Here is a 215,522-nt window from a genome sequence, read left to right as displayed (position 1 = left end):
ACTTTTTGATGTTGATTCTTTGGTTTATTTATGATTTTGGTACGAGTTCTTATCTCACAGCATTGAGAGAGTGGAGGCCATCACAGTACAGCAAGGCAGTGGGGCCCACCGTGGGATTTACTGGCCCTGGTGGATGAGGCCTATTCCATCTAGCATAGATGCAGAGCGGGGTGCGTAATGACACACATATCTGCTTTCCTCCCCACACAATTAATCCCAGTAGGTACCAGCAGTAAAATCAGTATGACCTGGTTAGACACATCAGTCTTCCCAGATCACACAGAGAAAGACGATTCTAAGCTTCTGTACAGGCATTATCTTTTCTTTTCCCTGCATGATTCTGCCTGCCTATAATTGGGAAAAGTCATACAGGGGAAAAAGCAAGCGCCTCCAGAGAAGAATCTCTGTTAAATCCCATTTGGATATAGTGGAATTTTGCACATAAAACTTCCAAGCTAATATTTCCACAATTGAAATGAAAAATGAAAAAGTAAATAGCTACCTATTATTCAGATCTTCAGCCACTTTGTCATGATTTGGCCAGTTTACCATGTAAAAAATGGTTAAAGGTTCACTTTACCTCTTAAAAGAACCTACTGCATTTATTATGCTTGCTTAGGCTACTTTCACACTTGCGTCGGTACGCGGCCGTCGCTATGCGTCAGCGCGACGTATGTTGTGAAAATTCGCCACAACGTGGGCAGCGGATGCAGTTTTTCAACGCATCCGCTGCCCATTCTAAGTCGGGGGAGGAGGGGGCGGAGTTCAGACGCGCATGTGCGGTAGGAAATGGCGGATGCGACGTGCGAAAAAACGTTACAGGTTTGAGCTTAGGGGTGTCCCTTCCTTCATTTCCCTATGGGTAGGGCCTTCCTCACCCCTTTTCCATCACATTGTGTGTGGGTTGCGCCGCCCACTGACCGACCCCCCGTTGGCTTGCTATACGTATCGTGACTTTGGCTGATTCAGCTTCAATCCTCTCACATATTATTTAGTTAAAGAGGTTGTCCAATACTTTAGCATTGATGACCTATCCTCAGGATAGGTTATCAATGTGTGATCGGTCAGGGTCCAACACCCAGCAACCCCGCTGATCAGCTGCAATAGGTGGCGGCAGCCACCAGCCATAAGTACTCACTTGTGGAGCTGCTCCACCTTCGGATATTGGCAGCCACAGGGTACTACACATCTGCCTCCTATTGTTTTGAATAGGAGGCAGATGTGTAGTACCAAGCCTCTAATACATAAAGATTTCTTTATCCCTCAGTCTATTCCTTTATAAGTCTTCCCATACCTAGTCCAATTGTCCGACAAGAGTAAGCCATGGGGTACAAGATGAAGAATTTGACACAGATGAAGAAAAATTCACAACCTGGATACTGTTATTGGGTCATCGTATGCATATTAGTAGTGTTCAGCAAAGCATTATTATATAGCTCTATTATAAAGAGCATTGGATGCTTCATGGTGCCATTTATAATATACTAAACAGAACTGTTTGGGCAATTTCTCCTTTGTCCTTTCATGGAAATGCAAATTCCCTACACTTAAATCACGTGGAATAAAAATAGTGAACAATGTAGAAAAATATTTAATTAGGGATTTAGGCAAAAAAGGTAATGTGACTTTTGATAAATGAACGGTGCGCTGCAGGTAGACGAACAGGTTTGTATGTGAGCTGCTACTGTTCCTTCACCTATGAAGAATGTGGTGTATAAACAATCAGCACTAGCAGAGGTATTACGAGTTACAGCATCAAAGACGACAGAAGCACGGAAGTGTCTAACTAAATTCTGGCCACATAACTTCCTGATACAACTTCACCGGCATCCATCTGATGCAAATGTCTCCTAGTCTGCAAACTAGCATTTTTTTCACTTTTTACACCGCCCTCCTTCACACCCTTGTATAACTCAGTGTCATGAGTAGTTTCAGGAAATGTGAAATTATGTATTCTTAGAAATCCCATGGCCCTTCCTCAGGGATATCTTGGGACCTGACAAGTCACATTCTCCTAAATATGATATCTCATACCTCCACATTCCCCCACGGTTTAGGATGCTATATGTATCTTCCAGATTCAGCTCAGTAGAGCTTTAAAGGGAACCTGTCACCCCCAAAATGGAATATGAGCTAAGCCCACCGGCATCAGGGGCTTATCTGCAGGAGATTGCCGCGAAACGCGTCGGCACAATAAAACTTTCAAGAAAACTTCCATCGTGTGTGGTCAGCGTGGATACATTGAGAAACCCGGTCTTCTCCTTCCTTTCTTTGTCACATTTATCATCATTAGGCATTTAGGACAACATTGAACCATTCAGACATCCACAATGAACTTCTGGAGTGAGTTTTCTGCACTGAAAGCTAAGGTGCCGAATAATATTGCTGTTACGCCACAGAGAGCTGGTAGGTAGAGTGGACCCACTGGACCGTGGAAATGACCCTTCCCTGAGCGAGCACTCCAGAATATTCCAACCCCTATACAGGGATAGTTAGGAATCAGGATCTGGGACCTCTAAAACCACAGACGCCAGGACCAGGGGTCGGCTCCGAGAGGAAAGCAAACGGAAGAAGGGAAGAAACGGAGAAAACTGGCAGGGTAAATAGGAGAGGAAGGAAATGGCAGGAACGGTGGGGAAAGCTGAAAATAGGAACAAGGGAAGCACAGGGCAGGAACGGAGGATGAAGGGGTAAATAGAGACAACACTAAATGACAAGTTGGGCAGGCCTGAGCGAGCGACAGCAAAGGGGCCAAACTATAGCAAAAAGAACGCAATAATCAGGCACCTCCACAGAGGGAGGAAGGCCTGAAATACCTGACACCTGTCCGCGATTGGACAGGAAATTCTGCTGGGTCAGGTCACATGGAGGCATAAAGGCGACGGGAACGCGTGCGGCCTAGAGCGCCTGCGCAGGCCATAGGAGGCGTGGCCAAGGATAGAGGAGGAGCGCGCCGAAGCACTAGTGCAGGCACCCGGCGGGAAGCACGGACCGAGAAGCGAGGGAGCGAGGAGGCAGCGGCGCGAGCAGCCAAGGACCCGACGCCATCGAATGGAGTGGTAACAATTGCACGCCCCACTTTTCAGTTTTTGAATTTCCACAAAATTTAAAATAACCAAGAAATTTCGTTCAACTTCACAATTGTGTTCCACTTGTTGTTGATTCTTCACCAAAAATGTACATTTGGTATCTTTATGTTTGAAGCATGATATGTGGGAAAAGGTTGAAAAGTTCCAGGAGGCCGAATACTTTCGCAAGGCACTGTATATAAAAAAAAGGAACAATGAGGAAATTGGTTGTTATTTTTGTTTTGTTTTTTTCCCTCTGACACAAAAATAAATAAAAGCTAATTAATACATTTTATGTGCTCTATATTGGTACCACTGCAAAATGCAACTCATGGAAAATAAAAGCCATCATGCACAGAAAAATAAATAGTATGAGCTGTGGAGAAAGCCCAAACAATTATTACCCTATTTAAGGAGAACATTTAAAAAAAAAAACGGTATTGCCCACTCCACTTGGATGGTGTCGTGCCCCATTATTTAAAATCTCAACTGTTAAAAAAAATAGTCCATAAAAAGGAAAAAAACGTAAAAAGGCTGCTCTGATTGAGAAAGGATTACTTGCTGCAAACATGGACAGTTAAGGTTTTTTTTTATTAGGACAACGCGTTTTAATGCCAGATAGGCGTCTTTATCAAGTCAGAAGTGGTTGGTTTTTTTATTTGATGACAGCTCCTGTCCAGCACTGAAATATGTTGTTCTAAAAATACAACCTTCAGGGTATGTGTCCATGGGCCGGATTACATCCGGATTAGCTGCGGATTGAACGCTGCGTACAACCGCAGCATTCAACCCGCAGCGTCCAGATGTTACAGCATAGTGGTGGGGATTTTATGAAATCCCGTCTCCACTATGCGTGCGAACACGCATGCGGCAGCCCCGCGTTTACGGACATGCAGCGCGTCTTTTTAGAACGCAGCATGTCTGTGTACCTTGTGACGACGCTACGTCGCCACAAGGTAAATAACAGCATCCTATGTATAGGGTGCGGAGATTCCGGATGTGTGCAATGAACACATCCGAAATCACCGCCGTACAGAAGGGGGCGAAGCTTTGGGCGGAGCAAGTTTTCCGCTTCGTCCAAAGCGCCGGCAATCTGGACCGTGGACAGGCACCCTCATCGTCCATCTTTACAGAAGTGGTTCTTTCTCTATCAGAGCAGCCTTTTAGGGTATGTGCACATGTTGCTGATTTGCCTGTGGAATTTTCTGTGCAGATTCTATCATCTCTTGCCATAAAATGCAGGTGCGGATTTGATGCGTTTTTTTCATGCAGATTTGTATGCGTTTTTTTAAGCTAAATAAAGATCTATTATTGAACAAAAAAAAAAAAAGAGTTGTGATGTCATTTCTGGTCCAACCCACACTCCATTACAGATAGATAGATAGATAGATAGATAGATAGATAGATAGATAGATAGATAGATAGATCTACAAATAGATAGAAAGAAGGAATGAGATAGATAGATAGATACACATATGGATATAGATAGATATATCTATCTATAGATAGATATATCTTTCTATAGATATCTATAGATATATTATCTATCTATAGATATCTATAGATGTATCTATAGATATATGTATCTATCTATCAATCGATAGATCTATCTATAGATAGAAAAAATCTGTGTTAGGCCGGGGTCACACTTTACTAGAAACTCACACGAGTCCCGCACCTCAATAACCAGCACTGCCGCCGGCGCTCGGACCGGAGAGTTCAGCTGCATAGGAATACATGCGGCCGCACATTCCGGTCCTGAGTGCCGGGTATTGTGGTGTGAGTTTCTCGCAAGTGTGATCCCAGCCTTAAACAATTGTATCTGTTTAATTGTAAATAAAATGGAAAAAAAATTGCGTGGGCTCCCGCGCAATTTTCAAGTCTAGAATGGGAAAGCCGTGACTGAGGGCCAGTGTTTATAGCCTGGGAAGCGTGTAATACCCATGGATCTTCCCAGGCTATGAATATCAGCCCACAGCTGTCTGCGTAGCCTTTACTGGCTATTAAAATAGGGGGACCCCAAAAGAAAATGACGTGGGGTCCCCATATAATTTATAGTCAGAAAGGCTACGCAGACAGCTGCGGGCTGATATTCATAGCCTAGAGAGAGGAGCCATGGATATTGGCCCTCCCGACTACAAATACCAGCTCCCAGCCACCCCAGAAATGGCTCATCTGTAAGATGCGCCAATTCCGGCACTTAGCCTCTCTCTTCCCACTGCCCTGTAGTGATGCCATATGAGGTAATAAGGGGTTACTGTCACCTTTGTATTGTAAAGTGACATCAAGCCTGGTTAGTAATGGAGAGGTGTCAATAAGATACCTATCCATTACTAATCCTATAGTAGTGAAAGAGTTAAAAAAAATACACAGCCAGAAAAAAGTATTCTTAATTTCACCATACCTACAACCACTCCTAATTCCCGAAGCCATGAATCACCTGCAAAAAATACAAAATAATAAACCAACAGTATACTCCCTGTTCCGACGCAATTGAATTAATAACGATTGTCCCACTACGATCTCCCCTATAGAACAGTGACATCGGGTGGTGTCACTGCTCTATAGGCCTTCAGTGACACACTGACAGGAGACAATGGCTCCTGCAGTGTTATCACTGAGGGTTCAATGAGTTCATTGCTATCACTTCACGGCACTGCTGCGTGAGAATTTTCCCACGCATCTGTGCTGCAGGTGACAGTATGAACTATACTGTACTAATGGCGGTGGAGGGATACAGTGGGGAAGGATACCTTCTGTCATGGTATCCCGGAGCCCCTGGAGAGTGGTCGCATCAGCCGATGTGACAGCTCTGCACGGGAGATCATTGTGGGACACTCATTATTACATGGATTACATCGGATCAGGGAGTATACTGTTGTTTATTATTTTAATATTTTTTACAGGTGATCGATGGCTTCGGCGACTAGGTGATTGGTGAGTATGTACTGTATGTTGTATGTACTGTCTGTACTGTATATGTGTGTATGTGTTTGTTTGTTTTTTACACTTGAACACAGTAGCCGGATGATGGGACTATACCGTCCCATCATCCGGCTAGCTGTCACTGTAGCAGGCATAGCTGAATGGGACAAATAGTCCCATCGGACTATACCTGCCTACATACAGCTCCGCACACACACAGCCACGCACACACACACCTACACAGAGCCCCGCAGACCCCCTCACAGCCCCGCAGACCCCCGCACAGACACACACACAGCCCCGCAGACACTCACAAACACCTGCACACAGACACACACATCTTCTTCTCACACACACAGTGTCCGCCCACACTCTTCCCCCTCCCAATCTGCAGCGTTTCTCGCTCGCAACTCCGCAGCAAAACCACAGATCCTGAGGTTTTGCTGCAGATTTGACTGAATCAATGGAAGTCAATGGGTGCAGAAACGCTGCAGACCTTCAAAAAGAATTGACATGGTCCTCTTTTGAATCTTCTGCGTTTTCAGAGCGGAATTGTCCGCACCATCAGCACAGCATTTTTTCCCCCATTTATTTACATTGTACTGTAAATCACTTGCGGATCTGCAGCGTTTCTGCGCGGAAAAAAACGCTGCGGATCAGCAGGAAATCTGCAACGTGTGCACATACCCTTAGACACTTCCGTGTTGGTGGGACTGCACTTTGATTGAAGTTGAACTGTGAAACTACCGGTTGTATTATGCCACAGTCCTCATGTGATGGGAGATTATTACGCAGTGTATTTGTGCCTGTAGGAAACAGTTGTGCTGTGAAACACTGAGAATGAGTCATGGAATATACATTTCATGCTTTGTCCAATATACAAATTTGTGATTTCCATATTATGGTGATGTATTTCTTGCTCTTCTTGAAGGCACAAGATATTTTATTTTTCATGAATTTGTAACCTGGTCCTTATTAACCCCTTTACCCCCAAGGGTGGTTTGCACGTTAATGACCGGGCCAATTTTTACAATTCTGACCACTGTCCCTTTATGAGGTTATAACTCTGGAACGCTTCAATGGATCCTGGTGATTCTGACATTGTTTTCTCGTGACATATTGTACTTCATGACAATGGTAAAAATTATTTGATAGTACCTGCGTTTATTTGAGAAAAAAACGGAAATTTGGCGAAAATTATGAAAATTTCTCAATTTTCCAACTTTGAATTTTTATGCAATTAAATCACAGAGATATGTCACACAAAATACTTAATAAGTAACATTTCCCACATGTCTACTTTACATCAGCACAATTTTGGAACCAAAATTTTTTTTTGTTAGGGAGTTATAAGGGTTAAAAGTTGACCAGCAATTTCTCATTTCTACAACACCATTTTATTTTAGGGACCACATCTCATTTGAAGTCATTTTGAGGGGTCTATATGATAGAAAATACCCAAGTGTGACACCATTCTAAAAACTACACCCCTCAAGGTGCTCAAAACCATATTCAAGAAGTTTATTAACCCTTCTGGTGCTTCACATGAATTTTTTGAATGTTTAAATAAAAATGAACATTTAACTTTTTTTCACAAAAAATTTAATTCAGCTCCAATTTGTTTTATTTTACCAAGGGTAACAGGAGAAAATGGACCTCAAACATTGTTGTACAATTTGTCCTGAGCACGACAATACCCCACATGTGGGGGTAAACCACTGTTTGGGCGCATGGCAGAGCTCGGAAGCGAAGGAGTACCATTTGACTTTTCAATGCAAAATTGACTGGAATTGAGATGGGACGCCATGTTTCGTTTGGAGAGCCCCTGATGTGGCTAAACATTGAAACCCCCCACAAGTGACACCATTTTGGAAAGTAGACCCCCTAAGGAACTTATCTAGAGGTGTGGTGAGCACTTTGACCCAACAAGTGCTTCACAGAAGTTTATAATGTAGAACCGTAAAAATAAAAAATCATATTTTTTTACAAAAATTATCTTTTCACCCCCAATTTTTTATTTTCCCAAGGGTAAGAGAAGAAATTGGACCCCAAAAGTTGTTGTACAATTTGTCCTGAGTACGCTGATAGCCCATATGTGGGGGTAAACCACTGTTTGGGCGGATGGGAGAGCTCGGAAGGGAAGGAGCGCTGTTTGACTTTTCAATGCAAAATTGACAGGAATTGAGATGGGACGTCATGTTGCGTTTGAAGAGCCACTGATGTGCCTAAACATTGAAACCCCCCACAAGTGACACCATTTTGGAAAGTAGACCCCCTAAGGAACTTATCTAGAGGTGTGGTGAGCACTTTGACCCACCAAGTGCTTCACAGAAGTTTATAATGTAGAACCGTAAAAATAAAAAATCATATTTTTTTACAAAAATTATCTTTTTGCCCCCAATTTTTTATTTTCCCAAGGGTAAGAGAAGAAATTGGACCCCAAAAGTTGTTGTACAATTTGTCCTGAGTACGCTGATACCCCATATGTGGGGGTAAACCACTGTTTGGGTGGATGGGAGAGCTCGGAAGGGAAGGAGCGCCGTTTGACTTTTCAAAGCAAAATTGACAGGAATTGAGATGGGACGCCATGTTGCGTTTGAAGAGCCACTGATGTGCCTAAACATTGAAACCCCCCACAAATGACACCATTTTGGAAAGTAGACCCCCTAAGGAACTTATCTAGAGGTGTGGTGAGCACTTTGACCCACCAAGTGCTTCACAGAAGTTTATAATGCAGAGCCGTAAAAATAAAACAAAATTTTTTTCCCACAAAAATTATTTTTTAGCCCCCAGTTTTGTATTTTCCCGAGGGTAACAGGAGGAATTCGACCACACAATTTGCTGTCCAATTTGTCCTGAGTTCGCTGATACCCCATATGTGGGGGGGAACCACTGTTTGGGCGCATGGGAGGGCTCGGAAGGGAAGGAGCTCCATTTGGAATGAGGACTTAGATGGAATGGTCTGCAGGTGTCACATTGCATTTGCAGAGCCCCTAATGTACCTAAACAGTAGAAACCTCCCACAAGTGACACCATTTTGGAAACTAGACCCCCTAAGGAACTCATCTAGATGTGTTGTGATAGCTTTGAACCCCCAAGTGTTTCACTACAGTTTGTAACGCAGAGCCGTGAAAATTAAAAAAAAAAATCTTTCCCCCCAAAATTATTTTTTAGCCCCCAGTTTTGTATTTTCCCGAGGGTAAGAGGAGAAATTCGACCCCAAAAGTTGTTGTCCAATTTGTCCTGAGTACGCTGATACCCCGTATGTTGGGGGAAACCACCGTTTGAGCGCATGGCAGAGCTCGGAAGGGAAGGAGCGCCATTTGGAATGCAGACTTAGATGGAATGGTCTGCAGACGTCACATTGCGTTTGCAGAACCCCTAATGTACCTAAACAGTAGAAACCCCCCACAAGTGACCGCATATTGGAAACTAGACCCCCCAGGGAACTAATCTAGATGTGTTGTGAGAACTTTGAACCCCCAAGTGTTTCACTACAGTTTATAACGCAGAGCCGTGAAAATAAAAAAACTTTTTTTTTCCCACAAAAAATATGTTTTAGCCCTGAGTTTTGTATTTTCCCAAGGGTAGCAGGAGAAATTGGACCCCAAAAGTTGTTGTCCTATTTGTCCTGAGTACGCTGATACCCCATATGTTGGGGTAAACCCCTGTTTGGGCACACGGGAGAGCTCGGAAGGGAAGAAGCACTGTTTTACTTTTTCAACGCAGAATTGGCTGGAATTGAGATCGGACGCCATGTCGCGTTTGGAGAGCCCCTGATGTGCCTAAACAGTGGAAACCCCCCAATTATAACTGAAACCCTAATCCAAACACATCCCTAACCCTAATCCCAACAGTAACCCTAACCACACCTCTAACCCTGACACACCCCTAACCCTAATCCCAACCCTATTCCCAACCGTAAATGTAATCTAAACCCTAACTGTAACTTTAGCCCCAACCCAAACTGTAGCCCTAGCCCTAACCCTAGCCCTAACCCTAATCCTAACCCTAGCCCTAACCCTAGCCCTAACCCTAGCCCTAGCCCTAACCCTAGCCCTAACCCTAGCCCTAACCCTAACCCTAGCCCTAACCCTAACCCTAGCCCTAACCCTAGCCCTAACCCTAGCCCTAACCCTAACCCTAGCCCTAACCCTAACCCTAACCCTAGCCCTAACCCTAGCCCTAACCCTAGCCCTAACTCTAACCCTAGCCCTAATGGGAAAATGGAAATAAATACATTTTTTTAATTTTTCCCTAACTAAGGGGGTGATGAAGGGGGGTTTGATTTACTTTTATAGCGGGTTTTTTAGCGGATTTTTATGATTGGCAGCCGTCACACACTGAAAGACGCTTTTTATTGCAAAAAATATTTTTTGCGTTACCACATTTTGAGAGCTATAATTTTTCTATATTTTGGTCCACAGAGTCATGTGAGGTCTTGTTTTTTGCGGGACGAGTTGATGTTTTTATTGGTAACATTTTCGGGCACGTGACATTTTTTGATCGCTTTTTATTCCGATTTTTGTGAGGCAGAATGACCAAAAACCAGCTATTCATGAATTTCTTTTGGGGGAGGCGTTTATACCGTTCCGCGTTTGGTAAAATTGATGAAGCAGTTTTATTCTTCGGGTCAGTACGATTACAGCGACACCTCATTTATATCATTTTTTTATGTTTTGGCGCTTTTATACGATAAATAAAAACTATTTTATAGAAAAAATAATTATTTTTGCATCGCTTTATTCTCAGGACTATAACTTTTTTATTTTTTTGCTGATGATGCTGTATGGCGGCTCGTTTTTTGCGGGACAAGATGACGTTTTCAGTGGTACCATGGTTAGTTATATCTGTCTTTTTGATCGCGTGTTATTCCACTTTTTGTTCGGCGGTATGATAATAAAGCGTTGTTTTTTGCCTCGTTTTTTTTTTTTTTTTCTTACGGTGTTTACTGAAGGGGTTAACTAGTGGGCCAGTTTTATAGGTCGGGCCGTTACGGACGCGGCGATACTAAATATGTGTACTTTTATTGTTTTGTTTTTTTTTATTTAGATAAAGAAATGTATTTATGGGAATAATATTTTTTTTTTTTTTCATTATTTTGGAATATTTTTTTTTTTTTTTTTTTTTTTTTTACACATTTGAAATTTTTTTTTTTTACTTTTTTACTTTGTCCCAGGGGGGGACATCACAGATCAGTGATCTGACAGTTTGCACAGCACTCTGTCAGATCACTGATCTGACATGCAGCGCTGCAGCCTTCAAAGTGCCTGCTCTGAGCAGGCTCTGTGAAGCCACCTCCCTCCCTGCAGGACCCGGATCCGCGGCCATCTTGGATTCGGGGCTGGAGGGAGCAGGGAGGGAGGTGAGAACCTCGCAGCAACGCGATCACATCGCGTTGCTGCGGGGGGCTCAGGGAAGCCCGCAGGGAGCCCCCTCCCTGCGCGGTGCTTCCCTGTACCGCCGCCACATCGCGATCATCTTTGATCGCGGTGTGCCGGGGGTTAATGTGCCGGGGGCGGTCCGTGACCGCTCCTGGCACATAGTGCCGGATGTCAGCTGCGATAAACAGCTGACACCCGGCCGCGATCGGCGGCGCTCCCCCCATGAGTGCTGCCGATCGCATATGACGTACTATTGCGTCCTTGGGAAGTAAAGCCCACCCCACATGGACGCAATAGTACGTCTAATGGCAGAAAGGGGTTAAAGAGAGCGGGTGGCTGAACAGTGCTGATTTCTGTCCTATAGTCACTGATATCCCTGGTATATTTGCACAGATTAACTTCTGTCTTTCCCCATTACAAAGAAAAAAAGAATTTCTGTTTCCTCTTGGTCTTCCAGTAACTTATAAAGTAAACAGCAGTGAGGGTCTGGAAACAAGAGAACCTAGAAGATTTAATCCCTTCATGACCAGCATTGTTTATTAGCGGCTGTTCACATTGTGTTCATCGATGTATTCATAACCAACAAATAAAGTAGCACTCTGCAGCGCTATAGCATGCAAACAGTAAATATATTTCATGTTTGCACACTATAGCGCTACAGTTTGCTACTTTATTTGTTGGTTACATATGAAGATGGCTGCTCTTAGTAAGTACCTGTTTACACCTGATTTCTTTCTGGAAGTGACGGTCAGTTTTTTTTACATCAATGTATTCATGACTCTTTTTCTAGAGGTTCGGTCTCAATCCCCGAAAAATGGGATTTCGAAATGCACGCCACGTGAGCGATTGAATTTAATGAGCGAAACATAAGTATGTTTCGCTCCTGTCAAACCAATCTAATCAGTTTTTATGAAGAGGTAAGCTATAGGCTGGACCACGGTGAGTCATTGGACGTGGTATATCTCGATTTTTCCAAAGCGTTTGATACCGTGCCGCACAAGAGGTTGGTACACAAAATGAGAATGCTTGGTCTGGGGGAAAATGTGTGTAAATGGGTTAGTAACTGGCTTAGTGATAGAAAGCAGAGGGTGGTTATAAATGGTATAGTCTCTAACTGGGTCGCTGTGACCAGTGGGGTACCGCAGGGGTCGGTATTGGGACCTGTTCTCTTCAACATATTCATTAATGATCTGGTAGAAGGTTTACACAGTAAAATATCGATATTTGCAGATGATACAAAACTATGTAAAGCAGTTAATACAAGAGAAGATAGTATTCTGCTACAGATGGATCTGGATAAGTTGGAAACTTGGGCTGAAAGGTGGCAGATGAGGTTTAACAATGATAAATGTAAGCTTATACACATGGGAAGAGGGAATCAATATCACCATTACACACTGAACGGGAAACCACTGGGTAAATCTGACAGGGAGAAGGACTTGGGGATCCTAGTTAATGATAAACTTACCTGGAGCAGCCAGTGCCAGGCAGCAGCTGCCAAGGCAAACAGGATCATGGGGTGCATTAAAAGAGGTCTGGATACACATGATGAGAGCATTATACTGCCTCTGTACAAATCCCTAGTTAGACCGCACATGGAGTACTGTGTCCAGTTTTGGGCACCGGTGCTCAGGAAGGATATAATGGAACTAGAGAGAGTACAAAGGAGGGCAACAAAATTAATAAAGGGGATGGGAGAACTACAATACCCAGATAGATTAGCGAAATTAGGATTATTTAGAATAGAAAAAAGACGACTGAGGGGCGATCTAATAACCATGCATAAGTATATAAGGGGACAATACAAATATCTCGCTGAGGATCTGTTCATACCAAGGAAGGTGACGGGCACAAGGGGGCATTCTTTGCGTCTGGAGGAGAGAAGGTTTTTCCACCAACATAGAAGAGGATTCTTTACTGTTAGGGCAGTGAGAATCTGGAATTGCTTGCCTGAGGAGGTGGTGATGGCGAACTCAGTCGAGGGGTTCAAGAGAGGCCTGGATGTCTTCCTGGAGCAGAACAATATTGTATCATACAATTATTAGGTTCTGTAGAAGGACGTAGATCTGGGTATTTATTATGATGGAATATAGGCTGAACTGGATGGACAAATGTCTTTTTTCGGCCTTACTAACTATGTTACTATGTATGTTACTATAAGTATATTATAAGTTCATGTTCCTTTCTGGCGGTGACTGTCTTTTCAGATGAGCACAAAACTTTAGTCCACTGTTAGGTGTTTTTGTTTCATTTTTACATTGAAAGAAGCATAGCACTTAAGAAGGTAAAAACTTTAATAGACCAACTTGTAATTTTCCTGTTTGACTAGTAGTCATAATTAGGGTTGAGCGACTTTTACTTTTTTAGGGTCGAGTCGGGTTTCGCGAAACCCGACTATCTCAAAAGTCGAGTCGAGTGAAATCGGCCGATTATGGCGAAAAGTCGGGGATCGACCGAAACACGAAACCCAATGCAAAGTCAATGGGAATTTTTTTTTTCCTCTCTCTCTCTCTCTGAACAGAAAAGCTGGTGTTACACATTGCAAATCGCTACAGCGCACAAGCGACAAGATGACGATAGGCGTCCACGACCCTAAGAACTATGTCATCACTCTGCCCACGCTCCTTCATTGGCTGAAAAAAATGGCGCCAAGCGCGTCATACGACACGCGACTTTGGCGCGAAAGTCGCGTACCGCATGGCCGACCCCACACAGGGATCGGGTCGGGATTCATGAAACCCAACTTTGCCAAAAGTCGGCGACTTTTGAAAATGAACGATCCGTTTCACTCAACCCTAGTCATAATACATTTTTCATTTGTAGCTCTTTACTACAGAACTGAGTAAGATGGACTAAGGAACCGCGGAAATAATGGGCAACCCCAGCTTCAGCCTTTATTGATGCTGACTTGTATGTTAGGGGTTAATTTAAAGTGAATCTGTAACACAAGTTGTGTGACAGCAAGGTTTTTAAAGAGGAATATCAAGCATGCTGGCACCTACAGGTCCTTCTCAAAAAATTAGCATATAGTGTTAAATTTCATTATTTACCATAATGTAATGATTACAATTAAACTTTCATATATTATAGATTCATTATCCACCAACTGAAATTTGTCAGGTCTTTTATTGTTTTAATACTGATGATTTTGGCATACAACTCCTGATAACCCAAAAAACCTGTCTCAATAAATTAGCATATTTCACCCATCCAATCACATAAAAGTGTTTTTTAATAACAAACAAAAAAACCAACAAATAATAATGTTCAGTTATGCACTCAATACTTGGTCGGGAATCCTTTGGCAGAAATGACTGCTTCAATGCGGCGTGGCATGGAGGCAATCCGCCTGTGACACTGCTGAGATGTTATGGAGGCCCAGGATGCTTCAATAGCGGCCTTAAGCTCATCCAGAGTGTTGGGTCTTGCGTCTCTCAACTTTCTCTTCACAATATCCCACAGATTCTCTATGGGGTTCAGGTCAGGAGAGTTGGCAGGCCAATTGAGCACAGTAATACCATGGTCAGTAAACCATTTACCAGTGGTTTTGGCACTGTGAGCAGGTGCCAGGTCGTGCTGAAAAATGAAATCTTCATCTCCATAAAGCATTTCAGCCGATGGAAGCATGAAGTGCTCCAAAATCTCCTGATAGCTAGCTGCATTGACCCTGCCCTTGATGAAACACAGTGGACCAACACCAGCAGCTGACATGGCACCCCACACCATCACTGACTGTGGGTACTTGACACTGGACTTCAGGCATTTTGGCATTTCCTTCTCCCCAGTCTTCCTCCAGACTCTGGCACCTTGATTTCCGAATGACATGCAAAATTTGCTTTCATCAGAAAAAAGTACTTGGGACCACTTAGCAACAGTCCAGTGCTGCTTCTCTGTAGCCCAGGTCAGGCGCCTCTGCCGCTGTTTATGGTTCAAAAGTGGCTTTACCTGGGGAATGCGGCACCTGTAGCCCATTTCCTGCACACGCCTGTGCACGGTGGCTCTGGATGTTTCCACACCAGACTCAGTCCACTGCTTCCTCAGGTTCCCCAAGGTCTGGAATCGGTCCTTCTCCACAATCTTCCTCAGGGTCCGGTCTCCTCTTCTCGTTGTACAGCGTTTTCTGACACATTGTTTCCTTCCAACAGACTTACCATTGAGGTGCCTTGATACAGCACTCTGGGAACAGCCTATTTGTTGAGAAATTTCTTTCTGGGTCTTACCCTCTTGCTTGAGGGTGTCAATGATGGCCTTCTTGACATCTGTCAGGTCGCTAGTCTTAGGGTACCGTCACACTATAACATTTCGATCGCTACGACGGTACGATTCGTGACGTTCCAGCGATATCGTTACGATATCGCTGTGTCTAACACGCAGCAGCGATCAGGGATCCTGCTGAGAATCGTACGTCGTAGCAGATCGTTTAGAACTTTCTTTCATCGCTGGATCTCCCGCTGTCATCGCTAGATCGGTGTGTGTGACACCGATCTAGCGATCTAGCGATGCGATCCAGCGATGCGTTCGCTTGTAACCAGGGTAAACATCGGGTAACTAAGCGCAGGACCGCGCTTAGTTACCCGATGTTTACCCTGGTTACAAGCGTTAAACTAAAAAAAACAAACAAACAGCACATACTTACATTCTGGTGTCCGTCAGGTCCCTTGCCGTCTCTGCTTCCCGCACTGTGACTGCCGGCCGTAAAGTGAAAGCAGAGCACAGCGACTGTGCTTTCACTTTCACTTTACGGCCGGCAGTCAGTGAATGCGGGAAGGGACCTGACGGACACCAGAATGTAAGTATGTGCTGTTTGTTTTTTTTTAGTTTAACGCTTATAACCAGGGTAAACATCGGGTAACTAAGCGCGGTCCTGCGCTTAGTTACCCGATGTTTACCCTGGTTACCCAGGGACCTCGGCATAGTTGGTCGCTGGAGAGCTGTCTGTGTGACAGCTCCCCAGCGACCACACTACGATCTCCTCTTCTCGTTGTACAGCGTTTTCTGCCACATTGTTTCCTTCCAACAGACTTACCATTGAGGTGCCTTGATACAGCACTCTGGGAACAGCCTATTTGTTGAGAAATTTCTTTCTGGGTCTTACCCTCTTGCTTGAGGGTGTCAATGATGGCCTTCTTGACATCTGTCAGGTCGCTAGTCTTAAGGCCCCTTCACATTTAGCGACGCTGCAGCGATACCGACAACGATCCGGATCGCTGCAGCGTCGCTGTTTGGTCGCTGGAGAGCTGTCACACAGACCGCTCTCCAGCGACCAACGATGCCGGTAACCAGGGTAAACATCGGGTAACTAAGCGCAGGGCCGCGCTTAGTAACCCGATGTTTACCCTGGTTACCATGCTAAAAGTAAAAAAAAAACAAACAGTACATACTTACCTACAGCCGTCTGTCCTCCAGCGCTGCGCTCTGCTTCTCTGCTCTCCTCCTGTACTGTCTGGGAGCCGGAAAGCAGAGCGGTGACGTCACCGCTCTGCTTTCCGGCTCACAGCCAGTACAGGAGGAGTGCAGAGCGCAGCGCTGGAGGACAGACGGCTGTAGGTAAGTATGTACTGTTTGTTTTTTTTTACTTTTAGCATGGTAACCAGGGTAAACATCGGGTTACTAAGCGCGGCCCTGCGCTTAGTTACCCGATGTTTACCCTGGTTACCAGTGAAGACATCGCTGGATCGGTGTCACACACGCCGATCCAGCGATGTCTCCAGGGAGTCCAGCGACGAAATAAAGTTCTGGACTTTATTCAGCGACCAACGATCTCCCAGCAGGGGCCTGATCGTTGGTCGCTGTCACACATAACGATTTCATTAACGATATCGTTGCTACGTCACAAATAGCAACAATATCGTTAACAATATCGTTATGTGTGAAGGTACCTTTACCCATGATGGGGGTTTTGAGTAATGAACCAGGCAGGGAGTTTATAAAAGCCTCAGGTATCTTTTGCATGTGTTTAGAGTTAATTAGTTGATTCAGAAGATTAGGGTAATAGGTCGTTTAGAGAACCTTTTCTTGATATGCTAATTTATTGAGACAGGTTTTTTGGGTTATCAGGAGTTGTATGCCAAAATCATCAGTATTAAAACAATAAAAGACCTGACAAATTTCAGTTGGTGGATAATGAATCTATAATATATGAAAGTTTAATTGTAATCATTACATTATGGTAAATAATGAAATTATGCTAATTTTTTGAGAAGGACCTGTATGATGTAGGCATCTAATTGTCCTCTCCAATTATATTAACTGTCCAGGTATTTCCAGATGTTTTGTATGGTAGCGGGACCACAGTTCTTTATAGGTTTCTGAATTTAGTTTTTATTATTTTCTAATTCACTCTGCTCTTATTATTCATACAGTTAAAAAAATATGGTAAATTCTGCTTCCCTACAATCACCACTAGGAACAGCTTACTAAGGGGAAGATATACAGCGAAAATTTAAAGAGGTGAAAAAGTAGTCATGTTTTGCTGCTATTCCCGCTGCTCCATTGAGGAATCATAATAGTGATACCGGTAGTTCCCTCAATCTAATGATTAGAAAAGGAGTTACAGCACAAAACAGTCACATGTTCAATAAATTAGGAACTTGCAGAAGGTGAACATTTGGGTTATTTGAAGACAGGAGAAAATTATTCACTATCCTCTTTCATTACAGTATGCGTAAACAGGGCCCCTGATGGTGTCACATAGACATCATTGTCCTCAATACCACTACAGGCAATTAAGTTAAAGTTACACAGAACTTTGAAGTGCAGCTGGGAAATGTGTGGGGAAAAATAACCTTGTACGTTAACCCCAGTCGATGAGGAATCACCCACGGCAATGTGAAGATCTGTACATTACACTAAGAATCGCGGGAAAATCTGTAGCGTGTAGTTGCAAATGATGTGGAAATACTGCCCATGTACAAGAATATAACTGCTACAATATTGCCCCTCTGTACAAGTATATATACTATAATACTGTCCCTATGTTCCAAGAATATAACTACTATAATACTGCCCCTATGTACAAGAATATAACTACTATAATACTGCTCCTATGTACAAGAATATAACTACTATAATACTGCTCCTATGTACAAGAATATAACTACTATAATACTGCTCCTATGTACAAGAATATAACTACTATAATACTGCTCCTATGTACAAGAATATAACTACTATAATACTGCCCACTGTGTACATGAATATAACTTCTATAATACTGCCCCTATGTACAAGAATATAACTACTATAATACTGCTCCTATGTACAAGAATATAACTACTATAATACTGCCCCCTGTGTACATGAATATAACTACTATAATACTGCTACTAAGCACAAGAATATAACTACTATAATACTGACCCTATGTACAAGAATATAAGTATTATAATATTGCTCCTATGTACAAGATTATAACTACAATAATACTGTCCCTATGTATAATAATATAACTACTATAATACTGTCCTCTATGTACAAGAATATAACTACTATAATACTGTTCCTATGTACGAGAATATGACTATTGTAATACTGCTACTATGCACAAGAATATAACTACTATAATACTGCTCCTATGTACAAGAATATAACTACTATAATACTGCCCCCTGTGTACATGAATATAACTACTATAATACTGCTACTAAGCACAAGAATATAACTACTATAATACTGCCCCCTATGTACAAGAATATAAGTATTATAATATTGCTCCTATGTACAAGATTATAACTACAATAATACTGTCCCTATGTAAAATAATATAACTACTATAATACTGTCCTCTATGTACAAGAATATAACTACTATAATACTGTTCCTATGTACGAGAATATGACTATTGTAATACTGCTACTATGCACAAGAATATAACTACTATAATACTGCTCCTATGTACAAGAACTTAACTACTATAATACTGTCCTCTATGTACAAGAATATAACTACTATAATACTGCCCCTATGTACAAGAATATAACTATAATACTGCCCCTATGTACAAGAATATAACTACTATAATAGTGCTCCTATGTACAAAAATATAACTACTATAATACTGCTCTTATGTACAAGAATATAACTACTATAATACTGCTCCTATGTACAAGAATATAACTACTATAATACTGCTCCTATGTACAAGAATATAACTACTATAATACTGCCCTCTGTGTACATGAATATAACTACTATAATACTGCTACTAAGCACAAGAATATAACTACTATAATACTGCCCCCTATGTACAAGAATATAAGTATTATAATATTGCTCCTATGTACAGGATTATAACTACAATAATACTGTCCCTATGTAAAATAATATAACTACTATAATACTGTCCTCTATGTACAAGAATATAACTACTATAATACTGTTCCTATGTACGAGAATATGACTATTGTAATACTGCTACTATGCACAAGAATATAACTACTATAATACTGCTCCTATGTACAAGAACTTAACTACTATAATACTGTCCTCTATGTACAAGAATATAACTACTATAATACTGCCCCTATGTACAAGAATATAACTATAATACTGCCCCTATGTACAAGAATATAACTACTATAATAGTGCTCCTATGTACAAAAATATAACTACTATAATACTGCTCTTATGTACAAGAATATAACTACTATAATACTGCTCCTATGTACAAGAATATAACTACTATAATACTGCTCCTATGTACAAGAATATAACTACTATAATACTGCCCTCTGTGTACATGAATATAACTACTATAATACTGCTACTAAGCACAAGAATATAACTACTATAATACTGCCCCCTATGTACAAGAATATAAGTATTATAATATTGCTCCTATGTACAGGATTATAACTACAATAATACTGTCCCTATGTAAAATAATATAACTACTATAATACTGTCCTCTATGTACAAGAATATAACTACTATAATACTGTTCCTATGTACGAGAATATGACTATTGTAATACTGCTACTATGCACAAGAATATAACTACTATAATACTGCTCCTATGTACAAGAACTTAACTACTATAATACTGTCCTCTATGTACAAGAATATAACTACTATAATACTGCCCCCATGTACAAGAATATAACTATAATACTGCCCCTATGTACAAGAATATAACTACTATAATAGTGCTCCTATGTACAAAAATATAACTACTATAATACTGCTCTTATGTACAAGAATATAACTACTATAATACTGCTCCTATGTACAAGAATATAACTACTATAATCTTGCCCCCTGTGTACAAGAATATAACTACTATAATACTGCCTTTATGTACAAGAATATAACTACTATAATACTGCCCCTATGTACAAGAATATAACTACTATAATACTGCTCCTATGTACAAGAATATAACTACTATAATACTGCCCCTATGTACAAGAATATAACTACTTTAATACTGCCCCCTATGTACAAGAATATAACTACTTTAATACTGCCCCCTATGTACAAGAATATAACTACTATAATACTGCCCCTATGTGCAAGAATATAACTACTATAATAGTGCCTCTATATACAAGAATAACTACTATAATACTGCTCCTATGTACAAGAATATAACTACTATAATACTGCTCCTATGTACAAGAATATAATTACTATAATACTGTCCCTATGTATAATAATATAACTACTATAATACTGTCCCTATGTACAAGAATATAACTACTATAATACTGCTCCTATGTACAAGAATATAACTACTATAATACTGCTCCTATGTAGAAGAATATAACTACTATAATACTGCCCCCTGTGTACATGAATATAACTACTATAATACTGCTACTAAGCACAAGAATATAACTACTATAATACTGCCCCCTATGTACAAGAATATAAGTATTATAATATTGCTCCTATGTACAAGAATATAACTACAATAATACTGTCCCTATGTATAATAATTGTTATGACCTGGTGGTCAGGACAATAATGGACCTGGTGGTTAAGAGCACACGGAATGACCTGATAGTTACTGATAATAAGGACGAGCTCTGGGACGTGGGAACTCTGCTGACCGCAATCCCTAATCCTATCACACACACTAGAAATAGCCGTGGATTGCTCCTAACGCTCCCTATGCAACTCGGCACAGCCTAAGGAACTAGCTAGCCCTGAAGATAGAAAAATAAAGCCTACCTTGCCTCAGAGAAATTCCCCAAAGGAAAAGGCAGCCCCCCACATATAATGACTGTGAGTAAAGATGAAAATACAAACACAGAGATGAAATAGATTTAGTAAAGTGAGGCCCGACTTACTGAACAGACTGAGGATGGGAAAGGTTGCTTTGCGGTCAGCACAAAAGCCTACAAAAAGACCACGCAGAGGGCGCAAAAAGATCCTCCGCACCGACTCACGGTGCGGAGGTGCTCCCTCTGCGTCCCAGAGCTTCCAGCAAGCAAGACAACAATAAAAATAGCAAGCTGGACAGAAAAATAGCAAACCAAAGAAAAACTAGCAGGAACTTAGCTTCTGCTGGGAAGACAGGTCACAAGAACGATCCAGGAGTGAACAAGACCAATACTGGAACATTGACAGGTGGCATGGAGCAAAGATCTAAGTGGAGTTAAATAGAGCAGCCAGCTAACGAATTAACCTCGTCACCTGTGGAAGGAAACTCAGAAACACCCACCAGAGGAAGTCCATGAACAGAACCAGCCGAAGTACCATTCATGACCACAGGAGGGAGCCCGACAACAGAATTCACAACAGTACCCCCCCCTTGAGGAGGGGTCACCGAACCATCACCAGAGCCCCCAGGCCGACCAGGATGAGCCAAATGAAAGGCACGAACCAGATCGGCAGCATGAACATCAGAGGCAAAAACCCAGGAATTATCTTCCTGACCATAACCCTTCCACTTGACCAGGTACTGGAGTTTCCGTCTCGAAATACGAGAATCCAAAATCTTCTCCACCACATACTCCAACTCCCCCTCAACCAACACCGGGGCAGGAGGATCAACAGATGGAACCACAGGCGCCACGTATCTCTGCAATAACGACCTATGGAAAACATTATTGATGGCAAAAGAAGCAGGAAGGGCCAAACGAAATGACACAAGATTGATAACCTCAGAAATCTTATACGGACCAATGAAACAAGGCTTAAACTTAGGAGAGGAAACCTTCATAGGAACATAATGAGACGACAACCAAACCAAATCCCCAACACGAAGTCGGGGACCCACACAGCGCCGGCGGTTAGCGAAACATTGAGCTTTCTCCTGGGACAATGTCAAATTGTCCACCACATGAGTCCAAATCTGCTGCAACCTATCCACCACAGTATCTACACCAGGACAGTCCAAAGACTCAACCTGCCCTGAAGAGAAACGAGGATGGAAACCAGAATTGCAGAAAAACGGCGAAACCAAAGTAGCCGAGCTGGCAAGATTATTAAGGGCGAACTCAGCCAACGGCAAAAAGGACACCCAATCATCCTGATCAGCAGAAACAAAGCATCTCAGATATGTTTCCAAAGTTTGATTAGTTCGTTCGGTTTGGCCATTTGTCTGAGGATGGAAAGCCGAGGAAAAAGACAAATCAATGCCCATCCTAGCACAAAAGGATCGCCAAAACCTCGAAACAAACTGGGAACCTCTGTCAAAAACGATGTTCTCCGGGATACCATGTAAAAGAACCACATGCTGGAAAAATAATGGCACCAAATCAGAGGAGGAAGGCAATTTAGACAAAGGTACCAAATGGACCATCTTAGAAAAGCGATCACAAACCACCCAAATGACCGACATCTTTTGAGAGACGGGGAGATCCGAAATAAAATCCATAGAAATATGCGTCCAGGGCCTCTTCGGGACCGGCAAGGGCAAAAGCAACCCACTGGCACGAGAACAGCAGGGCTTAGCCCGAGCACAAGTCCCACAGGACTGCACAAAAGAACGCACATCCCGTGACAAAGACGGCCACCAAAAGGATCTAGCCACCAAATCTCTGGTACCAAAGATTCCAGGATGCCCAGCCAACACTGAACAATGAATCTTAGAGATAACTCTACTAGTCCATCTATCAGGGACAAACAGTTTCTCCGCTGGGCAACGGTCAGGTCTATCAGCCTGAAATTTTTGCAGCACCCGCCGCAAATCAGGGGAGATGGCAGACAAAATTACCCCCTCTTTGAGAATACCCGCCGGCTCAGGAACACCCGGAGAGTCAGGCACAAAACTCCTTGGCAGGGCATCAGCCTTCACATTCTTAGAGCCCGGAAGGTACGAAACCCCAAAATCAAAACGGGAGAAAAATAACGACCATTGAGCCTGTCTCGGATTCAACCGTTTGGCAGACTCAAGATAAGTCAAATTCTTGTGATCTGTCAAGACCACCACGCGATGCTTGGCTCCTTCAAGCCAATGACGCCACTCCTCGAATGCCCACTTCATGGCCAACAACTCTCGATTACCAACATCATAATTACGCTCAGCAGGCGAAAACTTTCTAGAAAAGAAAGCACATGGCTTCATCACCGAGCCATCAGAACTTCTTTGCGACAAAACAGCCCCTGCTCCAATCTCAGAAGCATCAACCTCAACCTGAAACGGGAGCGAAACATCTGGCTGGCACAACACAGGGGCAGAAGAAAAACGACGCTTCAACTCCTGAAAAGCCTCTACAGCTGCAGAAGACCAATTGACCACATCAGCACCCTTCTTGGACAAATCAGTCAACGGTTTAGCAACACTAGAAAAATTAGCGATGAAGCGCCGATAAAAATTAGCAAAGCCCAGGAACTTTTGCAGGCTCTTCACAGATGTCGGCTGAGTCCAATCGTAAATGGCCTGGACTTTAACAGGGTCCATCTCGATAGTAGAAGGGGAAAAAATGAACCCCAAAAATGAAACCTTCTGAACTCCAAAGAGACACTTTGACCCCTTCACAAACAAGGAATTCGCACGAAGGACCTGGAACACCATTCTGACCTGCTTCACATGAGACTCCCAATCATCCGAAAAGACCAAAATATCATCCAAATACACAATCAGGTATTTATCCAGGTATTCTCGGAAGATGTCATGCATAAAGGACTGAAATACTGATGGAGCATTGGAAAGCCCGAATGGCATAACCAGGTACTCAAAATGGCCCTCGGGCGTATTAAATGCTGTTTTCCATTCATCGCCTTGTTTAATACGCACAAGATTATACGCCCCTCGAAGATCTATCTTGGTGAACCAACTAGCCCCTTTAATACGAGCAAACAAATCAGACAGCAACGGCAAAGGATACTGAAATTTGACTGTAATTTTATTAAGAAGGCGGTAATCAATACAAGGTCTCAAAGAACCATCCTTCTTGGCCACAAAAAAGAACCCTGCTCCCAACGGTGACGACGACGGGCGAATATGGCCTTTCTCCAAGGATTCCTTTATATAACTCCGCATAGCGGCGTGTTCTGGCGCAGATAAATTGAACAATCGGCCCTTAGGAAACTTACTACCAGGAATCAAATTAATTGCACAATCGCAATCCCTATGAGGAGGTAGGGCACTGGCTTTGGGCTCATCAAATACATCCCGATAATCCGACAAAAACTCTGGAACTTCAGAAGGAGTGGAAGACGAAATAGACAAAAATGGAACATCACCATGTACCCCCTGGCAACCCCAGCTGGACACAGACATAGATTTCCAGTCCAATACTGGATTATGAACCTGTAGCCATGGCAACCCCAAAAAGACCACATCATGCAGATTATGCAACACCAGAAAGCGGATATCCTCCTGATGTGCAGGAGCCATGTACATGGTCAATTGGGTCCAGTACTGAGGCTTATTCTTGGCCAAAGGCGTAGCATCAATTCCTCTCAATGGAATAGGATACTGCAAGGGCTCCAAGAAAAAAACCACAGCGCCTAGCATACTCCAAGTCCATCAAACTCAGGGCAGCGCCTGAATCCACAAATGCCATAACAGAATAGGATGACAAAGAGCAAATCAGAGTAACGGACAATGGAAATTTAGACTGTACCGTACCAATGGTGGCAGACCTAGCGAACCGCTTAGTGCGCTTAGGACAATCGGAGATAGCATGAGTGGAATCACCACAGTAAAAACACAGCCCATTCCGACGTCTGTGTTCTTGCCGTTCAGCTCTGGTCAAAGTCCTATCACATTGCATAGGCTCAGGCCCATGCCCAGATAGTACCGCCAAATGGAGCACAGCTTTACGCTCACGCAAGCGTCGATCGATCTGAATGGCCAAAGACATAGACTCATTCAGACCAGCAGGTATGGGAAATCCCACCATGACATCCTTAAGGGCTTCAGAGAGACCCTTTCTGAAGATTGCTGCCAGGGCACATTCATTCCACTGAGTGAGCACAGACCACTTTCTAAACTTCTGACAATATATCTCCGCTTCATCCTGACCCTGACACAGAGCCAGCAAGATTTTCTCTGCCTGATCCACTGAATTAGGTTCGTCATAAAGCAATCCAAGCGCCAGGAAAAACGCATCAACATCACGCAATGCCGGATCTCCTGGCGCAAGGGAAAATGCCCAGTCTTGAGGGTCACCACGTAACAAAGAAATAATGATCTATACTTGTTGAACAGGGTCACCTGAGGAGCGAGGTTTCAAGGCAAGAAACAATTTACAATTATTTTTGAAATTCAAGAACTTAGATCTATCACCAAAAAACAAATCAGGAATTGGAATCCTAGGCTCTGACATCGGATTCTGAACCACAAAATCTTGAATTTTTTGTACCCGTGTAGTGAGATTATCCATCCAGGAGGACAGACCTTGAATGTCCATGTTGACACCCGTGTCCTGAACCACCCAGAGGTAAAGGGGAAAAGAGAGACAAAACACACTGCAAAGAAAAAAAAATGGTCTCAGAACTTCTCTTATCCCTCTATTGAGATGCATTAGTACTTTGGGCCACCTGTACTGTTATGACCTGGTGGTCAGGACAATAATGGACCTGGTGGTTAAGAGCACACGGAATGACCTGATAGTTACTGATAATAAGGACGAGCTCTGGGACGTGGGAACTCTGCTGACCGCAATCCCTAATCCTATCACACACACTAGAAATAGCCGTGGATTGCTCCTAACGCTCCCTATGCAACTCGGCGCAGCCTAAGGAACTAGCTAGCCCTGAAGATAGAAAAATAAAGCCTACCTTGGCTCAGAGAAATTCCCCAAAGGAAAAGGCAGCCCCCCACATATAATGACTGTGAGTAAAGATGAAAATACAAACACAGAGATGAAATAGATTTAGCAAAGTGAGGCCCGACTTACTGAACAGACTGAGGATAGGAAAGGTTGCTTTGCGGTCAGCACAAAAGCCTACAAAAAGACCACGCAGAGGGCGCAAAAAGACCCTCCGCACCGACTCACGGTGCGGAGGCGCTCCCTCTGCGTCCCAGAGCTTCCAGCAAGCAAGACAACAATAAAAATAGCAAGCTGGACAGAAAAATAGCAAACCAAAGAAAAACTAGCAGGAACTTAGCTTCTGCTGGGAAGACAGGTCACAAGAACGATCCAGGAGTGAACAAGACCAATACTGGAACATTGACAGGTGGCATGGAGCAAAGATCTAAGTGGAGTTAAATAGAGCAGCCAGCTAACGAATTAACCTCGTCACCTGTGGAAGGAAACTCAGAAACACCCACCAGAGGAAGCCCATGGACAGAACCAGCCGAAGTACCATTCATGACCACAGGAGGGAGCCCGACAACAGAATTCACAACAAATAATATAACTACTATAATACTGTCCTCTATGTACAAGAATATAACTACTATAATACTGTTCCTATGTACGAGAATATGACTATTGTAATACTGCTACTATGCACAAGTATATAACTACTATAATACTGCTCCTGTGTACAAGAACTTAACTACTATAATACTGTCCTCTATGTACACAAATATAACTACTATAATACTGCCCCTATGTGCAAGAATATACTATAATAGTGCCTCTATATACAAGAATAACTACTATAATACTGCTCCTATGTACAAGAATATAACTACTATAATACTGCTCCTATGTACAAGAATATAATTACTTTAATACTGTCCCTATGTATAATAATATAACTACTATAATACTGTCCCTATGCACAAGAATATAACTACTATAATACTGCTCCTATGTAAAGGAATATAACTACTATAATGCTGCTCCTATGTACAAGAATATAACTACTATAATACTGCCCCCTGTGTACATGAATATAACTACTATAATACTGCTACTAAGCACAAGAATATAACTACTATAATACTGCCCCCTATGTACAAGATTATAAGTATTATAATATTGCTCCTATGTACAAGAATATAACTACAAATTACTGTCCCTATGTATAATAATTTAACTACTATAATACTGTCCTCTATGTACAAGAATATAACTACTATAATACTGTTCCTATGTACAAGAATAGAACTACTATAATACTGGAGAAAAAAGGAATGTAGTCAGCTTACCGGTCAGAGACGAAATCCCCAGACCTGCCAACGCCCAGCGCGGTTCGGGGTGAGCGCCCACAGCAAATGAAGACAAGAAGAGAAATGATCCAGCTGGAGGTGGAGGCAGTTCAGACTTTGTGAGACTTTATTATACAACTAAAGCAATAAAAAATTCTTCCACAAGAAAAATCTTTACATAGCCAACACCTGGCACACCAGTGAGGAGGATCAACGCGTTTCAACTATGAAGTCTTACTCATGATCATGAGTAAGACTTCATAGTTGAAACGCGTTGATCCTCCTCACTGGTGTGCCAGGTGTTGGCTATGTAAAGATTTTTCTTGTGGAAGAATTTTTTATTGCTTTAGTTGTATAATAAAGTCTCACAAAGTCTGAACTGCCTCCACCTCCAGCTGGATCATTTCTCTTCTTGTCTACTATAATACTGCCCCTATGTACAAGAGTATAACTACTATAATACTGCTCCTATGTACAAGAATATAACTACTATAATACTGCTCCTATGTACAAGAATATAACTACTATAATACTGCCTCTATGTACAAGAATATAACTACTATAATACTGCCCCCTATGTACAAGAATATAACTACTATAATACTGCCCATATGTATAAGAATATAACTACTATAATACTGCTCCTATGTATAAGAATATAACTACTATAATACTGATCCTATGTCCAAAAATATAACAGAGAAAACGTCTGACAGCAGTCGGATGCCATCAGTGTGCTGTCCTTTTTTTCACTGACTGATAGATACGAGAAAGTGGAGAAACGTTTCTCATCAGTGAAAAAAAAACGTATGAAACACTGATCAAACTGTTGCCGCAACTTGGCCCTCTTTTAACGAATGTAAAACCCTGATGTCTGAATGAGGCCTTAAGTTGGTGAAAAGCGTACTTCTCAAGGGTATATAGAGTCTGGTAATAAGTTAATAATATTCCTGCAGCTCAGACTTGTGACAGTCGGTTATAACCAGGGGGAGCTGCCACGTATTTATTGCTTGTAATATTGGAATGTTTGGACATTGATATTCCTATATTCTTGTTGGTTTACCAACACAGGACACAGAACTGATAACAGAGTTTTTTCAAAAACAGCTCCACACCTGTGCAGGTTCCTAATAGTTTTGTTCATCGCTTTAGGTGCTTGTTATTTAGAATAGTTTTGCTGGTTTTCAATTTACTGACTTTCTGCTGGATTAGGGCTTGTAGACTACAGGCAAATTGTAAAAGGTGCTGCAGTGTAAAGTATTAGGATAATGCAGGATAGCCGCCTGAGTCTAACAGCAGACGCCACAAGTAAACATCATTAAATCAGCACAAAAGCCTGAACAGATCTGCAGTGTACCGATGATTGCTGCACTGATTTTTACCCCTTCATGGGGATGGGGTGATAAAATCCCTATTCCCATGTACTGTAATTAGTCAATGGTGCGGAAAATGAACTTAAAATCAGCAACACCTGAACATTTAACCAAGATAACAAAATTGTTCCATTGTTGTGACTTTTGGGAGACTATAATCTCTCTCTATGGAGAACAAGACTTAAAGGGGTTCTCCAGTATTTATATTTAGATGGCCTATTCATGGGAAAGGTCATCACTATCAGATCGGTGGGTTCCACACTCAGCATCCCCCACTGATCAGCTGTTTACACTGGACACAGGGTATGTAATTCATCACCAAAACTCCGCACAATGTGTAGAGGCCATTCTCAGGTGCTACAGCTTAGCTCCTACTGAAGTGAATGTGATCTGCTCTGCAGTACCCAAAAACGACCACTACGTTCTGCGGCGCTATGGCGTTCCGGCTCTGTACACCATTTAGATCTAGTCCCACGGAGGCTGAAATGAGCCCATTGGTGGGGTGTTGAGTGTAAGGCTATGTGCACACGTTGCAGATTTTGCTGCGGATCTGCAGCTGTTTTCCATGCGTTGTACAGTACCATGTAAACGTATGAAAAATAAAATCCGCAGTGCACATGCTGCGGAAAAAAAGCGCGCAGAAACGCAGCGTTGTTTATTCCGCAGCATGTCAATTCTTTGTGCGGATTCTGCAGCGATTTACACCTGCTCCTCAATAGGAATCCGCAGGTGGAATCCGCAACAAAACCGCATAAAAAAAACGTGGCAAATCCGTGGGTAATCCGCAGTGCGGTTTACCTGCGGATTTTGCAAAAACAGTGCGGAAAAATCCAACGTGTGCACATAACCCAAGATCTGCCAGTGATGACTTACCTAAAGGTAGGTCCTTAAAGGGAACCTGTCACCTGAATTTGGCGGGACTGGTTTTGGGTCATATGGGCGGAGTTTTTGGGTGTTTGATTCACCCTTTCCTTACCCGCTGGCTGCATGCTGGCTGCAATATTGGATTGAAGTTCATTCTCTGTCCTCCATAGTACACGCCTGCACAAGGCAAGATTGCTTTGCGCAGGCGTGTACTATGGAGGACAGAGAATGAACTTCAATCCAATATTGCAGCCAGCATGCAGCCAACGGGTAAGGAAAGGGTGAATCAAACACCCGAAAACTCCGCCCATATGACCCAAAACCAGTCCCGCCAAATTCAGGTGACAGAGTCCCTTTAATGTCATATCACAAACCCGAAAAACCCATTTAAAGGGTTTGTTGTCCCATTTCGATCATTCACTGCATATCAATGTGATGTGCCATAAATATGTGACAGATGCGGATACCACCAATGGGGAGGAAAACCAAATATGAAGCAAAAAAAAAACAAATATTCCAAAAGTTATTTTTCTTAAAAAAGGAGTAATAGAGGGTTTATCTACTGGGGTACAAAACACAACAATAGCGCATTGATTTGGTGCTAATAAATAACACATAGGAAGAGTCATAGGAAAAAAGATTGTACGTCACCCTACGTATATCCCTTCCTTACAGCGGAGGTTGGCACCTTGGGTAGCGAAATGACGCCACCGCTCCACGTCGAATGATGGGGACCCTAATATACCTAATTGATATTTTTGGACATTCAATATGGCCCCCCTCGATCATAAAATAATGGTTTATGACTTGGTAAGATGAGGACGCCCCTAAACCCACAGCCTGCCAGATGTAATAGTAGGGTCGTAACTACAGCGGGTGCAGGGGTTGCAGTCACACCCGAGTCCTGGAGTTTGAGGAGCACAAAAGGTCCTTTTTGCCCCTATGATAAGACCAATAGTATTAAAAACATGATACTTGGGGTCCTCTTTATCTTGCATTGGTGGCCATGAGCTTCCAGCTGAGTGATACATTGTGGGCACATAGTAACCAGCATGGGGGGCTATGAGGGGGTCTTACTTGTTTCTTGGACATTGTCATGTTTTCAGAGAGGGAGTTTCTTTGCTTTCTAACCAAATTCTGCAGGAATGTGAATGGGGAGGGGGAGAGGAGATCTACTTCCTCACAGCCCTGGTGGTGGGAAAGGAATTCAGACCAGGAGACCCCCCTCATTTTCCCTAACCAGTGACTACAGGGTGACAGCCCCACACAATGCAAGCAAGGACTTGACCCTTTGCCCACCCTACACACTGCAGCCCTTTGCCTCCAGAGGTCGCCAAGCCAGGACTGAAGGTGTTAATGGGACCTTCATTTTGACACTGGAGTTTGCTCCACCCCAAAAAAAAAAAGTTGTGCTTTCCCATCAGAGAGATCTCACATTACTGTGGAGTATGAGAGTGAACACAAGAGCTGAGACTGCAGAGAAGTGAGTGACAGGATCCACAGACACTGTCACTGCCATGTCCTGGGGGGACCCCACAGCCTGAGTGGGTGACTGAGACCTGGAGATGGGGGCTCCTCCTGTGCTGCAGCTGCTGCTCCTCCTCATCACAGCACTGCTCCTGCCTAAGGTGAGACCCTCAGTGACAGCAGCTGCTGAGCTTTCAGGATGTGCACATGTAGCAGAGCTGAGCTTGTCAATACAGGGTTTGGGGCTATATGTCCATGTAGTGATAACTGCAGTCCTATGTAAATCCATAACACAATGGAATGACAAACTGGGTTCTGCGAAAATTGCTCAATGGCTAAATAAATACATAGTAATAGTTTATATACAGTCCCATACAATGAAATGCGGCTTAAAAATATTTGCCTGCAAGTAGTGGTGTTGAGGTATATTTGTGTGTTCAGCCATATGCACAATTATATTATTATAGGTTCAAATATTCTGGATTATTGGCCATTCATCAGTATATAATCCCTATTAACTGTACGGCGTACTGACATTTCATCGTTATTGGTTTGCAACAGCTAGCGCTGACCTCTCGCTGTTCGGAATTGGTAAATTATGGATTATCAGATTCTCTAGATTATCAAATATTAGATTGTTGGGTTCCAATCTTTCTGACGTGCACTGATCACAGGGTTAAGCTACGGTAATAATATTTAATAGCACCAGACTCCTTTAAAAATGGAGCGACTATTGGTCATTCACCTGGGCTGCCTGACCCCATTCATATTTTTTTTAGGGGGTCTCCTACAAATCCAGGCATCTCCAGTCCATGAGAAGTGACTGCTCCTTACTGCTGGCTGAATCAGGCTGGGTTGTTTCATACATAGCGTTTTTTTTTTTTTTTAACGAAAGAGGCCACGTTTTTGTCACTTTTTTTTGTTTTCTTAGCATTTTTTTCACAGTGACAATGCATACTGACTTAAATGGGAACATCTACAAAAAGTTTTTTTTTTTTTACTTTTGATGACTTGTTTTGTGATCAGTGGCTTTTTTCATAGAACTTAAAAAAAATGTATGAAAAAAATAAATCAATGAATTAAAAAACAAACAAAAAATCGCCCTAAAAACTCCCTTGTGTCCCAGAGGAGAGGGGTTATCGTATAGGAACCTTGTCTGGCCCTCTATTACCTAGAAGTTATTAACCCCTCATTATGGCTTCACAATATGGTTATCGTGAGATGAGAGATTCATTGCTGGGTCCAGCGTCCACATCTTCCAGGATATCCTGACCGGGGCACACTGATAATTCTGGACAAGCATTCACATCCCTCCAACCCCAGAAATGTCTCAGAATGAAACTGTGTATTCCTCCTATATTATAATGTTAATTATTACAAATTAATGCTATGTGCATAATATACCGTTTTTCGTCCTGCTCACGGTTTCCTACACACCCTTTTTTTCCTCCTGTTTATTTGTCCGTCACTGAACATGAGAGAAGAAAAAAAAAGGTAATGCACCATCAGTACAGTATAAATGTAATTTATGTATATTCATATACTGCATTAGTCACCGCGGTTGTAGATTAAGGATTAAGTAGCTGGTATCTATACACCCAGTGTTGGTCGCTAGTCGTATAATGGGCTCCGCATGTCAGTTACTGCATCTATGTACAGTATTGGTCAGTAGTGTTATAATGGATGCCGCCCTGTATATATCTATCTATATGTATGTTGTGTTGGATATTATTCATATAATGGGCCCCTGGTGTCTGAATCTATGAACCGTGTAGGTTAGTTGGAAATAATTGACGCCTGGTGTCAGGATCAATGTACAGTACTGATCAGTAGTGTTATAATGGATACCTGGTATATATCTGTATTTATGATGTAATCGATGCCTGGTATTTATCTATCTACTCTATATTGGAAAGCACTGGTATGAACGATGTAGGTCCGTCAGAGATAAGTGACGCCTGGTACCGTATCTATGTACAGTATTGGTCAGCAGTGAATGGATGCGGTCTGTATCTGTTGTACTGATATAATGGATGCCTGGTATCTGTATCTATATGTATTGCACTGATATACTATATACCTGGTGTCTAGCTCTGTATACCGTATTAGTTATATAATGGGCACCCGGTATCTGATTCAGTTGGATATACAGTAATAGGTGTCTGGTATATGTATCTATGTACAGTTTTGGTCATTAGTGTTATAATGGATCGTGCCTGGTATCTGTATCTATATGTATTGCACTGATATACTGTGTACCTGGTGTCTATAGGTCTAGATAGTAGTTATATAATGGGCACCTGGTGTCTGTGTATGACCAGTGTAGGGTTAGTTGGGATATAATTGATGGTGTATATATCTAGATATAATAAATGTGTGGTGTCTCTATCGGTATACCATGGACAGCACTCTTATAATGGAAGCCTTATGGGGGTTTGTATACTCAGATGGATAAAACTGATACCATGTAATGGATTCCTGAAGTCGTCATTGATATACCGTATTTTTCAGTACATGGTGCCTCTCTGTCTATATTTGTCACTATCGATAAAATGGATGTAATGTGTCGGAATCTGTGTACTGTAGGGGTTATTAGTGATATAGTGAACTCAGTGTGTCCATCTATATACTGTATTGGTCCACCTGGTGTCAATCTATATGCATTTTACTGATACAATGGATTCCTGGTATATATCTATGTGAATTTTATTGGTAAAGGGCACCTAGTGTCTAAGGCTAGGTCGCAATGTGACACCATATGAAATCATTTGTTGCGATGGCACAGTGCGACACTGCGATTTTAGTATCCCATGGCTCAAGCCTAGCCTAGAACACTGGACATGTCCATATCCAATTTGCCCGATCCAGCCAGGAGTCACTAGGAGTGTGTGAACTGTCAACAGGACAGAACAAACTAAGAGTGGTCATAATGTGATGGCTTCTTCTGTAAATGGGAGTTTGGACTGAAGCTGAAGGTCTTCTGCAAAATCATGTGTGAAATTCCATGGACTAGTCATTGGCATGCAATGCTTCATATAGCAAGTTTCATACAAAACCAGCCTAGAACAAACTGCAGCAGATGCCTCAGTGATGAACAACAGGAAGCAGTGGAAAAAGATTGGACAGAGAATAATTAATGGGGTTTTCCCTTTTTATCTCCCGAGACTAGAGCTACATGGTGAAATGTGTCTCGCAACACTGAAATCGTAGCGTCACATTGCGACAATCCATGTAATGACTTCCTATGGTTGTTGCGTTGTGACCTGCAAAATAGTGCGACACAGAGCCACAAAGGTTTCCAAATGTGTAGGATTTTCAGTCGCTGGTTGACAAGCTTACCATAGACTTCTGACTTGGGGCTGATATATCTGCTACCTGGAAGTTTTTATTTTCAGCAAAATCGGAGCTTTAAAAAATAAAATGCTGGGAGTTTTAGTTTTGCAATAGGTTGGTGGCCACTAGCAGTGGTCACCATCCACTAATGGTGGGACTTTAGCACCATTAACACAGTCCCAAAGTACAATGCAAAGTAGTAGAAGGAAAAATAGATTCATTTTTTTTTGTATTTTGATGAAGTACTCCAGTCTAAATGGATAACTTATAAGGCTGCCGTCACGATAGCAGTATTTGGTCAGTATTTTACATCAGTATTTGTAAGCCAAAAAAAGGAGTGGGTGATAAATACAGAAGTGGTGCATATATTTCTATTATACTTTTCCACTAATTGTTCCACTCCTGGTTTTGGCTACAAATACTGCTAGTGTGACGGCAGCCTAAAGAGTGTTAGATATTCTGGGTTAGAATGTTTCCCCAGATGGGTATTAACTAACATTAAATAACAACAATATCTGACACCTCAGAAAAGAAATTTTATCATAGACCGAGTGAGACATGTGGCTTCATTACTGTTATGTCACCAGCTGTGAATGTTCCCATCCAGAGTATATAAAGGAGTCTAAGCTCAGTAGTCCTCCAAAACATAGTCTCATATTTCTACATTTGACTCTTTGATTGTACGTTATTAAAGTGTTAACACTACCATGGCTGTCCCATTCCCCAAGTGTCGGTGCGTCGTTATCCCGACCCCCCAAGTGATAGGGCATCACTGTCCCATCCCCCCAAGTGTTGGCGCATCGTTGTCACGTCCCCCAAGTGTCGGGGTGTCGCTGTCCTATCCCCCAAGTGTCAGCGCGTCCTTGTCCCGTCCCCCCAAGTGTTGGCGCGTACTTGTCCCATCCCCCCAAGTGTTGGCGCGTCCTTGTCCCGTCCCCCCAAGTGTTGGCGCGTCGCTGTCCCATCCCCCAAGTGTTGGCACGTCGCTGTCCCATCCCCCAAGTGTTAGTGCATCGTTGTCCCGTCTCCCCAAGTGTTGGCACGTCGCTGTCCCGTCCCCCCAAGTGTTGGCGCATTGTTGTCCCATCCCCCAAGTGTTGGCACGTCGCTGTCCCATCCCCCAAGTGTTAGTGCATCGTTGTCCCGTCTCCCCAAGTGTTGGCACGTCGCTGTCCCGTCCCCCCAAGTGTTGGCGCATTGTTGTCCCATCCCCCAAGTGTCAGCATAACGCTGTCCCATCCCCCCAAGAGTCGGCGTGTCGCTGTCCCGTCCCCCAAGTGTTGGGGCGTCGCTGTCCCGTCCCCCAAGTGTTGGGGCGTCGCTGTCCCGTCCCCCAAGTGTTGGGGCGTCGCTGCCCCGTCCCCCAAGTGTTGGGGCGTCGCTGTCCCGTCCCCCAAGTGTTGGGGCGTCGCTGTCCCGTCCCCCAAGTGTTGGGGCTTCGCTGTCCCATCCCCCCAAGTGTTGGGGCGTCGCTGTCCCGTCCCCCCAAGTGTTGGGGCGTCGTTGTCCCGTCCCCCAAGTGTTGGGGCGTCGCTGTACTGTCCCCCAAGTGTTGGGGCGTCGCTGTCCCGTCCCCCAAGTGTTGGGGCTTCGCTGTCCCGTCCCCCAAGTCTTTCTGCTGAACTGTATTTACTTTCGTTTCATTTTTCATCGCTCTTCCTGGACATTCACGTAATATATGGGATATCTCTCCCTTCTCTATACCTAAGGCAATTGTACTAATATAAAGAGTCACGTGATATTCTAGTTACCCAGAAGTTCTGGAAAGCCCCCGCTGATTCAGCATGCAATTAAACTGCTTGATTATATGGGATTTACAGTACTTGATATGCGGAATAGTGACATGTATAGTATTCTTAGCAGTGGCAGATCATGGCATCTCTGCTTCCCTGGCCTCCAAACACTGCCATGAGATGGCACAGATCATGCCATGGGCATACATTTACAGCACATCTTGCATTGCACTACTGTACCCAATTCCTTATATATTTTAGGAGTCATTCCATTTTATACCAATCCCAACTCCGACTCCACCAAAATAGACACTGACTCCTACTCCAAATCCACAGCCCAGAGCAGTGCAGGTTTAAAAGTTAATATAAGGCTACGTTCACATTAGCGTTCTGACGGGCTGCGTCGGGCGCAGCCGCGGCGACGCATGCGCCCCTATATTTAACATGGGGGCGCATGGACATGCGTTTGCATGCGTTTTGTGATGCATGCGTCTTTTTTTGCCGCAAGCGTTAGGGCGCAGAGGACGCAGCAAGATGCATTTTTTTTGCGTCCAAAATCCGGCAAAAAAAGGACGCATGCGTCGCAAAACTGAGTTTTGGCATGCGTTCTTGTTTGCGTTGCGTCGCCGACGCAGCAGCGCACAACGCAAATGTGAACGTAGCCTAACTTCCAATAATCTGTCTCTTGGAGATCCCAAGGAGTGTAAAAGTTATCAGAGCTGACAATGCCACCCATGTGTTCCAGCCTTCATCTGTATCTGATGTGATGTGGAGTCACTGCTTACACTTCTTGTCTGATTCCATTTCTAATATGCTGGATCACTTAGATGATTCTCAACCTCCGGAGGCCTCCAGCAAGCTCCTGCTAATAGAACATGGAATTTTGAGACTTAATTCGAAACATTTTGTTACTTATTACATTTATCAAACAAAAGAAGTCACGTAGCTCTGTTACTGCTGGAAAAAAAATCTCAAAGTAAAAGTTAATTTAAGTACTGACGTCACGTCACCTACGTACCGTATATAATGAATGTGGTAAACCTGCAGCTTTTTCACATATTTGGTTGACTTTTATGACATAAAATATAATTTTGGGTGCCAGCTTTGTTACGTCACCGGCTCCCAAAAACAATCAAAGTCTTGTATAACCCTTAAATTGGTATCCAGAGTAATCTTCAACCCGATGCACAAAAACCAAGTTGCCATACACCTCTTGATTGCAGAATAGAAAAAAAAAGTTACAGATTTCGAAAAATGCCAACATAAGCCAAATATTTATTTATTTTTTACAAAGTTGTAACTTTTTTAAATCAATAAGAAAGAAAGATATATTAATGTATATATTATAAAACCTTTTAAATTTTGGTATTGCCGTAATTGTACTAACCTGATGAATCAGGTCATTTTTTTAGCACAAAATGAATTTCCGACAACCAAAACTCCAATAAACACCGGTGGAATTTCTTTTTTTACTGTGCTTTTTTCCCCTGATTTCTTTTAATTGTATTATATGATAAAATGAAAAGAAATTCAAAGCTACAACCTGTACAGCAAAACATAAGCCGTCATATAGTTATGTCGGCTGAAAACGAAAAACGTTATGGCACAAGGCAGTAAATGTTGCCATAGGAGCGTAGATAACCCAGCAAAGAAGTAAAATATTAACTGTTTTAACATTAAACAATAAAGAGTCTTTTATATCGCTGTTGTCCTGATGCAGCTGGAATGTTTGGTGACGAGGTGTTTTTATTTTTCACTACTTCCTTATCCGTAATCCTTGACCTTTTTACAGCATTGCATCGGGGGCTTAGCGAGTGCGTTCACTTTACACAACTGGATCTGCAGGTATATTTCTAGTTCCTTCAGGCAGGGTAAATCCGATTTTCCTTAGTCATGTTACCTACAACTTGTATTTAAGCTGCAGGATCACAAATGCTAAAAGTAATGGAGCATGGTTTAATAAAATAATGAAAAGCAGCCTGGTCAGCACTCATCTACTATCGGCCGGCGTATGCATGTGAACGCTGCAGCCAGTCCCAATGTAGCAGGGGTGAAATCTGTTGTGAAACCACACCAAAAAAAAGCAGATTTTGCTATTGCCGCTCTGGGATGAAATCTGCTGCAGATTTGCAACAAAGATATCCTCCACTATGTGAATTTGCCCACACGGATTTGTTCTTGACCACAAGAAGTCTAAATTTATCATATTTACTAACCTTTAAGACCCTAAAATTGTAATGCCCCTTACAGTACATAAACTAACCTAATTTTAACAGAGTTCATGAATTGTCCCTTCAAAACCGTGAAATTTCGCATCAATGGTATTACATGATTCAAAAGAGAATATTGCATATCTGCAGTCCATTTAGTTGGTCTTGGGGCCATTTTGTAGAGAAAGCATTTCAAAAACCTGACCTGCACATCCAAACATAGACTCAGTGTGAACAGGTGCTGAACCTAGAGTCGCCAACTCGTATATAGTTAAGTAAATAAGGCAGCACACTGCAGCGCTAGAACATACAAACTTGAAAAACGAAATTTGAACTGCATTACTGCACTAGAAATATGAAAAATGAGAGCTTTGAGCGCATAAAAATGGCCAATTTTATGTGTACCTGGTAGCCCCGTTACGGCATCTCTCTTATACCAGGTCCTAAACTTGCCTTACCTCGCTGAGAATAAATGTCTCCATCTGATTGGGTACATGTGAGGTTTTCACTTGTTTTAATTACAGCAGGTCCAATACCCCTCCACAGAGAGAGAGAATTTTAGTCTAGTAAGAGGTTTTCACGTGTTTTAATTACAGCAGGTCCAATACCCCTCCACAGAGAGAGAGAATTTTAGTCTAAGAAGAGGTTTCACATGTACCCATTCAGATGGAGACATTTATTCTCAGTGAGGTAAGGCAAGTTTAGGACCTGGTATAAGAGAGATGCCGTAACGGGGCTACCAGGTACACATAAAATTGGCCATTTTTATGCGCTAAAAGCTCTCATTTTTCATATTTCTAGTGCAGTAATGCAGTTCAAATTTCGTTTTTCAAGTTTGTATGTTCTAGCGCTGCAGTGTGCTGCCTTATTTACTTAATTATTTTGTAGAGAAAGGACTCAGCCCTGGCTAGTTGCACCTGTTATCTTAATGAGTGGTGAAAAACCTTCCTTATACCCACCTCCAAAAGAAGCGCTGTTCAAACTATGTCAACGCCAATTTTCCCAGCATTCATATCATAACTCCCAACCGTCCCAGATCCCGCGGGATAGTCCCGAGACTCTGTCCCGGCCGGGATCTTAATTTTCCCCCACTATAAGAGAGGACTCTCATCATCCACAGTCATACCCTCTATATCAGTGATGGCAAACCTATGGCACGCGTGCCAGAGAAGGCATGCAGAGCCCTCTCTGCTGGCACACTGCATCGCCTCAGACCAAATGTACTGCCACTTTAAACTGCTAGCGCAATCGCTAGCTGTGTCGGATTGGAGCAGATATTGCTCTGACACTGACTGGCACAGGAGACATGGATAGGTCTTTATCAGTAGCTTACCGGAGCTGCAGAAACGTGAGCAGTCAGCGGCGCGACTGGATGACATCATTGAGCGACGTGGGAGAGGAAGCTGCCGGCTGCTGCGAGGGAGAGCAGTGAGGTGTATGTAGGTGTGTTGTGATGGAGAAGGCAATGATGGGGGTGTGAGGGCAATAATGGGGATAGGGTAACTATGTGGGGCGATTATACTGTACCCAGCATCATGTGGGGCCATTATACTGTACCAAGCATCATGTGGGGCCATTATACAGTATGGAGCACTGTGTGGCCATTATACTGTACCCAGCATCATGTGGGGCCATTATACTGTACCCAGCATCATGTGGGGCCATTATACAGTATGGAGCACTATGTGGGGCCATTATAGAGTATGGAGCATCATGTGTGGCTATTTTTTTTTGTTTATAATTATTGTTTGTGAAACAGTGTGATCAGCAGTGCTAAATGGGTGTGGTAGGGGTGTGGATATGGGTGTGACTAGTTATGAAATGGGTGTGGTGAGGGGCGTGACCTAAAATTTGCCTTGGCGCCCCACAAACTTTGTCCCTCTTTGCCTTCTTCAAAAGTTGGGAGGTATGCTCATGTGACATTAACATTGTTGTGCCACATGAATGTTGCAGCGATTACTTGGTATAGCAATTTCACCCAAGTGCCGCAAGACACTGTGCGCGGGAGATTTTTGTAAAAGAGACATTGTGGGAGGTGAAAATATGTTGTGGATTTTTTATAATTATTATTTTACATTGGGAACTTGAACATTTAAGAACAGGTGATGTATGTTTTTTCCACATACAACACTTGGACCAATGTCATTCATCGGGGAAGTGCGGATGATTTTTTTTTTTTTTTCACTTACCGAATCTGCATGTGAAAAAATTGCAGCATGTACTTGCTTATTCCGTATATCAGGTGAAGGTCACCCATTCAAGTCTATGGGTGCGTAAAAAAAAAACAAAAAAAAACTGATGCCATACAGAGCCACAGCATAACATCCAATTTTTATGAAAATTTTGCAATTGCCATTAGAAACTATAAATGGGCTTATAAATTATTATTAGCTGCTGTTGTGAAGAAAAGTGGTATACAGATGACAAGTGAGGGAAAAAAAAATGTCCCACTTTTCTGGATGAAACTGAACCATTTTTTCTGTGCTAGTGTGAACATACTCTCAGTAAGGTTTCCTGATCCTGAACGTAGCTCACTGTTCATTTCAAAAGTTTAACTAGCAGAAGAAACTTTTCAACTTTAATATACATGTACAATAAGGGGGAAATCACAGAAAAGTAGAAGTTATGGCTTGTTGTATATTTCTGGTGGTTTGAGGAGACATTGAAGTGCTAATAAAAATAGGATATTTGGATACTGGTGGCATTAATCTGAGAATTCACAGAAAGTGAGGGTCCGGTAAATACATTGTGACATCAAACAGAATTTTTGGCTGAGATCAAATGTCACATAGCTGAAGTCTTATCAGCCTGTGTATATATTGTATATGTGGGAGTTCTGTGGAATATAGGGGTCTATTACCCTCACAATACAGGGATTTATTATTGTATTGTGTGCCTTGGATAAGCGTCTAGATCCAGGTGGTACATCAATGGATTCTGTATCTTTCATTGACAGCTGAAGGTACACGAACCATGACATCCAGAGCCTTTGTAGGGGTGTTGTATAGAGGGATTGACTACAAGCTTCTTTTTGAGCAGCTGTTGCACGGTATGTGTAGCATTAAGGCTCATTCATACGTCTGTTTTTCTTGTCCAAGTTTCGTCCGTGTTTTTCACAGATAGAACTTGTACCTACCAACTACCATAGTCTACTGAGATGTTCACATGTCCAAGTGTTTTGCACTAAATTACGGAGACATGTCTGTTTTCTAATCAAACTTGTCTATGTAAGTCTATGGGTCAATGAAAACAATCGGAAAGCACTTGTACGCGATCCGTGTGCTGTTTGTCTTTCATAGACTGGTAGGAGAAGCTTGAGAGACCTCCATCAGTTCATTTTTTTTTTTTTTATCAGAAAAAAACACCTGATGAGATTTCGATAGAGAAAAATCTCTCAAACTGAGCCAGCTCTGCTGCAACTTGCACTGTTTTTTTGCATACGAGAAAAATCAATGATGTCTAACTGAGGCTTTACATGGTGACCATCACTAAATGGCTGTATATTTATCACAGAGATTCCAAAAAAAGCCCTTTATAACATTCAGTTGATGTGACTTAAACTGACAAATTGTTTTTTTGTTTTTTTTTCTCCAGGAAAATGGCACCGGCGCTTGCGCAGTAGTATCTATCGAAGCACCATTTTGAAGAAGTTAATTTTTTTTTTCAACCCAGCAATATTATAGGCATAATGCAATACATGCTACTGCCCAGTGCCATTTTGCTGAATGTAATTTTTCTTTCATAACCCCCTCAATATTATGTACAGTATGTAAAATAGGGGGCAGGTCAAATGACGATCAAGGACCTGTCATAAGCACGTAGAGATGAATATGTAAGCAGAGCACCACATGCAGACCCCCCACAGGCCCGACCTTAAGCACGAGAACCTAATTGACTGAAAACTACAAATAAGCAACAACCACAAGATGGGTTTCATCAACCAAGGTATCATTTTAATCAGTATAATGGTCCTGACCTGACTTCTGGTGGTCCCAAACTTCTTCCATTTAAGGATTATGGAGGCCACTGTGCTTGCGTACTGCAGACATTCTGTGGTAACCTTGGTCAGGATGTAACTCAGGATCAGTAATGTAATGTATGTACACAGTGACTGCACCAGCAGAATAGTGAGTGCAGCTCTGGAGTATAATACACGATGTAACTCAGGATCAGTACAGGATAGTAATTATTATTATTTATATAGCACCATCGATTCCATGGTGCTGTACATGAGACGGGGTTACATCAAAATACAAATATCACTTACAGTAAACTAACAATGACAGACTGATACAGAGGGAAGAGGACCCTGCCCTTGCGGGCTTACATTCTACAGAATTATGGGGAAGGAGACAGTAGGTTGAGGGTTGCTGTAACTCCGATGGTGTTGAGGTGGCCGTGTGGTCTTTACAGGTTGTAAACTTCTTTGAAGAGGTGGGTTTTCAGGTTTCTTTTGAAGGATCCAAATGTGGTAGATAACCGGATGTGTTGGGGCACAGAATTCCAGAGGATGGGAGATATTCGGGAGAAGTCTTGGAGGCGATTGGGTGAGGAGCGAATAAGCGTGGAGGAGAGAAGGAGGTCTTGGGAGGACCACAGATTACGTGAGGGAAGATATTGAGAGATTAGTTTGGAAATATACAGAGGAAAAAGGTTATGGGTGGCTTTGTAGGTCAGTGTTAGTAGTATAAACTGGATACGCTGGAAAATTGGGAGCCAGTGAAGGAATTTGCAAAGAGTGTAGCGAGGAGAGAGATTAATTAGTCGGACAGCAGAGTTAAGGACAGACTGGAGGGGTGCGAGAGTGTTAGCAGGGAGGCCACAGAGGAGGATGTTGCAGTAGTCGAGGCACAGGCATTTTGGTAGAGTGAGGGTTGAGGAAAGCACGGATTCTGGAAATATTTTTGAGCTGGAGGTGACAGGAGGTGGCGAGAGCTTGGATGTGCGGTTTGAAGGACTGGGCAGAATCCAGGGTTACTCCGAGGCAGCGGATTTTGGGGACAGGGGAAAGTGTGATTTCATTTATTTTGATTGATAGATCAGGTAGGGAAGATATGCGAGATGGAGGAAAGATTAGTTCAGATTTGTCCACATTGAGTTTGAGGAAGCGAGAGGAGAAGGAGGAGGATATGGCAGATGGACACTCTGGGATTCTGGAGAGTAGAGAGGTGACATTTGGGCCAGAGAGGTAGATCTGAGTGTCATCAGCATATAGATGGTACTGGAAGCCATAGCACCTTATGAGTTGTCCCAGGCCGAGTGTATAGATTGAGAAGAGTAAGGGCCCAAGGACCGAGCCTTGAGTGACACCAACAGAGAGGGGCGAGATGAAGAGGTAGTATGGGAGTAGGAAATGCTAAATGTGCGGTTGGTAAGGTATGAGGAGATCCAAGATAGGGCGAGGTCTTTGACGCCAAAGGAAGAAAGGATCTGTAGTAGGAGGCAGTGATCAACTGTGTTGAAGGCAGAGGACATGTCTAGAAGGAGTATAGAGAATTGGCTGTTAGCTTTGGCTGTAAGTAAGTCGTTAGTAATTTTGGTCAGGGCAGTCTCAGTGGATTTGTGGGGACGGAAGCCAGATTGAGGTTGTCAAAAAGAGAGTTAGATGCAAAGTGAGAGGAAAGTTCAGCATGGACGTGCTGCTCAAGAAGTTTGGATGCAAATGGGAGCAAAGATATGGGGCGATAGCTGGACATAGGGCTTGGGTCAAGTGCTTTTTGAGGATAGATGTGATTCTGGCATGTTTGAAAGCAGTGGGGAAGGTACCAGAAGTTAGTGATGGGTCGAAGAGATGGGTTAGGGATGGGATTAGTGTGGTGGTGAGGTTGGGGAGGAGGTGGGATGGGGTCAAGTGCACAAGTGGTGAGGTGTGATTTGGAGAGGGAAGTTGTGGGGTTTAGGCATTGGTCTGGTGTACAGAGGTGTTGAGGTGGTTTGACAACAAAGATTTGCCTTGTTTGGTCGATCTTATTTTTGAAGTGTGTGGCAAAGTCCTCGGCAATGATTAGGCAACCCGGAGGGGGCAGTGGTGGGCGGAGGAGGGAGTTAAATGTGTTGAACAACTGTTTGGGGTTGTGGGATAAGGAAGATACGAGGGTTGTGAAGTAGGCCTGTTTAGCAGAGGTGAGAGCTGATTTGAATGTGAGTGTTGCTTGTTTGAGTGCAGTGAAATCATCTTGAGAATGTGTTTTCTTCCAACGCCATTCTGCAATTCTGGATTCTTGCCGAAGCTTTTTAGTGATGTTATTGTGCCAGGGTTGTCTATTGGTTTGTCGCACTCTGCTAAGCATGACAGGGGCGACCATGTCAATAGCTGATGCAAGAGTGGCATTGTAGAAAGCAGTGTCGTGCAGTGAGGATATGGATGCTAGTGGTAGGATAGAGTCAGAGAGTGTGTGGGTGTCTAGGTGTGCGAGGTTCCTGCGTAGGTGCGCATGTTGCTGGACATGGGTGACAGGTGAGGAGGACAGGGATGAGAAAGTGAGTAGATGGTGGTCAGATAGAGGGAGAGGTGAAGTTAGATAGGGAGCAGAAACGGGTGAAGACAAGGTCTAATGTGTGTCCGTCTGTGTGGGTGGCTGAGGAGGACCACTGAGTAAGTCCAAAGGATGAAGTAAGGGACAGGAGTTTAGAGGCTGCTGACTGGTGGGTGTCAATGGGGATGTTGAAATCACCCATGATGATGGTGGGAATGTCAGCAGAGAGAAAGTGAAGGAGCCAGGTGGAGAATTGGTCAATAAAGGCAGTGGTCGGGCCCGGAGGTCGGTATATGATGGCCATTTGGAGGTTGTAGGGGGAGTAGATGTGGACTTCAAAAGAAGGGAGGATAAGGGAGGGTAGAAGTGGGATTGGGTTAAAGGTACAGTTGGAAAAAAGAAGGCCCACTCCTCCACCATGTTTTTTGCCAGGGTGAGGAGTGTGGGCGAAGTGGAGGCCACCGTAAAATAGTGCAGCGTGGGAGGCTGTGTCAGAGGATGTCAGCCATGTTTCGGTGATGCCCAGAAAGAAAAGATTACAAGAGGTAAAGAGGTCATGAATCACATGGAGTTTATTGCAGATGGAGCGGGTATTCCATAGTGATCCAGAGAAAGGGTGCAGGGGGGTGGGCGTCACGGGCACGGATTTGAGGTGGGCAAGATTTCGGGTGTTTATATTGGGTTGGGAGTGGTAGGAGGGGGTAGTAATGGGAGGCATGAGCTGTGGGGGTCCAGGATTGGGAGATATGTATCCAGCAGTGAGGAGATGCAGAGAGAGACAGGGCAGGTGGGAGGAGTGGGCGGCTTTATTTGCGTTTTATTAGGAGATATCTGAGGTTGAGGAGCAGAGGAAGACAGGTGGGAAGCAGGAGGGAAGGAGAGATTATTACTTGGCTAGAGGGTGCTGGGGTTTGGGAATAGCGAAGGAGGCTGAGGAGTAATGGAGCCAAAACTGTTAGAGCGTATGTCAGCATGATGAGTAAGTGTGGTGGAAAGGGAAAGAAATTGAGTACATTTAATAACAGTGGTTACTCTTACCTTCTGTTCACTTCTGGTTCATTTCTGCTGTCATATTTTCTGTTATCCTTCTAGAGACAGACCACGGTCCAGGCAGAGCTGTGTCTCTGAATTTATAACAAGCTAAGTAGTGCACATGAAATAGGCCAGGTGTGATCAGGAGGAAGGAGCAGCAAGGAGACTGGTCACAGACACAGGACGGGATTAATTAGAAGTCAGAAGGGAAAATGCAAGGGGAAATAGATCCAAATGGAAGGATAAAGCCAACTGTGTATTGGCATCAAGGAATTAAAATGAGAAAACATGCAGGGGAAGGAAAGAAAAAAAAAAACTGTAGTAGCAGCCAGCAGACCTACCAGGAATAGCAGGGTGAGGAAGATTAGGAAAGATGGGTGATGGTGATGGGATTGAGGGTGCAGCCCATAGTAATGTATGTACACAATGACTGCACCAGCAGAATAGTGAGTGCAGCTCTGGAGTATAATACAAGATGTAACTCAGGATCAGTAATGTAATGTATGTACACAGTGACTGCACCAGCAGAATAGTGAGTGCAGCTCTGGAGTATAATACAGGATGTAACTCAGGATCAGTAATGTAATGTATGTACACAGTGACTGCACCAGCAGAATAGTGAGTGCAGCTCTGGAGTATAATACAGGATGTAACTCAGGATCAGTAATGTAATGTATGTACACAGTGACTGCACCAGCAGAATAGTGAGTGCAGCTCTGGAGTATAATACAGGATGTAACTCAGGATCAGTAATGTAATGTATGTACACAGTGACTGCACCAGCAGAATAGTGAGTGCAGCTCTGGAGTATAATACAGGATGTAACTCAGGATCAGTAATGTAATGTATGTACACAGTGACTGCACCAGCAGAATAGTGAGTGCAGCTCTGGAGTATAATACAGGATGTAACTCAGGATCAGTAATGTAATGTATGTACACAGTGACTGCACCAGCAGAATAGTGAGTGCAGCTCTGGAGTATAATACAGGATGTAACTCAGGATCAGTAATGTATGTACACAGTGACTGCACCAGCAGAATAGTGAGTGCAGCTCTGGAGTATAATACAGGATGTAACTCAGGATCAGTAATGTAATGTATGTACACAGTGACTGCACCAGCAGAATAGTGAGTGCAGCTCTGGAGTATAATACAGAATGTAACTCCGGGTGAGCACAGGGGTGATGTGTGTACACAGGGACTCTACTCTTGTAAATATAATGAAAATGTGAAATTATGTTCAGTGATGGACACACACTTCTTTGCCTAAAAATATATATGAGCAGCTTTAAGAATAATTGCTGAAGAAATTGTTGGACAAAAAAAGGGAACCTCTAAAATAAAAAAACAAAACCACTCCAATCAATAAAAGAAAAACATGTGGTAGCGATAACACAGTTTACATAGAGATAATTTATTTCATGAGAACAAAAAGAGGAAGAGGACAGGATGCCACTAGAAGAGGATTGTGGAGATGTCAGAGTCCAGATTGCTGCTCTGGACTTGGAATGTCCTTGTTGTGGATTCTACATCATATTGTAGATGTCCTAATAGCAGAGTTTGTGTGTGAGTCACGTACAGAACAGGCCGGTGCAGTCCTGGTCTCCGCTCACCCACCATGCCTTATAAGGATTCTGTCTATGATGAAGGAAATAGACAGCCCCCAATTGTGGATCTGCTGAAATTAACTATGGGGGTAATTCCAATGCTGACACCCCTAAAATGTATTCTGTTAAAAAAACAGTACAGCATGGCCATGCTTAGAGATGTTTTTTGGAACAACGTTTCTCTTCCAATAGCCTTCCTGATGGTTAAGATAACAAATTCATTAGCCTTTTTTCTACAAGATAGACCAGGCTGCTTATTCCAGGTGCTTATGTGAGCAGCCAGAGTGACCTAAACCTGCTCCCATGGCTCCAGCATCTTTGTTCTTGTCTACCATCGAGCACATCTGGGACATCATTGGTGATTACACAGGATCTGCCAGCAGAGGATCTTGATGATTTGCCCAAGAACATTCAGCAGCAGACCCTTTCTCAGATGACCGTTAATAATCTCAGTGATGGCAGACAAAGCTATAGGTGCCTGGATTTCTTCACGTGGCTCATACTCCAGACTGAATAATTCTAGATGTTATAAATTTTTTTGCATATACCGTAGTTCACTTGTCTATTGATTTTGTGATTTGCATAATTTCAAAACTTCTGTGTTACAATTTCAATGAGTGAGTATGTATTACAAGGAAAGACAGATTAGAGTCAAGGGTGATTATCTAGTTGTACTGCGGCAGTCAACATAGTAAGACGATTTCCTCTATCAGATCTATAGTAACCCATACCAAAAAAAAATATTTATGGCGTTCACCATGTGGAATAAATATTAAGAACTTTGTTATAAAAATCTTGTTTTTAGTTTATACCCTAAGTTATCATTTTCTTTCAGTTTAGCTTGACCAGATATCACCTCCCTACTAACCAGAATCCCTCAATCTCTGGTCGCTATTTCATCCTTCTTCTCCACTAGATTTCTAAAACTTAATAAGGACAAAACAGAATTCATCATCTTTTCCCCCATCTCACGCGATCCCCCCAACGAACCTATCCATTACAGTAAATGGCTGCCCACTTTCCCCACTCCCACAAGCTCGCTGTCTCGGGGTAATCCTTGACACTGATCTCTCCTTCAAACCACATATCCAATCCCTTTCCACTTAAACCCTAGTGTATGCCCTCATCATCTCTCGCCTTGACTACTGTAACCTCCTGCTCTGTGGCCTCCCCACGAACACTCTTGCACCCCTCCAATCTATTCTAAACTTTGCTGCCCGACTAATCCACCTGTCCGCCCGCTATTCCCCGGCCTCTCCCCTCTGTCAATCCCTTCACTGGCTCCCCATTGCCCAGAGACTCCAGTACAAAACCCTAACCATGACATACAAAGCCATCCACAACCTGTCTCCTCCATACATCTGTGACATGATCTCCCGGTACTTACCTGCACGCAACCTCCGATCCTCACAAGATCTTCTTCTCTACTCCCCTCTTATCTCCTCTTCCCATAATCGTATACAAGATTTCTCTCGTGCATCCCCCCTACTCTGGAACCCTCTACCACAACACATCAGACTCTCACCTACCATCGAAACCGTCAAAAAGAACCTGAAGACCCACCTCTTCCGACAAGCCTACAACCTGCAGTAACCACCGATCGACCAAACCGCTGCACGACCAGCTGTATCCTCACCTACTGTATCCTCACTCATCCCTTGTAGATTGTGAGCCCTCGCGGGCAGGGTCCTCTCTCCTCCTGTACCAGTCATGACTTGTATTGTTTAAGATTATTGTACTTGTTTTTATTATGTATACCCCTCCTCACATGTACCCCTTGTGTCTGGAGGAGAGAAGGTTTTTCCACCAACATAGAAGAGGATTCTTTACTGTTAGGGCAGTGAAAATCTGGAATTGCTTGCCTGAGGAGGTGGTGATGGCGAACTCAGTCGAGGGGTTCAAGAGAGGCCTGGATGTCTTCCTGGAGCAGAACAATATTGTATCATACAATTATTAGGTTCTGTAGAAGGACGTAGATCTGGGGATTTATTATGATGGAATATAGGCTGAACTGGATGGACAAATGTCTTTTTTCGGCCTTACTAACTATGTTACTATGTAAAGCGCCATGGAATAAATGGCGTAATAATAATAATAATAATAATAATAATAATCTACCCCAATATGTTAGAAAATTGTGCTGGTAAGGCTACATTTACACTGCCTGTTGTGTGGAAAAAACTGACATCGCATGGCCTGGCCCCAGTTGACCATACACTGATGCTCGTTTGGCTAATCTTTATTTCTCCTGATCGCCCCATTCACACAAACGAGTGCTCAGCTTGGCCGAGGATTCTTGTGTTTTCAATGAGGAAAGTGCAAAATGGGAGAAAGATGCAAGGGGCACTATACAACATAGATGATCAGCTATATGAGCAGGTCAAGCTTTAGTTATATTTCTCTGCTCAAGCTGGACAGTGTCCCTGCAATGCACAATTTACAGTGACAAGGAATTTTATTCTGGTCTTTAAACAGGAAGTAACTAAGAAAAATTACTGTGAAATGGGCTAATGATGCCGATAAGAATCCGCACTCCCCTCTCAAAAACAAGCAATGCTGCATACCATTCAGAGGAGCCAGAGGTTCTGGGTAATGATAGTGTTTTTTTTCCTTCACATGCCTAGAACATACTGGATCACATTTAAGAGGGACTTGTCAGCTTTCCTGGCTTGTCTGCTTTAGTAAATTCTTGTTTTCTCTGTGAACTAACAATCCTGAAGCATTCTTTCTTAAATTGCGACGTTCCTCCTAGAAATTTATAAATGAATTTCCGGTGTTACCGGTGAAATGACACACCCCTTTGACAAGAGGAATGGTAACACCCATTTGGATAACTTCTGAATGAGCAAAGGAAAGAAACAACACAGAGTTCTAAGAAAAGATGATACGGAATTGTCATATTATGGGGCTGGATGTAATGCTGTTACATTTTATTCAATCCTTTATATTACTGTCATAACAAGTGTTTTCTACAGGGAAAATAATGTGCTATTACAAGGTCATGTGCAAATTTTTTTTTTTACTTAGGAAGTCATTGTGATTGCTTTGAAGTCCTTGTAGGTCACCACATTCTCTTCAATGTGTAGCCCAGGTCTAAAGGTACCGTCACACTAAGCGACGCTGCAGCGATACCGACAACGATGTCGATCGCTGCAGCGTCGCTGTTTGGTCGCTGGAGAGCTGTCACACAGACAGCTCTCCAGCGACCAACGATCCCAAAGTCCCCGGGTAACCAGGGTAAACATCGGGTTACTAAGCGCAGGGCCGCGCTTAGTAACCCGATGTTTACCCTGGTTACCGTTGTAAATGTAAAAAAACAAACACTACATACTTACATTCCGGTGTCTGGTCAGGTCCCTCGCCTTCAGCTTCCCGCACTGACTGAGCGCCGGCCGTAAAGTACAGCGGTGACGTCACCGCTGTGCTGTGCTTTACGGCTGGCCGGTGCTCACCAGTGCGGGAAGCTGACGGCGAGGGACCTGACCAGACACCGGAATGTAAGTATGTAGTGTTTGTTTTTTTACATTTACAACAGTAACCAGGGGTAAACATCGGGTTACTAAGTGCGGCCCTGCGCTTAGTAACCCGATATTTACCCTGGTTACCAGTGAAGACATCGCTGAATCGGCGTCATACACGCCGATTCAGCAATGTCAGTGGGAGATCCAGCGACAAAATAAAGTTCTGGACTTTCCCCAGCGACCAACGATCTCCCAGCAGGGGCCTGATCGTTGGTCACTGTCACACATAACGATTTAGTTAACGATATCGTTGCTACGTCACAAAAAGCAACTATATCGTTAACGATATCGTTATGTGTGATGGTACCTTAAGGCTAAATTCACAATAGGCATTCTTGCAGCTATTTTTTAATGCAAATTTTCAGCTGCGTTTTCACAGTATCGGCAAAGTCTGAGATTTCAGAAATCTCATGCACCCAGCTTGTATTTTTTGTCTTCAGGGTTTTGTGCTTTGCATGTTTTTTGCACAATGGAGCAAATATCACTTCTTTCAGGGTTTCTGGTGCATTTTTTCAGCTTTTTTCACCCGCTGAAATGAATGGGTGGTGAAAAAAATACACCAAAAACGCAGATATCAGGTTTTTCTGCTCCTTTTGTGCCAAAACCTGATTCCATAAAATAGGACACTTTTTATCTCAACACTAAACTTTATCAGCATGCACAAGAGACAAATCTAGCGTGCGAAAACCGCAGCAAGGAAAACAGGTTTTTTTTTTTTTCTGCAGCTTCTTTCCTGCCAAGATATCAGGACTGGGAAGAAAGCCTAGTGTGAACTCACCCTATTGCTGATTTTCAGTGAAAGTTTATAAATTACCACTAATAATGAGCGAGTATCGCGGGTGCTTGAGTGCCATGTAGACAGACTCGATTAGATCACTCGAGAATTTCAGCGCTCGATCATCGCTAATTATCGCAAAGTTTTGTAGTGTGCATTCTACATGAAGCTGTTGGTCAATGGACTGTTTCTCCAAATAATGAAGGTCATAGAATGACTCCGCTATACATGGGACAAGGAGATCTATGAGAGGACGCATTGTAAGATACTAAGAAAATCAGACGAGTAACCCGAATAACTGAAGATCTGCCTGGAAACACTTCAATGGCGTTTATTGTTCGACTCCCACTCAATATTGAATCAGTGGCGTCAACTAATATTGCACCATCAGTCTTGCCTGACTATATGAATAGAAATTGAAAGCCTCGGTGTATAAAAATTGTCTGGAAAAGAAGAGGGACAACCAATATGACCAAAATTACAGCTCCAGTGATTGATACTCATTAATATTAGGCTCTCAAATCGCAAATCTATCTGGTGAGGTGACATTATAAGCAAAATTAATTCCCAAAGGGTTGTTTTAAGGAAGATCTTTTACTTTTTTTTCTTAATAGCGCCACTCTCGCCAATGGGTTTTGTGTGGTATTGTAGCACAGCCCCATTGACTTAAATCGGGTTGAGCTGCAATTCCAGATACAGTATATAGAGAAATCGGTCACCATTTCTGAGTTTTAAAAAAAAAAAATCTGACACTTGTTTTTCTAATCTTTAAAAATGGAAAAATAATTTTCGCCTTGTTCTGTACAGAAACTCTCCTTTGTATATGAAAGTTTTCTAAAACCATGAATATACCAATGGAAAAAAATAGATTGTGGTTTACAAATGCTTCACCTGATCCTGCACTGGTGCAGTTTTAGGCGGTTATATAATTTTTTTCTGGAGATTATTATTGTATTGATGGCTGGACCGTACAATACAAGCAATTGTTGCCATCCACTTTTCGTGTCTCCCCTCTTTCCTCATAGATTGTAAACTTGCGAGCAGCAGAGGCGTCCCTCTTCTTGGTTATCTGTGTATTTATGTGATAATTTATTGTTGTTCTGTAATGTTTTATATTGTCTGTACAAGTCCCCTCTAAAATGTGAAGTGCTGCTGAATATGTTGGTGCTATAGAAATACAATAATAATAATTAAAATATTATTATTTGTTATAATAATAAATATTTATATTATTATTATCGGGCTTGGCAGTTGTGTTTTTGTTATTTATTTGTGTACTTCCTCTATGGTTGTAGATTTTTTACCGACACAAGGACCTTTCATGGCCAGGGCTTAACTGTAATCTCCAGTATGTGGGCACAGTGAAAATGGAAAATAGCAACTTTGTTTGACAAAGGCAGGCTGCTATTAATGACATAGTTAGATGGGGAACAGGCAGGGCATTTGCTTTGTGTGCCGGGTTTTAGGGCAAAAGGCTGTAAAAGGATAGTCTAATATATAAATATTAGGCCGATACAGAATATGTAATGATTTTTCAAAACGTAAAAGATTTTGGAAAATGAAGGAAAAGGGAATTTGTTCCCAAATTATATCCAAATGGGAACCATTGGATAAATATTCAATGCCTGGTGTTAAGCTTAAAAGGACTTTTGGAAGGAACATTGTTACATTGTGTCTATCGAGTCAGCTGCTCTTAGCCAATCCATGTATTGAGAGTATTCTCAGCAATGCTGATTGGCTGAGACTAACTGGTGGAGTTCTCACAATACTTTTCCCAAATGTTCTTTTAAGCTGGATGCTCGACATAGTAACCAGCTCCTCCCAAACTCTTCTGAGAGTTGCTTAGTCAGAGATGCCCGCGCTTTACTGAACCTAGTGGCTAATGGAATTTTGGTAAACATTCTAGGTATGCATACGGGCCCAATTTGCTACTTACGGCGAGCCATTGGGCCTTTTGGCTCCTAGTGGTTTTATTTTTTATGGTCAACAATTTGTGTTTAAAGTAAATTTATAACTTCTTCTGGTCCCCTAACTGATATTCCACAGCTTTTAAAGAGTAACTAAACTTTCATTTTTTCACTTTCCATGCTGGAGAAAATGATCAAACTTTGCTAATCACTTCCTTAGGGGATTTACCTTCTTTCCTGTAAACAAAAAAATTAATGTAACCCTGCTTTTCCCCAGCATGGCTATCAGGACACACTCATTTGGAGTACAGATGATGGCAGTGAAAAGGTCAGTACCTGTCTGCTCCTTTTGAGTTTTCTGCTTCTCAGAACAATCACCTGCAGCAGGTTTGTCCCAGATGTATTGGTTCTGCTTGTGCCCTTGTCACGGTGCTGTGAGGTTGGTGTAACCCACATTATATCCGATCTAGGCTTGACAGACCCTCAGTGCCCCCTGTATTGTATACTGAAATGGAAGCTGTAGATTTACTTATACAAGACCCCGGTTCTCATTACTTCCCTCCAGTGATGTATACTCGTCGCCATGTACCAGATGGAATATATTACTAATATTACCATGGATGAAGGAAAGCAAGATTTACTACCAGACCAATATTTTTATTGATAACTGTGGCCTGCTGGGGTAAGTCAGCAACTTTGTGCACCGTCACAACTCTTAACAGTATGAGTGTCTTGAGAACACCGATTCTGTTAACAATGTAGCAGACAAGGCAGCCCACAACCAGACAGGCCCTTCTGGCATTTGCCAGAATTGCCAGATGGCCAGTCCGGCCCTGATACTCTGTGCTTGTGAAATGGAAATGAAATCAGTACTTCCATTACAGTATTCGGGGGGCAATGAGGGTCTGTTTGACACACACTACAAGAAATGTATTGAGCTCACTAACCCTGGGGATAAGCTGCTGTAAGATCTGCTCGGATAAGCAGGACCTTCAGAGGAGGACACCGTTGCTGATCCTGTCACTGACATCATCTGTACTCCAAACCAGTACGTTCTGGTATCAAGTCAGTTGTAGGCAGGAAAATAGACAGTGAAAAGCTGGGGTTTGGAAGCCGTCTACTTGCGTTTTTTTTTTACAGGTAAATTCCCTAATGAGGTGATTTGAAAAGTTTCATAATTTTCCATGCGGGACAAAATTTATACAAAAAAAAAATAATTGAAAGTTTAGTTACTCTTTAATCTAAAGAAATGAAGCCTTACCCCATGTATGTCCCAAAAACTATACGTTGGGAGTGTAGTTTGAAAGCTGAGTGCGTGCAGGATGTCATAGGGAATATTAGGATTATTATTGGGTAGAAAGGCAAAATGAGCAATTGCAAGTACACAGTGCTGTATAATGTGAAGAATGCAATATATTAAGAGGATAAAACTTTTGATGGGAGTGCTAAAGAGTAAGTAAACTTTTTTAAAACTTTTATGTTTTACTGCCCTTCCCACTGCAATCATATTGGTGGGGGTCCAGGTAGTGAGATGTCCATCCATCCCTGAAACCCCTTTTTCCAACAGGTGCGCAGTTCAAGTGACAGTCTCACACAGAGCACGGTACGGATTGATTAGAAACATCGGCTTCGTAGCCTATTCTTTCTACTGAATCCATACTCCATTCTGTGCGCGCAGTCAAGAGTTGCATGCTCCTATCGTCCGAGCGGCACACTTCTTGGATAAGTTATTTGAGCGATTTGGTGGAGGTCATAGAATGCGGAACTTCAACAATCTACTTTTAATCGAAAGAGCAGTAAAATCTAAAAAAAAAAAAATAAATGTTGCAAAAGTTTTACATACTTTTTAAAAATAGTAAAAAAAAAGTGCATTTTACACCAAGGTACTACCAGGAAGAATCACATAAAAATTCTTACAGTATTTGCATTTACAGGAATTTTCAGGTCACTAAACCTGAATTTTTACATTCCTAGAATTAAAGTTCCATGTGACCATGGAGTGTGCATTCATCATAGATTGTGTTACTGAACTGAACGCTGTTGTGTGTGTGTGTATACGGTAATCTTATCAGAGTATACAACTTTAGAATCCATACAAATGCTTGGGTGGTGTTCAGAGGAATTAGAGCTGATTTTGTCACTGTCCAACATAACCCATGAAGTTAAAGGGGTTTTTATCTCGCAAAGTCCAAGACTCCTATTTGTCAGTGTTTGGGGGGGGGTTTGGCAGAAAATTGAAATATTGCAAAATTTTTGTATTTTTACACCATTCCTGGTCAGCTCCTCCAACATTTGTTTTAATATTGGGCAGAGCTAAGCTAGGAGGGGGTGTAACTGAACACCACCAACAAATACACCATATTTTATTCCGTAAAAGTAGCATACATATGGACTTTTCTTGTGGTGGTGCATGCCATCTTCCAAATGAAAACGGATTGTCGCACTGAGACATTGCCTTTACATTTAATGCTGCAGGTTTCCTTACTTTTCTATAGATCTGTATCACAATGAAATATTGCTGTATCTGTATAACTCTTGAAGAACGCTTATACATTTGTGGCAGATCTGATTTTGTAATTTGGCTTAACACATAATGATGTCATAATCCATTGTGTTGCATGAGACTAAAATTATTCCATCGTGTTATTTTAAAGCATAAAGTGAGGTCTTGAGCCCTCATCCTCATAAGTTAAATCTGTTTTAGTGCGTGTACAAGTCTAATATGTTCTGGAATGATCTTGATAACTCCACTTCCCATCCACTCGAGTTTAAAGGCTGTTTGATCTTCATCAGCTTTCTGCAAGCACTATAGGTGCTGGAGCGTGCTTTCCCTTATCAGTATTCATGGACTGCCTGCTCTTAACTGAATGACCGCTTCTCCGTTTCTGCTTGTGTACAGTTTTAGACAGGAGAGCAGGCATCAAAAGACAGACAAAGAAGTATCAGGCCTGAAAAAAAAACAAAAAACGGCCACTTTTGACTTGGGGACTGGTCTTCTTTAAGTAAAAGAAGATAATTAGAAAGTGTTTCAATGCATCATGTAGATGTTAACTGTGCGGTCTAATATAATGGCTGCCATTACTTCACACTACACTAAGGATCACTGCTTGAGACTGTGATAAGGAGGGAAATGGTGACTGAGCAGGATGTAGGAGAAAAGAGGGAAGTGACAGAACAGGAAAATAAATAATCAATGTGATTGTGACGCATCAGAGCTATCCAGTGGGCGCTATGGAATAAATGGCTCATAATTGTATGTAACACAGCTCTCCGAACAGTATCACACAATACACTTATAATATTTGATGTGATGAGCTGATGTATTTAACACAAGATAGGCTTAGATACAACAGTTCAGCAGCACTCTGTCCCTGGAGATTGTGATACTGTAATGTCTGTACTCCTGCTCGTTCAGTGCACAGCTATGGCAGTGCCGCCCTTTATTGTATCCATAGAGCATCTTTGTAGCCCTATCTGATGCTCCTTTATGATAATGAGAAGTGTTATTCATCACATTTTGCTAACTCTCATGTATTCTTATTTTCCAGGTGGTGTCGTCCTGTGATGGTAAGCAGCAGACTCCTCTTTTCTGTACTTTTTCCTTCTTGTCCATCTTGGAGTGCTGTGGAGCCACCTTGTGGCCAAATTAAAGTAATGTACACATTTCTGTAGGGTGTTGGATCCCACTAGTTTATCGGCCAAAGGTTCATTATTATTATTATTTATTTATTTATTTATTTATAGAGCACCATTAATTCCATGGTGCCGTACATGGTGCTATGTGTGATTGGAGTACATAAATAGGGTCCCGACGCATTTTAACATAAGAAAAAAAAAAACTTGTTTAAGTACAGGCACCTCAAATTTGCAGTGTGGTTTCAAACAGTTATTAACATGATGGCCATATCGGTCCTGTGTTTTCAGTCAGTAACTATGGAATCACATAAGTTTGCATGGGAGCTGTGCACACAAAATACAGATTTTGTTTTCAACTAAAACCATTTGCAAAGTTTTCATTTTTCACTATGGCTGATGATATATTTGCTTTACAGAAATATCTGAATGCCAAACAATCGGCGTCCAGGTGACCACCGCCCAGATCACCATCACTGGACTGACGGCGGGATTCTTCCTGCAGAATATTACTGATATAAATGGCACTGTAATTAAGGCATCCGATAATAGCTGGAATAACACATCACTCATGAGCTTTGTGTCTGGTACACAGTATGTGATCTACTATGGGAACGACACAATCAGCTGCTGCCGCAACGTCACTACTAGTAAGTATGAGGTCGCTGCTCTCATGAATTGTCAGGATCCAGGTTGCATTTGTTCTGGTTGCAGTTCAATTTTTTGTGTTACTATTTTATGCTGTCGTATGAACATGAACCTCACCGTTGGGGTACGTTATCTTTGCGTCATTTGACTGCGTGTTATTAAAGATTTTACTGATTCCGGAAAAGTTTGTAGAAAACCAATATGGTGAACATTACATATTTCCTTATTGCCGCCCCCATTCACAATGATTTTAAAAGATGACAACATGTTGATCATCGACACAGAGTCTGCATGGAAAAGTTGCAAAGTCGTTTAATTACAGTGGATCAAATCTGTGTGCTGATCCAGTGACAGAAATCAAGAGATCCTGAAAAATCCAATTTCCTGAAATAATCCACATCCGGTGGACATACTGTTAGGATGTGCTCACTGCTCACAATGAGTTCCTGATGCATCACATCAATTTAGCCAAAATTCTGGCATAAATCGGTTTGAAAAGTTTTCAGACCAGTTTCTCCCAGCTTTGCTGAAATGTCACTCCAGTCTCTCATTGTCAGAAATGGAGTGTGATTTCTGGCATGGCGCATGGCACTCGTTGGACGTTCCTGATTCCGTAAGAAGCTTGCGCGTTTTAATGAATCAGGAGCCTTTGCCTCCTACATGCCAACTTGAACAAAACTTCAAGTTTTTGAGTAGGATTTTGGAGAGTTTCTGCCCAGTTTTTGCACCAAAAACTACTCCTCAAAAAAACTCTGTAAAATATGTGGGACTACCACTGGACTTGATGACAGAATAGGGCCACTCTGAGTTTAGGGTGCATGTGGTTTATTATGAAAAGTTCACTTTCATAAGCTTTGACATTCTTATTTATTTATTTTTTAACTTCAGAACCGATATCCGTGAAATCTCTGCAGATCGACGCTGTGACCTCATATTCTGTGTCTCTGACGTGGAGTAAACCTGATGAGTATCAGACGTCTTACAGCTACAGAGTCCGGACATTCAACTCATCAGCCACAATAGTGAATGATACAACAGTGACAAGTGAATCAGCGACAATACTGAATCTGACACCAGGAGAAACATATACATTCCTGGTCTATACAAGAGCCGCCGATAACATCACTGAATCCGACCCGGTGTCTAATACGACCTGCACAGGTGAGGATAGCATGACTGTAAACTATGATATCCCCTTCATTAAAGTAATTAAAAAAATAATTATCCTATACAATGCATGACAGAAACTATTAAAAAAAAAATTGAAATTTGAATTTCCATTTTTCATGTACCTTTCTCTTATAAAAAAATGCAGTAAAAAGTGACCAAAACATCATTCATAACCCAAAATGGTATCAATAAACACAATAGCTCAAATCAAAGTTTTTTGTTTTCTATTCTGGAATTCAACATTTCTCTTAACCACTAAAATATAATTATATATATACTAGACTGTGGCCCGATTCTAACGCATCGGGTATTCTAGAATATGCATGTCCCCGTAGTATATGGACAATGATGATTCCAGAATTCGCGGCAGACTGTGCCCGTCGCTGATTGGTCGAGGCAACCTTTATGACATCATCGTCGCCATGGCAACCATTATGACATCTATGTCGATACTGTGCCCGTCGCTGAATCAGAAACATGGGATTTCTACATCTTTTATGACATCATCGTCGCTGTGCTCGTTGCTGATTGGTCGAGGCCTGGCGGCCTCGACCAATCAGAGACGCGGGATGTCTACGTCCTTTATGACATCATCGTCACTGTGCCGGTCTCTGATTGGTCGAGGCCGCCAGGCATCGGGTATTCTAGAATATGCATGTCCCCATAGTATATGGACAATGACGATTCCAGAATTCGCGGCAGATTGTGCCCGTTGCTGATTGGTCGAGGCAACCTTTATGACATCATCGTCGCCATGGCAACCATTATGACATCATCGTCGCTGTGCCCGTTGCTGATTGGTCGAGGCCGCCAGGCCTCAACCAATCAGAGACACGGGATGTCTACGTCCTTTATGACATCATCGTCGCTGTGCGGGATTTCTACGTCGATGCTGTGCCCGTCGCTGGTCGAGGTCGCCAGGCCTGGACCAATCAATCAGAGACGCGGGATTTCCTGGACAGACAGAAAGACAGACAGACAGACAGACAGACGGAAAAACCCTTAGACAATTATATATATAGATTAGATGGCGGCCTGATTCTAACGCATCGGGTATTCTAGAATATGCATGTCCACGTAGTATAGTATATTGCCCAGCCACGTAGTATAGTATATTGCCCATTGACGTAGTATATTGCCCAGCCACTTAGTATATTGCCCAGCTACGTAGTATATTGCCCAGCTACGTAGTATACAGCACAGAGCCACGTAGTATAGTATATTGCCCAGCCACGTAGTATAGTATATTGCCCAGCCACGTAGTATAGTATATTGCCCAGCCACGTAGTATAGTATATTGCCCAGCCACGTAGTACCGTATATACTCGAGTATAAGCCGAAATTTTCAGCCCAAATTTTTGGGCTGAAAGTGCCCCTCTCGGCTTATACTCGAGTCACAGTGGGCGGCAGGGTCGGCGGGTGAGGGGGAGAGGACGCATACTCACCTAGTCCCGGCGCTCCTGACGCTGCCCCTGCCTGTCACACGGTCTCCAGGTGCTGCAGCTCTTCCCCTGTACAGCGGTCACGTGGGACCGCTCATTAGAAAAATGAATATGGACTCCACTCCCATAGGCGTGGAGCCACATATTCATTCCTCTAAGCGGTGCCAGTGACCGCTGACAGGAAGAGCTTCGGCACCCGAAGACCGTGTGACAGGCAGGGGCAGCGTATTTTATATTCACCTGTCCGCGTTCCACCCACCGGGCGTCGCTCCATCTTCCCGGCGCCGCTCCATCTTCCCGGCGTCTCTGCGCTCTGCCTGATCAGTTAGTGCAGAGAGACGCCGGGACCGGACGCTGGGAGCTGCAAGCAAGAAAGGTGAGTATGGCATTTTTTTTTTATTATTGCAGCAGCAGCAATGGCACAACTATATATGGAGCATCTATGGGGCAAGAATGAACGGTGCAGAGCACTATATGGCACAGCTATGGGGCAATAATGAATGGTGCAGAGCACTATATGGCACAGCTATGGGGCAAGAATGAACGGTGCAGAGCACTATATGGCACAGCTATGGGGCAATAATGAACGGTGCAGAGCACTATATGGCACAGCTATGGGGCAAGAATGAATGGTGCAGAGCACTATATGGCACAGCTACGGGGCAAGAATGAACGGTGCAGAGCACTATATGGCACAGCTATGGGGCAAGAATGAACGGTGCAGGGCACTATATGGCACAGCTATGGGGCAAGAATGAACGGTGCAGAGCACTATATGGCACAGCTATGGGGCAAGAATGAACGGTATGGAGCATCTATTTTTATTTTTGAAATTCACCGGTAGCTGCTGCATTTTCCACCCTAGGCTTATACTCGAGTCAATAAGTTTTCCCAGTTTTTTGTGGCAAAATTAGGGGGGTCGGCTTATACTCGAGTATATACGGTATATTGCCCAGTTACATAGTATATTGCCCAGTGACATAGTATACAGAACAGAGCCACGTAGTATATTGGCCAGTCACGTAGTATATTGCCCAGCTACCTATGTCACAGGTTAAAAAATAAAAAATAAACATATACTCACCTTCCGAGGGCCCCTTGTAGTTCGGTCACATGACCGTGACGTCATGGCAGGTCGTTCTCGCGCAGGACCAATCAGAGACGCGGGATTTCTACGTCGATGCTGTGCCCGTCGCTGATTGGTCCAGGCCTGGCGACCTCGACCAATCAGAGACGCGGGATTTCCTGGACAGACAGAAAGACAGACAGACAGACAGACGGAAAAACCCTTAGACAATTATATATATAGATTAGATGGCGGCCTGATTCTAACGCATCGGGTATTCTAGAATATGCATGTCCACGTAGTATAGTATATTGCCCAGCCACGTAGTATAGTATATTGACCATTGACGTAGTATATTGCCCAGCCACTTAGTATATTGCCCAGCTACGTAGTATATTGCCCAGCTACGTAGTATACAGCACAGAGCCACGTAGTATAGTATATTGCCCAGCCATGTAGTATAGTATATTGCCCAGCCACGTAGTATAGTATATTGCCCAGCCACGTAGTATAGTATATTGCCCAGCCACGTAGTACCGTATATACTCGAGTATAAGCCGAAATTTTCAGCCCAAATTTTTGGGCTGAAAGTGCCCCTCTCGGCTTATACTCGAGTCACAGTGGGCGGCAGGGTCGGCGGGTGAGGGGGAGAGGACGCATACTCACCTAGTCCCGGCGCTCCTGACGCTGCCCCTGCCTGTCACACGGTCTCCAGGTGCTGCAGCTCTTCCCCTGTACAGCGGTCACGTGGGACCGCTCATTAGAAAAATGAATATGGACTCCACTCCCATAGGGGTGGAGCCACATATTCATTCCTCTAAGCGGTGCCAGTGACCGCTGACAGGAAGAGCTTCGGCACCCGAAGACCGTGTGACAGGCAGGGGCAGCGTATTTTATATTCACCTGTCCGCGTTCCACCCACCGGGCGTCGCTCCATCTTCCCGGCGCCGCTCCATCTTCCCGGCGTCTCTGCGCTCTGCCTGATCAGTTAGTGCAGAGAGACGCCGGGACCGGACGCTGGGAGCTGCAAGCAAGAAAGGTGAGTATGGCATTTTTTTTTTATTATTGCAGCAGCAGCAATGGCACAACTATATATGGAGCATCTATGGGGCAAGAATGAACGGTGCAGAGCACTATATGGCACAGCTATGGGGCAATAATGAATGGTGCAGAGCACTATATGGCACAGCTATGGGGCAATAATGAACGGTGCAGAACACTATATGGCACAGCTATGGGGCAAGAATGAACGGTGCAGAGCACTATATGGCACAGCTATGGGGCAAGAATGAACGGTGCAGAGCACTATATGGCACAGCTATGGGGCAATAATGAACGGTGCAGAGCACTATATGGCACAGCTATGGGGCAAGAATGAATGGTGCAGAGCACTATATGGCACAGCTACGGGGCAAGAATGAACGGTGCAGAGCACTATATGGCACAGCTATGGGGCAAGAATGAACGGTGCAGGGCACTATATGGCACAGCTATGGGGCAAGAATGAACGGTGCAGAGCACTATATGGCACAGCTATGGGGCAAGAATGAACGGTGCAGAGCACTATATGGCACAGCTATGGGGCAAGAATGAACGGTATGGAGCATCTATTTTTATTTTTGAAATTCACCGGTAGCTGCTGCATTTTCCACCCTAGGCTTATACTCGAGTCAATAAGTTTTCCCAGTTTTTTGTGGCAAAATTAGGGGGGTCGGCTTATACTCGAGTATATACGGTATATTGCCCAGTTACATAGTATATTGCCCAGTGACATAGTATACAGAACAGAGCCACGTAGTATATTGGCCAGTCACGTAGTATATTGCCCAGCTACCTATGTCACAGGTTAAAAAATAAAAAATAAACATATACTCACCTTCCGAGGGCCCCTTGTAGTTCGGTCACATGACCGTGACGTCATGGCAGGTCGTTCTCGCGCAGGACCTGTGATGACATCGCGGTCACATGACCGTGACATCATGGCAGGTCCTTCTCGCGCAGGACCTGTGACTACGTCGCGGTCACATGACCTTGACGTCATGGCAGGTCCTTGTCGCATTCTATCCTTAGCACCGGAATGTGCCGCTTGCATGGAGCGGTCACCGGAGCGTCGCGAGGAGCGGGAAAGGCGGCGGAAGGTGGGTATATGATAATTTTTTATTTTTGTATTATTCTTAAAATTAGATCTTTCTACTATTGACGCTGCATAGGCAGCATCAATAGTAAAAACTTGGTCACACAGGGTTAATAGCGGCGGTAACGGAGTGAGTTACCCACGGCATAACGCGGTCCGTTACCGCTGGCATTAACCCTGTGTGAGCGGTGACTACGGGGAGTATGCGGGCGCCGGACACTGACTGCAGGGGAGTAGGGAGGGACTAATCGGACTGTGGCCGTCGCTAATTGGTTGCGGCAGCCATGACAGCGACTTGGATTCCATGACACAGAGGCCGCGACCAATGAATATCCGTGACAAAAACAATGGCAAATTTGTTTTTTTTCACCCTTTCACTACATTTAGAATTTTTTGTTTTGATCATTTTTTAGTACATTTTATGGTATAGTGAATGGTGTCATTCAAATTTACCAGTCCTCATACAGCTATGGGGAGGGGAAAATAAAAAAAGTTATGGCTCCTGGAAGAAGGGAGGGACAAAAGTGCAAAAATGAATAATTACAAAGTTTTTAAGGGGATAAAGAGAAAGGAATAAAGTAAGTGCTGGTTAGTCTAACTGCTGACAGGTTCCTGGATGGGTGATTGCTGGGTGCAGTAGTGTAGCAGAGATAGTTCTAGAACAGCGTTTCCCAAACTCCAGTCTTCGTGGTCCCAACAGGTCATGTTTTCAGGATTTCTATAGTGTTGCACACTTGATGATAATTCCATCACCTGTGCAATACTAAGAAAATCCTGATAGCATGACATGTTGGGGCCATGAGGACAGGCGTTTAGGAATCCCTGATCTAGAAGGTTCTGTCAGCTTCTCATAGAAGGAAACGAAAGCTAATCTCCCCCCCCCCCCTTACCTCCTTCCCCTCCTTCCCCTCAGCCAAAAGAAAATTCTCCAAGGAGTAGGGTGATTGACAGGTAGTTGAAGCCAATGGTGGTTGTGACTAAGCCGCTGTGCCCTAATGGTGCGTAGTTGAGCTGTGGCCTCAGTCTGTGAGGGAGATTCTGACTTGCTGACAATGAGAAACTAATTCCTGATTTGAATTTCTGTCATATATATGGGGAAAATGGTTTCTGACTGGAATTTTTATCAGATATGAGGGAAAAATGATTTCTGACTGGAATTTCTGTCAGATATGAGGGAAAAAAAACTGGTTTCTGACTAGAATTTCTTTGAGATTAAGGGACAAAAAAGGTTTCTGACTGGAAATCCTGTCAGTTATGGAAAAAAAAAAAAAGATTTCTAACTGGAATTTTTGTCATACGGTGTATGACAGGGGTGTCAAACTGCATTCCTCGAGGGCTGCAAACAGGTCATGTTTTCAGGATTTCCTTGTACTGCACAGGTGATAATTTAATCACCTACACAAATAATGATTACAGCACCTTGTGCAATGCTAAGGAAATCTTGAAAACACGCATGGTTTGCGGCCCTCGAGGAATGCAGTTTGACATCCCTGGTGTATGAGGATACTGGTTTCTGACTGGAATTTCTGTCAGATATGAGGGGAAAAAATGGCTTCTCACTGGAATTGCTGCCAGATTTGCAGAAAATGGTTTCTCACTGGAGATCCTGTCAGTTATAAGGAAAAAAACGTTTTTTTGACTAGAATTTTTGTTTTTCTGTCTGGACTTTCTTTCAGATAAGTTGAAAAACTGTTTTTTGCTGGGAATTTTGGTCAGATATGGGGAATAAAATGGTCTCTGATGCAAATGTCTGTCATATTTGGAGAAATCTGATTGGGAATTTCTGGATGATATTGGAAAAATATCTGACTATAATTTGTCAAATATGAAAAAAACAACAGACATCAGACTGAAATTCCTAGAAAACACAGGAAAACCTGATTTCTAGCAGGCAATAGCCGTCCATAGGCTTCCATGCTACCGATATGTATAGTATACTACTTCTTATTACAGGATGTGTTGTATATAATAGTTCAGCAAATTACATTTTTCCTTATAGAAAAAAACAAAGGTGAGCCAACCTAATGGAGGCCAGTAGGACTTTATTTTGGCCTCCATCGTGTGAATAGGTGCTTATGGGTACATTAGGGGTATATGCCAGGAGCATCCAGCTCTGTATGGTTCGTGTACCCTGCACAATCTGCCTGACATTACAAACATCTACAATGGAGGTAAATGGCAGGAGGATTTCCTGATGTTTGTATCTCCCATGGAAAGCTGTGACCTGTACTTTTTACCTTTTTTATATAATGTGCAGTCAGCTACATGATTCCATACTACAAGAGGCACACTGACAGTCTGCTCACCTCCGTCAGCTGAATGGAGACCTATAGACATATATGGTGCATATACTGGGAGCTATTATCAATGGATATATGACCCCTACACTGGCATTGTGATGTGACTAGACCTCTGCCAATAGTGACATGGAAGGCAGAGATTGTAATAAACCTGCTTTATGGGTAGTCCGACAGAACTTGCCCTCCCTTATAGCTCCAAGATTTCTGTACAGCTGCAGACTGGGCGAGGATGTTGACAAACGTACAGTCTGAGCAATATGCGGCCAGGGGAGCGTTTAAGGCTACTTTCACACTTGCGTCGTGCACCGCGAAAGCGCCGCACAATGGGGGCAGTGGATGCATTTTTCCAGCGCATCCGCTGCCCCATTGTGAGGTGCGGGGAGGTGGGGGGCGGAGTTCCGGCCGCGCATGCGCAGTCGGAAAAAGCAGACCGTCGGCAGCAAAAAACGTTACATGTAACGTTTTTTGCTCCCGGCGGACCGCCACAACACGGCGCAACCGTCGCACGACGGTTGCGACGTGTGTCAATGCGTCGCTAATGTTAGTCTATGGGGCAAAAAAAGCATCCTGCAGACAACTTTGCAGGATGCGTTTTTTCCCCTAAACGACGCATTGCGACGTATTGAAAAAAACGCTAGTGTGAAAGTAGCCTTAGTTGTTCATCAATCTGCGGGGTTCTATATTTGTTATTTTGTTGTCGTTTTTTTCTTTTAATCTAAATAATACGTGTGTTACAAAATGAAAATTTTAAATCGGTGTTGTTGCAAGTTTACGGTTTTATTTTCTGTCAGTTCCCGGACAAGTCTCCAATATCACCATGAATAATTACCATTCGGTTGATGTTCTTGATGCCTCATGGATAAAACCAGCAGGAAAAGTGGATAATTATACAGTCAGTCTAACAGGAGCCATCAATAAGACAACACAAACTACGAGCACACAAGTGAATTTCACAGGATTACTACCAGGCAGAGAATATAATGTCACTGTACAGACAGTCAGTGGGAGCTGCAGCCAGACATCTGCTCCAGTGACCGAGGCCACATGTGAGTATCCTCAGGATCTGCTCAGTAATGGCTCCTTATCATCCTCATATCACCATTCTCCTCTGTTACCGGCACTATTACCTTATTATACAGATGCTGGATATGTTCTCACCTCTCTGTATTTCTCTCCTTTTCTGCAGATCCAACTCCACCTGGAACGTTATCCTTTACCACAATTACAACAAAGAACCTGACATTATCTTGGTTGGAGCCAGTAAATATGACCGGTGTGAATAAGACATATAATATAAGCTACGCGATATCTCCATCAACTACCTTATCTGTGACAAGTCCCACAACAAGTGTCACCCTCCAGAGCCTGATATCTGGGACTAATTACTCCATAACTGTGGTAACATTCGGAGTCCGGGGGTATCAGAGCTCTCCGGTCACCACATCGGTCTATACAAGTAGGTTTTATCATCACTGTTTTCACTTTCTGGCAACATTTTTTAAAAGCTGTCAAAAAGAATATTGTTGATAATATGAAAATGGAACATAGTAAAAATGTCCATATAGATAGAAATTGGCCAAATCTACACATTTGTCTGGATTGGCTGGTTTTCTAATGTGTTTGATGACATCCTAACTATTCCCTGACAAATTATGAGAGGGAATGTAAAGAACAGCTGAGTGTTGCAGCATATGGGGGAGTCAGGAGAAATAGCTGTCAGCTGAACGGTCTGCTATGCTGAAGCATCTGGCCACTGCGGTTTTGACGCTGCATAAATACGCAGCGTCAAAACTGCAGCAATTTCTGATCATGTGCACGTACCCTAGATAATTTTATTTTAAGTGTGGATGTGCTTGAATATGAAAAACTGGGAGCTTATGTTATGTTACTGCTCAAAGTTTCTCAGAATAATCTGCCCCATTGTATCATGTACCAGAAGAAGAGCTAGTCTTGTAAACCAGGATATCTTAGCCCAAACTTGAAGATCTAATTTTTTTTTTCTTAAAGTCACATATATAGGAAGTGTGTGATGTCATATTTTTCCTCTAAACTTGATTGTTCACTCATGATCCTGAAATGTGTTAAGGTGGCCATACTCATTTGATAGAAGTTGATAGTTGAGCAGCCATTGAACAAGCAATAGTCTAGTAAACAGTTATACACATTTTAGTCCATACCCTTTGAAGAAGTGTCCAGCGTGGACACGAAACGCGCGTCGGGTCACTCACCATCTTGTGAGGGTCTTTTGTGCACACAGCGGTAAGTTTTGCTGATATTATTCCAGCCTTATTGACATGCTATTTAGCACGCATGGCTAGTTATATAGGGTTTCTTATCATAGCATAATATGTGCTTACTCTGTGCCTATTAGGGCTATACTAGGCTATTTGCTAGACCTCATTTGTTTCCCCTATCGTCCATAGCGGTTTGTAGCCATGATCATATCATTACTTACCTGACATATAACCATTGATGCACTGAAGTTATAGATACTTTATTTGATTACTGACTTATGTGTGCACATTACCTTATACTGTATATCCTGAATATTTATGACACTTTGTGTTTTTTAATAATTTGGTCTAATAAAATGTATACTCTTTTTATATACCTTAATTCGAGTAACTCTCGTATTTTTCTCCTGATTCTAAAGTATTTATGGAGTTTGAATTGCTTTGTACGTGCTGGGCTACTACTTAGTACCCCCACTTGATGGCATTTAGGATGCACCTGGGTTTGTTTGTATGCATATTGGTATTGCGGTCATTAAGCCTGGCTATAGGGTTAACGGAAAAATTGATAATTGACCTTCCAGGGACTTTTTTTTTCAAAGAATTTTTTTTTTTAATAGATCTTTAGTATCAAACGGAAAGATCATTCATCTGGCCATTGGACAAAAATGCAAATGCAGCCATCTTTGCCATAAATAATGACTGTGTGTGTGATCATTTGGCTGAAAAGTGACATTTATTGTTAAAAATCATCAACTTCAGTCTAATACATATAGCCAACTTTAGACTTGGGATAAGTCTGCTTCTATTCTGGCTGAAATTACGATAAATTATGCCAAGATTTTTAGTTTTTTGGGGCAGTGGTCACTACTAAATAATACTACATATTGTTATCTCAATTCTGTATCCACACTAAATTTATTTTTTTTTTATTACAGATCCAATGTCGGTGAAATCTCTGCAGATCGGCGCTGTGACCCCATATTCTGTGTCTCTGACATGGAGTAAACCTGATGAGTATCAGACGTCTTACAGCTACAGAGTCCAGACCAACGTCACCTCATCAGCCACAATAGTGAATAATACAATAGTGACAAGTGAATCAGCGACAATAATGAATCTGACACCAGGAGAAACATATACATTCCTGGTCTATACAAGAGCCGCCGATAACATCACGGAATCCGACCCGGTGTCTAATAGGAGCTGCACAGGTGAGGACAGTGAGAATTCGTATAATAAGTCCATGTGGCTGTAAAGATAATTATACAAAACATGATCTATAAATCCGAGAATCAGAGGGCAGCATAAACGATATGTTAAAAAATATAATATACGGTATATTATGGTAAATCAGTTTAAAGTAATTATTTTTACAAAGCTAAAAATGCGGAGAAAAATAGCAAGGGCCCTCAGATAGCCAGGTGAGACAGGATGTAAATATTATTATTATAATTTATTATAGTGCCATTTACCGTATATACTCGAGTATAAGCCGACCCGAGTATAAGCCGACCCCCCCCTAATTTTGCCACAAAAAACTGGGAAAACTTATTGACTCGAGTATAAGCCTAGGGTGGAAAATGCAGCAGCTGCCGGTGAATTTCAAAAATAAAAATAGATGCTCCATACTGTTCATTATGGCCCCATAGCTGTGCCATATAGTGCTCTGCATCGTTCATTATTTCCCCATAGATGTACCATAAAAAGCTGTGCCATATAGTGCTCTGCGCCGTTCATTATTGCCCCATAGCTGTGCCATATAGTGCTTTGCGTCGTTCATTATTTCCCCATAGATGTACCATAAAAAGCTGTGCCATATAGTGCTCTGCACCATTCATTATTGCCCCATAGCTGTGCCATATAGTGCTCTGCGCCGTTCATTATTGCCCCATAGCTGTGCCATATAGTGCTCTGCGCCGTTCATTGTTGCCCCATAGCTGTGCCATATAGTGCTCTGCACCGTTCATTATTTCCCCATAGATGTACCATAGAAAGCTGTGCCATATAGTGCTCTGCACCGTTCATTATTGCCCCATAGCTGTGCCATATAGTGCTCTGCACCGTTCATTATTGCCCCATAGCTGCCATATAGTGCGCTGCACCGTTCATTATTGCCCCATAGCTGCTATATAGTGCTCTGCACCGTTCATTATTGCCCCATAGCTGTGCCATATAGTGCTCTGCACCGTTCATTATTGCCCCATAGCTGCCATATAGTGCTCTGCACCGTTCATTATTGCCCCATAGCTGCTATATATTGCTCTGCACCGTTCATTATTGCCCCATAGCTGTGCCATATAGTGCTCTGCACCGTTCATTATTGCCCCATAGCTGTGCCATATAGTGCTCTGCACCGTTCATTATTGCCCCATAGCTGTGCCATATAGTGCTCTGCACCGTTCATTATTGCCCCATAGCTGCCATATAGTGCTCTGCACCGTTCATTATTGCCCCATAGCTGTGCCATATAGTGCTCTGCACCGTTCATTATTGCCCCATAGCTGTGCCATATAGTGTTCTGCACCGTTCATTATTGCCCCATAGCTGTGCTATATAGTGTTCTGCACCGTTCATTTTTGCCCCATAGCTGCCATATAGTGCTCTGCACCGTTCATTATTGCCCCATAGCTGCCATATAGTGCTCTGCGCCGTTCATTATTGCCCCATAGCTGCCATATAGTGCTCTGCGCCATTCATTATTGCCCCATAGCTGTGCCATATAAAGCTGTGCCATTGCTGCTGCAATAAAAAAAAAATGCCACACTCACCTCTCTTGCTTGCAGCTCCCCTGCGTCTCGTCCCGGCGTCTCCCCGCACTGACTGATCAGGCAGAGAGAGGCGCGCACACTATATGCGTCATCGCGCCCTCTGACCTGAACAGTCAGAGCAAGAGGACGCGAAGACAGAGCGGCGCCCGGCGTGTGGAACGCGGACAGGTGAACATTACATACTTACCTGCTCCCGGCGTCCCGCTCCCTCTGCCCGTCACACGGTCTTCGGTGCCGCAGCCTTTTCCTCTATCAGCGGTCACCGGCACTGCTGATTAGAGAAATGAATATGCGGCTCCACCCCTATGGGAGGTGGAGCCGCATATTCATTTCTCTAATCAGCGGTCCCACGTGACCGCTGAAGAGGGGAAGAGCTGCAGCACCCGAAGACCGTGTGACGGGCAGAGGGAGCGTCCGGAGTGCCGTGACTAGGTGAGTATGCCTCAGCGCCCTCTCCCCCTCACCCGCCGACCCTGCCACCCACCGTGACTCGAGTATAAGCCGAGAGGGGCACTTTCAGCCCAAAATTTTGGGCTGAAAATCTCGGCTTATACTCGAGTATATACGGTATTCCATGGCACTTTACATGTGAAAAGGGGGTTATACATAATTAAAAAAAACAAGTACAGTAATCTTAAACGATTCAAGTCATGACTGGTACAGGAGGAGAGGGTAGAGCTGGTCGTGCAGTGGTTTCGTGGATCGGTGGTTGCTGCAGGTTGTAGGCTTGTCGGAAGAGGTGGGTCTTCAGGTTCCTTTTGAAGGTTTCCACGGTAGGGGAGAGTCTGATGTCTTGGGGTAGAGAGTTCCAGACTAGAGGGGATGCGCGGGAGAAAACTTGCATGTGATTGTGGGAAGAGGAGATAGGAGGGGAGTAGAGAAGGAGATCTTGTGAGGATCGGATGTTGCGTGCAGGTAAGTACCGGGAGATATCAACTATTCAAACAGTCAATCACATAACAGTATATATTTCACGTAATGACACATACATAGCTCTGGATTCCAAAAAAGGAGATAGCACTAAATTGATTATAATTCCAAGTGGAATGCCGAGCTGACATTTTTATTGATACCATTTTGGTGTAGATACAATGTTTTGATCACCCGTTATTGCATTTTATTGCAATGTTGCGGTTACCAAAAAAAGCTTATTTATGGTGATTTTTCTCGTTACGCCATTTACTGATCAATTTTATTCTTTTTATATATTGCCAGATCGGGATGTGTCGATACGAAATATGTGTGTTTTTTTTTTTTCTAATTGTTTTATTGTGAATGTGGTGAATGGGGAGGATTTAAACTTTTATCTTTTTAAATTTTTTAAAATATTTTTAAAAATATATTTTTTTTAACTTTACACTTGCTTCAATTGTCTCCATGGAAGACTAGAAGCTGCAGTCATCCGGTTGCTTGTGCTACACAAAGCAGGGCTTGAGCCCTGCACTGTGTAGCAGAAATGCTCAATTCCTATGATCGCCGACCATCGGGTGGTGCTCATAGCCATCCGCCCAAAGACGAATCCAGGTCTCCTACAGAGTCTGGGTTGTTATGCCAACCCATTGGTGACCCGCGGTCATGTGATACGGGTGCCAATGGGCGGGATTAATAACGCACTTCCGGCATGATCATGTTAAATGGAGCTGTTGAAATCAGCTGACATGTTCCGGAAAAGGTGTGGGCTCAGCGCTGGATCTCACATCAAAGGGGGAACCCGATATGTGCCATACATGTACGGTACGGTGCATGTTGTGAAGGTATTAGTCAGTTTTTTCCAATAAAGTAAAAGTTTTATATCCTGGATGGTTGTGCCGGTGAACTTCCCTTTTCTCTACCTGTTTGTATGTTTATTGCTTTCTGTTACCCCGTTTTGTTTTTGTGCCTTGTTTACCGTATATTTCTGTCCTATGCCTCATGGGGTAAGGGAGGTGACAGACCGGGGTTTAACAGGTGCACAGTAAAGTCGGAGACTCAGGCCTCTCTATCTTCAAGAGTACCCCAGGACATGGATAATTAGGGTTCCACTTCCAGGGGCAGTTTGATGGCCCCCTTCCTTCCTGAAGACAGTCTGTACGACTCCTGAAAAAAAAAATCATGCATATTGGGATTGGGTTAAAGGGCTGTTCCAATTTATTTATTTTTTTATTAAATCAACTCAAATGTTTAGAAGGCTATGTTCACATGGCAGTATTTTGGTCAGTATTTCACATCCGCATTTGTTCCTCTCCTGGTCTTCGCTTACAATCAAAGAAAAACTATAATAGAAACATAGGCACCACTTCTGCATTTTTGACCCACTCCTGGTTTTGGATTGCAAATACTGATGTGAAATACTGACGAAAATACTGCTGTGTGAATGTGGCCTCAGTGATACATTTGTAAGGGGAAGTGGGGCTTGCATAGCTAATAAAAAGAGCTGTAAGCCAGCTAGCACTGATGACGAGCGGGCATGGGAAACCTCTTGGTCATGCACAAACCAGAAAGGTTGCTGTTAAAAACTGGGGCCAGAGTTTTATAGATTAAGATCGGGGCATTACCCAAGTTGTAGAACTTCTTCAATTTAAGCACATTTGATAACCTTTTTTTTTTGCACTGGCTAATTCCTTTACTAATAAATAAATTGACGTACTTCAGAAGAAAAACACAATTATCACTGACTGAAGCAAATCACCAATGATACTTTTGTGATATTGATATTTGTACTTTTTGTAAATAACACTTTAAAGCTGCTAGTGCTAATTAGAATTGCAATTTCATCTACATAATATTTTTATTTTATAATATATACGGTACATAGATATCAGTCATGTCACAGATGTTTAACTGTGCTACTACCACAGGTCAATTACTCACATCATACCAAAGGTATCTGCTGTATAACTAACCTGGCTGTGATTTATTTTATTATTCTCAGTTCCTGGACAAGTTTCCACCATCACCATGAATAATTACCAGTCGGTTGATGTTCTTGGAGCCTCATGGATAATACCAGGAGGAAAAGTGGATAATTATACAGTCAGTCTAACAGGAGCCATCAATAAGACAACACAAACTACGAGCACACAAGTGAATTTCACAGGATTACTACCAGGCAGAGAATATAATGTCACTGTACAGACAGTCAGTGGGAGCTGCAGCCAGACATCTGCTCCAGTGACCGAGGCCACATGTGAGTATCCTCAGGATCTGCTCAGTAATGGCTCCTTATCATCCTCATATCACCATTCTCCTCTGTTACCGGCACTATTACCTTATTATACAGATGTACAATCTCTATTAATCTATATTACATCTATTGCACAGTATATACCGTATGAGAATAAACATACTAGAAATAGGAGGAAACCAATATGGCTAAATAGAGCTGTAAGGAGCGCAATAAGTGACAAAAAGAAAGCATTTAGAGAATTAAAGGAAGTCGGTAGTGATGAGGCATTAAATAAATACAGAAAATTAAATAAATTCTGTAAAAAGCAAATCAAGGCAGCAAAGATTGAGACACAGAGACTCATTGCAAGAGAGAGTAAAAATAATCCTAAAATATTCTTTAACTACATAAATAGTAAGAAACTAAAAAAATGATAGTGTTGGCTCCCTTAAAAATAGTCTGGGTGAAATGGTGGATGAGGATGAGGAAAAAGCCAATATGCTAAATGACTTTTTTTCATCAGTATTTACACGCGAAAATCCCATGGCAGACAAAATGACTAGTGATAAAAATTCCCAATTAAATGTCACCTGCTTAACCCAGCAGGAAGTGCGGCGGCGTCTAAAAATCACTAAAATTGACAAATCTCCGGGCCCGGATGGGATACACCCTCGAGTACTGCAGGAATTAAGTACAGTCATTGATAGACCATTATTTTTAATCTTTAAAGACTCCATAATAACAGGGTCTGTACCACAGGACTGGCGTATAGCAAATGTGGTGCCAATATTCAAAAAGGGGACAAAAACTGAACTCTGTAATTATAGACCAGTAAGCTTAACCTCTACTGTGGGTAAAATCCTGGAGGGCATTCTAAGGGACGCTATACTGGAGTATCTGAAGAGGAATAACCTCATGACCCAGTATCAGCACGGGTTTACTAGGGACCGTTCATGTCAGACTAATTTGATCAGTTTCTATGAAGAGGTAAGTTCCGGATTGGACCAAGGGAACCCAGTGGATGTAGTGTATATGGACTTTTCAAAAGCTTTTGATACGGTGCCACACAAAAGGTTGATACATAAAATGAGAATAATGGGGATAGGGGAAAATATGTGCAAGTGGGTTGAGAGCTGGCTCAGGGATAGGAAACAAAGGGTGTTTATTAATGGAGCACACTCGGACTGGGTAGCGGTTAGCAGTGGGGTACCACAGGGGTCAGTATTGGGCCCTCTTCTTTTTAACATATTTATTAATGACTTTGTAGGGGGCATTCAGAGTAGAATTTCAATATTTGCAGATGACACTAAACTCTGCAGGGTAATCAATACAGAGGAGGACAATTTTATATTACAGGATGATTTATGTAAACTAGAAGCTTGGGCTGATAAATGGCAAATGAGCTTTAATGGGGAAAAATGTAAGGTCATGCACTTGGGTAGAAGTAATAAGATGTATAATTATGTGCTTAATTCTAAAACTCTGGGCAAAACCGTCAATGAAAAAGACCTGGGTGTATGGGTGGATGACAAACTCATATTCAGTGGCCAGTGTCAGGCAGCTGCTACAAAGGCAAATAAAATAATGGGATGCATTAAAAGATGCATAGATGCTCATGAGGAGAACATAATTTTACCTCTATACAAGTCACTAGTTCGACCACACTTAGAATACTGTGCACAGTTCTGGTCTCCGGTGTATAAGAAAGACATAGCTGAACTAGAGCGGGTGCAGAGAAGAGCGACCAAGGTTATTAGAGGACTGGGGGGTCTGCAATACCAAGATAGGTTATTACACTTGGGGCTATTTAGTTTGGAAAAACGAAGGCTAAGGGGTGATCTCATGTTAATGTATAAATATATGAGGGGACAGTACAAAGACCTTTCTGATGATTTTTTTAATCATAGACCTGAAACCGGGACAAGGGGGCATCCTCTGCGCTTGGAGGAAAAAAGGTTTAAGCATAATAACAGACGCGGATTCTTTACTGTAAGAGCAGTGAGACTATGGAACTCTCTGCCGTATGATGTTGTAATGAGTGATTCATTACTTAAATTTAAGAGGGGACTGGATACCTTTCTGGAAAAGTATAATGTTACAGGGTATATACACTAGATTCCTTGATAGGGCGTTGATCCAGGGAACTAGTCTGATTGCCGTATGTGGAGTCGGGAAGGAATTTTTTTCCCCAATGTGGAGCTTACTCTTGCCATATGTTTTTTTTTTTGCCTTCCTCTGGATCAACATGTTAGGGCATGTTAGGTTAGGCTATGGGTTGAACTAGATGGACTTATAGTCTTCCTTCAACCTTAATAACTATGTAACTATGTAATAAGGCCAACCAATTACAAAAACAGACACAAAAATGACCAGTGGGTAAATATGGCAGGATGAATGTCACACAATGGGGTAACATAGAAAATGTCTGTAGGTACAGTGAAAAGCTCAATAGGGTCTTAGCTGAAGATAGCGAAGAACAATTAAGGGTGCATATAGGTGCTCACTAGTGATGAGCGAGTATACTCCTTGCTTGGGTTTTACTGAGCACGCTCAGGTGGTCTCCGAGTGTTTATGACTGCTTGGAGATTTAGTTTTCCTTGCTGCAGCTTGATGAATTGCGGCTCCGTACATCTCGTACACACACAAGGCTCCGCTCCGTAGACCTCGTACACACGGCTCCGCTCCATACACACGGCTCCGCTCCGTACACCTCATATACACAGGGCTCTGCTACATCCACACTGTAAACCCATCCTGACCCCTCACATAAGCTTACCCTCATCCAGCACCATGACAACCAGCATAGTCCTGCAATACAGAGAGGCCCTTGATCATGTGACCCATGACTCCTCCCCTCCGTGACCTCATCACAGGTCCTGTGCGCACAGAGCAGCGGCAACCATGTATTTGGTGTGCGGCTCTCTGCGGGTGGAGGGATGTGGCTCTGCAGTGCAGGACCGCGTAGCACTCTCAAAATCGGGACTGCCCCGCGGGATACGGGATGGTTGCGAGGTGTGGTACCGGATCGCGGCTCTGAATCTCTCCGGTTCAGGGAACCGGCTGCTTTTTTAACAAGTGGTTCCATAGAACCGGGGAGAACCAGCCGAATCCCACCCCTCCCTGGCTTTACACATGGTCAAGTAACAGTAAAAATATAATTGATTTTATTGGGAACATGGTATAAAAACAAGATAAAAAGTGAGGGAAGAATACACCATTGGTATAGCCTTTGTCTGTACCAGTGGTGTATTCTTCCCTCACTTTTTATCTTTATTGTTCACTACGACAAACCCTGCACAAAACTGCAGTGACCCTGCTTTTTCACCTACCAGTTGCTATTGTGTTTCCTTGGTTATGTTTTTTTTTTTTTCTTTATTGATGTTATATGTAAAATTTGTTAATTAAATATTATAAATGTTTAATTCTCAGTATTCTGTGTCCTGCACAGTCAATTATAGAAATTTCTTGATGGGGACATGTATTTACCTTATCGTGGTCAACGTGGTTGGGTATTTTCGTTGTCAACGTGGTTAGGTATTTTCTTATTATACAGATGCTGGATATGTTCTCACCTCTCTGTATTTCTCTCCTTTTCTGCAGATCCAACTCCACCTGGAATATTATCCTTTACCACAATTACAACCAAGAACCTGACATTATCTTGGTCTGAGCCAGTAAATATGACCGGTGTGAATAAGACATATAATATAAGCTATGGGATATATCCATCAACTACCTTATCTGTGACAATTCCCACAACAAGTGTCACCCTCCAGAGCCTGATATCTGGGACTAATTACTCCACAGCTGTGGTAACAGTCGGAGTCCGGGGGTATCAGAGCTCTCCGGTCACCACATCGGTCTATACAAGTAGGTTTTATCATTGTTTGCAACTTTTTGTAAAGAATATTGAAGAGAAAAAGGAGATTAATGAAAAAATAGAGGATATTGATTTTCAGATTTTTTTTATGAAAAGTAGAGTCAGATTAAAGTGAAAAACTAAAAGCTTTTGTTGAGTATTATTTCTAAATTAATATTTTAATGAATTTCTAAGAGCATTCTGCTCCGTTGTTTTCTGAGTTGGGATAATGCTGAGTGATCTAAACCTGAAGAAGAGCTTCTCCTGTACACCAAGAGATCCTCCATTCATATTTCCAGCCAAAAATAAAAATCCACTTGTGTACTAAGGATGTGAAATATGTATTCCATCCAGATCTGTCAATGTTAAGTCAAGAACAGGATACAAGTGTTAAGATGGCCATACATTTAAGATCAGAAACTGAGCATAGTCCAGCGGTATCCGTGGCAACAATTTTCATTAAAAAATAGCTTTTATTTCGCCATATAAAAATTGGACATTAAGAACAAATAATCCACCAATAAAGGTTACGCATCACAGCAAAATACACACTGTGCAGCGTCTGCAACCAACGCGTTTCGATTCTAGGTCATAATCATGGTTTCTGCTGGACTATGCTCAGTTTCTGATTGCTCTGGTTAATCACCCTTTTCCATGCTGAATCCGGAGGATGGGATACAGATTTCATGGGTGAGCTGACAATTTTTCTATTTGTTTGTTATACATTTAAGATGACTATTAGCGGAAAACTGTTACTCCTATACCCCAACCTAAGGTAGTGGCTTATGCACTTTAGAACAAACAGACATTCAATATGTCTGATTTTTCTTTTCTATGACATCTGCGTAAAGTAGTGACAAAACCCTACCCACTGGATGGTCTGCCAGTGCTATCAAAATCAATGGGTTTGGCCAATATGTATATGACGTGTATGTAGCTACCTTTTAATCTACAGTCATTTGAGCGTATAAAAAAAATAGGTCCCTTTCTCATCAAGGAGAGTGGGACGATTTTTTCTCACTTGTCATCCGTGTGCTGTCTGTATACAATTTGCTTTTTTTTTTATTTTTGTTTTTTTTACTCAGCATCTATTAATCTTTTACAGGACTATTTAGTTTCCCATCTTACAAAATTGCAATATATCCTTCCTTAAAAATCAGATGTTATACTGATGGTCGTATGGCATCTGATTTTTTTTTAACTTTTTTTTTCTCTCGCATCCATCCAATTTCAGAGTCCAATTGCAGCATGCTGGGATTTTTTACTCATGCCGAATAAAGCTATGAAAAAGTACTCAGATCTGCACTGCCTCATTGAATAAAATTGGTCCGAGTGCAATACCTTTTTTTATCGGATTGCATTTATCCGAGATATACGATCGTGTGAGAGAGCCGTCAAACATGACATCTGATGCTGTTGCAGTCTACTTCCATTACGAGATCCTGTATCCATAGCAATTGTTTTTTCTTTTGTTACAGAACCATTATCTGTGAAATCTCTGCAGATCGGCGCTGTGACCTCATATTCTGTGTCTCTGACGTGGAGTAAACCTGATGAGTATCAGACGTCTTACAGCTACAGAGTCCAGACATTTAACTCATCAGCCACAATGATAAATAATACAATAGTGAATAATACAATAGTGACAAATGAATCAGCGACAATAATAAATCTGACACCAGGAGAAACATATACATTCCTGGTCTATACAAGAGCCGCCGATAACATCACGGAATCCGACCCGGTGTCTAATAGGAGCTGCACAGGTGAGGACAGTGAGAATTCGTATAATAAGTCCATGTGGCTGTAAAGATAATTATACAAAACATGATCTATAAATCCGAGAATCAGAGGGCAGCATAAACGATATGTTAAAAAATATAATATACGGTATATTATGGTAAATCAGTTTAAAGTAATTATTTTTACAAAGCTAAAAATGCGGAGAAAAATAGCAAGGGCCCTCAGATAGCCAGGTGAGACAGGATGTAAATATTATTATTATAATTTATTATAGTGCCATTTACCGTATATACTCGAGTATAAGCCCACCCGAGTATAAGCCGACCCCCCCCTAATTTTGCCACAAAAAACTGGGAAAACTTATTGACTCGAGTATAAGCCTAGGGTGGAAAATGCAGCAGCTGCCGGTGAATTTCAAAAATAAAAATAGATGCTCCATACTGTTCATTATGGCCCCATAGCTGTGCCATATAGTGCTCTGCATCGTTCATTATTTCCCCATAGATGTACCATAAAAAGCTGTGCCATATAGTGCTCTGCACCATTCATTATTGCCCCATAGCTGTGCCATATAGTGCTCTGCGCCGTTCATTATTGCCCCATAGCTGTGCCATATAGTGCTCTGCGCCGTTCATTGTTGCCCCATAGCTGTGCCATATAGTGCTCTGCACCGTTCATTATTTCCCCATAGATGTACCATAGAAAGCTGTGCCATATAGTGCTCTGCACCGTTCATTATTGCCCCATAGCTGTGCCATATAGTGCTCTGCACCGTTCATTATTGCCCCATAGCTGCCATATAGTGCTCTGCACCGTTCATTATTGCCCCATAGCTGTGCCATATAGTGCTCTGCACCGTTCATTATTGCCCCATAGCTGCCATATAGTGCTCTGCACCATTCATTATTGCCCCATAGCTGCTATATATTGCTCTGCACCGTTCATTATTGCCCCATAGCTGTGCCATATAGTGCTCTGCACCGTTAATTATTGCCCCATAGCTGCCATATAGTGCCCTGCACCGTTCATTATTGCCCCATAGCTGTGCCATATAGTGCTCTGCACCGTTCATTATTGCCCCATAGCTGTGCCATATAGTGCTCTGCACCGTTCATTATTGCCCCATAGCTGCCATATAGTGCTCTGCACCGTTCATTATTGCCCCATAGCTGTGCCATATAATGCTCTGCACCGTTCATTATTGCCCCATAGCTGTGCCATAAGAACACCTCAACAAAATGTTATTTGAAAAAATACAAAATATTTATTAAATATTCAGGATATTTGGAAAACAAGGGAGGAATAGATTAAAGCCACGTTGTACATGTGGGAAATGCAGGGGTGCACAGAACTGGGTCAAGACTCAAACAGTATTAAATGGATTTCACATCCAGTGATTTGCTACCAAATACGTAGTATAACATATTCTATACAGCCTAACAGGTTGTGTAACAAATGTTCAATTTTAGGCTGGTCAAAATAAATTACAGTCACCATGTTAATTTCCATAACTACGTGTGTAGGCTGTTAGGTTCAACCAGCAGAGTGTCTTTAATCTTTTTTTTTTTTGCATTTTGCTCACTGGAATGACACCCCAGCCTTAATTTTTTTTATTTTTTTATATCTTCACCCTTATTTCTTTTTTTCCTTCCAGTTACATTTTGTTATGTTTAACTCCACCTTTTGTAAATGGAAGGGCCTTTCATGAGCTCGACATGAAGGGGTGGTCTGGTCTAAAACTACAACTTTTCAGTTACTCTATGTGACTGCAGATTTGTGAATCATCACACCGCTCGCACTGCACACTGTTAGGATTCTTCGGTATCGGCACCAGCCAGTGTACATATCGCATACTTGTGGTCACATGACCACCATTCCTGGCGCTGACATCGGAGAATCCTCACAGTGAGCAATGAGCGCAATGTGAGGATTCGCAAGTCTGCAGTCACACAGACTGCAGACTTGTTGTTTTAGACCAGACAACCTCTTTATACCCTGTTTTGGCTGTATGTTGTATACAGTTATACTCTTTTTGTCTAATTCGTTTTTTATTTCTACTGCTGCATGAGTTACATCAGGCATCAATCTATCCATGCTATTTGTTATATTTTTCAAATATCTCCTATCTCCTGAAACTGTTTATAAATCAATAAAAAGTTTGGAATAAGAACATAGTAATACTCCTTTTAAAGGGAGACTGTCATGTCCAAAATGGTAATTCAGCTACTGTCTAAAGAGGATTAAGGACTGTGTAAATGGCTGAATTTGCATATTTTTCGGGATAACGGACACCCTTTTGAGGAAGCTATTTCTATGATTGGGAAGGGATTTCTGATAACTACCACATTATGTCACAACTTAATTGTTGTTTGCTGGAATGTTGAACCCAGGGGTACTTGGCTTGAAAGTTGCAATCGTTTTAGCCGATGGGTGCGTAGTGTATTAGTTTGTTAAATGGAACCTATCCGGTCCGATGAGGCGCTCACCCTGCAGATACAGTATAGGGTTAATCCTCAGTGTTGTAATGCTGTACTGAAAGTGCGGCACTAGGGAGAAAATGAACTTTACTCATCCCAGTAGCCATCTTTCGGCCATGAAGGCATGTCTCTAGCAACTACAGTCATTGCACACAGCAGTGTGAGAGGTGACTGTGAGCACGCCCCAACACTGACTGACAGCGGACTCAGCAGTGCATCAGTGCAGAGTTAGCTGTCAATCAAAGTGCTAGGGCGTTCTTGCTGCCAAATCTCATGGTATAGTGAACGATGACTGTGGCCGCGCCGCAGTCCCGAGGGGAATATACGGTAGTTAATTTTTTTCCTGGAGCTGCGCTTTCAGTACAGCGGCCGGGCACGATGATGCTATTTACGTGCTTTATATCTACTGGTGAATAGTGTTATCTGATGTGACAGGTTCCCTGTAATGTATTTGTAACAAGCTGTTTTTTTTTTATTTTTATAATATACATATAGGTCACTTAGTAAATATGTAACTGTTCTACTACTACTACAGGTCGATTACTTGCATCATACCAGAGGTATCTGCTGTATAACTAACCTGTCTGTGATTTATATTATCAGTTCCCGGACAAGTTACTAATATCACCATGAATAATTACCAGTCGGTTGATGTTCTTGGAGCCTCATGGATAATACCAGCAGGAAAAGTGGATAATTATACAGTCAGTCTAACAGGAGCCATCAATAAGACAACACAAACTACGAGCACACAAGTGAATTTCACAGGATTACTACCAGGCAGAGAATATAATGTCACTGTACAGACAGTCAGTGGGAGCTGCAGCCAGACATCTGCTCCAGTGACCGAGGCCACATGTGAGTATCCTCAGGATCTGCTCAGTAATGGCTCCTTATCATCCTCATATCACCATTCTCCTCTGTTACCGGCACTATTACCTTATTATACGGATGCTGGATATGTTCTCACCTCTCTGTATTTCTCTCCTTTTCTGCAGATCCAACTCCACCTGGAATATTATTCTTTATCACAATTACAACAAAGAACCTGACATTATCTTGGTCGGAGCCAGTAAATATGACCGGTGTGAATAAGACATATAATATAAGCTACGGGATATCTCCATCAACTACCTTATCTGTGACAAGTCCCACAACAAGTGTCACCCTCCAGAGCCTGATATCTGGGACTAATTACTCCATAGCTGTGGTAACAGTCGGAGTCCGGGGGTATCAGAGCTCTCCGCTCACCACATCGGTCTATACAAGTAGGTTTCATGCCTCCTTCCCTGCCTGTGAGATACTGTTCCAATGCAGAAACCTTGCAGAGCATCAGATCAGCGATCTGATACCTGTATAGTGATGTCCCATCCTAGGACAATGTAAAAAAAAAAGTTAAAAATAAAAAAAATTAGTACAAAGTGTAAAAATATTTTAAAAAAATCCCTAAGTAAAGAACATAAAAAAGATACAAATATTTTTCCAATAAGTAAAAAAAACTAAACAGAAAAAGTACTTGTTTGGTACCGCCGCGTCCGTAACAACCTGCTCTATAAAACTGTCCCACTAGTTAACCCCTTCAGTGAGCACAGTAATAAAAACGAGGCAAAAAACAATGCTTTATCATACTGCTGAACAAAAAGTGCAGTAAAACTCGATCAAAAAGACAAATGTAAATAAACATGGTGCAGCTGAAAATGTCTTGTTCTGCAAAAAAACAAGCCGCCATATAGCTCCATGAGCAGAAAAATAAAAAAAGTTATAGCTCTCAGATGCAAAAATATTTGTTTTCTGTAAAATAGTTTTTATTGTGTAAAAGCGCCAAAACTTAAAAAATATATATGATATAAATTGGGTATCGCTGTAATTGCACTGACCCAAAGAATAATGGTGCAATTTCCCCAGTTAACCTTATGAAAATAAAAAAAAAAATTGGGTCTAAAGGAACATTTTTGTGAAAAAAAACTAAAGTTATATGTTTAATTTTTCCTTCCATAAATTCCTGTGAATCACCTGAAGGGTTAAGAAACTTCTTGAATATGGGTTTGAGTACCTTGAGGGGTGTCATTTTTAGAATGGTGTCACTTTTGGGTATTTTCTGTCATATAGGCCCATCAAAGTCACTTTAAATGTGAGGCGGTCCCTAAAAAAATGGTTTTGTAAATGTTGTTGTAAAAATGAAAAATTGCTGGTCAACTTTTAACCCTTATATCTTCCTAATAATAAAACAAAAGTTTCAAAAATTGTGCTGATGTAAAGTAGACACGTGGGAAAGTTATTTATTAACTATTTTGTGCAATAGGACTCTCTAATTTTAAGGACATAAAAATCAAAAGTTTTAAAATTGCGAAATTTCTGCAAATTTCAGATTTTTTTTCACAAATAAACGCAAGTCATATTAAGGAAATTTTTACAACCATCATGAAGTACAATATGTCACAAAAAAACTGTCTCAGAATCAGGGGAATCCTTTGAAGAGTTCCAGAGTTATGACCTCCTAAAGTGACAGTGGTCAGAATTGGAAAAAAAAAATTGGTTTAGTCATGAAGGTGAAAACCGGCTTCGGGGTGAAGGGGTTAAAGTGGCGTAACACCTTAAATCCCCCATACCCATTAGATTAAAGTCATCCACACTCATCCGGTCAACAGTCATCAAATATTTAGGACCTGCTTTAGATGGTCAATTTCATCTAACGTTCATGGTCCTGATATCTGTTGGCGCTTCATTCCTTGCCAGAACGCTGGATCTTTCTGTTTTGAGCAGTGATTGCCAAGGATAATACAACTTACTGCTCTCTCATCCTGTATCCATTTATTATATTCCTTTTATTTCAGAACCGATTTCAGTGAAATCTCTGCAGATCGGCGCTGTGACCTCATATTCTGTGTCTCTGACGTGGAGTAAACCTGATGAGTATCAGACGTCTTACAGCTACAGAGTCCAGACATTCAACTCATCAGCCACAATGGTGAATAATACAATAGTGACAAGTGAATCAGCGACAATAATGAATCTGACACCAGGAGAAACATATACATTCCTGGTCTATACAAGAGCTGCCGATAACAGCACTGAATCCGACCCGGTGTCTAATACGACCTGCACAGGTGAGGACAAAGGGAATCACTTTAATGTAAATTATGAGTTGACTGTATAGCTCCTGATACATAAAATGACATATTATAGATATACGTATTTTTCTTTTACTTAATGTCTTGGCCCTTAACCCCTTACTAACATATGATGTACAGTTATGTTATTCTGGATCCCTGACTGAACTGAGACACCATCCCCACCAGCAGATGATGGCTGTGATATTCAGCCATCCTCTGCCTCTACAGCTGCGGGTGGAGATGTGCTAAGCATCATGTGACCATCGGCCCTCCTGTGAAACGATCTTGTGGTGTCAATGGGTTGCCATGATGGCTAGGGGTCTTCTGAAGACCCCTGTGCATACCATGACAGTACTCTTGTGTACACCAGCTGCTGGTTGATGCTCACAGGAGACCATGATTATATATATATATATATATATATATATATATATATATATATATATATATATATATATAATCTACTATATAAAGCTGAATGTGTGTGTGTGTGTGTGTGTGTGTGTGTGTCCGGGATTGGCATCTGCACCGTCGCAGCTACAGAAACAAAATTTTGCACAGTCACACGTCTGGACCCTGAGAGCGTCATTGGCTACGTTGTGAGGTGAAATTTTAACCCCGCGCGTTCCAATTCACCAAACAATTTTGCCCCTATCTACATAATGGGGAAAAAAGTGAAAGGAAAAGTGATGGAAGCGTCGCAGCTACAGCCACAAAATTTTGCACAGTCACACGTCTGGACCCCGAGAGCGTCATAGGCTATATTGTGAGGCGAAATTTTAACCCCGCGCGTTCCAATTCACCAAACAATTTTGCCCCTATCTACATAATGGGGAAAAAAGTGAAAGGAAAAGTGATGGAAGCGTCGCAGCTACAGCAACAAAATTTTGCACAGTCACACGTCTGGACCCCGAGAGCGTCATAGGCTATGTTGTGAGGTGAAATATTAACCCCGCGCTTTCCAATTCACCAAACAATTTTGCCCCTATCTACATAATGGGGAAAAAAGTGAAAGGAAAAGTGTTGGAGGCGTCGCAGCTACAGAAACAAAATTTTGCACAGTCACACGTCTGGACCCCGAGAGCGTCATAGGCTATGTTGTGAGGTGAAATTTTAACCCCGTGCTTTCCAATTCACCAAACAATTTTGCCCCTATCTACATAATGGGGAAAAATGAAAGGAAAAGTGTTGGAGGAGTCGCAGCTACAGCCACAAAATTTTGCACAGTCACACGTCTGGACCCCGAGAGCGTCATAGGCTATGTTGTGAGGTGAAATTTTAACCCCGTGCTTTCCAATTCACCAAACAATTTTGCCCCTATCTACATAATGGGGAAAAATGAAAGGAAAAGTGTAGGAGGCAAATTGACAGCTGCCAGATGTGAACAAGGGGGACTTAAAGAATGAGAGCGATGGCGCCAAAGAGTATATACCGTACAGTTGCTAAGGTGGGGCCTCGACATGGGATACTCACCACACACGGGGATATGAACACACACAAAATGCGCCACACACTACCACGTGCTTGAACACATATTACCCTCAGCACACATTTCACCACAAATACACCAACCTCGCCACATAAAAGTCAAAACACAAAAGTCGCCACTCAAAACTCGCCACGCGCAGAACTCGCCACATGCAAAAACTAGGCTCTTGCAAAACTCGCCACAAGTGCAAAATTCTCCTCATGAAAAACTCGCCACACGCAAAACTTGCACACGCGGAAAAATTGCCACATGCACAAAAGTTGCAACACATGCAAAAGTTGCCTCACACAAAACTTGCACATACTCAAAAGGCACCACACATAATACTCGCAACGCGCAAAACTCGCCATGCGCAAAACTTGCTGCACACAACTTGCTACACTAACCTGTCACATGTAACTCGACACACAAAAAGTTGCTACACGCATGTTTCTACACAAAACTCATCTCACAAAAGTGGCTACATGCATGTCGCCACACGCAACTCAACACACAAAACTTGACAAACGAAACTCGCCCTAAAACACACACAAGTCTGGTATTATCCTTCAAAAATAAAAATCTGATTAATAAGCAGACAAACTACAACAATTGCACCATATAGGAAATACGGCAGCTGTCAGTCACATGACCTGTCTATTATGTGTATGTGTGAGCTAATATATACTGCCAGGGGGAGGGCTTCCTGTTGGCTGGGGATTTATCAGGCTGCCAATTTAGCTTACAAATACTGAGGTAAAAATACTGAGCAAATAACGTGTGAACGAGGTCTAATACAGGAGGAGATGACACACAGATATATACTATATACAGGAGAGATGACACACAGGTATATACTATATAGAGGAGGAGATGACATACAGGTATATGCTATATATAGAAGATGACATGCAGGTATATACTATATGCAGGAGGAGATGACACTCAGATATATACTATATACAGGAGGAGATGACATATAGGTACATATATATACAGGAGGAGATGACATACAGGTATATACTATATACAGGAGGAGATGACATACAGGTATATGCTATATATAGAAGATGACATGCAGGTATATACTATATGCAGGAGGAGATGACACTCAGATATATACTATATACAGGGGAGATGACACACAGGTATATACTATATACAGGAGAGATGACACACAGGTATATACTATATACAGGAGGAGATGACATACAGGTATATGCTATATATAGAAGATGACATGCAGGTATATACTATATGCAGGAGGAGATGACACTCAGATATATACTATATACAGGGGAGATGACACACAGGTATATACTATATACAGGAGGAGATGACATACAGGTATATGCTATATATAGAAGATGACATGCAGGTATATACTATATGCAGGAGGAGATGACACTCAGATATATACTATATACAGGGGAGATGACACACAGGTATATACTATATACAGGAGGAGATGACATACAGGTATATACTATATATAGAAGATGACATTCAGGTATATATATATATGGGAGATGACACACAGCAGGTATTTACTATATACAGGGGAGATGACATACAGGTATATACTGTATACAGGAGATGACATACAGATGTATACTATATATAAGGGAGATGACAAACATGTATATACTGAGGTGATGAGGTGAAAATGAGAGGTGTGAGGTGAAAATGAAAAGGTGTGATTGCAAAATGAGAGAAGTGAGGAAAAATAGTGGAGTGATCAGAAAATGACAGATGTGAGATTGAAATGACAAGTGTTAGGGGGGAATGAGAGGAGTGAGGGAGAAAATGAGAGGTGTGAGGGAGAAAATGAGAGATGTGATTGGGAAAATGAGAGGCGTGATGGGAAAATAAGAGAAGTGAGGTGCTATAACCAACCACAGATATTTACTATGCCCAGGCAACGCCGGGCTCTTCAGCTAGTATATCTTATATATAATTGCCTAGAATACTACTTCCTGCAATTTGTGCCAACTTCCGTCCGGAGCTAATGTCCGGAGCTAATGTCCGGAGCTAATGTCCGGAGCTAATGTCCGGAGATAAGTGACGTCAACAGTGTCCAGTGTCTGATTGGTTGCCGCCTGCTGCGAGCGACCAATCAGAAACGTGCCGTACTGTGACACACTCCGCCCGCCATTTTGGTGTGATTTTTGAATTTTTACCTCACAGCAAGTTTCTACTGCGTGGAGGCGGGCCCAGTTACGTTGCTCTTCAAGCTCCTGCCGAATTTCAAGTATATATGGATTCTAGACTCCCGATTCTTTAGAATCGGGCTGCCATCTAGTATATATATATATACATACATACATACATACATACATACATACATACATACATACATTATATCTATCTGCCAAAAATTCTTATAAATTATGAAAAAAAAGTTCTGCCACATAAACATAAATAGATTATGTATATTTGGTATCACCGTAATTGTACCAGCCTAGAGAGTTATTTTTAGTGGGTCACTTTTACCATATAGTGAACATGATAAATAATTTAAAAAAAAATTTGTGGAGTGGAATTGTGCTTTTTTCTCAATATCACTAAGCTTGAGGGGCAAATATTATATTTATACTATATGAGTAAAAGGACCAGGTATGTGAAAGCTGGATCTATCCCATCCTGCAGGTATTGCATATACCCCGAAAGAGGGGAGTAATAAAGAGAAGTGAGAGACTGTGAAGCGAATAGTTCAAGTAAAATTTAAAAATTATATACGGTAACCCATTAGTTTTCTCCTAATTATTAGTATTTTTATTCTTATATTTGGATAGGATTTTTCACCAATTAACTTATTTGAATACTAATAGTATTATGTGAGAAAACTAATGGGTTATCTCTTTTTTTATTTATCTTGCACTATTTGCTTTAGGGTATGTGCACACGATGCAGATTTAGTGCAGAACTGCAGCAGATTTTTCTGCAGCAGAAGCGCTGCAGAACTGCACTGTGATTTACAGTACAATGTAAATCAATGTGAAAAAAAAAAAAGCTGTGCACATGGTGCAGAAAAATCTGCGCAGAAACGCTGCAGATTTCAAAGAAGTGCATGTCACTTCTTTTGTGCAGTTCTGCAGCGTTTCTGCACCCCTCCATAATAGAAATCCATTGGTAAAAAGCGCATAAAAAAAACGCATAAAAAACGCACCTGCGGATTCTGCCAGGAGATGCAGATTTAGTGCAGATTTTATGCAGAAAATTCTGCACCAAATCTGCATCGTGTGCACACAGCCTTAATGTATCTCGCATCTCTTTATTATTCCCCTCTTTTCGGGATGTATGTTTGCTGGATAGGATAGGTACATTTTTTTTTTTTTTTTTACATATTTGGTCCTTTTATTCTATGACCTGCGTTTTGTCCTGTTTCTTATGCTGTATAGTGTACGTATAATATTTTCCCTTTTCAAATATGGCACAAGTACCTTTGCGTATTCCCGACTGCGTCTTTGGCTGACATGTGCAGGTTATTGACATCACTGGGAATTTCCCGCTGATCCGCTGCGTCATGCTTACTGGCCGTGATGCGCAGTTCAGGATGGATGCCAGTGCATGGACAATACACGTCACCGGGGAAGTATGCTATATATATTTTGCAAACACAGTGTTTAATAACTCCCTGAGGAAATCCACGCAAAATGTTCATTGGGGTTATAGATACTGTATCACACATGGAATTATGGGCTAGCTACTTACCTCTTTACTATAACATTTGACTGTGTATACTTACCTTCATTTACTTGTACAAGTGATGCCCCTTCTTACCGAATGTGTGTAGACTATGTCCCATTTTTGCACTTGAGTCTCCACTTTTGATTTTTCACTAGTATCATTGTATGTTTTGTGCCACTATACCTTACTTTAATAAAATCCTCTATTTAATATTAGTTGACCTATGACTCCATGTTATTTATAGGATTTATATTGTATTTTTGGAGTTGGTCCTTTTGACTAATGGAAAGTGCAACCTATTATGTGGCTTATGGCCTTGCGTACAAATTTTTCGCCACCCATCTCTTCATTCATTAAGAACAATATTCTCTTCTTCTGCTGAGCAATGTGGACATCGATCAGCGGATTTCCCATAGTCCCCTTCTGCTTGTCCATTAATTTAGTATAGAGTATATTCAAATTAGGTCTTGGGTCATTTAGCAGGACCAGTGGCAGGACAGGGCTCAGCGGCCAATAGCAACAATTCACCCTATTAACCTCCCCTTGTGTCCTCTGTTCAATACCAGCTGTCGTGCTGTAATATACTGATTTCTGACCTGGCTTATTTAACAACTTTTCTGTTGTTTATCCTTTGGATGGTTATTTGCACTTGGCCTGGGACTGTGGGACTTTTCTTTTTTGCTTTCTGCCTTTGACTGATATCTTGGCTGCTTTCCTGACTTCACTGTGCCACAATCCGATTACTGATATGATACTGGAAGTAACTGCTGTACAACTAAGGCTACGTTCACATTAGCGTTCCGCTAATGTGCGTCGCTGTTGCGTCGGCGACGCAGCGGCGACGCGCCCCTATGTTTAACATAGGGGACGCGTGCGTTTTTTGGGTGGCGTTTTTCGACACGTGCGTCGTTTCCGACGCTAGCGTCGGACGCAAGAAAATGCAACAAGTTGCATTTTTCGTGCGTCCGATTTTCGTCAAAAAACGACGCACGCGTCGCAAAACGCAGCGTTTTTGCGTGCATTTTGCGCGCGGTTTTTGTGCGTCGTGCGTTGCGTCGCCGACGCACCGGCGCGCAACGCTAATGTGAACGTAGCCTAACCTGTCTATGATTTCTATTATTCTCAGTTCCCGGACAAGTTTCCACCATCACCATAAATAATTACAAGTCGGTTGATGTTCTTGGAGCCTCATGGATAATACCAGCAGGAAAAGTGGATAATTATACAGTCAGTCTAACAGGAGCCATCAATAAGACAACACAAACTACGAGCACACAAGTGAATTTCACAGGATTACTACCAGGCAGAGAATATAATGTCACTGTACAGACAGTCAGTGGGAGCTGCAGCCAGACATCTGCTCCAGTGACCGAGGCCACATGTGAGTATCCTCAGGATCTGCTCAGTAATGGCTCCTTATCATCCTCATCACCATTCTCCTCTGTTACCGGCACTATTACCTTATAACACAGATGCTGGATATGTTCTCACCTCTCTGTATTTCTCTCTTTCTCTGCAGATCCAACTCCACCTGGAACGTTATCCTTTACCACAATTACAACAAAGAACCTGACATTATCTTGGTCGGAGCCAGTAAATATGACCGGTGTGAATAAGACATATAATATAAGCTACGGGATATCTCCATCCACTACCTTATCTGTGACAAGTCCCACAACAAGTGTCACCCTCCAGAGCCTGATATCTGGGACTAATTACTCCATAACTGTGGTAACAGTCGGAGTCCGGGGGTATCAGAGCTCTCCGGCCACCACATCGGTCTATACAAGTAGGTTTCATTATTATTTGCACTTTTAGCAACTTTTTAAAAATTGTCACTTGATGTGAGGAAAACTGTTGAGAAAATGAAGAAGGAGCAGAATACAGAGAAGAGAAATTAATTTTAAGAGTTTTCTTGGACCCTAGAGGTGTCTAAATGAGATTATAATTAGGAGCTGATGTGGAACCGTACTGCTGAAAGAATCTGGTCAGGAGTATCTCAGAGTAATCTGCTCCATTGTATTCTGGGTGGGATAATGGTGCATTAGAATAAGAGATTCTCCTGTAAACCTCAAGTAAACTTCCAGCTAAAAATGAAATCTACTTTAAGGTACCGTTACACTAAACGATTTACCAACGATCACGACCAGCGATACGACCTGGCCGTGATCGTTGGTAAGTCGTTGTGTGGTTGCTGGAGATCTGTCACACAGACAGCTCTCCAGCAACCAACGATGCCGAAGTCCCCGGGTAACCAGGGTAAATATTGGGTTACTAAGCGCAGGGCCGCGCTTAGTAACCCGATATTTACCCTGGTTACCATTGTAAATGTAAAAAAAAAACAAAAAACACTACATACTCACATTCCGGTGTCTGTCACGTCCCTCACCATCAGCTTCCCGCACTGACTGTGAGCACCGGCCGTAAAGCACAGCGGTGACGTCACCGCTGTGCTCTGCTTTACGGCCGGCCCTCAGTCAGTGCGGGAAGCTGACGGCGAGGGACGTGACAGACACCGGAATGTGAGTATGTAGTGTGTTTTTTTTTTTATATTTACAATGGTAACCAGGGTAAATATCGGGTTACTAAGCGCGGCCCTGCGCTTAGTAACCTGATATTTACCCTGGTTACCAGTGAACACATTGCTGGATCGGCGTCACACATGCCGATTCAGCGATGACAGCGGGTGATCAGTGACCAAAAAAAAGGTCCTCATCATTCCCAGCGACCAACGATCTTCCAGCAGGGGCCTGATCGTTGGTCACTGTCACACATAACGATTTAGTTAATGATATCGTTGCTACGTCACAAAAAGCAACGATATCGTTAAAGAAATCGTTATGTGTGACGGTACCTTAAGCATAGAAAGGTTTTATACCCTACAGACCCGTCATTGTTCATCCAAGTGTTAAATGTGGCACCCACAAAACGCCAATGAAATGATTAGGAGTGTCATGTAGTGGATTTACTGCTTTTTTATGTCCTGGGAAAACAAATGTTTTATTTAATATGTAAATGAGGGCTCCTCAGTGCACCCTTGGTGTGCATAAGGCTACTTTCACACATCAGGTTTTCGCCGTCAGGCTTAATCCGGCTACTTTTGAAAAAAACAGATCCGTTGCAAATTGTGAAAAACTGATGCAACGGATCCGTGTTTTGCCGGATCCGACTAGCTGATATCCGAGCATAAATAATAAATAAATAAATAATCTTTATTTTTACATAAATTAGCTGGCATTAGCTGGTCCCGAGAGAGAGAGACCCCAGAATGGAAAATGCTGCTACAGAGCATGCTCAGTTGTAAAAAAACAGAATTCGTTGCCGGATTCATCATTTCACGGATCCGGCGTCATAGGCTTTCATTATAGCAAACTCCGGACGCTGCCGGAATCGTTGCTGTCTGTTTTTTTGCTGGACAAAAAAAAGTTACTATGTCCGTTTTCTCCGGAAAACAAATTTTCGAAAGATCCGGCGAAAAACGGATGAAGCATGAGGCCGTCACAATCCGGCGCTAATACAAGTCTATGAGGAAAAAAACGGATCCGGCAGCAACTTTTGCTGGATCCGTTTTTTTTCAAAATTCGCCGGATTAAGCCTGACGGCAAAAACCTGATGTGTGAAAGTAGCCTAAGAGCATCTCTGCACTGAATTGGCATGGAACATTCTGCACCTTTGCTTGATTTAATGCCCTTTCATGCCCAGAGCAAGAAATGCCTTATCTGAATTGTACATTTGCACTGACTTTCTTGGGGTCCAGCAGCGCACACAGTGTATAATGTGTGTGCACGTTTTACTTCTTTGCTCCGGAATGTTGTGGGCGTTCGCTACACTGATAACATTGATGAAGCCCCAATAGTGCCAGCACACGGGCGCATTTCATTTATGGCAGCGCTCACTCCTAGAAAGCAAGCACTGTCAATCAAGTTATGAACCCGTGCACTTTGTTTCTTTACGAAGGTGTGGTGAACGAAAAAAACACAGTTCCAATGTATTGATTGTCTTTCTTGTTACAGCATTTACAAATTGGGTTAATTAAATTCATATTTTGATCAGAATGTAGTGGTATCAAATGTTTTACTTTTTTACATTTGTTTATTTTTATTGGGGAGAAATTGAATGATTCAAATTTTTTTTTTTATATATTTTTTATATTTTATTTTTCACTTTATTTTTTAGACCATAGAATGGTCTTGAACCTGCCATAGCCCATAGTAGTTGAGTATATAGTGTAAGTCTTGGTGGTCTTTGAAGCTCAGCACATAACTTCGCTTCAGAGGAGGATCAAGATGGCTGCGACTGGGGATTTCCGCAGGCCCCCTGCTGTCATCATCACCCATCAGTGACTCACGATTGTGTTGTGGGGCACCGATGACAGCTAGTACATGCGAACACTAGCACATATTAAATTTAAATGGTGCTGTCAGAGATTGGCAGCAGCGTTTAAATGGTTAACAGGTGCTCATACTATCACCACTTGCAATTACGTTGTCACGTCTTCCTGGGAGATATGGGATTAGGCAAACTTTATGTACTGTGAATCGCAGGTCTCGGAGCATCAATAGTAAAAAGATATAATGTTTAAAAATAATTAAAAAAAATAAAAAATCGTGATATTCTTACCTTCTGGTGTCCCCTGCAGCCTTCCCGCTGCCCCCCGATGCTCGCTATGCTGCTGGCAGCTCCAATTCCCAGTAATGCCTTGCAAAATGACCCAATGACGTAGCGATCTCGCAAGACCGCTACGTCATCACAGGTCACTGTCTTGCAAGGCATTACTAGAAACGGGAGCTGCCGGCAGCATCGCGAGCATGGGGGGGGGGGGGGGAGGGTTCACGGGAAGGCTGCGGGGGACGCCGTAAGGTAAAAATAATGAACAAAATGAAAAATCGTGATATTCTTACTTTCCGGTGTCTCCCGCAGCCTTCCCGATGCTCCCGGCAGCTACTGTTCCCAATAATGCCTTGTGAAACAGTGACCTGTGAGACCGCTATGTCATGGGGTCATTTCGCAAGGCATTACTGGGAACGGGAGCTGCGGCAGCATTGTGAGCATGAAGGGGGCTGCGAGGGATGCCGGAAGGTAAGAATATCACGATTTTTTATTTTTTTGAATTATTTTTAACATGGGTTGTGTTGTGTATGCTTTTTTGCAGCGGAAAACGCGGCGAAGATGCATACACAATGTGTGCATATAGCCTCGATGGATCCGTAAAAAAAAAAAACAGACCCAGTGCATCGGTTTTTTACAATCTGCACAGGATCCGTCTCTTCAACATTTTGACAGATTGTGACTGATGGTAAAAAAAAAAAAGTGTGAAAGAGGCCTTATGTTTAAAGGTACCGTCACACATAACGATATCGTTGCAACGTCAGGCTTTTGGTGATGTAGCAACGATCCCGCTAATGATCTCGTTATGTGTGACAGCGACCAACGATCAGGCCCCTGCTGGGAGATCGTTGGTCGTTGGGGAATGATCAGGACCATTTTTCCGCTGTCATCGCTGGATCAGCGTGTGTGACGCCGATCCAGCGATGTGTTCACTTGTAACCAGGGTAAATATCGGGTTACTAAGCGCAGGGCCACGCTTAGTAACCCGATATTTACCCTGGTTACCATTGTAAAAGTAAAAAAAAAAAAAAACAGTACATACTCACATTCTGATGTCTGTCACGTCCCCCGGCGTCCACAGACTGTGTCAGCGCCGGCCGTAAAGCAGAGCCCAGTGGTGACGTCGCTGTTACTGACGGCGCTGACACAGTCAGTGCAGGGAAACTCTCGGCAGCAGCGCGTGCATTAGCAGCTCTCTTGCCGAAAGCAGTTTTAACCCTGTGGACGCCGGCGGGGGACGTGAGAGACATCAGAATGTGAGTATGTAGTGTTTTTTTTTTTTTACTTTTACAATGGCAACCAGGGTAAATATCGGGTTACTAAGCGCGGCCCTGCACTTAGTAACCCGATGTTTACCCTGGTTACCCGGGTGCTGCAAGGGGACTTCGGCATCGTTGAAGACAGTTTCAACGATGCCGAAGTTGTTCCCCTGATCGTTGGTCGCTGGAGAGAGCTGTCTGTGTGACAGCTCCCCAGCGACCACACAACGACTTACCAACGATCACGGCCAGGTCGTATCGCTGGTCGTGATCGTTGGTAAGTCGTTTAGTGTGACTAAGAGACATGCAGCTCCATCTCTCATCTGATCCTGACCTGCTTATTTTCTCTCTCTATAAAACCTAGCCCTGCCTGTGAAAGTTTTTCCTGTCTTGCTGGATTTGGTGTCCTGAAGTTGGTGTTGGAGATTGTTGTTTGCTGGTCTTGGGTGTATGCTTTCTCCATTATCCTATTCCCATTTGGTTTGTACATTCCTATCTTTCCTTTTATTTCTCTCTACCCTTGGTGAGTGTTTTTGTATGTAAGTTGCTTTTTGTTATCTTTGTTTGTTTTGTGTTTTTATACACTACCCTGGAAAGGAACAATTCTTATCTTTGCTCTCATGTGTGTGGGACAGAGTTCAGAATAATTTAAAGATCATGGGGGACAAAAACAAACGTAGGGTTGAAATTAAAAACAACAAAAGTGTCATGTCCAGACCTGGGGGTGAGTGAGTTGGTATGGCTGTCCATCAAAAATATTAAACTGAAAGTTCCTTCGTGGAAACTAGGTCCTAGGTTTATTGGTCCTGTAAGGTGGTCGCTGTAATCAACCCTGTAACCTTTCGTCTCAAGCTTCCTCTAACTCTCACAATCCATAATGTTTTCCATAGGTCTTTACTTTAAAAATATGTTGCACCTGTGGTACCGTCACCCTTGCAACCACCACCGGTTATTATTGACGGTAATTTAGAACTTCAGGTAATGACTCGTTGATTCCCGTAAGATTTGCCGCTCTATACAGTACCTGGTACATTGGAAGCGGTATGGTCCTAAGGAGAGGATGTGGGTGCCTGTATTGGAGGTTAAAGGGGTATTCCCATCTCCAAGATCCTATCCCAATATGTATTAGGTGTGATAATATTAGTAAATACCTCCAATTAGATATGTAGTTTAGTTTTTCTAATTCGCAATGTCGCAATGCCAGTAGGTTGATACAGTCCATTCATTTGGCCCATCTAGTTGAACCCGGCCCTGAGGATCCTGTGGCCCGTGGTAGAGCGAAGGGCTATTGTCACGAGTGTGTCACGTCCTCCTAGGAGGTCTGGGGTTAGGCGATCTTTACATACTGTGAATCCTAGGTCTTCCATTTAGCCTGTGTGTTTTGTTTCTCATATTAAATGGACTTTGTTTCCTTTGGCGCTGAAAAGGTTAATGACTTTTTGTCTGCTGGTTGGAGACATGCACCTCCATCTGACAGCTGCTCCTGACCTCATTTTTTCTCTATAAAACCTGGCCAGATCGTCTCAGCCATACCGGTGAAAGTTTTACTTCCTGGCTTGCTGGAGTTGGTGTGCTAAAGTTGCTGCTGGAGATTGTTGTATGCTGTTTTTGGGTGTATGTGTTCTCCCAAATCCTATTACCATTTGGTTTGTACATTCCTATCCTTCCCTTTATTCCTCTCTACCCTCAGTGAGTTTTTTGTATGTAAGTTGCTTTTTGTTATTCCAGTTTGTCTTGCGTGTTTATACACTAACATAGCTGTCCCAGGCCTCCTGGGGGAATGGGAGGGGACAGCTTAGGAGTCAGGACATTAGCAAGAGCATAGTAAGATCGGAGACTCGGGCCTCTCCACCTTTAAGAGTACCCCTGGCACAGGGATAGTTAGGATCCCAGTTCCAGACACAGTCTGATTCCCCCTTTCCTTACCGCATGACACACATACCTGTAGCATGTAAGCCCCCAAGGGCAGGGTCCTCGCCCCTCTGTATCAGTCTGTCATTGTTAGTTTGCTTACTGTAAGTGACACCTGTAATTTTTATGTAACCCCCTCTCATGTACAGGACCATGGAATCAATGGTGCTACATAAATAAATAATATAATAATTAATGTATGTGAGATTGCGTTGAGGGGTTAAGATGACCATAAACCTTTAGATAGTGATGTTCAGCCAACGTTCATCTAATGAGTATGGTCCAGATATCTTGTGGGCTTTATTCCCATCATGGCTCAGATTACAACTCAGGATTTTAATTTTTTGGACAGTGGTTACCATAGAATAATACAGCATACTGCTCCCTCATTCTCTATCCACACTGATTGTTTGTATTTATTTTATTACAGAACCGATATCAGTGAAATCTCTACAGATCGGCGCTGTGACCGCATATTCTGTGTCTCTGACGTGGAGTAAACCTGATGAGTATCAGACGTCTTACAGCTACAGAGTCCGGACATTCAACTCATCAGCCACAATGGTGAATAATACAATAGTGACAAGTGAATCAGCGACAATAATGAATCTGACACCAGGAGAAACATATACATTCCTGGTCTATACAAGAGCTGCCGATATCATCACTGAGTCCGACCCGGTGTCAAACACGACCTGCACAGGTGAGGACAGAGAGAATTTGTAAACCGTGAATTATGAGTCGAAGCTCCTGTTGTATATCATATCTATAATATTTGTCATTTTAACAACTCAGGCAAATTCTCTCACCAGATTGCCTTCTTTTGGGACAGAAATGCACTTCAAGCCCTCCATTAATGCAGAAAAAAAAAAAAAGATGCTCAAGCAGGATTCCACTCCAATAATAAGAAAAAAATAAATATACAGACCTTGGCACTCCAAAGATGCAATAAATACATGTAATTTATTGTATTTTACATTGCAATTCACTGCATAAATTGATGTTGCGAACAATTGTTGGGCCTTCATCAGAATGGATTGCAAAAGGAAAGGTGCAGGGAAAGGTAATAGGCAAGGTTTTTAGCAGCGCTGAGGGGAGGGACACATCCGTGCGCAATGGCCATAGTAAGGATGTGCCCCTCCCTTCAGCGCTGCTTAACACTTTGCCTATTACCCCTCCCTGAAGGGGGGTTGTTCAAGTACCAGTTGTTGTGCTGTATTACTGCTCCTGATGCAATTATTACTATGTGCTTTGCTGGTTACTTACCTGGCTTATTTAACCTTTTTTCTGCTGTTTAACCCTTGGATGGTTATTTGCACTTCATTAATTTTGTGACATTTCTCTTTCTGCTTCTGCCTGAAATCTTGAACTTGACCCCCGCTGTCCTACTGACTTCATTGTGCCACAGGCCTACTACTTTTATTATAATAATGATAATTTTTATTTACATAGCGCCAACATATTCCACAGCACTTTACACTTTACCATAAGTAACTGCTGTATAACTAACCTGTCTGTGATTTATATTATTCTCAGTTCCCGGACAAGTTTCCACCATCACCATGAATAATTACAAGTCAGTTGATGTTCTTGGAGCCTCATGGATAAAACCAGCAGGAAAAATGGATAATTATACAGTCAGTCTAACAGGAGCCATCAATAAGACAACACAAACTACGAGCACACAAGTGAATTTCACAGGATTACTACCAGGCAGAGAATATAATGTCACTGTACAGACAGTCAGTGGGAGCTGCAGCCAGACATCTGCTCCAGTGACCGAGGCCACATGTGAGTATCCTCAGGATCTGCTTAATTAAGAGTGAGCAGGGTATGTAGTGAGATGGAGATGACCATGACTAGAGTGGTGGACATGGTATGGAAGGTGTGTATTGTTTGGAGTTAGGTCGCAGTCTGACAACCGGAACGCAATGCTCGGACTGGCCGGTGGCTCACTTGACTTGATCGTGACAGTTTCATATATTTCTATGCAGTTCTCACGCTCTGGTTAGTAGAGCCGCCAGTCAGTCTGTTCACTGCATACCGATTTATATGGTTGTCTGAATGCACCCTTAGGATTACCAGTTCTGGAGGAGTCTGCAGTCGTTCTTCTTCTCAAGAGTTGTTTGGTGAATGCCCCTGTTCAGGATGCATCCTCCTAAGGCCCTGCTTAATTGCAGGAACAATTAAAAGCTTTTTTTAAAGGATAGCCCCTTCTGCAGTACAGCATACTAAGAGGCCTGATTAGCAAATTAGTCCTCATTCCACCTCCTTGTGTACTGTACAGCAAGCTGTATTTTTATTATGATTCAATATTTCCAGAAACACCAACGGAATACAATAAATATTATCCAAATGCTCATGAATGTCGTAGATGGCAATTCATGAAACTATGGTGTATATGTGCTAGTAACAACCTTCAATTGAAGTTATGTTCCATAATAGTAGATGAAGTTAATAGTCCATCTGTAATGATGTGAAATCTGAGGTTGATATCTTCTGCAGAAGTGATGATCCATGTGGTGCAGATATATCCTGATAGATCATTCCACTGAAAATAAACATGAAGAGAGCCCTGGTCGGTGGCGTCTCTCCGGTTCAATACTTGCTCTGCTTCAGTGACGCCACTGCAGCTACAGAGGCCGATCGAAACCAAAGACCGTATCCCAACCAAAGGCCGTATCCCAGGCATTTTAGAGTCTTCTTTTATAGCCATACTAGGCAGCAGTTTTTATTTTGTAATGAGCTATCTGATAATTCCACCGTCACTATGAATCCACCACACTTCTCCATGCATGAAATTATATACTAAACCTAAAATGCTAGTAAGTTTATAAAAATGAGCTACAATAAAATAAATTATCTGTTGATATAATAAAAAAATCAAGTTTTTTTTTTTTTTAAATAAATAAAAAATATATAATGAAAGAATCTGTCCCACTGCTAATAAAAATGTGTGTGTATGTGTATATATATATATATATATATATATATACACATATATATATATATATATATATATATATATATATACACATACACATTTTTATATTTATATTACAGACCAGAAGTTTGGACACGCCTTCTCATTTAAAAATTTTCTGTATTTTCATGACTATGAAAAATTGTAAAGGATTTACAATTGTGGAGGAATCAAAACTATGAATTAACACATGTGGAGTTATATACTTAACAAAAAAGTGTGAAACAACTGAAAATAAGTCTTATATTCTAGGTTCTTCAAAGTAGCCACCTTTTGCTTTGAGGACTGCTTGCACACTCTTGGCATTCTCTTGATGAGCTTCAAGAGGTAGTCACCGGAAATGGTTTTCACTTCACAGGTGTGCCCTGTCAGGTTTAATAAGTGGGATTTCTTGTCTTATAAATGGGGTTGGGACCATCAGTTGTGTTGTGCAGAAGTCTGGTGGATACACAGCTGATACTCCTACTGAACAGACTGTTAGAATTTGTATTAAGTCAAGAAAAAAGCAGCTAAGTAAAGAAAAACGAGTGGCCATCATTACTTTAAGAAATGAAGGTCAGTCAGTCTGAAAAATTGGGAAAACTTTGAAAGTGTCCCCATGTACAGTTGCAAAAACCATCAAGCGCTACAAAGAAACTGGCTCACATGAGAACCGCCCCAGGAAAGGAAGACCAAGAGTCACCTCTGCTTCTGAGGATAAGTTTATCCGAGTCACCAGCCTCAGAAATCGCAGGTTAACAGCAGCTCAGAATAGAGACCAGGTCAATGCCACACAGAGTTCTAGCAGCAGACACATCTCTACAACAACTGTTAAGAGGAGACTTTGTGCAGCAGGCCTTCATGGTAAAATAGCTGCTAGGAAACCACTGCTAAGGACAGGTAACAAGCAGAAGAGACATGTTTGGGCTAAAGAACACAAGGAATGGACAATAGACCAGTGGAAATCTGTGCTTTGGTCTGATGAGTCCAAATTTGAGATCTTTGGTTCCAACCACCATGTCTTTGTGCGATGCAGAAAAGGTGAACGGATGGACTCTACATGCCTGGTTCCCACTGTGAAGCATGGAGGAGGAGGTGTGATGGTGTGGGGGGGCTGGGGAAGAAGTGACACCCAGTTGATTGCAAATTTATTTTATAATTTATGTTATAAATAATCTAACAACTCCGCAGTGAAAAAAAGAAATTAAAAGTCACATACATTTTACTCCGCTTTGTAGCTATTTGCTATGATGTCACCAGTTTCACTTGATCAGACTGGTGAAAGATCCTGTTTAAATGTAAATGACACCTGTAAAAAACAGCGCACCCGACATGCGACTGATATGTTTGGTTCATATTAGGATGTGAATAGTATAAATATTTTAATGTTATTTGTAATTTCATTATGAAATCTTTAATTGCTCCCGTGGCTGTTTAACCCTAAGGCTGGAGTCACACCAGCGTATAGCATCTGATACGAGAGCGTTACTCGTGATATGCTAATGACACTTAGCTAAAACTCTCTGGGACTTTAAGCTGTGTTGGTGCACTGTGCTCCGGTCCTATCGCATGAGAGAATCGGAGCGGAGGAGACGGAGAAAGTAATTTCTCCATCTCCTCTATTGCCGACGTCCACAGGAATCGCACTGCATTCGGGTGACCTTCCAAGTGCAGTGCGATGTTACACACGCACCCATAGACTTGTATGGGTGAGAGCAATCCGATTCTCACAGCCATTTTCATCCTCCTGCAATGGTTTACGCGTGTTGAATTGGCATGAGAAAATAATTGCAGACGTGCACTGCCCCATACTATAAACTGGGCTGAGTGAAATCTGATTTTTTTTTATTTTTTAAATTTGATTGCACTCGTCCAATTTACTCGCTCTTGTGAGCAAGCACTAAGTCACGTGGTGCAGTTTCTTGATGCTGGATATGTTCTCACCTCTCTGTATTTCTCTTTTTCTGCAGATCCAACTCCACCTGGAACGTTATCCTTTACTACAATTACAACTAAGATCCTGACATTATCTTGGTCGGAGCCAGCAAATATGACCGGTGTGAATAAGTCATATAATATAAGCTACGGGATATCTCCATCCACTAACTTATCTATGACAAGTCCCACAACAAGTGTCACCCTCCAGAGCCTGATATCTGGGACTAATTACTCCATAACTGTGGTAACAGTCGGAGTCCGGGGGTATCAGAGCTCTCCGGTCACCACATCGGTCTATACAAGTAGGTTTTATTATTAGTTCCACTTTTTAAAAATTGTCACTTGATGTGAGGAGAAATGTGGAGAAAATGAAGAAGGAGCAGAATACAGAAAAGAGAAATTAATTTTAAGAGTTTTCTTGAACCCTAGAGGTGTCTAAATGAGATGATAATTCGGAAATGATGTTGAACCCTACTGCTGAAAGAATCTGGTCAGGAGTTTCTCTGAGTAATCTGCTCCATTGTATTCTGGGTGAGATAATCCTGAAACCTCATGTACATGCAAAAGAGCTCCTCAGAAAATCTTCATGCATATATTTGGCGTCCAAATTTGATATCCAAATGTGTTGTAAATATGTAAAATGTTTTTTGTTTTTTACCTTTTATGCGTGTCATTATTTATTCAGGAGCTTAAAGCATGTGTAAAGATGGTCATACTTATTAGATAGCAATCAGTCAATAGTTATTCTTCCTGATGGCCTGGTGGTCCTGGCTATATAGCATGTCTTCTTTTTCTCTTGGTTTTCTCTTCCTGATGGCCTTCTCACACATACACATGCATGCTATGCCGTGGCTTATCTTCTGCTAGATTTCAATAAGCCGCTCCTTGTTTAACCTCTTATCCTGAAATCCGTGATGAGTTGGGATAGTCCCATCAACTTTAAGTGGTCAGCTAGTCCCACCAAAATCGTCAGGTGCATCAGAAATTCATATTCTGTGCATGACCGCTTTTAGACTTGAAAGCTTATGATGATGATTACCTTGGGATAGCGGTCCAACACTTGGCACCTCCACATATTAGCAGTTTTATTGTGAATAAAGTGAACAGCCCAGCTCCGTTCACTGTGTCTTGTACACTCTTGGGGACTGTAGCTCGGTTCCTATTCACTTCAGCAGGAGTCGAACTGCAGAGTCCGGGAACAGCCTTTACACAATAAATTAAGCTGTGCTATTCACTCAGTTCCTTATTTACATTTGCCCACCAAAAGAGAGGAAAACAGCTGATCGGTGGGGGTGTCAGGTCTCGGACAGAAAAACAGCTGATTGGTGGGGATATCAAAAGCCACCGATTTTTATGTTGATGATCTCTACAATTATATGATCAGGATTACCCCTTTTAACCTGCAAAAACCCTTATAATATCTAATGTTCATAAAGTTTTCTCCCATTTTCAACTTTTGCAAAGTTGGTGTCCAGAGGAAACCACTAAAAATGAAGCACACTCTAGTCCAGTTGGTTCAAATTCAATATGAAGTTTATTTTTAAAATCTTAGTACAAGCAACGCGTTCAAGTCAAGTTAATGGAGAGCAATACAGAATGGATGCAAGTTTAATAAGTACAAAAGGCACCAAAACTACATTAGAACCCACTAGTGGGCTGATCCAAACACAAGTGACATACCAGCAATAAGAAATATATATATCTTGGTACCGTGTTAGCCAGTGGATAGAAAACTCTTCAACTCTCAATTCTAAATATTTTTCATACCAGCAATAAGAAATGTCAGGTATAATTAAGTATACGTATATCCCCAATATACACTGTGCATAAACACCATTTCATGCCTTTTTAATGATCCTTTTTCTAATTAAACCTTTTCAGGTTAATAAAGAGTTCAAATTCATTACATTTACTTGTGGGTTAATTTAGCTTAATGTCAATAGGATTCAGACCTCCTTGATTTTTGAAGGTATTTTTCCTGTTTTATAGTACAGTGTGTGGTCGATTAAATGGCGTCATTCAAAAGTACAACTCATCCTGCATAAAGCAAGTATATGGTGACAGAAAACATAAAAAATAAATTGTGGCTTTTGGAACAAGGAGAGGAAAGAATGAAAATGTAAAGACGGAAAATGGCCTTGTTGGGAAGGGGTTAAAATACTTAGATTTCAGTTTTCTCCAGTTTCCAGCTTCCCTGGTCTTCTTCTAGGTTCTATGAGCTCTCCTCATCTTTTCCAGCTTTGTAGAGTGGTGCTACATCCACCATTGTAAACCTATGTCCCCTCACAACTAGGCTCCTTAGACTTACATTATGAAAGTGATGTCCTGTCCACAGAAACCCTTGTGTGATCCGGCTAGGTATGTGAAATCTCTGATAGGCCTACAATCTGCTGTCCTGCAGCTCGTCTTTTTATGTTTTGGTCAATAGTTATGTCACGATATGGTATGAAATATCATAAGTAGTTCTCTTGCTAGCCTGCGTGGGCTAAGCCCCCCTTCTTGGAGTGATACTGCAACAGTTGTAGCTGCAAATTCCTGGCTTTCCTTCTCAGAGAGTGTGGGGGTTAGGAGAGCCAAAAGTATTTACGACCGGCATTTCCTGTGTAAGCTCTTGTTCAGCTATAAGTGAAGTAGAAACTTCGAGGATCCATGAAAGATTCTTTGTTTAGTTTTTGTTAGATATTAGGCAAACGATTTAAGCTAGAAATACGAAAATATATATTCTTATTCTCACTCGGTGTATCTACCCATCCCGCGAAACCCGGGCTTCTAACTCTATCTGGTAAAGAAGTAGGGATTTCTCTGTAAATATGTATCCCAGATAGGACATATTTGATCTCATTAGAATACTCACGTTAATCCGAGATGAATGATGGATTTGTTAGGACTATAACATGTTTTGTAGCGGAGTTATCGAAAGTAGATATAGATTAGGATAAAATGAGTTATCTGAAGAGGTAGGAGGGACGAGGTGATCCAACCCCTTTCTGGGATGTTACAGGCTTAGCTATAACTGTCTGCCCAGATCCCCAGCTCTTTCTTCTTGTCCTTTTTTTCCTGGAAGAGCTGAGTACATCCCATGAGCTGGGACGTATGGAAAACTGCCCTAGCCTGGGGGCCTGCCATGCGTTGAACATGTGAGTGTTATCTTTTCTCCTTTATTCCCTTTATGTTATAATTACCCGTGTACATATTTGCAATTGTCTCATTTGTAATATCTTTATAAAATATTTTTGATAAAGCACTGCCTAATTTTTTATGGGATATAATATTTAATATTAGTTCGTTCTCCTGTTCTAAACCGTACCCTAAGTCTTCTGAAGGGAAATACGCTACTGTTACTGTTGTGTTGGGTTAGCTTTGGACCCGTTTAATCGAAGCTGGTGGCGGCGATACCGTGTGCAGACTGTTGAGTGATGCTGCAGCGACTGCGGCGTTGATAATTATTGTTCCTGCCTGAGTGGGAGTAGTTATCGCGTCGCTGCAGCGTGCCCAATAGCCAGTACATAGCAGGCAGCCTTTCTGGCGACTAATTACCCAGGGTGCAGTACCTAATCTGACCTGAGAGTAAGGGGGCCGCCAGAGAGCTACAAGTGTTAAGTGGAACTGTAAGTGGGATATACATAAATCCCTGCAGTTTGTGGTATATTGAAAGCAGTGGGATACCTAGAATAAGCCCCTGCTGTAAACTAAGAGGTCAATAGCCTTGTGTGTGTTTTCTCATCACATTGCTAGCAGTGGAGGGATAACTAAGATAAGCCCCCCTGCACATGTGATAGTTGTCTGTTGGCCTAAAGTCACCCCGAATCGTGACAATTGGGGCCAGCGGTCAGGGGAATCCTGACATTTGGTGGCAAGGCGGTGGGATATCTTAGAGCATTAGTGATTTGGTTTGAGTAATCATTCCTCTCACTAAAAACTTGCAGAAAGTTCTTGCGAGGACTCTGCGCAAATAAGTTTGGAGAACGAACGCAGTGTTTTATTAGTCTTGAGACAATTGCGTACTGGTAATTATCCCCTCCCTTCTCTTCGTTTTTCTATCCTATCTTTTATTTGGCAACCATGGCTGCGAAAGGGGAAGCCTGGTACAACCAGCAGAAGGACATTCTTGCTGGGATATGCATGTACCATGGCCTGAACCCCCAGGACAAGTCCAAGGCTCAAATGGTCGCTGACCTGGTGCAATTCGAAGCAGACCAAGCCAGGTCACAGAGCCCAGAGGCCGCAGAAGCCAGCACCAGCGAACATGGTGCTGCAGCAGAGGTCCAACCACTGAATGCCGGCCCTGTTAGCAATCCGGGCGAATTGGACCCCCACCTGCAGGCGGCCTTGAAAGAATTCCCCACTGACGACCATGAGGGACGCCGGCAGCTGATTCAGCAATACCGGCAGGAGGCCCAGGCCCAGCAAGCCGAGAGAGAGGCCCGAGCTGAGAGAGAGGCCCGAGCTGAGCGAGAGGCCCAGGCCCAGCGAGCCGAGCGGCAAGCGGAGCGGGAGTACCAGCTGCAGATGGCCCGACTGCAAATGCAGGGGTCGTCCCAGTCCAGCCGTGAGCCCAGCAGTGCTCAGATGCCTAAGCCCCGGCCCGATCACTTCCCTGTTATGGAGGACGGAGACTTGGACACGTTTCTGCGGGCCTTTGAGAAAGCCTGCAGACAGTACTGGCTGCCTACAGATGAATGGGCACGATACCTGACACCAGGGCTGAGAGGTAAAGCTCTGGAGGCGTTTGCTGCCCTCCCTCAAGAACAAGATGGTGACTATGAGGATATCAAGCAGGCTCTGATAGCCAAGTACCAGCTTACACCCGAGGTGTACCGTAGAAAGTTCCGGACCCTCCAACGTGGCCCACACGACAGTTACAGTGATGTGGTGCATGGACTGGGGACCCACTTTGACCAGTGGACCCAAGGACTGTCAGTGACCACCTTTGCACAACTGCGAGACCTGATGATCAAAGACCAGTTCTTTCATCTTTGCCCACCTGAGGTGCGACAGTTCGTGATGGACAGAGAACCCAAAGACGTGACGAAAGCAGCGCAGATTGCCGATGCCTATGAGGCCAACTGTAGATCGGAAGCGCGGAAGCCAGTCACCACCAGCTGGAGAGGGGGTAAGCCTGCAACCAACGCCAGTACCCCTGCCAGCCAGCACACCAGAGGTCCTGTCCCCGTAGCCAACAGCACCAGACCTACCACCGAACCTCGCAAGTGTTACCACTGCAATCAGACTGGTCATATCAGTACCTACTGCCCAGCCAAGCAGAAGAACACCCCAGCCAAGGCCCCAGGGCCTAATGCAGCAGTTCTTTTGGTGGGTGGTGTGGTTGGGAGGGTGTGTGACAACGTACAGCACGTCACTGTGGGAGGCCATGTTGCTACAGGCCTCAAGGACACCGGGGCTGAACGAACCCTCATCCGACCCGAAATCATTCCGGGGAAAACCCTAAGGGTATGTTCACACGTTCAGGATTTCCATCCTTTTTTTTTCCTGACTGTTTTTAAAAAACTGCAGCTCTTGGCAGAAAACGCAGGTCCTTTTTTTGGTCCTTTTTTGGTCCGTTTTTGATGCGTTTTTTGATGCGTTTTTTTGATGCAGTTTTCTAGCCAGAGTCTGTGTGTTTTCTAGGAATTTTTTTAGGGTTAAAATGGCTGAAAATACCCTAACCCTACCCCTAACCCTACCCCTAACCCTAACCCTACCCCTAACCCTACCCCTAACCCTACCCCTAACCCTACCCCTACCCCTAACCCTACCCCTACCCCTATTCTAACCTTAGTGAAAAAAAAAAAAAAAAATTCTTTATTTTTTTTATTGTCCCTACCTATGGGGGTGACAAAGGGGGGGGGTGTCATTTACTATTTTTTTATTTTGATCACTGAGATATAACCTATCTCAGTGATCAAAATGCACTTTGGAACGAATCTGCCGGCCGGCAGATTCGGCGGGCGCACTGCGCATGCGCCCGCCATTTTGCAAGATGGCGGCGCCCAGGGAGAAGACGGCCGGACGGACACCGGGACGCCGGGTGAGTATAAGGGGGGGAGATTAGGGCACGGGGGGGGGCATCAGAGCACTGGGGGGGGGGCATCGGAGCACTGGGGGGGGCATCGGAGCACGGGGGGGCGGGATCGGAACACGGGGGGGGGCAGCCACACTCCGCCCACGCACTTCCGCCCGCTCCCCGCACTTCCTGCTGCAGCGGTTCTGCACATCAAACCGCAGTAAAACCCGCAGATATATTTTTGATCTGCGGGTTTTACTGCGGTTTGGACCTCACAATGGAGGTCTATGGGTGCAGAACCGCTGCGGCTCCGGAAAAAGAATTGACATGCTCCTTCTTTTTTCCGGGAGCTATTCAGCGCGTCTTTTTTTTTACAATTTCCGGACCATGTGCACAGTGTGTCCTGTTTTCCATAGGGTACAGTGTACTGTACCCTGCATGGAAAACAGCTGCGGAACCGCAGCGGCAAAACCGCCGCGGTTCCGCGGTAAAAAACGCACTGTGTGAACATGGCCTTACTGTCACTGGGATTGGGGGCATCAGCTGTCCCTTACCGATGGCCCGGGTTTTTATTGATTGGGGTGCCGGGAGCGGGGTGAAGGAAGTGGGGCTGTCTGATAATTTGCCCACTGATGTTTTGTTGGGGACTGATTTGGGGAGGTTGGTTGCATACTACGTCTCTGACACCCCTCCTCAATCTACTAATGAGGGTAACGTTAACCCTGATGATGATGATGGGAAATCGCATGTGTTACCTGACCATGCTTTATCTTGTAATGATGCATCTGTTAACCATTTTTGTCCTAGGATTGATGGTGAAAATGTTGTACCTGTGCCAGCTGAACCTGATGATGATCTTTCTGTGAAGGTTAATGTGTCCATAGGTACAGGTGTGCTCAACCACGTCGCTCTGCGGAGTGAGACGGCTGAGGAACCCCTAACAGGGGCAAGTGTCGGTGCTACAGGAAATGGGGAGATGCATGGGAACCGTGAGGAAGGTGATGCCATGAAAGTGACCAGTGCCACCTAGGAAGGTAACTGGCCCATAAGTAGCACTGCCCCTGGAGTGTTGGGGGTGGAGGGGGAGGTAGAGCCCATAGCAGCGCCGGCTGATGGGTCTTTAGAAATCCCCGGGGAGACAGCCTACGTAGCTGCTGTCACCCGCAGCCAGAGTGCCCGGAACGCAGATAACTGTCAGCCTTCCGGACCCTCCTCAGTCACCACTGTGACTGAACCAGAGGTGGACCCAGAGCAGGTCCAAGAGGGTTCCCGTGGGGAAGGGACCCTGACATCGCTGCTGGCTTCCCCTAGCCAGGAGTTTCAGGCCGCTCTGCACACAGATGCGAGCCTAGAGAGTTTGAGACAACTCGCCGGGATGCGCTTCTCCGAGACTGATAAGGAGAAGGTGTTCTGGGAACAAGGAAGGTTGTACCGGGAGACAGTACCCGGAGAATCACAAAAGGAGTGGTTGAGGGAAAGACAGCTGGTCGTCCCGCAGCAATTCCGGGGTGAGTTGTTGCGGATTGCCCATGAGATCCCGCTAGCCGGACACTTGGAGATCAGCAAAACTAAGGCCCGGCTGTCTAAACACTTCTATTGGCCTAAGATGGGGACAGATGTGTCAAACTACTGCCGCTCCTGTATCACTTGTCAAAGAGTGGGGAAGGCGGGGCCTGCTATTAAGGCTCCCCTGATCCCTTTGCCAGTGATAGAGGAGCCTTTCCAGAGGATCGCGGTGGACATTGTGGGCCCGCTGGCCGTCCCCAGCAGCTCTGGAAAGCAATACATCCTTACTGTGGTAGACTACACTACCCGGTACCCAGAGGCAGTAGCTCTGTCGTCAACTAGGGCAGATAAGGTGGCGGATGCCCTGTTGGCCATCTTTTCACGTGTAGGATTTCCCAGGGAAATGCTTACTGATCAATTTATGTCTCGCCTAATGGAGGCTCTCTGTAAGAGAATGCAAGTGAAGCACCTGGTATCGAGTGCGTATCACCCACAGACCAATGGCTTGTGTGAACGCTTCAATGGTACCCTCAAACAGATGCCATGCATGCTGGTTGAGACACGAGGGCGCGACTGGGAGCGGTACCTCCCACACCTGCTATTCGCTTACCGAGAGGTTCCGCAGGCCTCGACGGGGTTGTCCCCCTTCGAGCTCCTGTATGGCAGGCGAGTCCGGGGACCCCTCGGTTTGGTAAGAGAATCCTGGGAAGAGGAGCCGAACCCTTCTGAAGTGTCCATAGTGGAGTATGTCATGCGCTTCCGTGACAAGATGCAGACCTTGACGCAGTTGGTGCATGACAACATGACGCAGGCTCAGGCTGATCAGAAGCACTGGTACGACCAGAACGCCCGGGAGCGGACCTACCACGTGGGTCAAAAGGTGTGGGTGCTGGTCCCCGTACCAACGGATAAGCTTCAGGCAGCCTGGGAGGGCCCGTACGTCGTCCACCAACAGCTCAACCCGGTCACTTACGTGGTCACGCTTGACCACGCTCGGGGTAGGCGAAAGGCCTTTCACGTCAACATGATGAAGGCTCATCACGAACGTGAACCTTTCGTCCTACCGGTCTGCAGCTTGCCCGAAGACGGTGAGGAAGACACCCTCCTGGACATGCTGGCCCAAGCCAAGGCCAATGGGTCCATCGAGGACGTGGAGGTAAGCGCCTCGTTAACTGAACCCCAGCGGTTGCAGTTGCAAACCACACTGGAACCCTTCCGGGGCGTGTTCTCCAACCGACCTGGGAGGACTGAGTTAGCCGTCCACGAGGTGGACACCGGGAATCACGCCCCACTACGGCGAACACCCTATCGAATCTCTGACCAGGTGCAGCAGATTATGCGCCAAGAGATCGATGAGATGTTACAGCTGGGGGTGATTCGAAGGTCAAAGAGCGCGTGGGCATCACCTGTAGTTCTCGTACCAAAGAAGGACCGGACCACCCGGTTCTGCGTGGACTACAGGGGGCTCTACGCCATCACAGCCTCGGATGCGCACCCAATGCCGCGCATCGAGGAGCTGCTTGAGAAGTTAGCTGGCGCAGATTACCTAACAATAATGGATCTGAGTAGAGGATACTGGCAGATTCCCCTGAGCCCCGAGGCACAGGAGAAGTCTGCCTTTATCACACCCTTTGGACTGTACGAGTCCACCATCATGCCCTTCGGCATGAAGAATGCCCCTGCCACTTTCCAGCGGATGGTCAACCTCCTGCTTCAGGGACTGGAGAAGTACGCCGTGGCGTACTTGGATGACATTGCCATCTTCAGTTACTCCTGGGAGGGACACCTGCAGCATCTCGAGGAGGTGCTCAGGCGAATTCACCAAGCAGGACTGACTATCAAGCCCGGAAAGTGCCAGATGGGCATGAGGGAGGTTCACTACCTGGGGCACCGGGTAGGCGGGAACACCCTGAAGCCAGAGCCTGACAAAGTGGGAGTGATCGTGAACTGGCCCACTCCCGTGACAAAGAAACAGGTGATGTCCTTCCTGGGCACTGCAGGGTACTATAGGCGCTTCGTACAGCACTATAGTAGCCTGGCAAAACCTTTGATGGACCTCACCAGGAAGAAGCTACCCCACATCGTAAACTGGACAGATGGCTGTGAGGGGGCCTTCCAGGCATTGAAAACCGCACTGTGCAACGCCCCTGTGTTGAAAGCAGTCGACAGCAGTCGACCGTACTTGGTGCAGACCGACGCCAGCGAGTTTGGCCTTGGTGCTGTGTTCAGCCAGGTTGACTCGGAGGACCAAGAGCACCCCGTGTTATACCTGAGCCGGAAGCTTTTGCCGAGGGAAGTGGCCTACTCCACCATCGAGAAGGAGTGCCTGGCCATAGTCTGGGCCCTGCAGCGTTTGCAGCCCTACTTGTACAGTCGCCCCTTCACTGTGGTGACCGACCACAACCCTCTGCGCTGGCTAAACGCCATGTGTGGAAATAACGGCAGGTTGCTACGCTGGAGTCTTGCCCTTCAGCAGTTTGACTTCACCATTGAACACAAAACGGGCAAAGAGCATGGGAATGCAGATGGACTCTCCCGCCAGGGTGAACCTACTGAGGTGCCCATGGAGGCATATCGTGGGGTACTGCCTCCCTAGCGCACACCAAAAGGGGGAGGTGTCACGATATGGTATGAAATATCATAAGTAGTTCTCTTGCTAGCCTACTTGGGCTAAGCCCCCCTTCTTGGAGTGATACTGCAACAGTTGTAGCTGCAAATTCCTGGCTTTCCTTCTCAGAGAGTGTGGGGGTTAGGAGGGCCAAAAGTATTTACGACCGGCATTTCCTGTGTAAGCTCTTGTTCAGCTATAAGTGAAGTAGAAACTTCGAGGATCCATGAAAGATTCTTTGTTTAGTTTTTGTTAGATATTAGGCAAACGATTTAAGCTAGAAATACGAAAATATATATTCTTATTCTCACTCGGTGTATCTACCCATCCCGCGAAACCCGGGCTTCTAACTCCATCTGGTAAAGAACTAGGGATTACTCTGTAAATATGTATCCCAGATAGGACATATTTGATCTCATTAGAATGCTCACGTTAATCCGAGATGAATGATGGATTTGTTAGGACTATAACATGTTTTGTAGCGGAGTTATCGAAAGTAGATATAGATTAGGATAAAATGAGTTATCTGAAGAGGTAGGAGGGACTAGGTGATCCAACCCCTTTCTGGGATGTTACAGGCTTAGCTATAACTGTCTGCCCAGATCCCCAGCTCTTTCTTCTTGTCCTTTTTTTCCTGGAAGAGCTGAGTACATCCCATGAGCTGGGACGTATGGAAAACTGCCCTAGCCTGGGGGCCTGCCATGCGTTGAACATGTGAGTGTTATCTTTTCTCCTTTATTCCCTTTATGTTATAATTACCCGTGTACATATTTGCAATTGTCTCATTTGTAATATCTTTATAAAATATTTTTGATAAAGCACTGCCTAATTTTTTATGGGATATAATATTTAATATTAGTTCGTTCTCCTGTTCTAAACCGTACCCTAAGTAACATAGTAACATAGTTAGTAAGGCCGAAAAAAGACATTTGTCCATCCAGTTCAGCCTATATTCCATCATAATAAATCCCCAGATCTACGTCCTTCTACAGAACCTAATAATTGTATGATACAATATTGTTCTGCTCCAGGAAGACATCCAGGCCTCTCTTGAACCACTCGACTGAGTTCGCCATCACCACCTCCTCAGGCAAGCAATTCCAGATTCTCACTGCCCTAACAGTAAAGAATCGTCTTCTATGTTGGTGGAAAAACCTTCTCTCCTCCAGACGCAAAGAATGCCCCCTTGTGCCCGTCACCTTCCTTGGTATAAACAGATCCTCAGCGAGATATTTGTATTGTCCCCTTATATACTTATACATGGTTATTAGATCGCCCCTCAGTCGTCTTTTTTCTAGACTAAATAATCCTAATTTTGCTAATCTATCTGGGTATTGTAGTTCTCCCATCCCCTTTATTAATTTTGTTGCCCTCCTTTGTACTCTCTCTAGTTCCATTATATCCTTCCTGAGCACCGGTGCCCAAAACTGGACACAGTACTCCATGTGCGGTCTAACTAGGGATTTGTACAGAGGCAGTATAATGCTCTCATCATGTGTATCCAGACCTCTTTTAATGCACCCCATGATCCTGTTTGCCTTAGCAGCTGCTGCCTGGCACTGGCTGCTCCATGTAAGTTTATCATTAACTAGGATCCCCAAGTCCTTCTCCCTGTCAGATTTACCCAGTGGTTTCCCATTCAGTGTGTAATGGTGATATTGATTCCTTCTTCCCATGTGTATAACCTTACATTTATCATTGTTAAACCTCATCTGCCACCTTTCAGCCCAAGTTTCCAACTTATCCAGATCCATCTGTAGCAGAATACTATCTTCTCTTGTATTAACTGCTTTACATAGTTTTGTATCATCTGCAAATATCGATATTTTACTGTGTAAACCTTCTACCAGATCATTAATGAATATATTGAAGAGAACAGGTCCCAATACCGACCCCTGCGGTACCCCACTGGTCACAGCGACCCAGTTAGAGACTATACCATTTATAACCACCCTCTGCTTTCTATCACTAAGCCAGTTACTAACCCATTTACACATATTTTCCCCCAGACCAAGCATTCTCATTTTGTGTACCAAGCTCTTGTGCGGCACGGTATCAAATGCTTTGGAAAAATCGAGATATACCACGTCCAATGACTCACCGTGGTCCAGCCTATAGCTTACCTCTTCATAAAAACTGATTAGATTGGTTTGACAGGAGCGATTTCTCATAAACCCATGCTGATATGGAGTTAAACAGTTATTCTCATTGAGATAATCCAGAATAACATCCCTCAGAAACCCTTCAAATATTTTACCAACAATAGAGGTTAGACTTACTGGCCTATAATTTCCAGGTTCACTTTTAGAGCCCTTTTTGAATATTGGCACCACATTTGCTATGCGCCAGTCCTGCGGAACAGACCCTGTCACTATAGAGTCCCTAAAAATAAGAAATAATGGTTTATCTATTACATTACTTAGTTCTCTTAGTACGCGTGGGTGTATGCCATCCGGACCCGGAGATTTATCTATTTTAATCTTATTTAGCCGGTTTCGCACCTCTTCCTGGGTTAGATTGGTGACCCTTAATATAGGGTTTTCATTGTTTCTTGGGATTTCACCTAGCATTTCATTTTCCACCGTGAATACCGTGGAGAAGAAGGTGTTTAATATGTTAGCTTTTTCCTCGTCATCTACAACCATTCTTTCCTCACTATTTTTTAAGGGGCCTACATTTTCAGTTTTTATTCTTTTACTATTGATATAGTTGAAGAACAGTTTGGGATTAGTTTTACTCTCCTTAGCAATGTGCTTCTCTTTTTCCTTTTTGGCAGCTTTAATTAGTTTTTTAGTATTTTTCTCCCTATAGTTTTTTAGAGCTTCAATGGTGCCATCCTGCTTTAGTAGTGCAAATGCTTTCTTTTTACTGTTAATTGCCTGTCTTACTTCTTTGTTTAGCCACATTGGGTTTTTCCTATTTCTAGTCCTTTTATTCCCACAAGGTATAAACCGCTTACACTGCCTATTTAGGATGTTCTTAAACATTTCCCATTTATTATCTGTATTCTTATTTCTGAGGATATTGTCCCAGTCTACCAGATTAAGGGCATCTCTAAGCTGGTCAAACTTTGCCTTCCTAAAGTTCAGTGTTTTTGTGACTCCCTGACAAGTCCCCCTAGTGAAAGACAGGTGAAACTGTACAATATTGTGGTCGCTATTTCCTAGATGCCCGACCACCTGCAGATTTGTTATTCTGTCAGGTCTATTAGATAGTATTAGGTCTAAAAGTGCTGCTCCTCTGGTTGGATTCTGCACCAATTGTGAAAGATAATTTTTCTTGGTTATTAGCAGAAACCTGTTGCCTTTATGGGTTTCACAGGTTTCTGTTTCCCAGTTAATATCCGGGTAGTTAAAGTCCCCCATAACCAGGACCTCATTATGGGTTGCAGCTTCATCTATCTGCTTTAGAAGTAGACTTTCCATGGTTTCTGTTATATTTGGGGGTCTTCTGAAGGGAAATACACTACTGTTACTGTTGTGTTGGGATAGCTTCGGACCCGTTTAATCGAAGCTGGTGGCGGCGATACCGTGTGCAGACTGTTGAGTGATGCTGCAGCGACTGCGGCGTTGATAATTATTGTTCCTGCCTGAGTGGGAGTAGTTATCGCGTCGCTGCAGCGTGCCCAATAGCAAGTACATAGCAGGCAGCCTTTCTGGCGACTAATTACCCAGGGTGCAGTACCTAATCTGACCTGAGAGTAAGGGGGGCGCCAGAGAGCTGCAAGTGTTAAGTGGAACTGTAAGTGGGATATACATAAATCCCTGCAGTTTGTGGTATATTGAAAGCAGTGGGATACCTAGAATAAGCCCCTGCTGTAAACTAAGAGGTCAATAGCCTTGTGTGTGTTTTCTCATCACATTGCTAGCAGTGGAGGGATAACTAAGATAAGCCCCCCTGCACATGTGATAGTTGTCTGTTGGCCTAAAGTCACCCCGAATCGTGACAATTGGGGCCAGCGGTCAGGGGAATCCTGACAAGTTAGTGCAGCGCCCCAGAGACCTGGTCGTTGCAGTAATGTCGCTCTGCCACTAAGGGGAGTGATGGTACGTCTGATGGCACTAAAGGAGTTCACCTGACCAGGTATCACAGTCACACACTACATTTCACACTCCGGCCACCAGGGGGAGCAAAAGGTTCTATTTATTAGGCCACTCCTCACACTTTGGTAAAACTGGGGGTTGGATAGGAAGTTAGTCAGAAGCTGGCTGGGTTTTGTCCAGGCAACATCCCGTGGCAGGGGGTGTTGCGGGGAAGATTCAGAGGGGTCCCTGTCAGGCGTGGGAACCTGGCAGTGACTTAGCGACAAGGACAAATCGTTACAGAACCGCGCCTGCACTACCTTGCGGCGGTATCTAAAGAAACGACACAAAGCAAAGTATATTGTGGAGAAGTGAGAAACAAGATCAAAGCACAAAGGAGAACCAGTAGGAGTCGTGCCTCGAGATCGGCAACATCCTACTGAGGTGCATAGCCGGTGGCCAGAACGCCGAGGAAGTAACTGACTCCAAGCATTACTTCAAACAGAGGCAGGACAGTTGATTTTAGGTTGGCTGTCTAACATACAACACCTAAGAAGACATAGCGGGTAAACGTGGAGAGGGGCGTCTCTAGGGTCTCAGAATAGCTCCGAGCCTTCCCGTCAAACGGGTGCGTCCTAGCCATAACAAACTGGGGGACGAAGCAGAACATCAGATTAGAAATGACAGCTGTGAGGACTATCCTGAATGCTCAGCAGGGAAGGAATGCAACACACAGGCGCTAGTTGGTAGGCACTGATTTCCACCTGCAAAGGGAACTCTGGATGTGCCATCGGACCTGCCGGTCTCAGACAGCCCTGTTAACAGTGCCCCGGATTGAGGATCCTGAAGTCACCAGTAAAGAGACTGCAACCCTGTGTCCTCGTTATTAACTGCGCCTTACACCATCACCACCTACACTACTGGGAAGCCCTGGGGATATACTTCACCTGTGGGAAGGTATACCATCTAGCTGCCATTCCATCACCCCAGCGGACCCCGAAGCAGCGTCGGTCGCCCTGACCAAACACCACAGGTGGCGTCACGAACCCTTGAGAAACTATCATCAACCCTTTCATTGGACACCCCTTAGCAGGGTCACGGACCGGGTCCCGCCACCGTAACAACCCCAGAACTGAGACAGAGAGGACCGGTACCGAGTAACCTGTGGCCCTGTGTCTGGGGGCGATCCATTAGTATTACATAATCCATCATTTTGTATCCACACTGATGGTTTGTTTGTATTTTGTTTCTTTCAGAACCGATATCTGTGAAATCTCTCCACAGCACTAATTTGACCACATATTCTGTTTCTCTGACGTGGAGTAAACCTGATGAGTATCAGACATTATACAGATACAGAGTCCAGACCAACGTCACCTCATCAGGATCAATTATAAATAATATGATAGTGACAAACGAATCAGTGACAATAATGAATCTGACATCAGGAGAAACCTATACATTCATGGTCTATACAAGAGCTGCCGATAACATCACTGAGTCTGACCCGGTGTCACTATTGCCCATCTGCACAGGTGAGTATAAAATGTGAGAGTTTTAAAAATAGTGATAACTCCTACTCAGTTCTTAAACTTCAACAACCCATATCTGGCCAGTTAGGAAGCCGAGGCGATTGTGAATCACTGTCACCTACTTTGATGTAACTGAAAGTGATAACAGGCACACTGGCGAGGAACCGCAAGATCACCCCAAAAATGGAATGGTTTGGCAGGCAGTGTCGACAGAAAATTCCTCTCTACGTCTCCTTCCTGACTGGTTATCCTCTATGTTTGCAAGTGTCTTCGTCACCACTATAAGTATGAGGCAGGGTCTGCAGCCATTCAGGTTGCACACATAGTTTTTTTTTTCTCTAGGGTATATTGTGCATACAGGCACATGAGGGCTTGTAATTGGGTCCTCTCTCCCCCGACACACCAAAAAAGAAACCCTTAATATTCGGCAGGGTCACTGAAGAGTATATATCACAAATTTGCAGCCCTTACAAAGTCATTTTACTACTATTGAAGCCCCTAGATTGCCCTTTTATTGCTCCCATAAAGTATGACGACAACTATAATGTCACGTTGATACGCAGAATGATACCCCCACAATGAATTCTTTCACAGTACCCTCCAGACACACAGTATGATGACCCTATTGTACCCTAATCCCCCTCAATCCTCCCCCGGAAAAGTATGGTGACCCCAACACAGTATGACGCCCCAACTGTTATCGCCACACAGCCCTCCATACAGTATAAGGGTCCCTACAACCCTCCACTCAGTATGATGGCTCTGGCCCCAATACAACCATTCACACTGTATACTGATCTGCACTAGCCCTCCAAAGAGTTTAATGGCCTCCACCCAGCCCTCCAAACAGCATACTGAACCCCCACACAACCCTCTACATAGTATTATGAACCCCATAAAAACCTTCAAAATGTATAATTGCTTGCATATAGTATAATTGCCCCCACATAGCCCTCCAAGCAATATAATGGTCCCCACATAGCCCTCCAAACAGTATCATGGTCCCCACATAGCCCTCCAAGCAGTATCATGGTCCCCAAATAGCTCTCCAAATAGTAAAATGGCCCCACATAGCCTTCCATACAGTATTATGGGCCCCACATAGCCCTCCATACAGTATTATGGGCCCCACATAGCCCTCCATACAGTATTATGGGCCCCACATAGCCCTCCATACAGCATTATGGGCCCCACATAGCCCTTCATACAGTATTATGGGCCCCACATAGCCGTCCATACAGTATTATGGGGCCCACATAGCCCTCCATACAGTATTACAGACCACACATAGTCCTCCATACGGTGTTATGGGCACCACATAGTCCTACATGCAAAATAATGAGCCCCATATATAACGCCATACAGAATAATGGACCCCATATAATGCACCTTACAGAATAATGGGCCCCATATATTGATCCATACAGTATTATGGGCCCCATAAATTGCTCCATAGAGAATGGACCCCATATAATGTTTCATACAGAATAATGGATCCCATATATTGCTCCATGCAGTATTATGGGCCCCACATAGTCCTCCATACAGTATTATGGGCCCCGCATAGGCCTCCATATGGTATTATGGTTCCCACATAGTCCTCCATATGGTATTATGGGCACCACATGGTCCTCCATACATAAAAAATAAATAAATGTTCATCTCTCCCCCCCATCCCCTGCTCTGGTCTCTGCAGCGCACATTTTATGACCCTCTGAACTGCTTGGCACAGAGGATGCGCTGTAGTGACGTAATCGTGCCCTCTGCGCTGAGACGTCACAGAGCTCAGACGCAGAGGGAGCAATGATGGGAGAGGGAGCATCAGCTGATGGCTTCCTCTCCCACCATTGTTTACAACTGGACTAGGATGCAGATGCAGATGAAAGTACGAAGCCAGGCGGGGAAGGCCGTACCAACCCCCACCCCACCCGCGACTCTGGGGCCCCAAAGTAGCCACCTGGTGGTACGCCACTGCCTGGCCCCCATCCTAAAATAATGTCCTCTGTCCTGGTACTCTTCAAAAATGCATTAAAAAATGCTGACTCATGGGGCCGGGATGTAGCATTCCAGGGACATCATGTGCCACCGGCAATGTGCATGGCTATTGTGGGGCAGAGTGCCGGTGGTCCCCTGCTCTGCATTTCAACAAAATATTCATCCAAGGAATCTGAATTGAAAAAAGCAATGACATCGGGGAGCCACCTTAATTCATGGATGTAGTTGTGGTCATTTCCTTTGTAACCCTGATAGTTAAGCTAGGTTCACATTGCGTTAGTGCCATCGGCGCGGATGCGCTAACACTGATGCCCAAAATCTGTTTTTTTACAATTGCGTTAACGCATGGTACCATTGCGTCGGAATGCGTTAGTAATGGAGGTCTATGCTTACTAGACCTAACATACCCGAAAATGTGGTAGACCGCGTTCAAAGGAACATCACAAAGTAATGGACCATCGCTAACGCATGCCCATTTTGACATGCATTAGGATGCGTTACGATAATGGATGGCAATGGGTGCGTTAATGGATCCGTTACATTGCGTTAGTGCCGCTTAGTAACTGATCCGTTAAACGGATGGCACTAACGCAATGAGAACCTCGCCTTATGCCCCTTGGTTCTTACATAACATCTGTTGTTTCCTAGTTTTGGAATAAAATAATTATTGAGCATTTAATAAATATGTGTTACAATTAGTGATGAGCGAATATACTCATTACTCGAGCATGCTCGGGGATCCTCCGAGTATTTTTTAGTGCTCGGAAATTTAGTTTTTATTGCCACAGCTGAATGATTTACATCTGTTAGCCAGCATAAGTACATGTGGGGATTCCCTAGCAACCAGGCAACCCCCACATGTACTCAGGCTGGCTAATAGCTGTACATCATTCAGCTGCGGCAAGAAAAACTAAATCTGAGCACTAAAAAATACTCTGAGGACCCCCGAGCGTGCTCGATAAATCTCGAGTAACGAGTATATTTGTTCATCACTAGTTACAATCTCTTCATCGTGTCTGTACAGGCACCTACTTAGTCAGTGTTTATTAAACCTGAACTCTTTTCTATTAGGTGCTGAACAAGTTTCCATCTCTTCGGTGGTAAATAACCAGTCTGTTAGTTCCCTGGTTGTGAATTGGACGCCGGCTACAGTGAAAGCAAAAGTGGATTATTACAACGCAATTCTGTCAGGAGTTATACAGAGAGTATCTAACTCTACCACACAAGCAATCTTCACCGGATTAGTACCTGGCACAGAATACACGGCCACTGTACAGATAGTGAGTGGGAACTGCAACCAGTCGTCTCTATCGGTGACCGAGGCCACGTGTGAGTATCACTGCGTCCATGTTTTATATGAGGTTTTACTTCTCAATTTAAAAAAAAAAAAACATTTCTGTTCAGCCTCCTTTTTATTATTTATCTCACACACATAGTAAATGCACGTTAATAAGGTTTTCTTTTTCCATTACACATTACAACATATAGGGTAATAGTAATCAACACGTAATTGTAAAATAACGGCATAAATACTTAATTTTTTTAGCATCTTTTATTTCTTATAAGCGTTTCATTGTTTTAACCTTTTTTTCTGGATATACTGTGTTTAGAACATTTGTTGCTTTATGTTTTTCTTTGCACAGATCCAACGGCACCAAGTAACCTAATAATCGGCATGGTTGGGACAAAGAACCTAACATTATCTTGGTCGGAGCCAGTAAATATGACCGGTGTGAATAAGACATATAATATAAGCTACAGGATATCTCCATCAACTAACTTATCTGTGACAAGTCCCACAACAAGTGTCACCCTCCAGAGCCTGATATCTGGGACTAATTACTCCATAACTGTGGTAACAGTCGGAGTCCGGGGGTATCAGAGCTCTCCGCTCACCACATCGGTCTATACAAGTAGGTTCTATGTGTTCTTGAAAAAAACAGGAGAAATATTTAGAGAATTTAAATCAAGGTTTGAAGTAAGATTTTTACACGAACATAAATAACTTCAATATTTATAAGCATTGAAGTGAGTCATGACAACAATTACTCATTGACAGTCATAAGCCTGAGCTGTGTCATCAGTATATAGTAGCAACGAACATCTTGAAGACATTCGCAGCCCACGTGGGTGTAAACATTTCCTCTTAACAGTGCTGTGTGTATATATTTATATTTGATACACAATAGCCAGTCACTAGCTAGTCTAGGTCACACTTTCCTGAAGCTCAAAAATTTCTGAATTTTGGTCGCTATCATCAAATGTCCCTTTGTCACCGCCTCCTTACGATTAACATTTATATTTAAGGCATGACAGGGCAGGTTTATGAAAACTGTCTTAAAAAAAAATAATTCTGTTTTTGTTGCCTATAGCAACCAATCAGAGCACAACCGTCAGTTTATCAATAAAACAATACAACTTTAAAGCTGTACTGTGATTGGTTGTTATGGAAAACAAACACATTTTTTTTTTACGATTATACAGTTTCATGCATCTACCGTTGTCCCCCACTGTTTCTTTACCACATGCCAGGCACAAAACACTCGGATAACAGCACAGGTCTCTCATGCTTACACGTTCTTACAGCCTGCAAGCTGTTAATTCTGTCCTGCCTTTACTGGTGCATTGGCCACTCCAAAGACCCAAAGATGGGTACTCCTATCTTCAAGAGCCTATTCTAATATGTAGTAGGTGTAATAATATTAGAAAATACCAACAATTAAAAATGTAGTATAGTTATTCTATTTCACTATATCAGTTACCCCATGTGCAGGGCATTGTAGCCGCTTGAGCATCCAAGTTTACGGCAACTAACTGTCACTATATGAGTGGTCGTACCTATATGCAATGTCACATGGCCGTTCTTATCTTCCACTGGGTTTATCGATCCTGCACTGAGGTACAGCAGGATCTGACGTGTGCAGCACTTTTACAGGGACTCTGTCAGCACAGAATATCTATTTACGGTAAATCTAGAACAAGCGTTGGGTGCATCATGGCGGGACCAAACATTTAACTACACCTTCCCACCTGCTTGTTTTCTAACTATCACAGCCCTTCTCTGGCTCTACCAAGTCAGAGCTGTCAATCAAAGAATAGGAGGGATAGCGATAGAGGGGAAAAAGATATGGTAAGTGGGAAGGTGTGCTGCCAGAGTCCATTCGAACATCAACTATATGCTTGTAGTTATTTACTCAGCGCAACAGTATCCGGGAAGTGGTAATATTACCCAGCCCCTATTGTTATCGCCTTGGGTTAAGCCAATTAGTGTAGTGTAGATCTATGGATTGGAAGATCCTCAATCAGGAGAGCGAGGGAGGACCTATGCTATTTTATAAAAGGAAGAAGGAAATGAGGAGAACTCCTAGAGAGAATAAATATTTTGGTCAGAATGATGAATTATAGTGATTAAGTAAGTGGTCAACAGATATGCCTACTTCGAGATGGTGCTAAAAAAGGTTACAGAAAGGTTATATATCTGCTATTGATGATTTATTCCACGAATAGATCATCAATATGTTCTGAGCTGACAATCTCTTTAAAAATCCAGTTCCCGCAATCTAGCAGGATCATGTTCATTTCCTGACTGTCATCCTAACCCGAGGACCCTGGAGGAAGACGGAAGCGGTTTGTCACTGCTTCTGTTGTTCCTCAATGAGCATTTACCCCTGTAACTGGGGCTCCTATGGATGAAATGGATAACAAAAATGTATTACTAGATTACTCGACTCATTCTACAGTGTGCAGCATGAATCCAACCTGGGTTGTATTTAATGCTCTGGAGTTTCAGTGAAAGCATAGTTTAAAGAGCCAGCTGGGGGCCATAGGCACAAATTGTGTAAATGCCCAAGATCATCATTTCATGATCACCTTTTTTAAACAATAAATAGCTGTAGTGACAAGTTACGGTATGTTTGAAATTTCTGTAACTTGTTTTTTTTTTAATTTAGAGCCAATGTCAGTGAAATCTCTGCAGATCGGCGCTGTGACCTCATATTCTGTATCTCTGACGTTGAGTAAACCTGATGAGTATCAGACGTCTTACAGCTACAGAGTCCAGACCAACGTCACCTCATTAGCCACAATAGTGAATAATACAATAGTGACGAGTGAATCAGCGACAATAATGAATCTGACACCAGGAGAAACATATACATTCGTGGTCTATACAAGAGCTGCCGATAACAGCACGGAATCCGACCCGGTGTCTTATATGGCCTGCACAGGTGAGGATAGTGTGTCTAAAAGTGGAATTTATTAAGAAACTTGATGCTTCATGGATAGTATGGCATTATTCACGGTGAAATCGATTGATGAAAAAAGTTGCTAGGAACCTTGATAATAAATCTGAAATGGTGAGATTTATTTTTTTTTTTATGTGAGCAAGATGAAAAGAAACTGAACTTGAATTGTGGTAGTTCAATGTGAGTTTATGGCAACTTGGATATGATGCCTTAATTGGGATCTGGTGAAAACATGAGAATTAAAGCTTCAGTTCATCAGTTTTTATCAGAATTGTGGCAGAAAACTGTTTGAAATCTGAAACGTTTTTTTCACAATTCTTAGCTGCACAAAATTTTTCAACTTTGGATGTGTTTTTTTTCCACCAGTCCCTATCAGCTCCTTTTAACTTTTTAAAAATGTAATTGAGGGTGGTCATAAGAGGGTATGGTGGAGCTGAACTGGCAACTTTATCATAATTAGGCCAGAAAAGTGTCATAAATTACAACTGAAATATGCTCCAAAGTCATTAGGAGGCACATGAATGAATTTTGTACATGTTTGGTGTAGTCTTCATCAAGACGGCTTGTCTTCGTGAATTGGGGACAAAGTACGGTATTAATTTTAAACATAAGTAGGTGGTAAATATAAAAGTTAAAATAAATTACCTTTGGAAACAGAGGTTATTATAGTCCATATTTTATACTTAGGTACAATACGTCTCTCCGCATTTCTGTGGAATATTTTATACTCAAGGTCTAGTACGCAATTTGCAGTAACTGAAAATCGTAATACAAAGGCACAGATCATGTTAACATATTTATGCATGAAAGCATTAATATTTCTGACACCACTGATTACATGTATAAAAAGAGAATTAAATGGAGACTGCCTCCCCAAAACTGAAATTGAACTTCAAATAGGCGAAATACATTGGCATCTAAAAGTTTGGGCCCGCTTGGTCAGAATTACTGTTATTGTGAAAAGTTAAGCAAGTTGAAGATTAAATGATCTCTAAAAGACCTAGAGTTAAAGATGACACATTTGCTTTGTATTTTAGGCAAAAAAAAAAGAAAAAAATATATACACACTGCTCAAAAAAATAAAGGGAACACTTAAACAACAGAATCTAACTCCAAGTAAATCAAACTTCTGTGAAATCAAACTGTCCACTTAGGAAGCAACACTGATTGACAATCAATTTCACATGCTGTTGTGCAAATGGAATAGACAACAGATGGAAATTATTGGCAATTAACCCCTTCATGACCCAGCCTATTTTGACCTTAAAGACCTTGCCGTTTTTTGCAATTCTGACCAGTGTCCCTTTATGAGGTAATAACTCAGGAACGCTTCAACGGATCCTAGCGGTTCTGAGATTGTTTTTTCGTGACATATTGGGCTTCATGTTAGTGGTAAATTTAGGTCAATAAATTCTGCGTTTATTTGTGATAAAAACGGAAATTTGGCGAAAATTTTGAAAATTTCGCAATTTTCACATTTTGAATTTTTATTCTGTTAAACCAGAGAGATATGTGACACAAAATAGTTAATAAATAACATTTCCCACATGTTTACTTTACATCAGCACAATTTTGGAAACAAAATTTTTTTTTGTTAGGAAGTTATAAGGGTTAAAATTTGACCAGCGATTTGTCATTTTTACAACGAAATTTACAAAACCATTTTTTTAGGGACCACCTCACATTTGAAGTCAGTTTGAGGGGTCTATGTGGCTGAAAATACCCAAAAGTGACACCATTCTAAAAACTGCACCCCTCAAGGTACTCAAAACCACATTCAAGAAGTTTATTAACCCTTCAGGTGCTTCACAGCAGCAGAAGCAACATGGAAGGAAAAAATGAACATTTAACTTTTTAGTCACAAAAATTATCTTTTAGCAACAATTTTTTTATTTTCCCAATGGTAAAAGGAGAAACTGAACCACGAAAGTTGTTGTGCAATTTGTCCTGAGTACGCTGATACCTCATATGTGGGGGTAAACCACTGTTTGGGCGCACGGCAGGGCTTGGAAGGGAAGGAGCGCCATTTGACTTTTTGAATCAAAAATTGGCTCCACTCTTTAGCGGACACCATGTCACGTTTGGAGAGCCCCCGTGTGCCTAAAAATTGGAGCTCCCCCACAAGTGACCCCATTTTGGAAACTAGACGCCCCAAGGAACTTATCTAGATGCATAGTGAGCACTTTGAACTCCCAGGTGCTTCACAAATTGATCCGTAAAAATGAAAAAGTACTTTTTTTTCACAAAAAAATTCTTTTAGCCTCAATTTTTTCATTTTCACATGGGCAACAGGATAAAATGGATCCTAAAATGTGTTGGGCAATTTCTCCTGAGTACGCCGATACCTCATATGTGGGGGTAAACCACTGTTTGGGCACATGGTAAGGCTCGGAAGGGAAGGAGCGCCATTTGACTTTTTGAATGAAAAATTATTTCCATCGTTAGCGGACACCATGTCGCGTTTGGAGAGCTCCTGTGTGCCTAAACATTGGCGCTCCCCCACAAGTGACCCCCTTTTGGAAACTAGACCCCCCAAGGAACTTATTTAGATGCCTAGTGAGCACTTTAAACCCTCAGGTGCTTCACAAATTGATCTGTAAAAATGAAAAAGTACTTTTTTTTCACAAAAAAATTATTTTCGCATCAATTTTTTCATTTTCACATGGGCAGTAGGATAAAATGGATCATAAAATTTGTTGGGCAATTTCTCCCGAGTACGCCGATACCTCATATGTGGGGGTAAACCACTGTTTGGGCACACGGCAGGGCTCGGAAGGGAAGGCGCGCCATTTGACTTTTTGAATGGAAAATTAGCTCCAATTGTTAGCGGACACCATGTCGCGTTTGGAGAGCCCCTGTGTGCCTATGCATTGGAGCTCCCCCACAAGTGACCCCATTTTGGAAACTAGACCCCCCAAGGAACTTATCTAGATGCATATTGAGCACTTTAAACCCCCAGGTGCTTCACAGAAGTTTATAACGCAGAGCCATGAAAATAAAAAATAATTTTTCTTTCCTCAAAAATGATTTTTTAGCCTGGAATTTCCTATTTTGCCAAGGATAATAGGAGAAATTGGACCCCAAATATTGTTGTCCAGTTTGTCCTGAGTACGCTAATACCCCATATGTGGGGGTAAACCACTGTTTGGGCGCACGGCAGGGCTCGGAAGGGATGGCACGCCATTTGGCTTTTTAAATGGAAAATTAGCTCCAATCATTAGCGGACACCATGTCACGTTTGGAGAGCCCCTGTGTGCCTAAACATTGGAGATCCCCCAGAAATGACCCCATTTTGGAAACTAGACCCCCAAAGGAACTAATCTAGATGTGTGGTGAGGACTTTGAACCACCAAGTGCTTCTCAGAAGTTTATAACGCAGAGCCATGAAAATAAAAAGAAAAAATTATTTTCTCAAAAATGATCTTTTAGCCTGCAATTTTTTATTTTACAAAGGGTAACAGGAGAAATTTGACCCCAAAAGTTGTTGTCCAGTTTCTCCTGAGTACGCTGATACCCCATATGTGGGGTTAAACCACTGTTTGGGCACATGCCGGGGCTCGGAAGTGAAGTAGTGACATTTTGAAATGCAGACTTTGATGGAATGCTCTGTGGGCGTCACGTTGCGTTTGCAGAGCCCCTGATGTGGCTTAACAGTAGAAACCCCCCACAAGTGACCCCATTTTGGAAACTAGACCCCGAAAGGAACTTATCTAGATGTGTGGTGAGCACTTTGAACCCCCAAGTGCTTTATAGAAGTTTATAATGCAGAGCCGTGAAAATAATAAATACGTTTTCTTTCCTCAAAAATAATTATTTAGCCCAGAATTTTTTATTTTCCCAAGGGTAACAGGAGAAATTGGATCCCAAAAGTTGTTGTCCAGTTTCTCCTGAGTACGCTGATACCCCATATGTGGGGGTAAACCACGGTTTGGGCACATGCCGAGGCTCGGAAGTGAAGTAGTGACGTTTTGAAATGCAGACTTTGATGGAATGCTCTGTGGGCGTCACGTTGCGTTTGCAGAGCCCCTGATGTGGCTTAACAGTAGAAACCCCCCACAAGTGACCCCATTTTGGAAACTAGACCCCGAAAGGAACTTATCTAGATGTGTGGTGAGCACTTTGAACCCCCAAGTGCTTCATAGAAGTTTATAATGCAGAGCCGTGAAAATAATAAATACGTTTTCTTTCCTCAAAAATAATTATTTAGCCCAGAATTTTTTATTTTCCCAAGGGTTACAGGAGAAATTGGACCCCAAAAGTTGTTGTCCAGTTTCTCCTGAGTACGCTGATACCCCATGTGTGGGGGTAAACCACTGTTTGGGCACACGTCGGGGCTCAGAAGGGAAGTAGTGACTTTTGAAATGCAGACGTTGATGGAATGGTCTGCGGGCGTCACATTGCGTTTGCAGAGCTCCTGGTGTGCCTAAACAGTAGAAACCCCCCACAAGTGACCCCATTTTAGAAACTAGACCCCCCAAGGAACTTATCTAGATATGTGGTGAGCACTTTGAACCCCCAAGTGCTTCACAGACGTTTACAACGCAGAGCCGTGAAAATAAAAAATAATTTTTCTTTCCTCAAAAATGATGTTTTAGCAAGCATTTCTTTATTTTCACAAGGGTAACAGGAGAAATTGGACCCCAGTAATTGTTGCGCAGTTTGTCCTGAGTATGCTGGTACCCCATATGTGGGGGTAAACCACTGTTTGGGTGCACGTCGGGGCTCGGAAGTGAGGGAGCACCATTTGACTTTTTGAATACAAGATTGGCTGGAATTAATGGTGGCGCCATGTTGCGTTTGGAGACCCCCTGATGTGCCTAAACAGTGGAAACCCCTCAATTCTAACTCCAACACACCCCTAACCCTTATCCCAACTGTAGCCGTAACCCTAATCACAACCCTAACCCCAACACACCCGTAACCCCAACACACCCCTAACCCTAACCACAACCCTAATTCCAACCCAACCCTAGCCCTAAGGCTATGTGCCAACGTTGCGGATTCGTATGAGATTTTTCAGCACCATTTTTGAAAAATCCGCGGGTAAAAGGCACTGCGTTTTACCTGCGGATTTACCGCGGATTTCCAGTGTTTTTTGTCCGGATTTCACCTGCGGATTCCTATTGAGGAACAGGTGTAAAACGCTGCGGAATCCGCACAAAGAATTGACATGCTGCGGAAAATACAACGCAGCGTTCCCGCGCGGTATTTTCCGCACCATGGGCACAGCGGATTTGGCTTTCCATATGTTTACATGGTACTGTAAACCTGATGGAACTCTGCTGCGGATCCGCAGCGGCCAATCCGCACCGTGTGCACATAGCCTAATTCTAAAGGTATGTGCACACGCTGCGGAAAACGCTGCGGATCCGCAGCAGTTTCCCATGAGTTTACAGTTCAATGCAAACCTATGGGAAACAAAAATCGCTGTACACATGCTGCAGAAAAACTGCACGGAAACGCAGCGGTTTACATTCCGCAGCATGTCATTTCTTTCTGCGGATTCCGCAGCGGTTTTACAACTGCTCAAATAGAATATCGCTGTTGTAAAACCGCATTGAAATGCGCAGAAAAAACATGGTAAATCCGCCATAAATCCGCAGCGGTTTAGCACTGCGGATTTATCAAATCCGCAGCGGAAAAATCCGCAGAGGAACAGAATACGTGTGCACATACCGAAACCCTAACCCTACCCCTAACCCTAACCCTACCCCTAACCCTACCCCTAGTTCTTACGCCAACCTTAGTGGAAAAAAAAAAAAAAATTTTTGTCCCTACCTATGGGGGTGACAAAGGGGGGGTCATTTACTTTACATTTTTTTTTATTTTGATCACTGAGATAGGTTATATCTCAGTGATCAAAATTCACTCTGGAACGAATCTGCCGGCAGATTCGGCGGGCGCACTGCACATGCGCCCGCCATTTTGGAAGATGGCGGCGCCCAGGAAAGAAGACGGACGGTCTCCGGGAGGCCAGGTAAGTATAAGGGGGGGGGAGATCAGGGCACGGGGGGGGGCGTCGGAGCACGGGGGGGGTGGACCGGAACACGGGGGGGTGGATTGGAGCACGGAGTGGGGGATCGCTGTGCGGGCGGGTGGATCGGAGCACGGGGGGGGGGAAATCGCTGTGCGGGGGGGGATCGCTGTGTGGGTGGGGGGATCGCTGTGCGGGGGGGGGATCGCTGTGCGGGGGGGGATCGGAGTGCGGGGGGGTTTGATTGGAGCACGGGGGGAGCGGGCAGGAGGACGGGGGAGCGGAGCACAGGACCGAGGGGAGCAGACCGCAGATCGGGGAGCTGGGGGGGGTGATCGGAGGAGTGGAGTGGGTGCACATTAGTGTGTCCAGCCATGGCCGATGATATTGCAGCATCGGCCATGGCTGGATAGTAATATTTCACAATTTTTTTAGGTGAAATATTACAAATCGCTCTGATTGGCAGTTTCACTTTCAACAGCCAATCAGAGCGATCGTAGCCACGAGGGGGTGAAGCCACCCCCCCTGGGCTAAACTACCACTCCCCCTGTCCCTGCAGATCGGGTGAAATGGGAATTAACCCTTTCACCCGATCTGCAGGGACGCGATCTTTCCATGACGCATATGCTGCGTCATGGGTCGGAATGGCACCGACTTTCATGACGCAGCGTATGCGTCAAAGGTCGGGAAGAGGTTAAGCATATGAAAATGTCTTTTTGTCACCCAGCTTTTTATAGTCTTGACCACAGACTCATTGTTACTTGTTTGCCAGGTGTGACAGACAGTCATCCTGGATCCGGCTGTAGAAGGTCAGTGCATTTAGCTCTACAAGCACCTGCCTGATTTTTGCATCTCTGTTATGGAGCGATATCCTTCTCCCTCTAGGACCCAACAGTTACCTCCACCTCCTTCTGCTAATTAACACACCTTTGCTGAAGGTTTAAATACATTTCCGCTTTTTCAGCAGGGCGCAGGCATTAGCTCAATTTCCCCCTGTCTTGTTGGAAGTACTAGCAGTCGGCTAGTGTCTTCTTGGAGGATTGCTGGTTTGATATCTTGTTGGTCTTCTCAAGCTAAGTGTATCCCTTCGTTTGTCCACCCGCTCTGTCTTTAGTTGTAGTGGGGGCTGATTAGTGCTTACCCCGTCCCCTCCAGGGCCTATAGCTACAGTCAGGCAGGGACTAGGTTCCTGCTCGACGTTAGGTGCAGAACCTATTTAGGGACGTTTAGAACAGACAGGGTGTTGTTAGATCTGCCTAGGGGTCTTCACTCCCCCCTTCACTAGTGTTTGGGCTTCCCCCTCCCTCTTCCCGTTGTTGCACACTTTACTGCTCCCTCACCCAGCGTGACATTCATATATTTCCAGGATGACTTGGATTGGTCTATTTGAAAGATGCTGTCTGTTAATGGCCAATGAGCCAAGTTGTGGCATTTCAAATATCCTATGTCTCCCTATACAGACAATAGGAAATATTCTGTCTAGTAAAGACCATTTGCTAACCCCTTTGAAGCTCATGGTCAAGGAGCTAAGATGCCTGATTTTACACCTCCAGCAAAATCATCTTTGTGCTTACAATACTGGTATATTCAGTTTCACCCCTTTGTCCACTAAATGTAACTCTACTGCTGTTATTATTTCACTTATTGATTATATATTTCCTTCACAGTAATGGCTGTTAAAAGTTGAGGATTAATAAAGCAAAAGTGGAAAAAAAATTATGGGATGAGGTTAATAATAAAATAATGAAAAACAAATCTTAACACTAATGTAAATCAATAGTGTTTTTTTTTTGTTATAGCCATTTATACTTACTGTTCTATTCACTGGTGTTTCTTGTCAAGTTTCTTGTTTATCGTATATATTTGTCACATAGCACATCTGTAACCGTTCTACTGCCACAGGCCGATTACTGATATTACACAAGAGGTAACTGCTGAATAACTCACCTGTCTGTGATTTATATTATTCTCAGTTCCCGGACAAGTTTCCACCATCACCATGAATAATTACCAGTCAGTTGATGTTCTTGGAGCCTCATGGATAATACCAGGAGGAAAAGTGGATAATTATACAGTCAGTCTAACAGGAGCCATCAATAAGACAACACAAACTACGAGCACACAAGTGAATTTCACAGGATTACTACCAGGCAGAGAATATAATGTCACTGTACAGACAGTCAGTGGGAGCTGCAGCCAGACATCTGCTCCAGTGACCGAGGCCACATGTGAGTATCCTCAGGATCTGCTCAGTAATGGCTCCTTATCATCCTCATATCACCATTCTCCTCTGTTACCGGCACTATCACCTTATTATACAGATGCTGGATATGTTCTCACCTCTCTGTATTTCTCTCATTTTCTGCAGATCCATCTCCACCTGGAATATTATCCTTTACCACAATTACAACAAAGAACCTGACATTATCTTGGTTGGAGCCAGTAAATATGGCCGGTGTGAATAAGACATATAATATCAGCTACGGGATATCTCCATCAACTACCTTATCTGTGACAAGTCCCACAACAAGTGTCACCCTCCAGAGCCTGATATCTGGGACTAATTACTCCATAACTGTGGTAACAGTCGGAGTCCGGGGGTATCAGAGCTCTCCGGTCACCACATCGGTCTATACAAGTAGGTTTGTGTTTATTTATTTTACTTGTATAGCGCCATCAATTCCACAGCACCATACGGACTTCATCCTTGCTGTCCCTATTGGAGCTAAATTCCCTCTCAGTAGATATTTGGAGTTCTTTAGAAACAAGTGAACGATCAGCAGTGTAACGATTGGCCCCATACCGGAGGGGGGCCTGCCAGCACCTATTTCAGCTGGATGTGCGGCCCAGGATGCACATTCAGCTGATTTGTGGTACAAACTGCCGACCAATCAGAGGCCGGCAACTAACGTCGGCGTGCCCATGACTGGGAGATGCATGGCAGTGATGTCTTGCGCTGCTTGTCGCTTACGCGCTGAAGTCAGCTGCCGGCTACAGAAGCCGCGCAGTGTTGGAGTTGGGCAATGCAAGTAGAATTGTTTATTTTTTTTGTGTGTTAAAGTACAGTGGAAGAACTTGGTGTGTGTATATATTATATATATATATATATATATATATATATATATATACCAAGATGGGAGTCATATATACCAGAGTAAGCTCAGGATAGCGGTCATATATATCAGGCTGGGTGGTACACATATACCAGAGTGGGGGACTTATATACCAGGATGGAGTACATATATACCAGGATGGAATAAATGATGTATGGATATAGATATTTATATATAGATATATACAGTGGGGCAAAAAAGTATTTAGTCAGTCAGCAATAGTGCAAGTTCCACCACTTAAAAAGATGAGAGGCGTCTGTAATTTACATCATAGGTAGACCTCAACTATGGGAGACAAACTGAGAAAAAAAAATCCAGAAAATCACATTGTCTGTTTTTTTAACATTTTATTTGCATATTATGGTGGAAAATAAGTATTTGGTCAGAAACAAACAATCAAGATTTCTGTCTCTCACAGACCTGTAACTTCTTCTTTAAGAGTCTCCTCTTTCCTCCACTCATTACCTGTAGTAATGGCACCTGTTTAAACTTGTTATCAGTATAAAAAGACACCTGTGCACACCCTCAAACAGTCTGACTCCAAACTCCACTATGGTGAAGACCAAAGAGCTGTCAAAGGACATCAGAAACAAAATTGTAGCCCTGCACCAGGCTGGGAAGACTGAATCTGCAATAGCCAACCAGCTTGGAGTGAAGAAATCAACAGTAGGAGCAATAATTAGAAAATGGAAGACATACAAGACCACTGATAATCTCCCTCGATCTGGGGCTCCACGCAAAATCCCACCCCGTGGGGTCAGAATGATCACAAGAACGGTGAGCAAAAATCCCAGAACCACGCGGGGGGACCTAGTGAATGAACTGCAGAGAGCTGGGACCAATGTAACAAGGCCTACCATAAATAACACACTACGCCACCATGGACTCAGATCCTGCAGTGCCAGACGTGTCCCACTGCTTAAGCCAGTACATGTCCGGGCCCGTCTGAAGTTTGCTAGAGAGCATTTGGATGATCCAGAGGAGTTTTGGGAGAATGTCCTATGGTCTGATGAAACCAAACTGGAACTGTTTGGTAGAAACACAACTTGTCGTGTTTGGAGGAAAAAGAATACTGAGTTGCATCCATCAAACACCATACCTACTGTAAAGCATGGTGGTGGAAACATCATGCTTTGGGGCTGTTTCTCTGCAAAGGGGCCAGGACGAATGATCCGGGTACATGAAAGAATGAATGGGGCCATGTATCGTGAGATTTTGAGTGCAAACCTCCTTCCATCAGCAAGGACATTGAAGATGAAACGTGGCTGGGTCTTTCAACATGACAATGATCCAAAGCACACCGCCAGGGCAACGAAGGAGTGGCTTCGTAAGAAGCATTTCAAGGTCCTGGAGTGGCCTAGCCAGTCTCCAGATCTCAACCCTATAGAAAACCTTTGGAGGGAGTTGAAAGTCCGTGTTGCCAAGCGAAAAGCCAAAAACATCACTGCTCTAGAGGAGATCTGCATGGAGGAATGGGCCAACATACCAACAACAGTGTGTGGCAACCTTGTGAAGACTTACAGAAAACGTTTGACCTCTGTCATTGCCAACAAACGATATATTACAAAGTATTGAGATGAAATTTTGTTTCTGACCAAATACTTATTTTCCACCATAATATGCAAATAAAATGTTAAAAAAACAGACAATGTGATTTTCTGGATTTTTTTTTCTCAGTTTGTCTCCCATAGTTGAGGTCTACCTATGATGTAAATTACAGACGCCTCTCATCTTTTTAAGTGGTGGAACTTGCACTATTGCTGACTGACTAAATACTTTTTTGCCCCACTGTAAGTATTTCATGCACTGCCGATTTTCCAAGTTTTCCTACCCACAAAGAATGGAGAAGTCTGTAATTTTTATCTCACACTTCACCTGTGAGAGACAGAATCTGAAAAGAAAATCCAGAAAATCACATTGTATGATTTTTATATAATTGAATTGAATTTTATTGCATGAAATAAGTATTTGATGCAATAGAAAAACAGAACTTAATATTTGGTACAGAAATCTTTGTTTGCAATTGCAGGGGTCAGACGTTTCCTGTAGTTTTTGACCAAGTTTGCACACACTACAGCAGGGATTTTGTCCCCCTCCTCCATACAGATCTTTTTCCATATCTTTCAGGTCTCTGGTCTGTCGCTGGGCAACATTGAGTTTCAGCTCCCTATAAAGATTTTCTTTTGGGTTCAGGTCTAGAAACTGGCTAGGCCACTCCAGGACCTGGAAATGCTTCTTATGGATCCACTCCTTAGTTGCCCTGGCTGTGTGTTTCGGGTCGTTGTCATGCTGGAAGACCCAGCCACGACCCATCTTCAAAGCTCTTACTGAGGGAAGGAGGTTGTTGGTCAAAATCTAGTGATAAAGGACCCCATCCATCCTCCCTTCAATAGGGTGCAGTTGTCCTGTCCCCTTTGCAGAAAAGCACCCCCAAAGTATGATGTTTTCCACACCATGCCTCATGGGTGGGATGGTGTTCTTGGAGTGGTACTCCTCCTTCTTCCTCCGAACACAGTGATTGGAGTTGATGCCAAAAAGTTTGATTTTGGTCTCATCTGACCTTCTCCAATGCCGCCTCTATATCATCCAGGTGGTCACTGGCAAACTTCAAAAAGGCCTGGACATGTGCTGGCGTGAGAAGGGGGACCTTGCGTGCCCTGCAGGAGTTTAGTCTGTGACTGTGTTACTAATGCTATTGTTTGATACTGTAGTCATGATTTTCCTCAGAATCCTACTTACCCACGAGGCATAGAGCTCCAGCCCAAGGAAGATTGACAGTCATATTGGGTTTCTTCCATTTTCTAATAATTGTGCCAACAGTTGTTGCCTGCTCACCAAGCTGCGTGCCTATTGTATAGTAGCCTATCCCAGCCTTGTGCAGGTCTACAATTTTGTCCCTGGTGTCTTTATACAGATTTTTGGTCTTACCAATGGTGAAGAGGTTGGAATACGATTGATTTGAACTCATAACCTGTATAAAACACACCTCTCCACACACAAACAGGTGCAATTAATACAGGTAATGAGTGCAGAGTAGGAGGCTTCTTTAAAAATAAAACAACAAAAAACTAACATGTCTGTGAGAGACAGAATTTTTCTTGGTTGGTAAGTAATCAAATACTCATTTCATGCAATAAAATGCAATTTAAAAATCATACAATGTGATTTTCTAGATTTTTTTTTTCAAGATTCTGTCTCTCACAGTTGAAGTGTACCTACGATAAAAATTAAAGACCTCTCCATTGTAGGTGGGAAAACTTGCAAAGTCGGCAGTGTATCAAATACTTGTCCTCACTGTATATCAGGATGGGAGATATATATACCAGGATGGGGCCAGGACAGATCCAAAATTTCCACATTGGACCATCGGACTCTAATTACCCCACTGTGAACTGTTGCGAATATTGTAAGTTTTTGTCCACACCAGCTGCATGATTTACGGCTGCTAGACAGGCTGAATACATGTGAGGATTCCCTAGCAACCCCCACATGTATTCAGGCTGTCCAGAAGCCGTAAATCATGCAGCTGAGGTGACGAAAACTACATTTCCGAGCAATAACAAATACTCGTAGATCACCCAAGCACGTTCGGGAATACCCGAGCAACAAGTATACTCGCTCATCACTATTTCCTACACATTAGATGGTTGGCGGATTCCACCCAAATTGGTGGATTCAGATGACTTTAATGTGTATCATGGCATTAAAGGGGTATTCCCTTCTCTGAAATCCTATCCCAAAATGTAGTAGGTGTAATAATAATATTAGCAAATACTTCCAATTAGAAATGTGTTATAGTTCTTGTTATTCGCAATGTCTCTTACCTATTCGCAGGACATTGCGGTAGCTTAGGTATCCATGTTTACGACCATCTATATAGTGACAGTTAGTGCAAATGGCCCATTAGGAATCTAACGATTAGAAACAAATATTGTCTATAAAGCTATAAAGATCTTTTGACACTTTTTAAGAGATCTGCAGTGACCAGCAATATTTGGAATTTCTAATAATTGTGTGAATTTTGTTTTTTTTCTTTCAAGAACCTATGCCGGTAAAGTCTATGCAGATCAGCACTGTGACCAAATACCTCCAATTACAAATGTTATATACATAGTTCTTGTTATTTGCAATGTTGCTTAACTATTTGTAGGGCATTGCGGTAGCTTAGGTATCCATGTTTACGACCGTCCATATAGTGACAGTTACCGGTAGTTAGTCAGTGTAAAAGGCCCATTAGAAATCTAACTATTAGAAACAAATATCTAATATATAATTGCCTAGAATACTACTTCCTGCAATTTGTGCCAACTTCCGTGGCTTTGTCCGGAGCTAATGTCCGGAGCTAATGTCCGGAGCTAATGTCCGGAGATTAATTGCCTAGAATACTACTTCCTGCAATTTGTGCCAACTTCCGTGGCTTTGTCCGGAGATAATGTCCGGAGCTAATGTCCGGAGCTAATGTGCGGAGCTAATGTCCGGAGATAAGTGACGTCAACAGTGTCCAGTGTCTGATTGGTTGCCGCCTGCTGCGAGCGACCAATCAGAAACGTGCCGTACTGTGACACACTCCGCCCGCCATTTTGGTGTGATTTTTGAATTTTTACCTCACAGCAAGTTTCTACTGCGTGGAGGCGGGCCCAGTGACGTTGCTCTTCAAGCTCCTGCCGAATTTCGTCAAAAAAATGATAATACCATTTACCAAAACTATATATATTTAGTTGTGAAGTGGTTCAGTGACATTTTCACACCAATTTTGAACTTTTGTTTGGTGTTTTCTCCATATACTGCCTATTATTTTTGTTCTTTCTTACTATTATTTATTAATTGTATTATTCTTACATTTGAATAAATAAAGTATATATGGATTCTAGACTCCCGATTCTTTAGAATCGGGCTGCCATCTAGTCTAATATATAATTGCCTAGAATACTACTTCCTGCAATTTGTGCCAACTTCCGTGGCTTTGTCCGGAGCTAATGTCCGGAGCTAATGTCCGGAGATTAATTGCCTAGAATACTACTTCCTGCAATTTCTGCCAACTTCCGTGGCTTTGTCCGGAGCTAATGTCTGGAGCTAATGTGCGGAGCTAATGTCCGGAGCTAATGTGCGGAGCTAATGTGCGGAGCTAATGTCCGGAGCTAATGTCCGGAGATAAGTGACGTCAACAGTGCCCAGTGTCTGATTGGTTGCCGCCTGCTGCGAGCAACCAATCAGAAACGTGCCGTACTGTGACACACTCCGCCCGCCATTTTGGTGTGATTTTTGAATTTTTACCTCACAGCAAGTTTCTACTGCGTGGAGGCGGGCCCAGTGACGTTGCTCTTCAAGCTCCTGCCGAATTTCGTCAAAAAAATGATAATACCATTTACCAAAACTATATATATTTAGTTGTGAAGTGGTTCAGTGACATTTTCACACCAATTTTGAACTTTTGTTTGGTGTTTTCTCCATATACTGCCTATTATTTTTGTTCTTTCTTACTATTATTTATTAATTGTATTATTCTTACATTTGAATAAATAAAGTATATATGGATTCTAGACTCCCGATTCTTTAGAATCGGGCTGCCATCTAGTTGTCTATAAAGCTCTAAAGATCTTCGAACATTTTTTAAGAGTTCTGCAGTGAACAGCAATATTTGGAATTTCTGATAATTGTGTGAATTTTTTTTCTCTCTCAAGAACCTATGCCGGTGAAGTCTTTGCAGATCGGCGCTGTGACCACATATTCTGTATCTCTGTCATGGAATAAACCTGATGAGTATCAGACGTCTTACAGCTACAGAGTCCAGACCAACGTCACCTCATCAGCCACAATGGTGTATAATACAATAGTGACAAGTGAATCAGCGACAATAATGAATCTCACACCAGGAGAAACATATACATACCTGATCTATACAAGAGCTGCCGATAACAGCACTGAATCCGACCCGGTGTTAAATACGACCTGTGCAAGTGAGTACAGGATAACTTAAATTAGTAAATTATGGAAGCACTTTTTCTTAGGACTGTAAGATGCCCAAGCGAGGTAATCGTGGGCAAGCTTCTGTTCCCACTCGCTTTGGCATCCTACAGACAATTGTGGATCCTGGCTGGGTGTTAGTGCTGTGTGGGCCTTGTGCCTGTTCAGGCTGCCGGTAGCCGCTGGTATTGACTGGCAAGGACCAAGAGTTCCATAGATTAGTAAAGGAGATTTCTGTTGAAACATGGAAACTTTACTGAACTTGATGAGGGTTATATACAAGGGATAGCGAGTACAGAGTCTTAAGCACTTTTCATTCACATAAAGAATCCTTTTGACTGACATCATCCTTTTACTGGGCCGGTATAGCACACTGCTTTGCCCTACTTTGTTACAGCCTAGCTTGTCCCCACAGTACGGGCAACCTCCACATGTGTTCAGGCTGTTTAGCAGCCGCAAATCATGCAGCTGCGGCGACTCAAACATAATCTCCGAGCACGCCCAAAATACTCGGAGACCACCCAAGCATGCTCGGAAAAACAAGGGTAACACGCATTCTCGCTCATCACTATAGAAGGCCAACTCAGCCTCTTCTGTCAGTTCCTAGTCACTTTACCTCATTGCCCTGTCGTCTCCTTTGCTGTAGTTCATCCAAACGGCAGCTCTGTACACTTGTCACTTCTTCAGACTCTTAACTCTTCTCTGACTAATAACAAAAAACTGACTGGCACATCCAAGCTAGTGTGAATAGGAGCATAGCAGGAGCAGCTACCTCCATGTACAATATACAAAAAAAGGTTGCACTCTATCGTGCTAAAAGCATGTAAATGTGAAATAATTAAAATATGAATAGCAATACGGCTTCTGAATATTAGGAAAAAATTAGATGCTTTGCACACGATTTCACCAAATCATGCCTGCCCATCAACCAACGTCAAGGTGGTCTCGAAAACTGATGTGTCTCTATCCATTGTGAATACTTCTCTTAGGCTGATGTCTGAATTCCTGGGTGAATGTGGACACATCTATCAGTAAAGCCTGCATTTATAGGTAGGTAGGAATCTGACCACTTTGACGTTGGTTGATGGGCAGGCAAGATTTGGCCAAATTGTTTGCAAAGCGTCTCATTTTTTCCTAATGTTCAGAAAAGCCGTATTGCTATTCATATTTCATATATTTCACATTGACATGCTTTAGCACGATAAAGTGGAACCTTTTCTTGTATAATGTGTATCTTCTCTGACTAACTTCAGGAAGCAGGTCACTTGTTCTAGCACTAAACCCTCCCCCTGTGGGCTGGTCCCAACATTAATGCTCTCCCTGACCCCGAAGTCTGTTGCTGGGGAAACATACCCTTTCACCTACATTCTATGCAAACGCTACCTTATGTCCTGAGTCCTAACCTATGCCTTTCACGCATTACATCACTATACGTTATAATACCTTACATTATCACATTATATAGGCAAACGTCTTATACTTCACATGACACAAGACATTATTCAGATTACACATCACATTATACACAGCAGTGATGTCTTCAAGGGGGAGCAGGGCAATATGTCCATCTCCTTACAACTGCACTCCACTATTATTGTCAATGATGTAGACAATGAATGGATGCATCCCACCACCCCCATGCTTTGCTGTGGTCCATAGAGAACCAAAGAAGAATGGGGTACACCGATCTAACAATTACAGTTGTAGGCAAAAATTCCGGCATTTTGCTTCTTCGTTGTTTTTAGATTTTTTTCAGTCAGAGTTTATATGGTTACTGAACTACAATTGTCAGCATTTCATAAGTTTATGTGTAGACTTAATATTTACAGCGTTGATCTTATTTTTTTACAGACTGTGATTGACATATGGATATCAACTTTTGGACCAAATCCTGACTGATCTCAATAAAATGTATTTTTTTTTTTTTTGTTTTTTTTAGATCCAGATGCTGTAAATGATTTTAACTGTGTGGGTCAATTCAATTCAACATCTCTAAATTTCACATGGAGCTGTCCAGGAGGACTGTATACCGGCTTTACAATTATAGCAACCAACAAAACCTCAACCACCAATAATGTTTCTGTTGCCAAGTGCAATCCTGATCCATATAGTTATACAATGAACGATTTAAGTTTCAACACAAATTATACGGCCAGTGTGATAACTCTGACTTCGTGCGGCAGATCCAGTACGGTAATACTGGCGACATGTCAAACCGGGATAGGAAGCCGTAAGTAGATGAACTGAATACCATATTCAGCAATATTCCAGTGTTGAAGAAAATCTCTCTGAGGTCCCCTTCACATGTCCGTGTTTGCAGTACTTGTTGTGTAAACCACACAGAGGCATATCCGTTTTTTACTGACAGTACGGATAACAAGGGCCAATACAAGTCTATGGGTCCGTGTAAAACGCGTACAGCACATGGTTGGCACCATGTGTGCCATCCGTGTGCTGTACATGTTTAACATTGCAAAGTATAGCAAGAGCTTTGTAAAGACACTGATGGCACATTGATCCAAAACACCCTCACCGGTACTGTATTTTCCGGTACTGGTTTTAAATGGACGTGTAAAGGGGGCCTTAAATCAATTGCTTTTAAACCTTATTAGCTGGATTATGTAATTTTATACAGATTACTTAATTAGACATAAATTATAAATCACGTTAACTTCTACTGTTTTTAATACATGGTCTTAAACCTAGACATTCCTCCCCATCAATCCCAGGGCTGGACATACACCTATTGTATGTTATTGGTGTTTGTGTACTTTTTGACCTTTTTCTCCTTTGAGAGAGCAGTCAGATCTGCTAAAACGCTCATTCACAGATCTGTTTTCCCCCCGAAAAGCAAAAAAATTAATCTTAATTTTTCCAGTGTTCTGAATACATTTTTCATCCATGAGCTAGTTCTTACAGTCCTTGTTTTATCCATTTTTCTTGCATGAAAATAATAATTTCAAAGCTTCTCCTTAGAGAAAAAAAAGGCAGCACTCAGTGGACATGCAGATGGAATTCAAGTGTCAGCTTGGTCTACATTTTCCTGAACACTTGGCTGACTTCAATTCTTTCTGCATGTGATCAATGCATGTTTATTATGAGTTCACTTAACCCCTTTGTAATATTACTTCACTTTCACGCTGCAAGTGTATTGAACGGACTCAAAGGTTGAGCTTACTCCATATCAAGCATATGTCAGCTGTGCTGTACAGCCAGCATCTGCTTTTAGCAGCAGCCACCCAAGCCTACTCGATCGCTGCTGTGTAACCATCGCCAACTGCATCCACATTGGGCTTCATAGAAAACTATGAATTTCTCCATATATAGCAGTTTTGCAGTATATAGTATAAGCGATCAGTTGATTGCAGGTTCAAGTCCTATAAGAGAGATAAAAATTAAGTAGAAATTATAAATAAAAAATGTTTTCAGAATTTAAAAAAAAAACCTTTAAAAAATTAACATTTAAACCACTAGCCTTTTCCTAATTTAAAAAAAAAACACTTATTTGGTGTTGCTATATTAGTATAAGTCCATACTAAGAAAATCTAAAATGGATTAACCCGTATGATAAACTGTGTAATGAAGAAGGGAAAAAAAGGATAGGATTTCCTAACTTTGTCACCGCACTTCACAAAGATGACATGAAAAATGGATCAAAATGTTGTATGTACTGCAAAGTGGTAAAAAATAAAAACTATAGCTGAACACACACAAAAATGAGCCCCACAGAGGACCATTGATGGAAAAATAAAATTATGAGCCTTAAGAATGGTGATACAAATTTTCTTTTTTTTTTTTTTTTTTTTTTTACAAAGTTCAGATTTTTTTTTAACTACTGAAAAAATAATAAAAAAAACTGCACTGCAAGTTTAGTATTCCCAAAATGTTGTTATTCTGGAAAAATTGCATTTTCTTCACCATTTAACCCACTTGGGATTTTTTTTCCCGTTTTCCAGTACATTATATGGCAAAATTATTATTTTTTCATTCAAGACTACAACCCGTCCCACAAAAAGTATGATATATGACAATGCAAATGGAAAACAGTTAGGCTATGTGCACACGTTCAGGATTTCTTGCTGAAAATTCCTGAGAATTCCGGACATTTTCTGCAAGAAATCCGCAAGAAAACCGCATGCGTTTTTGCCGCGGTTTTGACGCGTTTTTGCCGCGTTTTTTTCCAGACACTTCCCAATGCATTTTGGAGTGGGAAATCCGCAAAAAAAACGGAAAATTATAGAAAATGCTGCGTTTTTTGCCGCGATGCGTTTTTTTCGCGGAAAAAAACGCATCATGTGCACAAAACATGCGGAATTCATTCTAAATGATGGGATGCTTACTATATGCGTTTTTTTTGCGGTTTTATAGCATTTTTATCGGGAAAAACCGCGAAAAAACCGCAACGTGTGAACACAGCCTTATGGCTTAAGGAAAAAAGAAGAGGAAAACGTACACAAAAATGAAAAATAGTCCAGTCCTGAAGGGGTTACAAATCTCACTGCTTGTACAACAGAACTGGTCCAGACAACCCAGAATATCATATAAAGAGTGAATACAGTAAATCTGCACTGCATCTGTACAAATCTCTTCTACATGTTGTAAAGATTTTTCAGACGCAGAACATCTACAGAACATTTATATCTTTTGCAGAAGATTTTGTTTTGAAATAAACAATCTTTTGCAAAACAAAAATGTAAAATGTCTGCATTTTGTCTCGAATTTGCATGGTCTTTCTGTAAAATTTACAGTCAACATATTTGCTACATGTGCGTTCACCTTAATATGGCTCATTTACATAATCATAAAACATAATCGCATAGCAAGAATCCTTTATCCTATGGGAGGGAAGCTAAACAAACTGGGAGCATGGGAAGAAAACTTGCATTTTAAACAAACACTGTTTAATAACTAAGTATTGCATATTGTACCATCAATGTATTGCTTTAGTGTTGGACATTCATTTTCTACTACTAATCTGTGGTGAGTATGTAGATTTAGGAGGAATTTGAGTATACAACAACACGTATGGTATATAGACATCATGCAATAATCTTCAAAATGTCGTTGCAGCAGATACTGTATATAAAAAAATGATATGGATACTTTTCCTTTTTTGCAGCAGCAGCAATCCCTGAGCAGAATATTACCGGCATTACTCCTACTTATTACACTTTAACGTTTTCTTTTGAGGAGTTTGATTCCACTAATGGACCTATTGTTGGTTATGCCATAATTGTATCACGTTCATATGGTAAGATATCACATAATATTAAGATATAAGGTAACAGAAGCCTTAGGGTATGTGTCCACGTTCAGGATTGCATCAGGATTTGGTCAGGATTTTTCATCAGTATTTGTAAGCCAAAACCAGGAGTGGGTGATAAATGCAAAAGTGGAGCATATACGGTACTTTTCCTCTAATTGTTCCACTCCTGGTTTTGGCTTACAAATACTGATGAAAAATCCTGACCAAATCCTGATGCAATCCTGAACATGGACACATACCCTGAGAAGGTTTTTTTATATGGACTGAAAGGACCAATTAAGGCCCAACCATTGTTGTAGGTCATCTATGATTAGATGGTGTGAACTTTTGTATTGTTTGTGGGCAAATATGTTATAAAAACACTAAAAACAATGTAAAACCATGTTTCTGTTCCGGGCCAGGAGACTGGCTTGTTCATCTTCTGGTCGGTCTTGATTCTTACTGAGTTTCTGTATTAGTGCATTTACAGATGTTGCTGCCAATTTGAAACTTTGATAACATTAGCTCCATGTAGCCATACCTAGTACATAAATGCCCCACTGTCCCATGATAAAGCAGCTGTATTATAAAGCGGGAAGTTCTGCTTCGTAAGGAATTAAGTCCCTTTTCAGTTTAACCTAATCTTTTGATTAGCGAGTTTGTGTGTTAGTCTCACTTTGTGAGGTGCCCGATGCGCAGGTGGAGCGCCCCGGTAGGACAGCGGGGCACTCTGTACCGGGTTTAGTAACTTCTTAAAGGGGATATCACGGTTGCTGTGACCCAGTCCATGGCCCTGGGTGCCCAATTAAAGGGGAAAGGTCTTTTAGGGGTTTTGTAGTTAAAGTCTATTGTTCGTGACGCCACTTGGTGGTGTTCGGTCAGTAGGGACCGACACTGCTTAAAGGGGTCCTCTGGGGTGATGGTATGCAGCAAGGGCTTCCCGAGGTGTGTGGCAAGGATGGTGTATGCCGACGAATAAGTGGAGGACACAGAGTTTGCAGTCTTTTACCTGGTTTACTGATGTTAGAAGTCCTCAGTCCTGAGTACCAGGTGCAGGGTAGCTGTGGTCCGGCCAGCTTGGAGGCAATAGGAGCTCCCTCTCCCAGGTGAGGTCTGTAACCCTTTCCTACTTGCGCTACTTTAGCTGGTGGAGTCCCTGCTGCTTGAAGCTTCGTTGCAAAGTCCTCTCTCTCCTGTCCTAAGACAGACGTCTGTACGATAGGCAGTTCGAGCCTGTTTATAGGATCTCTTAGATGACCCAGCTCTTTGGGTTACTGCTTCACCTCAGACTTAATACGGGCAAATAACATATAGTCCTATGCCCTCCAGTTCTGTTGCGCATCCTGGAGAACGTGACCTCGGGCTCCCGGTACCCGGTTTCTACGCTCTGGCTCTGAGGGTGTCCTTCCACTGTTCCCCTCCTGAGCCCTTTCCTCTCCTGTGCTTCTTCCCTCTAAGCTCTCCACAATTCAACTCTCCTTCTCTTCTCTTTCCAGGGGTAACAGCTCTCTCTGGCTGCTTGGCCCCAACATCTGCTCCAGACTTCCTTCAGCTACTGGAGACCAAATGTCTCCCTCCACTGTCTCTCTCAGACTCTCTGAGACTGACTGACTGCTTGATTGGTCTCCCCAGACCAACTGTCTGGCTCCCCCTCCAGGTCAGGATGCTTATAACTAAGTGGAGCTTTAAGTGTTGCTCCCCTGAATCCGGGTCCTGAGCTCCCCCTCCTTGCCTAGATTCAGATTGTGTTGAATGCGAGTTCCTTACCTGATAGATAGGACCCCTTTGCCTCCAAGCGAGACATCACCCTCCCCGAAGGGAAGGTAACATCATTGCAGCAGCTGATTACCTGGGGAGATGCATAGGCACAGAGATGAGCAATATCAGTCACTGACACCTCTCACCCCTCTTTGTCCTGAGACCCGGCCATCGCTCCCACATTGCACTCAATGGTTTTTGCGTCTATTAGAAGCAAATTCAATTAATATCAGAGCTGAACCGCCCGTGCCAGGAGCAGAGGAACTATCATCAGCTCCTTGCCCTGCCAGGATCTCCAGCAGAAAGCAGGCCACTTTCGGCCTGCACCCTGTTGGAGACTGCACACGCAATAGATGTCGGATGGCGCCTTAAGGTGACGTCATCACACCATACAACGTCCACTGCTGTATGGGAAACAAGGAGACGGCGGCTGCTATGTACAATGAGCCGGGATTAGGGGAGTATAAGCTGTGTTTTGTTTTTTTTTAATATATTTTGTCAATGAATGGGTTACTTTATAAAAGCTGGCTCTAGGGGACATATATGGGGATGGCTCTGGGAGACATATCACAAGAGAGGCTGTGCGTGACATTAACTCCTTTCTGACCTCGGACAGGATATTACGTCTGAGGTCGGAACCCCCGCTTTGATGTGGGCTCCGGCAGTGAAGCCCGCATCAAAGCCGGGACATGTCAGCTGTTATGAACAGTTGACATGTGCCTGCAATAGTGGCGGGTGGAATCGCAATTCACCCGCTGCTATTAACTAGTTAAATGCCGCTGTCAAACTCTGACAGCGGCATTTAACTGGCGTTTCTGGCCATCGGGCCGGAAATGAGCACATCACTGACCCCCGTCACGTGATCGGGGGTCAGCGATGCATCAGCATGACAACCATAGGTCTATTGAAGACCTCTATGGTTGTTGATGCCGGATTGCTGTGAGTGCCACCCTGTGGTCGGCGCTCCATAGCAATGCAGCAATTCTACTACATAGGGGCAATCTGAGCTTCGCTCCTATGTAGCAGAGAAGATCGAGTTGTGCCAGCTTCTAGCCTCCCATAGGGGCTATTGAAGCATGGCAAAAGTGAAAAAAAATGTTTTAAAAAATGTGGAAAACAAAAAATAAAAGTTTAAATCACCCCCCTTTCGCCCCATTCAAAATAAAACAATAAAAAAATCAAATATACACATATTTGGTATCTCCGTGTTCAGAATTGCACGATTTATCAATAAAAAAAAAAGGATTAATCTGATCATTAACCCCTTAATCCCATATGACGTACTATCCCGTCCAGGTGACCTGGGACTTAATTCCCATGGACGGGATAGTACGTCATATGCGATCGGCCGCGCTCACGGGGGGAGCGCGGCCGATCGCGGCCGGGTGTCAGCTGCCTATCGCAGCTGACATCCGGCACTATGTGCCAGGAGCGGTCACGGACCGCTCCCGGCACATTAACCCCCGGCACACCGCGATCAAAGATGATCGCGGTGTGCCGGCGGTGCAGGGAAGCATCGCGCAGGGAGGGGGCTCCCTGCGGGCTTCCCTGAGACGATCGGTACACGGTGATGTGCTCACCGTGTACCGAGCGTCTTCTCCCTGCAGTCCCCGGATCCAAAATGGCCGCCGGGCTGCATCCGGGTCCTGCAGGGAGCACTTCCGGGTCAGGATCAGGCTGCAGCTGCAGCTCTAATCCTGCCCGGCTGTATGTTAGATCACCGATCTAACAGAGTGCTGTGCACACTGTCAGATCGGTGATCTGTGATGTCCCCCCCTGGGACAAAGTGAAAAAGTAAAAAAAAAAATTTCCACACTTGTAAAAAAAAAAATAAAAAAAAAATTCCTAAATAAAGCAGAAAAAAAAAAATATTATTCCCATAAATACATTTCTTTACATAAAAAAAAACAAAAAAACAATAAAAGTACACATATTTAGTATCGCCGCGTCCGTAACGACCCGACCTATAAAACTGGCCCACTAGTTAACCCCTTCAGTGAACACCGTAAGAAAAAAAAAAAAAAAACAAGCCAAAAAACAACGCTTTATTATCATAACGCTGAACAAAGAGTGGAATAACACGCGATCAAAAAGACGGATATAAATAACCATGTTACCTCTGAAAACGTCATCTTGTCCCGCAAAAAACGAGCCGCCATATAGCATCATAACCAAAAAAATAAAAAAGTTATAGTCCTCTGAATAAAGCGATGCCAAAATAATTATTTTTTCTATAAAATAGCTTTTATCGTATAAAAGCGCCAAAACATAAAAAAAATGATATAAATGAGGTGTCGCTGTAATCGTACTGACCCGAAGAATAAAACTGCTTCATCAATTTTACCAAACGCGGAACGGTATAAACGCCTCCCCCAAAAGAAATTCATGAATAGCTGGTTTTTGGTCATTCTGCCTCACAAAAAAATCGGAATAAAAAGCGATCAAAAACTGTCACGTGTCCGAAAATGTAACCGATAAAAACGTCAACTCGTCCCGCAAAAAACAAGACCTCACATGACTCTGTGGACCAAAATATGGAAAAATTATAGGTCTCAAAATGTGGAGACGCAAAAACTTTTTTGCTATAAAAAGCGTCTTTTAGTGTGTGACGGCTGCCAATCATAAAAATCCGCTAAAAAACTCGCTATAAAAGTAAATCAAACCCCCCTTCATCACCCCCTTAGTTAGGCTAGGTTCACATTGCGTTAATGGGTTAACGCTAACGGACAGCGTTGCACGGCGAAAATGTCACAATTAACGCCGTGCAACGGGTCCGTTAGCACAACCATTGACAGCAATGTGATTTTCAGGTGTAGCGCATCGCTAGAGCGTGCCATTTTCGGCTCGCGCTAGCAAGGTGCCATTCTTTTGTGGCGCGCCTCAGACGCTGCTTGCAGCGTCCGCGGCGCGCCCGAGGTCCGATCCCCGATCTTCCAGAGCGGGGACGTTAACGCGACCACTAAACACGACACCTAAAAAGACATTGTGTTAGCGCAATCCGCTAGTGCTAAACGGATTTCCCTAACGCAATGTGAACCTAGCCTTAGGGAAAAATAATAAAATTAAAAAAAATGTATTTATTTCCATTTTCCGGTTAGGGTTAGGGTTAGGGCTAGGGTTGGGGCTAGGGTTAGGGTTTGGATTACATTTACGGTTGGGATTAGGGTTGGGATTAGAATTAGGGGTGTGTCTGGGTTAGGTGTGTGGTTAGGGTTACAGTTGGGATTAGGGTTAGTGGTGCGTTTGGATTAGGGTTTCATTTATAATTGGGGGGTTTCCACTGTTTAGACACATCAGGGGCTCTCCAAACGCGACATGGCGTCCGATCTCAATTCCAGCCAATTCTGCATTGAAAAAGTAAAACAGTGCTCCTTCACTTCCGAGCTCTCCCGTGCGCCCAAACAGGGGTTTACCCCAACATATGGGGTATCAGCGTACTCGAGACAAATTGGACAACAACTTTTTGGGTCCAAGTTCTCTTGTTATCCTTGGGAAAATAAAAATTTGGGGGGCTAAAAATCATTTTTGTGGGAAAAAAAAGGATTTTTATTTTCACGGCTCTGCGTTGTAAACTGTAGTGAAACACTTGGGGGTTCAAAGTTTTCACAACACATCTAGATAAGTTCCATGGGAGGTCTAGTTTCCAATATGGGGTCACTTGTGGGTGGTTTCTACTGTTTGGGTACATCAGGGGCTCTGCAAATGCAACGTGACGCCTGCAGACCAATCCATCTAAGTCTGCATTCCAAATGGCGCTCCTTCCCTTCCGAGCTCTGCCATGAGCCCAAACAGTGGTTCCCCCCCACATATGGGGTATCAGCGTACTCAGGACAAATTGAACAACAACTTTTGGGGTCCAATTTATTCTGTTACCCTTGTAAAAATACAAAGCTGGGGGCTAAAAAATCATTTTTGTGAAAAAAAAAAGAATTTTTATTTTCACGGGTCTGCGTTATAAACTGTAGTGAAACACTTAGGGGTTCAAAGTTCTCACAACACATCTAGATAAGTTCCATGGGAGGTCTAGTTTCTAATATGGGGTCACTTGTGGGGGGTTTGTACTGTTTGGGTACATCAGGGGCTCTGCAAATGCAACGTGACTCCTGCAGACCAATCCATCTAAGTCTGCATTCCAAATGGCGCTCCTTCCCTTCCGAGCTCTGCCATGCGCCCAAACAGTGGTTCCCCCCCACATATGGGGTATCAGCGTACTCAGGACAAATTGGACAACAACTTTTGGGGTCCAATTTATTATGTTACCCTTGTGAAAATACAAAACTGGGGGCTAAAAAATTTTTGCGAAAAAAAAATAAATTTATTTTAACAGCTCTGCGTTATAAACTGTAGTGAAACACTTGGGGGTTCAAAGCTCTCAAAACACATCTAGATAAGTTCCTTAGAGGGTCTAGTTTCCAAAATGGTGTCACTTGTGGGGGTTTTTAATGTTTAGGCACATCAGGGGCTCTCCAAACCAACATGGCGTCCCATCTTAATTCCAGTCAATTTTGCATTGAAAAGTCAAATGGCGCTCCTTCCCTTCCGAGCTCTGCTATGCACCCAAAAAGTGGTTTACCCCCACATATGGGGTATCGTCGCACTCAGGACAAATTGCACAACAATTTTTGTGGTCTAATTTCTTCTCTTACCCTTGGGAAAATAAAAAATTGGGGGCGAAAAGATCATTTTTGTGAAAAAATAAGATTTTTTATTTTTACGGCTCTGCATTATAAACTTCTGTGAAGCACTTGTTGGGTCAAAGTGCTCACCACACATCTAGATAAGTTCCTTAAGGGGTCTACTTTTCAAAATGGTGTCACTTGTGAGGGGTTCCAATGTTTAGGCACATCAGGGGCTCTCCAAACGCAACATGGCGTCCCATCTCAATTCCAGTCAATTTTGCATTGAAAAGTCAAATGGCGCTCCTTTCCTTCCGAGCTCTGCCATGCGCCCAAACAGTGGTTTACCCCCACATATGGGGTATCGTCGCACTCAGGACAAATTGCACAACAACTTTTGTGGTCTAATTTCTTCTCTTACCCTTGGGAAAATAAAAAATTGGTGGCGAAAAGATTATTTTTGTGAAAAAATATGATTTTTTATTTTTACGGCTCTGCATTATAAACTTCTGTGAAGCACTTGTTGGGTCAAAGTGCTCACCACACCTCTAGATAAGTTCCTTAAGGGGTCTACTTTCCAAAATGGTGTCACTTGTGGGGATTTCAATGTTTAGGCACATCAGGGGCTCTCCAAACGCAACATGGCATCCCATCTCAATTCCAGTCAATTTTGCATTGAAAAGTAAAATGGCGCTCCTTCCCTTCCGAGCTCTGCCATACGCCCAAACAATGGTTTACACCCATATACGGGGTATCAGCGTACTCAGGACAAATTGGCCAACAATTTTTGAGGTTCAATTTCTTCTCTTACTCTTGGGAAAAGAAAAAATTGGGGGCGAAAAGATCATTTTTGTGAAAAAATATGATTTTTTATTTTTACGGCTCTGCATTATAAACTTCTGTGAAGCAATTGGTGGGTCAAAGTGGTCACCACACATCTAGATAAGTTCCTTAGGGTGTCTACTTTCCAAAATGGTGTCACTTGTGGGGGGTTTCAATGTTTAGGCACATCAGTGGCTCTCCAAACGCAACATGGTGTCCCATCTCAATTCCTGTCAATTTTGCATTTAAAAGTCAAATGGCGCTCCTTCCCTTCCGAGCTCTGCCATGCGCCCAAACAGTGGTTTACCCCCACATATGGGGTATCAGCGTACTCAGTACAGATTGTACAACAATGTTTGGCATCCATTTTATCCTGTTACCCTTGGTAAAATAAAACAAATTGGAGCTGAAATAAATTTTGTGTGAAAAAAAGTTAAATATTCATTTTTATTTAAACATTCCAAAAATTCCTGTGAAACCCCTGAAGGGTTAATAAACTTCTTGAATGTGGTTTTGAGCACCTTGAGGGGTGCAGTTTTTAGAATGGTGTCACACTTGGGTATTTTCTATCATATAGACCCCTCAAAATGACATCAAATGAGATGTGGTCCCTAAAAAAAAATGGTGTTGTAAAAATGAGAAATTGCTGGTCAACTTTGAACCCTTATAACTCCCTAACAAAAAAAAATTTTGGTTCCAAAATTGTGCTGATGTAAAGGAGACATGTGGGAAATGTTACTTATTAAGTATTTTGCGTGACATATCTCTGTGATTTAAGGGCATAAAAATTTAAAGTTGGAAAATTGCGAAATTTTCAAAATTTTCGCCAAATTTCCGTTTTTTTCACAAATAAACGCAAGTTATATCGAATAAATGTTACTACTAAAATGAAGTACAATATGTCACGAGAAAACAATGTCAGAATCGCCAAGATCCGTTGAAGCGTTCCAGAGTTATAACCTCATAAAGGGACAGTGGTCAGAATTGTAAAAATTGGCCCGGTCATTAACGTGCAAACCACCCTCGGGGCTTAAGGGGTTAAACGGTGTAGCGAGAAAAAAAATTGAAATGCCAGAATTACGTTTTTTTGGTTGCCGCGACATTGCATTAAAATGCAATAACGGGCGATCAAAAGAACGTATCTGCATTAAAATGTTATCATTAAAAACATCAGCTCGGCACGCAAAAAATAAGCCCTCACCCAACCCCAGATCACAAAAAAAGGAGACACTACGGGTATCGGAAAATTGTGCAATTTTTTTTTTTTTTTTTTTAGCAAAGTTTGGAATTTTTTTTACCACTTATATAAAAAATAACCTAGACATGTTTGGTGTCTATGAACTGGTAATTTATAGAATAATGGCGTGCACACTGAAAATTAGAACCAGGTGCAGGCTGAACTTGGAATATATCCAATTAAATTGTAAGTTTGGGAAAAACAGCCGCACTCCAAATATGGATTTTCAAATGCATATCGGGCAAACATTTATTGAAGTCACCACAGTAAAACAAAAGGGTGTCGAGGTAACGTTTCGACCCCGTAATGGGTCTTTTTCACAACCTCGCTGGAAGAGACAATAGAAATACACCAAATTAGACATTGTAAAGGCAAATGAACAAGAGATAATGGTACATGAAATATGGGAACATCCCAGTGCAAGTACACATAGTGCCAGGTATGTACAGGACAAATGTAGGTTATCTACAACAGAATACATTGGTCAAATACGTGCGTATATGTGGGGATATATACAAGATTATATACAATTTATACATATATACAAATCAAATACTGCCCCAAAAAACTGATGGCTGTAAATTGCGTATTCATAAACAGGTTTAAGCTAAATGCAGCGGAAACAAAAGTGACGGCCACCACATAAGAAAAGGAAAAGGCACAATTAGGCTAATGCTGAGGAGGTTCTACAAAAATAAGCCCTCACATGACCATATTGACAGAAAAATAAAAAAGTTATGGCTCTGGGAAGGAGGGGAGCAGAAAATGCTGGGCTGTCGGGACATCATACTATATAGAATATGTGGGGGGCATCATAGTATAGGGGGCTGTGGGGGGAATCATACTGTATATTGGGTGGTTGTTAAGGGTTTATCACACTGTATTGATGGCTGTGGTCACCATCATACCATGTATGGAGATAGTGTAAGGTAAGGATACAGTCTGGAGAGGACAACATGGTGGGCAGTATGAGGGCATAGTGTGAAAAGGGGCAAAGACTGGATATGGAGAGGGGGCAAAGTGAAATGGGGGCACAGTATGGAGAGACGTTAGCATAGCGGGGGGACAGTGTGGGGATATAGAGTGTAAGGGGAAACTAAAGAGGGCACAACCATGGTATAGGCCGTGGTTCATAACGGCAGACGGTGTGGCGGTTATATCTGATAATGGCATACACTGGGGCGACTATAGCTGATGAGTCAGTTGGGCGGTTATAGCTCATCGTGGACATTGTGGAAGCCATATACCATAGGAGGCTTATTTAGGACATTATATGGTCAAATATTTTTATGCAGAGGGCATTATAATAAAACTTATTTTTAAAGGGCACCATGTCGGGATGTGTTGAAGAAAACTGTCGAAGTCTGCAGAGAAGAGCTGTGGATATGAAAAGTCATCATGGTGTCCGGACAAGATGGAGACAAAAAGAGAGAAAAGACTCCATTAGATAAGAGGTCACCATAAGGTTCCTGGGTGTGAATGTTTACTTGTTGATACTGACTACGTCTCATCAGTACTGTGGTTCCTGTATGGGCCAAATTCTGGTAATGGCTGGTTACAACAACTCCCAGCATCTTTTTACTATTGTTAAGGACATGCTTGGAGTTGTATGTTCAGGAGACACAAATGTATATGGACCTGACTTGGGGTATGTGCACACGTTGCGGATCTGCAGCGGATTTGACGCTGCGGATTCGCAGCAATTTTCCATGCGTTGTACAGTACCATGTAAACCTATGGAAAACCAAATCCGCAGTGGACATGCTGTGGAAAATTCCGCGCGGAAACTCACCGGTTTATTTTCCACAGCATGTCAATTCTTTGTGCGGATTCTGCGGCGTTTTACACCTATTACTTTATAGGAATCTGCATGTGTAAAAACGCAGGTGAAATCCGTGGTAAATCCGCAGGTAAAACGTAGGGCGTTTTTACCTGCGGATTTTTTAGAATCCACGCAGAAAAATCCGCAATGTGTGCACATACCCTTAGAAGGATTCAGCTAGTCAGTTAATAATCGTGTGATATCATAGACCTAATGGAAAAGAAAAGAATTAACTGGGCAGAAAGGCAAAATGAGCAATTGTAAGTTCACGGTGTCATATAATATGATGATTGCAATATATTAAGAAAATATAAATTTTGATGGGAGGAGGAGTGCTTCTTTAAAAACAATCATACATATCCGTATCCCATTATCCATTTAGTTTCCATTAGGGCATCTTCCAAATGTTGGACACTTTAATGGAAACCAGTCAGCACCACTCCCTGTTAAGCCGTACTGCTAAAGTAGATCACTTTTTATTTTTTTTTAAACTTCTGCTGACATTTTTTGGTGACAAAGTGGGAATACGTTAGGGGTCCCTTTACCTTAGCCTCTCACTCATTCCTTTACTCGGGTGCTGAGGGTTCATCGGGACATGGGGGGAGGGGGGGTTGGGGTCAGCTTCATCTGCCTACTTTGTCCTGACCCCCCCATCCTCCTCACACTTAAGATATATTTTTAACTATTTTCTACAAATAAATGCACTGTTTTTACCTGAGCTGGGCACCATTTCCCTTAACTTAAGGTTTAAAGTGTTGTCTGAACAGCAGCCTGTGACAGAGGACATATATTATTTTAAAATTCGAAAGACATTAATGTAGTAATAGTAAAAAAAAAAAAAAAAAAAATACAATTTTTTATAAAATAGTTTTGTGGACATGTATTACATAAAAATCTACACGTTTTCTATTCATGTGAATGTAATAAGCTAAAGAATTCAGAGTGACATTTGGTGTGAAATGTAAATGGTATAGAATAGAGATGGTACAGGATGTGGTGTATTTGCCGGGTCCCTAATCTGTGGCCGTCAGACAGGAGCCACGTGAACCACCTCTTACCTGACTTCATCCCCGACTCCTCCTTTGATTAGCCAGCCTGGCGTGACCTTATTGTTGAAAGGATGCACATGTGACTTTGCCCCATCCTGGCTATTTAAAAGAGGAGCCGCAAATGCTGGGAGGTAGAAGGTGGCTCTCAAAGTCCCCGCAGATGGCCACAAAATAAGAAATTGGCCACTACACTGGGTCTTGTAAATAAATAGATTCTTGCCATTTATAGTATAGAAATAAGAAAAAAAATGCTTTCTGTTACACTTGTTTATGACAAGGTTTAGTTTTATTTCTTTGTGAGGTACATTAGAGCAATTTTGTTGTTGTTTTTTTGGATTTTATTACAGCATTAACTGTGCATTAAAAATGCTACATTAATTTTTTTCTTTGTAGCACTACGAGTATGTCAGTATGAAATTGGTAAAGATTTTATGTTTTACTACATTTACAAAATATTCATAGATTCTGATACTTTACATATATTTTCTGTCTCATCAGGAAATGGTAAACCATCTCAAAATGATCTGTTGAACACATACGATGATTTTAAGAGTAAGAAAACCGATGCATACGTTGCAAAGATTATCCAAAAGAACAAATCTTCACAGAGGTCCGGCCGTGCACCTACTCAATCAGTGACGATTGGAGATGACTCTAATGATCCACCTTATAAAAATGGGGGTCTGGATCCTGGAACAGCATATTGGTAAATAAGCTATGTATTTCTACTGATAACGGGGGAATAGCTGTACTTATTGGTCATGGCTTTCTAGTGTGAGAATATTGGTGACTTTTCTGAAAGCAAAATGGTATCCATCAATAATATATTTGAACATGTTCATTATATTCACTGGGAGCACCGCCAGCTCATCTACAAAGCCCCCTGGATGTTTACAGACTTAGAATAACATATCACAATATATATATATATATATATATATATATATATATATATATATATATATAATAACACATCACAAACAATGCAAAGATAAACATACTTTTTAGTGCTTTATTAAATTGCAGAAAAATCGAAATAAAGCGGAGGTGTAGCTAGAGACCTATCACAGTTTGTGTATGGGGAAGCAAAATGCATCTGAGTGGACCCCCAACCCAGGTAATCCATTGTACCCGCTACAGAGGCTCACCTTCATCCTACTGGGTATAGAGGGCACCCAAAACCAGTTTTACCACCCTACTGTGACGAAATAATGGTAGATACCATTTCTGCAGACAGTGTAAGTGACAAAAGTACCGTTATACAGCTCTGGCAAAAATTAAGAGACCACCACATCAAATCCCTGTCGTGGGCAGCCCAATCTCCAGACCTGAACCCCATTGAAAACCTCTGGAATGTAATCAGGAGGAAGATCGAAGTCACAAGCCATCAAACAAAGAAGAACTGCTTACATTTTTTCACCGGGAGCAGTGTGAAAGACTGGTGGAAAGCTGCCAAGACGCATGAAAGCTGTGATTAAACATCATGGGTATTCCACAAAATATTGATTTCTGAACTCTTCCCGAGTTAAAATATTAGTATTGTTGTTTCTAAATGACTATGAACTTGTTTTCTTTGCATTATTTGAGGTCTGAAACTGTTTTGTTTTGTTGTTTGTTTTTAATATTGACCATTTCTCCTTTTCGAAAAAAAAATATATATATATATTGCTTGGAAATTCAGAGACATTGTCAGAAGTTTATAGAATAAAAGAACAATTTACATTTTACTCGAAAATATACCTATAAAGAGAAAAATCTGAGAAACTGAACATTTTGCAGCGGTCTCTTATTTTTTGCCAGAGCTGAATACAGTGACTCATAAGTGCCGTGCTTTCTGATGGGAGGTTGTTGCACTTTAACCATTTTTTAATTCTAAGATCGTTTTAAGGACTCTTCCATGCCGCCCTGCATTTGAGTTCTCATATTCCAGCAAACAGAAAAGAGTAATAGAAAGTAAAAATGTCCCCAAGTACTCATATAAAGTAATAATGCCCTGTGTTCAGTTACAAAATAATAATGTGCTGTCTATAGGGTAATAGTACACCTTCAGTGCCCATTTACTTAGTAATGCTACAAGCGTCCTTCAAAAAGTAACAATGCCCCAATGCCGAATAAATAGCTATTATGCCCCCTCCGTGTCCCACAAATTGTATTTATGCCCCCTGACCTCCCAAAACTGGAGATGGTGCCTCTTGAGTAACCACAAATAGTAATAATGCTCCCTGAGCACCCACAAATAGTGATAATAAACCCCGAGTACCTACAAATAGTAATGCCCGTGTGTGTCCCATAAATAGCTCATTGTATCCTGCTGTACCCGAGGTTTTTGTAGTATAGGCATGTTGGGCGCTAAGGGTGGCGGACACCACTGCCAACTCCATTGGCTAATCTACAAAAGCCAAGTGATGAAGTAATTAATCATATCTCTGTAATTTTTTTATTATTGTGATCTTTTCCTAGGATTGCTATTGCAGGTTTTACTAAACTTGAACGTGACCCAAATGGTTATATATCGCCAAAGTCTTTAGGTTCAATTACTGATTATCAGGGATCTTTCAAAACAGAGAATAATGCAGGTAAGTGCCACAAAGTAATGGCCACATATTTAGTCCTGCTCTGTAAATATTGTGAATCGTCGTGCTACAGTGTGGTGTCCAGACGGGCATCTCCTGGAGTGGGGTAAGCGCTTTGCTGCGTGCTGTAAATTAATCATGTCTTCCCACCCACTGCCCTCCGTTCCCCTGGAACATTGAATGTGAAGCTGCATTTATTATCTCTCCCTCTCAGTGTAACTACGGTATTTCAAGACCAGTTATTTGCCCTGTTCTTGGCTAAATTAATTTTAATATTATTATATTTTTAAATACATGCAGATTTGAAAACTATACTTTTTGTTATCACTCATTCACCCATTTTGAAGGGTTCTTTTGTGACACATGGAGCTTTATTTGCATGTAATTTTTATATTCACTTTTTTTTTAAAGCAGGAGAAATTGACAAAAAAAAATTGTATTATTTTTTTTATACCCCAACGTACTAAAATTGCTTTTATTTTTTTTTAATGTGTTCATCCCCATCCTTTCCGTCATGCTAATTTTGGGGACGTTTTTTCTTATCTTATTTTTTTGCTATTTTTTTTATATTTTAATTATTACCATAAAGGTTAATAAAACGCCTTTTGGCACATTTTTACCTTACAGTTTGTATTTCAGACTGACATCTTAGTGCAAGTTCTAGGGGTAATGGATCCTCCTAACATGATCTGATCTAGGTATTCTAAAACCCAGCAGCTTCTCGCCCCCTGGCAAACAAGGAAGCGTGATGCCCCTCATCATAGTTTTCGAATATACTTTTTTTTTTATCAATTCTTCACCATTTTCACCATCTCTGCTTGGTGTCATTCAATGGAACTTCTATAGTTTACACTCAGAAGAAAACAAAATCTGTTCTAGTTGAGTGATGGATACAAGTCCAGAACTCTCGTCAGTCTTACCAGCCCTGCGCCCTCTTGTTCATCTTACGACCATGGCAGGCTTTTATTACATGGGAACATACAATGATGGCTCCTGATAAACGACATAAAAAAACGTAATTAAACCCTAAAAATGGATTCATGAAGTTTTTTTTTTCTTTCTGGATCAACCGGGATTACCGCGGGTCTGTAAGCCCCAGAATATTGTTCTAAAAACATAATTTCAATTTTTTTTCCACGTTTGACCTTCCCTTCAAGAAGATGTCAGTGCTATAGTTATGGTATATATCATACACAAGAGATCAGTGTGGGGTGCTAGTCAGTTGGCTAACCTTCAAATGTAATTTATATATTTTTTTAATTCTTAATGTTTGTGTAACGTGTCTTGGGACATTTTGGGTGAAGGGCACATCTGTAATTTGTTATTGCTGAGCTTTGTGTTTTTATTCTTAGGAATGATTGCGGGAGCCGTTGTCGGCAGTATTCTGGGTGCCATTGTTATCGGTGTCATAGTATTTTTTATCGTGAAGATGAGAAGGTAAGAGTCAGAAAATTTTATGAGCCTATGTGAACTATGTAGCTATCAGTTCAACACACTTAAATTCACCTGAAAAGTAAATTCACTTTTCTTGCTGATCCTGTGCTTTCTTAAATTGAACATTAAAGCCATTTCCAATTTTTCTCCTTCTGTGGGCCCGATACATCAAGGCTTTTACTCCAGTATTCTGGCTTAAAAAAATGTTGAAAAGTCGCATAATTTTGTCATAACTTGAGGTTGCTCTAAAATTATGCAACTTTTGGCGTTCTTGTGCCGTTTTTGCCGATATCTGACAAAGTGGGTGTGGCGACCACCGGTCATCAAATTCATGACGAGCAGCAGCACAAATCTTTCTCCAGCAGGGACTGGAGTAGGATTTGTTGTGAGGCGGGGACACAGAGGTGTACGTCACTCGTCAGACGGTCCTGATTCATGAAGAGGCTTTCCCCTAACTTTAGCGCTCCCCCTCATCAAAACTGGTGTGAACAGCCGTGTGAATTTATAGGTGCTGTTAAACTGTGCTTCTTTTGGTCTATTTTCGTTCCCCCTACAAGTTTTTGCGAGAATATGTCATTGCGATCTGTCAATATAAAGTTGATGTCCCATCCCGGGACAATGTAAAAAAAAGTTTTTAAAAAAAGTTAAGAAAATTTGTAAAACTATTTACAAAAATTTACAAAAAAAAAATTAATCAAATAAATACATTTCTTTATGTAAAAATAAACAAAAAAGTACACATATTTAGTATTGGGGTCCAGAATGACCCCCCCCCCCCCATAAAATTGACCCACTAATTAACCCCTTCAGTGAACACTGTTAAAAAAAATGGCAAAAATCTATGCTTAATCATCATACTGTGGAAAAAAAAAGTGGAATAAAACACGAAAGGATGAATGTAAATAAATATTGGATGTCTGAAAACGTCATCTTCTCTCAAAAAAAAAAATAAGCCGCCATTCAACTCAGTCAGTGGAAAAATAAAAAAAAATGTATAGCTCTCAGAATAAAAGCGCCAAAACATAAAAAAAGTGTAAATGTGGTATTTCTATAACCGTACTGACCCAAAGAATAAAGCTGACTTGTCAATTTTACCATACAGTGAACAGCATAAACCCCCCCCCAAAAAAAAAATTCCTGAATTGCTGTTTTTTTTCCTTCTGCCTCCCAAAAATTGGAATAAAAAGCTATTAAAAAAAAAAAAAAAAATGTAATGTGCATGAATATGATAACAATAAAAACATCAACATGTCCCGCAAAAAAGAAGCCATCACATGACTCTGTGGGCCGAAATATGGAAAAATATTTATCAAGATTTTGGGGATGCGAAAACTTGTTTTTGCAATAAAAAGCATCTGTTAGTGTGTGACAGCTGCAAAACATAAAAACCGCTATAAATCTGGTATCGCTGGATATTCTGCCCGTCCAGCACTTAAGGGTTCTGTATATCCCCTTACCGGCATCGGACGTACTATACCGTCCGATGCCGGCTCCCCTGCTTTGATGCAGGGCTCCGCGGTGAGCCAGCACCAAAGCCGGGACATGTCAGTTGTTTTGAACAGCTGACATGTGCCCGTAATAGGTGCGGGCAGAATCGCGATCTGCCCGCACCTATTAACTAGTTAAATGCCGCTGTCAAACGCAGACAGCGGCATTTAACTACCGCTTCCGGCCGGGCGGCCGGAAATGACGTCATCGCCGACCCCCGTCACATGATCGGGGGTCGTCGATGCGTCTGGATGGTAACCATAGAGGTCCTAGAGACCTCTATGGTTACTGATCGCCCGTCGCTGTGAGCGCCACCCTGTGGTCGGCGCTCACAGCACACGTGCAATTCTGCTACATAGCAGCGATCAGCAGATCGCTGCTATGTAGCAGAGGCGATCGTGCTGTGCCTGCTTCTAGCCTCCCATGGAGGCTATTGAAGCATGGCAAAAGTAAAAAAAAAAAGTTTAAAAAAATGTGAAAAAAATAAAAAAAACATAAAAGTTTAAATCACCCCCCTTTCGCCCCAATCAAAATAAATCAATAAAAAAAATATCAAATCTACGCATATTTGGTATCGCCGCGCTCAGAATCGCCCAATCTATCAATTAAAAAAAAGTATTAACCTGATCGCTAAACAGCGTAGCGGGAAAAAAATTCGAAACGCCAGAATTACGTTTTTTTGGTCGCCGCGACATTGCATTAAAATGCAATAACGGGCGATCAAAAGAAAGTATCTGCACCGAAATGCTATCATTAAAAAAGTCATCTCGGCACGCAAAAAATAAGTCCTCAACCGACCCCAGATCATGAAAAGTGGAGACGCTACGAGTATCGGAAAATGGCGCAATTTTTTATTTTTTTTTTTAGCAAAGTTTGGAATTTTTTTTCACCACTTAGATAAAAAATAACCTAGTCATGTTTGGTGTCTATGAACTCGTAATGACTTGGAGAATCATAATGGCAGGTCATTTTTAGCATTTAGTGAACCTAGCAAAAAAGCCAAACAAAAAACACGTGTGTGATTGCACTTTTTTTGCAATTTCACCGCACTTGGAATTTTTTTCCCGTTTTCTAGTACACGACATGCTAAAACCAATGATGTCGTTCAAAAGTACAACTCGTCCCGCAAAAAATAAGCCCTCACATGGCCAAATTGACGGAAAAATAAAAAAGTTATGGCTCTGGGAAGGAGGGGAGCGAAAAATGAACACGGAAAAACGAAAAATCCCCCGGTCATGAAGGGGATATGAAGTCCGCAAACTATTCTAGCAAAGTCTGAGCTCCATTCCTCCCAAGTCTCGTCGTGTGGCTAAGCAGTACTGTACAGTCACATATGGGGTATTACTACATTCAGCAGAAATTGTGGGACATATTTTGGTGCCATTATTGAAAATGTAAAATCTGGGGCTAAAACCAAATTTTGGTGGAAAAATGTAATTATTTTTTCTTCACTGCCCAATAGTATAACATTCTGTGACACACCTGTGGTATCAATATGATCACTGCACTCCTAGAATAAATCATTGAGAGGTGTAGTTTGTAAAATGGGGTCACTTATGAGGGGTTCTGATGTTCTGGCACCTCAGGGGCTCTACCAATGTGACATGGCCCCCTCAAGCCAGTCCAGCAAAATCTGAACTCCAGTATGGCGCTTCTTCCCTTCTGAGCTTTGCGTTTTGCCTCAAAAGTAGTTTTCAACCACATGTGGGGTATTGGTGTACTCGGGAGAAATAGCACAACATTTTTTGATTTGGGGTCAATTTTCTCCTGTTATCCCTGAGAAAATAAAAAAAATTGGAGCTAAAAGAACACACTTGTGGGGAAAATGTGATCTTTTTTTTGTCTTTTCATGGCTCAACGTTATAAACTTCTGTGAAGCACCTGGGTGCTCGCTGCACATCTGGAGAAAAATGCAGCATATTTACATGTGGGAACACAACATATAACATAATGTATGTAGAAATATCTACAGTCGTGGGTCCAGGCATGCTGTGTCACTGTCACTGCTGTGTATTTCTTACATACATCGCTGAGAGCAGCAGATGGCAGCACTGCATTGCCTTTCATTGCTAACTTCCTGACTCAACCAAAAGTGGCTTTAGGGATCTTTTCTTTTTGCTGAGGTGCAAACATAATTTCCAACTTTGCAGCCCACTCATTATCCTTCTGTGCCCGATTCTACTATTGCTGGTTGGGGGTCCTGCTCTTCACTATGCAAAGTAAAACTTCCAATAAAAGTTCTCTGGTTATAGCCGGGCTGGTTTCAGATGTAAAGCCTAGGGGCAACTGAGCATTTCTTTTACAGCACCCTGGATAAATGTGTAGTGTATGTTGGCACTCCGACTCATGACAATTGCGCTGGTTAGCCTAGTACTGACAAGTGCAAGTCCCACAGGGCTCTGGATACAACATCCCACAGTCCCACAGTGTGCCTCAGGGGAATGGCTCCGACTAATCCACAGCTGAGCTCAGTTACCTAGACACAAGTCACAGCTGTTTACTCCCTTTTCCCTATAATCTATGTGGTTAGATCATTTCTGGCCTGTACACATGTACATAGATGTTCTTATTTGTTACAGGAAAGGAGAGAAGAAGAACTCCCGTGTCCAACTTCCATCAATTAAGTAAGTTATTAAGTCATTTTTTTCTATGTCTTGCAATATAACATATTGGAGTGCAAAGCTTTACAGTGGAGGAATATCCATTAAGTAAATCAAATATCTAAAATTACACAATAAACATATATACAGTACAGACCAAAAATTTGGACACACCTTATGAAAATACAGAAAAATCTTTAAATGACTATGAAAATTGTACATTCACACTGAAGGCATCAAAACTATGAATTAACACATGTGGAATTATATACTTAACAAAAAAGTATGAAACAACTGAAAATGTCTTATATTCTAGGTTCTTCAAAGTAGCCACCTTTTGCTTTGATGACTGCTTTACACACTCTTGGCATTCTCTTGATGAGCTTCAAGAGATAGTCACCGGGAATGGTTTTCACTTCACAGGTGTGCCCTGTCAGGTTTAATAAGTGGGATTTCTTGCCTTATAAATGGGGTTGGGACCATCAGTTGTGTTGAGCAGAAGTCTGGTGGATACACAGCTGATAGTCCTACTGAACAGACTGTTAGAATTTGTATTATGGCAAGAAAAAAGCAGCTAAGTAAAGAAAAACGAGTGTCCATCATTACTTTAAGAAATGAAGGTCAGTCAGTCCGAAAAATTGGGAAAACTTTGAAAGTGTCCCCAAGTGCAGTGGCAAAAACCATCAAGTGCTACAAAGAAACTGGCTCACATGAGGACCGCCCCAGGAAAGGAAGACCAAGAGTCATCTCTGCTTCTGAGGATAAGTTTATCCGAGTCACCAGCCTCAGAAATCGCAGGTTAGCAGCAGCTCAGATTAGAGACCAGGTCAATACCACACAGAGTTCTAGCAGCAGACACATCTGTACAACAACTGTTAAGAGGAGACTTTGTGCAGCAGGCCTTCATGGTAAAATAGCTGCTAGGAAACCACTGCTAAGGACAGGCAACAAGCAGAAGAGACTTGTTTGGGCTAAAGAACACAAGGAATGGACATTAGACCAGTGGAAATCTGTGCTTTGGTCTGATGAGTCCAAATTTCAGATCTGTGGTTCCAACTACCATGTCTTTGTGCGACACAGAAAAGTTGAACGGATGGACTCTACATGCCTAGTTCCCACCGTGAAGCATGGAGGAGGAGGTGTGATGGTGTGGGGGTGCATTGCTGGTGACACTGTTGGGGATTTATTCAAAACTGAAGGCATACTGAACCAGCATGGCTACCACAGCATCTTGGAGTGGCATGCTATTCCATCCGGTTTGCGTTTAGTTGGACTATCATTTATTTTGCAACAGGACAATGACCCCAAACACACCTCCAGGCTGTGTAAGGGCTATTTGACCAAGAAGGAGAGTGATGGGGTGCTACACCAGATGACCTGGCCTCTACAGTCACCAGACCTGAACCCAATCGAGATGGTTTGGGGTGAGCTGGACCGCAGAGTGAAGGCAAAAGGGCCAACAAGTGCTAAGCATCTCTGGGAACTCCTTCAAGATTGTTTGAAGACAATTTCTGGTGACTACCTCTTGGAGCTCGTCAAGAGAATGGCAAGAGTGTGCAAAGCAGTCACCAAAGCAAAAGGTGGCTACTTTGAAGAACCTAGAATATAAGACGCATTTTCAGCTGTTTCACACTTTTTTGTTAAGTATATAATTCCACGTGTGTTAATTCATAGTTTTGATGCCTTCGGTGTGAATTTACAATTTTCATAGTCATAAAAATACAGAAAAATCTTTAAATGAGAAGGCGTGTCCAAACTTTTGGTCTGTACTAATATATATCTATATATATCTATATAGATATATATATATAGATATCTATATAGATATATATATATAGATATATAGAAGCAAGGAATTGCTTGCCTGAGGAGGTGGTGATGGCGAACTCAGTCGAGGGGTTCAAGAGAGGCCTGGATGTCTTCCTGGAGCAGAACAATATTGTATCATACAATTATTAGGTTCTGTAGAAGGACGTAGATCTGGGTATTTATTATGATGGAATATAGGCTGAACTGGATGGACAAATGTCTTTTTTCGGCCTTACTAACTATGTTACTATGTTACTATGTTATATCTATATATATATATATATATGTATATATGTATATATATATATATATATATACACATATATATATATATATATATATACATATATATATATATACATATATATATATATATATATATATATATCTATATATATATATATCTCAATTGTTTCAAAAGATGAATAGAAATGAAAAGTGAACTCTCGTACATGTTTATAGAGCAAAACAAAGTGTAAAGGTTTTTTGAACGTTCTCATACAGTACAATATATTTGTGTATATTATTATTAAAAAATTGTAATGCTGTAAAAATACCTTTTTAATTGTTTTAACCATAAAAATTAGAAAATTATGTATAGCTAAAATTCAATTTCTCATGATTTTGATAAATCTTTTATTCTTTTCACAGGAGATCGCAGACCATGAGTACTAATAGTTTTATTAGTCATTTTGACAGGCAGAAAGCCGACTGTAATCTAGGGTTTAGTGAAGAGTATGAGGTGAGTTCTTTGTTTTTTCCAACTGTGCCTCCTATTGGTTGAATTTGTAATTGCATAAAAAAGGACCTTTCGCCAGTTTTAGTATATTAATAGGGCCCCATAATGATAGTGACTACAGGGCTGAATAAAACATTAACTACAATTGATCAAAGCTTTTACGCCCAAAAAAGTGGCATAAAAGCTCTGAAAAGTCGCAAAATTTTGGTTGCACCTAAATTTTGTGACACTTGCTATTTACAGTGCCTACAAGTAGTATTCAACCCCCTGCAGATTTAGCAGGTTTACACATTTGGAATTAACTTGGCATTGTGACATTTGGACTGTAGATCAGCCTGGAAGTGTGAAATGCACTGCAGCAAAAAAGAATGTTGGTTTTTTTTTTATTTATTTTTTTATAAATTGTGAAAAGTCTTTTCAGAGGGTCATTTATTATTCAACCCCTCAACCCACCAGAATTCTGTTTGGTTCCCCTAAAGTATTAAGAAGTAGTTCAGGCACAAAGAACAATGAGCTTCACATGTTTGGATTAATTATCTCTTTTTCCAGCCTTTTCTGACTATTTAAAACCCTCCCCAAACTTGTGAACAGCACTCATACATGGTCAACATGGGAAAGACAAAGGAGCATTCCAAGGTCATCAGAGACAAGATCGTGGAGGGTCACAAGGCTGGCAAGGGGTACAAAACCCTTTCCAAGGAGTTGGGCCTACCTGTCTCCACTGTTGGGAGCATCATCCGGAAGTGGAAGGCTTATGGAACTACTGTTAGCCTTCCACGGCCTGGACAGCCTTTGAAAGTTTCCTCCCGTGCCGAGGCCAGGCTTGTCCGAAGAGTCAAGGCTAACCCAAGGACAACAAGGAAGGAGCTCCGGGAAGATCTCATGGCAGTGGGGACATTGGTTTCAGTCAATACCATAAGTAACGTACTCCACCGCAATGGTCTCCGTTCCACACGAGCCCGTAAGGTACCTTTACTTTCAAAGCGTCATGTCAAGGCTCGTCTACAGTTTGCTCATGATCACTTGGAGGACTCTGAGACTGACTGGTTCAAGGTTCTCTGGTCTGATGAGACCAAGATCGAGATCTTTGGTGCCAACCACACACGTGACGTTTGCAGACTGGATGGCACTGCATACGACCCCAAGAATACCATCCCTACAGTCAAGCATGGTGGTGACAGCATCATGCTGTGGGGCTGTTTCTCAGCCAAGGGGCCTGGCCATCTGGTCCACATCCATGGGAAGATGGATAGCACGGCCTACCTGGAGATTTTGGCCAAGAACCTCCGCTCCTCCATCAAGGATCTTAAGATGGGTCGTCATTTCATCTTCCAACAAGACAACGACCCAAAGCACACAGCCAAGAAAACCAAGGCCTGGTTCAAGAGGCAAAAAATCAAGGTGTTGCAGTGGCCTAGTCAGTCTCCTGACCTTAACCCAATTGAAAACTTGTGGAAGGAGCTCAAGATTAAAGTCCACATGAGACACCCAAAGAACCTAGATAACTTGGAGAAGATCTGCATGGAGGAGTGGGCCAAGATAACTCCAGAGACCTGTGCCGGCCTGATCAGGTCTTATAAAAGACGATTATTAGCTGCAATTGCAAACAAAGGTTATTCCACAAAATATTAAACCTAGGGGTTGAATAATAATTGACCCACACTTTTATGTTTAAAATTTATAAACATTTAACTGAGCAACAAAACTTTTTGGTTTGTAAGATTTATGCATCTGTTAATAAATCCTGCTCTTGTTTGAAGTTTGAAGGCTCTAACTTATTTGCATCTTATTAAACCTGCTAAATCTGCAGGGGGTTGAATACTACTTGTAGGCACTGTATATGCCAATTTCTCCCAGCTCTGCTGAAAATGGGATTACCTGAAGACCATGATCACTGCCAGCAGCACAAACTACAGTTCTCCGATTTGGTCATAGAGGGCACTGAGTGTGCCTTATATAGGGGATTGTTAAGAAAACAGTCATGTTTTCCTTATAAAAATCACCGCAATATTTTTCTAATAACTAAGCTGCAAGAACATGAAAGCCTTGCAGAGGAGTGGCTATGCTTTTCTAAGCCAAAACAACCTCTTTAGCCTAAAGTTCATATGTTCCACATTTAGTGTGGATTTTTCCATAGCTTATCTGCAATTTATATGCAGCAAAATCCTTGTGTGTTACATGCGGATTTTGCTGCAGATTTGGAGCAGATTTTATCCTTCTCTCTACAAAGGGTGCAATCCAAACTATGCACACGGAATTGCCATGCTGCATATTTTAAAACTGGCACAAACTATAGCAACGTGTAGATAAGATTTAATGAAGTCTTATTTACTTAATTGCTACTGTATTACGGTGCAGAATTTCTATACGAAAACCAGCACCAAATATGCAGTTTGTGAATGTGACTTTTAGGCTAGGTATATAAGGAGCATGCCACCAAAAATGTTCAAAGTATGAGATCCATAGTAACTTCCGCAACGTTAATTAACATAACGCATAATTCAAATCCGCAGTGCTAGTTAATTTTGCTCTGAAATTTTCTTTGCAGCTTGTGCTTGAGATTTCTGAAATCGTCATAAACAGAGCAGTTATTGCACCAAGATGCGGATTTTCCACTGCCTATGCTTCCCATTTGCACGTACCCCTAATGTCTTCTGATCTGTAGCAACCAAACTTATTGCAGGAAATGAAGCACACAACACTGCAAAGTCCAACCAAGTCCTGGACAGTAGAAACGGCAATATGATTGTTTTGTCATCACAAGTGTTTTATTTTCAGGATTCTGTTACAGAGTTATGATTTCGTCACTATTTCTAGGATTAGAGCAAATTAATTATACTTATTAACACTTTGTTTTTTCCTTATTTTTCATTTAGAAATTATCATCTGTTGGCACCAAACAAACAAAATTATTTGCTGATGAAGTAGAGAATAGAGAGAAGAACAGATACACCAATGTGTTGCCATGTAAGTACGTGTAAGGGTGACTTCACATTGCGTTCAAGCACGCGTTCGGTGGCCTTGTTGGGGCTTACGTCCGAACCCCCCAAAACGGGATTCGGACGTGTGCTCTGACCCAGCCATAGACTATAAATAATGGTAACGACAGAGCGAGCATGGAGTCTGACGGGCATAATTTTCGAGCGTTTACTCCTACTGAAGGCAGACACTCAGATGTAGTAGACTCTAGATGTAGTAAGCAAATTTTTGCACTTGACAAATTTTATGTAGTAATTTCTGCAACTAAAAATCTGTTCCTTATATTTATATAGGATTATTTCTGCCGCATTTTTTTTTTTTTTAGATTTTTACAAATTCTATTCATATGGGTGGGATAATCAAGAATTTAACTAAAATCTTACCTTAGGTTATGTTAAGATGTAGTGGATATGCTGCAGATTTCTACACCTTTACCTAATGATGTCAATGCAGAAATTTGCATGCTGTACATATTTTACATTTCCAGCTTGTCAGTTCTTTCTAAGGCCTTACTCACACATGAGCATTTTGTCAGTATTTTGCATCAATATTTTTAAACCAAAATAAATATTTAAAAAAAAAACTATAATAAAAAAATTACAGCTGTTCAGTATTTCTAAGCTAAAATCAGGAGTGGCTCAAAAATACAGATCAGTAATACTGATGTCAGTAAAGCTTATGGGTTTTCACGGTGGACTGTACCCTTTGCATAGCACTGGATGAAATCCAAAACAATTCTACATATAATATATTTGTTTTTTGCTGCACATCCAGAAAAAAAAATAATTTGCAGTATCATACACATCTGAATAACCCACACAGACCATTATTCATGTCATGATGCTCTGTATAAAAATGGGCATTTTGGTCCAGATTTATCAACTAGTTTATGTCAGAAAACTGACCTAATGCACTGCGGAGTAATTGTGGAGTTACACAAAAATTGTAAGACTTTTGGCGTTTTCAGGTAGCGTCGGCAAAATGAGCCAAGCTGGGGAGAAACTGGGATTGTAAGTGGCGTGGCTGCGCCCGCCATCAAATGAATCAATGGTGTGTTTCTTCCTCCGGAAATGTTACGAATGTCTGAATTTATTTAGTGGCATGCACCTCTTAATGACTTTGACGGATCTTATTCCGGCACACCCCTCATTAAGGCTGACATACGAAATGCCAATCCTATTGAATCCGGACCTATGTGTTGTACTAAAAAATAATTACATTGGTAGCCAAGTAAATTTTAAGTCATTGAATTTTTTTATTGGTGCACGAAAATGTATAAAAGTTCCTTAGAAAAAAGGTAGTATTAAATAAAAACAAGCACCATTGCTGTGAGTAAATATGATCCTCTTCTGTCTATTTTTTTTCATCAGATGACGTCTCTCGTGTTGTATTATCAAGTGTCGGGAACCCCACAGAAGATTACATTAATGCAAATTACATTCCTGTAAGCATCTCAAGCTTCCATCCAACTTTCCGAAGAAATCTGTTTTGTATGTGCGTGTATATACGGTGTGCGTATGTATGTATATATATGGCTGGGCAATATACTACGTAAACATGCATATTCTAGAACACCCGATGCGTTAGAATCAGGCCACCATCTAGTGTGTATGTATATATATATATATATATATATATATATATATATATATATATATATATATATATATATAATTTATATAGCACCATTAATTCCATGGTGCTGTACATGAGAAGGGGTTACATCAAAATACAAATATCACTTACAGTAAACAAACAATGGCAAACTGGTGTGTATATATATGTGACCCCGATTCAGTGATGTCTTCACTGGTAACCAGGGTAAACATCGGGTTACTAAGCGCAGAGCCGCGCTTAGTAACCCGATATTTACCCTGGTTACCAGTGTAAATGTAAAAAAAAAAAAAACACTACATACTTACATTCCCGGTGTCTGGTCATGTCCCTCGCCTTCAGCTTCCCGCACTGACTGGTGAGCGCCGGCCAGCCGTAAAGTACAGCGGTGACGTCACTGCTCTGCTTTCCGGCGCTCACTGTCATTGCAGAGAAGCACAGCGCCGAGGGACGCGACAGGAATGTAAGTATGTAGTGTTTGTTTTTTTTTTACATTTACGCTGGTAACCAGGGTAAACATCGGGTTACTAAGCGCGGCGCTGCGCTTAGTAACCCGATGATTACCCTGGTTACCGGGGACTTCGGGATCGTTGGTCGCTGGAGAGCTGTCTGTGTGACAGCTCTCCAGCGACCAAACAGCGAAGCTGCAGCGATCGACATTGTTGTCGTATCGCTGCAGCGATCGACATTGTTGTCGTATCGCTACAGCGTCGTTTTAGTGTGACGGTACCCTTACATGTAGCCTCTTGGTGATATACGTGTCATGAGTCTCTGTCATTGATACATGGAACCGGGGACGATCCACATGGTACACTTGTAAAATGAATCTTATATGGACGCGGCTCAGACCCATTAGTATATCCCGTCTGGCTCCTCCATTTTTTTTTCCCCATATGTCTTTAGTTCAGGGTATATAACACGGCTCTCATGCTATTGGATGGTATTGATCCCTGTTCTAATTATTCTTTGCCTGTGTGGTCGCACCATGGTTGCATTGTTATTCTCTGGTTTTTAAACGGTGTGCTGTTTTCATTATGTGTGTGACGTAATTTATTTGGACAAAAATCTTTAAAATTTTTTTGCCCTGATGTAATTGTGAAAAATAAAGTTCTTTTTGCACTTTTGTAGCAATTGGGTTGATATGATTTTTTTTTCATTTAATACAAATACGTTTATTTGATTTAACAATTAGGGATTTAGGCTCCCATAGGTTCTTTATTGCTCATTATTTTAAAGAGAACCTGTCATGTTTAAAAATGATTCTGTCTGGATGGAAAGCCCAGGACATGGCAAGCTTTGCTTTTAAAGGCAAAATCACTATTGCAAACAATTTTGAAAAAAACAATTATAGTGCGGACTCCTCTCATCCATCAGTACAGAGAGTCGGGCCCTGTCCTCACAAATGGTCTTTAGGCCTCTTTCACACTTCCGTCTTTCTTTTTCCGTCACAATGCGTCGTTTTGTGAAAAAAAAAAAAAAAAACGGATCCAGCAAATGTTTCTGCTGGATCCATTTTTTTCTCATAGACTTGTATTTGCGACGGATTGTGACGGATGGCCTCACGTTTCATTCGTCGTGCGCTGGATCCGTCGTAAAATTGCTGTCCGTTGGGTGGAAAAAACGCACATAGAAACGTTTTTTGTGTACGTCAGAAAATCGCTCAGCGACGGATCCTGCGCTGTCCGTCGCTGGCTATAATGGAAGCCTATGGACGTAGGATCCATTGCTGACTGTCAAAAGCAGGAATCCAGCGACGGATACCATCTTTTCAAACTGAGCATGCGAGGAAGAATTTCCCGTCAGTGAAATTCTCTCTCGATCTCTTTTTACTACTGATGCTGCCTATGCAGCATCAATAGTAAAAAGATATAATGTTAAAATTAATTAAAAAAAATGAAAAATCGTGATATTCTTACCTTCCGGCGTCCCCCGCAGCCTTCCCGATGCTCCCAGCAGCTCCTGTTCCCGGTGATGCCTTGCAAAATGACCCGATGACGCAGCAGGCTCACAGGTCATTGTCTCGTAAGTCATTACTGGGAGCGGGAGCATCGCAAGCATCGGGAAGGCCACGGGGGACGTCGGAAGGTAAGAATATCACGATTTTTTATTTTTTTAATTATTTTTATCATGGGTTGTGTTGTGTATGTGTTTTCACAGCGGAAAAACGTGGCAAAGACGCATACACAACGTGTGCACATAGCCTCGACGGATCCGTCAAAGAAACGGACCCAGTGCATCCGTTTTTTACAATCTGCACAGGATCCGTTTTTTCAACATTTTGACGGATTGTGACTGATTGTAAAAAATGGAAGTGTGAAAGAGGCCTTAAGATGAAGGGGCAAAAATTCCCACAGATGCCTCCAAAAACTTGTAGAATTAGAAGAGAGGGAGCCATTATATCTGCAGAGGGACGACCCCATATTAATGTCTATGGATGTAGAATGGGAGGTCAGAAAAGCTCCTTTGGTGGGATGTTGGGGGGCGGCATATTTTTCCATATAGTGTAGATCTATACATTTTGTACAGTGTATGTTTTATTATGTTTTTCTTGTCTCTTTTTCAGGGTTACAATTCTACAAAAGAGTACATTGCAGCACAGGGTCCTCTACCAAGGACTGTCAATGATTTCTGGCGTATGATATGGGAAAAAAATGTTCGGGCCGTAATTATGCTCACAAAATGTGTTGAGCTCGGAAAGGTAAAACAGTCAAGTTAAGGCTTATGTGCATCACTTGACGTTTTTATTTTTTTAAGGACTGAAACATTTTAATTATGTGGGAGTAGCAGCCGTGTGAGGGGCTTAACAACGGTCATTGACTGATATGACCTGCTTTAATTCTTTTTGGTGGTTTTCTTGTACTCCATTAGTTATTACCTGCTTTAATGCACTTGCGGTACTTTGGGAGCAAGGTGTGATCCTCTCTCTGCCTTGGTGTTATAAATTGCTTATTTTGACTTTTGTTATAAGTGCAATTTTGCAAATATTTCTCTTTCCAATCTTTGTTGTATTTTTCTAAGAGGCTGTAAGAATGATCTATAGTATTGATCTCTAAAGTATATGCATATGCTACATGTTGCCATTATGTCTCAGATAGGCAGCGGTGTGATACATGTTGGCACTATATAAGCAACAAAGGACTAAAAGGTAATTCTGTTGTATCTTATGATATTTTAGGTTAAATGTGAAGAATATTGGCCCCAGAGAAGTGCAAGGATTTATGGAAACCTTTCTGTATCCATGAACGATGAAAATGTTCTACAAGACTGGACCACCAGAGATTTTACATTAGTGGATGTGAGTTACCAGACTTTATTGCTTCATATACAGATGGAAGAGAACAGTTGATGAAGATATAATCGCTGGGACCACTACTGATCCATGGGACTGAATGAGGAAGCGCTTAGTCTTTAGGCCACATGACAGTGTGACTTGCTACCGCTTGTCTGTGACAGTGAAAAAGGCAATCTGTTACCATTCTTAAGGTGTCTCAGACACCTGATGATTATTACTATTTATTTTAAGAGCACCATTGATTCCATATTGCTGTTCATGAGAAGGGGTTACATACAAAATATGAATTACGGGGAACAAACTAACAATGACAGACGCATACTGGAAGGCGAGAGCTCTGCCTTTTTTTCCTTACAGTTTTATGGGAATAATGGGAAGGAGACCGTAGGTTGAGGGTTTCGCATTAGTTCCGGTGGTGGCGAGGTGGCACCGAGATTATTACAGGCTGTACACACTTTCTTGAAGAATTGCGTTTTCAAGTTAAGTCTGAAGGATCCGAATGTGGAGGATAATCAGACGTGTTGGAGCACAGAACTCCAGAGGACGGCAGACACTAAGACGAAATCTTGGAGGCAATGGGGTGAGGAGAATAAGTGTGTGGAGAAGAGGTGGTCTTTAGAGGATCGGAGGTTACGTGTTGGAAGATATCGGGAGATTAGTTCGGAGGTGTACAGAGGAGACAGATTATGGACGGCTTTCTAGGTCAGTTAGTAGTTTGAACTGAATACGTTGGCGAATTGGGAGGTAATGAAGGGATTTGCAGAGGAGAAAAGTGGAGGAATAGCATGGAGAAAGGTGGATTAGTCGGGCAGCAGAGTTAAGGACAGGCTGAAGAGGTGCGAGAGTATTACTGTGAGGCCACAGAGGAGGGTATTGCAGTAGTCAAGGCAGGAGATGATAAAGGCATACACTAACATTCTAGTAGATTCAGGGTTGAGGAAAGGACGAATTCTGAAAATATTTTTGTGTTGGAGGCAGCATGAGGTAGCGAGAGCTTGGATGTTTAGTTTGAAAGACTAAGCAGAGTTGAGGGTAACTCCCGAGGGAGCGGACTTCCAATACAGGGGAAAGCATGATGTCATTTATTGTGATAGATCAGTTAGGGGCATTAGGTGAGCTGGAGGAAAGATTGAGTTCAGGTTTGTCCACATTGAGCTTTAGGAAGTGTAATGAGAAGGATGATATGGCTAATAGACACTCTAGGATTCGGGACAGCAGAGACGTGACGTCTGGGCTAGAGAGGTAGATCTGAGTATCCTCATATAAGTGGTAATAGAAGCCATGGGATTATATGAGTTGTCCCAGGCAAAAGCTACAGATTGGGAAAAGTAGGACAGAATCTTGAAGGACCTCGACAAAGAGAGGGCGGGATGAGAAGGTAGCGTGGAAGTGGGACACTCTAAATGTGCGATTGGAAAGATGTGAGGAGAATTAGGAGAGGGCAAAGTCTTTGATGCCAAGGGAAGAGCGAATCTGTAGTAGAAGGGAATGGTTGACTGTCGAAGGCAGAGGACAGGTCTAGAAAGAGGAATATAAAGAATTGTCTCTTAGCTTTGGCAGTAAATCGTTCGTAATTTTGGTCAGGGCAGTTTCTGTGGAGTGGTGTGGACGGAAGCTGAATTGTAGGTCGTCAAAAAGAGGTAGATAGATGAGAGATGGAAGGAAAGTTCAGCATGGCCATTTTGTTCGATGAGCTCGGAGATAAGCAGGAGCAGTGATATGGGGCAATAGCTGAACGCAGAGGTCGGGTCGTGTGATGATTTCTTCAGGACAGGTGTGATCATGGCATGCTTGAAAGCAGAGGGGAAGGTACAAGAAGTTAGCAGTAGGTTTAAGAGATGGGTTAGAGCTGGGATAAGTGTGGTAGTGAGGTTGGTGAGGAGATGGGATGGGGTCGAGTGCACAACTGGTGAGGTGTGCTTTTGAGAGGAGATGAGTAAGCTCTCCTTCAGTGATGGTGAGCAGGAAGGTTATGGGAGAGGGACAGTGACCTGTTATACATAGGAGTTGTGGTGCATAAGCAGTAAATATTTGCCTTGTTTGGTTGATTTTATTTTTTAAATGTGTTGCAAAGTCTTCTGCAGAGATGATGGGGCTCAGAGGGGCGCTGGTGGGTGGAGGATGGAGTTAAAGCTTTTGAATAGCTGGTTGGGCTTGTAGGATAAAGAAAATACAGTGGCGGTGAAGTAGTCTTGTTTAGCAGAGGTGAGGGCCAACTTGAATATGAATTTTGCTTGTTAAAATGAGGTGAAGTTTTCCTGTGAGTACGTTTTCTTCCAGCAATGCCACCTGATGACACAGTATAGTATCCAAAACACATTAGGGGAGCACTAAGGGGATTTCTTGTTCATTTTCATATACTCTGCCCTTTTTGGAGAATGGATTTATAAACAATAGCAAATAAACCACAATATAGTAATGAAAACCATTTTAATTGAGAACTATATGGCTTTGGCCAGTACACAGTTGCATTTAGTCACTATTTATTGACCCACATAGCTTTTCCTTCTGATAATAACCCTTTAAAATATATCACGTTTAAATATTGATTGCTGTAAGTCCGTTTATGAAAACGGAGCCCCGTTCTCAGGATCGTTGGTGGGGTAGGGGTTCCATCTGTCGAAACCACAGCAATCTGTCAGTTATCCCCTATCCATAACTTTTTATCCCTTTTAAGAGGTGTAAATAGTGAAGTATCAAAGGATTACTGACACATTACCTATACAATCCAATAAAGCAGCCGGCCGAAGATTTTCTTACAACTAGTTCTTTGCTGCATATTCTAAAGTCACAATCATTGCCACAATCTGCTTTATATATGTGCTATATAAATGTATATTCACAGGTATGGCTTCTGAGAAAATGTTAATTTAATTGTCACGGACAGATGGCTGAAGAATGTTTTCAAAACAATTTACTCTTGCAAAGCTGCATATATTATCATTACTTTTGTTTCCTCTTGGGAACAGATTTATATAAAAAGCATAAAGGCAGAAAAAAAAATTATATCAGATCATATATGTGATGAGACATTCACAAAACCAAGGTTATGAAATATTAGTGCAAAGATAAACCTATTTCATGAGAGTAATGGATTGAAGTGGATTGAATGTTATCTGAAACCTCCCCCCCCCCCCCCCCCCCCATGTACCACTGCATATTTAGTATTTCAAACTATAGAAATAATCACTTTATTTTGTCTTTTTTATATTTAGATGAAGACAAGACAGAGTAAAGTAGTCCGGCATTTCCATTTTACAGCTTGGCCAGACCACGGCGTTCCGAAGGCAACCAGTGTTCTAATAGAATTTAGAAATTTAGTTCGTGAATACGTGACGAATGACGACTCAATGCATTCACCTATAGTGGTTCACTGCAGGTATGTGCAAAGCTTAGACAATGAGTGATCATCAAATGAAAATGTGAGAGGACTATAAAAACTAGTCCAAGTGAAAATAGCTGGAGTTTGTTTGCTGAGGGAAGCAACACTGTTCTTGTACTTGGCTAGATGCTATCCGAAGGAGTCAAAATTGCTGGACAAATCATCAACCATCTTAAATATGCAGATGATACAACATTTATGGTGACTCGTGTAGATTGAATGAAGGTCTTCTTACGAAGTGTCAAATATTCACTACTGCCAGATGTCATACATATACAGTTGCATCTGACAAAATTAGAATATCATCAAAAAGTTAATTTATTTCAGTTCTTCAATACAAAAAGTGAAACTCCTATATTATATAGACTAATTACAAACAATTATCTATTTCATGTGTTTATTTCTGTTAATGTTGATGATTATGGCTTACAGCCAATGAAAACCCAAAAGTCATTCTCAGTAAATTAGAATACTTTATAACACCAGGTTGAAAAAATGATTTTAAAATCTGAAATGTTGGCCTACTGAAATGTATGTTCAGTAAATGCACTCAATACTTGGTCGGGCTCCTTTTTCATCAATTACTGCTTCAATGCGGCGTGGCATGGAGGAGATCAGCCGGTGGCACTGCTGAGGGGTTATGGAAGCCCAGGTTGCTTTGATAGCAGCATTCAGCTCGTCTCCATTGTTGGGTCTGGGGTCTCTCATCTTCCTCTTGACAATACTCCATAGATTTACTATGGGGTTAAGGTCAGGTGAGTTTGCTGTCACTCAAGCACAGTGATATTGTTGTTTGTAATCCAGGTATTGGTTCTTTTGGCAGTGTAGACAGGGGTCAAGTCCTGCTTGAGAAGGACATTTCCATCTCCACAAAGTTTGTCGGCAGAGGGAAGCATGAAGTGCTCTAAAATTTCCTAGTAGACGGCTGTGCTGACTTTGGTCTTGATAAAACACAGTGGACCTACACCGGCAGATGACATGGCTCCCCAAACCATCACTGACTGTGGATAGTTCACACTAGACCTTGGAAATCAAGGTCCCAGAGTCTGGAGGAAGAATGGAGAGGCCACAATCCAAGCTGCTTAAGGTCTAGTGTGAAGTTTCCACAATCAGTGATGGTTTGGCGAGTCATGTCATCTGCTGGTGTAGGTCCACTGTGTTTTATCAAGACCAAAGTCAGTGCAGCCGTCTAAACGGAAATTTTTAATTTTATAACACTTAATGCCTCTTTCTGCTGACAAGATTTTGGAGATGGAAATTTCCTTCTCCAGCAGGACTTGGCCCCTGTCCACACTGCCAAAAGTACCAATTCATGGTGTAAAAAAACAACAGTATCACTGTGCTTGATTGGCCAGCAAACTCGCCTGACCTTAGCCCCATAGAGAATCTATGGAGTATTGTAAAGAGGAAGATGAGAGACCAGACCCAACAATGCAGACGAGCCGAAGGCTGCTATCAAAGCAACCTGGGCTTCCATAACACCTCAGCAGTGCCACAGGCTGATCGCCTCCATGCCACACCGCATTGATGCAGTAATCAGTGCAAAAGGAGCCTCGACCAAGTATTGAGTGCATTTACTGTATATACATTTCACTAGGCCAATATTTCTGATTTTAAAATATTTTTTTTTAAGCTGGTGTTATAAAGTATTCTAATTTACTGAGATAATGACTTTTGGGTTTTCTTTGGCTGTAAGCCATAATCATCAACATTAACAGAAATAAACACGTGAAATTGATCACTCTGTTTGTAATGACTCTATATAATATATGAGTTTTACTTTTTGTATTGAAGAACTGAAATAAATTAACTTTTTGATGATATTCTAATTTTGTGAGATGCAACTGTATTTGAGATGGACGGCAACGAACTGGAAATTGTAAAGAACTTCAACCGATGATCGATGATAACTCAAGATGCACCGACAACACCTGAAGTCAATAGGAGAATATCTATGGACAAATCAAAAGTGAACTCACTACACAAGGTCTTCAAATCGAAGAACATTTCCCTGGCAACGAAGACGCGGCTCGTACATGGTTTGGTCTCTTCTGTGGTAACATTCAGATGTGAAACATAGATGTTAAAGAAACAAGACGGAAGGAAGTTATCAAGACCATGGATGGCAAGAAGAACAAACAAATCAATTTTGGAACAAATCAATTCAGACAGATCACTGAAGTAAGGATCACCAAGCTACGACTTGCCTGCTTTCGACACCTCATATGAAAAGAACAATCAGTGGTGAAGGATATTATGGGTTGAAGAATAGAAAGAAGAACACGAAGAAGGTGGTCACCAACCCAATGGCTTTATACTATCAAGATAACGATGGAGAAGACCCTTGTGGGCCTGTCTAGGCTTGCACAAGAATGACCTTCCTACCAAGTATTCATCCATCAAGTCGCAATGACTCAAGGTCGAGCCGAAGGCCGTTACATAATAATAGTTGCTATCCCGCTCCTCCAGATCAGTGTTATTTGGGATTTGTATGGTGGAGTTATTTGGCACTGTACAGAAAGAACTGTTGGGATAATAATAATCTTTATTTTTATATAGCTAGTTGGGATGGTGTTTGATACTCTTATTTCAGCAGTCTGTGGAGAATTTACTGTTTGTCCTTTTATTTGCAATATTTTTTTATGTATTATAGCTGTATATTTTCCCTGTTTTTTTTTCTCATCTAGTCCACAAATAGTTGTTTTACCCATGGGCCTCCATAGATTTGGATTGCTCACAATTGCTTCTGAATCCATTACTTTGGGCCACTAACCTATTTTGGATTTCATTTCTTTCACAACATGCAGTATAAATGACAAGATGGGTTTTATTCTGCACATCAGAACATTATTCATATATATCCTATATTTTACTACTTTTGCACAATTGCAATCATTTTAAAAATGTTTTTGTAACATACCATAAAGCTTTTTTTATGTTTCCGCATATTTTATTTTTTTGCTTTGGTTTTTTGGATTTTTTTTTTTTTTTTGCGGGATAGCCAGTAGTTTTCATTTTGGAGTACATATACATTTTTTATGACTTTTTATTACATTCTTTTTTTTTTCTCCAGTCTGGAGATACAAAAACACTGACATTGTTTTTAACTAATTGTGCCGGATAACTATAGTTTGATATAATGGATCGTTAAGATTCCTGCTATAAAAATGTGAGCTTTATTATTTTGTTACACAATAAAGCACTTTGTAATAAAGGGAAAGGTTAATTTTTAATGTTTTTATATTTAGTTTTACTTTTTATTTTTTACACTCACTAGGAGACTGGACCGTGCAGTTAATTCATTGCTGATAGAATTTATGGCCATACTCCTGTATTAGCATGGCTTACGAGGAGTACAGAGATGACCAGTCTGAGGACCTTCATTAGGCCCTTCTATATCATTAAAAACCCTCTGGTACCCTATAATCACCTTTATAATTCTCTCTGATCTATACTTGTCATTCACTAACTAAATTGTAGTAAACTGTGCTCAAATCTATGAAAAATTAACTTTCCTGTATCTTCTGACATGTAAAAAAGATACCATCAGTGCCAGAACAACAGGCACGTGGCCTCCTTGTGAGCACTATGCCCTCTTTAGTTATTGCTCGTATATTCTGAACATTTGCTGTGCAGTCCTTATTTCTGATGAAGGCCTGAGGGTTAGGATAGAATGAGATGTGTATATTTTAATTACGGTATCTACACATTAAAGAATTGTCTTTTCAAGCCAATATATTTGGAGTGCCAAGGTTTTCTTCACCTACTGGATTACACAATTGTATACCACCTGTACACCCAACATTGCAGAATGCTGTGTATCTTGCGACTCCATTGATTTTTTTTTTTTTTACTAGTGTCTCAAGTCCGATTATAAAACAATGCAATGTATTTTTTGTGAAAGAGACATCATCATTGTGCAATTTATCTGCTATTTATATATTCTGTTGCTGTTTCTTTTTTTAGTGCTGGAGTGGGCAGGACGGGTACTTTGATAGCACTTGATCGTGTTATGAAACAAATTGAAACAGAAAGCCAAATAGATGTGTATGGAGTCGTTTATGATCTCCGGATGCACCGAGGATTAATGGTGCAAACTGAAGTAAGTGGATGACATTTTTCTCATTTTTCACATGCCTAAGGTCTAAGGATATACTATATAATTATATATATATGCATTATAGGAGTAATAATCTTGATTATAGAAGCCATTAGTATAGTAGTTATATTCGTTTACATAGGACCAGTATTATAGTAGTTATATTATTGTACATAGGACCAGTATTATAGTAGTTATATTATTGTACATAGGAGCAGTATTATAGTACACTATGTGCAGAATTATTAGGCAAGTTGTATTTTGATCACATGATACGTTTTATACATGTTGTCCTACTCCAAGCTGTTCAGGCTTCAGAGCCAACTACCAATTAAGTAAATCAGGTGATGTGCATCTCTGTAATGAGAGGTGTTGTCTAATGACATCAAAAGGTGTGCTTCATTATTAGGCAACTTCCTTTCCTTTGGCAAAATGGGTCAGAAGAGAGATTTGATGGGCTCTGTAAAGTCCAAAATTGTGAGATGTCTTGCAGAGGGACGCAGCAGTCTTGAAATGACCAAACTTTTGAAGCGTGATCACCGAACAATCAATTGTTTCATGGCAAATAGCCAACAGGGTCACAAGAAGCGTGTTGGGCAAAAAAAGGCGCAAAATAACTGCCCATGAATTGAGGAAAATCAAGCGTGAAGCTGCCAAGATGCCATTTGCCACCAGATTTGCCATATTTCACAGCTGCAACGTTACTGGAGTAACAAAAAGCACAAGGTGTGCGATACTCATGGACATGGCCAAGGTGAGGAAGGGTGAAAAACGACCACCTGTGAACAAGAAACATAAGATAAAACGTGAAGACTGGGCCAAGAGATATCTTAAGACTGACTTTTCAAAGGTTTTATGGACTGATGAAATGAGAGTGACTCTTGATGGGCCAGAAGGAAGGGCCGGAGGCTGGATCAGTAAAGGGCAGAGAGCTCCACTCCGACTCAGACGCCAGCAAGGTGGAGGTGGGGGACTGGTATGGGCTGCGATCAACAAAGATGAACTTGTGGGACCTTTTCAGGTTGAGGATGGAGTGAAGCTCAACTCCCAGACCTACTGCCAGTTTCTGGAAGACTTCTTCAAGCAGTGGTACAGGAAGAAGTCGGTATCGTTCAAGAAAAACAGGATTTTCCTGCAGGACAATGCTCCATCACATGCCTCCAACTACTCCACAGCGTGGCTGGCCAGTAAAGGTCTCAAAGAAGAAAAAATAATGACATGGCCCCTTGTTCACCTGATCTGAGCCCCATAGAGAACCTGTGGTCCCTCATAAAATGTGAGATCTACAGGGAGGGAAAACAGTCCACCTCTCGGAGCAGTGTCTGGGAGGCTGTGGTGGCTGCTGCACGCAATGTTGGTCGTAAACAGATCAAGCCACTGACAGAATCTATGGATGGAGGCTGTTGAGTGTCATCATAAAGAAAGGTGGCTGTATTGGTCACTAATTTTTTTGGGTTTGTTTTTGCATGTCAGAAATGTTTATTTCTAAATTTTGTGCATTTATATTGGTTTACCTGGTGAAAATAAACAAGTGAGCTGGGAATATATTTGGTTTTTATTAAGTTGCCTAAGAATTCTGCACAGTAATAGTTACTTGCACAAACCGATATCCTCCTAAGATAGCCAAATCTAAAAAACCCACTCCAACTTCCAAAAATATTAAGCTTTTATATTTGAGTCTTTTGGGTTGATTGAGAACATAGTTGTTGATCAATAATAAAAATAATCCTCTAAAATACAACTTGCCTAATAATTCTGCACACAGTGAATATAGGGGCAGTATTATAGTAGTTATATTATTCTACATAGGAGGCAGTATTATAGTAGTTATATTCTTGTGTATAGGGGCAGTATTATAGTAGATATATTGTTGTACATAGGGGCAGTATTATAGTAGTTATATTCTTGTACATAGGGGGCAGTATTATAGTAGTTATATTCTTGTACATAGGAGCAGTATTATAGTAGATATATTCTTGTACATAGGGGGCAGTATTATAGTAGTTATATTCTTGTACATAGGGGCTGTATTATAGTAGATATATTCTTGTACATAGGAGCAGTATTATCTATAATATAACGCTGGGAGCGTCACTCTGTCCGAAGCCTTTATAGACTGCGCAGGCGCAAGCGCCGGCGCAGTCTGGCCCCCACAGAGTAACGCTCCCAGGAGATCGCGGTATGCGTAAGCACTGAACGCATACCGCGATCTCCACCGGAGAGTCAGGGACCGCCAGGAGGGTAAGTATATTCACCTTTCCCCGTTCCAGCGCTGCGTGCGGCTCCGTGTCCCGGCTCCTCTGCTGTGACAGTTCAGAGGGCGCGATGACGCGCTTAATGCGCGCCGGTGCCGCCCTCTGACCAGTCACAAGCAGAGGAGCCGGAGTGTGTCTACAAGAAAATGGCGCCGGAAAGCGCAGGCGCCGATTCCTGCTGCCGGAATCGGCACCTGCGCAGTCTGCGCTTTCCGGCGCCATTTTCGTGAAGACACATTCCGGCTCCACTGCAGGTGTGTCTTAAAGAAAATGGCGCCGGAAAACGCGGACCGCGCAGGCGCCGATTCCTGCTGCCGGAATCGGCGCCTGCGCAGTCCGCGCTTTCCGGCGCCATTTTCTTGAAGACACTCCGGCTCCACTGCAGGTGTGTCTTCAAGAAAATGGCGCCGGAAAGCGCGGACTGCGCAGGCGCCGATTCCGGCAGCAGGAGGATGAAGAAAATGGGCGGAAAGGAATGGCGTAAGTAACAAATTGCTGTGGCATGAAGCTGTGACACTTCATGCCACAGCAATTTGTTACTTACGCCACCTGATTTCTTTCCGCCGCCATTTTCTTGGTCTTGCTGCCGGAATCGGCGCCTGCGCAGTCCGCGCTTTCCGGCGCCATTTTCTTGAAGACACGGAAAGCGCGGACTGCGCAGGCGCCGATTCCGGCAGCAGGAGGACGAAGAAAATGGGCGGAAAGGAATGGCGTAAGTAACAAATTGCTGTGGCATGAAGCTGTGGCATGAAGTGCCTGCGCAGTCCACGCTTTCCGGCGCCATTTTCTTGAAGGCACACTGCCGGCGCCATTTTCTTGAAGACACACTGCAGGTGTGTTTTCAAGAAAATGGCGCCGGAAATCGCGGACTGCGCAGGCGCCGATTCCGCCAGCAGGAGGACCAAGAAAATGGTGGCGGAAAGGAATCAGGTGGCGCAAGTAACAAATTGCTGTGGCATGAGGCTGTGGCACTTCATGCCACAGCTATTTGTTACTTACGCCACCTGATACAGGGCATATACTATGGAGCATCTTATGGAGCAGCGTATGGGGCATATGGATGGGAGCAGCACATGACAGAACGGGGGCGCAGGATGGGAGCAGCACATGACAGAACGGGGGCGCAGGATGGGAGCAGCACATGACAGAACGGGGGCGCAGGATGGGAGCAGCACATGACAGAACGGGGGCGCAGGATGGGAGCAGCACATGACAGAACCGGGGCGCAGTATGGGAGCAGCACATGATAGAACGGGGGCGCAGGATGGGAGCAGCACATGACAGGATGGGAGCAGCAAATGACAGAATGGAGGCGCAGAATGGGAGCAGCACATGACAGAACGGGGGCGCAGGATGGGAGCAGCACATGACAGAACGGGGGCGCAGGATGGGAGCAGCACATGACAGGATGGGAGCAGCAAGTGACAGAATGGAGGCGCAGAATGGGAGCAGCAAATGACAGAACGGGGGCGCAGGATGGGAGCAGCACATGACAGAACGGGGGCGCAGGATGGGAGCAGCACATGACAGAACGGGGCGCAGGATGGGAGCAGCACATGACAGGATGGGGATGCAGGATGGAGCAGCACATGACAGGATGGGGACGCAGGATGGAGCAGCACATACCAGGATGGAGACCATATACCAATATAAATGCTCGCCACCCGGGCGTAGAACGGGTTCAATAGCTAGTAGTAGATATATTCTTGTAGATAGGAGCAGTATTATAGTAGTGATATTCTTGTACATAGGGGCAGTACTAAGTAGTTATATTCTTGTACATAGGGGCAGTATTATAGTAGATATATTCTTGTATTGTTTTGACGACGCAGAAAAAAAAAATGCTACAGGCTGCGTCTACGCTGGTCGCCGCATCGTCAAAACGACGCATGCGGCAGCATCCGCATACAGCCACATGACCTGCGTACCTAATGTTAAAGATTGGTACGCAGGCCGCATGCGGGCCACATGCAGAAGTAGGCGGAGCTAGCGGCGGAGGTGCGGCCGAGAGCGGGGCTTCACGGAGGAAGTCCGCAGCCCGCCGCACATCAGGTAAACGCTAATGTGAAACCAGCCTTAGCTGCACCAATTTTGCAGCAGACCTTTAATAATCCATACTTATCAATAGTATCTAATCCACAGACCTTGAAAATTTAGACTAGGCTGTCGTAAAATGTGCCAGATTTATTGTAGTGGTTGATGCCATTTGATAAAATCTGGCACATTTTTAGACTATCCAGTCTTTGTTTACACCACTTATTATAATTAGTTGGCTTATCTTGTGCCAGAAATTTTCACCTTGTCTGACAAAAAAAAATGAAAAGTGTCTACAAGTCTTAAAAAATATGGTGAACGCCATGTGAGGAGAAACGAGGGGCCAGAGGGTGCTCTAGTCCCCTAGCCAAAATTGAATGGACCAGGGCTCATCCCACCAAACGCCCGCTCTCCTTTTACCGTGGACGTAATGCTACTCAGATTATTGATTTTTATTTATATTTCATATTTAACTTAGCCGTTAAAATCAACAAACAATCATAAAAAAGGTGCAAGATGCAAAAGACAGACAACAATCAACAACAAAAACCAAACCAAGGTATATTCTAGGTGCATGGAGAGATGCTGTATGCAAATCTTTTCTCCTGCTTTATTTTATCCTAGAAAAATAACACCCCCCCTTTTTTTCAGACACTAATTAGTAGGGTCTCATTGGTCCAACAATATGAGATGTTTAAGGTCCCTAAACCATAAAAAGTCGCACTCAGAGATAAGCTATTTGGCTCTGTGATATACATCCATTTTTATGCACTAATGAGTGCTTTAGACTATTGTTTATATCGAGGTAGTATAAATATGGGGGATTTGATTTAGTACCAACCATTACTATTTGATTGACACAGAATATACATACACCCCATACCCTACTAATTAATGTCTGAAAAAAAAGGGGGGGGGGTGTTATTTTTCTAGGATAAAAAAAAGCAGGAGAAAAGATTTGCATACAGCATCTCTCCATGCACCTAGAATATACCTCGGTTTGGTTTTTGTTGTTGATTGTTGTTTCCTGTGAAAACTCCTTTGACTGGCAAATAAATACATCATAATAGATTTATTTCTGCATATCAGTTTATTGACTGTAATGACTGAAAGTATATGCCTCTATGATAGGAGGAGAGGGGTTTTCACACTAGGGGACCATCCTAAGAATGAAGGGCATGCAGCGCTGGCTTCCCTTCCTACGTTTTCCCTATACATTGCCAGCTCACCCACGTTCCCCCGTGGCTGTGCAGGGAACTGTAGCACATCTACATTTGACCTTATGTGCATGTAAGCATTAGATTAATTGGAGAATTAACCAGTGCCTAATCCCCTTAATTCTCTGGATCTGAAGGGGTTGATTTAATCTGTTGCCCCTTAAAGGTTTGTATCTAACAGTTTTATCATTCGTTTACATTGCAGAGCCAATACATTTTCCTAAATCAGTGTGCGCTGGATATTATCAAGGCTCCGAGGATGAATGATCCAGATCTGATTTACCAAAACACATCAGCGATCTATCAGAATACGAGTACTTCTTCTTTTAAAAAGACAAACTTTTAACCAAGGAACTTCTCAGAAAGAAGGCTCTTGGGATTTCTGGATTTACAATTATCATAGGACCAAGAAGGGAATTGCACTTTGAATAACTAATTGTTTATATTTTGGGCCAAAGAATACAAGACACTTTTAAAAAAATGCAATGTCACTGTCCATTCATGGATGTACTATTACAATCTGCTGGATAGATATAGTATATCCTATGTTAAAAGGGCAAAGATACTCCAACAATTCATTGACCATTCCAGTGCCTAAAAATGTTATACATATATAGAGACATTTTGACCAGATCAAATCTATTTTTTATGGGAGATCATTTTTAAATATTGTGAAATAATTGCAAATGTATATGTACAGTATGTGTAAAATCCTACATAATATATATATATATATATATATATATTTGACATTTATTAAAGCCTGTGTGAAGGAAAATCTAGGTGTCCCCTATAGCAACCATGACAATTGTAGATGTTGCTTTTGGCTAAACCTTTTTTCATTTGCACTATTGTTTTTATTAAAAATAAGATTTTTTTTTTTACAAAGTTTTTAAACATCCTATGGAATATGCATATAGATATTTTATTACGTATATAAATGTTATGTTTTTATTTCCAGTTTCTGCAAGTCTGCCTAGCAATGAAAATTACCAATTTATACAAAACGTGCTGACCATTATTGTACCTGTGGAAGATTTTACTCAGGGTATTTCTTGCACTGAACCCATGTAATTTATAGAATGGAGAAGTTTTGGATTGTTGTAAATGTGTATATAAGTAAAAAACGATTTTCTTATTTTTTTTTGTACATACCAGAATGTGTTATATAGGAATCTAGTTGTAGAACTGCTGTAGTCGGAGGAAAAAGCCTCTGGATAATATGCTGCACTGGAGAATTAACAGGACCGGTCCACTGTAGTAAACAGAAATGTACTCATCCAACTGATGACACATTCTTAACTATATGCAAATTATTTATTTTCTGAAAAGATCTCTATTAATTTCCACAGCTTGATAAACCTCCATGATACAGAAACTGTTTCATCCACTGTGAGCACTTTTAAAACATTTTTAATTTTCAATGCATCCAACAAAAAAATAATGTCAGAACTTTGTAAACCGTTTTGATTGAAAAAAAAAATTCGTACTTTTTTAAATTTACAGCTCCTATGCTGACCTATGTGTGTTGACTGTTACAGACCACAAACAAAACCGTCTTTTTCTTAGATGGACTCCTAACATGTAACATGTGACTCCTGTAATCATGGAGATACACAATTCTGCATTAACAAATAGAGTGGATTATTTAATATTCAGAGCTGGAAAAATCATATAAATAGAAAAAATACAAGAGGCACTGCATATTGCTTGTAAAGGCAGTGGACGTACTCTTACAGATTTGTATAAAACATATACATCAGGTAATAAAGGGGTTGTCCACTTCAAAAAAAAAAAAAAAAAAATGGCTTAGAATGAGACAGGAAAAAAAAGTGCTCACCACCCCAATCCACTGCCGTTATGACACTTCCCAGTCCCCATTGGTAAGTAGTTCCTGCTACGCGATTACACAAGAACATGTGACCACTGCAGCCAATCACTGACTGAGGTGTATCACCACTGCAGCGATTAATTGGCTGAGCAGTCATTTCCTGTGTGCCGAGATGGACAAGGAAGTGGAGACCAGTGTCCAAAGAGGTGGAAGGTGATGATCAGTGAGGTGCATTTTAGACCGCTCTGATCCTAAAAAAAAAAAAGACAGTGGACATCGCCTTCAAATTGACTTCACCCTGATTAGAACTTTCTTTTTCTAATGTGGTTAAACCACATTAGGTTTATTATATCTGAAAGAACCTTCGTTACATTATATTGCTGCTATCATTTCTATATGATGATGCCATAAACCAAAGCGGCCTTCAGTTCGTTTACTGACACGTTACATAAAAATCAAGCGAACTTATAAAAAGCTTTATCTTCTCTTCCATTTTCTGATTTTCTGAATGTTACCAGAATAAGATACTAGCGCTAAGGTTATGTGCACACGTTGCGGATTAGCCTTAGGCTGGGTTCACATTGCGCTAGGTGTGTCCGTCTAACGGACTCGTTTTTAAGTAGTAAAAACGCAATGTAACGCACATACTAACACGCCCATAGACTTGCATTGTCTGACGCATCGTGACGCATCCCTCAATTGGTATGCGTTTGTCACATAACGTTTTTTTTCTGACGGACCTTCAACGCGGCTTGCAGCGTTTTCGGGTCCGGCCAAGCTAACGCACTACTAACGGAAGCGTTCATTCTGCCATAGAAGGCTATGGCAAACGCAGTCAGACGCAAATCATGAAAAATTTCCAAATAGAACCACACGTTTTAATAGCGTTTGAGGGTGGTCACATGTGGTCATGTGACAGGAAATGTGACTTCGGCCATTAAAATATCCGCAGACATATCCGCAAACGCAGACAAACGGATACTTCGTAAACGGACATCAAAATGAAAAAACGCGATCACATGCGTTAACGCTAGCGTTACCGTGACGACGAATTTCACATATTTTTGCTCCGTTTCTGTACATGCGTTTAACGCATCCGTTTAACGCCATGTACTTGACGCAATGTGAACCTAGCCTTAGGAATTTCTGGTGCGGATTCTGCCTCTCCTGGCAGAAAATGCACCTGTGGTTCCGCAGTGTTTTTTGTGCGTTTTTGCTGTGGTTTTCTTGTGGATTTGCTGCGGTTTTTACCCCTGCGGTTTTTTATAATGGAATGGGTACAAAAACACTGCAGATTCACAAAAAAATTAGTGACATGCTACTTCTTTTAAACCGCAGCGGATTTTCCGCAAAGTGTGCACAACATTTTTTTTTTCTCATTGATTTACATTGTACTGTAAATCAATTGCGGATCTGCAGCGTTTCTGCACCCCAAAAAACGCTGCAGATCCGCACAGAATCCGCAATGTGTGCACATACCCTTACTCTTGTTTTGGTAGTCTTTTTTACTGTAAAGAGAGGATTTTATACATATATATATATTTTATAGAGAATATTTGAAGTAATCATATGTGATAATTATGCACAAAGGTGTCGGAAAACTTGAAAGATTATAATATTTTATGTTATTTAATATGTAAATGATCCTTCATGTGATTTTTTTTTTTGTTAAATATCCTTTGACCTAAATGTAGTTTTATTAATTTAAATGCAGTGAAGGAGCCGATAATGTAAAGAATGAATAATGCTCCAATAGTTTAAGGAGTCAAACAGGAGTCAAATGTGAAATCTGTCATACACTGTTCTGTCTGGTGTAAACACTGTAAAGATTTACTGAACCAGCAATAAAGGTGTCCTGATCTTATGTCCTTTTTGTTTTGTTGTTCTTGTCTCTCTTGTATAGGAACTAGTGGATCTTGAAGAAAGTATATATTTTAGTGGAGTAGCGTGAGAAGAGTGCAGAGGTTAGTCATACCCTGCGCTTGTACAACAAGTGAGAAGAGCGGTATTAATACATGGTGTGCACTAATTATTTCAGCAAATTTTACATTCAAAAAGTTAAATGGCGCTCCTTCCCTTCCGAGCCCTGCTGTGCGCCCAAACAGTAGATTTCCCCCACAAAATGGGGTATCTGCATATTCAGGAGAAATTGCACAACAAATTTTGTGGTCCATTTTTTCCTTTTAGCCTCATGAAATAAAAAAGGTTGGGTCTTCCACATTGCTTCATTATCTCTGAAGTAATTGAAGGGTTAATAAACTTCTTGAATGTAGTTTTGAGCATCTTGAGGGGTGCAGTTTTCAGAATGGTGTCACTTTTGAGTATTTCCTGTCATATAGGCCCCTCAAAGTAATTTCAAATGTAATGTGGTTTAGTAAATTTTATTTTGAAAAATAAGAACTCGCTGGTCAACTTTTAACCCTTATAACGTCTTAACAAAATAAAAGTTTTAAAAAATTGTGCTGATGTAAAGTAGACACGTGGAAATGTTATTTATTAACTATTTTGTGTGACATAACTAATTTAAGGGCATAAAATTAAAAGCTGCAAAATTTTCAAAATGTCAAATTTACATTTTTCACAAAAAAAGGTAAGTCACATAGAAGAAATTTTACCACTGTTATGAAGTACAATATGTCACGAAAAAAAGTTCTCAGAGTCAGTGGTATCTGTTTAAGCATTCCAGAATTATAACCTCATAAAGTGACAGTAGTCAGAATTGTAAGAATTGGCCCGGTCATTACGATACGATACACTTTATTGATCCCGTGGGAAATTATGGTATCACAGCAGCACAACTTAAATCATAAAAATCATAAAGGAATTCCATAGTTGACATGACAGTTTGTTGACAGAAGAACATTATACATTATACATTAGAATAGGACATACACAACGAGTGAACTGAAATGTAGAGAAATAAGTAGACATTCACCTTGGTGGTTTAACCCTAATGTTATTGTTGTACATTCCCATGGCAGTTGGCACAAACGATTTCCTATATTTTTCCTTCTTACACCTCAGAAGTATTAGCCGGTTGCTGAAGGTGCTCTTCTGTCTCATGAATAGCTCATATAATGGATGTGCATTATTGTTCATAATTGTCATACACTTTCTCAGAGTTCTTTTCTCCACTACCTCCCCAAAAGAGTCCAGATTGCAGCCGACAGCAGAACTTGCCTTCTTAATAATCTTATTCAGCTTATTAGCATCAGAGGCCCGCACACTATTACCCCAGCACGTGATTGCAAAAAAGATGGCACTTGCCACCACAGATTGGTAGAACATTTCTAACATTTTGCTACACACATTAAAAGACCTCAGTTTCCTTAGGAAATACAGTCTGCTCATCCCCTTCTTGTAGACAAACTCTGAGTGGCATCTCCAGTCCAGTTTGCTATCCAAATGGACCCCCAAATATTTGTAACTCTCCACCTGCTCTACCTCCTGACCAGCAATAGTGATCGGTAAGCATTCCAACTTTATCCTGCTATAGTTGGCCACCAACTCCTTGGTTTTCTTAACATTTAGCTGCAGATAGTTACCATTGCACCAATCCACGAAATTCGACACCACCCTTCTGTATTCCTCATCCCCCTGATCTCCCCTAATGCATCCCACAACCACAGAGTCATCCGAAAATTTTTGAAGATGGCAAAGTTCAGATTTATACTGAAAGTCTGAAGTATACAGTGTGAATAGAAAGGGCGCAAGCACCGTTCCCTGGGGGGCACCTACACTGCTCAATAATCTGCTTGACACCACTGCTCCCATCTGTACAAACTGTGGCCGATCTGATAGGTAGTCAGTTATCCAATTTCTCATCCCCTCCTCAACCTTCATATCAGTCATCTTTTTGTGTAGTAAAAGTGGCTGCAGGGAGTTAAATGCACTCGAGAAATCGAAGAACATCGCTCGCACCGTGGCTCCGTCATTCTCCAGAAATGAATGTACCCTATGTAACAGAGAAAGAATAGCATCATCCACCCCCAATCTATGTCGGTAAGCAAACTGAAGGGGATCAATAAAAGCATTGACCCTCGGTCTTAAGTGAGCAAGCACTAATCTTTCCAAGGCCTTCATAGCATGAGATGTTAAGGCTACAGGACGATAGTCATTTAGGGTTGCAGGAGAAGTCGTCTTGGGTACCGGCACCAGACAGGAAGTTTTCCATAACACCGGTACCCTCTGTGTTTGTAGACTTCCATTAAATAGGCGCGTAAAGACAGTACACAGCTGGTCTGCACACACTTTAAGGACACGTGAGCTGAGTCCATCTGGTCCTGCAGCTTTACCAATGTTAAGTGACTTAAACTGCCTCCTCACATCATTTTCGGATACTCTAAAATAGGTCTGCTCATCCTCCAATATCGATGTTGCCGAATTTGCACCCAGTTCCCATCCACTATCAGTTGGCACATGTACACATGTACTGCTGAACCTGTTGAAATACTCATTCATCTCATTAGCCTTGTCCATTGTTCCTGGATCATTTTCAAGCCTCAACTTAAGCCCAGTCAGTAATTTCATTCCTGCCCAAACCTCTCTGGTATTATTGTGGGACAGTTTCTTTTCAAGTTTAATTCTGAAGGCTTCCTGGGCCTCCTTTATTTTATGCTTCAATTCATGCTGTATCATTTTAATTTCCTCTTTGTCACCCAGTTTAAATGCCTTTTTTTTCCTGTTGAGCAAATGCTTCAATTCCTTTGTTATCCATGGCTTGTTGTTTGCAAAACACCTAATCTTTTTAGTCGGCACCAACATATCAGTGCAGAAGTTAATGTAGTCAGTCACTCTACCAACCACTTCATTAACATTTGTATACTCATCCATTGTCCCAAGCAGCACATCCCAGTCTGTAAGATGAAAGCAATCCTGTAAAGCCTGTTCATTTGTTGGATTCCACATTCTAACTGATTTAATCTTAGGAGGCTGTGTACTAACAACAGGTTGGTAGACTGGTGACAATAGTACAAGATTGTGATCAGATTTCCCCAAGGGCGGCAGGGTAGACGATGAATAAGCATTCTTGACATTCGCATAGAGTAAGTCCAACGTAATTTTGTCACGTGTTGTACATTTAACAAATTAATAGAATTTAGGTAAGGCAGTAGACATTTTAGCCCGGTTAAAATCCCCAGAGATTACAGTAAGCGAGTTGGGGTGTTTCAGCTGGAGCCGAGCAATGACTCCTGACAGCACTTCACCTGCAGCCTCATGGTTTGCAGTTGGTGGTATGTACAACACTATTGCAATAACAAGCGAGAATTCTCTAGGAATATAGTAAGGTCTGAGGCCAACAGCTAGCAATTCAATGTTCGGACAACAATGGCGCTCCCTTACAGTCACATGCCCCTGATTGCACCAACCATTGTTTATGTAGAGTATAACTCCACCACCCTTTTTTTTGCCGCTCTTCATAGTGTCTCTATCCGCCCGGACCATGTGAAATCCTGGTACTGAAACACTTGAGTCCGGGATCTCGCCACGTAACCATGTTTCAGTAAAACATATCAAACTGCATTCCTTGTATTCCCTCTGGGTCCGTATTAATGCCAGCAGTTCATCCGACTTATTACCCAGTGATTGAACATTCCCCATGATGATGGACGGAACTACAGGTTTAAACAGGTCAAAATTGGTTCGTTCACAAAGGGTTTAAGAATCCTAATTTTCATGGATAAATCCTTTGACCACTTTTACTCAGGATCTGGCAGGCTCCCTCTGTGTCTCATTTCTATGTTATAAATGGAATCTTTTTACCATGGAAACCGTATTTTTAGACCCAAAATGTTCAAAACAATAAGCGTATAGAAACTGTAGACTTTTTACAAGTAGTTTTTTTTAGGTTAGAGCCATATTGTGACACATGTACTGTGCATGCATTGATCATGTTTTGTCCTTGCTGTCCTATTTTTGCCTTTGGAGGTGATTTTTCATTCTGTGAGATTACTCTGGAGCTGCAGCTACACTTCCCAGACCCCAGGTAATTCTCTTGTCAAGACCATATCTGAATGCAACCAGCCATAATATTGTGCTCTTAGCTCCTTATGGATCTTTTACATTTAAAGGTCAATGAATATTTTAATGTCAAGTAACAAAACTTTTTTTTATAACTTCTCTCTTTGAAATAGAATTGAAAATACACTATTTCGACAATGAGCACATATTAGACAGTGTAAATTACAATTTCTTTAACCCTTTTCCGTCATCGGGTGTCGCTTTGATATGGGCTCCGGCACTGAGCCCACATCTTTTCTTGCACACGTCAGCTGTTTTGAACATGTGCCTCTAACAGCCGCGGATGGAATTGCGATCCACCCGCGGCCGTTAGCTAGTTAAATGCCGCTGTCAAACTCTTCCAGAAATCCTGCCGATTGGTGACCCCGTCACGTGATCACGGGTCACCGATGGGTTGGAATGACAAACAGAGGTCTCGAGTAGACTTCTATGGTTGTCACTGCTAGATTGCTATAAAAAAACAAAATCAAACATATACATATTTGCTATCACCGCGTTCAGAATCGCCTGGTCTGTCAATATAAAAGAAGAATTAACCCGATCACTAAACGGAGCAATGAGAAAAAAAGTCTAAACACCAGAATTAAGTTTTATTTGGTCACCACAACATTGCATTAAAATGCAATAACGGGTAATGAAAAGAACGTATCTGCACCAAAATGGTATCATTAAAAACATCAGTTTTAGGCAAACTTTAGAATTTTTTTTCACCACTTAGAGAAAAAAGAACCTAGACATGTTTGGTGTCTATGAACTCATAATGACACGGAGAATCATAATGGCAGCTCAGTTTTAGCATTTAGTGGACATGGTAAAAAAAAAAATAATTGAACAATAACTGTGGGATTGCACTTTTTTTAAAATTTCACAGCACTTGGAATTTTTTTCCTGTTTTCAAGTAAACGACATGGTAAAATCAATGGTGTAATTCAAAAGTAAAACTCATCTCGCAAAAAACAAGCCATCACATGTCCATATTGACTGAAAAATAAAGTTATGGCTCTGGGAAGAAGGGGAGCAAAAAATGAAAATGCAAAACCAAAAATACCTCTCGTCGTTAAGGGGTTAATTTCCACAGCTCTTTATAAACATAATCACTGTCCCCATTGGGGCTCACAATCTACATTCCCTATCAGTATGTCAGTGGAATAAGTTAGGAAACAGGAGAATCTGGAGGAAACCCATGCAAACAAGGGGAAAACATGCAAAGTCCTTGCAGACATTATCCTTGGTGGGATTTGAACCCAGGACCTCAGTGCTGCATAGCAACAGTGCTAACCACTGAGTCACTGTGCTGCCCCAAACCATATTTTATACGCCAGTTTTCATGTGCAGGACTAAGATGTACCAAATTCATTTCTGAAAATATTTAATATTAAGGTGAAGTGCTTCTAAACAGTGCATGAGTAGGAGAAATCAGAAGCTGCAGTCTTCTGGCTCCTCTTTGTCGTGGTAAACCTGTGACAGTTGCATAAAAACCAAGACCAAGATTTTTTTATCGTTTTTTCAGTTCTTTAAAAAAAATTTGCTTGACAGTGAAGGAATGGTTTAAGTTATTGATGTTTTCGTAATTTTAGACTTTTCAAAATGTGACCATTTTTCTGCAATGGTGCTCCAGTAGGGACTCTCAAGACAATCCTTGACGTGCTTTGTCAGCGTGCGTATTTTGGCCAAAATATCAACTAAGACCAGAGACCCCATGCATTTTTTTTTAAATCTTTGCAGGATGCAACCAGGCCCTGTAGTTTTTGTGTGGGGAATAAGTTTCTGTCCTTTCAGTGCTGGGCAGCCCACCTGATCAAATAGTATGATCAGGGCCGGCATCAGCACCCGGCGCACCCAGGCAAGTGCCGGGGCCCTAGCGAGACGGGGGGGGGGGGCATTTTGATAAGTGTGACCAACTTTTTACTATTGATGCTGCCTATGCAGCATCAATAGTAAAAAGATGTGTTAAAAATAATAAAAAAAAATAAAAAAATCATGAAATTCTCACCTTCCGACGGCTCCCCACAGCCTTCCCGCTCCTCGCAATGCTCCCGGCATCTCCCGTTCCCAGTAGTGCCTTACAAAATGACCCCAGATGACGTAGCATCACACGAGACTGCTACGTCATCACTGGGAATGGGAGATTTCGGCCAGGGCTGGATCCGAGGGCCGCCAGAAGGTGAGTATATAACTCTTTTTTATTTTAATTCTTTTTTTAGTAGGGATATGGTGCCCAGTCCCTGGAGGAGAGTCTCCGCTCCTCCACACCCGGAGGCTGTGTTATATACTACGTGGGCTGTGCTATATACTACGAGGCTGTGTTATATACTATGTGGCTGTTATACACTACGTGGTTGTGCTATATACTGTGTGGGCTGTGTTATATACTACGTGGCTGTTATATACTACGTAGCTGTGTTATATACTACGTGGCTGTGTTATATACTACGTGGACTGTGTTATATACTACGTGGACTGTGTTATATACTACGTGGACTGTGTTATATACTACGTGGACTGTGTTATATACTACATGGACTGTGTTATATACTACGTGAACTGTGTTATATACTATGTGGGCTGTGCTATATACTATATGAGCTGTTCTATGTATTATGTGAGCTGTGCTATATACTACGTGGGCTGTGCTATATACTATGTGGGCTGTGTTTTACACTACGTGGGCTGTTATATACTACGTGGGCTGTGCTATATACTACGTGGGCTGTTATATACTACGTGGGCTGTGTTATATACTACGTGGCTGTGTTATATACTACGTGGCTGTGTTATATACTACGTGGCTGTGCTATATACTACGTGGGCTGTGTTATATACTACGTGGGCTGTTATATACTACGTGGGCTGTGTTATATACTACGTGGGCTGTTATATACTACGTGGGCTGTGTTATATACTACGTGGCTGTGTTATATACTACGTAGGCTGTGCTATATGCTACCCATTTTGCACTTTTACAAATGTTCTACGTTAATACTTTCTAATATTTACTTTAAAAAGTTTTCCATTAAAAAATTTTCATATTCAATGTATGCAGTTTTTTTCTTTGCAGCAAGTTCACCTAACAATAAAATGACTACTGGTAACTGAGGAAGAGGGAGTAGGTCACAAAAATGGGCATATAAGGGGTTGACTTATATAAAGCCACTCTGCTGTATGGTATTATAGAATCTACAATAGCTATCACTCATGTAAGAAGTGAAATCTGGCATTGTACTATACCTATATTTCTCTGCTGTATCTGTGCATTATGAATCGTGGTATGTGTTAAAGGGGGGGGGGCCCACTGAGACTCTTTCACCCGCAGCCCTCAAAAACCTGGAGCCGGCCTTGAGTATGACACTTATCTGTGTGACTGACGCCCTATACAAGTCCTATCCATATGTATTTGGAATACTAAGCAACCCTCCCTCATAGATGATGGGTGCATGAGTGTTGTTCATTTGTGTTTTGCATCTTTGCTGCCTTCGCCTTTTATCACTGGGGGCTGCTGTTTGCTGCAGCACATTAGCGTTGTGACCAGGTATTGGCAAATATGGCTGCTTTTTCTGTGGCTGTTTTATTGTGTAGTCCAGTCCTTGTGAATCACAAAATCTATTTATTTTGTGCCGATGAAGACTAAGGCTACTTTCACACTTGCGTCGTGTGACGTCCGTCGCAATGCGTCGTTTTGGGGAAAAAATGGATCCTGCAAATGTGCCCGCAGGATGTGATTTTTGCCCATGGACTTGTATTGCCGACGGATCGTGACGTATGACCATACGTCGCGTCCGTCGTGCACTGGATGCGTCGTGTTTTGGCAGACCGTCATCCCGAAAAAACGTTCAAGAGAACGTTTTTTCGTACGTCGCGTCCGCCTTTTCCTACCGCGCATGCGCGGCCAAAACTCCACCCCCTCCTCCCTGGAATTTAGAATGGGCAGCAGATGCGTTGAAAAACTGCATCCGCTGCCCACGTCGTGCCAAATTTTCACAACGTGCATTGTGTGAAAGTAGCCTAACCTGCAACATTTAAAATCTTATTGAAATAATTGTTCATTTACTTTTTATTCAGAAGAAGGTGCAAATAACGTAGAAGTGCTGAGAAAAGAAATGGCATTTTGAGTGCGTTAATTTCATCAAACATTGTGTGTCATTTTGATGAATTTGGCTTAAAAAGTCCAAACACAATAGAAACATGACAAATAAAAGACTTGGAGATACGAGCAAATGATACATTTCCTTTAACACTAGAAGTCCCAGAGAGTGGTCATTTAACATTTCTACCTTTGGAGCTTGAAATTTCTGGGACTTCTAGTGTTAAGAAAACTAACTGTAACTTATTTGTATATAATCCGCCAGCTTGTTGCAAAACATCACAGTCCCAGACTTAACCATGAATACGGTATTTAAGGGGGGGGGGGGGGGGAGAAACACCCAAAAACAAACTCTTGATATTTCTTTTAACTTATTTTTACAAAGCTCTTCAACGTGATCATATCTACATTTTATAGGGGTGGACTTCCTCACTTTTCAAAATTATTTTTAATCAGCTAAAGTCAATTTATAGCTTGTAAGCGTAAAGAGGAAGGTTGTACATGCCACAGACAAGATGATGGATGAAGATTTGAGAGCTGTGATCCCGGACTGATCTCTAATGGAGCAAATGCTCCTCGAAGCTATTGATTCCTCAGTGCTATTAGCATATTACTGGGCTGAATTCGTCTCCTCCAGGCTCCATCACGCAGCGGAGCAGCATCCTTTCTGCTGCAAACTGTTGGCACCTCTGAAATTAATAGTGCACTATTTTGTAGATAGTAATGTCAGGTGTTTTGTGCAGTCTGGACCCCTGGGTACTGCACATATGACAGCCCTACACAGAAGACTAATGGCTAGATGCCCCTATGTGCTGTGACAGCTTTGCACAATTTGATTGGCTGTGCTATCGCTTCTTGTGTTGGCAGGCCGCCAACATCACCGTATAACCAACCGGGAACATGACCGAAGAGGCTTCGCCTGCATGTGGCTGTCGAGAATCTGTGCTGAGAAGCATCACTCATGCCTTGCTGTACTGTAAGTAGACTGCATGAACCCCCCTGAATTCTGCACTGTAGACATCTGCATTGCCTTCACTGACCCCAATACCTCTTACAGCTTTTTTTTTTTTTTTTTATTAATGCACAAATTAAAGTCCTCGTAATATAAAAGGGAGAATTATCCTGCACAAAAAAAAAAAAATCATTTCATCAGCCCGGGCTTTCATCTCGCCACAATAAGGACATTTCAAAGGAGCACGGATCCTGCTCACAATGCAGCACCATGGATCGTAATCAGGGACGGCATGTTCTCTCGTGGAAAAGCAGTTTGAAGGCGTTTTGTGGATCTAGAAGAAATTTCTTCTGATCTGTAGGTGGGGGAGAAAAAAAAAAAAAAGTATCCCGGGATCAGAGTACTGCATTGCACCCAATCTAGGTTGCTGTACTAATATTGACTTGAGCAAGTTTAGAAAGTTATTACTAGATTATATGGAGGAAAAAGGCATCTAAAAAATATTTCTCACCACTAAAAATATATATTAAATATTATATTTGTTGTGTATAACATCATAAAATCTGGGTATATCTGCGGTTAACCTCTGCGTACCCCGACATGTCACACTTGTGTACACTATACTAAGAAAATAGTGAATATGGTGCTTTTAAGCTTGGGTCAGAAGACCAGAGGCCGGTCAGTACAAGGGCAACCATATACACCACTGCAAAAATGCTGCAACTTTACAAATAGTCCTGATAAGGAATTCTCTTTACCGTTTTGTGTATACAGCACCTATGTGTCGCCTTAGTTACAGACTACAAACAAACCGAGAGTAGTCTGATCCTTCCGTCATTAGTACAGACAGTAGAAATGGGGCCATTGGGAGAGGAACAACATACATGATTGTAGATTGTGAGCCCTCGCGGGCAGGGTCCTCTCTCCTCCTGTACCAGTTGTGACTTGTATTTTTCAAGATTATTGTACTTGTTTTATTATGTATACCCCTCCTCACATGTAAAGCGCCATGGAATAAATGGCGCTATAATAATATATAATAATAATAAATAATAATAATAATAAATACATGATGACTGCAGGATCAGACTGCAATGGGTTATCAACTTATCATAGTTTGTAGTCTGTAACCCTGGAGATGAATAAGTCGGCATAGGAGCTGCATACACAAAACTTTGTATTTTAAATATTGAGAGCATTATTTAATTTCAGATTCATTAGAGCAATATAAAAATAGATGCAAAACTATAAAAATATTCAAAAGGATTGGTGCCTGGCTCATTATAGAATTTGTAACTGTGTTTGTGGAGTTTTTAGTGTTTTGCGTCTTTAATATTCATTTTTTCAATTGTGTTTTTCTTTTTTTTTTTAATCTATTTTATTATTTGTTTACTTGTTTTTTTTTTCTGTTAGTTTGCCACATTTGGGTATAGTTTAGGGTTTCCAGATGTTTTCGACTGATTCATCGTTTGCATTTTTTTTTCCCGAAAAGTTACTAAATTTGTAGCAAACACACTCCTGTCCTCCTCTGCAGTGATGTTATGTACGTCACAAACTTTGGTGCAAAATTGTAACCATTTTGCTTTAAAAAAGATGCTATAAAAGTGTAAAAAACAAGAATAAAGAACGTTTTCATGACCCGGGTGCTGCATTTTGATGAATTTGGTGCAAACCAACGCTACGAATATCACAAGGCAAAAAAGAAAAGTGACTGAAAAAAAGGGAAATGATGAATCAGGTGCTGTAGTTTTTACTTCATAGTGTTGATCCTGTTTTATTAAATTATGTAATACGAAAAGTTATAAAAATGTTACCAAGCTGACTGTTGTCATCAGAGATACATAAATCTTTTTCTAAAAAAAAAAAAAAGCGGTCATCCTTGTTGATCACTTTGAATTACACTGAAGTGGTGACATGAAAAAACCCAAACAGCGGTTCTAATGCATGTTCTTAGGTTCCATCCATCAGTTACTTTTACAATAGAATTCTGCTGGCTTCATATCTAAAAAGTAGAAAAGAATATATATATAATTTACTTCTATGTCCATCAGTACTACAGATACCAGATTTTCTTGGATTTGGGACACGATTGGTGTTGAAGGTTTCAGTGATAACAACATAGTTGTGAAGAGCCTGAAGCAAATATGACACAGACATAGCACGACCACGACATCGAGGTTGGTTTTACACCATATTTCAGGCCCCGTTACTCTATTGTGCTCCCCGAAAATATGGAATTCAGACCTGCCCTGAAGAGGCCATAAGACATCAGTAAGCAAATGATAGACTATGCTATTTTATGTTGATTAAGAGGAAGACACTGTCGAGAAAAGAAGGTCAAACAGCACCCAAGTTGCATGTTTTGGGATAGGTCTATGGTATCGCCAAGGGCATGTCTCAAATCCATTTTTTAAGCTTCAAAAAAGAATCCTCTATTGGAGTGAGGAATGGAGGCTGAAATGGGATCTGAAAAATGTCTTAGTCCAATTCAGGTTAATCACAGTAGATCGGGCCCACTGGACACCTCTGGCGTTGTATGGTAGTATTTTAGGCACTGTGTGTACATTTCTGGCATTGAAGGGGAGCATAGTTAGCGTCGCAATTTCACAACTCACAGTGAATGACAGCTCTGCCGCCCTATGGGGTCGAGGTCTGGCTGAGCTGTCAGGATTGTGAGTAACAGCTCAGCCGTCCTATCTGGCTGTCCTCCAGGTGTCATCCGTTCTGGGTGATTACAGGGCTATTTAGTACTCTCACAATGGTCAGACCATTGCAAATTGTAGCTTTACTGAAGCGGGGTGTGTTTGTGCTCTGAGTTGTATTCTCATCTCTATTGCGGACCTTGGATTTACCTTTGACTATCTGCTTGACTTACCCCTTTGTCTTGATCCGCTACTTTCCTGATACTCTGATCTTCGACTGTGACCTCACTCTGCTTTTGTCTTTTCCCTTTGTCTATTACGAGCCTTCTTGGTACTAACCCCGGACCTCTTGACTATCCTGCCTCATGGGAAGTCTGTGAGTAGTGACTAGCGTCACACTCAGTAGTGACTTGCGTCACACTTATCTCTGTATAGTAGGGTCTCTGGTGTTTCATGGAAACATTTCTAGCACTATATGTGTACTTCTATATGTGTATGTGAAACAGTATGGGAGAATTTGCGGCACTACACAGGAGCATTTTTACCTCTGACTGTAGAAGTTTGTATCTCCAGTTCTGTACCTGGCACTGTCTGGGGCTTTTTGGCACGGTCTGGGGCATTACAGCCAATTTATTGCACAACTGGGACTCTATGGGCAGATTTATCAATGCAGTGTTAACTTTTGGTCAGTGCAAATCTACACTAGACAATCTTATATTTTCCCAAATTTATCACGGTGGCTAGTTCATTATTGATTTTGTGTCTTTTTTTATATCTAGCTTTAGGTGTTTTTATTTTCACCAAATTCGTTTTACTTTGCACCTTTGTAAAGTCTGTCTTATGGGTTCTCCTGTTTTGCTTTTTTCATGCACAACTTTATGTGCAGGGTTTGAGTTTTCGGCCTCATGCACACATTTAGTATTTGGTGAGTTTTTTTACGCCAGTATTTGTAAGCCAAAACCAGGAGTGGGTGAAGAATGCAGAAGTGGTGCAAATGTTTCTGTTATGCTTTTCCTCTGACCGTTCCACTCCTGGTTTTGGCTTACACATACTGGGATAAAAAACTCACCAAATACTCAGCGTGTGCATGTGGACTTCCAGATGTTTTCCGCTGATTCATGAATTGCGACTTTTTAAAAAGTCATAACATTTTTGTTCAAATATACAGCACCCACTACCCTGGGATAATTTATGTACAACTGGAATTTCTGCAAAAATGTTGTGATATTTTAGCTGACCATGTGATGTTTTCGATAAAAAAGTCGCAAATTGACTGAAGATCCATAACTTTGCACAAAATTTATGAACCACGTGCAACATTTTGAATGGTTTGGCGCAAAAAAAGAATGCAAGTGAATTCCGCAAGGCTAAAAGAGAAAAATGACTTAAAAATAAATCACAATTGATGAATAGGCTTCATGGTGTTTGATAAATCTGGGAAATTTTAAGACTGTCTAGTGTAAGTTTACACCATGTCACACAATTTTGGTGCACAGTGTTGCATCCTAGGTGTTACTCCTCTTCCTGACTAAGCAATGTCCCTTTCCAGTGAATCCCATGCAACATCGTCCAGACAAGATAACAAAATATGGTGCGAGTCATTAAACAGTTATTTTGGAACAAATTGTTGCAGAGTTCTGGTGCATTTTCATTGATAAATCTCCCCCTTTATGTTTGTATCACTGGCACTGTATGGAAACATCTGTGGCACAGTATACAGTTGCACGCAGTACCATGGAGGGAAAAGGGAAAAAGATGGATGCACTAACATAAAGAGATTCCTCTCTTGACACGTTTTTGGGGATTCAGCTTTTGAGGAATAGTTAGGATACTGGATCCTGCTATTAGCGAGCTCTAAAATGTGAGTTATGTCTCAGAAAATAAAACAATGAAATCTTCTATATTGTTGCTAGATATTCTCTTTATGGCTGATGTACAGTAATCCTATATAAATAATATCCGTGTTGATGACGATAAAGGTTGGCGGGACTGATTACTTTCATATGAATTTTACATCCACACACAAAGCAATTGTAATGACTCACTACTCGGGTCATGGTAATAACTGCATTTAATGCTTCTATATCTGAAATTTGCTTCATTCATATGTACCATATATATTAAGGGGTTTACTTCATATGTACCCATATATGTATATATATATATAATTATTATAGCGCCATTGATTCCATGGCGCTTTACTTGTGAGAAGGGGTATACATCTATATATTTATGTATTTTATTTACCTGTATTACTGGGCTTCAGGCTCAATTTTCTAGTGAATTTTGCAAACACAAGATGACCTACCCTTGAAATGAGAACTCTAAAAAAGAATATAATATTTCCTGCTGACCCTTAACCTTTTTTCCTCTTGCTTTGTGTGATTTAATTAAGCAATTCATAACCAGGTAATCACAAACCAGAGCTGGGTTGTTGCTGTCAACTTTATTTCCACTGGCAGCTCGGACAGGAAGGGTCAGAAGCATGAATATAAAAGGTGCTGCACAGATCTCCAAAAGCGTATAACGAGATGTCACTTTTGGACTTCTTTAGAAGTAGATTTAAAGTTTACCTTTTATTCTAGACAACTACATAAAGGGAAAATAATTTACTGGAAAAAATAAAATTCTGACTGCCTGCGGTCACCACTAGATGGAGCGCAATAACTTTCTGCAAACAGTTTCATTAGTGAGTTCAGAGCAAAAGCAATCCACAGAGCTCCCTCTAGTGGAGAGAACAGATAGAATGTTATTGAAAGAGAACTCTCCTTTAATAAGAAATTAAAGGGGATGTCCACTACTCAGACAACCTCTTCTGAATCCCTGTGTTTCCTCCCAGTAAAATAATAACACACTCGCCTTCAGTTCCAGAGCCGTTCTTGTGGTGTCAGCACTGGCTCTCTCAGGGATTGTGTGACGTTATGTTATGCTATCCCTGCAGCCAAATAGTGCATTCACTCTCCTCTCCTATGGACAAATCAAGGCATCCAGAGGAAGTGAGAGAACAGCGGCAGCTCTCACTTCATCCAGATGTCAATTATGTCTGTAGGAGAGGACACGGACACCGCTGGAACGACGCTGGCAGTATAAGTGTTATTATTTTACTGGAAGGAAACATAGGCTCCCCAATGCATCCAATAATCAATATATAAGGTCTGGACACCTCTTTTATTCAGCATAGAACAGCCCCATGTAGACTTATATATGAATTTTCCCTCTAAATTAATCAAAATCAATAAAGAATAGATTTGCCCAGTGTTCCCAAGTGGAAGATGCCAGCAAAATCCAAATCCTGAGTCTGCATCTATGCTTAGTGCCCGTGTACTACGAGGACTGGTTTATATAGACACGTGTACTGTATAGACACATTGTATATCTGTAGTCAGATTCTGCCTGCTATTTACCGTCACTGCAGAGAGATGGCGCTCTATCAGAACGGAATTACACATTGCTGAGGGCATTTATGGTGTGTTGCATAGCAACCTTGCAAGAAAATGAAAAGGGAGAGGAGCGAACATGTAAGAGCAAAAAAAAAAAATCCACATTTATAGACGCGGAGGAAGAGACGGAAGCTTTCAATAATGTGTCCCGGCTTTTTTTGAGCGTTATCAGATTTTAGCAAAAAAAAAAAAAGGGGACATCTCTATGAATGGAATAGCTGCAAAGTGTTTAAAGGGATAGGCACTCCGGGAATAACTCAAACTGTATTTATCTTTTTGTGAAGTTTGTCGGCACATTTATCACTGGCATTTTATCATATCAATCTCTTGTATATTACATAAATTAAAGATGGAGCCATGCACTTTTTTTATATTTTAGACGTCACACGGTGCGTCTTACCGACTCATCAGGACTTCACTATTGTCCTTGTGGTTAAATGGCTACTAGTGATGAGCGCAAGTGCTCGTTAATCGAGTTTGCCAAGGGTGCTTGGGTGAGAAATTAGCATCCCCACAGCCGCATGTTTTGTGGCTGTCAAGACAGCCACAAAACACGCGACGCTTGACCGTATATGTCAGGCAATCCCCGCATGTTTTGTGGCTGTTGCCTCTGTATGTCAGGCAATCCCCATATGTTTTGTGGCTGTTGCCTCTGTATGTCAGGCAATCCCCATATGTTTTGTGGCTGTTGCCCCTGTATGTCAGGCAATCCCCGCATGTTTTGTGGCTGTTACCGTATATGTCAGGCAATCCCCGCATGTTTTGTGGCTGTTACCGTATATGTCAGGCAATCCCCATATGTTTTGTGGCTTTTGCCCCTGTATATCAGGCAATCCCCGCATGTTTTGTGGCTGTTGCCTCTGTATGTCAGGCAATCCCCATATGTTTTGTGGCTTTTGCCCCTGTATATCAGGCAATCCCCGCATGTTTTGTGGCTGTTGCCTGTATATGTCAGGCAATCTGCATATGTTTTGTGGCTGTTGCCCCTGTATGTCAGGCAATCCCCGCATGTTTTGTGGCTGTTACCGTATATGTCAGGCAATCCCCATATGTTTTGTGGCTGTTGCCCGTATAGGTCAGGCAATCCCCGCATGTTTTGTGGCTTTTGCCCCTGTATATCAGGCAATCCCCGCATGTTTTGTGGCTGTTGCCTGTATATGTCAGGCAATCTGCATATGTTTTGTGGCTGTTGCCCCTGTATGTCAGGCAATCCCTGCATGTTTTGTGGCTGTTGCCCGTATATGTCAGCCAATCCCCGCATGTTTTGTGGCTGTTGCCTCTGTATGTCAGGCAATCCCCATATGTTTTGTGGCTGTTGCCCGTATATGTCAGACAATCCCTGCATGTTTTGTGGCTGTTGCCCGTATATGTCATGCAATCCCTGCATGTTTTGTGGCTGTTGCCCGTATATGTCAGCCAATCCCCGCATGTTTTGTGGCTGTTGCCTCTGTATGTCAGGCAATCCCCATATGTTTTGTGGCTGTTGCCCCTGTATGTCAGACAATCCCTGCATGTTTTGTGGCTGTTGCCCGTATGTCATGCAATCCCCACATGTTTTGTGGCTGTTGCCCCATATATTTCAGGCAATTCCTGCTTGTTTTGTGGCTGTCGCCCGTATGTCAGGTAATCCCTGCTTGTGTTGCGTCTGTTGCCGTATGTCAGGCAATCCCTGCTTGTTTTGTGGCTCTCTAACAGCTGCGAAACATGCCGCCACAGGGACGCAAACTTCTCATTCGAGCACCCCTGATACTCTGTGCATACCCGAGCAGCCTAGGCAAACTCGAGTAATGAGCATTTGCGCTGATCACTAATTGCTACGAATTGCAGCAGCAAAAATCTAACTTAAAGAATATACAGTATGTTTTCAATCCACATTATATTGGTTTAGTACTCAAGAAATAAGAAAATGAAGCAACTTTGTAAAAAGCCTAGATTAAAACTTACCCATCATTTTGTGCTTGCAGCTCCTATGCAGATCCATGTTTCCATGGTTACAGACTACCAACAAACCTTGTGTAGTCGGATCCTACCATCATGTCTTACTCCTATTACTCTATCTGCTGGACCTGCAGACAGTAGAAGAGAATAACATATGACTGCACAAGGTTTGTTTGTAGTCTGGAGATATATAGAATGCATAGGAGCTGTGGGCACAAAGTGGTAAGACATTTTTCAAAACAATTAGCAAAATTACTGCAAATATGGCCTTTTAAAACTTTCATGGAAGAATAGGAGTTAAATAAACAATTCTGCAGGGTCAACAAACTCCACAGCAATGTCCATGAGTTTTGGAATGTTTGTCACATTTGGATCATAATTACCAATATTTGGAATACCAAATTAGGGGCATTTAAACCCCACGTTACACTGTGTGCAGAATTATTAGACAAGTTGTGTTTTGATCACATGATACTTTTTATACTTGTTGTCCTACTCCAAGCTGTTCAGGCTTGAGAGCCAACTACCAATTAAGTAAATCAGGTGATGTGCATCTCTGTAATGAGGGGGGGGTGTTGTCTAATGACATCAAAACCCTATATAAGGTGTGCTTAATTATTAGGCAACTTCCTTTCCTGTGGCAAAATGGGTCAGAAGAGAGATTTGATGGGCTCTGAAAAGTCCAAAATTGTGAGATGTCTTGCAGAGGGATGCAGCAGTCTTGAAATTGTCAAACTTTTGAAGCGTGATCACCGAACAATCAAGGGTTTCATGGCAAATAGCCAACAGGGTCGCAAGAAGCGTGTTGGGCAAAAAAGGCGCAAAATAATTGCCCATGAATTGAGGAAAATCAAGCGTGAAGCTGCCAAGATGCCATTTGCCATCAGTTTTGCCGTATTTCAGAGCTGCAACGTTACTGGAGTAACAAAAAGCACAAGGTGTGCGATACTCAGGGACATGGCCAAGGTAAGGAAGGCTGAACAAGAAACATAAGCTTAAACGTCAAGACTGGGCCAAGAAATATCTTAAGACTGACTTTTTAAAGGTTTTATGGACTGATGAAATGAGAGTGACTCTTGATGGGCCAGATGGATGGGCCAGAGGCTGGATCAGTAAAGGGCAGAGAGCTCCACGCCGACTCAGACGCCAGCAAGGTGGAGGTGGGGGACTGGTATGGGCTGGTATCATCAAAGATGAACTTGTGGGACTTTTCAGGTTGAGGATGGGGTGAAGCTCAACTCCCAGACCTACTGTCAGTTTCTGGAAGACTTCTTCAAGCAGTGGTACAGGAAGAAGTCGGTATCGTTCCAGAAAAACATGATTTTCATGCAGGACAATGCTCCATCACATGCCTCCAACTACTCCACAGCACGGCTGGCCAGTAAAGGTCTCAAAGAAGAACAAATAATGACATGACCCCTTGTTCACCTGATCTGAACCCCATAGAGAACCTGTGGTCCCTCATAAAATGTGAGATCTACAGGGAGGGAAAACAGTCCACCTCTCGGAGCAGTGTCTGGAGGCTGTGGTGGCTGTTGCACACAATGTTGGTCGTAAACAGATGAAGCAACTGACAGAATCTATGGATGGAGGCTGCTGAGTGTCATCATAAAGAAAGGGGGCTATATTGGTCACTAATTTTTGGGGGGCTTGTTTTTGCATGTCAGAAATGTTTATTTCTAAATTTTGTGCAGTTATATTGGTTTACCTGGTGAAAATAAACAAGTGAGATGGAAATATATTTGGTTTTTATTAAGTTGCCTAATAATTCTGCACAGTAATAGTTACCTGCACAAACAGATATCCTCGTAAGATAGCCAAATCTAAAAAACCCCACTCCAACTTCCAAAAGTATTAAGCTTTGATATTTATGAGTCATTTGGGTTGATTGAGAACATAGTTGTTGATCAATAATAAAAATAATCCTCTAAAATACAACTTGCCTAATAATTTTGCACACAGTGTAGAAATCACTCCATCACTTTTTCCCATCTAGTTTTTATCCTCACAAAATTCTTTTAAACACTGATCCATATTTCTAACCCACAATGTTGGCTTTGGTTTCCTGAGGAAGAAGTGAGTTACACTTCGAAACGCATAGAAAAATAAAGACAATTTTTTTTAATGATATTTTCTCTGGCGTTTGACATTTCATCATCATCTGGCAGCATGGATATAGACCACAAACTTTCCATTTTTATTTGTATTTTCTGGTGAAATCATTCATGGATTTGCTGCAGCCATATAACCCTAGATCAGGTCAGCATATATTGATACCAATTCTGATAATCATCCACCGGATAAGACCCTATTTTGCGCTATTTTTTTTTTATCTCAGTTTTTTAACATATTTTTAACACAAAAGGTGTGTGTTATACATATGTATACATATGACTTAAATGTATGTCACATGCGCCAAAGATACAAGAACATATCCTATTATAACTATGCAATATGGACACATCCCATTGCCCCTGATGAATAACACCCAGCCCTAATGTATAACATATGGCCCCATTGACCCTGGTGTATAATTTCCAGCACCCCTTGCTCCCCCAGTATATAACATCCGACGCCTCATCACCAGGTGTATAACACCATGCCTTCTGCCTTTACTAACATATGACAGAGCAGCCGGTGGTGCAGAGATCACTGGTACCAGTGCGGTCCTGTAATAGGAGCCACCAGAGTAACAAGTCCATTCATGACATTTCCCTCATAAATCTTCCCCATCACCTGTGAGTGATATTATTGAATCATGGAAAGAACTGCAGAAACTCAGCCACTAAGTGGGGACCCCATAACGTTACAGAGCGGGGGGCCGAATGCTGAGGAGCAGAAAGCAGAAAAGTCACCACTGCTCTGCTCACCCCATAACTGCAGAGTCCAGACCTCCTCTGGTATAACATCAGCACAAACACTGTGCCCCCACTGGGAGCTTCATGGCCGAACAGCTGCATACAGCCGTACATCACCAAGCACAATGCCGAGCGGCAGATGGAGTGGTGTAAAGCCGCCACCACTGGACTCTGGAGGAGACGTGTTCTGTACAGTGACCGATTGCACTTTATTTGCGTGTGATGGAGGAGTCTGGGTTTGCTCAGCGTTACCCACCTGACTGCATTGTGCCCACTGTAGTTTGGTGGAGGGGGATAATGCTATGGGATTCTTTTTGACATCCGCCAAAAAGTGAAGAGGAATCTTAACACTGCAGCACAAGATATTGCGGACAATTGTAGTTAGCATCTTTGTGGGAACAGTTTGGAGAAGACCCTTTTCTGTTCCCAACAACTGTGCCGCCGTGCACAAAGCAAGGCCCATAAAGGCATGTTTGATGCAGTGTGGTAGTGAAGAACTTGATGGTTCACTCATTGTCCTTTACTGCTTTTGAGGGTGAAGCCAACTCCAGGTATCAGGATAGTTTTAGGACCGCGGCGGTACGTGCTGCTATAAGTTTCCATAAATGGTCCCTATATTCAGCTAAGGCAGAGGACGTAACTTGAACTGACCTGTAAAGTACGGTGTTCATTTTAGGACATGGTCACAAATCAAAGTCAAACATCAGAAATACTCTGTCTGATACCTCATTCTGATACTTGACTCTTATACCTGACTTTCACACATGGTCACAAATCAAAGTCAAACATCAGAAATAACATCAGAAATGCTCTGTCTGATACCTCATTCTGATACTTGATTCTGATACCTGACTTTCACATATCAAAGTCACAAATCAAAGTCAAACATCAGAAATACTCTGATACCTCATTCTGATACTTGACTCTGATACTTGACTCTGATACTTGACTTTGATACCTGACTCTGATACTTGACTCTGATACTTGACTTTGATACCTGATTCTGATACTTGACTCTGATACTTGACTTTGATACCTGACTCTGATACTTGACTCTGATACTTGACTCTGATACTTGACTCTGAAACTTGACTTTGATACCCGACTCTGATACCTGACTCTGATACCTGACTTTGATACCTGACTCTGATACTTGACTCTGATACTTGACTCTGATACTTGACTCTGATACTTGACTCCGATACCTGAGTCTGATACTTGATTCTGATACATGAAATTAGTAAAATTAGTAAAATTAGCTAAAATTAGTACCTGGGATCACTTGAGCTTGTGGTGCAATGGTAATGCCGACGGCTGTAGCCTCTAGACGCAGGATCTGTTTTTTTTCCGCCGATCCTTTTTTTTCCCGCCGGATCGGTTTTATTTTTCTGCCGGATCCGTTTTTGTCGGCTGGATCCGTTTTTTTTCCGCCAGATCCGTTTTTTTCTGCAGGATCCGTTTTTTTTTCCTCAGGATCCGTTTTTTTTCCGGCTCCGTTTTTGTCCGCCGGATCCGTTTTTGTCTGCCGGCTCCGTTTTCTTTCTGCCTGATCCTTTTTTTACGCCGGATCCGTTTTTTTTACACCGGATCCGTTTTTTTTACACCGGATCCGGTTTTTTTCGCCAGATCCTTTTTTTTTCTGCCAGATCTGTTTTTTTTTTTTTGCCGGATCCGGTTTTTTTACGCCAGATCCGTTTTTTTCTGCCGGATCCGTTTTTTTTTTCGCCAGATCGATTTTTTTTTTTCCGCCGGATCCGTTTTTTTTCTGCTGGATCCGTTTTTTTTACGCCAAATCCGTTTTTTTCGCCGGATCCGTTTTTTTACGCCGAATCCGTTTTTTTCGCCGGATTCATTTTTTCTTCCGGATCCGTTTTTTTTTACGCCTGATCCGTTTATTTTTACGCCGGATCCATTTTTTTTTACGCCGGATCCGTTTTTTTTTACGCCGGATCCGTTTTTTTTACGCCGAATCCGTTTTTTTTTCGCCGGATCCGTTTTATTCTGCCGAATCTGTTTTTTTTTAACGCCATATCCATTTTTTTTACGCCGGATCCGTTTTTTTTAACGCCGGATCCGTTTTTTTTTTCACACCGGATCCGTTTTTTTTTCGCCAGATCTGTTTTTTTTTTGCCGGATCCGTTTTTTTTCGCCGGATCCGTTTTTTTTCGCCGGATCCGTTTTTTTTACGCCAAATCCGCTTTTGTTCGCCGGATCCGTTTTTTTACGCCAAATCCGTTTTTTTTCGCCGGATTCATTTTTTTCTTCCGGATCCGTTTCTTTTTTACACCTGATCCATTTATTTTACGCTGGATCCGTTTTTTTTACGCCGGATCAGTTTTTTTCGCCGGATCCGTTTTTTTTTCTGCCACCAGAAAAAACGGATCAGGCGTTTAAAAAAACGTTTTTTACGCCGGATCCGTTTTTTTTACGCCGGATCCGTTTTTTTTCCGCCAGCAGAAGAAAAATGGATCCGGCGTAAAAAAACGGATACGGCGCAAAAATAAACTGATCAGGCGTAAAAAAAAAACGGATCTGGAAGAAAAAATGGATCAGGCGAAAAAAAAACGGATTTGGCGTAAAAAAATGGATCAGGTGAAAAAAAACGGATCCGGCAAAAAAAAAAATCCGGTGTAAAAAAAAAAAACGGATCCGGCGTAAAAAAAACGGATCCGGCATAAAAAATGGATATGGCGTAAAAAAACAGATCCGACAGAAAAAATGGATCCGGCGAAAAAAAACGGAGCCGGCAGAAAAATAAAACCGATCCGGAGGAATAAAAAACGATCCTGCGTCTAGACACTACAGCCGTTGGCCTTACCATTGCACCACAAGCTCGAGTGATCCCAGGTACTAATTTTAGCTAATTTTACTAATTTTACTAATTTCATGTATCAGACTCAAGTATCAGAGTCAGGTGTCAGAGTCAGGTATCAGAGTCAGGTATCAGAGTCAGGTATCAGAGTCAGGTATCAGAGTCAGGTATCAGAGTCAGGT

At 42.2% G+C, this 215,522-nt stretch overlaps 1 protein-coding gene across 3 annotated transcripts; it reads left to right on the top strand.

Moving 5' to 3' along the window:
• Nucleotides 1-31,569: 31,569 nt before the first annotated feature.
• On the top strand, nt 31,570-192,460 carry LOC138648710 (receptor-type tyrosine-protein phosphatase eta-like). Of its 3 annotated transcripts, XR_011315179.1 has the most exons (40): nt 31,570-31,737; nt 57,720-57,738; nt 58,224-58,454; nt 59,341-59,613; nt 67,356-67,610; nt 67,751-68,020; nt 69,734-70,009; nt 74,478-74,732; nt 78,312-78,581; nt 80,049-80,336; nt 83,394-83,648; nt 83,789-84,058; nt 85,625-85,897; nt 92,188-92,442; nt 92,581-92,850; nt 99,270-99,542; nt 100,376-100,630; nt 103,772-104,041; nt 119,136-119,414; nt 122,478-122,735; nt 123,050-123,319; nt 125,357-125,632; nt 133,598-133,852; nt 133,993-134,262; nt 140,419-140,694; nt 142,641-142,931; nt 145,821-145,952; nt 157,749-157,956; nt 159,711-159,826; nt 161,176-161,260; nt 165,325-165,369; nt 167,806-167,896; nt 170,770-170,860; nt 172,243-172,316; nt 175,050-175,184; nt 175,662-175,781; nt 178,994-179,157; nt 183,127-183,262; nt 188,971-191,165; nt 191,737-192,460. XR_011315179.1 is itself a non-coding variant. In XM_069738542.1 (39 exons), exons 1-39 carry the CDS (start codon nt 31,675-31,677, stop codon nt 189,109-189,111), a joined length of 8,034 nt encoding a protein of 2,677 aa, XP_069594643.1. In that variant the 5' UTR covers nt 31,570-31,674; the 3' UTR covers nt 189,112-192,460. The 3 variants fall into 3 exon arrangements, 2 of the variants coding, with proteins under 2 accessions (XP_069594643.1, XP_069594644.1); XM_069738542.1 differs by having other exon boundaries at nt 188,971-192,460; XM_069738543.1 differs by lacking the exons at nt 119,136-119,414; nt 122,478-122,735; nt 123,050-123,319 and having other exon boundaries at nt 188,971-192,460.
• The last annotated feature ends 23,062 nt before the right edge of the window (nt 192,461-215,522 follow it).

This window comes from Ranitomeya imitator, chromosome 9, assembly GCF_032444005.1.
Source record: "Ranitomeya imitator isolate aRanImi1 chromosome 9, aRanImi1.pri, whole genome shotgun sequence".
Taxonomy (NCBI): domain Eukaryota; kingdom Metazoa; phylum Chordata; class Amphibia; order Anura; family Dendrobatidae; genus Ranitomeya; species Ranitomeya imitator.
The sequence above is the reverse complement of the archived record's forward strand: the minus strand, read 5'-3'. Positions and strand labels throughout refer to the sequence as shown.

Excerpts from the sequence above, each read along its gene's own strand:
- LOC138648710 (XM_069738542.1), top strand. The coding sequence starts at position 31,675 with ATGGGGGCTCCTCCTGTGCTGCAGCTGCTGCTCCTCCTCATCACAGCA. Across the intron at positions 84,059-85,624 it reads CACCACATCGGTCTATACAA|AACCGATTTCAGTGAAATCT; the intron begins GTAGGTTTCATG and ends CTTTTATTTCAG. Across the intron at positions 157,957-159,710 it reads GATCCTGGAACAGCATATTG|GATTGCTATTGCAGGTTTTA; the intron begins GTAAATAAGCTA and ends ATCTTTTCCTAG.